The 281,216-nt window shown below is 45.9% G+C and overlaps 3 protein-coding genes across 9 annotated transcripts; 1 reads left to right on the top strand and 2 right to left on the bottom strand.

Annotated features, from left to right (window-relative positions):
* Nucleotides 1-109,874: 109,874 nt before the first annotated feature.
* Nucleotides 109,875-163,026, bottom strand: LOC144487067 (NACHT, LRR and PYD domains-containing protein 3-like). 6 transcript variants are annotated; one of them, XM_078205125.1, is made up of 9 exons: nt 161,099-163,026; nt 160,691-160,767; nt 153,649-153,759; nt 135,695-135,921; nt 126,691-126,786; nt 120,838-121,004; nt 114,171-114,342; nt 114,021-114,086; nt 109,875-111,267 (listed from the first exon to the last, which is right to left on the bottom strand). In XM_078205125.1, the coding sequence occupies exons 4-9, from the start codon at nt 135,753-135,755 to the stop codon at nt 109,883-109,885; spliced, it is 1,947 nt and encodes a 648-aa protein (XP_078061251.1). In that variant the 5' UTR covers nt 135,756-135,921; nt 153,649-153,759; nt 160,691-160,767; nt 161,099-163,026; the 3' UTR covers nt 109,875-109,882. The 6 variants fall into 6 exon arrangements, with proteins under 6 accessions (XP_078061251.1, XP_078061248.1, XP_078061246.1 ...); XM_078205122.1 differs by adding an exon at nt 158,364-158,449 and having other exon boundaries at nt 160,691-163,026; XM_078205120.1 differs by having other exon boundaries at nt 160,691-163,026.
* Nucleotides 163,027-163,402: 376 nt separating this feature from the next.
* Nucleotides 163,403-236,687, top strand: LOC144487066 (NACHT, LRR and PYD domains-containing protein 3-like). 2 transcript variants are annotated; one of them, XM_078205118.1, is made up of 12 exons: nt 163,403-163,503; nt 171,626-171,709; nt 186,748-186,914; nt 189,098-189,269; nt 189,373-189,438; nt 191,299-193,084; nt 197,703-197,789; nt 204,218-204,388; nt 213,955-214,125; nt 219,234-219,404; nt 224,658-224,825; nt 234,651-236,687. In XM_078205118.1, the coding sequence occupies exons 2-12, from the start codon at nt 171,658-171,660 to the stop codon at nt 234,736-234,738; spliced, it is 3,099 nt and encodes a 1,032-aa protein (XP_078061244.1). In that variant the 5' UTR covers nt 163,403-163,503; nt 171,626-171,657; the 3' UTR covers nt 234,739-236,687. The 2 variants fall into 2 exon arrangements, with proteins under 2 accessions (XP_078061244.1, XP_078061245.1); XM_078205119.1 differs by lacking the exon at nt 163,403-163,503 and adding an exon at nt 163,985-164,049.
* Nucleotides 236,688-252,318: 15,631 nt separating this feature from the next.
* Nucleotides 252,319-259,737, bottom strand: LOC144487068 (SWI/SNF-related matrix-associated actin-dependent regulator of chromatin subfamily A member 5-like; the record flags this gene model as incomplete). The annotated part of the gene is made up of 6 exons (XM_078205127.1): nt 252,319-252,467; nt 254,744-254,879; nt 255,970-256,114; nt 256,362-256,515; nt 258,255-258,481; nt 259,628-259,737. Coding segments are annotated over 6 exons (921 nt in total), but the record flags the coding sequence as incomplete, so codon positions are not given.
* Nucleotides 259,738-281,216: the final 21,479 nt, after the last annotated feature.

The raw sequence follows: 281,216 nt of genomic DNA on the forward strand, positions 1-281,216 counted from the left end.
AAATGCATACCACGCCCCTTATTGACTGCATTCCACTCCGCCCTTCTCACTAAATCCCACTCCCCTCAGTCATTGCATTTTCTCCATCACTTACTGCACTCCGATCCCTTCAGTCACAGCATGATGCTCCCCTCATAATCTTCATCACAATGACATCAGTCAATGCATCCCACTCCTCCCATTCACTGCACTCCTCTCTGCAGACTCACAAAACATTTCTCTCAATGACTGAATTGTGAATTTTATGTTCAGTGTGGCCCGAACAGGAATGATATACATGTGCAGCACTCTGATTACTATTGGTGATTCCGCACATTAATGATTCAGCCTAAGATGTCAGCTCATCCATCCATTGTACCTGTGCAATAAACAGTGTCACAATTGGGCGTGGGAGTCAGCTCATAAACGAAGTAACTGGAACAATTTTTGATCTTTATCTCCTGGTTCCATTGGCAGCGATTAGTATACGAGTTAAAACAGACTGTTCTCGTCACTTCGCCCTGGCCCACCGTTGGGTGAACACCTGAAATCAGATTCATGAAAAATGAAGTCTTAAACTGTTGTATTTCAGGATAAGGGGTGTCACAATATCAATATCAAGTTTCAACATTACCATCCAACCAGCCTGGGTAGTTTGCCGTGCAGTGATGATCTGGGACGACCGTCTCTGGAATTCTCGACCCCCCAGAACTGAAACAAGAATCATTAAATTATCGTCTGAATCCCTGGAATTTTACCAACTGATCGACATTCTGATAATTGCAGACGCTGGCACACTTCTGATTTTCTCGAATTATTAAGTATTATTCCTTATTGTGTTTTCACTCATATTACCTGTTAAATCTGTACCACCTCTTTTCGAGATGGTCGTCACATTTCCATTGGCCAGCGCATGTTGTCCAGTAACAATCAATGCTTCTCCAGGGCTGTTCCAGGACGGTGTGATTTGCACAAGGGTCAGTGAAGGCTGAGCCTGAGACGGAGGTGACAGAGAGAATTATTGCATGACCAGTTCATACCACACAGCGCCCAGAGAAATCCATGCAAGTTAAGTTTTAGTTTTTTTTAAGTTTATTTATTAGCATCCCAACTGGATTTAAATTAACACTGCAATGGAGTAACTGTGAAAATCCCCTATTTGCCATACTCCGGACCCTATTCGGGCATACTGAGGGAGAATTCATCATGGTCAATGCACCTAACCAGCATGTCTTTTGGACTGTGGGAGGGAACCAGAGCACCTGGAGGACCCCACGCAGACACGGAGAGTCTCCTCACAATGACCCAAGCTGGGATTTGAACGGGGATCTCTGGAGCTGCGAGGCAGCAGTGCTAACTGCTGTGCAACTTTCAAAATGTGTGACGATACTGAGCCTTCAACAAATATATTTTAACCGTGTTCCTTTGCAGGATGTTGTCGGCACAGTGTTGTCTGTAATGCGTGTCCCTCATTGCTGCTGAGGTAGTATGATTTATATCATGCTGATTTTAATCTGGACTAAAGTCATGTTCTGCGATTTACTGGAACTTCGGGGATTGCTGAGTGAAGCTTGATTTGCAGCTGATTGGTAGTTTATGTAATGTGGTTAGGGGCAACTATTGTTCAGAGAAAAAAACAGTTTTAGTTTCATTTCTCAGTTGCTGCTGGAAGCGAGTGGAAGAAGGCAATGCCTCGTTCTGTTCGTCTCTGTCTATCTCTCTCAAAAGGTTTGCTGATAGTTCTAGAACTGGGAAGCCTCAGCGATTTCGACCAACATTCAACGAACCAATTCACAACACATGTCAAAAGCTGAAAATCCAGCATCACGTGGGCCTACTTGTTTCTGTCCCAGTTCCAAAGATGGGTGTGTGTAAAGGATGGTGATTAATTTGGAACAACTGTTCCAGCTGTTCTCATTGTTAGGCATATACTGTGTTATTTTAAAATGTTGTAATTGGTAAAAGTCATGCTAATTTCTTTTTGTCGTATTTTAACTGTGTTATTAAATAAAATTTGTTGATATAAAGCATCTCATGGGTCATTTGAATCCTACCTGGACTGAAACACATTATGCTCACCTATGCCAAAATCAAATGTAAAACTTAGAGTTTCGGCTAACTGCGTGTAGTTTCTGGCCTGCGTCTTAACATTTCAGTAGCTGTACTTATTCTGAATGAGTTCCCCTCTTTCTCTTCGCTACTCTTCCCCACATCGTCCACCCACAAATTCCTCCCGCATCCTCATCATCAATCTTTTGCCAGCAGCAATCTTTTTCAGACCTTGCGCCCTGCTGAGCAAAGCAGAAATAGCATCATATAACTTTAAAGCAGGAAGAGGTTCAGGAGTAGGCCATATGTTTAGACTCATGTTCGGAAAAGAGGAAGATGCTTGTGGTTGTTGAAGTTTAAGCTATTGGCTTGACCAAGTAACAGCGAGGGAACTGCGATATTATTCGAATTCAGGACTGTCTGTGTCTTGAGCAACTTCTGATAGATTTTCTGGTCTTATGTCTCTTCTGCCCTTGTCCTTACAGGATGAATAAGTCGCGGGCCTTGAAGACATTATCGAAGGATATTTGGCCAGTGGCTGTAGAGAGTGCACTCTACTGCATCAGTGCATCCTTGGTACAAGGAGTGCACTGTGGTACCAATCAAATGCATTCTGCTTTGACTGGTAACATAATTTGTCCCTGCTATGTAGCTCAGATCAGCCGGCTTATAAAGTACCCTCAGCAGTGCTTTATCAACTTTCCTTTCTCCATTTCAACTTCTTGACCTGATGATTAGTTTTTCAGTGTGTCACATTGTAACAATGTTTGCGGTTTGGTGTTCAAACAGAACGAAAAAACTATGTTTCCACACGTAGATTTAAAATAACATGCAGCCGGTTTAATGAAGAGTTTTCTCTGTGCTGCAGAATGCAAAACTAAAGGGAATGCAGCCGATTCAGCACGCACGCGAATGACATAATGGCCCAATCATGTGATCAGATCTTAAAGAAGCCTGAATTGTGGCCAGATTGTTGAGAGTTTTCGGAGCGTCATTAATGAGAGAAGTGGAGAGGATTTCATCACTGTCCTAACTTGCGCTTGATAGATGCTGGCCAGGTCAATGGGGCAGGACATACCCAGGAATGGTACTGGTGGTTCCTGCGACATTGTTTGTGTGTCATGATGCTGATAGTGTGATTATGTCAGGCCGTTGCCTGTCAGGTCTGTGGGACAAATCTTACGCTTTGGGCACCATTCCCCAGATATTAGTAAGCAGGCCTTAAACTAAAGTTTGGTTTCAGATAAAGCTCGGCACAACATCGTGGGCCGAAGGGCCTGTTCTGTGCTGTACTGTTCTATGTTCTAAAGTACCTTGTGTCGATCTGGACTCACATGTAGGCAAGAGCAGGCAAGCATGGCGAATTCCAATCCTAAACGTCATGGGTGAGTCAGATCATTTCTTATTACTATTTCTGTGTCTGAATTTTAATTCCAGATTAATGAATGGAATCTAAATTCCACCAGCAGGTTACAGCATTTTTAGAAGATGGGTCAACTGATAGCGCCGAGAGAAGTAAAGGATCATGGTGTAATCATCATTGCAGAAAGATGTTTTCAAACTGTCAGTGACTGTGAAGGCCTCAACCGAAATCTTCTGACCAGATCCGATTAGCATCGTTTAATAAAGGCATCCATATATTGATTCAGAATGACTCAGTGGTCCAAGGATTTTTTTTTTAGCTAGCTGGAGAGTTTCAGAGGCTGGTTTAGAACATGGAAGTTGGAATTGCTTGTTAAATATGGTAATTTTGCCGAATTCATGAGAGGTTTAGACAGAGCCTTTGAAGGATAAATCGTTTCCACAGCAGAATTAAAGAATCACAAATATTGACAGTGCAGAATGTAGCTTTTTGGCCTATCGAGTCCTCGCTGTCTCTCTGTAAGGGCACTCTACGTGGTTCTGCAGAAATTAAGTTGTAATTCCAGCTAGGGTCAAATATTTACTTCACTTTAATGTACAAGAACAAGGATGCTCATTTCAAATAATGCAATATATATATAGTGAAAAGGTTATCAAAAGCAGTTAAAAAGCAGATGCTGGCATGGAAAATTTAAGTTACAAAAATTGTGGAAATTAAATCAATGCAAATAACTCTGTTAAGTAATGGAAAATGATTGTTAGCCAAAGAAGTCCTTCAGTAAGGCCTTCAGTAAGGCCAGGGCTGACGTCCTCAGGATAAGCGAATACATCTAAACCTTGTGTTGGTTCCATAAACACTGCATCTAGCCTTGCCCTCAGGATGGAAATAAGACCGTTTTCAATAACAAAATTCCAATATGGTGAACTATAACTGTTACATTTTCTGTATGAATCAACAGAACACCCTGCACTACTTTGCGCTGTATTGTGTTCTCATTTCGTCATAGAGTCATAGAGGTTTACAGCATGGAAACAGGCCTTTCGGCCCAACTTGTCCATGCCCCCTTTTTTAACCCCTCTAAGCTAATCCCAATTGCCTGCATTTGGCCCATATCCCTCGATACCCATCTTACCCATGTAACTATCTAAATGCTTTTTTAAAAGACAACACTGTACCCGCCTGTACCAGGCACTCACCACACTCTGTGCAAAAGAATTGTCCCTCTGGACACTTTTTTAACTCTCCCCTCTCACCTTAAATCTAAGCCCTCGAGATTTAGACACCCCTACTTTTGGGAAAAGATATTGACTATCTAGCTGAATGTGCCCCACATTATTTTATAAATCTCTATAAGATCAACCCTCGGCATTCTACCCTCCAGAGAAAAAAAGTCCCAGAATATCCAGCCTCTCCTTATAACTAAAAGCATCAAGTCCCGGTAGCATCCTAGTAAATCTTTTCTGCACTCTTTCTAGTTTAATAATATCCTTTCTATAATAGGGTGACCAGAACTGCGCACAGAATTCCAAGTGTGGCCTTACCAATGTCTTGTACAACTTCAACAAGACGTCCCAATTCCTGTATTCAATGTAAAACGAAGCAAGACGAATGCATTCTTCACCATTCTGTCCACCTGTGACTCCACTTTCAAGGAGCTATGAACATGTACCCCTCTATCTCTTTGTTCTGTAACTCGACCCAACGCCCGACCATTAACTGTGTAAGTCCTACCCTGGCTGAATCTACCTAAATGCATCACCTCGCATTTGTCTAAATTAAACTCCATCTGCCATTCGTCAGCCCACTGGCCCAATTGATCAAGATCCCGTTGCAATCGAAAATAACGTTTTTCACTGTCCACTGTGCCACCAATCTTGGTGTCATCTGCAAACTTATTTACCATGCCTCCTATATTTTCATCCAAATCATTAATATAAATGACAAATAACAATGGACCCAATTTGTCCCCAAATAATTAAAGCTTGGAAGTCAGAGTACTCTTAGTGCCTTGTCTTGTGTACCCAAGTCGACAATAGTGCCTCGTGTTGTTTGAACACAGGTATTTGACAGTTCCAGTCCACTTACTTCTCACGGTAATCTTGCACACTCTTTCTTTTCAGATTGTAACCCCTTCTGAGTACCCCGTTATAACCTATTTTCACCATTCATTCAGGAAGATTGTAATAGACACTCAGTTACCATATGGGTGAAAATAAACCCTTCAATTTCCTTCCATACAGCCAGTACTTTGACTCTGCAGTTTCCAGATCCGGATGTACTGTTTAGCAGAAACGGTTTCTCACTATTCACTCCGTCTATACCATTCAGAGTCCTGAATGTTGCTCTTCAGTCTCATCTCAGTGTACCCTTCTCCAAGGACAACAGACTCAACCTCTCAAATCTATCCTTGGAAATACGGCTGTTTATCCTGGGACTTGTCAAGCAGAGCAAACAGTGTTAAGATTAGGGGAAAACGGAACAGTATGTCCTGCATCATAAAGCGAATATCCAACGCAAAATTTGATAAATGCATGAAAATAAAAAGAGCATGATGTATTGGGAATAGTTATGTTGTCCGTAGACTTTTAATGATGGGCCGAATGGACTCCTGACTTATTGCAGGATTCCATGTTTCTGTGGCCTCAGTCCCAAATGAAAGCAGAAGAAGTCAGGGGAATGGGAAAACGAGCTAAAGTCCAGAAGCCAGTGTTGAGTGTAGGGAGGTACTAAGGAGTGTATCAAGGTCGCAGGAGTGTACTGGCAGACAGGAAGGTGGGTTGAAGTGTGTCTACTTCAATGCAAGGAACATCTGGAATAAGGTAGGTGAAATTGGAGCGTGGATTGGTATTTGGGACTACGATGTTTTTGCCATGTCGGCGACATGGTTAGAACAGGGACAGAAATGGTTCCTGGAAGTTCCGGGGTATAGATGTTTCAGTAAGAGTAGGGAAGGTGGTAAAAGAGGTGGAGGAGTCGCTTTGTTAATCAGGGATAGTTTAATGGCTGCAGAAAGGCAGTTCGAGGGGCATCTGCCTACTGAGGTAATATGGGCTGAAGCAAGAAATAGGAAAGGAGCGGTCACGTTGTTAGTTTTCTATAGGCCCCCAAATAGTAATAGAGATGTGGAGGAAGAATCTGCAAAGTAGATTATGGATAGGTGTGGAGGTTACAGGGTAGTTGTCATGGGTGACTTTAACTTTCCAAATATAGATTGGAATCTTTATAGGTCGAATAGTTCGGATGGGGTAGTTTTTGTACATTGTGTGCAGGAGGGTTTCCTGACCCAATATGTGGATAGGCCGACAAGAGGTGGGGCCACATTGGACTTGGTACTGGGTAATGAACCTGGCCAAGTGTTGGATATGTTCGTGGGAGAGCACTTTGGAGATACTAACCACAATTCGGTGTCTTTCGTTATTGCAATGGAGAGGGCTGGGGCCATACGGCAGGGAAAGGCTCATAATTGGGGGAGGGGTAATTATGATGCGATAAGGCAAGAATTAGGGAGCATAAGATGGGAACAGAAACTGTTAGGGAAAGGCGCAAATGAAAAGTGGAGCTTGTTCAAGGAAAAAATACTGCGTGTCCATGGTAGATATGTCCCTGTCACGCAGGGAGGAAATGGCCGAGTGAGGGAACCATGGTTCACAAAAGAGATTGAATGTCTTGTCAAGAGGAAAAAGGAAGCGTATGTAAGGATGAGAAAACACGGTTCAGTTGGGTCGCTTGAGGGTCACAAGGTAGCAAGGAATGAGCTAAAGAAAAGGGCTCAGGAGGGCTAGGAGGGGACATGAGAAGTCCTTGACGGGTCGGATCAAGGAAAACCCCAAGGCTTTTTACTCTTATGTGAGAATTAAAAGAATGACCAGGGTGAGGTTAGGGCCTCTCAAGGACAGTAGTGGGAACTTGTGCATGGAGTCAGAAGAGACAGGAGAGGCGATGAATGAATACATTTCTTCAGTGCTCACCAAGGAGAGCGGCCATGTTTTTGAGGATGAGAGTATGATACAGACTGAAAGGCTGGAGGAGGTAGATGTTCTGAGGGAAGATGTATTAGCAATTTTGAAAAGCCTGAGGGTCAATATGTCCCCTGGGCCAGATGGGATATATCCTAGGATTCTTTGGGAGGTAACGGATGAGACTGCGGAGCCTATGGCTTTGATCTTTGGGTCCTCACTGTCCACAGGGATAGTGCCAGAGGACTGGAGAGTGGCGAATGTTGTTTCTCTGTTCAAGAAAGGAAATAGGACTGACCCTGGTAATTATAGGCCAGTTAGTTTTACTTCGGTGGTCGGTAAGTTAATAGAAAAGGTCCTGCGGAATAGGATTAATGACCATTTGGAAAGATGCAGCTTAATTAAATAGAATTTTTTGAGGAGGTAACTAAGTGTGTTGATGAAGGTAGGGCAGTTGATGTCATATACATGGATTTTAGTAAGGCGTTTGATAAGGTCCCCCAGGGTCGGCTTATGATGAAAGTGAGGAGGTGTGGGATAGCGGGAAATTTGGCCGATTGAATAGGTAACTGGCTATCTGATCGAAGACAGATGGTGGTGGTGGATGGAAAATTTTCGGACTGGAGGCAGGTTGCTAGCAGAGTGCCACAGGGATCAGTGCTTCGTCCTCTGCTCTTTGTGATTTTTATTAATGACTTAGAGGAGGGGGCTGAAGGGTGGATCAGTAAATTTGCTGATGACACCAAGATTAGTGGAGTAGTGGATGAGGTGGAGGGCTGTTGTAGCCTGCAAAGAGACATAGATAGGATGCAAAACTGGGCTGAAAAATGGCAAATGGAGTTTAACACTGATAAATGTGAGGTGAATCATTTTGGTAGGACTAATTTAAACGTGGATTACAGGGTCAAAGGTAGGGTTCTGAAGACTGTCGAGGAACAGAGAGATCTTGGTGTCCATATTGTGAAAAACAGATAAGAATGTTGCTTCTGCAGGAGAATCACAAGACGACTGATAAGGTATGGACAGGGTTAAACTTGCTGAACCGAGTGCTACAGCTTGTCACTGCTGCAGCTTGTCACGTACACTGTGGGCGTTCACACAGAAAGTGGCGCGAAAATGGGAGATAAGGATGGGAAGGAACAGCCAAATAAGGGACAAAGTAAATATGAACGGGGACTGCAAGGCTGAGTAGCAAGGGCAATAAACAAAGGCGGAGTAAACCAAGGGCTTATGATCGGTGGTATCCGATAACAAAAACACCAATTGTGGGGATGGGGAGGGATTGAGAGACACAAAGAAATTGTATAAAATATATGAGATATACTCCAGGGTGTGCGTATTTGCTGGTCACCCGCTCTTGCAAGAACGTTCAAATAAAAGTGTTTGCTACTTCAGAATTTGACTTGGAGTAAATTATTTGCAAAGTGATCTTCGTTTCTCACAATTGGGAGCTCGTCCGGGATCGAGTCATCTCCGGCGGAGTGGTCACCGTCGACGACCGGGAAGACGCGTCCCGTTCCTTTAGAACGGTCTCGTGTTTCTCGTCGATGAACACCCTTCCTGGCTGACTGACAGAGATCTTAGGGAAGTCATTCTGAACGAGCAAGTGAAGGACAGTAGGCACAGCTACAGTCAGGTAACTCCGTGCACGGACCAAGGTAAGAAAATTAACTTTTAAGTAGTGCCTTGGTGACTGGGGTGGTTTACTTGTTGTAGGGATTGTGTAAACAAGACTAACCTAGTAGCCGCAATTATGGGGCGGGGGGGGGGGGGGGGGGCGGCGGCTAAGAGTCCCCCGGGAACAAGGAGAAGATGACTGGGGCCCCGGGAAACATCCCTCCAGAAAGTCCTTTGGGACGGATGTTGAGTGATTGGGAAAACAATGCAACTACTAAAAACAAAGATATTGTTGCTTTACGTAGACAAAGGAAACTATCCGTGCTCCGTACGTTTTCTGGCCAAAATACGGATCGGACGAGGGTTGGGTTTGTCAGATTTCAAATATTTATGTCAACCAAAAACAACCATATAACCAAGAAGAATCTGAATACGCCTCCTGTTGGAGACCCGATGGATACAGATTATACCCCATGAATACAGTGAGGGAAAAAGAGGGCGAGAAGCACTCCTCTGCCCCGCCACCCTCTTGGGATGTTATAATAACGACGGGAACGATTATGTGGAAAATTGGGCGGAGAGATGGCAGATGGAGTTTAATCCGGATAAATGCGAAGTGATGCATTTTGGAAGAAATAATGTAGGGAGGAGTTATACAATAAATGGCAGAGTCATCAGGAGTATTGAAACACAGAGGGACCAAGGTGTGCAAGTCCACAAATCCTTGAAGGTGGCAACACAGGTGGAGAAGGTGGTGAAGAAGGCATATGGTATGCTTGCCTTTATAGGACGGGGTATAGAGTATAAAAGCTGGAGTCTGATGATGCAGCTGTATAGAACGCTGGTTAGGCCACATTTGGAGTACTGCGTCCAGTTCTGGTCGCCGCACTACCAGAAGGACGTGGAGGCGTTAGAGAGAGTGCAGAGAAGGTTTACCAGGATGTTGCCTGGTATGGAGGGTCTTAGCTATGAGGAGAGATTGGGTAGACTGGGGTTTTTCTCCTTGGAAAGACGGAGAATGAGGGGAGATCTAATAGAGGTGTACAAGATTATGAAGGGTATAGATAGGGTGAACAGTGGGAAGCTTTTTCCCAGGTCGGAGGTGACGATCACGAGGGGTCACGGGCTCAAGCTGAGAGGGGCGAAGTATAACTCAGATATCAGAGGGACGTTTTTTACACAGAGGGTGGTGGGGGCCAGGAATGCGCTGCCAAGTAGGCACGCTGACATCGTTTAAGACTTACCTGGATAGTCACATGAGCAGCCTGGGAATGGAGGGATACAAACGATTGGTCTAGTTGGACCAAGGAGCGGCACAGGCTTGGAGGGCCGAAGGGACTGATTCCTGTGCTGTACTGTTCTTTGTTCTTTGTTCTTTGAAAGACTTCAGGGACCAGATAGTGAAGGGCATTAGGGAGGCGGTCCCCAAGTCACAGAATCTCGCGAAAGCTTTTGAAGTTCACCAGGAAAAATATGAGGCTCCCTCAGCCTTTTTACAAAAGTTACGGGACACCATGAGGAAATATTCAGGAATGAATCCTGACGACCCGGTAGCGCAGGGACTTCTAAAAGTACACTTTTTCACCAAAGCATGGCCGGATATTCAAAAGAAAATTCAGAGGATAGAGGGGTGGAGTGAGAAAGCGCTTGACGAGTTATGAAGAGAGGCACAGAAAGTGTTTGTAAGGCGAGAGGATGAAAAAGAGAAGCAGAAGGCAAAAATGATGGTGGCTACTGTAGAGGAAATAGTGAAGAAAAGGGTGGAACCGACCACCAAGGGCCAGAACAGAGACTGGCAGCATGTCAATAATAGGGGAAGAGGAAGGGGACGACCTCGAAAAGGGTTCTATAGACAGGGACAAGGACAGGAATGGGGACCCCAACAAGCGGGATGTTATCACCGTGGGAGAATGGGACATTTTAAGTGGGAGTGTCCCGACCTAAGGAGGGTAGAGCAGGCGGTGCCGCTCATGCGTTTTGAAGAAGACTAGGGGGGTCAGGGGTTCCTGCCCCCGGGAACCCACCGGGAACCCTTGATAAATTTAGAGGTGGGACCAGATATGGAAGATGCAGTTTTCTTAGTTGGCACGGGGGCATCTAGATTGTCTTTAAATTTTATACCCCGGGGAGTACGATTTACACAACGGAAATTAACAGTGTCTGGAGTAAAGGGAGAAGCGTTAGTAGTGCCTCTGTTTGAGATGATGACAATTAGATACGATGGAGGAGAAGTCAGGGGACAATTTTTGTACATTCCAGACATAGTGAGTAACCTACTGGAGAGAGACTTAATAATAATGTTGGGACTGGGAATTGGAGTACACGATCAAAAGGTAGGGATACAAGTGGCTGTGCTAACGGAAGAACAAGAGAAAGGAATAGATCCTATCCTGTGGAGGGCGGGGGGGGGGGGGGGGGCAAGGAAGACGACCGAAGGGCGATGGATGTTACCTGATGGCCGAGACATACTAAACAAAATGCTGATGAGGGAGATCTTTTATCAGGGGAGTCATTGGGGCGGACAAGCAATGTGTGACCTGGTTTTGAGAAAGTACGGATGCAAGGGCATATACACCGCAGCTAAACAAATCTGTGAGGGGTGTATAACATGCAGAAAAGTTCACAAAAAGGTGTTGAGGGGACAAGTGCCGGGAGGAAGGGAACCTGGTTTAAGACCATTCCAGAGTCTGCAGGTAGACTATACCGAATTGCCTCAGGTGGGAAGGTTGAAGTACCTGTTAGTTATAGGAGACCATTTAACTGTTTGGGTGGAGGCATTTCCTCCAGCTACAGCAACAGCAGGCGGGGTGTCCAAGATAGTGCTTGACCACATAATTCCCCGATATGGAATGGTAGAGTGCATAGATTCAGACCAAGGAAGCCATTTCACCTCTAAACTCTTACAAGGAATAATGAAAGGACTGGAAATCTCTTGGGAGTTTCACACCCCCTGGCACCCTTCCTCCTCTGGGAGGGTCGAACGAATGAATCAGACCCTAAAAAGGCAGCTGTCCAAATTAGTGGTGGAAACCAAATTGCCCTGGACTCGATGTCTACCATTAGCCCTGCTAAGAGTTCGGACGGCACCACGAAAGGATCTGGGACTGTCCCCTTATGAAATGTTGTTCGGACTGCCATATATGGGAACAAAGGGGGATTTACCTGTCCTCGAGGCTAATGATTCTGTTTTTAAAGAAGTATATACTGGGCCTGTCCTCCTCTTTGTCCTTCCTTAGGAGACAGGGACGATTGACACAGACCCCACCTCTCGAATTTGCTTTCCATCGAATCCAGCCAGGAGACTGGGTCCTGGTAAAATCGTGGAAGGAGACCAAACTACAACCGGATTGGGAGGGACCATACCAGACTCTCCTGACCACTGAGACGGCCATAAGAACGGTGGAAAGAGGTTGGACTCACTACACAAGAATCAAGGGACCCTTGAAACCCGCTGGTCGCAGCAGGAACTTGGACAGCCGAATCGACGGAGGAACCTTTGAAGCTGAAACTAAAAAGACTTTGAGTTACTGCTTATACGGTGGCGGCGCAAGCGCGGGAAAAATAGTCTGTAAAAGTTTGTATATTGGGTCTCTCTCTCTCTTTCTCTTTAACAAACTAGGACCAGGTTAGAATGAAGTGGGGGTTGTGGTATGCGATGTCGATTTCCTTGGTAATGGGGTGGGAATACACCCCTATTGATCAGGAATGGGAAGAATCTAAGACATTCACGGTAAAGATCCCTGAAAGCTCCAACCCGTAGGTGATAGAGACAGATGCTTGTAGCCTGGTAGACTGCGGAGATGTAGAAAGTCAGAGGGAATATAGTGCCTCAGAAAAGTACCTCACTAGGGAAGGAGGCACCTGGGTAAAAACTGAAGCTGGAGCCTGGGTGAGGAGTGACTCATCAGAAATGAAAAAAAATTACAATTCTCCGAAACCCCATTAGACCGGGTCCGTATTGTCCTGATAAGAGATGTAACCCGATATATCCAGCAATCAAATGTACAAAATGGCCAGAGGTGTTTGAAAAAAAAAGGAAAGTCTGGAAAACCAAAGAGGGGGTTAGAAAAATAACTGTTGGAGGGGTATACTAACGGCAATGAACAACAAGGTGCTTGGAATAGGGATAAAAACGGATGGGCAAGGTTTCCAAGCGTGTTGTTTCCGAATAAAGGTAGAAAGGGGCGGATCAGCCAATAAAACAGGCGGTAGCGCTACCCGAATGCCACTAATACGACCCTTCGTTCCTCCCAATGACCCTGAGGTAGTGAGGGTAATGGAGGTTAAAGACCTAGCACAAACCACCGAGATAGAAACCGGATCTGGGGATACAAACGCCTGGGTTGAATGGATAAAGTATACTGTAAAAAGCCTGAACAAAAGCAATTGCTATGCTTGCGCCTCCGGCAGGCCGGTAGCTCAAATAGTACCCTTTCCGCTTGGATGGGAACGTGACCGGAAGGGTATGGAGTGTATGATGGCGCTGTATCAGGACGAGACTGCCTGGGATAATAGCAGCTGCACGTCTTTGTCATTAATGTTCCCTCCCTTGAGAGAGAAAGATTTAAAGAATCCTCCTGTATTTTTTATTGCAGTAGGAAACCACACATCATGTGTGAGCCGGCAGGGTGCAAGTCTAATTCGAGACTTGGGGGAACTGAAATCCTGCACGAAAATCGAGAACGTGACTGGAACGGACAAGGGAGGGAACTATTCATCGTTGAACGTTCCTAGAGCAGACTTATGGTGGTACTGCGGAGGAAAGTTATTAAGACCTACCTTACCCCCAAAGTGGAGGGGAACGTGTGCCATTGTACAATTGGCCATCCCATTTACCCTGGCGTTTGAAAAAGGGAAGGTAATAGAAGGGAGGAATAAAAGGGAAATAATAGAGACCTCTTTTGATGATCGTATATATCTAGACTCTTTGGGTATACCAAGGGGAGTACCTGATGAATTTAAGGCTCGCAACCAGATTGCGGCGGGCTTCGACTCCTCTCTCTTTTGGTGGGTTACGATCAACAAAAATGTAGATTGGATAAACTATATTTACTATAACCAGCAGAGGTTTATTAATTATACTAGCAATGCAGTAAAAGGCATAGCCGAACAACTAGATGCCACCAGCAGGATGGCCTGGAAGAATAGAATGGCTTTAGATATGATATTGGCTAAGAAATGAGGTGTGTGTGTGATGCTGGGAGGAAATTGTTGCACTTTTATCCCGAACAACACGGCCCCTGATGGGACAATCACTCGGGCTTTGAGGGGATTAACTACCCTTGCGGAAGAAATGGCCGAAAATTCAGTAGTGGACACATCAATAACTGGGTGGTTGGACACGTGGTTCGAGAATTGGAAAAACATAGTGGCCTCAATTTTAACCTTCCTTATAGTGGTGGCTGGACTGCTGATAACGGTGGGATGCTGTATTATACCCTGGGTAAGACGGCTGATTCAGCGACTAATTGGGACAGCTCTGACAAAACAAATGTCCCTAAAGAATGATAAAGGGGAAGGTGTGTACTTGTTAGATGGCAGAGATGAAATTACAAAATTGAATGAGGCTGCCTGGATAATGCTTGAGAAGTTTGAGGCAGCCTGTGATATTTCCCCCTTGTATGCAGAAGGCAACAAGTGTTAACCAGAAAAGAAAAAGGGGGGACTGTGAAAAACAGATAAGAATGTTGCTTCTGCAGGAGAATCACAAGACGACTGATAAGGTATAGACAGGGTTAAACTTCCTGAACCGAGTGCTACAGCTTGTCACTGCTGCAGCTTGTCACGTACACTGTGGGCGTTCACACAGAAAGTGGCGCGAAAATGGGAGATAAGGATGGGAGGGAACAGCCAAATAAGGGACAAAGTAAATATGAACGGGAACTGCAAGGCTGAGTAGCAAGGGCAATAAACAAAGGCGGAGTAAAGCAAGGGTTTATGATCGGTGATATCCGATAACAAAACCACCAATTGTGGGGAAGGGCAGGGATTGAGAGACACAAAGAAATTGTATAAAGTATATGAGATTTACTCCAGGGTGTGCCTATTTGCTGGTCATCCGCTCTTGCAAGAACGTTTAAATAAAAGTGTTTGCGACTTCAGAATTTGACTTGGAGTAACTTATTTGCAAAGTGAGCTTCGTTTCTCACAATATCCACAGATCTCTGAAGGTTGCCACTCAAGTGGATAGAGCTGTGAAGAAGGCCTATAGTGTGTTAGCTTTTATTAACAGGGGGTTGGAGTTTAAGAGCCGTGGGGTAATGCTGCAACTGTACAGGACCTTGGTGAGACCACATTTGGAATATTGTGTGCAGTTCTAGTTACCTCACTATAAGAAGGATGTGGAAGCGCTGGAAAGAGTGCAGAGGAGATTTACCAGGATGCTGCCTGGTTTGGAGGGTAGGTCTTATGAGGAAAGGTTGAGGGAGCTAGGGCTTTTCTCTTTAGAGCGGATAGAGTGAACGTTCTCAGAATATTTACTCGGGTGGATGTAGCTGTTACTAGAGGGCATAACTATAAGATTCATGGTGGAAGATATAGGAGGGATGTCCGAGTTAGGTTCTTTACTCAGAGAGTTGTTGGGGTGTGGAATGGACTGCCCGCTGTGATAGTGGAGTCAGACAATTTAGGAACTGTCAAGCGATTATTGGATAGGCACATGGAGCACACCAGAATGATAGGGAGTGGGATAGCTTGATCTTGGTTTCGGACAAAGCTCGCCACAACATGGAGGGCCGAAGGGCCTGTTCTGTGCTGTACTGTTCTATGTTCTACGTTCTAAGTGGCATTGTGGCACAATGGTTAGCACTCTTGCCTCACTCCACCTCAAACCCAAGTTCAAATCAAGGTTGGGTCACTGGCTGTGTGGAGTTTGTGCATGCTCACTGTGTATGCTTGAGTTTCCTCCGGGTGCTTCGGTTTCCTCCCACAATCCAATGATGTGCCGTTTAGGTGCATTGGTCATGCCAAATTGTCCTAGGTTCGTAGATTGGCGGGGTAAATATTTGCGTTACGAGAATAGGGTCTCGGTCGGGTTGTTGTCGTTGCAAACTCGATGGCCTCTTTCTGCACTGTAGGGATTCTATGAATAAACAATTTATACTAATGGTAATTCATTGATAATATCGTTATGTTTGGAGTCACAGTGGCATAGCGACAATTTCTTTGGATTTTTAATATGGAAACTTAGGCTACTTCTCTGGAACATGAGTACAAGTCACACTCTGACAGTAACTGAGATGTCATTTCAACTAATGAACCAGGAATTAAAATCTACTTTAATCAGTGTGACCAAGAAGCTGTCGCTGTTTGTCTTCAAAATCAAACTTGTTGCCTGATTCCCCTCAGGGTCGGAAACTGCCATCTGTAACTATTCTAACATACATGTCAACCAAACTGCAAAACAATTAGCCTTTGCAATGCCTCAAGAAGCCACTCAATAAAGGACAACGAAGTGATGAAGAACTCATGCTGGGGTTGCGAGCCGCACCCATACCCAGTTAAGTAATAAATTAAGAAGTATGGAATATTTTTGACTGAGAATCCAAATATTCATAGAATCCTACAGTGCCCATTCGGCTCGTCGAGTCTGCATCGACCACCATCCCCACCCAGGCCCCATCCGCATAATCCCATGCATTTGCTCCAGTTAGTCCCCCTGACACTAAGGGACAATTTAGTATGTACAATCCAACTGACCCGCACATCTTTCAACTGTGGGGGGAAACCGGAGCACCCCAGAGGAAAGCCACGCAGACACGGGGAGAATGTGCAACCTCCACGCAAACAGTGACCCAAGCCGGAATCAGGCCCGTGCTACCCTATTAAATCATAATAAATATTAAGTCATCAATTAATTGAATTCAGCCATTCAATTAATTTATTTTAATGTAATTTAGGGAAGGAAATATGCCACCCTTTCCGGGCCTCACCTACGTAAAATTCCAGACCCACGGCAGTAGTGCTGACTCGCAACTACACTCTGAAATGGCCTCGCAAGCCACTCAGTTTATGGGCAATTAGGGCTGGAAAATACATGCTGGCCCAGCTAGCGACATCCATGCTCCACGAATGAATAATAATAATCATAATAGTAATGACAATAATAATAATAAATGCCTTCTGTAGCTAATATGATAGACACTAATACATTAAATATATATGGAATATAAATATCCGGGAGACAGACCATGTTAATTGGATCTTAATTATATCTTCATGCGAAACAAAAGCATATAAATAAATTAAAACGACATGCAAATACACACGTATAAAAAAAACAATACTAACCCAAAACAGCACATGTAACAGCAAGATATTGATGAGGAATGTATAATTGCAAATGGGCACTGACAGTAATATTATTGCACTTGTTCCAATAAAGAACATTGATTTCTCGGCCCCACTGTGATAGACCAATTCTCCAAATTTCTTGCTTTGAGAACAAAGTATAAGATGGAGGATATTGAATGTGATCACTCAATGATATGAGACACAAAAAACATTTACCTATCAAATGCATTTTAAGTCCTGTTGATTGGTGAGCTATAAACAGAAGTAATTGCAGCATTAAAGTATGGATTCCATTTTGAAACTTTCCAATCCCCTTTTCTCCGTTTGTTACAGACGATATAAATGCTGAACTATTGTTACCTTATATCCTGCATGTATGTTGTGAGATTCCGAATGAATCTTTTATAAAGGCTGGAGCCTTTGACAGGCTTCACTGCACGAGCCTAATCCAACACCTCTCCACTCTTGTCCAGTTTCCGTGGAGGACCCTTTTCTGTTCCCACTCAGGATATCCCCTGCAGAGACTTCTGTATCCACTGTCGCTCTGCTGACGCCGAAGATTGTGAAGGATTTATCTTAGATTCTTAATATTTCTCGCCAACATGTTGCCATGCGGAAACGAAGGTGATTCTCAGTATCCATATCCTCAGCATCATAAAGACGGTCTGATGCCACTTCTGTAATCCAGCTTTTCTCTCACTTTGTCCAACGCATCCTCTGTGTTACCTTACATCTACCACAGTTATCCAGATTAGCCTTTATATATTACACTCCTGAACCCTGAGTCACCAGCTTTATATTGACTGTATTTTTCCTTGTACCCAGTTGTCTCTGGGTATCACCACCCCGGTGAGTGAGGGATGTTGATTCACAATGGCTACACAGGCTTAATGTCCTATTATCATTATCGTGTATAAATTACTTCGACTCATTGCCACCTCCACAAGGGCATATCACGAGATGTCAGGAATGATGACATTGCGAGAATGATCAAATCCCAGGGGAGATTTTGTTTCAATCCTCACTTCTCCCATATGTGAGAAATCATTTTGCACATCCTTAACATTTGGCCTGTACTCCCTTTATCTCAGTATTAGCTGTAGTGCCTTTATTAACCAGGACTCCCTGAATCACTTCACATGTTTGTCCACAGATCTCTGAAGACGAAAGGACCTGTTGTAGGGTGGTGAAAATGGCATGTGGTACACTTGACTTTATCAATCGAGGCATTGGTTTCAAAGCTGGGAAGGCATAGAACATAGAACAGTACAGCATAGTACAGGCCCTTCGGTCCACGATGTTGTGCCGAACCTTTTCCGAAACCAAGTTCAAGCTATCCCACTCCCTATCATTCTAGTGGAGTTGTACTGGAATTTGAAGGGCCCACAGCTAGAGTACTGCGTGCAGTTCTGGTCGCCACACTGTAGGAAGGATGTGATTGCACTGGAGGGTGGCAGACGAGATTTGCCAGGCTGCTGCCTTGGATGGAACATTTAAGTAATGAAGAGAGTTGGATAGGCTTGGGTTATTCTTGTTGGGTCACAGAACACAGGGGGACGATGTGGTTGAGGTGCACAAGATCATGAGGGACATGGACGGAGTGGATAGGGAGAAGATGTTCCCCTTCGTTGAATGATCAGTAGGTGGGGACATAGTTTCAAGGTAAGTGGCAGCAAGTTTAAGCAGGATGTGAGGAAAAGATTTTTTACTCAGAGGGTAGTGATGGTCTGGATTGCGCTACCTGGGAGGATGGTAGATGCGGGTTGCCCCATATCCTTCAAGAAGTATCTGGATAAGTACTTGACACGTCATAATATTCAGGTCTGTGGGCCAAGTCCTGGCCAATGGGATTAAGTGGGAGTCGAGGTGTTTCTCGCGTACTGGTGCAGACTCGATGGACTGGATGGCTTCTTCTGCACTATATGATTCGAACATTCTATAATTCTGTGATATTTTAAAATTCTCCAACTAACGTCTGTTTGCTGCTCAAATCATCCCCTGTCGTTTCCTGTCAATACATTATTTTATTCTGAACAGATTTATGTATAAGTTCTTGTGAGGCATTCTCTTATCAAAACTAAAGATAGAACGTGCATTCTTAAAGTGGAAAAATGAACATTTTGCATCATTGACGTGACTCACTCAGGTGACTCAGAAGCAGCAGTAGAGTCCTCATCTCACTGGGGGATATTCTAAAAATGAGGAAGCAGTATTACTATTGGAGAGTGAAGGGGATGGGAGACCAATCAAATATATAAGAACGTGGAGAGGGACGCAACAAGTAAATGCATTTCCAACAAGTCAGCTTGACACCATTCCCTCACTGAAATACCTCAGGTAGATATTCTCTCGACCTCGAACCCTCGCAGCTGCCTCACGACGCAGTGAATCCACGATTTCACTGTGACAGCAAAAAACATTGCTCCCAGTATCTTCTTTCTGATTTACAAACAGAGATTTCTTGACCCCAATGCTTCCCTGTTTTTCGGTTCATTTCAAGCCCCTACTGGATAAGCAGTGGGTCTTACTGAGTTCGTCTCGCTGTACTCCATACCTCTCTCATTACTCCCTTCAGAGAAACCGTTCTCACGTTCCAACACATCTCCTTTACGAAACGCTACCGATACTTGACCAACAGTACACACACTTGAGAAAATACTGAGGACCAACAAACTGGTCAGCTTGTTATGAAGGTTCATTTTATACCCACTTGCTTACCCGGACCTCCTGAGGCTGTCTCGCTGTGTGAGGTACAGTGAGTTCAGTCCAAGTGCTTCCTCCACAATGACAGGTACAACATGCTATGAGGGTTGTCACTCCAACCGGAACGACGCCTCCACTACCTGTTAATCACGTGGGACTGGCAGCATTTGTCCTCTGGTACTGATGCAATCCAGGTCGAAATGCAACAAGATCTGGGCAATGTACCGGCTTAGTCTGACATGTTGCAAGTAACATTCGCACCACACAGGTGCCCACGCAATGACCATCTTCAACAAGAGATAGTCGAATCATCGCCCCATGACATTGAATTACATTACCATCTGTGAATCCCCGATCACCAGCACCCTGGAGGTTAGCTGTGACCAAACGTTAAACTGGATTGCCATATGGATAATATGGCTACCAGTGCAGGTCAGGTTCTATGCAGTCTGCGGCAAGAACCTCATCTCCTATCTCCCCAAAAGACTGTCAACCATCTAAATGACACAAGTTAGGAATGTGACGGAATACTCTCCACTTGCCTGGATGAGTGTGTCTCCAGAAACACTCAAGAAGCTCAACACCATTCAGGACAAAGCAATACCGGCTTGATTGCTACCCCTCCCACCAATATTCAGTCCATCCACCACCGACGAATAGTGGCAGGACTAAGTACCATCTACAAAATGCACAAAATAAATCAACAAGGTTCCTTATGCAGCACCTCCCAAACACATGACCACCATCATCTCGGAGGACAAAGGCAGCAGGCATATAGCAACATGTCCAACAAGGCTCCCCTCCAAGTCATTCACCATTTTAATTTGGAATAATATTGGCTGATCCCTCACCACCTCGGAGTCAAATCCTGGAACTGCCTCTCTCACAGCACTGTGGGTGTACCTACGCCACAAAGACACAGACGGCAGTGGGTTCAAGAAGGCAACTCGCCACCGCCACATTCTTGAGGGTAATGGGGAATGGGCAATAAATGCTGGAATAGACAGTGACTTTAAAAAGGGGACACATCCAATGAATAATATCAATATGCTGACGGAATGATATTGATGGAATAGAGAAATCGACAGGAGCAGAATAATCCAGCAAGGAAAATGATAGAACGCCCATTTCTGTTTGCTCAGCTCAAACACATGTGGTTAGATTTCCTCCTACAATAGAACATAGAACATTACGGCGCAGTACAGGCCCTTCGGCCCTCGATGTTGCACCGACCAGTGAAACCAATCTACAGCCCCTCTAATCTACACTATTCCAATATCATCCATATGTTTATCCAATAACCATTTAAATGCTCTCAATGTTGACGAGTCCACTACTGCTGCAGGCAGGGCATTCCACGCCCTTACTGCTCTCTGAGTAAAGAACCTACCTCAAACATCTGTCCCATATCTCTCACCCCTCAATTTAAAGCGATGTCCCCTCGTGTTAGCCATCACCATCAGAGGAAAAAGGCTCTGACTATCTACCCTATCCAATCCTCTGATCATCTTGTATGCCTCTATTAAGTCACCTCTTAAGCTTCTTCTCTCTAACGAAAATAACCTCAAGTCCCTCAGCCTTTCCTCATACGATTTTCCCACCATACCAGGCAACATCCTGGTAAATCTCCTCTGCACCCTTTCCAACACTTGCACATCTTTCCTATAATGTGGCGATCAGAACTGTACGCAATAATCCAAGTGCGGCCGCACCAGAGTTTTGTACAGTTGCAGCATGACTTCCTGGCTCCGAAACTCAATCCCTCTACCAATAAAAGCTAACACACCGTTCACCTTCTTAACAACCCTATCAACCTGGGTGCCAACTTTCAGGGATCTATGCACATGGAGACTCAGATACCTCTGTTCGTCCACACTCCCAAGTATCTGACCATTAGCCCAGTACTAAGTATTCCTGTTTCTCCTTCCAAAGTGAATCAGCTCACACCTTTCCGCATTAAACTCCATTTGCCACCTCTCAGCCCAGATCTGCAGCTTATCTGTGTCCCTCTGTAACCTACCACTTCCCTCCGCACTGTCTACAACTCCACCGAATTTAGTGTCATCCGTAAATTTACAAATCCATCATTCTACGCCCTCATCCAGGTCATTAATAAAAATGACAAACAGCAATGGCCCCAAAACAGATCCTTGCGGTACACCACTAGTAACTGAACTCCAGGATGAATATTTCCCATCAACCACCACCCTCTGTTTTTTTACAGCTAGCCAATTCCTGATCCAAACCACCAAATCACCCTCAATTCTATGTGTCCGTATTTTCTGCAAAAGCTAACGAAGCTTACCTTATCAAACGCTTTGCTGAAATCCATATACACCACATCAACCGCGTTACCCTCATCCACCTCTTTTGTCACCTTCTCAAAGAACTCAATGAGGTTTGTGAGGCACGACCTACCCTTCACAAAACCGTGCTGACTATCCCTAATCAAATTATTCCTTTCTAGGTGATTATAAATCCTATCTCTTTTAATCCTTTCCAAAACTTTGCCCACAACGGAAGTAAGGCTCACCGGTCTATAATTACCAGGGTTGTCCCGACTCCCCTTCTTGAACAAGGGGACAACATTTGCTATCCTCCAGTCTTCTGGCACTGTTCCTGGAGACAATGACGACACAAAGATCAAAGCCAAAGGCTCTGCAATCTTCTTTCTAGCCTCCCAGAGAATCCTAGGATAAATCCCATCCGGCCCAGGGGACTTATCTATTTTTACCCTTTCCAGAATAGCTAACACCTCCTCCTGATGAACCTCAATCCCGTCCAGGTCAACAGCCTGCATCTCAGTACTCCCCTCGACAACACTGACCCTCTCCTGTGTGAATACCGACGGAAAATATTCATTTAGTGCCTCTCCTATCTCCTCAGACTCGACGCACAACTTCCCACTACTGTCCTTAATCTTAGCCGAGTCATTCTTTTACTCCTGACATACCTATTGAAAGCTTTAGGGTTTTCCTTGGTCCTACCTGTCAAAGGCTTCTCATGCACCCTCCTGGCTCTTCTTAACTCTTTCTTTAGGTCCTTCCTGGCTAACGTGTAACTCTCAAGTGCCCTAACTGAGCCTTCACGTCTCAGCTTAACATAAGTCTCCTTCTTCCTCTTCACAAGAAATTCAACCTCCTTAGTAAACCACGGTTCCCTCACACGACTGATTCCTCCCTGCCTGACAGGTACATATTTATCAAGGACGCGTAGTAGCTTTTCCTTGAGCAAGTTCCACATTACAATTGTGCCCATCCCCTGCAGTTTCCTTCCCCAACCTATGCCACCTAAATCTCACCTAATCGCATCATAATTTCCTTTCCCCCAGCTATAACTCTTGCCCTTTGGTATATATCTATCCCTTCCCATTGCTAAGGTAAACGTAATCGAATTGTGGTCACTGTTACCAAAGTGCTCACCTACCTCCAAATCTAACACCTGGCCTGGTTCATTACCCAGTACCAAATCCAATGTGGCCTCGCCTCTTGCTGGTCTATCTACATACGGTGTCAGGAAGCCTTCCTGTACACATTGGACAAAAACTGACCCCTCGAAAGTACTCGAAATCTAGCTTTTCCACTCAATATTTGTAAAGTCAAAGTCCCCCAGAACAACTACCCTGTTACTTTCGCTCCTATCCAGAATCATCTTTGCAATCTTTTCCTCTATATCTCTGGAACTTTTCGGAGGTCTATAAAAAACTCCCAACAGGGTGACTTCTCTTTTCCTGTTTCTAACCTCAGCCCAAACTAGCTCAGTAGACGAGTCATAAGAACATAAGAACATAAGAAATAGGAGCAGGAGTAGGCCATCTAGCCCCTCGAGCCTGCCCCGCCATTCAATAAGATCATGGCTGATCTGACGTGGATCAGTACCACTTACCCGCCTGATCCCCATAACCCTTAATTCCCTTACCGATCAGGAATCCATCCATCCGCGCTTTAAACATATTCAGCGAGGTAGCCTCCACCACCTCAGTGGGCAGAGAATTCCAGAGATTCACCACCCTCTGGGAGAAGAAGTTCCTCCTCAACTCTGTCTTAAACCGACCCCCCTTTATTTTGAGGCTGTGTCCTCTAGTTTTAACTTCCTTACTAAGTGGAAAGAATCTCTCCGCCTCCACCCTATCCAGCCCCCGCATTATCTTATAAGTCTCCATAAGATCCCCCCTCATCCTTCTAAACTCCAACGAGTACAAACCCAATCTCCTCAGCCTCTCCTCATAATCCAAACCCCTCATCTCCGGTATCAACCTGGTGAACCTTCTCTGCACTCCCTCCAATGCCAATATATCCTTCCTCATATAAGGGGACCAATACTGCACACAGTATTCCAGCTGCGGCCTCACCAATGCCCTGTACAGGTGCATCAAGACATCCCTGCTTTTATATTCTATCCCCCTCGCAATATAGGCCAACATCCCATTTGCCTTCTTGATCACCTGTTGTACCTGCAGACTGGGCTTTTGCGTCTCATGCACAAGGACCCCCAGGTCCCTTTGCACGGTAGCATGTTTTAATTTGTTTCCATTGAGATAGTAATCCCATTTGAGTCCTCATCAAATGTCCTTTCTGCCACCGTAATACTGTCCTTGACTAACAATGCCACACCTCCACCTCTTTCACCACCTTCCCTGCGCTTACTGAAACATCTAAACCATGGAACCTGCAACAACCATTCCTGTTCCTGCTCTATCCATGTCTCCGAGATGGCCACAACTTCGAAATCCCAGGTACCAACCCACGCTGCAAGTTCACCCACCTTATTCCGGATGCTGCTGGCGTTGAGGTATACACACTTCAAACCACCTTACTGCCTGCCAGTACACTCCTGCGACCCTGAAACCTCATCCATGATCTCACTACTCTCAACCTCCTATACACCGGAGCTACAATTCAGGGACCCACCCCCCTGCTGAATTAGTTTAAACCCACCCAAAGAGCATTAGCAAATCCCCCCCCCCCCACAAGACATTGGTACCCCTCTGGTTCAGGTGCAGACCATCCTGTTTGTAGAGGTCCCACCTACCCCAGAAAGAGCCCCAACTGAAACCCTCCCTCCTGCAACATCCCTGTAACCACGTGTTCAACTGCTCCCTCTCCCTCTTCCTCTCCTCACTATCACGTGGCACGGGTTCAAACCAGAGATAACAACTTTGTTTGTTCCAGCCCGAAGCTTCCACCCTAACTCCCTGAATTTCTGCCTTACATCCCCATCCATTTTCCTACCTATCTCTTGAGTGCCTATGTGAACCACAACTTGGGGCTGGTCCCCCTCCCCCTTAAGGATTTCGAAAACATGATCCGGGACATCATGGACTCTGGCTTCTGGGAGGCAACACACCATCCGCGAGTCTCTCGCATACCCCCAGAATCTCCTATCCGACCCTTTAACTATGGAGTCCTCAATGACTAATCCTCTTCTCCTCTCCCCCCTTCCCTTCTGAGCCACAAGGAGAGACTTTGAACCAGTGACCTGTACACTATGGCTTACCCCTGCGACGTCGTCCTCCCCAACAGCATCCAGAAGTGTACTATCCCCAATTTCTGCTACATTTCTTGTTTCTCCCCCCACTTGAACGGCTCCCTGTGCCCTGGTGCTGTGGTCAGTTTGCTCATCCTCCCTTTCCCTACCGTTCTGAGCTGCCGGGCCGGACTCTGCGCCGGAGACACGGTCCCTGTTGCTTCCCCCAGGTAGGCTGCTCCCCCCAACAACACTCAAACAGGAGTACTTATTTTTAAGGGGCACAACCACTGGGGTACTCTCTAGTACCTGACCCTTCCCCTTCCCATTCCTAACCGTGACCCACTTGTCTGTCTCCCGTGGCCCCGGTGTGACCACCTGCCTGTAACTCCTATCTATCACCTCCTCATTCTCCCGATCCAGACGAAGTTTATCGAGCTGCAGTTCCAGTACCCTAACGTTGTCCCTTAGGAGCTGCAGCTCGACGCACCTGGCGCAGATATGGACGTCCGGGAGGCTAGCTGACTCCAGGACCTCCCACATCCGACAGTGAGAACAACCAGCTGGCCTCACACTCATAATTCCCCCTTTCTTCCAATCACACAGGAAAAACTATCTAAACCTACGCTGCCTGTGCCTGTTTCCGCCGAAGTCTGATGACCCAAAGCCCTTTAGCTCTCACTCTGCTCCCTGCTCACTCTGCTGCCCGCTGCAATGCTGCCCGCTGAATATTGCGGCCTCCCCCTTAAATCTCCCGCGCGCTAAAAGAAAATTCAAAAATCCTTCCCACAACACCCTGCGCGCGGCCTACTTCCAGTCTATACTTTAAAAGTTTAAAAATAAATAAATTCATAAACCAAGCCCGCGAAAAAGTGATTTAAATGTCGATCTCTTTCCCCAGCAGTCCTGTAGCAAATCGCTCCTCCTTGCCTCTCTTAGGATGAACAATGGTAGGGGGACTGAACATTTCAGCTGCTGGTGGTAACATAGCTGGAATCGATGCTTAATGTCAGACATATAGGCCAGCATTCCGAAATAGCGCACAAACATATTGAGAATCAGATGCAAACAACATGAAACTCTAACTGAGAGAACGTTTGAATCTACAGCACACAGGCCATTGTGAAGCTCCTGAACAGAAATTATTATCCCAGCATTGGCTATTACTCACCTGCTAATATTGGGGCAGGTGGTGACATCTTAAATCAGATTAATGTCAAGAAATGCCCAAGATAAGCTTGTAGGATAAAAAAACGTAGATTATCAGTGAGAGAGTGCAACTGGCAGACAGTTGGCCATTAGTGAACAATTGTGTACAGGTGGGCGGGGGGAGCAGGGCTATTTTCACCTCATGTGACGTTTCAATTGCGTTTGATTTATCAGCTGGTATAACGAGAAGAAAGAGAGAGAGAAATTACATTGGAAATGTTTAAAGATTTGAAAAGTTCGAATGAGCAATATGCTGGGCTTTATAAGTAGTCGAATAAAGTGCAAATAAACGGGAACTTCTACCAGATGTCTGTAAAATAATAGTTGGAGCCAATAACCCTGTTGGATTAAGGGACCCATTTATTGGCTCCACGCAAATGATTGTGGGGCTTTGGAAGCAATACAAATCTTGTTTACGTGCATGACTCCATGGTTTGATAAATAATTACTTCCCTGTGCGGAAATATTTGCATGTTGCTTCCTGTCTCTTGGTGAAGGAAATGTGAAATAGTAAACAAAATATGAGGGTGTTTTTGTTGACGAGAGAGTGATAATACTAGACCTTTCATATCAAAGCCATAGATACAATCATTACTTCACAAAATCATTTGAATAAGAGAAAGGCAAAGAGAAAGCGAGAGAATAAGGGCGAGAGAGAGAGAGAGAGAGTTGGGAGGAAGGAGCTGGGACTATATATATCTGCATAGAACATAGAACATAGAACATTACAGCGCAGTACAGGCCCTTCGGCACTCGATGTTGCGCCAACCAGTGAAACCAATCTAAAGCCCCTATAATCTACACTATTCCAATATTATCCATATGTTTATCCAATGACCAATTAAATGCCCTTAATGTTGGCGAGTCCACTACTGCTGCAGACAGGGTATTCCAGGCCCTTACTACTCTCTGAGTGAAGAACCTTCCTCTGACATCTGTCCTATATCTATCAGCCCTCAATTTAAAGTATGTCCCCTCGTGCTAGCTATCACCATGCGAGGACAAAGGCTCTCACTATCCACCCTGTCTAATCCTCTGATAATCTTGTATGCCTCTACTAAGTCACCTCTTAACCATCTTCTCTCTAACGAAAACAACCTCAAGTCCCTCAGCCTTTCCTCAGAAGACGTTCCCACCATACCAAGCAACATCCTGGTAAATCTCCTCTGCACCCTTTCCAATGCTTCCACATCCTTCGTATAATGCGGCGACCAGAACTGTACGCAATACTCCAAGTGCGGCCGCACCAGAGTTTTGTACAGCTGCAACATGACCTCCAGGCTCTGAAAGTCAATCCCTCTGCCAATAAAAGCTAACACTCTGTACGCCGTCTTAACAACCCTATCAACCTGGGTGCCAGCTTCACAGGGATCTCTGCACATGCACACCGAGATCCCTCTGTTCATCCACACTACCAAGTATCTTACCATTAGCCCAGTACTCTGTATTCCTGTTACTCCTTCCAATGTGAATCACCTCAGACTTTTCCGCACTGAACTCCATTTGCCACCTCCCAGTCTAGCTCTGCAGCTTTCCTATGTCCCTCTGTAACCTGCAGCAACCTTCAGCACTGTCGACAACTCCACCGAATTTAGTGTCATCTGCAAATTTACTAACCCATTCTTCTACGCTTTCATCCAAGTCATTTATAAAAATGACAAACAGTAGTGGCCCCAAAACAGATTCTTGCGCTACACCACGGGTAACTGAACTCCAGGATGAACATTTCCCATCAACCACCACCCTCTGTCTTCTTACAGCTAGCCAATTCCTGATCCAAACCGCTAAATTACCCTCAATCCCATGCATCCGTATCTTCTGCAATAGCTTACCGAGGGGAACCTATCAAACGCTTTACTGAAATCCATATACATCACATCAAATGTTTTACCATCATCCACCTCTTTGGTCGCCTTCTCAAAGAACTCAATGAGGTTTGTGAGGCACGACCTACCCTTCACAAAACCGTGTTCACTATCCCTAATCAAAATATTCCTTTCTAGATGATTGTAAATCCTATCTCTTATAATACTTTCTAAAATTTTGCCCAGAACAGAAGTACGGCTCACTGGTCTATAATTACCAGAATTGTCTCGACTCCCCTTCTTGAACAAGGGGACAAAATTTGCGATCCTCCAGTCTTCTGGCACTATTCAAGTCGACAATGACGACATAAAGGTCAGAGCCAAAGGCACTGCAATCTCCTCCCTCGCCTCCCAGAGAATCCTAGGATAAATCCCATCCGGCCCAGGGGGACCTATCTATTTTCACACTTTCCAGAATTGTTAACAGCTCCTTCTTATTAACCTCAATCCCGTCTCGTCCAATAGCCTGTATCGCAGTATTCTCCTGGACAACATTGTCTTTTTCCTGCGTGAATACTGACGAAAAATATTCATTTAGCGCCTCTCCTATCTCTTCAGGCTCCATGCACAACTTCCCACTACTGTCCTTGACTGGCCCTAATCTTACCCGAGTCATTCTTTTACTCCTGACATACTTATAGAAAGCTTTAGGGTTTTCCTTGATCCTACCTGCCAAATACTTCTCATGGCCCCTCCAGGTTCTTCTTCAATCTCTGTTTAGGCCCTTCCTGGCTAACTTGTAACTCTCAGGCGCCCGAACTGAGCCTTGATGTCTCATCTTTACATAAATCTCCTTCTTCCTCTTCACAAGAGATTCAACGTCTTTTGTAAATCACGGTTCCCTCGCTCGAACACTTCCTCCCTGCCTGATAGGTACATACTTATCAAGGACACGTAGCAGCTGTTCCTTGAACAAGCTCCACATTTCAATTGTGCCCATCCCCTGCAGTCTCCTTCCCCAACCTATGCATCCTAAATCTCGCCTAATCGCGTCATGATTTCCTTTCCCCCAGCTTTAACTCTTGCTCTTCGGTATATACCTATGCATTTCCATTGCTAAAGTAAACGTAACCGAATTGTCACTATCACCAAAGTGCTCACCTACCTCCAAATCTAACACGTGGTCTGGTTCATTACCCAGTACCATATCCAATGTGGCCTCGCCTCTTGTTGGCCTATCTACATACTGTGTTAGGAAACCCTCCTGCACACATTGGTCGAAAACTGACCCCTCTAAAGTACTCGAACTATATCTTTTCCAGTCAATTCAATATTGTGCATCCATTCAACTATCAGAAAATATGTTTTTTATGCAGTAGAGAAAGAAATAACTGGTTATCCTTAGTGTTAACCCGTACAAATTTTTGGTCAGGCTGTCCCTGAATTAACTTTATTCAGCGTGACACCTTAACTCGGAAAATTAAAGACAAAATATTGTCTTTGTGAGATCTCAGAATAGGACAATTGAAAACTTAAGCAGTTGTCGGCCATTCGGTCCTTCGAACCCACTCCACTATTCAATATGATCATGTTTGAGACTGTCTCTAAATGCCACGTTCCCACAGTTTTTCTGTACTCTTAGATATCTGTGGAATTAATGAATCCAATTCTTAAACATATTCGGTGACTTGGCCTCCACAACTTCCAAGAGCAGACAATTGCACAGGTTCACCACACTCTGAGAAAGTATTGTCTTGTCTCTGTCCTATCCAGCCGCCCCCGTATACTGAGACTGTAAACCTTTGTTCTAGACCCCCCGGCCACAGGAAACTGCATCCAGTCTGCCCAGCACTGTCACAATTTCACACGTTTCAATCATACCCACTGTCATTTTGAACATTCCAGTGAATACAGGGCTCAGTCGAACCAACCTCTCCTCAAACGACAACACTGTCATCCCAGGATTCTTTCAGATGATTTATCCTCACATTTTATTTCTTTCTCAAATGAACCTGTTCTTCTTCTGAATTATTTAATAATGCTTCAACCACATGCATCTTCACCTCTACGAGCTCACCGGTCAAAATGTGTTGCTATTCCATTTTAACTTTAACCGCCATTATTAAAATTGTGCTTGTTTTTACTTCATTTGAAATCATTGGTTTCAGACCCAGCTTCGTAACCCTCTCACTGAACGTGACATTCTGTAATTCTATGCTTTCTGTTATAGAGAGGATTCCACTGACCTTAATCTCCATCAATCCGAAATTCCCTTCATTGCAACATGCTGCCGCCAATATCCAGCACTGCACTCAGTTTAAATAACTCCATAACAGGCTGATTATATGAATATCAGCACACACTCCCTCAGCTAAATACAACAGTCAATACATCCCAATCGCCTCAGTCAAAACATCCCACCACCTTCAGCAATTACATCCCGCCCCACTCAGTCACTCCATCCCAATCCCATCAGTCACTGTATCGCACTCCCCTCAGTCACTGCATCCCACTCCCCTTAGTGACTGCATCCCACTCCACACAGTCACTACGTCCCACTCCCATCAGTCACCACACCGCACTCCCCTCAGCAAAAATATCACACTACCCTCTGTCACTACATCTCACGACCCTCAGTTATTACAGCCCACTGTCCTCAGTCATGACATCCCATTCACTTCAATAAAAACATCCCATTCCCCTCGGTCATTGCATCTCACAACCGTGAGTAACTGTATCCCACTCCCCTTAGTCACTGCATCCCACTCCCCTCACTCACTGTATCCCACTCCCCTCATTCACTGCATCCCACTCCCCTCAGTCACTCTATCCCACTCCCCTCTTTCACTGCATCCCACTCCCCTCATTCACTGTATCCCACTCCCCTCAGTCACTGTATCCCACTCCCCTTATTCACTGCATCCCACTCCCCTCATTCAATGCATCCCGCTCCCCTCATTCACTGCATCCCACTCCCCTCACTCACTGCATCCCACTCCCCTCAGTCACTGTATCCCACTCCCCTCATTCGCTGAATCCCACTCCCCTCATTCACTGCATCCCACTCCCCTCATTCACTGCATCCCACTCCCGTCACTCACTGCATCCCACTCCCCTCACTCACTGCATCCCACTCCCCTCAGTCACTGTATCCCACTCCCCTCATTCACTGCATCCCACTCCCCTCAGTCACTGTATCCCACTCCCCTCAGTCACTGTATCCCACTCCCCTCATTCACTGCATCCCACTCCCCTCATTCACTGTATCCCACTCCCCTCACTCACTGCATCCCACTCCCCTCATTCACTGTATCCCACTCCCCTCATTCACTGCATCCCACTCCCCTCATTCACTGAATCCCACTGCCCTCACTCACTACATCCCGCTCCCCTCATTCACTGTATCCCACTGCCCTCAGTCACTGCATCCCACCCCTGTCAGCCACTGCATCTCATCCCCCTCAGTCACGCATTTAGCTCCCCTTAGTGACAGCAATCCACTCACATCAGTTACTGCATCCCACTCCTCTCAGTCACTATTCCCCTCTCCCCTCAGTTACTACATATCACTCACGTCAGTCACAACATCTCATTGCCTCAGTCAATGCATCCTGCGTCCCTCAGTCACTGCATACCACTCCACTCAGTCACTACATCCCACTCCCCTCAGTTACTACATCCCTCTCCCATCAGTCACTTCATCCCATTCCCCTGAGTGACTACACCCCTCTCCCCTGAGTCACTACATCCCAACCTCCTCAGTTACCTGCCCCCTGATTCATTACATCCCACTCCCCTTAGTCACCACCTCCGGATCCCCACAGTCACTGTTCTTCTCCATGGTTTCAAACAGGTTCAACTCACTGCATGACCATCCCAGACACAACCTCCAGCTTCGGCCAATCACCATATCCAACTCTACTCAAGCACCAACGCCACCACGCTCAGGTACCCAAACCCAGTTTCTTCAACCATTCTGCTCAGAGGCTCGTTAATATTTGAATGCCAAGTCCTCCAGAACCAGTGGGGTCCAGAACCAATTATTTTTAGTCAACATTCTGTAACATAGAGTTTCCATCAACATCGGAGGAAGGGATATGGACGCGTTGGGGAGCAGACAAGGAGTAGATTTGAGGTCACCACTACATCCGCTTTGAACTTGTTGATTGACAGAACAGGCACATTGTGCCTCATGGCTTATACTTACTCCAACTCAACATGATCTCCTGTTCAATCATTCCGCTACTTCCTTTATATCTCCTTCTCTCTTAAATCTCCCTGTTCTGTTTCTCCTTCTTTGATCAAGGCCTTTCTCCCCTGCACCATCATTCCCCGCTCTCGGTCTCCCCCTCTCCTTCACCCGTGCCTCTCCTGGGACTTAAGTGAAACCCTCCAACAACCATTACTATTTTGCCTTGTGCAAAAGTACCATCATGCAGATAGAGGTCGAGTAGCTGTACTAAAATAAGATAAAAACAGAAATTGCTGGCAGTTTTCAGCAGGACAGCCAGTACTTGTTTCTGTCCTGACAGAAGCAAATATTCCATCTGATGAACGGTTAGGAGCTGAAACCTTAACTCCGTTTTTTTCTCTATACAGATGCTGGCTGACCTGCTGAGTTGTTTCAGCAATTTCTGCTTCACTTCAGATTTCTCGGAACAGAAATATTTGACATTTGTAACAGAAATGCATTTCTTTTTCAATTTAGGGGCCTGTGGGGGGGGGGGGGGGCGGGGGGGGGGAATGGATGGAGGATGGTGTGGCGTGAGGTGAAACGTGGAGGTGTGTGAGAGGACGGACCAACTTCTTTTTTTGTATGAAGAAGATTGTGCGTGAATGTTTACATTCAATTCTGGAATCTGCAACTCAGAATAGATGCATTAGCCTGTGGCAACATGCAAGATCAAGATAATTAGATTCATAGATTCATAGTCTTTGACAGCATAGAAGGAGATCATTCAGCCCATCGTGCCCGTGCCCTTCAACAAATATCTGAGGGCATTAATCCCATTTTCCAAGACTTCTTCCATAGCCCTGTGATTTATAGCAGAGAAGTCAATATCTAAATCCTTCTGAAATGAATCATTGAATCATAGAATCCCTAAAGTGTGGAAGTCTGCACCGACAACAGTCCCACCCAGGCCCTATCCCCGTCACCCCACATATTACCCCACCAATCCCTCTAAACTATGCATTCCGGGGCACTAAGGGGCAATTTAGAATGGCCAATTCACCTAACCCACACATCTTTGGACGGTGGGAGGAAACCGGAGCACCTGGAGGAAATCCATGCAAACACAGGGAGAATGTGCAAACTCCACACTGACAGTGACTCAAGCCAGAATCGAACCCAGGTCAGTAGAGGTGAGAGTGACAGCCCTTGACATCAAGGCCGCATTCCCCCGAGTGTGGCATCAACAAGCCAAAGCAAAACTGGAGTAAATGGCTATCAGGGGGCAAAACCTCCGCTCTTGGGAGTCATACCTGGTAGGTAGGAAGATGGTTGTGGGTGTGGAGGGTCAGTCATCTCAGCTCCAGGACATCTCTGCAGGAGTCCCTCAGGGGAGTGTCCTCGGCCCAACAATCTTCAGCTTCTTGATCACTGACCTTCCAACCCTCATAAGGTCAGAAGTGGGAATGTTCACCGATGATTGCACAATGTTCAGCATCATTTGAGACTCCTCAGTACTTAACAGTCCATGTTCAAATGCAACAATATCTGGACAATATCCAGGCTTGGGTTGACAAGTGGCAATTGACATTTTCGCCACGCAAATGCCAGGCAATGACCACTACCAGTCAAAGACACTCCAGACACCGCCTCTTGACATCTAAAGGTGTTACCATCACCGAATCCTCCACTGTCAACGTTCGTGGCGTTACCATGGACTAGAAACTCAACTGGACTCACGACATAAACACAGTGGCTCCAAGAGCAGGTCAGAGGAAAGGAATACTGCGGCAAGTAACTCACCTCCTGACTCCCCAAAGCCTAACCAGCATCTACAAGGCACAAGTCAGGAGTGTGATGGAATGCTCCTCACTTGCCTGGACGGGTGCAGCTCCAACAACACTCAAGAAGCTTGACACTATTCAGGACAAAGCAAACCCCGTGATTGGCACCACATCTACAAACATCCACTCCCTCCACCAGCGACGCTCAGTAGCATCAGTGTGTACCATCTATAAGATGCACTGCAGCAATTCCTTAGACACCATCTTCCAAACACACGATCACTTCGATCTGGAAGGACAAGGGCAGAAACTGCCTGTTCCCCTCCAAGACACTCACTGTCCTGAGTTAGAAATATGTCACCGCTCCTTCACAGTCATTGGGTCAAAATCCTGGAATTCCCTCCTTAAAGGCATTGGGGGCCAATCCACAGCACGTGGACTGCAGTGATTCAGGAAGGCCACCTTCTCAATGGCAACTAGGGATGGGCAATAAATGCTTGCCAGCCAGTGATGCCCATGGACACGAATGAATAAAAAACGCTTCCTGGCGCTGTGAGGCAGCAGTGCTAACCACGGTGCCAACGTGCCACCCTGTGTTTCTTCAATCGATGACTCTTTGAGGAACTAAATTTCAGACTCCCACCAACCGATGGGTGAAAGATTCTCTCCTCTGTTCCCTATTTATTCTTCAACTCTTAACTGTGCCCTATCATTCTTGACCCGTTTACTAATTACACTCGTGCATCACTCTCCTTCCTTTCCATGTCCCTCATAACTATCCTATCCAATATTTCTGCATAAATGAAACGCTTCAGCCCAGGTGAATGTGCTCCGTGTCCGCTGCAGCGTATCACCCCCTTCCTCTAATGTTGTGAACAGGGCTGCACACAGTACTGAAGTCGCGGGCTAACCAGCATTTTATTCCGTCCAAGTCTGACCTCCCTGCCCTTGTACCCTGTGTTTCTGCTCATGTCGGTAGACATCTCTAGTCCCTTTGTTAGACTAACACGTTGTATAACAAAGTTTCCTGTATTCCTCTGATTATGGAAGCGGGGGGAATGATCAAAACGAATTGGTTAAAACAATGGAAAGATTTGGCCCTGTGGGTAGATAGGGCGTTTCTCCTCTGATGGGACGAGTCCAAAATAAATGGGTGTAAACTGAAAAATAGAGCGAAGCCTTTTGATCGTGATGTCAGGAAACCTATCTTCACATAAAGGCGAAATCAGAAACTACCTCCCCAAAATGCCACTTTGCCTCAGATAGATTGGCAATAAAATATCTTCATTCTCTCGCTCAGATAGTGATGTTATGGCTTCAGTAAGCAATGTGTCTAAATGGAATGAAGATAGCAATGACTTTTGATCTTTTCAAACTCTGGTTCAGGCTTGGGGAAAAGATTGACCAAACCTTTATTTTTAAATTAAAACATTCTGATCACCCCAAACTGACATATTGATGATGAAAATATTGATGCGATTTTCTTTCAGAACTCGGGTTCCAACAATGCACACACTTGATTATCACACAGGAACATATTGTTCTGTGCGTTTGTGCATGTATTTTTATGCATGCGTGTGTGTGTGTATACCTGTATGTTTATGTGTGAGTGTGAATGCGTGTGCCTGAGTCTAATTTTATTTGTGCATATGTCTGTACGTGTGTGTGTGTTTGTGTTTATTCATTCGTGGGACATGGGCGTCGCTGCCTGGTCAGCATCAATTGCCCAATCCTATTTGCGCTTGAAACTGAATGGCTTGCGAGGTCATTTCGGAGGGCAGTTTAGAGTCCATCATAGTGCTGTGGCTCTTGAATCACATGCAGGACAGATTAGGCCAGGACAGCAGATTTCCTTCCCGAAAGGATATTAGTGAACCAGATGGGTATGCATGACGGTCGACAATGGTTTCATGGTCATCAGTACGTACTTAATCCCAGATAAATTTTTAATGAATTCGAATTCCATCCCCTGCCGTGGCGGGATTCGAACCGGGGTCCCCAGAGCAACAGCTGAGTTTCTGGATAAATCGTCCAGCGATAATACCACTAGGCCATGAAAATGTGTATGCTTGTGTCTATATGACTATATGTGTGCACTTATGTCTGTGTGTGTGTGTGTGTGTGTGTGGCGGGGGCGGTGGGGGGGGGTGTGGTTGTGTGGGTGAATGTGTGCGTGCGAGTATGTGAGTGTGTGTATGTATGTGTGTGTTTTCTGAACATGTGTATATGTTTGTCAGGGGTTAAGTAAATCGTGAGGAGAATGGGCTCTTCAACGCAGAGTGCATTGCTGTTGATCAAAAAAGGTTCATATTGAGCAACATACGCAAACAAATATGAGTAACGCAAAAGAGTTGGCAGGTGATTGACGTCTCCACAGCACGTAACATCGTGAGACCCCTGGCATGAAAATAAAGTCCCAGACTGGCTCCCAAAGATGTGCGGGTTAGGTTGATTGGCCAGGTTAAAAAAAAATTGTCCCTTAGAGTCCTGAGATGCGTAGGTTAGAGGGATTAGCGGGTAAATGTGTGGGGGGGTAGGGCCTGGGTGGGATTGTGGTCGGTGCAGACTCGATGGGCCGAATGGCCTCCTTCTGCACTGTAGGGTTTCTATGATTTCTATGATTTCTATGACTGGAGGGGGATGCTTCCTCATTATACTGACTCTGAAATTCCACATTGGGTACGCGAACATAATGGTCATTTTTCTGCACTGATCATGCATATTTACGTAATATGCAGAGAGAAAAAGATGGTTAGGATGATATTCATTGGAGTTTAGAAGTGCGGCAGGGGATCTCAGAGAAACTTACAGAATCTAACAGTGTTAGACAGGGTGGATTCAGAAAGAATGGTCCCAGTGGTGGGGAGTCAATAACTAGGGGGTCATAGTTTGAGGATAAGGTGCAGAACTTTTATGACTGAGGTGAAGAGAAATTTCTTCATCCAGAGACTCGGACATCTGTAAAGTTCACTGCAACAGAAAGTATTTGAGGCCAAAACGTTGTTTGATTTCAAGAAGAAATTAAAAATATGGCTGGTGGTATCAAGGGATATGGGGGAACGGGGAGAATCAGGATATTGAATTTGATGATCAGCCACGATCATAATAAATGAAGGAGTATGCTCGAAGGGAAGAATGGCCTCCTCCTGCTTCTCATTTCCATGTTTTTTATTTCAGGCAGAATGAAGTTCAGGACCTAGCACAGTGCGATTTGAATTCAAGTAATTAATTGCATACAGAACAGCACAATGGGGTGTGGGGATGGCCTTGGCGAGATGTTCGTCTTCATCAATGACATGTTAAAGGCTCCGGAGGAGATGCCGTAGCTTCTCCGTTCCGGGGACGTACTGGACGGCGAAGGGTACTCTGTCCACCAATACATTCTCCAAGGCGGCCTCCACGACACAGGATGGCGCAGAGTCGCTGAGCAGAAAAAAAATAGCCAAGTTCCGCATACATGAGGACGGCCTCAACCGGGATATTGGTTCATGTCACACAATCTGTAATCCTCACAGCTTGCCTGGACTTGCAGTATTTCGCTGGCTGTCCTGTCTGGAGACAATACACATCTCTTTGTCCTGTCTTCGTGCTCTTTCCACTCATATTGTTTGCACCTTTAAGACTTGATTAGCTGTAAGTATTCGCATTGCAACCATTATTCTGTAAATTGAGTTTGTGTCTTTATGTGCCCTGTTCCTGAACATAATTTCCGCTCACCTGACGAAGGAGCAGTGCTCCGAAAACGTGTGGCTTTTGCTACCAAATAAACCTGTTGGACTTTAACCTGGTGTTGGTAAACTTCTTATTGTGTTTACCCCAGTCGAATGCCGGCGTCTCCATATCATGACTACTGTGGGAGGTAACCAGAGCAAGCAGAGGAAACCCACGCAGACACAGGGAAAATTCGCAAACTCCACAGAGAGAGCAACCCGAGGCCAGGAATGAAATCCGGATTCCTGGCACTGTGAGGCAGCGGTGCTAACTAACCTCTGTGGCACCGTGCCGCCCATCCTTACGTTTTTTTTTAGTTCAGTATATCTGCATCATCAGTAAGTTGCTTTTCTACAGGCGTGGAGATATTTGCTCATAATTAGAGTGTGTTAATCTCCAATCGGAATTCTTCTGACAGTGAAGGAGTCTATAGCCACATGCAACAAGGTCAGGTCTGAGATCGGATATTGCGTGTGAGTAACTTGCCTCCCCATTGCACACTTAATTTTCACAATCTACAAGTCACAAGGAAAGAATAGGGTGGAATATGCTCCACTTGTCTGAATGAGTGCAGTGTTAACTTCACTTCCTCATTTAGCACTGACTTGGCGGCCCGACAAAACCGCCATTTCGATCATTAGATGGTGGCCTTGTCATTGAGGCCCAGGGCTTTAGAATTAATTGATGGAGAACAATTTTTTGCTGCATGAGGAGCCTGTGATGCAATGTGCAGCGTCCCCATCTTTAAGCCAGAATCTACAAGTACAAGTCCAAAGGTGTGCGGGTTAGATTGATTGGCCATAGTAAAATTGCCCTGAGTGTCCTGGGATGCGTAGGTTAGAGGGATGAGTGTGTAAATATGTAGGGATATGGGGGTAGGGCCTGGGTGGGATTGTGGTCGGTGCAGACTCGATGGGCCGAATGGCCTCTTTCTGTACTCTAGGGTTTCTAAGATTCTAAGATACAAGTCTCACTGCAGAACCTGATGGCCAAGAAATGTGCTTTCAGAGCGCGGACAAACTGACTGAGTAACAACTTATGAATCTTTCCAACATCCACCAGTGGTAGGAGGTAAGAGTTGGAATGTTTTGTGGTCAGTCACATGATCATAGAACCCCACAGTGCAGAAGGAGGCCAATCGGCCCATTGAGTCTGCATCGACCACAATCCAACCCAGGCCCTATACCCATAACACTATATATTTCCCCGAGCTACTCTACCAGAAAATAAGGGGCAATTTAGTATGGCCAATCCACCCAACCTGCACCTCTTTGGACTTTGGGTGGAAACCACAGCACCTGGAAGAAACCCACGCAAACACAGGGACAATGTGCAAACTCCACAGAGACACTGACCCGGAATTGAACCCGCGTACCTGGCGCTGTGAGGCAGCAGTGCTAACCACTGTCCATAGGTCCAGGCAACAACAAGCCTGTCGATGTCGATCATGCCGCAACAAGACCAGACTCCGTGTGCATCTGGTTTGCCAGTTGGTTGGATGGACCGTGTGGAAACCATTGCTGTCAACAGCACCGGGTCCAATCCCAGTTTGGCGTGGGGTGGATTGCGACCTGCGCCTGGTGATGTGGGTGAGACCTGCCTTCGAGAAGATCACGCGAGAAGAATGCTTGCTGCAGTATTACAATCCTTGTATTGCATTGAACGCACATCCACTGATACAATCAAGTGTCCATACAATGCCCAGCACCACCCTGCAACCACACACATACACACACGCTCACTCACAGAAACATGCAGAAACTCACTCATAGACACACACTGACTCACTCACTCATTCACACATTCACTCACACACAGACTGTCTCTCTGGCACAAACTTATAGAAACACATATCCTCACTTACACACACAGATTCAATCACACAGGCTCACACACACAGAAACAAGCACAAAAAAGACTCACTCACATACACACAGTCAAACACACATACACACACAGAGATACACATACACACACCCAAACACACGCACAAGCACACACACAGGCTCACACACACACACACACATTCACACACACACAGATGCACACGTACACACGCAAACACACACACAGTCACCAAAACACACACATTTTCATACACACAAAGAAACAGAGATACACGATACATACAGACACAAACACACACACAGCAAGAAACACATACACACAAACAGCACCCACTCGCCCCTCCGCACTGCAATGATGTTCTGAGAATATAATTTCGAATTGGCAAAGCACCATCTCAGTGACAAGTCCCAATTGTGTCAGTAATGTTTCCGCATTGAATATTTAAAAATCGGGAAGTCTGAGTATGACAGAGTATTAATAGATTATATCACGCGCATAACATTGCAGTGTCAGTATCAGGCAAGGCTATCCCCACCTGATGCTTATCAAAGTTCTGTTCACCAGTGATGCTTGACTTTAACAGTAAGCACAGAGAGTTCCGTAGTTGTTTTGCTATCTAAATCGGTGAACTGCAGTTAGTATTTAGGCCCTTGCCATCTCACAATGATCATAATTTTGAACAGGAAAGAAACAGTCCTATTCCTTACTCTTCCTCCTGCCTTGTTTGCATGTGTTAATGAATGTGTTTTTACTCTGCGTTTCTGATGTGATGTGAACAGCCCATTGTTCTCACTCAACGAACATCCTCTGACGAACACCAATTCCTCCTCATTTATTCAATTGTTAAAATAGCCTAAAAATCCCCTGATCTGTTGATCGAACAAACATGGATGTCCTTCCATTAGCTTATTTGATCATTCAGCTTTGCCCGTTTCCAAATGCCAACAATCTAAGTCTCTCCCCTCCCAACACTGCAACACCCCACCCCGCCCCCACACTCTCTCTCATCCCTTCAACAAGGGGAAGAGATTTTTTCCTGTCTACTCGATCTTTGCCCCTGAGAATTGTACACATCTCAATCATGTCTACCCTCAGTCTCCTCTGTTCCGAGGAAAGCAACCCCAGTCTATTCATTCTCTCTTCATAGCTAAAGCTCTGCAGCCCAGACAGCATCCTGTGCATGTCGCACCATTTCTCACGACCAGGGTCTACAAACATTCCACTCAAATTGAGAAACTGTTGGATACATTCAACCACCGTGTACATAGCTTTATTGAGCACCGATTTCAAACAAGATCTGTCAGCAACAGAATGCAATGGTTTAATTGCACAAAAATGCTGTTAGTCTTTGGCATCTCGTCACACATCAATAAATGTGATCCTTCTGTAAATTTCTTTGTCAAATAATGTCCCCATTCTGCAGAAACCTTCATTCAAGTGATGACATTTAAGGAAAAGTTATCCTACCACAAGGACTATCTGTTGTCCTTGTCCCTTTTCTGAGGGCTGACAACTCTCTGAATCACAAAGGCCTCCAGACAAGCGGAGATCTTACATCAGCTTCCCTCAGTAAGCAATAGATCACTGGAACTGGACAGAAATGTCGTGCCAGTTTGCTTTCAACTGACCAGAAAGCATTATTTAAAAATTGGATTTTAATTCCCTATTCAAACAGTTAAGAAACAAATATTTAAAGCTCCCGCTCCCTGCAGTAAAAATTGAATCAATATGGGTTTAAGGTTAACACGCTTATAATTGAAGGTGGACCCTCTGCTTGTATGAAACAAGCTGAAGTTCAGGTTGAATCATTGTGAAACGAGTCTTGAAATCCCACCGAGATCATCGGATGCGGGTCCTGACTCAGAAGGTGGATCTCCCTCAGGAATCAGGCACATCCAAATCCGAGAACTGAACATCCACTCGATTCCAATCGATCGGCTCCTTTGCACGTTGATCCTTGGACATCCGCTTCACATGGAAAGGAGAGAAAAGAAAGCATGAGTGTGAGAGCAGAGAAAGGAGGGAGAGAGAGAAAGAGTGAGAGAGAGGGAGAAAGAGGGAGAGCGAGGGAGAGAGAGAGAGAGAAATGGAGGCAGAGAGACAGCAAGGGAGAGATGGACAAAGACCGAAAGATGGACAGAGCGATAAAGAGTGAAGCGGAGAGGGAGAATGAGAGAGAGAGATAAAGATAGACATACCAAGGGAATAAGATTAATAGAGACACAGAGAGAGATATAGAGAGGGTGAGACAGACAGATAGAGAGAAGGGAGAGGGGGAATAGAGAGAGGGAGAAAGGGAGAGAGAAATTAGCAGAGAGGCAGACAAAGAGAGAGAGGGAGAGAGAGAGAGAAACGGAAACAGAAACAGAGAGAAATGGGAAGCGATATGGTGAAAGAGATAGACAGGAAATATACAGATCGAGAAACACACAGAGAGACAGAGAAGAAAGTAGAAAGACAGAGGGAGAGAGAATGACAGACAGCGCGAGAGAGACAGTTGGAGAGAGAGAGAGAGAGGGATCATTTCTGTCCAGTTCCAGCTCTGTCCGTCTTTCGGCAAAGCATTCAGCTCATCAGTAGGAGGCCATTCAGTCTGCCTTCAGCTTGTTAAGTGGCGCGAGTGGGAATGGAGAGAGGAGGACTACGGGAATGTTTAATAATTCTGAGATGCACATAGTGATCATGGAATGCAGACTGTCAGAGGAAGGATGTGATCTCTCTCGTGTTGGCCCTCATTGCATTGCAGTCTCACCTTGTACATAGTCACACTCTTCGCTATTTCTTCGTCGAGTTCTGTCATCGAAGTTACCTCCACATTTATCATCTGGTACTCAGTATTTAAACCCAACACAACCCAAATCAATAAGCTGTAAACATCAAGAGTTTAGTGTACGATGTAATATCTATCAAAAACTATTCCTCCCAGTCAATTCACGTTCTATTTTCTTCGTTTTTCATCTCCACTTTTCTCACACAGTTGCCGTATCGCCAATGTTAACACTTTAAATATCCGCCTCTTGTGACAATGTCAGACTCCAATCATGGCCATTCTTTACTCTGTGACTCAGGGCGGAGGAATAAAGCAACTGATGGCAGTAGGAAACCACAGCCTTTCGCCACCACATCCACTCAACCGAGTCTGGAATTGCAGCATTATATTTTGTGGAAATTGAACCGAGAAAAAAATAAACTAGCAGCAGATTGATACCTGCGGTTGGAGATTCTGTTGGGATTGGTGAACCTGGGTCAGTGGATTTTGGGACTGAGGCCTTATTGAGTCCCAGAGTTGTTGTTGTGCTGGGATCTGTGACAAGGGAGGAGAAATGGGAGATCACAAAGTTGAAACCATGCCAATCGCTAAGCTGTTGGTTAAATTAGTTCAATGCATCCCACTCTCCTTAGAAACGACATCCTACTCCCCTCAGAAGCTACATCCTACTCCCCTCAGTCACTACATCTCACTCCCCACATCCATTACATCGCACTCCCCTCAATCATCTCAACCTACTCTCCTCAGTCACTAAATCCCACACCCCTCAGTCACTACATCCCTCTCCCCTCAGTCACTGCATCCCACTCACCTCAGTAACTAAATCCCACTCCCCTCAGTAAATACATCCCACTCCCCTCAGTCAGTACATCCCACTCCCCTCAGTCAATACATCCCACTCCCCTCAGACACTGCACCCCACTCCCCTCAGTCACTGCAGACACAACCAAGGTGCAGGCAGATAGATGGATGACCGCTAGAAGGGTCAGGCAGTCAGTGCTGGGAACATCTTTGACTATCCCCCTCTCTATCAAGTATACCGTTTTTGGAAACTGTTGGGGGAGATGACCTATCAGGGGATAACAGCAGGAGCAGTGGCATCACGGCTGGCTCTGTTGTGATGAAGGGAGGGAAAAAGAGGACTTGAACAAAAGTAATAGGGGACTCAATAGTTAGGGGTGCAGATAGGCGCTTCTGTGAACGTGAAAGAGACGCCATGATGGTATGTTGCCTCCCTGGTGCCAGGGTCCAGGATGTCTCTGAACGGGCAGAAAACATTCTGAAGAGAGAGGGTGGACAATCAAAAGTCATGGTACATATTGGTAATAACGAAATAGGTAGGAAGAAAGATGAGGTCCTGCAGCAGCAGTTTAGGGAGTTAGGGAGAAAGTTAAAAAGCAGGACCTCTGGGGTTTTCATCTCAGGATTACTCCTTGTGCTACGTGCGAGTGAGGCTAGGAATAGGAAGATAGCGCAGCTCAACACGTGGCTAAACAGCTGGTGTAGGAGGGAGTGTTTCAGATATCTGGGCCATTGCGGTCTCTTCCAGGGCAGGTCCGACCTGCACAAGAAGGACAGGTTGCATCTAAACGGGAAGGGCATAACTATTCTGGCCGGGAGCTATGCGAGTGTCACACGGGAGGATTTAAACTAGTTTGGCAGGCGGTGGGAACCAAAGCAAAAGTGAATTAGCCGAAGAGGAACCAGAGAGTAGGGCCATTAAGACTCAGTTAAAGAGCAGGCAGGGTGTGGTTGATAATCAGAGAGGGTCTGGTGCACTGAAGTGCATTTGTTTCAAGGCGAGAAGTGTAACAGGTAAGGCAGATGAATTTAGAGCTTGGATTAGTATTAGGAACTATGCTGTTGTTGCCCTCACAGAGACTTGGTTAAGGGAAGGACAGGATTGGCAGCTTAACATTCTCGGATACAGATGTTTCAGGCAGGATAGAGGGGGATCAAAAAGGAGTGGGGAATTGCACTACTGGTTAAGTAGAATATCACAGCTGTACTGCAGGAGGACATCTCGGAGGGCTCATACAGTGGGGCAATATGGATAGAGTTCAGGAATAGGAAGCGTGTAGTCACAATGTTGGGGGTTTACTATAGACCCGCAGCTGCCAGCGGGAGATAGAGGAACGGACATGTAAGCAGATTTTGGCAAGGTGTAAAAGTAACAGCGTTGTTGTCGTGGGAAATTTTAACTTCCCCTATATTGACTGGGACTCACTTAGAGCTAGGGGCGTGAATGGGGAAGTGTTTGTAAGGAACATCCAGGAAGGTTTCTTGAAACAGTATGTAGATAGTCCAACTAGGGAAGGGGCCATACTGGACCTGGTATTGGGGATTGAGCCCGGCCAGGTGATCGATGTTTCAATCGGGGAGTAGTTTGGGAACAGTGACCACAATTCAGTAAGCTTTAAGGTACTGATGGACAAAGATAAGTGTACTCCTCAAGTTAAGGTGCTAAATTGTGGGAAGGCCAATTACAATAATATTAGGCAGGAATTGAAGAATGTAGATTGGAGGCAGATATTTGACGGCAAATCAACATCTGGCATGTGGGAGGCTTTCAAGTGGAAGTTGATAGGGATTCAGGACCGGCACATTCCTGTAAGGATGAAGGATAAGTATGGTAAATTTTGGGTACCTTGGATAACGAGAGATATTGTGAGCCTAGTCAAAGAGAAAAAGGAAGCATTTGTAAAAGCTAGGAGGCTGGGAACACACGAAGCAAGTGTGTAATACAAGGAAGTAGAAATAAACTTAAGCAAGGAGTAAGGAGGGCTAAAAGTGGTCACAAAAAAGCATTGGCCAGCAGGATTAAGGAAAATCCCAAGGTTTTTTATGCATATATAAAGAGCAAGAGGATAGCCAGGGAGAGAGTTGGCCCACTCAAGGACAAGGGAGGGAATCTATACGTGGAGCCAGAGGAAATGGGAGAGCTATTAAATTTGTACTTTGCGTCAATATTCATCAAAGAAGACTTGGTGGATGATGAGTCTGGGAAAAGGTGTGTAGATAGTTTTTCTCATGTTGAGATTAAAAAGGAGGAGATATTGGGGTTCTTGAGAAACATTAAGGTAGACAAGTCCCCAGGGCCTGATGGGATATACCCCAGAATACTGAGAGAGGCAAGGGAGGAAATTGCTGCGGCCTTGAGAGAAATCTTTGTATCCTCCCTGGCTACATTGGAAGTCATGATGTGGAGATGCCGGCGTTGGACTGGGGTGAACACAGTAAGAAGTTTAACAACACCAGGTTAAAGTCCAACAGGTTTATTTGGTAGCAAAAGCCACACAAGCTTTCGGAGCTCTAAGCCCCTTCTTCAGGTGAGTGGGAATTCTGTTCACAAACAGAGCTTATAAAGACACAGACTCAATTTACATGACTAATGGTTGGAATGCGAATACTTACAACTAATCAAGTCTTTAAGAAACCAAAACAATGTGAGTGGAGAGAGCATCAAGACAGGCTAAAAAGATGTGTATTGTCTCCAGACAAGACAGCCAGTGAAACTCTGCAGGTCCACGCAACTGTGGGAGTTACAAATAGTGTGACATGAACCCAATATCCCGGTTGAGACCGTCCTCGTGTGTGCGGAACTTGGCTATCAGTTTCTGCTCAGCGACTCTGCGCTGTCGTGTGTCGCGAAGGCCGCCTTGGAGAACGCTTACCCGAATATTAGAGGCCGAATACCCGTGACCGCTGAAGTGCTCCCCAACAGGAAGAGAACAGTCTTGCCTGGTGATTGTCGAGCGGTGTTCATTCATCCGTTGTCGCAGCGTCTGCATAGTTTCTATGTCTACCTGATACGCTGCAAGAAAGGATGTCCCGAGGCATGGTACATTGGGGAAACTAATTTGATATGGCAAGCATAATGACAGATCAGAGCGCAACATCAGCTCAAAACGAGATCAGTCAGTGTTCTGGTTTTGTATCCTTCGTTCATCAGGTAGATTGAGTCAACATGTTCATCAACAAATGTATATTCTGGAGCGCTGTTGTTTTTTTCCGCTCTGCTTTCATGGAGAAAAATATTCTTCATTTTTTACTTTTTTAAAGTCAACAATAAATGAATATTATTCATATTGTTCAGGCTCAACACCACACGGTCAATCTTCCCGGCATTTGAAAATGGTCAGTGTACCTGTGCAATCGACAAAGCAATTATATAATTTCTTCAACTCATAGACAAAGTAAGTGCTGCAGTTTCTGATCTTTATCTCATGGGCTCGGTGGCAATTCTCTATCCTCCAGTTGATGCAGGCTGTCCTCGTGACTTCTCCTTCTCCCACGGTGGGATGGGTACCTGAAATCAGATTGATAAGTCATAAAGAATGTTGTCGATGTGAACAGCCGCTGGACAGTGAATACAAAGCTGATCACATCAGCTCTGAGATTACCCTTTAACCAGGTTTGTCCGCCCGAAGAGCAGCGGCCCTCTGGAACTGCAGTTTCGGCAATCTTCCATCCACCAGAGCTGAAACAACAATCAGATATTTACTATAATTTTATAATAATTATTTTTTCATTTGGTTTATTAATCATTTTCACAAGTTGGCTTACATTAACGCCGCAATGAAGTCATTGTGATAATAATCTTATCGCCAAATTCTGATGTCTGTTCGTGTGCACTGAGGGAGAATTTATCATGGCCAATGCATCTAACCAACATGTCTTTCGGACTGTGGGCGAAAACCGGAGCACCCGGAGAAAACCAACACAGACACGGGGAGAACATGCAGTCTCCACCGTGCAGTCTCCGCACAGAGAGTGATCCAAGCCAAGAATCGAATCCGGGTCCCTGACGCTGTGAGGCGGCAGTACAAACTATTGTGCCACCGTGCTGTAGATCGGATAGTGCAGGTATTCAGACAACAACGGTGAGACCAGCGGAAGGTAAATAGTGGGGTGATTGTGGCATCCGCCATTTTACTGGACTGTCAATATCAGGATCCTGGTTAACACTCAGGCCACACTGCTTCCAATCCAGGACATCAGCTGGGGAAATCTAAATGCAACTAATTAATATGAGTGGAAATGGAATTTAGCCACATTCGCCATGCCAACTGGTTTAAAACACACATGGTTTGATGATGGAAGCATCAGGGAATCCCCACAGAGTGGAAGAGGCCATTCAGCCCATCGTGTCTGCACCGTGGCTGGCAGAGTATATTACCCAAACCCTTTCCTCTACCGTACCTGTAACTCAATACATTCACCATGGCTAATCCACCTAACCTGCCCATCTATGGGCACTAAGGTGCAGCATGGCATCACCAGTCTGCCTAACCTGCACATTTTGAACACTAATTTGCAATGGCCTATCTATCTAACCAATGCATCTTTGGTTCGTTAATGTATTTCAGGGAAGGAAGTCTACTGCCCTGACGAGGTTTGACCTACACGTGCCTCCAGACTCACAGCCAACTGGTGACCTCTTCCGTGTCCAATGAACTGAACTGGTGAGCCACACGGTAACAGACCACTTCAGAAAAACTGCATCGAAACAAGGGGGCAGCTCACGACGACATTCTCAGGGAAGTTTGTTTGAATTCAATGCTGTCTTTGCCTGAAAGGGCTGGAGCATAGGGATACAGATGTTATGCTGTAGTTGTACAATAACCTAGTTAGACCCACTTAGAGTACTGCAGCAGGTACGGCACTCCATTTTAGGCAGAATGTTTTGGTCCTGGAGCTAGTTCAATGCAGGTTTGCAAGAATGGTACCTGGACTTCAGGGGTTAAGGTACGAGGAGGAATTAGACAAATTAAGCCTTATTTTTCCCAAATTCAAAAGGTTGAGGGGTGAACTGAAATAAGTCTATTGAATATTTACATGGAAGTGCCGGGTGGTTGAGAATAAACTGTTTCCACGAGCTGAAGGATCAAGAAATAAGGGCCATAATATAAAAAAGAAGGCTCAAGCCTTTCAGGAGAGATGTTAGAAAGCATTTCTACAAGCAGAGAATGGTGGAGGTTTGGAATTCTTCAAACCCCAGTGGATGCTGGTTCAATTGTTCTGTTTAAGTCTGAGATTTTTCTTATAATGAGCAGGGATATCAAGGGCTATGTTCTGAGAGCAGGTAATGAAATGCACAGTGACACAATATTTCGTTCTACCGCCTCACAGCGCCAGGGATCCTGGTTCGATTCCCAGCTTGGGTCACTGTCCGTGTGCAGTTTGCACGTTCTCCCCGTGTCAGCGTGGTTATCGTCCAGTTGCTCCGGTTTCCTCGCACACTCAAATATATGCAGGTTACGTGGATTGGCCATGTCCCCTGGTGTCCAAAGATGTGTAGTATGAGTGATTAGTGAGGTATATACATAGGGTTACGGGGACAGGGTCTGGGAGGGATACACTTCCGCAGAGTCGCTGCAGACAAAATGGGCCGAATTGCCACCTTATGCACTGTATAGATTCTACATGGGGCTAGGCCACATCTCAGCCATAATCTGACTGAATGTCCGAGCAGGGTCGATGGGCTGAATGGCCGACTCCTGTTCCCATGTTCCTATATGAATTGATCATTTCAAGAGTAAGTAAACCCGTTTGGATTTCTACTTCATCGAGTTTAGGATGAAGGATGAGCTCATTTCAACTTGCAGAATGACGGAATGGCCTGGATCGAGTGGATGTAGGGAAGATATTTCCATTAATGGGTCTGACTAGGATCTGAGGGTACGGCCTCAGAATAAATGGAATCTTTAGAACCGAGATGAGCAGGAAATTCAATCAGAGGGTCGTGGATCTGTGAAATTCATTGCCACAGAAGGCTGTGGATGCCAGGTCATCGAGTGTATTTAAGACAGAGATCAATAGGTTCTGGATTGGTAAGGGGATCAAAAGTTATGGGGAAACGGCGGGAGAATGGAGTTGAGAAATACGTCAGCCATGATCGAATGGTGGAGCAGACTCGATGGGCCGAATGGCCAAATTCTGCTTTTATATTCTATGGTCTTATGATCCTCGTTTATTTAATGACGTTTCTGCAATTCTCCCTTTATATTTCCTTTTAAATCGGTACCATCCATGGTTAAGATTGGTGTCACACTTCTGGTCGGAGCACTCGGAGTCTTGACCTTATGTACCCCTCCAGGGTTCCGCCAGGACTGTGTGGTCCTCACATGGGTCAGTGATTGCCAACTCTGGAACTGAGTGAGAGATCGACAACATATTGACGAGGGTAGAGCTGAACTAAAAGTTAAAGTTTACTTATTAGTCTTACATTCTTGTAGGCTTACATTCACACTGTAATGAAGTGACTCTCAAAATCCCCTAGTTGCCACACTACGGCGCCTGTTCGAGTACACTAAGGGGTAATTTAGGATGGCAAATGCACTTGATCTGTTCATCTTTCGGTTGTGGGAGGAAACCAGAGCACCCAGAGGAAATCCACGCAGACACAGGGAAAACGTGCAAACGATGCACAGACAAGACCCAAGCTCGGAACCGAACCCACGTGTCTGGCACTGTGAGGCAGCAGTGCTAACGACTGTGCCACCGTTCTGCCCTGCGTCACACAGTGTCACGGAACCTTCAATTTCATTTTGCTCCAAGTCCATTTTCCGGTTTGCTGATGATACCAGTGTAGTGGGTCAGATCTCAAAAAAGGATGAGGCGGAGTACAGGAAAGATGTCGAGAATCTGGTTAACTTGTGTGACGACAATAATCTTTCGCTCCATATCAGTATAATGAAGGAGATAGTCATTGACTTCTGGAAGCGTAGTGGATGATATGCCCCTCTCTATATCAACGGGGATGAAATGGAAATGGTCGACAGCTTCACGTTCCTACGTGTCCAGATCAAAAACAACCTCTCCTCGTCACTCCACGCAGTTAAGAAAGCTGACCAACGCTTCTACTTTCTCAAGACATTGAGGAAATTCGGCACATCCGGCATGACTCTCAAGAACGTTTTACAGATTAACCAAAGAAAGCATCCTTTCCAGATATATCACAGTTTGGTATGGCTCCTGCTCTGACCAATATCGCAAGAAACAACAAAGGGATGTGAACGTAGCCCAGTCCATCACACAAGCCAGTCTCCCATCCATTAACTCCGTCAAAACTTGCTGATGCCTCGGGAAAAGCAGCCTGCATAACCAAGGACCCCACACATACCAGGCATACTACCTTCCAGCTTATAATGTCGGGAAAAAAATACAAAAGTCTGAGAACACGCCCCGAACAATTCAAGAGCAGCGTTTTTCCTCCTGCCATCAGACATTTGAATTGTCTATCTCTATTAAGCTAATCTTTCGCTGCACTCTAGCTATGAATGTAACACTGTATTCTACACGCTGTCATTTCCTTCTCCTCTATGGATTCTCTGAGCTGTTGGCATTGTCTGTGCAGTGCGCAAGAAACATTGCTTATCGCTCTACCCCAACACATGTGGCAGTAATCCATAGAGTGCCGACATTGCAGAAGGAGGCCATTCGGCCCATCCAATCTGCGGTGACCACAATCACCCCCAGGCTCACATGTTTATCCTGCTAATCCCCCTGACACTAGGGTCAATTTAGCATGGCCAATCAACCTAACTGACACATCTTTGGAGTGTGAGAGGAAATTGGAGCACCCGCAGGAAACCCACGCAGACACAGGAAGAATGTGCCAACTCGACACAGGAATTGAACCCGAGGTCCTGGCGCTGTGAGGCAGCAGTGTTAATCACTGTGCCACCGTGCATATTGAGTCTGCACCGGCTGCCCAAACGAGCCCAATCCCATGCCCTAACGCCACACGTTTCTCACGGCTCATTCAACTAACCTGCACACTTGGAGACAAAGGGACAATTTAGCATGGCTAATGCACCTAAACTGCACATATTTGGACACTAAGAGATAATTAAGCATGGCAATTCAACTACCATATAAACCTTTGGAGTGTGGGAGGAGACTACAGCACCCAGTGGAATCCTCGGCAGACACAGGGCGAACGTGGACACAGAAATGTACACAGTCACCCAAGGCCGGAATTGGGCCTGCGTCCCTGGCACTGTGAGTCAGGAGTGCTAATCACTCTGCCATCTCTGCCGCCCAAAATGGAAATGGGTTCAGTAAATGGTGGGGTGAGGAGTGGGGGAGAGATGTGATGGGTTCACAGAAGTAATGGAGAGCTATTCAAAGGCCCTCTTTACTTCTTGGAATGGGTTCGTAGGTATTTTGAGGGAACGCTCTAACTCCTGGTCGATCATAGCAGCAGTTCTTTTTAATGTAGTCAGCTTCACCAATACACTTTTCAATGACATTCCGTGCACCATAAAGTCAGGCGTGGGCATATGCACTCAAGATGGCTGGTAATGAGAGGGAGGGGAGACCGTCTTTGGATCCTTCCTCATCCTCTGAAGGACCAATGAGAGAGCTGTGGATGAAGAAAAGGTCATCAAAGAAGCGCGAACTCCAAGGAACGGCACAGAGTTAAAATCCTTCTGGAGCTAATTAGTTGTAACAGAAAATTTAGCTTCCATGCTGCCACGTTATATACTCGAATATGAAAAGGCATCAGATTTTCCTCGGGAGCGACGCAGAAAGAGAATATTTCTAAAGAAAACCGTCAGTTACTGTCACCAACTTAGTGGCCCGTTTTGACTCTGAAAAATACCTTATTTTAACTGATGATTCTTCGCGCAGTGCTATCACATTGCTGGCAAGACGGGGGAGAGAATACCGTCATGCACTCTTATTGTTTTACTCAAATCCATTGAAACCATCACAGTGCGGGACAGTTTTGAATAAGACATCCCACTGCATTTGCATTGCAGGCTCTGGAGTTTCAACTCTTCTATTTCGGAAAATTTCAGCCTCCCATTTCGACAAGTTGTCTATCTTTGAACAGTTCTGTGCGACAAAGCTGTCAATAACATTTGATCAAACCTTCAAAGAACGAAGAACAAAGAACAATGCAGCACAGTAAACGGGCCCTTCGGCCCTCCAAGCCTGCACCGATCATGTGTTCCTAACTCGACCATCCGTTTGTATCCCTCTATTCCCATTCTGTTCATGTGGCTATCTCGATAAGTCTTAAATGATCCTAGCGTGTCTGCCTCAACCACCTTGCTTGGTAGTGCATCCCAGGCCCCCACCACCCTCTGTGTAAAATACGTCCCCCGCATATCTGTATTGAATCTTGCCCTCCCCCCCCTCCCCCCAGTCCTTGAACTTGTGACCCCTTGTGTTTGTCATTTCTGACCTGGGAAGAAGCTTCCAACTGTTCACCCTATCTATGCCCTTCATAATTTTATAAACTTCGAATAGGTCGCCCCTTAACCTCCGTCTTTCCAGGGAGAACAACCCGAGTTTACTCAATCTCATCTCATAGCTAATACCTTCCAAACCAGGCAAGATCCTGGAAAATCTTTTCTTCGCTCTCTCCAAAGCCTCCACGTCCTTCTGGTAGTTTGGCGACCAAAACTGGACGCAGTATTCCAAATGTGGCCGAACCAACGTTCTATATAACTGCAACATCATACGCCAACTTTTATACTCTATGCCCCGTCCAATGAAGGCAAGCATGCCATATGCCTTCTTCACCACCTTTTCCTCCTGTGCTGCCACCGTTAAGGATCTGTGGACTTGCAGACCCAGATCCCTCTGTGTGTCTATACTCCTGATGGTTCTGCCATTTATTGTACAGCATCCCCCCTGCATTGAATCTACCAAAATGCATCACTTCGCATTTATCTGGATTAAATTCCATCTGCCATTTCTCTGCCCAATTTTCTGGCCTATCTATATCCTGCTGTTTTCTCTGACAATGTTCATCACTTTTGCAACTCCAGCAATCTTTGTGTCGTCCGCAAACTTACTAATCAGTCCAGCTACATCTACTTGCAAATCATTTATATATATCACCAATAGCAGAGATCCCGGTACAGAGCACTGCGGAACACCACTCGTCACAGGCCTCCAATCAGAACAAGACCCCTACACTGCTACCCTCTGTCTTCTCTGGCTAAGCCAGTTCTGTACCCATCTAGCAAGTTCACCTTTGATCCCGTGAGCTTTAACCTTTTGCACCAGCCTGCCATGACGGACCTTGTCAAATGCTTTACTAAAATCCATGTGGACGACATCCACGGCCCTTCCCTCGTCAATCATTTTTGTCACCTCCTCAAAAAACTCAACCAGATTTGTGAGGCATGACCTCCCTCGTACAAAACCATGTTGTCTATCGCTAATGAGATTATTCAGTTCTGAATGTGTATAGATCTTTTCTCTACAAATCTTCATCGCTCTACAGCGGTACACACATGGTAAGGGAGGTGGTGTGGCTCTGATATTTAAGGATGACATCAGGGCAGTAATGAGAGATGATATACAAAGAAAAAAGAACAAAACAGCACAGGAACAGGCCCTTCGGCCCTCCAAGCCCGCGCCGCTCCCTGGTCCAAACTTGACCATTCTTTTGTATCCCTCCATTCCCACTCCGTTCATGTGGCTATCTAGAAGAGTCTTAAACGTTCCCAGTGTTTCCGCCTCCACCACCTTGCCTGGCAGCGGATTCCAGGCCCCCACCACCCTCTGTGTAAAATACGTCCTTCTGATATCCGTGTTAAACGTCCCCCGCCCCCGCCCCCTCACCTTGAACCTATGACCCCTCGTGAACGTCACCACCGATCTGGGAAAAAGCTTCCCACCGTTCGCCCTATCTATGCTTTTCATAATTTTATGCACCTCTATTAGGTCACCCCCTCATCCTCCGTCTTTCCAGGGAGAACAACCCCAGTTTACCCAATCTCTCCTCATAACTAAGCCCCTCCAGACCAGGCAACATCCTGGTAAACCTCCTCTGCACTCTCTCTAAAGCCTCCACGTCCTTCTGGTAGTGTGGCGACCAGAACTGGACGCAGTATTCCAAATGCAGCCGAACCGACGTTCTATACAACTGCAACATCAGACCCCAACTTTTATACTCTATGCCCCGTCCTATAAAGGCCAGCATGCCATATGCCTTATTCACTACCTTCTCCACCTGTGACGTCACTTTCAAGGATCTGTGGACTTGCACACCCAGTTCCCTCTGCGTATCTACACCCTTTATGGTTCTGCCATTTATCGTATAGCTCCTCCCGACGTTAGTTCTATCAAAATGTATCACTTCACATTCATCTGGATTGAACTCCATCTGCCATTTCTTTGCCCAAATTTCCAGCCTATCTGTATCCTATATAGGTTCTATGGAAAAAGAAGTTGAATCCATTTGGGTGGAAATTAGAAATACTAAGGAGAAAAAGTCACTGATAGGCGTAGTCCATAGGCCACCAAATAATGATTTCTTGGTGGGGCGAGAAATTTAAAAAAACCTGATGAATGTAAAAATGGTACAGTAATTATCATGGGGAATTTTAATCTATACATCAATTAGTCAAACCAGGTCGGTCAAGGCAGCCTTGAGGAGGAGTTCATCGAGTGTATCCATGATAGCTTCCTTGAAAAGTATGTAATGGAACCGACAAGGGAGCAAGCTATCCTAGATCTGGTCTTGTGTAATGAGATGGGAATAATTAATGATCTTGCAGTTAGGGATCCTCTTGGAAGAAGCTATCACAGTATGGTTGAATTTAAAAAAGAGATGGAGCGTGATAAGTTGAAATACAGTACCAGTGTCTTGTGCTTACACAAAGGAGACTACAAAGGGATGAGGGAGGAATTGGCTAAAATAGACTGGGCGCAAAAACTTTATGGTGGGACAATTGAGGAAAGTGGATGACTTTCAAAGCGATCTTTCACAGTGCTCAGAAAAAGTATATACCAGTAATAATGAAGGACTATAGAAAAAGAGATAATCAGCCATGGATAGCTGAGGAAATAAAGAAGAGTATCAAATTGATAGAAAATGCATACAAAGTGGCAAAGATTAGTGGGAACCGATAGGATTGGGAAATATTTAAAGGTCACCAGAAAGCCACGAAAAAAGATATAAAGAAAAGTAAGATGGATTATGAGAATAAATTAGCTCAGAATATAAAAACAGACAGCAAAAGTTTCTACAAATGCATAAAACGAAAAAGAGTGGCTAAAGTAAACACTTGTCCTTTGGAGGATGAGAAGGGGGATGTAATAACTGGAAATGAGAAAATGGCTGAGGCATAGAACAGGTATTTTGCATCAGTCTTAACCGTGGAAGACACGAATAACATGCCAAAAATTAATGACAGGATGGCAATGGCAGGTGAGAACCTGGGAACTATCATTATCACGAAAGAGGCCATGTTGGGCAAGTTAATGGGGCTAAAGGTAGACAGGTGTCCTGGTCCTGATGGAATGCATCCCGGCGTACTAAAAGACATGTCGGGAGAAATAACAAATCCACTAGTGGTTATTTACCAAAATTCGCTGGTCTCTGGGGTGATTCCCGCAGATGGAAAAACAGCAAATGTGACGCCATTGTTTCAAAAAGGAGGCAGACAAAAGGCAGGTAACTTTCGACCGGTTAGTTTAACTTCTGTAGTAGGGAAAATGCTTGAATGTATTTTCATTTTGAATCATTTTCCTAGATCAATGGGAAGTTTTCAGGAGAGGATGGCACCTGTACAAGAAGGACGGGTCACAACTATGTTGGAAGGGCACGAATATCCTGGCTGGGAGTTTTGCTAGTGCAGTTCGGGGGGGGGGAGGTTTAAACTAGTATGGCAGGGGGGTGGGGATCAAAATATTAGGTCTACAAATGTAGAGGCTGGGGATGAGCTTGGGGCTGGGACAAGGCTGGCAAAGAAGAAGAGCACTCTGGGGGAGGATGGCCTCACTGGGCCTGGAGGTCTGGAGTGCTTATACTTCAATGCAAGGAGCGGAGCAGGTAAGACAGATGAACTTAGGGCCTAATGCTCACGAGGAATTTGGATGTGGTTGCGGTGACAGAGACTTGGTTGAAAGAGGGACAGGACTGGCAGCTGAATATTCCGGGGTACAAATGTTTTAGGCGAGGCAGAGGAGGGCCCAAAAGTGGTGGGGGAGCAGCAGTATTAGTTGGAGAGCATATTACAGCGGTGCAGAGGGAGGACAATTCAGAGGGGTCGTGTAACCAGTCACTCTGGGTGGAGCTTAGAAACAGGAAGGGCGCAGTCACTATGTTGGGGGTATACTACAGGCCCCCCAACAGCCCAAGGGAAGTGGAAGAAAAGACGTGTCAGGAGATACTGGATAGGTGCAGGGAAAATAGGGTTGTTGTAGTGGGAGACCTTAATTTCCCTGGTATAGACTGGAAATCGCTGAGAGCTGGGATTCTGAATGGCGAGGAATTTGTAAAATGACTAAAGGAGGGTTCTTTGGAACAATATGTCGATAGCCCGACTAGAGAGGGGGCTATACTGGACCTAATACTGGGGAATGAGCCCGGTCAGGTCTTCAAAGTTTCGGTAGGGGAACATGTGGCAAATCGTGACCACAATTCTGTTAGCTTTAGGATGGTGATGGAAAAGGATGAGTGGTGTCCCAAGGGTAAGGTGTTGGATTGGGGGAAGGCTACCTTTAGTGGGATTAGGCAGAAATTAGCAGCTGTTGATTGGGAGAAGCTTTTTGAGGGTAAATCCAGTTCTGGCATGTGGGAGTCTTTTAAGGAACAGTTGTTAGGGCTACAGGACAGGCATGTGCCTGTAAAAAAGAAGGATAGGAAGCGTAGGATTCGAGAACCGTGGATAACCAGGGAAATTGAGGGACTGGTCAAAAAGAAAAGAGAGGCGTATGTTAGGTCCAGGCAGCTAAAAACGGAGGGAGCTCTGGAGGAGTACAAAGAAAGTAGGAAAGAATTCAAACGGGGAATTAGAAGGGCAAAAAGGGGTCACGAAATGGCCTTGCAGACAGGATTAAGGATAATCCCAAGGCATTTTATTCATACGTTAGGAACAAAAGGGATGTCAGGGAAAAAATCGGACCTCTCAGGGACAAAAGTGGGGAATTATGCTTGGAGCCCAAAGAAGTAGTGGAGATCCTAAATGAATACTTTGCGTCGGTATTCACAAAGGAGAGGGATGTGTTGACTGGGAGTGTCTCGGAGGGGAGGGGAGTGTTGAACGTTGGCGAAAATCTCCATTACAAGGGAGGAAGTGTTAGGTTTGTTAGAGAATATAAAGACTGCCAAATCCCCAGGGCCTGATGGAATCTATCCAAGGCTGCTCAGGGAGATGAGATGAAATCGCTGGGCCTCTGACGCAAATCCTTGTCTCGTCACTAGACACAGGTGAGGTCCCAGAGGATTGGAGGATAGCTAATGTGGTCCCGTTATTTAAGAAGGGTAGGAAGGATAACCCGGGTAATTATAGGCCGGTGAGCTTGACGTCCGTGGTGGGGAAGTTGTTGGAGAAGATTCTTAGAGATAGGATGTATGCGCATTTAGAACGGAATAAACTCATTAACGATAGTCAGCATGGTTTTGTGAGAGGGAGGTCATCCCTCACTAATCTGGTGGAGTTTTTTGAAGAAGTGACTAGAATGGTTGACGAGGGAAGGGCCGTGGATGTCGTCTATATGGACTTTACGAAAGCGTTTGACAAAGTCCCCCATGGTAGGCTGGTGAAAAAGGTTGGATCTCATGGGATAAAGGGGGAGGTGGCTAGATGGGTGGAGAACTGGCTTGGTCACAGAAGACAGAGGGTAGTAGTGGACGGGTCTTTTTCCAGCTGGAGGCCTGTGACTAGTGGTGTTCCGCAGGGCTCTGTATTGGGACCTCTGCTGTTTGTGATTTATATAAACGATCCAGAAGAAGGTGTAACTGGGGTGATCAGTAAGTTTGCGGACGACACAAAATTGGCAGGACTTGCAGATAGTGAGGAGCATTGTCAGAGTCTACAGAAGGATACAGATAGGCTGGAAATTTGGGCAAATAAATGGCAGGTGGAGTTCATTCCAGATAAATGCGAAGTGATGCATTTTGGTAGAACTAACGTAGGGGGGAGCTATACGATAAATGGCAGAACCATAAAGGGTGCAGATACGCAGAGGGAACTGGGTGTGCAAGTCCACAGATCCTTGAAGGTGACGGCACAGGTTGAGAACGTGGTGAAGAAGGCATATGGCATGCCTGCCTTGATAGGATGGGGCAGAGAGTATAAAAGTTGGGGTCTGATGTTGTAGATGTATAGAACGTTGGTTCGGCCGCATTTGGAATACTGCGTCCAGTTCTGGTCGCCGCACAACCAGAAGGACGTGGAGGCTTTGGAGAGAGTACAGAGGAGGTTTACCAGGATGTTGCCTGGTATGGAGGGGCTTAGTTATGAGGAGAGATTGGGTAAACTGGGATTGTTCTCCCTGGAAAGACGGAGAATGAGGGGAGACTTAATAGAGGTGCATAAAATTATGAAAGGCATAGATTGGGTGAACGGTGGGAAGCTTTACCCCAGGTCGGTGGTGACGTTCACGAGGGGTCATAGGTTCAAGGTGAAGGGGGGGAGGTTTAACACAGATATCAGAAGGACATATTTTACACAGAGGGTGGTGGGGGCCTGGAATGCGCTACTAGGCAAGGTGGTGGAGGTGGACACACTGGGAACGTTTAACACTTATCTGGATAGCCACATGAACGGAGTGGGAATGGAGGGATACAAACGAATGGTCTCGTTTGGACCAGGGAGCGGCACGGGCTTGGAGGGCCGAAGGGCCTGTTCCTGTGCTGTATTGTTCTTTGTTCTTTGTTCTATCAGCAAGGAAGAAATAGCGAGTCATCTGGATATACATTTCCCCATTGGTCAGCCGCAGCAAGGGTTAATGAAGGGAAGGACATGTTTGGCTAATTTGGTGGATTCTTTGAGAACATTACATGTGCAGTGGACAATGGGGAACCTGTGAATGTGGTGTATCTGGATTTCCAGAATGCATGTGACAAGGTGCCGCACCAAAGGCTGCTACAGCAGATAAAAGTGCATGGTGTTACGGGTAATGTATTAGCATGGATAGAGGATTGATTCAATAACAGAAAGCAAAGAGTGAGGGTAAATTGATGCTTTTCTGGTTGGCGATCAGTGACTAGTTGTGTGCCTCAGGGATCAGTGTTGGGACCGCAATTGTTTATGACTTATATCGATGATTTGAAGTTGGGGACCAAGTGTAGTGTGTCAAAATTCACAGATGAGACTAAGATGGGTGGAAGAGCCAAGTGTGCACAGGACGCTGAAAGTCTGCAAAGGGATATAGGTAGTCTAAGTGGGTGGGCGAGGGTCTGGCAGATGGAGTACAATGTTGGTAAATGTGAGGTCATCCATTTTGGTAGGAATAACAGCAAAATGGACTATTATTTAAATGGTAAAAATGCAGCATGCTGCTGTGCAGAGGGACCTGGGTGGCGTTGTCAAGTATTCTCAAGGAGTTGGTTTGCAGCTGCAGCAGGTAATCAATAGGACAAATGGAATGTTGTCCTTTATTGCTCGGGGGATGGAGTTTAAAAACAGCGAGGTTATGTTGTCGCTGTATAAGGTTCTGGTGAGGCTACACCCGGGGTACTGCGTACAGTTTTGGTCTCCCTACTTGAGAAAATATATACTGGCACTGGGGGGGGGTGGGGGGGGGGGGTGCAGAGGAGATTCACTCGGTTAATTCCAGAGTTGAGAGGGTTGGCGTACGAGGAGAGACTGAGTAGACTGGGGATATGCTGATTGGTATTCAGGAGAATGAGGGGCGATCTTATAGAAACATATAAGATTATGAAGGGAATAGATAAGATCGAAGCGAGATGTTGTTTCCACTGGCGGGTGAAACTAGAACTAGGGGGCATAGCCTCAAAATAAGGAGGAGCAGATTTAGGACTGAGTTGAGGAGCAGCTTCTCCACACAAATGGTTGTGAATCTGTGGAATTTCCTGCCCAGTGAAGCAGTTGAGGCTACCTCGTTGAATGTTTTTAAGGCAAGGATAGATACATTTTTGAACAGTAAAGGAATTAAGGGTTATGATGACCGGGCGGGTAAGTGAAGCTGAGTCCACAAAAAGATCAGCCATGATCTTATTGAATGGCGGAGCAGGCTCGAGGGGCCAGATGGCCTACTCCTGCTCCTAGTTCTTATGTTCTTGTGTTCTTATACAGAGGAGCAGACACCTCGATTTCAGCTGTGCCCATTCCTCTCTTTCATCTGCTTTCAGTCCATCAACAGCTCTCTGCGCAAATTAATAACTGGCTTCGCAAACAATTGACGCAAATACTGCACTTTTCAGGAAAACAGCTATTCATCAAGAAAATTCCAGAGTGGCAGGTGGCTGCCGGCCAGAAGAAACATCGTAGCTGCTATAAATGTCATTTAACAATGTGGCAGGACGGTCTCTAATGTGTTGCTGATTACAGTGAAACACGTCTGGGAAGAAAAAGAAAACTCCGAAAGGACGGACTGTCCTTCATTGAGTAGCTACTGAGAGGATAACTATAATGGCCGTGACTGCAAAGGCAAGACTTTTTCCGACAACTTTTGCTCATTCCAAATCATTGGGAGAATGATGTCACAAAACCTGCTTACAGAGAGGAAACGCAAGGTAAATACAACTGAGTTCACCGAGGCCTGTGAAATGGGGCTCCTCTATGGCTGTTACAGAGGCAAATGCATCAATCACAAAGCGAGTTCGACTGTGATTTTTTTCTTTCGATAATTTATGACTTGCTCTCACCGGTTAAACAGATCTAGATTGACGGCCATTCAGGAATATATTTTAGTTCACTGAAGTTGCAACTGCCAGAAGCAGAGCCCCACATTTAAAATTCAACAGGCTCCGGGTAATTCCGCGCTGAAACACCGGCCATGAGTTTGGAATACTGAGCGCCTGGCCTGTAAATGGTGAAAATGTTCCTCAAACTTCAACACATTAAAGCTGGGAAGGAGTGACATTTTAAAATATTTTGACTGAAAGGTCTGAACAAATCTTGCTTTTTAAGCAGAAAAATACTTTCCAATGGAATTGGGGTGAATATATCATACAGGTGATGGAAATGTACCCAAACGACATGACAGTAAATGTTTTTACATGGGATTGCATCAGATTTCCGATCATGAGGAAATTTGCAGTTTGAGATTTGCTTTGTGCAGAATATATTCATCATTGCGACAAAGAAAAACGCAGCTGTTGCTGAGCAGGTTTATGAAGATGGAAACATTGAGAACGCTCTGGAGAAAAACAATCCTTACAGCATGCTGAAAAGCTGAAGCTTTGAATTTGCAAATCCAGGAGGTCTGAAATTACCAAAACTGTGCGATCCGTCAGCAATAAAGTAGAATTATCCACTTCGTGCTGCACTGAATATGAAAATCTGCTGCTCGTCTTAAGAACTGCAGTCGTCGGTGGCCAGTTACCTCAGGTGATTAGAGTGTGGTCATAATAAGAGTAGAGATCTCCCTGTGCACTGTCCCTACCAAACATCCCCAATACTGGTACAGCACGGGGTTAGATAGAGGGTAAAGCTCGCTCTGCAATGTCCCATTAATCACTCCCAGGACAGGTACAGAACGGCGGTGGATACGGAGTGAATCTCCATCGACACCGTCCTCATCAATCATTCCCAGGGCAGGTACAGCACGGGGTTATACAGAATAAAGCTCTGGATCTTAGATGTGTAAGTCCTTTCTGGATATGGGATAAGAGATGCTATGGTGAGAAAATCAGCCTACACAGCATTCCATATGAGTTACATTTGCTTATCAGACGCGGTTGGACTTTCATCTTCAGTGTACCTGAAGACACCTGGAAATAATCCACCAGAGATCACAGACCGAACCCTAAAAGTATAAATGATGAAATCATTATTGGCCTTGCTTCCAATCTAAATTTACTCATGGTGACACTAATCGATACTTACTACTTCAATCTAACCGGCAATTGTTCCATACAACATGACTGGTCATTTCTCCATGTTGACAATACAGGTGGTAAAGTGTTGCTACCTTCTTCCCAGGGAAATCACAACGGTAATGATCTCGATGATGCACATGCGTTTGGCCTCCTAGACTATGAACTCCCTGATTGAGGTAATATATTGAGGACTGTCACGGCTACTGAGATGCTGTGCAAATTTATACCAAACCAGCAATCTATCTGTCACCTGTTAAAAAGGAGTCCAGCTTGGGAAGGATCACCCCGCCAGGACCTGGCTTTTAAAAAAATAAAGCAACAGGTGTCATCGTCGAGTGTCATGCAACACTCCAATCCTAGAAAAGAGTTTGGGCTAACCTGTGAAGCATCCCTGTATGGCTTTGGGATGGTAATAGCACATAGATAGATCAGTGGAAAGGAACATCCAATTAAAAATGCCTCCAGGACCTTCGCCAGAGCAGAACGAACGCACGCCCATATTGATAAAGAAGGGTTGGTGTTAATATTTGGAGCAAAATAAAATCCATCAATACATCTTTTGGTGGACATTTGTGATTGTCACCGATCACGAGCCGATATTGCGACTATTCTGAGGACAAAGCGGTGCTACCGGTAGCATGAGCCCGTGTACAGCGAGGGATATATTGTTGTCCAACGACAACTATCCGTTGGAACACCGGCTGGGAGGCTACGTAGCAAACGCAGTGGTCATGTATCGCCTGCTTTAGCAGACACACCACTGATGGTGCCACAAATAGAAGATACAGGAATGACCATGAATTTTCTGGATATCCGTCCTGTGGCTGCACATGACATAGAACTTTGGATGCAAAAGCCTGGGTCCTCTCAAAAGTGAAACAGTTAGTGCTAATGGGAGAAATGGAAAGACCAGTGCAACGCCAATTCCACCCTGATCGGAGGAGAAGAGAGCAGCTCACTGTAGAAGATGGAATACTGCTCTGTGTGGCACAATTGGTTTCTCCGTGTCAGGACCGCTGTTCCATACTGGCTGAACTAAATCACAGGAGTGTTCAGAATGAAGATGCTGGCCAGGAGCTTTGCTGAGTGGTTGGGAGTGGACACGGACATTGTGGCGCTTGTATGTTGTTGCCAACAATGCCAGCTAGGGCAAGTGTTGCCACCAGCAGCTCGCCTACACCCGTGCAAATGATTTGGCCATGGACTCCGCTGTGCATGGATCATGCAGCCCATTCATCGGTTCAATGTCTCTAGTCATGTTGGCGACCGATCCCAAGTTCGTGGACATCCATAGGGTGCACCCGGCGACCACAACGGTAACTGGAGAGAAACTTCACACCTCCTTTTCCAAGCATAGGATCCCGGAGGTGCTGATCTCTGACAACGGGAAATCACTTTTCCAGCCAGGGCTTCACCAGGTTCATGAAGTTGAATGAGATTCAACATATCAGAATGGCACCACACCATCCATTGTCGAACAGCCGAGTGGAGAGAGCGGTCCAGACTTTAAAAGTTGCTGTAAAGAAAGCATCCCGCAGCCTTAATAGACAACAAGCTCTCCCAAATGTTACTTGATATCGGAGAAAACCCTCATACCATGATGGGAATAGTGCCTGTGGATTTGCTCATGGGCAGACGACTCCAACTTTGATCTTCCTGAAACTGGTGGTAGAAGAATGGAAACGCAGCAAGAAGCTCAAAGCGGAGGCCATGGCACCAGCAGCCATGGGAGACAATTGGAGGCAGGTGAAAAAGTACTGGCTGAAAAATTACGCCAAGGTTCCCGCAGGGTACAGTTGTGTCTAAGGGGGTCCGGCATCCAATAAAATATGCGTGGGTGAGGCCATCCAGTAAAAATCGTCTGGACCAGGTGTAGGCCTCCAAAGCCCAGTTCATGCCGAAGCCAGCTATGGCCAGCCGGCCACCATCCCGGACCGGGCTCTCCATCATTTGTATTTAGCATTTTGCAGCCGGAAATGAACAGGGCACATGAAGCCACGGATACTCCTTTGCCTCCTGAGGAATGGAGTGAACCAGCACTCTGGCACTCGCTTCATCAGAGAGGAGTGACTGTTCGATGTGCGCCACCCATGTCAGACACTGTCGGCGGAACCAGACCGGTGCCGAAACACGACAAGGGAGCCATGCGGGGCGTGAAGCACTGAGGATCTTTGGACTTAAGGTGGGAGGGGTGTACCGACCTCAACGAGGCACATGAGGTTTGTCTCTTGATGTCTCAGCTCCCTGATTGAGTTGATGATTGTCCGCTCAATCAGGGAACCTTGCCTGTATATATGTTGAGGAGTGTCAGGGCTACTGACCATCTGGATTCTGACTTTGTACCTGAAGCACTTTTAAGAGTGCAACTAAGATTGTAAATAAAGGGAATGTGGTGAAGGGACAGCGGCCTCTGAGTAATTATTTCAACAATCAGACCTGACCCGTGATCCTGAGCAATGTGAGGTTGCAATTTTGCAAAGTGATACTCGGTGATTCATATGCGCAGGTAAAACATAAATCTGTTCCAGCAGAGAATCCGCCGAGGGCCTATCCCCTTTAGACTCACGTATTTACCCCGATATCTCTGTAATACACACACCTTGGAACAGACACTAAGGGACAATATAGAATGGCCAATTCACCTAACCTGCTCATATTTGGACTCTGGGGGAAAGCTGCAGGAAACCCACACTTACAAATTCCCCACAGTCACCCAACCCCATATTCGAAACTGGGACCCTGATGCGGTAAGACCGACAATATTAGGGATGAGGTCTCACCAATCACTGTATAATTAAGGCATAACACCCTTATTCGATGTTAAGTTCCTCTGATAATTAAACATATCTCTCTATCAGCCTTTTTACCCACTTTCTGAGCCTGTGTGCTAAGGTCTTGCAACTTATGCACTGGAAGACCCAAATCCCTCTACAACTTGCGATTCAGCAGCTGTTCTTCCTCTAAGTAATATTCCCTTTTTGATTTTTCCTTCCAGAGAGAAGAACTTCACACTTTCCTCCCTCACTCTCCACCTCCAGATTGTGCACACACACAACTCTTCTAGATCTATATTCGATCTCCTCATGCCCCCCTCACGATATATTATCTTCCATACCTTTGTGTTAAGTGCGAATCTCGACCTCCTATCTTCACTGTCCTCAATTCAATCATCCATATAAGTTGGAAAAATGTAACGTGCCAGCACAGACCTCGGACAGAATGGTGGAATCAATCATGCGATTGAAAAACTGAATATTTCCATTATAATATAAGGACGAACAAGATACTTACGAAAAAAGGTAACAGAGGCAGCATCACTTTGTGATGCGGAAAATAGGATTAAGAAATGTCTTGATGCTCACAGAGGCTGTAAGAATCAACGTGGACTAAAGGAGAATCACTCAACTATTGTACATAGTTCATAAACCCATGCCAATAAAAAACATGCCAGCTGTTTGCTCACAAGACTGGTGGTAATACATTAGCAGCGAGAGAGGATCAAACATAAAAATCCGGATAACTGCTCTCCAATTAGGACGATAAAACTATTGTTTTGCCGCTGTGATCAAATAAAGTTTCCCTAAGTCTTCAGAAGTTCGATATATGACGTATGTTTTAGATGATGAGGCCGTGTGCATTGCACATAGTTGTGCTCACACTCACAAAGTGACTAAGGGAAATGTGAGGAGGGCAGATGGGATATTAAAAGTGTCAGGGAATGTGCAGGAAATGTCATATTGAGGACAAACTGGGACAATTGTAAGTCATACACTTTGTCAGAAGAACAGAAACACGGGCTGTTGTTTAAATGCAGAGGGACTACAGAAAATTGCAGTGGAGAAGAGCTTGTTTTTTTCATTCATGGATCAGGAAAAGTCATCTTACATATACAGCAAAAAATTGAATGCTGACCTTCACTCAAATAGGACTGCAGCTCACATCGAGGGAACTCCTGCAACAACAGGCCAGTGCATTGGTGAGGCCGCATCCAGAGTTGTTGCGGACAATTTATCATATTTATCTAGTAATAAACTTGCATTGCAGGCAGTTCATAGAATTTACTCGGCTGTTTCCAGGAATGACGGAGTTGTCGTCTGAGAATAAACTGAATAATTTGCGCCCATACCAATGGGAGTTGAGAGAAAAGAGAACGAATCTTACAGACACATGTCATATTTTGACCCTTTCAATGTAATCGGATATTGTCATTCATGGGACAACCAAGAATGACGGGAAACCGTTCCAAAATAACATGAGAAAACTTCAGATTCTGTGTGGATAAAAGTATAGAGTCTGAATGTCAATTTACCAATTATGACGAATAACAAATGTTAATCGAGGAAAGAACAGTAAGGGGGATAAACACACTCTGATGTGGTGCAGTCTGACCAGTGTGTGCTGAATTGGATACGGTGGCTGCGAGAATTCACCCCAAATAACGACAGATGTGCGTCATGTTGCTCATTGGAAAATGACCAACTTTGAGTGAATGCAGCTTCAAATTAGCACTCATGAGAAATGACGTGGGACTTTATTTCCAACTTAAAAACAGAGCAAAAATAGGACAGAACAACAGGGACTTAACACAGGTGGCGTCATCTGTTTGTTCAAAATTTCAAAAAAACACTGAATAATGATGTAATTTCTATACCCAGTGGACATTCCGCAGAGTATAAGTTAAAGGCTTCCTGAAAACAACTCAAAGTTTATCTGAGGCAGATTTCCACCAGTATACAGAGAGATAGACCTCGACACGGAATGCAATGCATCGTCCAATAGATTGGGTCAAGAAAATATTCTATACGGTCATTGCTGTCTTTGGTGTTCCTGGTAAATCACACATCCATTGAAATTGTGTGAATCTATGTGTGAGTCTGTGCCTGTTTTTAATCTGTTCAATGTGCCATATGCTGTTTAATGTGTTATACGCTGATCTGATGCTGACCATTGTGCAGATATCTGTGATATTTTCCCAATCGCTTGCATGATTTAATTCTGGTTCCTGCCCGGAAAATCAATCTGTGGCCACAATTCCGATGAATTATAAAGCGATTATTTCTTGAGTCCCACAGTGGGACTGTTGAACTCGATATCAGACCACGGAAAGTTTCTGAGGGAAAGTTATAATACAGGTATCTGTGATTGTGTGTTAGATTGGCACTAACTGGAGGGGACACTGACCATGCAAAATTTGGGCTCTGAGTCACCGGGAAATTGTGCTGATTGTGACTATCAGAGCATGTGAGAATGGAACAGGAGTATTGCATTCATACCTTCCCCACTATTCAATAAGATCACGAGTGACATGACTTTTTCTCAATTCGAATTTCCTCCCGTCTGGCACTAACACTTTAGTCGTTCATTTATCAAATAAATCTACTGAAATCAGCATTCAATATATTGAATGTCACAACAGCTACGGCTTTCTGAGGACAAGAGTTGACAGACAACTCACTTTCTGTGATTGATAGAAATAATCTCTAAACATCCCAAAACTAAGAGAGAACTCTTCTTTTGACTTGGGACCTCCATTTGTAGTCTCCATTACAAGAGGAGACTCCCACTTGGTATCCATCCTTTCAAGAGCCCTCAAGATCACAAAAACATTAAAGTAAAATACCGCTGATGCTGAAAAACGGGCATTGAAACAGCAAATGTGGAAACATCTCAACCAGTCTGGCAGCGATGGCACATTATCACATTGTTTGTGGGAGTGGAATGAGATGAGTTTGCTCAGCACAACAGGAGACCTACCGGGGAGAAGAGAAAAGCAGATTCAAGAATGTGGTTTTCCACGACTTGTGGAGAGTGAGGAATGGAAGCGGGAATAAGAGCCATGCGAGGATCTATCAGGGACAATATTGATCCAGACCCTGGTTCAGGGCCACTCGCTTACCTGGAAAGAGCAGGAAGAGGAATCCAGGGAAGTTTTGGGGAGTTTGAAATTGAAACAATTCCTGTCATCGCAGGAAAGTTCGAAGTTAAATGGTTGGTGATGGAGTTTACTTATAGATGGGGCCAGAACAGATGGCGAGACTTCCGTGTCATTTAAAGTTTTATTAATCCTACTGAAACTAATTACAATAGGTAAGTCAATTCTTCATCTTTCTAACATTATCAATGCAAGAAGTCAGGCTATTTATTTGGCAATATGTTTCAATGTTGATAAGGTTTATTAATATTTTCAGAGTGTATCAATATTTGTAAGAGTTGTGGTTTATTAATGATGGTATGGTTTGTTGAATCAGTTGCTTTTATTAAAGTAGAAAGGAATAATGGCATTGAAAATTGTATATTGCGCAATTATGTTTACTATCAGCAGTGTCCAAGTGATCAGCTGCAATGAACAGTGAACAGCAGAAGCAGCATCTCTGGAATGGGCCATCATCATCTCAGAGATAATTCGGCCACAGTCAATGTTTATTCCCAGCAAAGGGAGAGGCAGAGAGAACAATTACAGAGCTCACTGTATACTGAAAAAGACAGGGATTAAGTTCAGTAAGGAAACGTAAAAACAGATCGAGGATGTTAACATGACGAAGGACCAGATTAACTGTAGAAAGGGAAGAGAACTTACAAACAACTCAAATAAGAGAAGCAAAGAGAGAGCAGGATAAAATAATGGCTTCCTGCTGTAAGAGAATATCACAGTTTTAGTTTGAATAACAGATAGTAAGAGGACAATTGGGACGAATGGTGGGGGGGGGGGGGTTGGATGATTTATGATTGGCGATATACGTCATAGTTACCATCAAATGAAGAGTTAACATTCACTTTTAAGAGGGGAGACTGCAAGTCTCAAGTACCCAATACCAACCAAGCAATCCACCTATGGGACTCATGCATCCTCAGTTTGAATTCTTATCTGTAACTCTTCCCCTCCTCCATCACCCACCTCACTGTCAGTTCAAGAAGGCCGATCACCTTCTCAAAGACAACTGGGCTTTCACAAGAAGTGTTGGTCTGATCAGAGGCGGGCCTCCGCCATGAAATAATATGTTAATAAGAGTTGCTGTGTCATTTCCATGTTCTGTTCCCTTCTCTGTCTACAGTTAATTTAGTGGCGATTCTGGTCCTGCTCCGGGGGAATTGTGGCCTCTCCAGCTGCACCACTCGCTACCTGCTGGCCATGGCAGCCGGGGATCTGATGGTTATTATCATTGAGATCATACTGCGGCGGTTCCGTTTCTATTATTACCCACTGTGTTTCCTGGACTTGACCCCCGTGTGCAGCGTTGTCAGTGTCCTTCGCCGTGCAGCAATAGACTGTTCTGTCTGGTTCACCGTCATGTTCACCTTTGATCGATTTATCGCCATTGGTTCCCAGAAGCTGAAAGCTAAATATTGCACCGAAAAAACTGCGGCTGCGGTTCTTGCAACAACAACCATTCTACTCTGTCTAAAAAATGTGCCTCATTACTTAAGATTTGAACCCAGTAAAGTAATCAACAATGTATCGTGGTACTGTAAAAATAAGAGAATCTATTTCACTGATCCTAGGTGGCAGGGGTTCGCTAACTTTTCAACAGCATTAACTCCAATGATCCCATTCGCAGTAATTCTGATCCTTAACGCTCTGATTTTCCGACGCATTTTAATGGCCAGCCGAGCTCGCAAGTCACTGAAGGGTCAGAGCGCGGGAGACAAACACAGTGACCCAGAGATGGAGAGTAGAAAGAAGTCTATTATTTTACTCTTTGCCATATCCAGCAACTTCATAATTCTGTGGTTATTCTATGTTTTATATATGCTTGATGTGCCAGAACTCTTTTTAGATGGCAGTGGTTATGATATCTTTGAGGCAGTCGCCTATATGCTGCAGATTTTAAGCTGCTGCACAAACACCTTTATTTATGTGGCCGCTCAGCCCAAATTCAGAACAGAGTTAAAGAAAATGCTGAAATATCCGTTTGTATCGATTGCTCAGTACATTGATTGAAACAACAGTTTAAAAAAATCCATAGGGACAGGAACATGGTGGCCTGTGAGCAGAGATATGACAGATATCCAGCTCAAGAAGAGCAAGATGTGACATGGGGGGAGGAGGTGAAGGGAATTGTCTGCAGGAATGAACTGCATTGGAGGGATGTGCGCGGCGCAGGGAGAGAGAGAGAGCAGAAGAACCAGAGCTTGACTTCTACAAGGAGGTCAGACAGGGCGAGGGGAAGGCTGCGAAGGACAAGAGCTGAACTTGACCTAACCCAGCATAAAGATATCAGAAACAAAGTATCGCCTGAATGTATTGATTTAAACAGTTCCTAAACTTGAAAACAGCGGATAGGGAGGTTATTAATTTAACATTTCGGGGTATCTATTGGACCGAGGAGGGTTGTTTGCTGTCAGCATGTTGCCGTTTCTGGGATGTTGCTGTGTGAAGAGGACAAGTGTGTGGCTTTCTACATGACAGCAATATTGCAGAAACAGATGGAGGGAGAGCGGGAAAGACAGAGAAAAATAATCAGGGAGAGAGATAAAAGCGGCTGGATGTAGTGTGTTAGAGGCAGAGGGAGAGATACAAGCTGCTATTGAGGTGCGGGGGGCCTAAATGGGGGACAGGGTCTCCATTTAATTCTGAGGCTAACTGGATGTGGATTTCACTGCCCCAGCCTCACTCTGCCTCACTCTGTACCTCTGTATACAAATTCCCCACATTTCAAACGCACTCCACACTTTTGAGTGCATCTTGTGCGATCTTGCTCAGCAAGATCAGGGGCTTCCTTTTTTAAAAAAACATCATGCTTTTCATGAGGGACGCTTCCCCTTTCAGGGACAGAAGGGATATATTCACACTTCAGAAAATGCCCACTGACACAGGGGTGTGTGTGTGTGTGTGTGCGCGCGCGCATGTGTGTATGTTTGTGTGTGTATGTTTGTGTGTGCGTGTGTATGTTTATGCGTCTGTGTTTGTCTGGCCGCGTGTCTTGGTGTGTTTTTATGTATGTGTGTGTGTGTGTGAGAGTGTTTGTGTGCCTGTGTGTGTGCACATGTCGATGTTTGTGCGTGCTGCACGTTGCTGTGTGTTTGCCCCAGTGTCAGTGTATGCATCTGTGTGCGTTTGTGCTTGTGTGCGTGTGTGCCCGCCTGCGTGTATGTCCCAGTATCTGTGTGTGTTCCTCAGTGTTGTGTGTCCATGTGTGTTTGTGTGTGCCTCAGTGCGTGTGTCTGAGTGTTTGTGTTTGTCTGTGTGCGTGTGTCTGTATGTGTCTGTCTCTATGAGTGTATCTCTGTGCGTGTGCCTGGGTGTGTGTGTTTTTCTCGGTGTGTGTTTGTGTCTGTGTTTATGTGATTGTGTGTGTGCATGCGTGTGTGTCTCTGTCTCAGTTTGTGCTTGTGTGTGCAGCTCTGTGTGTCCCGTGTGTGTTTGTGTCTATGTGTCTTCTTGTGTGTGCCAATATATGTGTTTGTATGTGTGTGAGCGTGAGTGTATGTGTGTTTGTTTGTCTCAGTGCGTTTGTGTGTGCATGCATGTGTGCATGTGGGTGTGACGGGAGACGGAGTGAGGGAAGACTGTGAGGGGCGACTTTGACGCATCGCACAGTGCGGGAATAATGCGAAGGGAAAAAGAGTGAGCGGGGAGAGAGTGAGATGGAGAGAGCAAGGCGGAATAGCGCAAGAGGAGGATAGAGCGACAGATAAAGAGTGTAACGGGAAGAGAGTTGGGGAGAATGTGAGGGAACAGAAAGTGAGGGGGAGAGTGAGTGAGTGGGAGAAGGGTTTTAGGGTGCGAAGGAATAGTGTGATAGGACAGAGTAAGAGGGGGAAGAAATAAAGGAGTTGAGGGAGTGAGATACTGGGTAAGGGACGAGCAGATGGGGTGAGAGAGAGAGATTGATGAGGTGAGAGGGGAGCTAACAGAAAGCAGAATATACTGGCCAGTTTGAATTTAATCTCAATTCATGAATTCTAACTTTCTATCTGAAGGAATTCACATCTGAGGATTCCAGTTAAAAATCCCAGCGACTCTCCCACTGTGATGTTGCTGAAGATGCTGTATTTAGTAAGTGGAAATATTATATCTCACAATGAGAAAATAAAATTTAATGCAGATTTCTAGAGCAAGCAAATCCTAATTGAGTTAAGAAGAACAAAACTGTACACAATGCTCCCGGTCTGGTCTGGCCAAGGTTCTGTGCAATTGCAGCAAGACATCTTTACTGCTTTACACAAATCCCCTTGCGATGAAGGCCAACGGACCATTAACCTTGCTAAATGATTGCAGTCCCTGCATGCTCGCTTTTAGAGTGCCATGAACAAGGACACCCAGAACTTTCTGGACATCTTCTATTTCCAATTTTGCACCATTGCATAATTACCTTGTTTCTCTGTATTTTCTACCAAAATTGGAGAACTAGACACTTATTCCCGTTATATTCCATCTGCCCTGTCCTTGCCCATTTCCACAGCCTGTCCAAATCCCGCTGAAGAGCCATCACAAGTGTGTGTGCGCGTGGATGGGTGGGTGTGTGTTTGTGTGGCTTCAAGGTGACTTAAACAAGTTGATTAAGTGGGCAAATACATAGGGAATGCAATGAAACGTAGATAAAATAGTATAATGTAATTAAATGTGAATTTATCCATTTTGCACGGAGAAACGGAATGGTATAGTATTCTTTAAATGGTGACATAATAAATTTTAGAAAATTCAGAAATCAAATTCACAACAAAGTGTTGGATTGGACATGTTCAATTATAAACCCAGGATTAAAGTTCAAACATACAATATGTTCTCACTCCTCATTAGTGTCCTCACAGTTACTTCCCTGCCTTCCTTAATATCATTAGCAAATTTATAAATGATAGATTTCGTTCCTTCATCCAACTTACAGATATAGGAACAGCAGCACAGATCATCGGTACGTATACCGTTAAAAAGTGGACAGAGAAAATCACAAGGAGCACCAATCAGAGCGAGAACAGGATAATAAAAGTACTGAATAACATAAAGTGCGTATTCGATCCGTGTATTCATCCATCTGGCTGTAGTGGCAATGTGAAGCCACACTGATAAACCCCTTTCCAATGTTGTAACATTCGAATCTATTGTTCTGAGATCCTGATCCCTTGCTGTATCATCCCAAACTATTATTCTCAGATTCTCATCCATTGCTGAACCGTTCCTAATTATTGCTGTCAGAACTGGATCAATTGTTGTCATCTTTCAAACTACAGTTCCAATCCCTCCCATAACTCTCACTTGAGCCACCGTTTCCTGTTGCTGCTGTTACCAGTTCATAACTTACCGAGGTGACTCCCTTATTAATGAAACAATGACGCCCTCCCGTGAGGCATAATTGTCACGAATCCATGGAGAATGAAATTAATTTCTGTCACTAAACAAACAGGATACGTTAACCCGTTTTGATTTTTGGATTCTGGGGCTTCCAAAACAACAATGATCAGTTGACTGGCCCGTGACTAGTTTAACAATATTTAATATAGTTATTGATAACAAACAGTTTGGCTGCAGCAAATTATCTGCATTGCCGAGACAAATCGACAGTTGACAGCTGATCACTGATCCGAGAGCAGCACCGAGAGAGTGGCAAGGAATGCACACTTTTTTTCCTGCATTCTCCAGGCACATCATGTGTCACCATTTTGATATTTGACATCAAAACGGTATATTCCCTGAGACAGATTGGACAGGCAACCGCATTCGGGATCAGCATATTTGAATCATCGACTCCACCCACCATCAAGTGCCCCCCACCCCCCAACGTCCCCTCCCACTCCCCCCCCCCCCCTCCCCCCCCCCCCCCCCGCCACCCACCCCCCTCCCCCCCCCCCCCAAGAAAAATTACCATTCACTTTCCCCTTGCCCTATCGTATGTCGCCACTCAGGCTGAATCTCTAAGCCTGGTTTGTCGCAAACCTCAATCCAGACATCCATTCACCAAGGTCACCTAAAAATGGGGTGTGGGGTTTCTTTTGGAGGGGGGTCCGAGTGTTAGTGAGTTGAGAGAGTGGAAGTAAGATGACAGAGACTGAAAGTGCATGGGCATTAACACAAACTAGCGGAAATGTTCGACGTGGAGGAATATGAGAGGGGCGATTAATTCTGGGGCCGAATGGCAAAACGTTGGAGCGTCAATTTGAGGTGAATTGAGACCAATTGAGACCAGGATCCTGAAGCAAGATAACTGATGAGAGTTCAAATAATTAACAAAAAAACAGAGTCAATTGCTTCGAGATACATTGAAGTGAAATTCAATGATATTCAATCCCACCAAGGCCCTATCCCTGTAACCCCATATGTTTACCCTGCTAGTCCCTCTGATATTAAGTGGCAATTGAGCATGGCCAATCATCCTAACTCGCACATCTTTGGCATGTGGGAGGAAACCGGAGCACCCGGAGGTAACCCACGCAGACATGGGGAGAATGTACAGACTCCATACAGACAGTCACCCGAAGCCGATATTGAACACGGGTCCCTGGCGCTGTGAGGCCGCAGTGTTATCCACTGTGCCACCGTGCCGCCCCTGTGAGGCTGCAAATCCCAAACTTAACCGGGTGAATGGCTTCCCAAAAGGAAAACCAAATGTGAAACTTCGATTCTGCAAGGACAGAAATAATTTTTTGCAATGTATGATCTGGTACATGTAAGGAACTTAGGGGATCGTTCCGATGAGTCCATGGCATTGTTATGAAAGAAAAAAACATGACCAGATTCTTACAAGGTAAATTTCAGGCAAAAGCGCTAAACAGAGAAATATCGAAACCAAAAGGAGGAGTTCGCCATTCGGCCCCTTGAGCCTGCTCCGCCATTCATTTCGATCATGGCTGATCATCAAATTCAATATCATGATCCCCCCCTCCCCATCTCCCTCCTCCCTACTCCCCCCCTCCCTCCTCCCCCCCTCCCCACCTACCACCCCCCGCCCCATCAACATACCTTGTCCCCTTCAGCCGCAAGAGCTGCATCTCATTTCTTCTTGAAATCAGACAAAGTTTTGGTCTCAATTACAATCGGTTGTACTGAACTCCACATGCTCACCACCTTCTGGGTGAAGAAATGTCTCCTCACCTTAGCTCTGAAAGGTTTAACCCGTACCACAAACTATGACCCTAGTTCTGGACTCCCCCCGCCATTACAGAGATTCTTTCGGAATCAACCCTGTCTAACGCTATTTGAATTTTATAAATTTCTCTGAGATCCCCTCTCACTCTTTTAAATTCAAGGGAATCTAATCCTCACCGGCTTATTCTCTCGTCATATGGCACACCTGTCATAGAGCCATAGAGGTTTACAGAATCGAGACAGGCCCTTGGGCCCAAATTGTCCATGCCGCCATTTCTTAAACCCCGAAGCGAGTCCCAGTTGCCCACATTTGGCCCATATCCCTCTGTACCCATCTTAGCCATGTAACTTCCTAAACGCTTTTTAAAAGACAAAGTTGTACCTGCCTCTACTACTAACTCAGGCAGCTTATTCCAGACACTCACCACCCTCTGTGTCAAAAAAATGTCCATCCGGGCCCTTTTGCATCTCTCTCCTCTCACCTTAAACCAATGCCCTCTAGTTTTAGACTCCCCTACCTTTGGGGAAAGATATCGACTATCCAGCTGATCGATGCCCCTCATTATGTTATAGACTTCTATTAGATCTCCTCTCAGCCTCCTACGCTCCAGAGAGAGAAGTCCCAGTCTATCCAGCCTTTTCTTATAACTGGAAACATCAAGTCCCGTCGCATCCTAGTGAGGCTTTTCTGCACTCTTTCCAGTTTAATAATATACTTTCCAGATTTGGGTGACCAGACCTGTACACAGTGTTCCAAGTGTGGCCTCACCAATGTCTTGTCCAACTTCAACAATTAGCCCCAACTCCTGTATTCAGTGTTCTGACTAATGCATACTCTGTGACTCCGCTGCCACACACACACTCACTCCCTCATTCCCACACAATGTAACACTCACACACGCACTACAGTATAAACATACACTCTCCAACCGCCCGCCCCCACCAAATACAAACTTACCCGTTCACGCACTCTCTCCCTCACTCCCACACACAGCAACACTCACACCCTCACTACAGTATAAATTTACACTCTCCAACTCCCCCTCAAAATGCACACTCATCCGCTCACACATTCGCTCCCTCACTCCCACACACAGCAACACTCACACTCTCACTACAGTATAAATTTACACTCTCCAACTCCCCCATCAAATTCACACTCACCCGCTCACAAACCCAGTCGCTCTCTTACCCCACACGTAATCACTCACTGTCTGACTCAGACAGATGCACACGAACAATCTAGAGACTCACTCTCTCTTCCAGTTACAGTCACACTCAAGCTTTCTCTGCAACACACTCACTCCCTCAATGCAACACAACCACAAACCGAATCTCTCATTCCCACACACAAATATAGACTAACCACCTCACTCACTTACATAGATACACTCAAACAAGCACAGACAAAACACCAAGTCTATATCCCTCTCACACTCATGCATGCACTCCCAATTTCACATGCAAGCCAAGATTCACAAACACACACAAACACTCTCTTTGTCTTTTCCCACGCTCACAGACACACACACATTTCTCTCTTGCACACCTTTCTCTCACACGTACAATCACACTCATTTTCACATCCCCACAATCTCTCACCCACACTCGCACATGTCCTGTCTCTGGTCTTTCTGACACAACACATACACACACACGCACATGCACGCACACGGCAGAGTTTATTTTCTTTTGTTCAGGTGCAATATTCCCAGGCAACAGTGAATGGAGCAGTAACGCTGAACATTAAAATAACTTTTTAAATAAAGTGTTTACTTTGTTCTATGTCCATTGTCTATGTGACTGTGTATTTCACTTTCTTGCAACTAACCTATTTATTGGTTTGATACTAACACGTGGAACATGTGGTCTCTCCAAATGTGTCACCTGCTAGCTAGTGGCCATGGCAACAGCAGAACTATTTGTCATTATTTTTGACGTGAAAATGAAGCAGATTCCGCATGTTTACCTTTTACATTTTTTTATTATTTGCTGCACTCTCTCAAAGTGTGCAATATCCAATGTACAATTGTTCACACAGCCACGGACTGTTCTGTTTGGTTCACTGTGACTGTCACCTTTGATAGATTTGTGGCCAGATGTTGCGGAAAGCTGAGAAGTAAACACTGCACCGTGAAATCCGCAGCGGTGACTCTGGGAACAGTAACTGGGTTGGGCTGTTTAAAAAACATGTTCTGGTGTTTTACGTTCACAGGTTCATATGCATTTATAAAAAGACTATGGCTTTGTAGACTTACAGGCGGCTTGATAAGCTCCCCTATATGGGCATCAATCGAATTGCTGCAATATATTTTAACACCTTGTATTCCATTTATCCTGATTATAATGCTCAATACCTTCACCGTCAGAGACTCCGTGCTCAGAGCATTGAGAAGACTCACCTCGACCCAAAAATGGAGAATAGGAGGAAATCCATCATTTTACTGTTTGCTACATCAGCGAATTGTATTCTGTTATGGGCATTGTTGGTGTTTTCTTCGATGCAGACACGCATGACATTTCACCAGATTACGGATATTGCTGTGGGCTATTTTATCGTAAAATTGGGCACCATGCTTCAACTTCTTAGTTGCTGCACAAACACTTGCATCTATGCAATAACACAGACAAAGTTCAGGCAGCAGGTGAAAACTATGCTAATATATCCCTTCAGTAGAATTGTGAAATCTATCCAATGATTCAAATAGATGAATAATTGAAATTTCCCATGAAGTCAAGATCTGATTTTACTTGTAAATGGACCAATTCTTTTAAGTTATAGACAGCGTGTGGTTGGTTCATGTCACTGTCCATGTGCACCAACTGTCCCTGAACTAATAGAACATGTGGTGCATCTTAATCTATGATAGGAAAGGTTGGGGCGGGGGGGGGGGGGGAATGGTAGGGGAATTACAGAGTGGGGGGTGGGGGGGGATTGGGGTGCAGAGCCTGTCATTATGGTAACAGAACTGGCTGAAGAATATCTCTATTGCAATAGAGATGGAATGCAGGCAAAATGATGGTAGCAGAGCAGGGCGGAGGATTGCCGCTAATCAAACAAAGCATGGAAGGTGCCAGCACTGTGCTGGCAGAGCATGTGTCAGAGCGCTATGTGTTTTCAGAGAGTAGGGCTGGGACCTGTCACTATGGTAACATCTTGATGAGTATCTATATTGGGGCACGTTTGGACTGATGTTAATCTGGGGATATCTCTTTAGTTGCAGCGATGTGGTGTGGCAGTTTTCAGCTAGAATTGGAGGATCTGTTTATGTTAGGATGCGTTAACAATATTTCAGTGTCTATGTTAGATTTTGTGCCTATTAGATTCAGGGCCCCCATTAGTTTCAGGGTCTTTGTCAGTATAAAGGTATCTTTCAGTTGCAGCAACATTAATTGCAGTCTCACCGAAGCAACCCCATTCCAGACCCCTCCCCCTTCAATCACTGCAAATCACAAACACTTTTAGAACAGTACAATTGCATCTAATGGGAACTCTCTGTTTGGACATTGTCATGTGAGTGTACATTAAAGCAATGTAAATGCCATGCAGCTTACAGCTTGAGCGATGTCATTGGGGGGCTGCAGCTAAGCTGTGGCAGTCAGGTGATAGGGTTTGTTTCCTTTGGGCTTTCAGCTACGTTTTTTGGAAGCACTTTACCTGCAAGCTAAGAAGCAGACTGATTTTCTCGATGTTTTTTTTTTTCTCTTTGTTTGGTTCTGCCTTAAAGGATCTGTGTTTTGGGAAAATAGATCCGACTACAACCTCTTCTGAGTTTCTTCACAAGGAAAACGTGGCAAATAGGAACAGGAGGAGACCATTCAGCCCATCGAGCCTGCACCGACAACAGTCCCATCATATCCCGTAACACCTCACACTTACCCTGCTAATCCCCCCAAAATTAGGGTCAATTTGTCATGGCCAATTCACCTAACCCTCACATCTTTTGACTTTGGGAGGGAACCGGAGCACCCAGAGGAAAGCATGATCAGCCATGATCACAGTGGATGGCACAATGGATCACAATGGATCACAGGATTTGAAATGAGGCCGAGTCACATAGGCCTTCAATTGAGGTCTAGTAACACACAACTTGAATTGAAGCCGAGTCATACAGGCCTTAAACTGAGCCTTGTCTGCACGTTTTGTATTGAGGTCTAGTCACACAGAACTTGAATTGAGGCCGAGTCACACTGACCTTGAATTGAGGCCTCGTCACACAGAACTTGAATTGAAGGCTTGTCACACAGGCCTTGAATTGAGTTCTAGTCACAGAGGCCTTGAATTGAGGCCTAGTCTTACAGGCTTCGAATTGAGGCCTACCTCAGGTACAAAGAACAAGTCCCTCTCCCACCGCATCCCCTCCCCCACCCCTAGTGAAACTGAACAACCCTTTCCATCCACAAATCCCACCACCCTGTCTAAAAACACATGTAGGACTCTAGGATGGAGAACACGCCTTTCCCCAGGCTCAGGAATGTGAATTTCAGCTCCCTCTCCCTCCCGAGTGCTTCGCAGTGAGAGAGGGAGACTGAGAATGTTACAAACAGAAACTCAGTAAAAGTAGATTGAAGCGCTGCCCTGAGCTCTCACACAGCACCGTGACATTACTGAGAGTAAAACACAGGCACTGTCCAACTGGCCAATTAAACCAGGTCCCAATCGCAGCCTTTTTCATTCCAAGAACCTGTGAGAACTCGATCGAACATCCTCTCTGCAGCTCTGCCTTACCCTGTTCCTCTCGATATCACACCCTCCTTTCACTCAATCTTTTATATTTAAAATGTGGACACTGTTGGAGTGTGAGGAATATGGGGCAGGGAGGAGGCACAGAGCATGAGTGAACAGCAAGATCCCACACACACACAGAGTCTGAACATGGCCAGGTACAATGTGATATTTAAGGGAGATTGGGGTAAAGTGAGTGGGCAATGAGGGAACCACAGCTCTCCCTCTCTCCCCCTCCCCGCCTCTTCCTTCCACCCCTCCCCAGTTTAAAAAAAGGGACATCATTCCAGGTTTGGTGCTGTTTGTACATTTGATATGAACAGGGAACCTTCCACTTCCAGCACAGTCACTCCTCTCTGTTTCTCTCTCTCTAATTCCCCCTCTCTCTTACCCCCACCACTTCTGCCCCTATCCACCCCCCTCCACTCTCTCTCTACTGCACTTGATGATCTATCTCTGTTCTCTCTCTCTCTGCCGGTTTATCTCCCCCTATCTCTGTACGTACCCATCGCCCTCCTCTCTCTCTCTCGCCTGCTCTGGATAATCTCTCTCTCTCTGACGATGAATCTGGATTGAAATGCTCTCTGAAAGGTTTCTGTCTGACCATTTTAAATCATGTCACCCTGTGACCACTGTTTGTGTTGATCACTGATTCACATTGAGAAATGAGGCTGGGGGCAGTGGTGGGAGATGGAAGCAATCACAGTCAGTTGTCAGTACACTGAATTTGGGGAGCGGAACCACGGTCTCCCAGCAGGATAGGCTGCAGGGAAAATACACACAGCAAGATCCCACAAGCAAACTGCTCTGTTACCCTCCCGTTCCCCCCATCCCCCCACCCCCTCACTGTTACCCTCCAGTTCCCCCCTCCCTCACTGTTACCCTCCAGTTCCCCCCTCTCTCACTGTTACCCTCCATTTCCCATTTCTCTCACTGATAACTCACAAGCAAAGGAGAACGATGGGAGAGAGAGAGAGAGAGAGAGAGCAGGAACACCCACAATCACATCCTGAATTAAATGAATTATTTTGTTTTTAACCATCGAGTTCTCCCACTTCAGCACTGACACTGTTCGGGAATGAACCAAATACAAAAGGACATTCTGAGAGCCCTCTGAGATTAGGCCTTGAATTGAGGCCTAGTCACAGAGGCTGCATTAAACCTCGGGAAGAAGTCTCACAACACCAGGTTAAAGTCCAACAGGTTTATTTGGTAGCAAATACCATAAGCTTTCGGAGCGCTGCCCCTGAAGGGGCATCTCCACATCATAAACCTCGGGGACAGAGAACAGTCTTCTTCCCCCCTCCCCCAGTGAACCAGAACTCTCCAGCCCCACAACTGTCCCAGACACGACTGGAAGGAGTGAGGGGGTAAAGGGAGCCAGTGATCCCCAGACCCTGCCCCTTCCACCCTCCCCCCACCATCAAAACAACAAATCACATTGGGATTTTCTCTGACATTTATACAAGATGCAACATCGAAGCAAATGGAGCAGCGGGGAAGGACTGCAGGAAAGTGCGTGGAAAAGTGACCCACAGCTTTCCTTCCCCCTCACCCTCTCTTCATCGTGCTCACTCCCCTCCTCTCTTTCTCCCTCTCTCTCCCCCCTCCCTCCTCCTCCACCTCATTGTCTCCCCTTCACTCCCTCTCTCCCCTTCAATCTCTCTCCCTTATCCTCTGTCCCCTTACCCTCTTCCACGCACCCTCTCTCCCCTTCTCACCCCCTCCCACTTCACCCTTTCTCTCTTCTCCCCCTCACTCACTCTCCCCTCACTCACTCTCCCCTCACTCACTCTTCACTTACTTCCCCCTCACTCACTCTCCCCTCTCTCTCCCCGTCACTCTTTCCCTGACAATCTCTCCCCTCACTCCCCCTCACTCATCTTCACCGGCTCCCCCCTCACTCTCTCCCCCTTCACTCTCTCCCCCCTCACTCTCTCTCCCCTTCACTCTCTCCCACCTCATGCTCTCTCCCCCTCACTCACTCTCCTCTCTTCCTCTCACTCTCTCCCCCTTACTCGCTCTGCACCTATTCTCCCCCTCGTACTCTCTCACCCTTCACCCTCCCTAACCTCACTCTCTCCCCTCAGACTCACTCCCCCTCACACTATCTCTCCTTCACAATATCATCCGTTCAATCTCAACTCCTTATTCTATCTCCCCCATCACCTCACACTCTCCCCTTCACCATTCCACTCACTCTATCCCCCTCAATCACTTCCCCACTCTTCCCCTTTCACTCTCCCACTCACTCTCTCTCCCCTCAACCTCTCTCCCTCCCACTTACCCTCTCTCCTCCTCACTCCCTCCCCCTCACTTTCTTCCGCTTCATGCCCCCGCACACAGGCTCTCCCTCAGTCTCCTCCCCACTTAATTCCCCCTCACCCTCTCTCTAACCCTCACTCACTGCCCTTCATTCTCTCCCCCTCAATCCCTTCCCCTTCACTCTTCCCCCTCAGTCTCTGCACTCACACTCCCCCCTTTACTTTCCATCTTAGTCTCTCTCCCCTCACACTTTCCCCTTATTCTCTCCCCCTCACTGTCTTGCCACTCAGTCTTTCCCATCACACTATCCCGCCTCAGACACTCTCCTTTACTTTCCATCCCCTCAGCCTCTCCCACTCACTCCCCTCACTCTCTCGCCATCTCCCTCTCTCTTCTCTTCAATCTATCTCCCTGTCACTGTCTCCCCTCACCCTTTCCCCCTCACTCGCCCTCCGCTGTCCCCTCACTCACTCTGCCCATCTCTCTCCCCTCACTCCATCTCCCTTTGCTCACTACCCTCACTCACTCTCTCCCCTTCACTCGCTCTTCACTTAATCTCCGCCTCTCTCTAGCTCCTCTCACTCTCTCCCTGTCAGTCCCTCTCCCCTTACTCTCTCCCCGTCACTTTCACTCCTCTGACTCTCTCTCCCTCATTCACTCCTCACATTCTCTCCCTGTTAGTCCCTCTCCCCTTACTTCCCTCACTCGAACTCCCATCGTGGTCTCCCCTCACTCTCTCCCCTCCCTATCTCCCCCCTCACTCACTCTTCACCTACTTTCCCCCTCACGACCTCTACCCTCACTCTATCTACCCTCACTTTCTCCCCACTCACAATCACTCCCCCCTCACCCTCTCTACCGGTCAATCTCTTCCACCGCACTCTATTCCCCTAAATCTTTCCCCTCACTCTCTCACTGAACCTGCCTCACTCTGTTCAACCTCACTCTCTCTCCCCCACCCTCTCTCCCCCTCATTCTCTTCTCCCTCAGCCTCTCGTCTCCTCACTCCCTCCCCTTTCTCCCTCACTTTCCTCCCCCTCATTTTTTCCACACTCCCTCCTCCTCACTCTTTCCCCTATCTCCTCCTTACTTTCTTCCTCCTCACTCTCTCCCCTTCAATCTCCCCCTCATTCTCTCCCTTCAGCTTCTCTCCACATCACTTTCGTCCCCCTCATTCTCCCCCTTAATTTCTTGCCCCTCATTCTCTCAATCCCTTCTCCTTCACTCTCTCCCCCTCAGTCTCTGCCCTCAAACTCTTCCCATTACTGTTTCTCCCTTAGTCTCTCTCTCTCCCCCCATTATCTCCCCCTCACTTTCTCCCCGTCACTTTCTTCGCCTTCACTCACTCCCCCCGATTCTCTCCCCCTCACCGTCTTTCCCCTCAGTCTGCTATCACACTATCCCACCTCACTCTCTTTACTATCCCCTCAGCCTCTCTCCTGCTCACGCTGTCTCCCTTCACTGTTCCCCTCACTTACTCTCCTCACTCTCTCCCCCTTCCTCTCAATCTCACTCCCTCAATCTCTCTCGTCACTCTCTCGCTTCCCCTCACTCTCTCTCTGCCCGTCACTCTCTCTCCTCTTATTCTCCCCCCTCACTCTATCTCCTGTCACCCTCTCTCCGTCAGACTCTCTCCCCTTACACTCTCCCTGTCACTCTCCCTCCTCTGACGCTCTCTCCCTCATTCATTCCTCACCTTCTCCCCTCACTCCCCCTTCCCCCCTCTCTTCAATCTATCGATTTCCCATCGCGCTGTCCCCTCACTCACTCTTCACCTACTCTAGCTCACTCTATCTGCCCTCACTTTCTCCCCCTCACAATCACGCCTCCTTACCCTCTTTACCCCTCACAATATCTCCCGTTCAATCTCTGCATCTCACTCTATTCCCCAAAATCTCTTCCCTCTCACTGCCTCCCCCTCACTCTTTCTCCCTCACCCTCTCTCCCTCTCAGTCTACCTCTCATTCTCTTCTCCCTCAGCCTCTCATCCCCTCACTCCCTCCCCATCACTTTATTCCGAACTTTCTTCCCCCTCATTCTCTCTCCCCCTCACTCTCACTCCAGCTCACTCTCTCCCCGTCACGCTCTCCCCCTCACATCCTGTTCCCTTACTCTCTCTCCTCTCACTCTCCCCATCACTCTCTCTCCGTCTCTCTCCCTCACTCGGTCTTCACCTATTCCCCTCTCACTCCCTCTCCCGTCACGCTATCTGCCATCATGCTCTGCCCTCACACTCCCCCCCCCCCCCCCGCCCCACCACCCCCCCCCCCCTCACCCTCACTCTGGCCTCACTCGCTCTTCACCTACCCTCCCCTGCACTCTCTCCCCTGCACCCTCGCGCTGTCTCCCCCCCACTGACTTCACCCTCACCTTTTTCTCCCTCACCCTCTACCTCTCATTCTCTTCTCCCTCAGCCTCTCATCCCCTCACTCACTCCCCATCAGGTGCTCCATCACTTTCTTCCCACTCACTCTCCCCCTCAATTTCTTCCCCGTCACTCCCTCCTCCTCAATTTCCCCCTCACTCCCTACACCTCATTCTCTTCCCCCTCACTCTCACTCCAGGTCGCTCTCGCCCCGTCACACCCTCCCCTTACTTTCTGTCCTCTCACCCTCCACATCATTATCTCTCCTCTCACTATCTCTCTCCCTCACTCGCTCTTCACCTATTCTCCCCTCACACTATCTCCCATCGTGCTCCCCCATTACACACTCTTCCCCCTCTCTCCTCCCTCACTCGCTCTTCACCTACCCTCCCCCTCGCTCTCTCTCTCTCTCATTCAGTGCATTTAAGACAGAGGTAGTCACTTTCTTGATTGGTCAGGGGATCAAATGTTATGGGGGAAAGGCGGGAGAATGGGTTTGGAAACTTATCAGCTGTGATTAAATGGTGGAGTAGACTCGATGAGCAGAATAGCTGAATTCTGCTCCTGTATCTTATGGTCTTTTCAGTTTCACGCTCACTGTTAGCTACAATCTTTGCACTAGTCCCCCGCTCTTTATTAGCTTGTGTACGTATTAGTTTCAGCATTCCAATGATTCACAATTAGCATTTAACTAAATAACCAGTATGTATTTAATTGTAAATAACTACAGCTATACAGATGATAAAATTAGGAATATCCATTACAATTACAGAGCAGCAACATCTGTCATGGTAAAATAAACAGTTTGATAAATAATGGTAATATCTGACATCATGCATCTGTCCTGAGATCTTTGGGGTAATCCAAAATAAATCATACATTCAGAAATTAAATAAAGCTGAGGTGAGTGTGCGGGGACAGAGTGAAATTGTGAATTCTCGCTTTCGATGCTCTCGCTCTGCATCTGCTCAGTGAGATGGAAGGAACAAGGAAAGAGCAAACTGCATTTCCGAGGCTCCGATCCTGTGCAATGCTGCGCCAGTGTTCCTGTGTTGCTTTCATTCTAGGGATGTCGGTTTCAGAGGAAATGTTATCACTGTCGTCCAACTTCAATTTCATTTGGTGATGGGGTGCTGAGAATTCATTAACCGCTGTAATGCATGGGTTTGTGATGTGTTTCTGTGGGTGTATGGCTGCGTGTTGTGTGTATTTAACAGAGATTCTGTGTTTTTCTCTCTAAGTCTCTCTGCGTGTCAGTATGTGGATTTATATGTGAGTGTTCGAGAGGGTGTGTTTTTCTGTTCCTGTGAGCATATGTATAAGTTTGTCAGTGTGTGAATGAGTGCGTGGGTGTCAGTGTGTGCATCTGGAGGGATGTGTGTAGGATGTGCAGATGTGTGTATGTGTATGTCCGTGTGAGACAGTTTCCATGATTGTGTCTCTGTGCGAGTGTCTGTGTGAGATTATGCTTGTGATTGTGTGTTTTTACGTGGGGATGTCAGTGCCTCTGAGAGATTGAGATTATAAAACAGAAACGCATTCCATCTTTGGAACGGAATCACGTTAATCAACCTGTGCATTTGAGATGTGAACAGTTCCAGAAATAATTGAAGCAACATTTACCGTGTGAATGTGTTGTGGGTTAAGGAATGGTCACCCTGCTTCAACACTGAAACTGTCCCAGATAAATATGTGGGAACTTTTGTTGAGGTTGATAATTGGCAGGGTAAACGGGAGGGGGGCGAGAGTGGAATGAGAGCATTTGGATTCCAACTGAGCTGCTCTCTGTCTCACCGAAACCTGTGGAATTGGAAAGCAAGAGCTGCAAAAGGGGAATAGTTTGTTTGGAAATTATTTTCTTTTCGAACACGGACAAAATGTGATTAAAGGTTGTAATTGTGTCTCAAAATGTTTGTATTTCCAATTTTCAAAGAATCAGTCTGTGAGATTGAGAGAATTATCTTGGAAACATTAAAAAAAAACTGATCCACTGTGTAAGATTAAAACTGACAATGTCTGACAGAGGAGTTACAGAGTGCAGCAGAGTTTACCCACTCCCATTCTGAATGGGATTAGTGTCTGATAACTGCACCAAATGTACACATTACAGTCTGAGATCATCCCCAACTACAACCTCCAGACAATATCTCCCATAGGGAATGAGGGAACAGGGTTCATGTACAGTGTCTGGTGATAAAAGGGTTAATTCACCAGCCGGGGTTCCTGCTGCAAACTCCAATCCCTGTCAATATTGTTCAATATTCACGCTGCAGAAACCGGGTCCCAGATGCAGACATGGGACTGACTGAACTTGTCTGAGGCTCACGAAGAACAGCCCCTGCGGTAGCTGGGTGCCACCAGCAGATGGCGGCATTGTGTCACTTTAATCACCAGATAGTGAAAGAGATTTTGAGGAGAGGCTGGTGGAGTCTTTAATTCATTCACAGAGACAGAGAGGAAACTCTGACAAGATTGACCAATCTGCCCTCTGCTGGGTACTGTCAGAATCACACACACACTGTTCTCTCTCTGGAGAATGATCTCTGCTGCTCCATTTTGAAAGGAGGTTGAATACTCTGTTGCTGAGAACACTGACAACACATTGCTGCTTAAACAATGGTTTGCAGCAATCTTTCCTTCAATGTGGAGACTAAAACTACAACAGTTTTCCAGCTGGGAAACCAGGTAAGCAGGGAAATCACTGCCAGGCTGGAGGGGCTGATGGAATAGGGAGGGAGAGGGGCAGGAATGAAGGGTTTGGAAGGAGCTGTCGAAGATCTTCACAATTCAGGATTTCACTGTAACCGGTGGAGCAGCAATGTTTATAGATTGAAATGTCCACACTGTCACTCTCAGTCCCCGTCTGGATTCCCGCAGCGACTCCAGCTGTCTCTCTCCATTTGGACTGAACTGATTACCAAACAGCCTGAAACAGATTAAAGATGAAACAGGAAATAAACAGATTGAACAACAGAGTAAATAACAGGAGACTGGAGTTAATGGGACAAATCTTCTGGTCTCTGGATCGCCAGAGACCAGACACACATCCGAAGATGAGCATCGGGACCCTGTGGATGTCCTGACGCACTGATCTACCTGGGAATTGTCCCAGAGGTATTAACTACTACTGGGGAACTCCCCTGCTGCAGTTAGAGTCAGATACTTGGGACAGATCCACAAAGTTTACCTGGATAGTTACTCAGGTAATGTTAGATAGCTCACCACCTGGGCTAATACCTGAATAGCACGAGCGAGTCCCCCAATCACTTCCACTGATCCCCATACTCCACCTCCCACAATCTGACTAGACCCACTCATAGAGTCACAGAGGTTTACAGCATGGAAACAGGCCCAACTTGTCCATGCCACCCGTTTTTAAAAAAACCCTGAAACTATTCCCAATTACCCGCATTTGGCCCATATCCCTCTGGACCCATAGTGCCCATGTAACTGTCTAAATGCTTTTTGAAAGATAAAATTGTGCCCGCCTCTACTACTGCCTCTGGCAGCTTATTCCAGACACTCACCACCCTGTGTGTGAAAGAATTGTCCCTCTGGACACTTTTGTATCTCTCCCCTCTCAACTTAAACCTATGCCCTCTAGTTTTAGACTCCCCCACCTTTGGGAAAAGATATCAACCAACTAGCTGATCTAAGCCCCTCATTATTTTATAGACCTGAAAAGGTCACCCCTCAGCCTCCTACGCTCCAAGGAAAAAACTCCCAATCTATTAGCCTCTCCTTGTAACTCAACCCATCAAGTCCCAATAGCATCCTAGTAAATCTTTTCTGCACTCTTTCTAGTTTAATAATATCCTTTCTATAATAGGGTGACCAGAATTGCACACACAGTATTCCAAGTGCACCATTTTGTATCTCTCCCCTCTCATTTCATACATTAACAGTCACAGTCAGAGCATCTAATCAGTGTCCATGGACACATCAACTGCACTGCCCTCATCTACCTTCTTGGTTACCCCTTCAAAAAACTCAATCAGATTTGTGAACATGATTTTCCACTCACAAAGCCACGCTGACAGTCCCGAATCAGTTCTTGCATCTCTAAATGCCTGTAGATCCTGTCCCTCAAAATGCCTTCCAACAATTTACCCACCACAGATGTGAGGCTCACTGGCCTTTAGTTTCGAGGCTTTTCCCTGCAGCCCTTTTTAAACAAAGGCACAACATTTGCCACTCTCCAATCTTCAGGCAGTTCAACCGTGACTATCGATGATTTAAATATCTCGGCTAGGGGACCCGCAATTTCCTCCCTAGCCTCCCACAACGTCCTGGGATACACCTCATCAGGTCTCGGGGATTTACCGACTTTGATGCGCTTTGAAACTTCCAGCACCACCTCCTCTGTAATATGTACACTCCTCAAGACATCAATATTTATTTCCCTAAGTTTCCTAACATCCATGCTTTTCTCAACAGTAAATACTGATGAGAAATATTCATTTAGGATCTCACCCATCTCTTGTGGATCCACACATAGATTGCCTTGTTGATCCTAAAGAGCCCCTACTCTCTCCCTTGTTACTCTTTTGCCCTTTATGTATTTGTAGAAGCTGTTTGGATTCTCCTTTGCCTTATCTGCCAAAACAATCTTGTGTCCCCTTTTTGCCCTCCTGATTTCTCTCTGAACTCTACTCCTACACCCCCTATACTCTTCAAGAGATTCACTTGATCCCAGCTGCCTATGCACGTCATGTGCCTCTTTATTCCTCTTGAGCAGGGCCTCAATATCCCGAGTCATCCAGGGTTCCCGACTTCTGCCAGCCTTGCCCTTCACTCTAAGAGGAATGTGTTTACCCTGAACCCTGGTTAACACACTTTTGAAAGCGTGCCACTTACCAGACGTCCCTTTTCCTTCCCACAGACACCCCCAGTTAGCTTTTGAAAGTTCCTGCCTGATACCATCAAAATTGCCCTTGCCCCAATTTAGAATATTAACTTTTGGGACAGACCTATCATTCTCCATAGCTATCTTAAAACTAATAGAATTATGGTCACTGGTCCCAAAGTGATCCCTCACTCACACTTCTGTCACCTGCCCTTCCTTATTTCCCAAGAGGAGGTCAAGTTTTGCCCCCTCTCTAGTCGGGCCATCCACATATTGAATGAGAAATTCCTCCTGAAGACACTCAACTAATTTCTCTCCATCCAACCCTCTAATACTATGGCTGTCCCAGTCAATGTTGGGAAAATTAAAATCTCCGACTATTACAACCCTATTTTTCTTGGAGCTATCTGCAAACTCCTTACAAATTTGCTCCTCAATTTCCCGCTGACTATTTGGGGGCCTATAGTACAATCCTATCAAAGTGATTTCCCCCTTCTTATTTCTCAGTTCTACCCATATAGACTCAGTGGCCGAACCCTTGGATATTTCCCTTCTCAGTACGGCCGTGATGCTTTCCCTCATCAAAAGTGCAACTCTCTCTCCTCTGTTACCTCCTGTTCTATCTTTCCTATAGCATCTGTACCCTGGAACATTGAGCTGCCAGTCCTGTCCCTCCCTTAGCCATGTTTCAGTAATTGCTATAATATCCCAGTCCATCAATGCACTGAGTTCATCTGCCTTACCCATCAGGCCTCTTGCATTGAAATAAATGCAGTTTAATCTGGACTTCCCTTGCTGTCTGCTTTGCTTCTGTCTGATGTGTCTGGTACTAGGATTACTGACACTGCCTTTACTAATTTACGTGCTCTCTTTAACTTCCGTGCTGTCCTCAAACTTCTCTTCTGTCTCCCTCCTGCTTTGGATCCCACCCCTCTGCCAAACTAGTTTAAACGCTCCCGAGCTGCTCGAGCAAATCTCCTCGCCAGGATGTTAGTCCCCCTCCAGTTCAAATGTAACCCATCCCTCTTGAACAGATCAGCCCTTCCCCAGAAAAGATCCCAATGATCCAAAAATCTAAATCCCTGCCCCCTGCACCAGCTCTCAAGCCAGTCATTCATCTGTCTAATCCTCCTATTCCTACTCTCACTAGCACGTGGTACCAATAGTAGTCCTGAAATTACTACCTTCGAGGTCCTACACGTTAGCCTTCTGCCTAACTCTCTGTATTCACATTTCAGGATCTCATCCCTTTTCCTATTTATGTCGCTTGCTCTTTGCCCGACCCTGTCCCACAGCAGAACCAGCTGTGGTGTCACAGGCCTGGCTACTGCTGGTATCTCCCCCTGACAGGCTATCACTCCCGTAAATCATCTCTACCTCCGCTCCAGCACTTGAACAACTCTGACTAAACCTCCCAACTTGGCCTCATCCGTCCCACCCTCCCCTGACCTGACATAGAAACATGGAAGATAGGAGCAGGAGGAGGCCATTTGGCCCTTTAAGCCTACTTCACCATCCATCACAATCATGGCTGATCGTCCAACTCAAAAGCCTAATCCTGCTTTCTCCCCATAATCTCTGATCCTGTTCGCCCCAAGTGCTATATGCAGCCGCCTCTTGAATACATTCTTGACTATATCTCTGACTTAAACTGATTACTCAAGAAGCAACCCCAACCCACTACTCTCCAAAGCTATAAACCAATCCCAACCCCCGACCACGCAACCAAATCTAACTAGACACCCAACAACATTACCAACTCCCAGCCACCATCCAAACTGCTGATTAACCCTCCAATCCAACACAATACAACTCGACCACCCTCCCGACACCCAGAACTAATCCTTGAACCTCTCCTCAGCTCCCTGACGAACCATTCATCCAGCAACACACCAACGCATTCACTCCCCCATTCAACTAACACTTCTGGAGCTCCCCAGGGTCACTGTGCTGTAAATAGGGTGTGCTCGCTCTACCGTGACTCCACTCTGCTCTGATGGAGCTCCCCGGGGTCACTGTGCTGTAAATAAGGTGTGCTCGCTCTACCGTGAGTCCACTCTGCTCTGATGGAGATCGCCGGGGTCACTGTGCTGTAAATAGGGTTTGTGCTCTCTCTTCCCTGACTCTGCTCTGATGGAGCTCCCTGGGGTCGCAGTGCTGAAGATTCTGGGAGAAATATGCAGCAGTTTCAGGTTGGGAGGATTTTCACACATAGCGCCAATCTGCTTACCACTGCCGCTGCTTGGAAGATTCAGGCCCATTTATATTTTAAATCCATTTATATTTTAATTGTTACACTCAAAATGAACAAAAACACTCACGAGATCCACTCCAGACTCCCGCAGGTCAGTATGAGGCGGCGGAGAGCAGGGACAGATTGATCTGTGAAGGAGTTTGATTCCAGGTTCAGAATCCTCAGTGTCTGGTTTGTACTGAGAGCGGAGGCGAGATCCTCAGCACAAGAATCTGTGAGAGTGTTCTTATGTAGACTGGAGACCAGAGAGAGAAATAACAGGAATCAGGCTCAATCCCCAGTGTTTTAAATAATACTGTTAATAACAATAATAATGTATTGTATGAGACATTCCAAAAACACAACTTGCATTTCTGTAGAATGAGGAAATACTCAATGCTGAAAATGAAATATAAATAAACTGGAAATGCTCAGCAGGTTAGCTAAGTATTTGTGAAGAGAGAAACAGAGGTAAAGTTTGAGATTCCATTGGAACTGGGAACGGGCAGTGAATTGACAGGTTTGAAGTGACAGCGGTGGGTGGCTGGGGAAGAAACAAAGAAAGGACAAACTGGAATTACAGGAGTGATTAAATGATAAAAATGATGATGGGACAGGACCATAAATCACAGGATCCCCATGTCCTTACTCGGAGTGGCTCAGGAGGGACATGGGATGGTCAGTGGTTTGGGAATGCAGTTTGTGGTGAGGTTGAAGATAATGGCTGTGATTTTACCAGAAGCTCTGAAGTCCCAGCATGGGGATTGGAAATGGGTGGTGTGTCCGTGTGGGCAGGATAGGCAGAGTTATGAAGGTGATATTGTCAGAGGCGGACAATTAACGGCTGGCAGGCAGGGGGAGCTGCCCACTGAGGCAGCCTGGGCAGGGGGCAGTCCCGGTTCAGCCAATGCTGGCACCATCTCCAAAGGCAGCCAACAGGACGTTCAAACACTGCAGCTCTGGAGGGAGCAGCGAGGGAGCTCTGCTTATTGAATGAGGGGCTGAAATGTCAGAAAGCAGAACAAGGCTTGCCCCCCGACCCCTTCCCCTCCCTGGAGGGGCTCCACCCGGCTGCTCAGGCTCAGAGGGAGGTCCTGTTCCCTCAGGATGGGAGGAGATTATCCCATCGGTACAAGCCAGTCTGGATGGAGATTGCTGGGAGGTGAGCAGGTTTCAGACCCGTGGTTACAGAGTGGAAAAGGATCAATGTCCTGATGTGTTCTGTCACGGTGAGTGCAGCACAGCCTGATATGTGAATAAGGATGAGGGGGAAATTGTGGAAAGAACATCTCCACCCAGACACTGGCAATGCAAAGGACTTGCAGAATCTCACTGGCTGTCCTGTCTGGAGACAATACACATCTCTGTAACCTGTGCTTAATGCTGCCTTCTCTCACATTATCTGTCTCTTGAAGACCTGGTTGGCTGTAGGGATTCGCATTCTAATCAGTATTCTGTAACTTGATTTTGTGTCTCTGTGTCCTGTTTGAGAGCAGATTTCCACTCCATCTGACGAAGGAGCAGCGCTCCGAAAGCTAATGGTATTTGCTACCAAATAAACCTGTTGGACTTTAACCTGGTGTTAAAACTCTTACAATGCAAAGGCAGCAGCATTGACTGTCAGAGACATGTCCGTTAGGCTGGCACCAGCATAGGCTCGAGCAGGGCTGACCAACATATTCACTGGGCAAACACATGGCAATGTTTTTCTCACTCAAGGGGCCGGTGAGTAAATTTCAGAATGATACAGTTTGGCACAGCAGAAATTTCAATGAAAAACTGAACTGAGAAATGAAAAGAAAAACTTGCTGAGCACAATAATGAGTAATAATTAAAGATGATTATTAGTGTTTAATCCTCATCAATCACAAATTGTTTCTCTCCCACATTTGCTGCAGATTGGCTCAAAAACCTATCAGCAGCAAACATGGGAAAGAAACGGGATGTGATTGGAGGAGCAGCTCCATGCAGATTCTTCCATTCAAACTGAACTGTGTGACTGAGATTCTGGAAACTCGCTCCGGGGTCCGCATTGAGGGGCTTCGAGGGTCACATTCGCCCCTTGGTCCACACGTTGGACAACCCTGGGATACTGCATGTGTTTGATGAGTAACAATTTATGTGTTTGGAAAGAGAGCAAACATCATCAGGGAATGAGTGAAGAAGAGTGGAGACATCCAGGTTTTGCCATCCTTACGCCAATGGAAGATGAAGTGCTGGATCAGGAAGGCCTGGGGGCAGAGTGGGTAATTACTGCTGGTGAGATGGGTTGAGTGGGTGGCCTAATGAATGGGCACAGGAGAGCGTCTGGTGAGGACAAAGCATAGAGCTTGTTTATCCTTCACTGGTCACAGAGAGCAGTCTGAAGGACGTATTGGGATAAGAACAAAATACCTCGGAGCAGCAGAAGGTCATTCAGCCCCTCGAGCATACTCCATCACAGCTGATCTAATTATAGTCAACTCTTTTCCCCGTAACCCTTGATTCGCTTCTCAATCCAAAATCATTCTTAACTCAGCCTTGAATATATTCAATGACTCTGCCGCCACTGGTCTCCAGGGAAGAGAATTCCACTGACCAGCCACCATCTAAAAAAATAAATTTCTCCTCATCTCAGTCTTAAGGGACTGACAATTACATTTTAAAATCTGTCCCCTTGTTCTGGTCTCTCTTACAAGAAGAAACAGCAACCACCCTGTCTCATCCCCTCAATGCGATCACCTTTTAATCTTCTGAACTTTCATAGATATTGCTCCAATCTGCTCAAATTTCCCTCGTAAAATAAACCTCTCCATCCCAGGAATCAGCCGAGTGAACTTTCTCTGAACTGGTTCCAATACAATTCTATCCTTTTTTAAGTAAAGAGCTCAATACTGTACACATTACTCCAGTTGTGGAGCCTCCCTGAGCCTCTCCACATCCCCTTGAAACATCTTTGCATCCTCCTCACAATTCAGATTTTCACCTAGTTTTCCATTATTCGCAAATTTGGAAATATTACATTTGATCCCCACATCCATATCATTGATATATATTCTGAATAGCTGAAACCTAAACACTGATCCCTGCCGTACTCCACTAGTTAGAGGCTGTCAACCCAAAAATAACCCATTTATTCCAACTCCTTGTTTCTGTCCACTAACCCGTTCTCAATCCATGCTGGTATATTCCTCCCAATCTCATGTGCTCCAATTTTCTTTCATAACCTCTTGTTTGTGAATCATGCAACTATAGAATCCCTAGTGTAGGAATCGTCATTCGGCCCATCGAGACACTCTGACAGAGTAACTTACCAAGGTCCGCTCCCCATAACCTCACAAATTTACTCGGGCTAATCCACCTAAGCTACACATGTTGGGACACTAAGGGCCATTTTACCATGGCCACTCCATCTACCATGCATATCTTTGGGAGTGTGGGAGGAAACCGGAGCACCCAGAGGAAACACACGCAGACACGGGGAGAATGTAGAAACTCCACACAGTCACCCAAAGCTGGAATTGAACCCGGGCCCCTGGCTGGGATGCAACAATGTTAACCACTGTGTCACCGTGCCAGCCTTTCTTGAATCCATGTTAGCCCTGTCTAATCCTGCCATTAATTTCTAAGTGTTCTGTTATCTCTTCCTTCATTACAGATTACTATAGGATTTCCATACCATTAATGTCAGACTAATAGATCTGCAGTTGCCCGGTTTCCCGTAACCCACATATTTACGCCGCTAATCCACCTAAACTACACATCTTGGACACTAACGGGCAATTTAGCATGGCCAATCCACCTAACCTACACAGTTTTTTTGGACTATGGGAGGAAACAGGCGCAGCCGAAGGAAACCCACACAGACACTGGGAGAACGTGAAAACTCCACAGTCGCCCAAACCTGGAATGAATCCGGGAATCTGACGCTGTGAGGCAGCAGTGCCAACCCCGGTGCCACATCTTCGCTTAATCTAATACAGTCCTTGAATTAGCAACGGCTGGAACACTTCTGCTGCTCTTCTCCAAATAAAAGGAATCTATTTTTGTTGGAAACGCCACACATTTGCACATCACCATGTCTAAAACAGCTTGTTGTGTGATTGGCACTGGAACGTGCTTCTCCAAGAAATTGCTTGAATACATTCTGTGAACGAATCTTCTATTCAACTTTTGACAATCTGAGCGATTTATACAGTAAATGGAAGAAGCCACAGGAGCATTGACCTACAGAGGGATCTGTGTGTACAAGTCTACAGGTCCCTGAAAGTAGCAACACAGGTGGATGAGGTGGTCAAAAAGGCAGACAGCATGCTTGTCTTCATCGACCGGGGCATCGAGTATAAAAGTTGTCAAGTTATGTTACAGCTGTATGAAACTTCAGTTGGCCACATTTGAATATTGCTTGCAGTTCCGTTCGCGACACTCCCAGAATGATGTGGATGCTTTGGAGAGGGTGCAAGGAAGGTTTACCAGAATGTTGCCTGGTCAAGGACGTTAGGTTATGAGGAGATGTTGTATAAACACAGATTCTTTCACTACAAAAAGGGAGGCTGAGGGGTGACCGGATGGAGGTGTCCACAATTATGAGAAGCATCAATATGGTGGATAGTCAGAGACTTTTCTCCAGGGTGGAATGGTCAACTACAAGAGGGCACAGGTTGAAGGTGAGAGGAGCAAAGTTTCGAGGGTGGTGTGTGGGGTAAGTTTTCACCCAGAGGGTGGTGGGTGCCTGGAAGGCACTGCCAATGGAGGTGGCAGAAGCAGGCACGTTTCCAATGTCCAAGGTGCATCTTGGTAGACACATGAACAAGAGACAACCAGAGGAATAGAAACCGCAAATTGGCAGTAGGTTCTGGGTCTGAACAAGCGTTAGGAGGCGCCACAGGCTTGGTGAGCTGAAGGGCCTGTTACTGTGCTGTGCGGTTCTTTGTTCTTCTTTGTATATGTAGATTAAAGTCACCCGTGGTTATTGCAATATGTTTTTACAAGGCCCCATTATTTTTCCTGTGTATTGTGTTGGAGATTGTGACTGTTGTTCGGAGCCGATAAATGATTCCCAAACTTTGTTAAATCTTATCTCTGTCCAAACTGATTCTGCATCTTGAACTAAGTTCACTTCTCGCTGCTGTACTGACATCTGTTACTAACAGTGAGACTCCACCGCCATGTCTTGTCCTCCATTTACTGTCATCCACTCACTCTCCCCCTTTTCACACTTCAATGGATGCTGTGTCCCGGGAGAGCTGTGCACATCTGAGGAGGAGGAGAGAACCTCAGAGGGTGAAACATAACATTATTCCCCCATTCCCTCAACACAAGGGTTTGTGGGACTGACATCCCATTGCTCAGAGATGAGAGAGAGAAGCAACAGGAGTCAGAGGAAAAGCAGTTTTCCTTACTCATAACTGACGCCAATAGTAATGGGCAGTGTTTTTTATACAAATACCAGTGGTGAAATTATATTGTTGAATATTCAGTTATTATAAACACAATCTCACACAGTCTGCTACTTACCACAGTTCCTGTATTTTACATTCCGAATTCCTCAGAGCCACAGACAGCAGTTTCACTCCTGAATCTCCCAGTTTATTGAAACCCAGATTCAGATCTATCAGTGAGCGGTTTGTACTGAGAGCAGAGGCCAGGTCCTCGGCACAAGAATCTGAGAGATCATTATCATGGAGACTGGAGATCAGAGAGAAAAATAACATGAATCAGGGCAAAAATCCATAGTGTTTTTAAGAAAAAGATCATTAACAATAATAATGTACAGCGCGGGACATTCAAGAAACACAACTTCAGTTGATACAGAAGGCAAAATTATATTGATGCTGTAAATCTGAAATATGAATAAAATATGTGGAAAATCTCAGCAGGACAGGCAGCATCTGTGAAGAGAGAAACATATTTAGTTTCAGTTCAATTAGCTAAAATTAAAACTTATGAGTAGCAGTGAATTAAATTGTTTTCAGTGACAGCGAGCTGGGGATGGGCGAGTGACAAGGAAAGAACAAAATGGAAGTGCCGGAGTGATTAAATGAGAAAAAGGATGATGGTGAAAGGGAAGAGCACAGGATTCCCATGTCCTTACCCTGAGTCACAGGGAGGGACATGGGATGGTCAGTGGCTCAGGAATGGAGTGTGTGGTGGGGTTGAAGATGATGAGAGAGAAACCTTTCTCACGATGCCAGTGGTCCGGGTCTGGAATGTACAGTCTGGAAGTGTGGTGGGGGCAGGCTGATTCGAGGCATCACAGAGGGCAGTCGATGAACAATCGAATGAAACAATGTGCAAAGATACGAGGAGAAGGCAGTCGAATGATACAAATTCCTAATCCTAGTTTGGTGAGCCGGTGCAGACACATTTCGCCTCGTGGTGTTCCGCAATAATTCTGTGAAGATAATGGTTGGAAATGTATGGAGATTTTAACTGGCAGCTGGTGATGTTGCAGTGTCAACAGGGTTCGGTAATTTAGCCAGTGTCCACAAAGGGCCATTGGTATCTCTCTCAGGTAGAATCAGAGAATTGTTACAGAGCAGAAGGAGACCATTCGGTCCATGCTGTCCGCACTGAATCTCTGAATGAGCAATTTACTAAGTGTCATTCCCCCAAATATTCCCAGTAACTCTGCACATCCTTCCTTTTCAGATAATAATCCAATTCCCTTTGGAAATGTTCAACTGAACGTGTCTCCACCACACTCCCAGACAGTGAACTCCAGCCCTTAACCACTCGCTGCAGGGGAAGTCCCGGTTCAGGCAATGCTGGCACGGGCAGCACTTTGATAGGCAGCAGCTCTGGAGAGGCCAGTGAGGAAGACCTGGTTACTGAAAACAGGGCTGCAATGGGAGGAGAAAGGTTAAACTCAATTCAATGATGCACTTGGCAACACTTGGTACTCTTCCCCAAGGCTACCTGAGTTTGGAGCAAATTTCTGTTCTCTCAGGACTGGACAGTATCTGCCACATCAATCCAAGTATATCGGGATGGAGATTGCTGGAGACCTGAGCAGGCGTGGGTTATATGGTTGCAGTGAGGCAAAAGGATGAATAACTTCCCAAGTTCTGACAAGGTGGTGAAGCATTTGATCGCATATAACCTGAGGCATATGGGGTCGAATGAGAATGAAAGTGAAATGGTCGAAAGGTAATTCCCACACAGACACAGGCAATGCCCAGAGAGCAGCATCAACATGTCAGAGACATGTGAGCCTCTCTCTGCAGGGTTCTGGTTTTAACAACACCAGGCCAATGTCCAACACGTTTATTTGGTAGCAAATGCCATTAGCTTTCGGAGTGCTGCTCCTTTGTCAGATGGAGTGGATATCTGCTCCCAAACAGGTTCTGGTCAGTCAGATAATTCCAGCACTGTGAGAATGGGATGGTCACAGGCAAGAGGCTTTCCCTATGTAGACATGATGGTCAGTCAGGTTCTCACCAGCATAGGCTTGTGTCTTTGATGGGAGAGTAACAATGGAACTTTATGTGCCTGTAGAAGAGAGCACGAAACGTCAGGAAATGAACTAAAAATCGTGATAGCGTCCAGATTTTGTAATCCTCACACCTAGAATTAGCAGCTCTGCAGTTGGGAGAACAGCAGATAGTGTGGGAAATCGCTGATTGTAACATTGGTTGTGGAGCTGAGAGTGTGCGGTTGAATGGATGGACACAGGAGACTCTCTGGCAACACAGAGTTTGGTGCCCATCACCGGTCACATGGAACCGGCTGAAGGACGTGTTGGAATGTACATTTTGTTACAAACTATGCCTTGAAGAAATATACTGAACATTGAAGGATATTGAATTCGATGATCAGCCATGAACAAAATGAATGGTGGATCAGGCTCGAAGGGCCGAATGGCCAACTCCTGCTTCTAGTTTCTATTTTAATCATGTTTCTATGCAGGTTATGTTGTCGGCACTGTGCTATCTGTAGCCGGTTTCCTTTATTGTTACTGAAGCAGTATAATTGACATCATGTTGATTTTAATCTGAACTAATGCAGTGTTCTGTTGTTTCAGTGTTTCCCCTGGGATGGCAGAGTAGAGCTTGATTGCGGGTGATTGACAGGTTATGTCATGTGACTGAGGGACAGCTATTTTTCACAGAACATTCTAGTTTCAATTCTTCTTTCAGAAGCTGCTTGAACTTAAGACAAACAGCACTGCTGTTTCCCTCTCTGAAGTTGGAGTATTTGCTGTTTAAGTGTTGCTGTGATGAAAGCTGTCAGAGACTGGGGTTACCTCTCTGTGGTTGGGCTGTTCGGAGGCGACATCCTTCTCTGAAAACAATTGTTTGTTGGCTGCCCGGAAGTGTTAAAAAGCTGGAAATCGGCATCACGTGAGCATAATTGTTTTTGTGCTAACTAATGTTGGAGAAGGGTGTATGTCTGTGGGTATTGCTTTGTATTGGAACAACAGAGATAGCTAGCTGTTAAGAGTTATAGTGTGTCATGTCGAAGTCTTGCAATTGGTAAAGGTTATGCTAATTCTTGTTCTTGTATTCTAACTGCATTCTTAAATAAACTGTGTTTCATAAAAGCATCCTAGTGGGTCACTTGATTCATACCTGGAGTGAAACACCTCATGCTCATCAATGCCAAAATCAAATGTAAAACCAAGGGTCCAGGCTAACTTCACAAAACACCTTGGAGTTTCTGGTCTGCATCTTAACAATTGTATAGAACATAGAACAGTACAGCACCGAACAGGCCCTTCAGCCCACGATGTTGTGCCGAGCTTTATCTGAAACCAAGATCACGCTATCCCACTCCCTATCATCTTGGTGTACTCCATGTGCCTATCCAATAACCGCTTAAATGTTCCTAAAGTGTCTGACTCCACTATCACTGCAGGCAGTCCATTCCACACCCCAACCACTCTCTGCGTAAAGAACCTACCTCTGATATCCTTCCTGTATCTCCCACCATGAACCCTATAGTTATGCCCCCTTGTAATAGCTCCATCCACCCGAATGCATCCATTCACTCTTTCCTCTTCCTCACAAATCAAGGGCTGTGTGACTGGGTGACGTGTGTCCCCTGTAAGCATGTGAACGGGTCCTCAGAGTCACTGTCACATTATTCCCCTCCACCCAGGGCACAAAAATCAATGTGATTGACATTCCACTGCATTGGGATCAGAGAGAGAGAAATCACAGGAATCAGTGAAAATTCAGGTTCTGGTTCATAACTTCCAACCCCTGGGCCTTTATAGAGTTTTTCAGCACAGAAAGAGGCCCTTCGGCCCATCGTGTGTGTCAGCCATCAAGCAGCAATCTATTTAATCCATTTCCAGCACTTGCTCCATAGCCTTGTCTGCTGCGGCATTTCAAGTGCTTGTCTGAATGCTTCTTAAATGTTGCGAGTGTTCCTGACTCCACCACCCTTTCAGACAGTGAGATCCAGATTCCCACCACCCTCTGGGTGAAAAAGCGTTTCCATGGAATCCCTACCTGGACATTTACCATGGCAAATCCAACGACACTACACATCTTGGGACACTAAGTGACAATTTAGCATTATCGATCCACCTAACCTACACATTTTTGGGCTGTGGGAGGAAACCAGATTACCTGACAGAAACCCGCACACACGGGGGGAACATGCAAACTCCACAGGCAGTCACCCGAGGCTGGAATTGAACAAAGGTCCCGAACGTTGTGAGGCAGCAATGCTAACCACTGTGCCATCATCAATTCTCCTCTGAAACTCCTGCCTATCGCTTTAAATATGCCCCTGGCTATTGACCCCTAAAATGAAGGAGAAAGGTTCCTTTCTATGAACCGATGTATGTCCCTCTTAATTTGATACAACTCCACGAGGTTAGTGGTGAATGTCCAGACAGCAGCATCAATCTTCAGGAACATGTCAGTCTCTCTGTGAAGGGTTCCGGTCAGTCAGAGATGACTGCTGCACTGCCGACACTGAGTGGCCATCCTCGTGGTCATCCGGTATTATGATCCTGCATCAGTGATGGAAAAGCAATATATTCCAAGTCAGAATGGTGAGTGGTTTGGAAAGAAATCTGAAGCTGGTTGGTGTCCCATCCTTCTCATATCCTTGGCCATCTCGGTGATGGATAGTGCCTGTTTGGATGATGCTGGCTCAGGAACCTTGGTGAGCTGCTACATTCCACCTTGTATCTGGTAAAATACTGCCACCGTGCGTCAGTGGTAGAGACAGCCAATGTTTAGTTTGGTGAATGGCCAGCTGATCCAGTGGGCTCCTTTTCCATGGATGAGCTTCTTCAGTGTTTTTGAAGCTGCAGACAATCCAGCAAGATGAGCGGATTCCATCACACTGCTGACTTGTGCCTTGGAGATGGTGGGAAAAATTTGGGAGACAGGAGGCGAGTTCCTCATCTCCGAATTCCCAGACTGTTATCTACCCTTGGAGCCATAGTGTTTACAGTTCAGTGTCTGTTCAATGGTCCCAGTGCGCCCCCACCACTCAGGATGTTGATGGTCGAGGATTCAGCGATGGTGCTGCCATTCAATGTAAAGGGAATATGATTAGATTCCCGTCTGTTGGAGATGGTCCTTGCCTGGCATTTGTGCAGTGAAACATTACTTGCCATTTATCAGGTTAAGCCTGAACGTTCTTCAGACCTTCAGACGCTAGCTCTGTCGAAGAGTCATCCAGATTCGAAGGGTGAGCTGTTTCTCTCCACAGAAGCTGTCAGACATGCTGAGCCTTTCCACCATTTTCTGTTTTGTTCAGGTCTTGCTGTTTATGGGCATGGACTGCTTCAGTCTCTGAGGAATTGTGAACAGTACTGAGCATTGTGCAATCATTAGTGAACATCCTCATTTCTGACATTATAATGGAAGGCAGGACATTGATAAAGCAATTGAAGGTGGTTGGGCTTTGGACATCACCCTCAGGAACTCTTGCAGTGATGTTCATGAGGCACTGGAAGGATGACACTTTTCTGACCATCAAGAGCAGACTGATGGAGCAGCAATTCATCAGATTGGATTTGCCCTGTTTTATTCCACATTGTCCGGTAGATCCAGTGTTGTAGCTGTACTGGAACAGCTTGGCTTGGGGAATGGTTAGTTATGGAGCACAATTCTTCAGTACCATTGCTGGGGTACAGCCAGGCTGACAGAGTTTGCAGTACACAGTGCCTTCAGTCATTTCTTTACCTCACATGCAGTGAATCAAATGGTCATCTGTAATGTTGGGGACCTCAGGAGGAGGCCGAGATTAATCATTCTACTCAGCACTTCTGGCTGAAGATGGCACTGATGCTCTGGGTTCCCTCATCAGTAATGATGGAATTCTTGTGGCATGTTTATAGAATCATAGAATTCCCACAGTGTAGAAGGGAGGCCCTTTGGCCCATCGAGTCTTCACCAATTCTTTGAAAGAATATCATATCCAGGCCCTATCTCTGTAACTCCACATATATGGCCCACTAATCCCCGTAACCTACACACCCTGAGACACCTAGGGACAACTTCGCATAGCCAATCAACCGAACCTGCACATCTTTGGACTGTGGGAGAAAATTGGAGTACCCAGAGGAAACCCACACAGACACTGGGAGAATGTGCAAACTCTACACATAAAGTCACCCAAGGCCGGAATTGAACCCTGGTCCCTGGCGCTGTGAGGCAGCAGTGCTAACCACTGTGCCACCTTGTCGCCTAATGTAACCGGCATGTCCAACATTTTGTGGCATGTCTAACACTATTTATGACTGGATATGGCAAGACAGCAGATCTCTGATCTGATCCATTGGTTTTGGTGTGATTGAGCTCGGTCTATCATATGCTGCGTCCACTCTGTGGTCTGATGGTCGTGTGCTGGAGCTTCACATCTCATCTTTAGATAAACCCAAGTCTCATTTGGTCGTACATATAAAGAAAATTAGTCGTAGTAACACAGTACTGGCTGCTGGGGAAAGCCACTGTCAGCTTCCTATAAATGAAAAGGTACAGTTCACCTCTCCTGCCTGTTTCCTGTCACTCAGATAACTTCATATCCAGGCTGCCTTTGCCTCTTTTATTTCATGGTCTTCATCTTTGCTCCCAAGCTTATTTTGTGTCTACTAATAGCGGACAGTGTTTTTAATAACAAATACTGACAGCAATGGTATATTTAGTATCATTATTTGTGTTCTTAAAAACAATGTCCATTATTAATAGGGACATCATTCAGACTATTCTGCACTGTGATTATTGCCATTGCCTGCTGAGCTGTGCCTTGAACTGCTGGGCTGCGAGCTCTGGAATTCTCTTCATAACCCTCCCCACCTCCATCTCTGCATTCTCTTTTCAGATGCTCCTTAAGCTCCATTTAACATAAATTTGAGAGTGGATCCCTCGGGATAAAACTCATCAGAATCCAATGTAGTTTGTAATCTGCCTTACCAATATACAGCAGTTTTCTATGTTTAATCAAACTGAGAAGCCGACAGACATAAACATCTATAATCTGAATGACAAAATAAACTAAATTGAACATGTGACCAGCCATATCTGGGAATTCTATAAACATTTAATTGTTTTGTCCATCTTTTTTATTCTCATGAATGGATTTGAGAATAATCATAAATGATTAGTTAAATCTTTCACTCCTGAATCTCGCAGTTTATTGTAACTCAGGTTCAGACACATCACTGACTGGTTTGTACTGAGAGCAGAGGTGAGAATATCTGAGGCTGTTACTCTCCAAACTGGAGATCATAGAGAGAAAAATTTCAGGAATCAGAGCGAATCCGTGGTGTTTAACACGAAGACTGACAGGAATGATTATTAATGACACTATTACTGACACTGATAATAATTTACAGTGTCAGACATCCACTGATTATTAACACAATCTCACACAGTCTGATACTTACTCCAGTTTCTGTATTTTACATTCTGGATTCCTCAGAGCCGCAGACAATAGTTTCACTCCTGAATCTCCCACTTCATTGTCACCCAGACTAAATGGAGGAAGTGAGAAACACATTAAATTCAGATTAATGTTCAGCAGGAAAAATAGCTGGATCTGTTTTTGTGTCAGAAACTTAGCACCAGTGGTGAACTGATTCAAGTTACGATATTATATCTCATCCAAGTTGATCTTTCTCTACACCCTGTGACTGTAACACTGCATTCTGGACTCTTTCCTTTCCTTCCCTATGTACGGTATGCTTTGGCACTAATAAATGTGACAATATTAAATCAGATATCAAACCCTTTCTGTTGAATGGAAAAGGCAATCATCAGCATTGGAAAATGATGAACAATTCACTCTCACTGGTTTGCCTACTGGGGGAAATCACTTTTACACCTCTCAAAATGTATATTTTGTTTAATTGTTCTTGGGATATGGGTGTCGCTGGCTCGACCAGCATTTATTTCTCACTGCTAATGGTCCCTAGAGGAGGTGATGCCCACATCCTGTGAACAAGCAAGTAATTTTTAAACATGTCCCACATTCTGGTCTCATGTCCTGATCATCAGAATTACCCTCCTAAATCTCACTGACCCTGCTACGTTTCCGGAAATTCAAATCATTTCTGCTGTTACATAAATCCAGGATTTTATGAGAATTGTACATTTTACTGAGGGTTAAATGATAAAGCTGTGAGAGTGGATCCCTCGGAATTCCCTGTGCTTCTTAACTATTGACATTGTATCATCTGTATAGTATCTCAGGGCGAGTTAAAGTGTGAAACTGTGCTAACTGTTGCTTTAAGATCCATCCCCTAGATTTGACACAACCAGGAAAGATTATTCTCCCATTAGAAAGTTGAAATATTTCTGTTTGACTAGTTTATAGGGGAGGGGTGTCTCCCGCTACATTCCACAGTAAACAGGCTCTACATTTTCTGCAGGTATGGCTAGTGTTCTATCTCCGGGAATTGCCGGGAGTTCCCTCTTCCCGGTAGATCCTCACATAGGAAAAGGATTATCCAAAAACCCTGTTTCATATCACTGACGGTTTGACTGGAGATTTTCCAGCAGCAGGTTTCCTCATTCAGGAAATTCTGGTTTCCTCGGCTCAGATGTAAGTTCTGCAGTCCTGCCACATTTAGCTGTGAATGATAGTGGACGATGAAACAACAGAAGGAGGAGGCTCCACAAATATCCCATCCTCATGATGGAGGAGACTAGCACATCAGTGCAAAAGGTATGGCTCAAATATTAGTAACTAACTTCAGTGGCTGAACCATCCAGAGGGCCCCAACATCACAGATATCAGCTCATTCCATTCACTCCACATGATGTCAAGAAATAGTTAAAGATAATGGATACGGCAAAGACCACAGATCTTGACAATATTCCAGTAACTGTACTGAAGATTACTGCTCCAGAAGTTGCTCTGTTCCTCGCCAAGCTGTTCCAGTGAAGCGACAACACTGATGTTTACCCAAAATAGTGGGAAATTGTCCAGATATGACCGTAAACAAAAAGGAGAGAACAAATCCAATCTGTCCATTTCCCACCCCATCAGTCTACTCTCGATCATCAGCAGAGTAATGGAAGGCTAACGAGACTAACAAGTGACACTTAATTAGCAATGACCTGCTATCTGACTTGAAGCTTGTGTTTACTCAGGGACACTCAGCCCCCTACCTCATTACAGCCTTGATGCAAACACGGACAGCAGAGCTGAACTCAGGATGAGAGGGGAGAGTGTCTGCCCTTGACATCAAGGCAGCATATGGCTACATGTAGCAAAAAGGAGCCAGAGAAAAACTGAAGTCAATGGAAATGAGAAATGGGCAGCACGGTAGCACAGTGGTTAGCACCGCTGCTTAACAGCTCCAAGGACCTGGGTTCGATTCCCGGCTCGGGTCACTGTCTCTGTGTAATTTGCACATTCTCCTCGTGTCTGCGTGGGTTTCCTCCGGGTACTCCGGTTTCCTCCCACAGTCCAAAGATGTGCGGGTTCGTTTGATTGGCTATGCTAAAAAAATTGCCCCTTAGTGTCTCAAGATGCGTAGATTAGAGGGATTAGTGGGTAAAATATGTAGGGATATGGAGGTAGGGTCTGGGTGGGATTGTGGTCAGTGCAGACTCGATGGGCCGAGTGGCCTCTTTCTGCACTGTAGGGTTCCTATGATTTCTTTCCATGAAAACTATCTGCCGATTGGAGTAATACCAGCACAAACAAAGTTAGTTATGGTTGTTGGACCATCTACAAGATGCAGTGCAACAACTCACCATGGCTCGTTACACAGCACTGCCCAGTCTGTGATTTCTATCCCTGGAAGGACAAGGGCAGCAGATGAATGGAAACATCACCACCTGGAAGTTCCCTTCCAAGATACACACCATCCTGACTTGGAAATATATCATCGTTCCTTCACAGTGACTGGGTCAAAATCCTGGAACTCTCTTTCTCACAGCTCTGTGGGTGCACCTACACCACAGGAGTCCCGAAATGTAATGGTAGTGATATAATAGTGAGCATAGTTGCTTTCCAAGCAGTTGATACAGGTTTAATTCCCAGCTATCTCAGTTTGTTGGAGTGGATGAAGAGAGGGCCAGGAGGCAGTAACCACAACCGAAAAGAGTGGGTCAATCCAATTGAGTCAAGTCTGCGGCTCCAGCCTGGAGCAGTAGTGTTAAACTTAGCTGAGGGTTGGAGGGTCAGTTGATCATTCAGCTACTCTGAGCCGGCCCACGCTGAGTTCAAAAGGGAAATGGTGAATCTAATAGTGACACGGAGGAAACTAAATTCATTGGTTGGTAAAAAAATGCCATTTTCGACTGGCTTTATATTGCTGTGATTTGGAGGAAGCAACAGAAAGGGTCAGTGATGGTTCTGCTGTTGATGTGGTGTACATGGATATTCAAAAATCATCTGATGCAGTGACACAACAGACTTGTGGCATAAGCTCATAAAATAAATGGGAAAGTAGCAACGTGGATACAAAATTGGATGAACAAAGAGTAATGGATATTTTTAAGGCTGGAGGATGTCGGTAATGGAGAACCCTAGCAGTTGGTATTGGGATCCTTGCTTTTCCCTGATATATATGAATGATCTAGGTGTTTGGGCGGCACGGTAGCACAGTGGTTAGCACTGCTGCTTCACAGCTCCAGGGGCCTGGGTTCGACTCCCGGCTTGGGTCACTGTGTGGAGTTTGCACATTCTCCTCATGTCTGTGTGGGTTTCCTCCGGGTGCTCCGGTTTCCTCCCAGCCTAAAGATGTGTGGGTTAGGTTGATTGGCCATGCTAAAATTGCTCCTTAGTGTCTTGAGATGTGTAGGTTTGAGGGATTAGAGGGTAAAATATGTAGGGATATGGGGGTAGGGCCTGGGGTGAGGATTGTGGTCGGTGCAGACTCGATGGGCCGAATGGCCTCTTCCTGCACTGTAGGGTTTCTATGGTTTGCTGTCTCGAGGGAAATTTCAAAGTTTGAGGCATTGTAAACTGTGAGAAGAGCTTGGGACTGAAAAACAGACCATGGGGGAGTGTACAGACAGGTGACAGCTTAAGTTAAATGCAGAGGCGGGTGAGGTGATACTTTCAGGAAACATGCACATGAGGAAGCAATATAAAATAATCGGTCGAATTGTTAACGGATTGCAGGATCAGAGGGACTGAACACATATGTGCATCGATCATTGCTGTTAGCAGGACAAGTGTAGGTAGCAATTAATAAAGAAAACAGCATCTTGGGCTTCACTGTTATGTAATAACTTGTGTTTGTGGGCATTACACAGTAATTCATGAGTTTAAATTTAATTTGTGTTTCTGTGCTTGTGAGCTCAGAAAGGGCCAAAACTTTAATTTCACTTCATGTTAAACAAAGCTGCCTGCCTGCGGGTTTTTGGTTTCAATTTAAACTGTCCCTACATTTTAATTTAAGGTTTACGACGTTGTAAGAGTTATGAAGGTTTAAAGAAATTGTTGCTTCTACTCAGAGGCCCACAATGAATGATAGAAGCACCAAGTTTCAGTTACAACCAGTTAATCCAGGAAGCAAGACGGAGTTCACAGAGGCTGCCAGTAGAGGCAGCGCAATGCAGGGATTCAGAAAGGAACCCGAACTGATGATGTCACCAGTGATCACGTGACTTATAAAGGGACATTGTCCCAATATAACACACACCGACTGTAATACATAACACAGGTAGAGCGCAGTAAAATAATCCTGATCATAATTAAACACAAACTGTAAGCTGCACCGAACAAGACAAACTAATTTCTGTATAGCATCGTACAGAATCAGATGGTTTCTGTTGGGAGAGGGAATGATCCTTTTTCAGATTTTGGAGGGAGGCCTTTACAGCAATAATCATTTAAAATTCATCCCAATAATGTTTTTATTCATTCAAGGAACGTGGGCATCGCTGGTTATGCCAACATTTATTATCCACGCCTATTCCACGAGAATCTGCCTTCTTGAAATGATGTAGTTTTATCAGAGAATCTAGATTTATTACAGGTTCAGAAGGAGGCCAATCGGCCCATCATATCTGCATCTGCTCTCAAATGAGCATTATTACTTTGTGCCATTCTCCCACACTTTGTGACCATTGGACATTGTTTCTCTCTTGACGTCCTCGAATGAACATGCCTCTGTTTTATTAGAACAAAAGAAATGGCTTCTCAACAATGAAAATATCCACTATGAGACCAAACAGTTACCTCAACTCCAGACATTTGTGCAGAACGGGTCCCAGCCGCCGGAACCCTTCACACTGAATGTAGCATTCCTCTAGATCGAGGTGTTTTATTGTATCACAGAGTCCAATGACATGAGACAGGACCGCACAGTCAATCGGGGTCAGTCGCAGTTCACTAAATGAAAGTGTTTCCACAGATCCCACTGTGTTCCGAGCCAGTGTTTTATTCTGAGACTCAAACAGGTAGTGGAATGTGTTCAGGAGCTTCCTCTTCCCAGTTTCAGTCTCTGTGTCTCCAATCTGCCCTTCAACCTTCTCCTTCACCCAGTCAATCACTCGGCAGGTTGTTTGATGAAGAAACGAACCCAGAAACTTCACCAGGGCCAAGCTGACTGTGGGGAGGACAGACCAGCAACAAAACGGAGAAATATCTCAAATCGCCCATCTTTCTCGCTGTGGGTCTCACTGAGGAGTTTCCCGATCTTCCCGGGATCTGGAGTCAGGAATTGTGTGAGTGCAGCTACAAACTCTTGGATGGTGAGGTGTGGGAATGTGTAAACCACACTCTGGGCAGAATCATTTTTCTCCAAAAGTTCCATCAGGAACCCAGACAGGAACTGGGAAGGTTGTAGATTGTACTTGATCAAATCTTCATTTCTAAAGACAATCTTCTTCTCGAAGACTCCTGTGAAGGCCATCTCACCAAGCTTCAGTAACACATCACGGGGGTTTTCAATCTCTCGGCCATGGTTTTTCAGAATGTTGTAAATATAGTAGGAATATAGTTGGGTGATGGTCTTGGGAATTTGCTGCTGTTTCCTGTCTCTTTGTGTAAAGAAGGGACCCAGTGACAGACCGAGGATCCAGCAGTAGGAAGGGTTGTAACACATGGTGTACAGGATCTCGTTCTCCTCCACGTGTTTGAAAACAGCTGCTGCCACCGTCTGATCTTCAAAAAACTTGTTGAAATATTCCTTCCGTTCATCACCAACAAATCCCAGGATTTCAGCCCAGACACTGATCTCAGCCTTTTCCAATAAATGTAATGCAGTGGGGCGGCTGGTCACTAGCACTGAACATCCTGGGAGCAGCTTGTGCTGTATTAAACTGTACACAATGTCAGACACTTCACACCGGAATTCAGGATCTGTGCACATGGACTGAGGTTCTGTATTTCTCTGATTGTCGGCAAAATCAGTACTGTCCTTGAATTCATCCAAACCATCGAATATAAACAGCAATCCCTCTGGGTTCTTCCAGAGCTCTCCCAGAATATTCCCAAAGTAAGGATAGAAAAACAGTATCAAATTCCTCAGGTTTATTCTACAGTTAATAGTGTTCAAATCCCGGAACTTAAAACTGAAAACAAATTGAAAGTGTGGGTATATTTTCTCAGTGGCCCAGTCATAAACAATCTTTTGTACCATTGTTGTTTTTCCAATTCCCGGCACTCCGCTCACTGCTGCTGAATTCCCAGATTTGGATTTTCTCTGGGAAAAGCTGCTCTGGAACAATTGATCAGTTCGGATTTTTTCCAGTTCTTTCCGGAGATGTTTCTCTCTCCATTCTTCATGGTCTCGGCCTCTTGCCAGCAGTTCATGTTCGACAAGTGTCCGATCTCGAACAGTAGAAATAACCGTTAGCTCAGCGTATCGATCAACCAGCTGGAAAATCTTAACCTTCTCCTTTATGAGGATAGTGTTCACTCTCAGTGTTTCAGTTTGTACCCGGAGTGTCTCCTTGTGTTTCTGTTGAAGATCTTCAATGAGAACAGAGAGAAATGTTAGTTGCATGAAAACACCATCTTTGCTGAATTGTTAGACTTACTTTACAGTGTCCGTCCAGGTTTGTGCAGGAATTAAAATTAAGTTATTGGAAACTTCGTTTGACAATCAACAATTTCCATTTAAAGTCTCAGATCGTGACTTAACTTTAATATTTCCATAACTTGTTGATTTTATAAAGGTGATGTTTTCTCTCTGATGGTTAATGCTTTCCAACCTGCCCTTAATACAGACACCTCACTGGGAGTCTGCAAGGATCATGGTTACATGACAGGCGATTTTCGGGTCCATCAGTCTGTGAACTAGTCGGTGTTCCCAATCTGCTGCAGAAATGGTAAATGGGATATTGGATATGAATGGGAGATGGAGAGATTGTAATTGTTCAGGAGTCTCACTGTGACTGTATCCCACCTTCAACAGGTTCCCTTTCATACTGTGTGAGCATTGGAATACCAACAGTTTTGAACATGGAAAGTTCTCCTATTCTATCAGGCTGTTGCCTGGTCACCCATGTTACTGGGGAGCCGGTTGGCTCAGTTGGTCAGATTGTGGGCCATATTGTGTCAGCAGCATGGGGTCCGATCCCCGTTGTATCTGGGGCAAAATCGGAACCTCACTCCTTGCCTTACCCGTGCCGGAGATCATTCAGCCGTGGTTCAAACCTGCCTTCAGACAGAGAATTCAAAGAATACCCATCCCTTTGTTGTAGTGTATTTCAGTAATCAATAACTATGTTTCAGCAGTTGTACGTGTAGATTCATTAACTGTGTTTTGATAACAGTTCTGCCATGATGGCAACAGGAAACAGAACAAGAATCTACTTTGCTAAGTGTAATATGAAACCAGTAAACATTCACAGTTCATTTGAACTGTTTAACAATAATTATAATGCATGGTTAATTATGTTTGTTGTTTCCTATAACCTAGTTTTGGGAAATTGAAAATATATTTATCTTAGTTCTTACATTGGGTTAAAAGGACACCCCTGATTTAACGGATTATCCTTTCAGTGATAGGATATGAGATAGCAAATTTAAGACAGAGTTGAGGAGAAACTACTCCCAAAGGGTTGTGAATCTGTGGAATTTGCTGCCCCAAAGTGTGGTGGATGCTGGGACAGGAGTAAATTTGAGGAGTTAGATAGATTTTTAATTGTTCATGCGTTGAAGGGTTATGGGGGAAGGCAGGAAAATGGGGATGAGGAGCATATCAGCCATGACTGAATGGCGGAGCAGACTCAATGAGCCGAATGGCCGATCTCTGCTCCTATATCTTATGAACTTATGCAAAATGTTAACGGGGGTTGTAGATAGACCCACAAACTGTAGTGATGAGGCTGGGGATGGCATTAAACAGGAAATTAGTGACGCATGTGATGAAGGAACATCAGTAATTGTGGGAGATTTTAACCTGCATATAGACTGGCCAAGTGAAATCAGACACACTAACGTAGAGTAGAAATTCCTGGAGTGTATACGGAATAGTTTTCTGGAACATTCTATTGGTCGTGGGGAAAATGCTATAGTTCATTAACAGCAGAGCATTTGAAAACAGTGGCAGGATTGGACAGTCAGCATGGATATATGAAGCGGAATTCTTGCTTGACAAATCTACTTGAATTTTTTCCAGGAAGCAACTAGCAGAGGTGACGAAGGTGACAATGGTTGTGATTTATTTGGACTTTCAGAAGGCTTTTGACACGGTCCCAGGTAAGAGATGAGCATGTAAAATTCAATACATTGATTTGGGAGCAGTGTATTGAGATGGACAGGAAATAAGCTGGCAGGGAGGAAACAGAGTAGCAATAACTGGGTCTTTTTTCCAAATAGCAGACTGTGACTAGTGGGATACTGCACGGTGCTGGGAGACCACTGAAAGGGTTAATGTCACATAAGCTGCTATGAAAAAAAAGTTCTTATCGAAGTTTTCAAAGAGAAGCACTAAGACCAGTAGCTTAAGGTGACTGTGATTGGTTTTAATATCTGAATGATGCAAGTTTAATCAATAACTGAGTGGATTGAGGTAACTCCTAAAATGTGATTGGTATATGCTAATTACCTGTGACTGAATTTGAAACTATAATTGTTTATATATGTAGGAATTCTGTATTCTGATTCATTACAGACTGTGACCTGTGACTTTCCAGAGTCCTCACTATACAGATGATTAAAACAGCTGTTAAGAGAATTCCGTGACTTGGTCCAATTACTTGAAAGATAAAGTTGTGATCAATTAAAAGGCTGATATCAATTACCACAAGACCACTTATTCATGATATATATTAATGATTTAGACGGATGAATTAAATCTAATCTCTCCAAACGTGCAGACTACACAAAAGTAGGTGGGAGGGTGAGCTGTGTGGAGGAAGTGGGCAAATGGCCTACCCCTGCAACCATTTTCTCTGTTACTGTGTTTCTATAAGGTTCATGCTGAGATTTACAGGGTAGTGGGATTCTGCAAGGTGTACACAAGACTTCCAAAATAATAGCAATCAGCAATTTAATTAAGAGAAAAAAATGCAATGATTACAAGAGAAATCCTGTGTACTGGAATGAATCTCTGTATAGTTGAGGAACAGTGACAAACCCCAATCATGTTCAGCCCAGTTACCCCAGCCTTTAACTTTCCAATTCCCAGATTTTCACAACCTCTTAAACAAAGGTTGTAATCAATCATTCAGATTCTCAGAAGTTAAATAGTTTATAATCTCCATTTCATCTCTTACCTTTCAGGCGACTGGGCAATTCAGATAAACCTTGTGCAATGTTCATGTCATCGAATGCATCAGAACCTGTTTAAATAAATTCATGAAATCAAATCAGTGATATCGACAGTGTTTAAATGGGAAATTGAATTCACTGTGATTTTACCATACCACGCTCCTGTATTTCTTTCAGTATTTTATCCAGTTTTGGGACTCCGTGACGCATTTTCACAAAGGATTCCCACATCACCCTTCGAGCCCGAGATCCTTTTTCCATCACCAGATTGAGCAGAAGTTTGGAACTGTCTACCCGGTTTCCCTTATCCACGAGCTCAGTGACTTTCTATGAAGAATAGTAATGAAGAATAATGAGACGCAGAGTGAAAGATAAACACTGAGAATGGGATGGAAAGGACCTGCTCAGTGATGGGATTTCCCAGTTGCTTTCAGCTCAGAAATCAGTCACTGGGCCGGGTCCTGATCCATAATGAACACGGACTGAAAATTATCTTCACATCTCATTGCAGTCATTAACGATAAACAAATGTGAATCAACTGAACTAGAATCAAAAATATATTTGCAGAGAGTGAGGGATCACTGAGAATCTGCAGCATTTTAATGTAATTGTTTGCTTGTCTCTCAGTGTCTGCCATGATATCAGGTTCATGATGAATAATTTGACCCACTTTTCTCTGAAACCTCAATCCTGCTGCCTCACTGTGTGATTTACTCAGAAATCCGGAGGTGATGAGGAAAAGTCTATTTTCTCTGAGATGGTCAAGAGTCTTTGGAACCCTCTTCCTGAAAAAAATGGTGGAAGCAGAGTCTTTGAATGTTTCTAAGAGAGAGGTAGATGGACTTTTGATATCAAGGGGCTGATATGTTATAGGGAATAGGGGGGGAATGCAGATTTGAGGGTACTATTAAATAAGCCGCAATGTTATTTAACAGCGGGACAGTATCGAGGAACTAAATGGTCTATCCCTGTTCCCCATGTGTATGCAAATAAAACAGCGGCAAATCAGAACTCAGATGGCAGAAAAATGATTATTCTGATCATCAAGTTATTTAAGTAGCAGGAATTTTAAAATGAAATTTGACTGATAAAGTACCATTGAGTAATCCAAATACCGACTGATGCTTTATGTCAGGGAAATGAGCTAATAATAATGGCGAAAAATCTAATCACTTAATCATTTCTGCACAGTAATTCAAATGCCAGAGACAGAACTTTAAAAAAAAATACTAGTACGTATGAAAGCTCAGTAAGGACGATTGAGGAGTTAGATAATTTTTGACAGATAATATTTAGCTACTATTGCGGGGTGTGAAGGAGAGCCTGCCGCAGAATGTCAGAGTCAGAGCAATGGAGAATTTCAGACTGGAGTTTACAAGAAAGGAAAGGTTCAAATTCATTGACTCAGGTCAAATAGAAGAATGGACATTTTAAAGCAAAGGCATCTGAGGACTGGGGGCCATTACAGGTTTATGAGCACACAGTGTTATCTGGAGTCTAGTGGGAGCACAGTAAAGGCAGCAGAATCTGAGTAGCTGAAGATAAGACGCAATGTAGCAGAACATTGGAACAGCTGAATCTGGGGTGAACAAAGACATGGAACAGGATTCAGCAGGCGCTGTGCTGAGGTAGGGGTACAGACTTGCAGTGTTACGTGCAGACAATAAGGATATTTCTGCACTGGCAATTGTGCAGGAAATGGAGTTCTGCTTGATACTGAATGCTGAAATCACAGATAGTCTGGCTAGGTCTCAGTCAGAGGCTGGGAGAGGAATACAATCAAGTGGTTTGGAGATGGAGTCTGTGAGGGAAACAGACAATGATGTGGGCATCGCTGGCTAGACCAGCTTTTGTTACAGCAATACTGAACAGTTCACTCCTTTTCCGCTACATCCTGACTTTTTCCTCTGGTCTCTCCAGTCCCACTCAAACTCTTGCCTTTTTTCTGCCAGTCCACATGAGAGTTAAACCTGAACTGTTCCCCTGTTCTTTGTACAGATACCGACAGATCTATTGTCACCTTTCCATATTGTTTCAGATTCACAATATTCGCAGTGTTATCCACATTGTGTCCTTTTTTCCAGCTTCTATTCTATAAAATTCTGAAATTAAATGATTATTAATGCCATTCTCTGTGTTACTTTGGGAGTAAACTTAATGTTGCGATGTATTAAAAGGGTAACATTGAACCAAGAAACTGAGATACTCCTGTGCCTTCCTAAAAACATTGGTGTGATCACATTCAGAATATTACATTCAGTTGTGTTTCCCTCAGTACAACAAGCTTATTGTAGCTTCAGATGGGAACAACTCGAACCTGTGAGACAATGGTGGGGGTGAGTGGGAGCCAGTGTGTAAAGTGAACATGTCCTCACTGGAAAATAAAAGTTTGAGGGGTGATATGATTGCTGTTTTCCACTGAGTCCAATTTTTCCAAAACTCTTTGATGCTACACAATTTAAAACGCTGTCTTGATGTGAACGATCGGCACTATCACCTCTCCTCTGTAATGCTTTTAGCCATGTCTGAACCAAAGGAGCTCTGGAGCAGAGTGCAAACTCAGTATCTGCGAGCAGGTAATTGCTGAGCAAATACCACTTCAAAACACTGTCGATATACCTTACATTGTTTTGATAACTGTAAGTAGACGAATAAAATGGTAATAACTCGATTGCATTTGCTCTTTTTACCATGGACTTTCCTGGGATTTTTTTCCATATTGGTGGGTAAATGCCAATGCTTTAGCTGGGGTGAACAGCTTGGCTCACAGTGTGACTAGTCCTGGAGCACGAACCTACAGCATTACAGCCAGGATGCTGTCGGTGTCTCTGCACATCATGCCCTCAGTCATTCCTTTATATCATGTGGAGGGAATTCATTTGGCTGAAGACCAGTTTCTGTGATGATGGGGATCTCAGGAGGAGGCTGAGATGAATTATCAGTGAACACTTATGGCTGAGGGTGGTTGTGGATGCTTCAGTCTTGTCAGCCACGAGCTGGGATCTGCTGTTTCTGATGTTAATGTTTGTAGAATCCCCCCTACACATTTGTTGTCTAATTATCTAACATCATATGACTGACATGGCAGGACTGCAAAGCATTATGCTGTTAGTTGAGGCTCAAGTTGCTTCTCTCTCTATACCATTGTGGCTAGTTGTAGATTCACCAGGTTGCCACATCATTTTTATATATTCCTGATGCTGTTCCTGCAATGCTCTCCAACGCAACTCATTGAACCAGGACCGAGCCTCTGGTTTGATTGTAATGGTGGTGTGTGAGTGTGCCATGCTATTATCTAATAGATTGTGGGGAAATACAATACTGTGACTGATGGCCAACTGTCAGTTTAGAAACAGTCGATCTATTCAATATCTATTACATTTAGCACGGGGATAACATCGCAAACAACAGAACCACTTGTCAGTTTGAAGACAGTACTTCATCTCCACCAAGGACTGTGCGGTAAGTCTTACTGATACTGTCATGGATTGGTGCATTTGCGACTGTGAGATGGATGAGAACAAAACTAGGATTTTCCACGTTCACTTGCCAAGAGCCACAAGCTCATTCTGGCTGATCTGACTTTCAAAACTTGGGAAGTTCAGTCAGTAATCGTGCTACTGAGACAGGCTTGACTGGAGAAATTAAGCCCCCTCTCCACCGCCGTGCCCTGCCAGCCCCATGAGTAAATTTTGTGCCTGTTCTTTTTTTAATCACATTGACATGGAAAAGTCCATTTTCATCAACTGAAGGAAGGCAGTGATCAGGAGGAGGTTTTCTTGTCTATATTTGACCTCAGTACATAAGATTTTGTGGGGTCCAAAGATAATATTGAGGACTCTCCACGTTTATACAATACCACTGGGCTGTAATTTCTGGCAGATCCATCTGGTGGGAACATACAGATCCAGGAACAGTAGGGGAGGAGTCTGGGACCTTGTTTGATCATCATAGTTACAGGATCATATTGATGGCAGGTTATAGCTTCACATATCTGCGGAATGGGTTCTGCAAAATGTGCTGAAAGTCCATAAATGTTAGTGAGGACTTTGCAGGGTCGACTGGGCCATGTTAGCGAATCCAGTCCAGCGTGGTGCACCCAGTTTAGTTTATTATACCTGACTGTAGTTAGTTTGCCTTGTTTTCTAGACCTTTTCAGAGGTCAGTGAAGAGTCAACTGTGTTACTGTGTGTCTGGAGCCACATACAGGCCAGGCTGAGTAAGGGCAGCATGTCTCCTTCCCTTAGTGAAGCAGATTGGTTTTGTAGACAGTCTAATCTTATTTAATTAGCTTAGTTCATTCTGGAGTAAGGGGAAATATGAAGCCATCAGGCAGGAGATTAGAGGCGTAAATTGGAAGGAGGCATTCTCAAGGAAGTAAGGTGGCAGATTTTCAAGGAATGTTTGTCTGGAGTTCTGCATGACAACGTTCCGATGAGACAGGGAGGTGTTGGTAGGTTACGGGAACCGTGGTGCACAAAAGCTGCGCTGAACCCAGTGAGAAAGAAAAGGTAAGTATACAAAAGGATCAGAGAGCTAGGCGATGATGGGGATCTAGATGAGTAGACGGCTTGTAGGAAGGGACTTAAGAAAGAAATTAGGAGAGCCAGAAGGGGTCAGGAGAAGGATTGGCAGGTAAGATTAAGGAGAACCCTCAGGTGTTCTATAAATATGTGAAGAGTAAAAGGATGAGATGTGAAGGAATAGTACCTATAAAAGGTGAAGGTGAGAAAGTCTGTACAGAACCGGAAGAAATAGCAGAGGTGCTTAATGAATACTTTTCCTCAGCATTCACGGTGGAAAAAGACCTGGGTCGTTGTACCACAGGATTGAGGCAGACTGAAAAGATTGAGTATGTGGACATTAAGAAAGAGGATGTGTTGGAAATTTTGAATAGCATCAAGATAGATAAGTCGCCGGGACCGGATGGGATGTACCCCAGGTTACTGTGGGAGGCGCGGGAAGAGATTGTAGAGCCTCTGGTGATGATCTTTGTGTCGTCGATGGAGACGGGAGAGGTTCCGGAGGATTGGAGGATTGCGGATGTGGTTCCTATATTCAAGAAAGGGAATAGTGATAGCCCAGGAAATTACCGACCGGTGAGTCTAACCTCAGTGGTTGGTAAGTTGTTGGAGACGATCCTGAGGGACAGGATTTATGAACATTTAGAGAAGTTTAGTATGCTCAAAAGTAGCTTGCACGGCTTTGTCAAAGGCAAATCGTGCCTTACGAGCCTGGTGGAGTTCTTTGAAAATGTGACTAAACACTTTGACGAAGGAAAAGCGGTAGATGTGGTCTACATGAACTTCAGCAAGGCGTTCGATAAGGTCCCCCATGCAAGACTTCACGAGAAAGTGAGAGGGCATGGGATCCAAGAGGCTGTTGCCTTGTGGATTCACAACTGGCTTGCCTGCAGAAGGCAGAGAGTGGTTTTAGACGGGTCTTTTTCAGAATGGAGGTGGGTCACCACTAGAGTGCCCCAGGGATCTGTTCTGGGACCCTTGCTGTTTGTCATTTTCATAAATGACCTGGATGAGGAAATGGGGGGGTGGGTTGGTAAGTTTGCCGACGACACGAAGGTTGGTGGTGTTGTGGATAGGTTGGGGGGATGTCAGAAGCTGCAGCGTGACATAGATAGGATGCAAAACTGGGCGGAGAAGTGGCAGATGGAGTTCAACCTGGATAAATCTGTAGTGGTCAATTTTGGCAGGTCAAATGGGATGAAAGTGTATAATATCAAGGGTAAGACTCTTAGCAGTGTAGAGGATCAGAAGGACCTTGGGGTCCGGGTCCATAGGACTCTTAAATCGGCCTCGCAGGTAGAGGAGGTGGTTAAGAAGGCGTATGGTGTGCTGGCCTTCATCAATCGAGGATTTAGTTTCGGAGTCGGGAGATACTGATGCAGCTTTATAAGACGCTCGTCAGACCCCACTTGGAGTACTGTGCTCAGTTCTGGTCGCCTCATGACAGGAGGGATGTGGAAAAGATTGAAAGGGTGCAGAGAAGATTTACAAGGATGTTGCCTGGATTGGTTGGTATGCCTTATGAGGATAGGCTGAGGGAGCTCGGTCTTTTCTCCTTGGAGAGACGAAGGATGAGAGGTGACCTGACAGAGGTGTACAAGATGTTGAGAGGTATAGATCGGGTGGATTCTCGGAGGCTTTTTCCCAGGGCTGAAATGGCTGCTACGAGAGGACACAGATTTAAGGTGCTGGGGAGTAGGTACAGAGGAGATGTCAGGGGTAGGTTTTTCACTCAGAGGGTGGTGGGTGAGTGGAATCGGCTGCCGTCAGTGGTGGTGGAGGCAAACTCGATAGGGTATTTTAAGAGACTTCTGGATGAGTACATGGGACTTAATAGGATTGAGGGTCATAGGTAAGCCTATATATAAGCCTAGGTAGGTAGGGACATGACCGGCGCAACTTGTGGGCCGAAGGGCCTGTTTGTGCTGTATTATTTTTTCTACGTTCTATGTTCTAAATTCTCAAACAATGAGATTGAACTTTGCGTCTCTGGATTAGGAGTTAAGATCTCAGTTTGTTCATCCAGTAACATAGCCACTCTGCTGTTGGACCCGTGTGGGGTAAGTTGTGCATGCTGAGAAGAAACTGGTGGCTTTAGGTTCCCAAAGCTGTCCACCCTTGAGGCCATCCTCATCTCATGCCTGAGTCTGGTGCAGACTAATAACAGGATTTGTACTGGTCAATAACTTCATTATCAGTGCAGCATCTGATTCCTTGTCTGCTAGAAGATGATGTAGACAGAACCAGCTCTTTCGTCATCATTTGTTAATACATCCTGAACTCATCCCTCCCACTTACCCGATGTTCTTGTCCAGTGAAAATCCTCTCGTATGTTAACGATAAGCTGACCCCATCCACTCCTCCTTCAATCGCCTGCTCCAGCCTATCCTGGTAGAATTTTGTCAGCTGGAACAGTTGGTAATCATCACACTTTGTCAGGAACTGAGTGATTGCGGAGTTCGGATCTGTAAACACAAATGGAGAAAAATAAACACATTTCTGTCAATGAAACTTCCCTTGACAGGAAGCAACTGAAGGCTCGTGAGCCACAGTATCAAACACCTGTGGGAATACAGAAACATTCAGCAATAACATATTTGACCTGACTCCCAATAACCACCTTTGCCCCAGACCCATTAGTACCCATGGTTCACAAGAGACGACCAATTTCAAAAATAAATTCAATATTTTAAAAAATCAGTCACTGGATGTGAGGGTTCCTGGCAAGGGCAGTTTGTTGTGAATCCTTAATTGCCATTGGAAAGCTGGTGAGACACTTTCTTGAACCGCTGCAATGTTCCTGGTGTCTGTACACTCAGTGCTGCTCGAAAGGTATTGACAGGCTCTCTATCCAGTGACAGTGAAGGTCTTCTTCGAAGTGAGGGTGTTGTGTGGATTGGAGGGAGTCTGTAATTAGTGAGAGTGATCTTCCCATCTTTCTGCTGTCATTGTCTTTCTGGTTGGGCAGAAATCGCAGGATTGGAAATTGTTGTTAAAGGCGATTTGGTGAGTTGCTGCAGTCCATCCTGTAAATGATGCATATTGCTATCTTTGTGCATTGGTGGCAAAGGCACTTCTGTGGTGGATGGGCTGCTGATCAGGTGGGCTACATTCTCCTAAGTGGTGTAGAACTTCTTGTGTGCTTGTGAAGTCACAGTTATCAGGCAAGTTGCAAGTTTTCCATTACACCTTACTTGGGCAACACAGTGGAGAGCACTCCTGCATCACAGTGCCAGGGACCCAGGTTCGATTCCCAGCTTGGGTGATTGTGCGGAGTCTGCACGTTCGGAGTCTGCACGTTCTCCCCGTGTCTGTGTGCGTTTCTTCTGGGTGCTTCGATTTCCTCCCACAGTCTGAAAGACGTGCTGGTTAGGTGCATTGTCCATGCTACATTGTCCCTCAGTGTACCTGAACAGATGCCAGACTGTGGCGAGCAGGGAATTTTCACAGTAACTTCATTGCAGTGTTAATGTAAGCTGACTTATGACACAAAGAAAAACTTTTTAAAAACATTGTACTTTGTGGATTGTTGACTCGAAGGAGACAGAAGCTGACTAACTTTCCGCAGAATGCGCAGCCTCCAACCTGCTCTTGTTGCTACCGCATTTATATAGCTGATCAGTTTCTGGTCAAGGTGACCAACTATGAGGTAAGGAAATAGCTTTGGTATCAGAATGAGGGTGGAGGAGGTGGGGAGAGGGTGCTTCCAAATCTCTCGTGCTGGGGCAGGTGTAGGGGGATGGGGAGGTCACTCCCAGACGTGTCAGAGCTACCTGCCAGAAGGGCTGCACCTCGGCTAACACACACAATGCATGTGCTGAATTTGAAACACAAGTTACAGGACAACAAGCTTCCGAGCAAGAGACAGCCCAGAGACACAGGGTTCATACATAAGACGGTCCCAAAAATCTGGGATGGTTGGTCACCCTGGTGAAAAACAATCCCCAAAATATCAATAATGGCCAATGATGGTAATGCTGAATTGGCTGCCAAGTGGAGGTGGCATGTAACATTTGTGCCACACAAGTGCCAAGGAATTATGATGTCTAACAAGAGAGAATCGAAGCACATGCATTCCCTCCTCAACCAAAGCAACATGTGGCATCCACAAGATGTGTTGCAGCAACTCACCAATGATCCATCGAACCATAGAACCCCAACAGCACAGAAGGAGCTTATTCAACCCATTGAGTCTGCACTAACTCTTCACAAGAGCATACTCCCTTGGACGACTGCCCTGCCCTATCCCTGTCATCTCACACATCTAATCCATCTAACCTAAATATCTTTGGATACTGAGGTGCAATTTAACATGACAAATCTACCCAACCAGCACATCTTTGGAGTGTGGGATGAAACCAGAACATCCAGAGGAAACCCACACATACACGGGGACAACATGCAACCTCCGCACAGTCACCCAAGGCTGTAATCGAACTTGGGTCTGTGGCGCTGTGTTAGCAATGCTAATCACTGTTCCATATCTTTAGATAGCATTTTCCAAAACCACGACCTTGATCACCTGGTATGGCAGCGGAGGCCTGGGAACACACCACCTGAAGGTCCCCTCCAAGCTATATATCCTGACTTGGAATTATAGCCTGCCTCACTCCCTGTTACTTGGTCAAAATCCTGGAACTCCTGTGGCACAGTGGTACAGCGGCAAGCACTGCTGCCTCACAGCGCCAGGGTCCCGGGTTCAAATCCTGGCTTGGGTCACTGCCTGTGTGGAGTTTGCACATTCCCCCCCTGTCTGCGTGGGTTTTCTCCAGGTGCTCCGATTTCCTCCGACACTCCAGAAATGTGCGGATTCGGTGGATTGGCGATTCCTGACAAACATGTCTGCAGAAAGTGTAAGCAGCTGGAGGAAATCCGGATCAGGATTATTGATCTGGAAGCCGAACTGCAGGCAACGTGCACCATCAGGCAGAGAAATAAATAGCTGGACACTTTGTTCCAGGAGAATATAGCGAGGGGATTGACACATTGTTCCAGGAGATTATAGTGAGGGGGATTGACACTTTGTTCCAGGAGAATATATTCAGGGGGATTGACACTTTGTTCCAGGAGATTATAGTGAGGGGGATTGACACTTTGTTCCAGGAGAATATAGTGAGGGGGATTGACACTTTGTTCCAGGAGAATATAGTCAGGGGGATTGACACTTTGTTCCAGGAGATTATAGTGAGGGGGATTGACACTTTGTTCCAGGAGATTATAGTGAGGGGGATTGACACTTTGTTCCAGGAGAATATAGTCAGGGGGATTGACACTTTGTTCCAGGAGATTATAGTGAGGGGGATTGACACTTTGTTCCAGGAGATTATAGTGAGGGGGATTGACACATTGTTCCTGGAGATTATAGTGAGGGGGATTGACACTTTGTTCCAGGAGAATATAGTGAGGGGGATTGACACTTTGTTCCAGGAGATTATAGTGAGGGGGATTGACACATTGTTCCAGGAGAATATAGCGAGGGGGATTGACACTTTGTTCCTGGAGATTATAGTGAGGGCGATTGACACTTTGTTCCAGGAGAATATAGTGAGGGCGATTGACACTTTATTCCAGGAGAATATAGCGAGGGCGATTGACACTTTGTTCCAGGAGAATATAGTGAGGGCGATTGACACTTTGTTCCAGGAGAATATAGTGAGGGGGATTGACACTTTGTTCCAGGAGAATACCGTGAGGGGGATTGACACTTTGTTCCAGGAGAATACAGTGAGGGGGATTGACACTTTGTTCCAGGAGAATACCGTGAGGGGGATTGACACTTTGTTCCAGGAGAATATAGTGAGGGGGATTGACACTGTTCACTGATGCAAAGAGCAAGAGTGCAAAAGAACGTTTCCTGCCCAGTGCCAGTTTCAGGGAAAACAGTGGGTCTGAGACTTTTATTCTAAACTTAAACAGATAGCAGATTAAAGACAGTGAAAACAGTCAGCAAGAGTTTTTATAATTATTTAAGTAAGAAAAGAGCAGGTACTGTGGGTGCTGGTCCTGTGTAAAGTGAGAATTGGGAGATAATAGAAGATAATAATGAAATAGCAGATGAAGTGAACAAATATTTTGCTGTTTTCTTCACTCTGGAGGGTATGAAAACCATTCAGTAACAGCTTTAAATCAAGAGGTTGAACAGAGAGCGGAACTTGATGAAGTTACAGTCACTAGGAGGATTGGTACTGAGCAAACTGCAGGAACTATGGACTGACAACTTTCCAGGTCCTGATGGATTTCATCCCAGGATCTTAAAGAGGAGGCTAATGAGGTAGTAGATGTGCTGCTGTTAATTTCCTACAATTCCCTAGCTTCTGGAAAGTTTCCATCAGGGTGAAGGACCAGTAAATTTAACCTGTGTATTCAATAAAAGATGGAGGCAGAAAACAGGAAACGATAGGCCAGCTAGTTTGACGCCTGTTGTGGGTAAGGTGTACAAATGGATCATTAAGAAGATTGTAGCCGGGTACTTGAAAAATTCAAGGAAATTTTGTGGTTTTGTGCAAAGGAAGTTGTGTTGAGCTGATTCATTGGAATTCTATGAAGGAGTAATGTGCTCTTTAGATAAAGCAGAGCCTGCAGACACGCTGCACTTGGATTTCCAGAGGCCATTTGCGAAGGTGTCATGTCAATGCTTCGCAGAAAATAAAAGCTCACAGTTTAGGGGGTAACATATTAGTATTGACAGAAGATTGGCTGGCAGAAAACATAGAATATTTATGAATGGGTGTTTTTCTGATTGGCAGGATGAGACAAGTGGAGTCCCGCAGGGGTCTGTTCTGGGGCCTCAACTTGATACAATTCAGATCATGCAATAAATGAAGTGAAGGCATCACGGCTAAATTTACAGAAGAGACAAAGATTGGTGGGAAAGTATGTTGTGAAGGATTTTCCTGCCATGCTCGCCCCAATGCCGGAAAATCCCGCCTGAGTTCAATGGACCTTTGCATGATCCATGTCCTGCCTGCTCCGATTCCTGTGGCAGGCAGCACGGGAAAATTCCACCAAAGGAGGTTGCGTATAATTGAGTGAGTGGGGAACATCTGGCAGGTGGAGTATTATGTGGGAAAATGCGGAGTTGTTTGTTTTGGCAGGAAGAATAAGAAAGCAGAGTATTATTAAACAGGAGAACGGTTGCAAAATTCAGAGCTGCAGACATGAGTTACAAGAAGTTAATATGCACGTGCAGCAAATAATGAAGGCTAATGGAATGTTCTCCTTCATTACGAAGGGAATTTAACTCCAAAAGGATATTATGCCTTAGTCATACAGGGCATTGGTAAGACCACATCTCGAAAATTGCATGCGGTTTTTGGGCTCCTTATTTAAGGAAAGGATGTAAATGCATTCGAGGCGATTCAGAAGAGGTGATTCCCAGAATGAGCAGGTTGTGTTATGAAGAAACGTTGCATAAACTGGGATTGTTTCCACCAGAGTTCAGAAAAGTGAGCAGTGACTTAACTGAAGTATTTAAGATGCTGAACAATATTCACAACAAGGACATGAAAAGGATTTTGAATCTTGTGGGGAAGTCCAGAACTCGGGGGCACTGTTTTATCATTAGGATCTGCCTTTTTAGGTCAAAGATTAAGAGATTTTTTCACTCAGAGCTGATGTGGCCCTCTGGAACTCTCTGCCTCAGAAGAGGTTGGAGGTGGCGGGTAATTAAATACTTTAAATCGGAGGTGGATGAATTTTTGTGATGCAAGTGAGCCAAGTGTTATTGAGGATAGATGGGAATGTGGATTTCTAAACACGAATAGCTCAGTGAGTTTATCCACCCGGCCCCGCCGCGCCTGCCCAACACCAGCCTTCAGCACACTGTTCACTGCTCCACCAATCATAGATTGTTTCTCTCCTTCGTTAGCTGCTGATGCTCTCACTAGTCGGCCTATCAGCAGCAAATGGAGTAGAGAAACAAGCTCTGAATTTGAATTGGAACTCAGTTGTTTGACAATAATTTGAAAATGTTCTCTGGGACCATGTAGAGGAGCTTCACGGGTCACACCCAGCCCCCGGGCCAAACCTTGGTTAAACCTGCTCCAGATGGTCACTCACTCCAACTTTCTACTCAGTCCCTGTCCCGTTCCCTCTTCCGGTGTGAGCTGCAGGCAGGATAGGAATGATATTTGTATTTTTTTGTGATCCTACCTGTGTCCATGCCAATTCTTGTTGAAGACATTGGATATTCTCCCTTGTTTGAACCTTCAGCCATGATATTGACAGATGTTTCCGGATTCTGAGACTCTGTAATGAGGATAATATCAATGTCAGGGTCAGATGTTAATACAAAATCAGAAGCAGAGGGCTGAGATCTTTACTGGTGTGTAAGATATATTTCAGAATATTACAATCTCACATGTTACCGCAATATTAGTAGTAGTCTTAGCGGCGCAGTGGTTAGCACTGCTGCCTCACAGCACCAGGGACCCGGGTTCAATTCCTGGCTTGGGTCACTGCACCGTCTGCACTCCAAAGATGCGCAGGATAGATTTATTGAGAACCTGTAAATCGGTACAATTTACGGCTGCCTGGACGGCACGGTGGCACAGTGCTCACAGCGCCAGGGACCCGGGTTCAGTTCCAACCTCGGGTGACAGTGTGGAGTTTACACATTCTCCCCGTGTCTGTGTGGGTTTCCTCCGGGTGCTCCAGTTTCCTCACACAGTCCGAAAGATGTCCGGGTTAGGCAGATTGCCATGCTAAATTGCCCCATAGTGTCAGGAGGATTAGCAGGGGAAATATGTGAGGCTATGGGGATAGGGCCAGGGTGGGATTATTGTCGATGGGCCGAATGGCCTCCTTTCTACACTATTGGGATTCTATGTTCTCCCAGCATCTGCAAGGGTTTCCTCCAGATGCTCCGGTTTCCTTACACATTCAGAAAGATTTGTGCTGACTAGGGGACTTTCACAGTAACTTCATTACAATGTAACGTAAGCCTACTTGAGACAATAATAAATAAACTTTGAAAACTCTGAGATTTGACAGCAGTTTCACAAAATACCAGTCGTTCTCATCAGATTCCTTGAAAACTCCACCCTTCACCCTGACAAGCCACTGTCCCATCTCCAGTTTCCACTTCCCTCTTCAAACTCATTGAACATGTTGTTACCTCCCAAATCCATGGCCATTTTTGCAATAGCACCACGCAGTCATGTTTATACCCTGTCACAATGCCACCACTCCTCTTAAAATCACAAATACTATCCTATCCGACTCTGACAAAAGTCAATGAAGTATCTTCATTCACCCGTCTGCAGCCCTTAACATGCTTGGCCATGTCAACCTTCTCCAACTCCTGCCTCTTGTCGTCCAGCTGAGTAGAAATGCATCAAAGGCTCTTGGTTCAATTCTTACCTGTTACTTTCCATCCAGTGAATCAGTAACACTGGTCTCTCCCGCACCATTATCTTTATCATTGGCCCTCTTCTATTTCTCATCAACCTGGAAGCAGGTTCCACATGTAAGCTGCTGATATCGAGCTCTACAGTCTCACTGCTCTGAAACTCTGCTTCCTGAATCCTAACTCGCACTAAGTCTCATTCCCTTCACCTTTATACACCACTGACACCGATTGACAGCCTGACAACATTTCAATTTTAAATGCTCAAATCTCTCCATGGCCCATCCATTCCTATTCACGCCATATCAACAGAAAATGCTGGAAAATCTCAGCAGGTCTGACAGCATCTGTGGAGAGAGAATAGAGCCAACGTTTCGAGTTTGGGTAACACTTCAGAGCTTTATTCAGGAATAGTTAACACTATAGGGTGTAATGTTGCACTGCCCAGTTACCTATGCAAACGACAGACAGGATCATCCCAATGACGTCATGCAATCCCTCACTTAAAGTGCCCTTGTTCAGCTGCAAGGCTGCTGATAAGGAACAACTAAAATACTATCAATATACAACAGTAAGCTTCATCAGCCCTGCAAGCCAGCGACATCTCTGCCCTCCAACTTCCCCAATCTGACATGTTGAGGATAATTTGTCAACAACTGAGACCAAATCCTGAGCTCTGGAATTCACTCCCTAAAACTCTCGGCCGCTTTTCCTTTCCCTCCTCCTCCCAGGTTTGCCTTAAAAAGATGAACAAAATGACCAAAATTGGTCACCTGCCCAGCTGCTCCTTTAATTGTCCCGGGGCCGTTGCTTCCCATTGAATTTTCTCTTGGAAACTGACTTGGAACATTTTACTACTCTGATGTCTAAAGAGAGTGGGGATTGTGATCGGCAGAGTGGAGTTCACTCATTTCAACAACTCACACAGTTATCAACATCCAATAATAAATATGAACATTTATTGAAAGGAATTCAGATACTCAGCAAAACAGAAAAGAAAGGAAATAAACACCGAGCTCGTCTTTGACCCGAACTTTACCCACAATGGCCGGAGTTTTACTGCCTCGCCCACCCCGGAATCGGAATCTCGCCCGAGCCAGGTTGTAAAATACTGCGAAATATACCCTTATTTAAACTTGGACAGCTTATCAATTCCCAGGGAAAGACTCAACACCGTGTAAAAGATGGACAATCAGATTACCAGAGCGGATTCTCATGCAGATCAAAGTTTAACCCAAATGAGGGTTTTCACATAGTCCAAGGTCAACAACAAAACACATTCCGCTCACAGCAAATTCTTCACTCTCCCAGGCACCTTCCTCACATTCACTAAGTCTCCTGCCTCTTTAGCAAGATAGAAGTTTAACAACACCAGGTTAAAGTCCAACAGGTTTATTTGGGGAATATATAAGCTGGACTATAATAGCCTGGACTATATAAGCAGAGCACTGAGTCTTGCTAAAGACGTGGAGATGCCGGCGTTGGACTGGGGTAAACACAGTAAGAAGTTTAACAACACCAGGTTAAAGTCCAACAGGGGGAATTCAATTCTATGGGGTTTGTTGGAGCACCCAGGCTATTGAGTGGGTGGCAAGAGTGTCCATCTGGTGGAAGCGAAGGCCAGGTCGCGCCTGCTCCAACAAACCCCATAGAATTGAATTCCCCCTGTTGGACTTTAACCTGGTGTTGTTAAACTTCTTACTGTGTTTACCCCAGTCCAACGCCGGCATCTCCACATCTTTAGCAAGACTCAGTGCTCTGCTTATATAGTCCAGCAAGGCAACACAGCTAATCCTCATTGCACTGATTCCTGATAGGGATGCTCCTTCAGTCTGCCATGTGGTTTCCAGGTTGACTGCAGTGGGCATCTTGGCAGTGGACCCAGTCAATACACTGCAGAATATTATGGGAAAGTACTGCCCTTCTACACACAGCCACTGGTGACATAACATTTACGGTAAAGGTGCTATACAAATGCAAATTGTTGCATTTTCTCTATTTGTGTCACTGTCTAGCCCTATAGTTGTAACCCATTCAAACTCAGTCTCTGTCCTCTCCTTACACTGTTGTGGAAATGTAAAAGTGAGTCAGCTCATCGACCCGGCCCCACACACCAGCCCCGCCCTCCGCCGACCCGGCCTCACACCCTGACTCAGCCTCGCCCCCCGCCGACCTGGTCCCGCCCCCTGCCGACCCAGCCCTGCCCCCTGCCAAAGCGGCCCCGCCCCCTGCAGTCCCAGCCCGGCCCCCTGCAGTCCTAGCCCCGCCCTCTGCCAACCCAACCCCGCCCCCTGCCGCCCCCTGCTCACCCAGCCCCGCTCCCTGCTCACCCAGCCCCGCCCCCCGCTGACCCAGCCCCGCCCCCGCTGACCCAGCCCCGCCCCCCGCTGACCCAGCCCCGCCCCCCGCTGACCCAGCCCCGCCCCCTGCTGACCCTGCCCCGCCCCCTGCTGACCCTGCCCCCCGCTGACCCAGCCCCACCCCCTGCTGACCCAGCCCAGCCCCCTCTGCTGACCCAGGCCCGCCCCCTGCTGACCCAACCCCGCCCCCTGCTAACCCAGCCCCGCCCCCTCTGCTGACCCAGCCCCGCCCCCTGCTGACCCAGCCCCGCCCCCTGCTGACCCAGCCCCGCCCCCTGCTGACCCAGCCCCGCACCCTCTGCTGACCCAGCCCTCCCCCCTGCTGACCCAGCCCTCCCCCCCGCTGACCCAGCCCTCCCCCCCGCTGACCCAGCCCTCCCACCCGCTGACCCAGCCCCGCCCCCTGCTGACCCAGCCCCGCCCCCTGCTGACCCAGCCCCGCCCCCCCCACTGACCCAGCCCTCCCCCCCCGCTGACCCAGTCCCGCCCCCCCCGCTGACCCGGCCCTCCCCCCCCCCCCCGCTGACCCAGTCCCGCCCCCTGCTGACCCAGCCCCGCCCCCCCCCGCTGACCCAGCCCCACAATCTCAGGTGGCAGCGTACATGGACAACACAGGAACTTAGGGACATGAGCTCTTTGCGAACCTGGAAAAGATCCAAGGGCAAGTTTTGGAGCTTTTGGAATGCATGAAAAGGGACAAATGTGTCTTCCAAACAACCGTGCTGTCCCACCCAGGCTATTGAGTGGGTGGCAAGAGTGTCCATCTGGTGGAAGTGAAGGCCAGGTCGCGACTGCTCCAGCAAACCCCATAGAATTGAATTCCATCCTGGGGTTAGTAAATTATTACAGGAGGTTTATTCCTAATTGAACTTCCCTGTTGGGCCCTGAATGTCCGACCATATCAAAGGTGGTCTGGGGGCTGGGGTGGGGTAGGGTGGGGGTGGGGGGGTGGGGGGTTGCGGCGATGCAGCTGGAGGTTAAACAGTAACTTTTGTCCTCTAATTCATTTTGACTCCAAATAGGACCTTACTTTGACATGCGATGGTTTCCCTTAACCTCAATGCCTTTGCCGGGACCCAGGACTGGACACAAAAAGACCCAGTCCCCTGAGAATTCAAAGCATAATCCTCTGTGGGCGATTCAGTGGGCAGCCCTGAGACGATATGATACACTACTGGGAGAAGGAAAGACAAACTCAGTGTTGAGGATGGCATCATCCTGTGGGTTCCACATAGTTGTCCCTCACCCAGAATGATATCGGATCCTTATGGAATTACACCACAGCACGCCGAGATTTAGCAGCACGCCGAGATATCGCTGCACCCCACGATTTTGCAGGACCCTGAGATTTCGCAGCCCTCCGAGATATCAAAGATGGAAATGCTCGCCTGGAGCTACGTATGGTGGCCTGGGCTTGACACGGGTATTATTGACTTGGTTCAACACTGCGAGTTGGACCAGGAGAATCAAAAACTGCCCCTCAGCCTCCCTACATCCATGGGAGTGGTCTGTTAGGCCCTGGGTGCGGTCCAGTTAGACTTCGCTGGGCCTTTTTTGGGCTCTCTGTTTCTGATCCTGGTCGAAGCACATTCCAAATGGTTGGAAATACATCAGATGAACTCCACCACTTCCCAGGCTACCACTGGGAACCTACGACAAAGTTTCAGCACGCACAGGATACCTGAAATCCTGCTCTCTGACAATGGCAATTGCACTGCCTTCACAAGCATCGACTCTCACACCTTCATACTTTCCAATGGCATCAAACACATTAGGACAGCCCCCTATCACCCATTATCAAATGGTGCAGACTTTTAATCTGGGCATTAAGAAGCAACCTGCGGTGTCCATAGAGACCAAACTGGTGCGATTTCTATTCAACAACATGCCAACCTCTCATACAACAACTGGAATTGCCGCAGTGGAATTATTAATGGGACGGAGGCTTCAAACAAGACAAAGTTTACTTTTCCCAAACCTGGCAGGGAGGGTGGAGTCCCAACTGAAGACCCAGAAGAAGAACCAGGATCCTGTGCAAACAGAAAGAGCATTTAAGACCTGTGGCCCAGTCCATGTGAGGAACTTCAAGGACGACATCCATTGGGTCCTCAAGATTGTAATGGAAAAGACCGGGCCCATGTTGTACAAAGTCCAAGTGCAGGTCAAGATAATCAGGAAACAGATGAACCATCACCGGAATAGGGAACCTGTGTCAGTACAGGCGTCAGTACCAGTCACAGGCATGGCCACTGCCAGCGGCGAGCCACAGATGGAGATCAGCGGGCACGGTGGGGGTTTGAAAATCAGTTGGCTCCACTCAGGCCAGCAGTTGTAGACTCAGGGCCTATTTACACTCTACAGCAGTCGAATGGCACTCAACTGCCACTGTAAATAAATGGGTGCTTGGTGATGGAAAACCTGCCTTGGTAAGATTACTACACCTTGATATTATTTATTTTCATGGATATTACAATAGTTTTAAATTCAATTTTCGGATTGGAGGCAGGTTGCTAGTGGAGTGCCACAGGGATCAGTGCTTGGTCCTCTGCTCTTTGTGATTTTTATTAATGACTTCGAGGAAGGGGCTGAAGGGTGGATCAGTAAATTTGCTGATGACACCAAGATTAGTGGAGTAGTGGATGAGGTGGAGGGCTGTTGTAGGCTGCAAAGAGACATAGATAGGATGCAAAGCTGCGCTGAAAAATGGCAAATGGAGTTTAACCCTGATAAATGTGAGGTGATTCATTTTGGTAGGACTAATTTAAATGTGGATTACAGGGCCAAAGGTAGGGTTCTGAAGACTGTGGAGGAACAGAGAGATCTTGGGGTCCATATCCACAGATCTCTAAAGGTTGCCACTCAAGTGGATAGAGCTGTGAAGAAGGCCTATAGTGTGTTAGCTTTTATTAACAGGGGATTGGAGTTTAAGAGCCCTGGGGTTATGCTGCAACTGTACAGGACCTTGGTGAGACCACATTTGGAATATTGTGTGCAGTTCTGGTCACCTGACTATAAGAAGGATGTGGAAGCGCTGGAAAGAGTGCAGAGGAGATTTACCAGGATGCTGCATGGTTTGGAGGGTCGGTCTTATGAGGAAAGGTTGAGGAAGCTAGGGCTGTTCTCTCTGGAGCGGAGGAGGCTGCGGGGAGATTTAATAGAGGTTTATAAAATGATGAAGGGGATAGATAGAGTGAACGTTCAAAGACTATTTCCTCGGGTGGATGGAGCTATTACAAGGGGGCATAACTATAGGGTTCATGGTGGGAGATATAGGAAGGATATCAGAGGTAGGTTCTTTACGCAGAGAGTGGTTGGGGTGTGGAATGGACTGCCTGCAGTGATAGTGGAGTCAGACACTTTAGGAACATTTAAGCGGTTATTGGATAGGCACATGGAGCACACCAGGATGATAGGGAGTGGGATAGCTTGATCTTGGTTTCAGATAAAGCTCGGCACAACATAGTGGGCTGAAGGGCCTGTTCTGTGCTGTACTGTTCTATGTTCTATGTTAATGAGCAGGCTCCGATGTCTGCACTGGCTTTTTGTGAGAACAAGGTTAAAGTTTTCTTACTCTGCGTATTCTTCCTTCAATCATTTATCTAATTCCATTGAAGGATGTCGGGTTCTGTTCTGAACCGCTCCCCAAACCATCCCCTCCCAGTTTAACGCACTGTTTGATCTAACAATTCAATCCTGATGGTACCACAAGTAACCCGTTGTGTGTTACTGAATGGGTATTTGTTTCCTAACCACACAATCCTTCAGAACATGAACAGTGCTTTCTTTCCTTTAACAGGATTTATTATCATTTTAATGAATGGAATTGACAGGATCTTATAGAGAAGGAATTATCAGTTGAGGTAATTCAACAAATGGGGGCAGCATATTAAATTATACCCAATGCTGATTTAGTCTCAGAAATATAACCAGTTGAACTAGTCTATCAGTAGCTCAGTCCCTGTATCTCAGGTATTAACCAAACAATACAGCTCAGCTCCATCTGGAGCCATTGTGGCTGTAATTCAAAGCGGAACACACTGAGCTCCTACTAACCTCATTATAGCGACCTGTAAAAACTTATTCAAACTGAATCCAACATTTACTGATTTCTGTATCAAGAATCAGTCTCAGCATGACCATCTGTCATTAATGTCCGACTCGATTCAAATCTGTCGCTTTTAAATCCAAAGTGTATTATCTCACATTGTGCCCCAAGAAGGTCCTCCCACAATCTCGTCATTCTGTCTGTGGAGATCCTGTGCACCCTGTCCCTGGTTAATCGCATCACCTCTGATTCAAAATGAGAGGGATGGTGGGGAATAGAAAGAAGTTGAGCTGTGAGGGTCCCACTGTTGAATAAACTGTTTCTCAGTTACTGCCTGAGCTCACAGTGAGATAACAGCGACAGCCACAAAGGATGGATTCACTGCGGGAGCTCACAGTTAGATAATAGCTATAACTGGAAAGGATGGATTCACTGCAGGGAGCTCACAGTTAGATAATAGCTATTGCCACAAAGGATGGATTCACTGTGGGGAGCTGAGGAGCATAATCTCCCTGGGAGGAAACATATTTAAATGTGAGGAAGAAAGGGATACTTCACAATCAGTTCAGAAACTACATTGCCACTCTACCTCAATCACACCGGGTTTGCTGTCACTGTGCAGGTCCTGCCTTTGTCAGTTCACTGCAGCCAATTCCTGGTTATCTCAGTAGAAATGACACCGACCATCTGAGCTGAGCCTGTTTATAAAACGTGTGTCTCAGTTTCACCCTCTGGTAAAAGCTGTTATGAGATTATTTAGAGATTCCATTTATAGGAGAGAGAAACCAATTGAACCAGTTTGACAAGTCTGCACTCAATTCAGCTGGAAGCAATGTTTAAGGCTGGTTAGAAAGGTTATCATTTCCAATTCAGTCAGTGCAGTGAATTTCTATCTGTAACATTACAAAATGTCACAGTGTTCATCTGATATTTTGACTTTCAGCCAAACACTTGAGCGTGCTGTCATTACAAAAGTAATTGGTTGGAGCAGGGAGATGCAGACTGTGCAGCTAAACTCTGTATGTTGAGGGCACCAGAACTCCTAAAATTAATTACCTGTAAATTCAAAAATGAAACCTTCCCCAAAAGATACAGCAAATGTTATGGTAAAACCCATATCGAGGAAGGTCCAGGGCCCAGCCCGGTCTGAACTGGGATGTGGGAATGCTCTGATTCACCTCATTCCATCCCTCTTGAAAATGAAAAATAATGGTGTGGAATAGGAGTGATCTGATTCTGGGAGCCTCACTGTTAAACAGATCATCTTCATCACTGCTCCAGCTCAGTCACTGTACAAAACCACAAGGAAAGGGAATGGCTACAGCAGCCCGTGTGACATAGTCTGACTGAGAAAATGGTTTAAAATAAAGAAATACATAAAGTACAGGAGCAGACAAATCTTACCTTGACCTGCAGATTCTTTCCTTCCGTGTGGAGTCTGCGAGTTTTCTCTTTGTAAACTCATTGCTACCAAACGGGATGTTGTTCCTGGTTTTCTTTCAGCAAATCACAGTTCAGTAATTGGATCTGATGTCTGTAATTTGAGATTTGTATTACATCTCGATGGGTTAAATGGTTCCTGCTGTGCTGAAACGACTCTGACTCTGTCTCCTTCCTCCGACTGGAAGTTGCTGTTTAGAAAACACATCATTGAGCCAGTTTAAAAACTCTTTGAACTATGAACAAAATTAGTTACAAACAATTTGTAATGAATTGCTGTCACACAGTCAGTTCAATAGGAATCATGCCTCTGGAATGAATCACTGTGTGTCTCCCTGAAACTGTTTAAAAACTCCATCGATTTTCTCATGGTTGGACTTTGAAACTAAGAGCCGTTGTCAGATCATAGAATCATAGAAACCCTACAGTGCAGAAAGAGGCCATTTGGTCCATCGAGTCTGCATCGACCACAATCCCACCCCATATCCCAACATATTTACCCGCTAACCGACGGATCTCAGGATAATAAGGGGCAATTTTAGCATGGCCAATCAACCTAACCGGCACATATTTGGAGTGTGGGAGGAAACTGGAGCACCCGGAAAAAACCTACGCAGACACGAGAAGAATGTGCAAACTCCACACAGACAGTGACCCAATCCAGGAATCGAACCCAGGTCCCTGGAGCTGTGAAGTAGCAGTGCTAACCACTGTGCTATGGTGCCGCTCATAATGTTTCATTGCAGGATCTGATAACTGAAAAGGTGAACACATTAACTGTTTAACTGCTGAATGAAAGTGTGGTTGCACAGAGAGAAATTTATTTCCCCATGCTCACTCATATTATGAAACTGGATCTTATTCACTCCAGGCTGCCTGTCGACCCTGCCTCCTATGCTCACTGACCGACATTGGGATTCAGTCCAGAAATGCCTTGATTTTAAAGTTCTCTTTCCCATCTTCAATTTTCTGAATGATCTCACCCCTTCCGATATCTTTAACATTCCCCAACGCTGGAACCATCCAAAGTTTCAGCGTTCTTTCAATTCTGTGTCCCTCATTTCTTTCATCCCTCCATTGTCAGCCGTGCCTTCATCTGCCTGGGTCCAGAGCTCCAGAATGTACTCCCTTCTGTCCCTTAGAAATCTTTTACAAATCTGCCTCTTTTATCAAGCTTTTACTCTCCTGCCCAGTAAGGACAGTAAGACAATCAAATTGCCTGATTTTGCTCCAGTGAAGGACTTTGGAATATTTTATAGCATTAAAGGAGCTATAAGAATGCAAAGTGCTTTTGTTGAAATAAAAGCAAAATACTGTGGATGCTGGAATCTGAACCAAAGGGTGGGATGGGTGGCCCAGTGGTTAGCACTGGTGACTCTCAGTGCGAGAGACCCGGGTTCGATTTCCAGCTTGGATCACTGTGTGTGGACTTTGCACTTTCAACTCGTGTTTACCTGGGTTTCCTCCGTTGCTCCGGTTTCCTCCCACAGTCCGAAAGACGTGCTGCTTCGGTGCATTGGCCACGCTAAGTTCTCCCTCAGTGTAACCCGAACAGGCGCCGGAGTGCGTCGACTTGGGGATTTTCACAGTAACTTCATTGCAGTGTTAATGTAAGCCTACTTGTGACACTAATAAATAAACATAAACAGAAAATACTGGAAAATCTCAGCAGGTCTGACAGCATCTGTGGAGAGTGAATAGAGCCAAACGGCCCTCGGCAGAGCTGACCATGGTCCTTGCGAGCATTCCCCTCAGTGAAATGGAGCTCGTGGCGACAGGCTCTGAACTTTTGCACAAGACAAACACATCGCTGCTCTCTCCTTGATTTGGATATCGAGCCCTAACCACCAAAAATAACTTCTTTAATAACTCAGCTTTCCTATGGAAACTTGACTTACGATATTTTATGGTATGTCTGGCTGACTGTGAGAAATGGAATCTCAGTATGAGACCCCAAAATCATTGTTCGTGACCGATTATCCATTAATTCAGTAAATTTCCTTCCACATCGGTGTTGGCCTGATTCTGAAAATGATTCCTGGAGCTTCCTTTTGTTTGTGTGCAGAGTTCATTCCTGCTCTGTTCAAGGTCTTGGTGCAAAAGCTATCGGCTTCTCTTTCCCATCGGGCATTATGTGAGAAACTGCTGCCTCCATCCCATAAGATGATGCGTTACGTGCCATTGCAAAGATAAATTTGGATTAAAGTGTGTCAGGACTTCTGACTTTACTAGTACCTCTTTAGCTCGTACGAAGGCTTTCTCACACACATCCACCCATTTCCATTTCCGTTTCCTGTTATGACACAAAAAGTTGTGTAAATGTTTAAGAATAGTCGCTAGATTAGTGACAAACCTTTCATGAATAATACTTTAATGAGCCCAAAGGAGAACTAAGATGATTGATGTTGAGGTGCAGGTGCCTCAGAAATGGCTTTGACTTTTGAAGGCAATTTGTGCAGTCTCTTTGCATCTATAGAAGATTGGAAATCTTCCGTATTTATCTTTCCGTTCTCTTAATCCATGATCTTCTAGTCTCTGGAGTGTGACATCCAGGTTGTGGAGATGTTCTTCCTCATTCTGTCCAGTAACTTAGATATCACCTATGAAACACTGGACTCTTTCTAATCCGCTTAGAATTTGATCCATGGCACATTGGAACCACACAGGTGCAGACGTGATGCCAAATGGAAGTCGTGTATATCTGAATAGCCCTTGGTATGTCACAATAGTCAAATATTGTTGTGAATCTGGATCCACATTCATCTGGAGATAAGAACGATTAAGATCAATTTGACTGAAGTGTTGCCTTTAGCCGAACCAGTGAATAAATCCACCTCTCCATCATACAACATCTGTTAGCTCTGGGATCAGGCATTTCCCAAGAGTTATCATTAACTCTCCACAGCCGGTATGACACAGACAGCTGCCCAGTGAAATCCAGAGAGTCCCACTGGTCTCCACAACCTGGTTCCAGGTGGGATCCTGTTCACTGAGATTCCACACTGGGTAATCCCATTGGTTAAAGATTTACTCCCAGTGCAGGATGAAACCAGATTAATTGCCATGGCAGAGAATATTATCAAGGGAAATGTGGAGTTTGGTGATCAATGGTGAATTAAATAATCCTTCACTTGGTTTCTAACAGTCTGGCAGGGTTGTACTATGTTAAAATTTATGTTTGATGTGTTTGATTTGATGGAGTTTTGATATTAAGCTCTGGTAATGTATGAATTATATATCTCTGCACTTATACATTATAAGTGGATATGATTTCTCTGGACAGTGACACTCTCCATGAGATGAGTGCCTGGTTGAAGCTCTAATTTGAATATAGTTACCAAATTTCTCATTGTGTCAGCAGTTGACCAATGAACACTGTAGGAGGTGAAAGTAGTTACCACTCTTCTACTAATATTAACATCAATGTATAATATTTTCATTCGTAAAGGTATCATCAAATGAGGTCATATGGATTGAACTGAAGAACAAGAAAGGGACACTGACAGTTCTGGGAGTATAACATCGACCCCAGACAGTCAAAAGGAAGTCAAAGAGCAAATATGTAGTGAAATTGCTGGGAAGAATGTATTCAAGAGGCGGCTGGATATTGCATTTGGGGCAAATGGGATCAAAGGTTATGGGGAGAAAGCAGGATGAGGCGATTGAGTTGGACGATCAGCCATGATCGTAGTGAATGGCGGAGCAGCTCAAAGGGCTAAATGGCCTCCTCCTGCTCCTATCTTCTATGTTTCTATCCATAGAACACAGCACAGGAAACGGCCCTTCAGCCCACGATTTTGTGCTGAACATGACGCCAAATTAAACTAATCCCTTCTGCCTGCCCCTGGTCCGTATAACTCTCTTCTTTGCATATTCATGTGCTTCTCTAAAAGCCTATTAAATTCCCCTATCGTATTACCCCTGGCAACGCGTTACAGACACCAACCACCACCACTCCCGGCAACGTGATCCAGACACCTACCACCATCACCCCTGGCAACGTGATCCAGACACCTACCACCACCACCCCTGGCAACGTGACCCAGACACCTACCACCACCACCCCTGGCAACGTGACCCAGACACCTACCACCACCACCCCTGGCAACGTGACCCAGACACCTACCACCACCACCCCTGGCAACGTGACCCAGACACCTACCACCACCACCCCTGGCAATGCGTTCCAGACACCTACCACCACCACCCCTGGCAACGCATTCCAGACACCTACCACCGCCACTCCTGGCACCGCGGTCCAGACACCTACACTGACACCCCTGCCAACACGTTCCAGACACCTCCCACTCTGAGTAAAAAATATGCCTCTCACATCTCTGTTGAACATTCCCCCTCTCACGTTAAGTGCATGCCTCTTAGTAGTAACTCTCGGTAGAAAATCTTCTTGTAAAATTTTAGAGATTCCTTTCAGGTCTCCCCTCAGCCTCTGCTACTGCAGAGAAAAGAACCCCAGTTTGTCCATCCTCTCCTTATAGCTCATATCCCCGAATCTAGGCAGCATTCTGGTAAACCTCTTCTGCACCCTCCCCAAAGCCTCCACACCCCTCCTGCAACGTGGCAACCAGGATTGAATACAATACCCGAAGTGCAGCCGAACCAAAGTTTTATAAAGCTGCAACATGACATCCTAACTCTTAAACTCAATGCCCCGACCAATAAAGGCAAGCATGCCGTACACTTTCTTTCCCACCATATCTACTTGTGTAGCCACTTTCAGGGAGCTATGGACTTGAACCCCAAGATCCCTCTGTCCATCAATGCTATCCAGGGTCCTGCCATTGACTGTATACTTACCCTTAACATTTGACCTTCCAAAGTGCAACACTTCACACTTGCCCGGATTAAACTCCATCTGCTACCTCTCTGCAAATATCTGCAACTGATTTATATCCCGCTGTATCCTTTGACAACTTTCTATACTGTCCACAACTCCACATATCTAGAGTTGTCTGCAAATTTACTGACCCATCCATGTTATCATCCAAGTCATTTATATATATCCCAAAGCAATAGGTCCCAGTGCGGATCCCTGTGGAACATAACTAGTCACGGACCTCCAGCCTGAAAAACACCCTTCTACCACAACTCTCTGACTTCTTTGGGCAAGTCAATTCGGAATCCAAGTGGCCAAGTCACCGTGGATCCCATGCTTGTAAATCTTTTGGATGAGCCTAACATGAGGGGCCTTGTCGAAAGCCTTACTAAAGTCCATGTAGACTACATCCACTACTCTACCCTCATCGATCACCTTCATCACCCCTCAAAAAAAACAATCAAGTTAGTAAGACATAACCTGCCCCACACAGGCACATGCTGACTTTCCCGAATAGGCCTGGCCTTTCCAAGTGCAGAAACAAAATGGCAGCGATCAAAGTGGATTTCAACTGTCCCAAAATTAACTGACATGAATTGAGGTTAGGGGGCAAAGAACCATCAAAATGCATTTGTCCAACAATATACTCTACACGTGAAGGTTACAAAAGTATATTACAAGACTACTCAAAGCTGACAGCACACAAAGTGCAAAACAAATAAGTTTCTCCCAATTCTGTATGTTATTCACTCCATTCACAATCACAGTTAACATTTAGCGTGAACATATGTCAAACATGTAGCCTGAGGGTTTATTTTGAGTTTTCATTCTCTCGCTGAGGGGTCTCACTTTGTGGGAGCTGCCCCAGATTTTACTGTGGCCCCAGTACGTTATCCTGAACCTGGGAATGTGTCAGTCTGCAATTACAGAGCTGGAATTAAAAAGGAACTTGGAAACGCAAAGAGAGGGCAGGAAACAATAAGGGGGCAGTAAAAAAGGTAAGACAAAATATATTTTATAAAGACAAAAAATGCAAACAGATAATTCAGACAAGAATACCAAGGATTAAAAAACAAAATGGAAACTTGTGGATGGAGAGAGACAAAATGCACATGGTTCTTAATGATCTGTGTGTCTGTTTTCACAAAACAGGGGAGCGAAGCAGACCTCTCAGTTAAAGATGAGGGTTGTGAAATATTGAATGTGTTAAACTTAGTGAGGGATGAAGTGTTGAGATATTTACCATCTTTGAAAGACTTGGATGAAATGTATCCCAGGCTGCCAAGATGAGGAAGGGAATAAAAAGAAGCTTTAACCATCACTTTCCAGTGCTCTTTGGCTACAGCGTGATGTTGTCAGATTGGAGAACTGCTAATGTTGTACAGTTATTTAAAAAGCAGCAAGGGGTAATTACAGGTCAGTCAGTTTGATCTTGGTGGACAAATTATTCAAAGACCTTCCGACAGTTATTATAAATGATCCTTTGGAAAGGCATCAATTCGTAAAAGAAAGGTGAAGTCTGACTATCCTCACTGGATTTCTTTCAGATGAGAGAGACACTTGTTTGATGCAGTCTACGTGGGTTTTAGTGAGGTTTTTCTGACGACTGGTCAGAAAAGTAAAAGCCATTGGATCCAAGGGAAAGAAAGTGGTCATTTGGATCCAAAACTGGCTCAATGGCTAGAATCAAATTGTAATGGTGGATGGATATTTTTTGTAATTGAATGACAATCCAGTGAGGACTCCGTACTCGTCGCCTTGCTGTTTGTGGTAAATATCAATAATTCAGTCTTAAATATAGCAGTGATTGGCACAAGGAAGGTCCTCTGCTTATTTCTCCACTCTTCACAGTTCTGAACATTCCTCTGTAGTTCTTCGTCAGAGCCTCCCATTTCCAAATTCAACGAGCAATAATCCGAGCGAAAGGTGTGGAGAAGTTTCCTGACTTCCTGTAAACTAAACACAGGTCCTCTTCCTGAAGAGTGCTCCACCCATAAGCAGCCATTGTACCTCGGGGTTCCAGCCCTTCCAATATTGCGATCAAACATTTACTGGTTCCATCACCATTGGCCAGGCCTCATAAACCCCACATGGGAGACTTAATTGGGGCTGGAGTGAATTGCAGAAGAAAAACCTTCCTGAGGTTGCAAATGATCCTGCTACAGTGACTTAAATATAAGAGTCATGATTAAGAAGTTTGCAAGTTATATGAAAATTGGTTGAGTCGTTAACAGTGAGACAGAAAGCTTTAGAATGAAGGAAGATGTCTGTGGACTGAACAGCTGGGCAGAAAAGTGTCAAATAAAATTAATCCAGAGTAGTGTGAGGTAACGCATTTAGAAAAGGCGAATAAGCCGATGAAATACACAATAAATGGATGGATTCGGAAAAGAGAGACCAAAGAAACAGAGATATGTTGGAATCCAGGACAAGCTGCATGTACAGAATACTGGTCAAGGCATTAAATGTAAGAAGTTACATTAATCTTATCTTCTGTCTGCAAAAAATCCCTGTCTCTTCATTTCCGTGTAGTGTGTGTCAGTTCTATCCCTGATCCTCTGCATCAATGAGATAGAAATTTCTTGCAACTTGCTGAAATGAAACAAATTGGAAACGTGATTGTATCCCTTTTCAGTGAGGCTCACAGCTTTACCCTCTGTGTGAAAGCTGCTGCCCATCCTCAGCATGGAATTCAATTTAAACATTCCCCACTTACTGCAGAGAAGGGAGCGGCCCCATTCCAGGCATCAAATTCAACCAGTTTGACAACCTGCGGCTAATTCAACTGTCAACAAGTTTCATTTGAAATTTTACTTTGACTCTTCTTGTTCCAGAGATGTTCAGTAAATCAGTCAAATGATAAGAAACAAATTCCAACTGGGACTTCGGAATTTTGAGCAAACATTGATTTCCTGATATTTGTGGTTTCACCCCAGAACCCAGGAGCCAGTTCCTGGTCAATGAGCTGAGAGAAGGGCTGTTTCTCTACATGGAGATTAACCATTTAACTTCCAAACTGAATGATCTCTGAGCAACAATGGCTGCAGCTGCTGGGCAGTGAGCACTAACACTCCAGTTACATTTATTATTGTAAACCAGCAACTGAGACACCAAACACGGTGGATTCTGACCCAATGGAGTTATTCAAGAAGATGCTCAGAATTTCATTAACTCAGGATGACAAGTGAAGTGAATCAATGGCAGGTCATCGTCAACTGTCCTTATCGAGGATGACATCTACTCAGGGTAAATGGAGTTAAGATGCAGATTAGGCAACATTTAATTAAATAGAGGAATAGGCTCAAGGGGCAGAATAATTTCATCCTGTTACTGTATTTAAATGTTGGTTGAATAATGAAGTGTGAAACTTCTGGAGGATTTGCACCTCCCTTTTAATCAGTTGAACTCGGATTGTTTATTTCAGATGGTGCAACATTTTTATTCCGAGAATGATTGGATAATCAGTTTCAAAGGGCAACCTTTAGAAACCATAGTTTAGCAAAAACACTTTTTCAATGTTTGCTAAAAGAAGACATGAGGTTGCTTTGGCAGACAGAGTGAAGGAAAATCCAAAGAGCTTCTATAGGTATGTTAGGAGCAAAAGGATAGTGAGGGATAAAATTGGTCCTCTTGAAGACCAGAGTGGTGGACTGGAACCAAAAGAGATGGGGGAGATACTAAATGATTTTTTTGCATCCGTATTTACTGAGGAAACGGGCATGGAGTCTACGGAAATAGGGCAAACTGGTAGGGAGGCCATGGAACCTTTACAGATTAAAGGGGAGGAGGTGCTCGCTGTCTTGAGGCAAATCAGAGTGGATAAATCCCCAGGACCGGACAGGGTATTCCCACGGACCTTGAGGGAAGCTAGTGTTGAACTTGCAGGGGCCCTGGCAAACATATTTAAAATGGGGGAGCTGCCGGATGATTGGAGGGTGGCTCATGTTGTTCCGTTGTTTAAAAAAGGTTCCAAAAGAAATCCGGGAAATTATAGGCCAGTAAGTTTGACGTCGGTGGTGGGCAAGTTATTGGAAGGTGTGATAAGGGATAGGATCTACAAATATTTGGATAGACAGGGACCTATTAGGGAGAGTCAACATGGCTTTGTGCGTGGTAGGTCATGTTTGACCAATCTATTAGAGTTTTTCGAGGAGGTTACCAGGAAAGTGGATGAAGGGAGGGCAGTGGATGTTGTCTACCTGGATTTCAGCAAGGCCTTTGACAAGGTCCCTCATGGGAGGTTAGTTAGGAAGGTTCAGTCGCTAGGTATACATGGGGAGGTAGTAAATTGGATTAGACACTGGCTCAATGGAAGAACACAATCTCCACATCAATGGAAGAAGCCAGAGAGTGGTTGTGGAGGATTGCTTCTCTGAGTGGAGGCCTGTGACTAGTGGTGTGCCGCAGGGATCGGTGTTGGGTCCATTGTTGTTTGTCATCTATATCAATGATCTGGATGATAATGTGGTAAATTGGATCAGCAAGTTTGCTGATGATACAAAGATTGGAGGTGTAGTGGACAGTGAGGAAGGTTTTCAAAGCTTGCAGAGGGATTTGGACCAACTAGAAAAATAGGCTGAAAAATGGCAAATGCAATTTAACGCAGACAAGTGTGAGATCTTGCACTTTGGAAGGACAAACCAAAGAAGAACGTACAGGGTAAATGGTAGGGCTCTGAAGAGTGCAGTTGAACAGAGGGATCTGGGAATACAGGTACAGAATTCCCTAAAAGTGATGTCACAGGTGAATAGGGTCGTAAAGAGTGCCTTTGGTACATTGGCCGGAGTATCGAGTATAAAAGTTGGAGTGTTATGGTAAGGTTATATAAGGCATTGGTGAGGCCAAATTTGGAGTATTGTGTACAGTTTTGGTCACCTAGTTACAGGAAGGATGTAAATAAGATTGAAAGAGTGCAGAGAAGGTTCACAAGGATGTTGCCGGGACTTGAGAAGCTGAGTTACAGAGAGAGATTGAATAGGTTGGGACTTTATTCCCTGGAGCGTAGAAGATTGAGGGGAGATTTGATAGAGGTGTATAAGATTTTGATGAATATAGATAGAGTGAATGCAAGCAGGCTTTTTCGGCTGAGGCTAGGGGAGAAAAAAACCAGAGGGCATGGGTTAAGGGTGAAAGGAGAAAAGTTTAAAGGGAATATTAGGGGGGGCTTCTTCACGCAGAGTGGTGGGAGTGTGGAATGAGCTGCCGGATAAAGTGGTTAATGCGGGGTCATTTTTAATATTTAAGAAAAACTTGGACGGTTTCATGGATGAGAGAGGTGTGGAGGGATATGGTCCAAGTGCAGGTCAGTGGGACTAGGCATAAAATGGTTCGGCACAGACAAGAAGGGCCAAAAGGCTTGTTTCTGAGCTGTAATTTTCTATGGTTCTATGGTTCGATGTTCCATCCTGTGCCAGTTATAGAATCAGGCCCCTAAACTTACTGATAGTTTTATTCTGGGTTCAACCAAAATCGCTGAACAAAAGATTTGCTATCGAGTGATTTTAAATACACAGATTTGGAAATTACTGATTTATAACCTGATCCAATATGCTGAGGATTCTGGATCGGATCCACGAGGTTAAATATCAAATTTAATGTCAGATTGATAACAGTAAGACAGGTGAGAGCAGTGTGCACTCTAATATTGCTTCCAACTCTCCATCTCTGTTGGGCGAGTCCCACTGGTTCTCCTGCAGGACAAGACAACAACTCAGGTTGTTGTTTTACTGTGTGTAAATTACAGACAGTGTGGGCCTCCAAATGAAAAGAGAATCGAGCCAAAGTTTTGAGTCAGGATGACCCTTCATCTGAACTTGTATTTTAGCTCATACTTTAAGTTTCCTGACCTACTAGCTGTAATTGAATCAGAATTTGACCCTATTTAATTCCTAGAAATCAGGAACACAGAGACTCAGTGAGTTGGTAAAGCTACAACATTAAAAAAAACTGGAAATCTATGAATAAGCAGTGTGAGGCCATCCACTTCAGTTCTGAGTATTTTCTCTGTGGGAAGTTATGAGGGAAGTTGGATGAAAAAGTGATTACCATCTCCAGGTAAAAGAGATAAAAGCAAAGAGTTCAGGGAAGGAATTTCAGAGCTGCAGATCAAAGGGAGTGGAGATACACAGGAGGCCAAACGTGGAGGAATGCTGAGATCTCAGAGGGGAAAAACCATGGACCTATGTGAACAGGAGGTTGAAAATTCTAGGTCTGGAAGAAGACACAGAGCTAAAGAGAAATGAGGCCTCAAAGGGATATGAAATGCTGGATGAGATAGTTCTCCTGGATGACAAACCAAATAATTTTGGCTTATACTCTGAGTTGAGAGGAATAAGCGGTGATTGCACTGAAACATACAAGTATCTGAAAGGGCTGGGCAATGTAGACACTAAGTAATTATTTTCCACTCGTTCGGAAATCGGAAACAGCAGTGCAAAATCTCAGGATAAGCCGTGGATTGTTTAGAATTGGGGTGAGGAGAAATGTTTTCACTCAGAGGGTTGTGAATCTTTGGAATTCTCTGCCCCAGAGAAGGTGGATGATCCAGCACTGAAAATATTCAGGACTGAGATTTCTGATCTCTTATCGAGTGAAGGGACATGAGGAGCAGCTGGGAAAGTGGAGTTGGGGCAGAAGAGCAGCCACGATTATATTCAATGCAGAGCAGGGGCAAGGGGCCATGCAGTCTACAACTGACACTATTTCTGATGTGTTTAAATTAAAAGCCAGACATTTGCCAACTGGGGACCAAGGCAGTAATATACAAATTAACACTTTCAGTTCACTGCCTGGCAGACAGGAAAAGAAGATATTAATGTCCATGGAGAAGTAGTCAGGGTCAAAGCGGCAGTCAAGTTCACACATTTAGCCAATTAAGAATGGCTGGAACAGAAAAGAGAAAGATCTTACAATGGAGCGTGGACAGTCTTAACAACCATCACCTTGTCTGAATCCGCAATCACCAGCTTCCCCTTTCCCAAAATACAAATGAAGAATCTATCCACCCGCTGCTCTCCATTTTTTCAATTGCAGCTCCCAGCTTCACTTCCAACTGAAATCCTTCATGATAATTTGTGCTGCAATTTGAAAGGGAGCCCAAAAACAGAGACTTGGGAAAATGGGCAGAGATTTTAAAAGACAACACTGTTTAAAAAGCTGGGAAAAATTCCAAGTGCCGAATTCGCGTAAAAACTGGAGGAATTCCCGCTGGGGTTTATTTTGGTGGGATTTTCAAATCTCCCACACTCTGCGCACAATGCACTCGCGTGAATCTCCTTCAAAACCCAGGGCGGAGCCTATTCCAGCCGGAGAGGCCGGTGGCAGAGCACTGAGCGGGTCACTGTGCAGACGCTGCTTTGTCAGAGCAGAGACTGGGGCTGGCGCAGTAATCCACACTGCCAGCCTCCCGATTGCTGTCCAGCCCCGCGACCCCACACACATTACTGACCGTGCGACCCCCCACCCCTCCCCCACACGCCCTGATCACTGGTCTCGCAGACATGTCTGGGCCAGCCATGACCTCTCTACCCCCCACTGGCCTGGAGGGGGACTGGGGGGAGATGCTTCCGGCCCCAAAGACTTCAGTCCCAGGCCCGCTATGCAAATGGTCATCAGTATAATTTATACAGCTCCACACCGATTTCTGGCACAAAGCTGACTGCGCCAAAAATCTGGCCAGTGACACACGGAGGCCGTGGCACCCAGCGGGAAGCCCGCTACACGGTCTTCGCTTGCGTCTCTCAGCTCACTGCGCTGCTAGTGGACGGGGGGAATCACCCCCATAAACTACAAAAGGCGAGAGAAGGTTATGTTTATCATTCACCAGTTCAGCCTCAGCTACAGCACTGCGTCCAATTTGAGGTCTCTGGAAAGAATGTAAAGCAGCATTTCCGGCTCAGGTCCAAGAATCAGGATCTTTACCAAATGACTGCAAAGGTTCATGAAGGTGGCTCATCGCCACCTTCTTATCGACAATTAGGGATCAGCAACAAATGTCAGTGACGTCCTGATTCCATTGACAGAGAAGAAAAACTTCGGTTTTTTAGACCATGGAGAAACTGACACTATTCTCCGAGAGCAAAGAATAAAGAGCGTCTGAACAGGGGAGTTCAAAATGAGGAGGCTTTGATAATGAGAAGTGTTTCCACTGACAAAAGGGTCAGAAGCAGATAAGGACAAGTATTCCGCTTTGGATACGGTTGAGGGGGATGACATACCAGTGGTGAGCCGCAGTGAGAGGATCTCCAGCACTGTGTCCGTCTCTGTGGCTCGGGAGGGTAAGGGGCAGAGCGGGAGGGCAATAGTTATTGGGGACCCGTTAGTTAGAGGGATAGATAGGAGTTTCTGTGGCAGCAAAAGAGACTCACGGATGGTATGTTGCCTACCGGATGCCAAGGTCCGTGACGTCTCAGACCGTGTTTTCCGGATTCTGAAGGGGGAGGGGAAACAGTCACAAGTCGTGGTACACATTGGAACCAATGACATAGGTAAGAGAAGGGACGGGGATTTAAAGCAGGAATTTCTGGAGCTGGGCTGGAAGCTGAGAGCCAAGACAAAACATGTGGTCATCTCTGGTACGTTGCCGGTGCCACATGATAGCGAGTTGAGGAACAGGGAGAGAGTGCAGTTAAACATGTGGTTGCAGGGATGGTGTAGGAGGGAGGGTTTCAGATACGTGAATAATTGGAACACATTCTGGGGAAGGTGGGACCTGTACAAACAGGACGGGGTACACCTGAACCAGAGGGGCACCAATATCCTAGGAGGGAAATTTGTTACGGCTCTTCAGGGGGTTTAAACTAATTTGTCAGGGGAGTGGGAAAAGGAGTTGTAGTCCGGAAGTCAGTGCGGGTGGTGAGGTATTAGGGAAGGTATCAGGGTCAAGGGTGGGTACCGGTAGACAGGAAGGTGGGTTGAAGTGTGTCTTTTTCAATGCAAGGAGCATCTGGAACAAGGTAGATGAACTTGGGGCGTGGATTGGTACTTGGGACTACGATGTTGTGGCCATTTCGGAGACGTGGGTAGAACAAGGACAGGAATGGTTGTTGGACGTTCCGGGGTATAGATGTTTCACTAAGTGTAGGGAAGCTGGTAAAAGAGGTGGAGGAGTGGCATTGTTAATCAGGGATAGTTTAACGGCTGCGGAAAGGCACTTCGTGGGGGATCTGCACACTGAGGTAATATGGGCTGAAGTTAGAAATAGGAAAGGAGCGGTCACGTTGCTAGGAGTTTACTATAGGCCCCCAAATAGTAATAGAGATGTGGAGGAAGAAATTGCTAAGCAGATTATGGATATGTGTGGGGGTCACAGGGTAGTTGTCATGGGGGACTTTAACTTTCCAAATATTGATTGGAACCTTTGTAGGTCAAATAGTTTGGATGGGGCAGTTTTTGTGCAGTGTGTGCGGGAGGGCTTCCTGACACAATATGTGGATGGGCCGACTAGAGGTGAGGCCACATTGGATTTGGTACTGGGAAATGAACCGGGCCAAGTGTTAGATTTGGTTGTGGGAGAGCAATTTGGAGATAGTGACCACAATTCGGTGTCTTTTGTTATTGCAATGGAGAGGGATAGGGCCGTACGGCAGGGCAAGGTTTACAATTGGGGGAGGGGTAATTATGATGCGATTAGGCAAGAATTAGGGGGCATAAGTTGGGAACAGAAACTGTCAGAGAAAGGAACTAATGAAAAGTGGAACTTTTTCAAGGAACAAATACTGGATGTCCTTGATAAGTATGTTCCTGTCAGGCAGGGAGGAAATGGCCAAGTGAGGGAACCATGGTTCACAAAAGAGGTGGAATGTCTTGTGAAAAGGAAGAGGGAAGCTTATGTAGGGATGAGGAAACAAGGTTCAGATGGCTCGATTGAGGGTTACAAGTTAGCAAGGAATGAGCTGAAAAAGGGGCTTCGGAGAGCGAGGAGGGGACACGAGAAGTCCTTGGCGGGTCGGATCAAGGAAAACCCCAAGGCTTTTTACTCTTATGTGAGGAATAAAAGAATGACCAGGGTGAGGTTAGGGCCGGTCAAGGACAGTAGGGGGAACTTGTGTATGGAGTCAGTAGAGATAGGCGAGGTGATGAATGAATACTTTTCATCAGTGTTCACCAAGGAGAGGGGCCATGTTTTTGAGGAAGAGAAGGTGTTACAGGCTAATAGGCTGGAGGAAATAGATGTTCGGAGGGAGGATGTCCTGGCAGTTTTGAATAAACTGAAGGTCGGTAAGTCCCCTGGGCCTGATGAAATGTATCCTAGGATTCTTTGGGAGGCAAGGGATGAGATTGTAGAGCCTTTGGCTTTGATCTTTGGGTCCTTGCTGTCCACGGGGATGGTGCCAGAGGACTGGAGAATGGCGAATGTTGTTTCTCTGTTTAAGAAAGGGAATAGAAATGACCCTGGTAATTATAGACCGGTTAGTCTTACTTCGGTGGTTGGTAAATTGATGGAAAAGGTCCTTAGAGATGGAATTTACGACCATTTAGAAAGATGCGGATTAATCCGGGATAGTCAGCACGGATTCATGAAGGGCAAGTCGTGCCTCACAAATTTGATAGAATTTTTTGAGGAGGTAACTAAGTGTGTTGATGAAGGTAGGGCAGTTGATGTCATATACATGGATTTTAGTAAGGCGTTTGATAAGGTCCCCCATGGTCGGCTTATGATGAAAGTGAGGAGGTGTGGGATAGAGGGAAAGTTGGCCGATTGGATAGGTAACTGGCTGTCTGATCAAAGACAGAGGGTGGTGGTGGATGGAAAATTTTCGGATTGGAGGCAGGTTGCTAGCAGAGTGCCGCAGGGATCAGTGCTTGGTCCTCTGCTCTTTGTGATTTTTATTAATGACTTAGAGGAGGGGGCTGAAGGGTGGATCAGTAAATTTGCTGATGACACCAAGATTGGTGGAGTAGTGGATGAGGTGGAGGGCTGTTGTAGGCTGCAAAGAGACATAGATAGGTTGCAATGCTGGGCTGAAAAATGGCAAATGGAGTTTAACCCTGATAAATGTGAGGTGATTCATTTTGGTAGGACTAATTTTAATGTGGATTACAGGGTCAAAGGTAGGGTTCTGAAGACTGTGGAGGAACAGAGAGATCTTGGAGTTCATATCCACAGATCTCTAAAGGTTGCCACTCAAGTGGATAGAGCTGTGAAGAAGGCCTATAGTGTGTTAGCTTTTATTAACAGGGGGTTGGAGTTTAAGAACCGTGGGGTTATGCTGCAACTGTACAGGACCTTGGTGAGACCACATTTGGAATATTGTGTGCAGTTCTGGTTAGCTCACTATAAGAAGGATGTGGAAGCGCTGGAAAGAGTGCAGAGGAGATTTACCAGGATGCTGCCTGGTTTGGAGGGTAGGTCTTATGAGGAAAGGTTGAGGGAGCTAGGGCTGTTCTCTCTGAAGCGGAGGAGGCTGAGGGGAGACTTAATAGAAGTTTATAAAATGATGAAGGGGATAGATAGAGTGAATGTTCAAAGACTATTTCCTCGGGTGGATGGAGCTATTACAAGGGGCATAACTATAGGGTTCGTGGTCGGAGATACAGGAAGGATATCAGAGGTAGGTTCTTTACGCAGAGAGTGGTTGGGGTGTGGAATGGACTGCCTGCAGTGATAGTGGAGTCAGACACTTTAGGAACATTTAAGCGGTTATTGGATAGGCACATGGAGCACACCAGGATGATAGGGAGTGGGACAGCTTGATCTTGGTTTCAGATAAAGCTCGGCGCAACATCGTGGGCCGAAGGGCCTGTTCTGTGCTGTACTGTTCTATTTTCTATGTTCTAGGACAGATTTATGGTGTTCTGTAATTGGTAAAGGAGCCAGAAGGGAGATGAGTTATGTTTTAAACAGCAAGTTCTGATCTGGAAAGAACTATCTGAAAGAGTGAGGCCGTAAATAACCTCCCCCTCCTGTTTCCCCTCCAACGGTCTGCTCTGAGGATTTTAGGGTTTTGAATGGAATTATCAGTTGATAGAAATTTTGCTCACTGATGTGAGACCTCAGGACAAGGGGACAAATATCTTATGATCAGAGCCAGGATATTCAGGGGATAAATTTAGGAAACACTTGCTCACACAAAGGGTGGGGGAAGTGTGGAACTCTCTCCCACATATAGCTGCAGATATTAGCTGTTGAATATTTTCCCAGTGTCTGCGTGGGTTTCCTCCGGGTGCTCTGGTTTCCTTCAACAGTCCAAAGATGTGCGGGTTAGGTGGATTGGCCACGCTAACCTGACCCTAGAGTCAGGGGTTAGCAGGGTAAATATGTGGGTGTTATTGGGGTGGGGCCTGGGTGGGATTGTGGTCGGTGCAGACTTGCTGGGCTGAATGTGCTCCTTCTGCACTGTGGGGATTCTGTGAACAATTTTCACTCTGAGATGGGGATATTTCTGCTGCCAGAAGGTGTGGATCTGAAGCCCAGGCGGCTGGATGGAGTTTGTCTCCCTCATCAATGGGCAGCTCAGGCTGCAGGGACTGAATGTCTGGCTCCTCCTCTTGCTGCTGCCGGAGCTCAGAGCTTGTGCAGCTTCTGGAGCTGGGGGAGGCCATTCGGCCGCTTCAATATGGGACAGCCCACCTTTCAGACAGTTTATCCCTTGTCTGATGTCGGTGAGCTTTGTGTTATTTTTATTGAAGGGTCATTAACATTGTGCAGATTCACACAGACTCTCTCCATGTTACTGGGTCACCAATGTTGCTGATCTTTCCCCTGAGCGGGGACACTCACAATAAGGAAACAGCCTCCTCACCCAGGCCCGGCCCGTTGCTAAGGGAACCTGGCTCAGTCACTGCGCAGGCCCGGCCTGTTGCTAAGGGAACGCGGCTCAGTCACTGCGCAGGCCCGGCCCGTTGCTAAGGGAATGCGGCTCAATCACTGCGCAGGCCCGGCCCGTTGCTAAGGGAATGCGGTTCAATCACTGCGCAGGCGCAGCCTGTTGCTAAGGGAATGTGGCTCAGACACTGCGCAGGCTCGAGCCCGCTGAAGTCAGCTCAGCAGGTCACGTGACGAGCTGTCAATCAATTGCCTATTCAGCATCTTTGTTCAATCATTGACTGAATAAATTCTGTTAACCTGTTGCATCAAACTCACTGTCTGGTGTCTTTTCATCTTGTTCCAGGAACTTAGTTCATCTCAGTGAGTCTCACACAAGCAGCTGGAGGCACTTTGTGCTCTCATGGTTATCCTGTCCACCCAAATAGTCTGAAGATTTCAAAGGTTTGTGTGAGATTCTTGAATTTAACAATGTATGGGAATAACAATAAACATATGGAATTTTAACCATATCTCACCATTGACTTCAATCATGCACACGTACAAACGCATGTACGCACACACAGAGATGGCCCGGAACTTGCACATGTTCACGTGTGATTTCAAGAAGAAATTAGATATAACTTTTGGGGCTAAAGGGATCGCGGGATTAGGGAGGGGAAGGGGAGATCAGGATATTGAATTTGATGATTAGCCATGAGGAAGAGTTCATAGAGTGTATCTGCGATACCTTCCTTGAACAGTATGTAATGGAACCTACAAGGGAGCAAGCTATCCTAGATCTGGACCTGTGTAATGTGACGGGAATAATTAGTGATCTTACAGTTAGGGATCCTCTTGGAAGAAGCGATCACAGTATGGTTGAATTTAAAATACAGATGGAGCGTGAGAAGGTAAAATCCAATACCAATGTCTTCTGCTTAACCAAAGAGACTACAAAGGGATGAGGGAGGAGTTGGCTCAGGGAAACTGGGAGCAAAAACTTTATGGTGGAACAATTGAGGAAAGTGGAGGGCTTTCAAAGCGATCTTTCACAGTGCTCAGCAAAAGTATATACCAGTGATAAGGAAGGACTGTAGAAAAAGAGATAATCAGCCATGGATAGCTGAGGAAATAAAGGAGGGTATCAAATTGAAAGAAAATGCATACAAAGTGGCAAAGATTAGTGGGAACCTGGAGGATTGGGAAATCTTTAAAGGTCAGCAGAAAGCCACAAAAAAAGCTATAAAGGAAAATAAGATGGATTATGAGAGTAAACTCGCTCAGAATAAAAAAAACAGACAGCAAAAGTTTCTACAAATATATAAAATGAAAAAGAATGACTAAAGTAAACATTGGTCCTTTAGAGGATGAGAAGGGCGATGTAAGAACTGGATATGAGAAAATGGCTGAGGCATTGAACAGGTATTTTGCGTCAGTCTTCACAGTGGAAGACACAAATAACATGCCAAGAATTGATGAGTGGAAGGCTATGGCAGGTGAGGACCTCAAAACTATCATTATCATGAAAGAGGTAGTGTTGGGCAAGTTAATGAGGCTAAAGGTAGACAAGTCTCCTGGCCCTGATGAAATGCATCCCAGGGAACTAAAAGAGATGGTGGGGGAAATGCACTGGTGATAATTTACCAAAATTCGCTGGACTCTGGCATGGTTCTCGCAGATTGGAAAACAGCAAATGTGAAGCCACTGTTTAAAAAAGGAGGTAGACAAAAGGCAGGTAACTATAGGCCAGTTAGCTTAACTTCTGGAGTAGAGAAAATGCTTGAAGCTATCATCAAGGAAGAAATAGCGAGACATCTGGATATAAATTGTCCCATTGGTAAGATGCAGCATGGGTTCATGAAGGGAAGGTCATGTTTGACTAATTTGGTGGAATTCTTTGAGAACATTACTTGTGCAGTGGACAATGGGGAACCTGTGGATGTGGTGTATCTGGATTTCCAAAAACCATTTGGCAAGGTGCCGCACCAAAGACTGCTACATAAGATAAAGGTGCACGGTGTTATGTGTAATGTATTGCATGGATAGAGGATTGGTTAACTAACAGAAAGCAAAGAGTGGGGTAAATGGGTGTTTTTCTGGTTGCCGATCACTGACTAGTGGTATGCCTCAGAGATCAGTGTTGGGACTGCAATTGTTTACGATTCACATTGATGATTTGGAGCTGGGGACCAAGTGTAGTGTGCCAAAATTCGCAGATGATACTAAGATGGGTGGCAGAGCAAAGTGTGCAGAGGACGCTGAAAGTCTGCAAAGGGATATAGATAGTTTGTGAGTGGATGAGAGTCTGGCAGATGGAGTACAATGTTGGTAAATATGAGAGCATTCATTTTGGTTGGAATAACAGCAAAATGGACTATTATTTAAATAGTAAAAAATTGCAGCATGCTGCTGTGCAGAGGGACCTGGGTGTTTTTGTGCAGGAATCTCAAGGAGTTGGTTTGCAGGTGCAGCAGGTACTTAAGAAGGTAAATGGAATTTTGTCCTTCATTGCTAGAGGGATGGAGTTTAAAAACAGCGAGGCTATGTTGCAGTTGTATCAGGTGCTGGTGAGGCCACACCTGGAGTACTGTGCACAGTTTTGGTCTCCTTACTTGAGAAAGGATATACTGGCACTGGAGGGGGTGCAGAGGAGATTCAAAAGTTGTTTCCGGAGTTGAGAGGGTTGGCTTATGAGCAGAGACTGAGTAGACTGGGGCTATACTCATTGGAATTCAGAAGAATGAGGGGAGGTCTTATAGAAACATATAAGATTATGAAGGGAATAGATAAGATAGAAGCAGGGAAATTATTTCCACTGGCAGCAAAACTAAAACTAGGGGGCATAGCCTCAAAATAAGGGGGAGCAGATTTAGGACTGAGTTGAGGAGGAACTTCTTCACACAAAGGGTTGTGAATCTGTGGAATTCCCTGCCCAGTGAAGCAGTTGAGGCTACCTCGTTGAATGTTTTAAGGCAAGGATAGATACATTTTTGAACAGTAAAGGAATTAAGGGTTATGGTGAGCGGTCGGGTAAGTGGAGCTGAGTCCACGAAAAGATCAGCCTTGATCTTATTGAATGGCAGAGCAGGCTCAAGGGGCCAGATGGACTACTCCTGCTTCTAGTTCTTATGACCAAAATGAATGGTGGAGCAGGCTCGAAGGGCCGAATGGCCTCCTCCTGCTTCTCGTTTCTATGTTTCACACATAACCCCCATGCAGGCAAACACTTACACACTCACACACTCAATTTCTCTCACAAACACAGACACACACACTCGCACACAGGCACACACCCCTCCCATGCACATATACACACACGCACACATACATGCAGAATACACACACACGTATACACACAACCAAATACGCCTATGCAGACCACCTCACACCCTGATACACACACACACATACTGATACATACACCAATATACGCACGCAGACACACACACACACACAGACACGCACACAAACAAATACAATCTCCCATTTCATTGTTTCATCAAACAAGGACAGGACAGTTCAGAAAATGCAGTTAGATACAGATGAAAACTCCCTTCATATCAGCCTCTCTTTCCCACTCTCCATCCAGCTGGAGTGGGCAAGAGAGAAACAGGGATAGAGATAGAGAGAGAGTAACAGAGAGAGGGGAGAAAAGGAATGGAGTGAGAGTCACAGAGAGGGAGAGGAAGTGATTGAGATAGAGTGTGTTCGGCAGAGTTCCTGCAATGCTGAGTACAATGGCCTTTGAAGGTACCACGCAGAACACAACAAATAGGAGCAGAAGTGGGCCATTCTGCCCCTTGAGGCTGCTCCTCCCATTGATAAGATCATGGCTGATCTGACTGTGGCCTGAACTCTACTTTGCTGCCTGTCTCCCCATAATGCTCAACTCACTCTCTGGGGAAAGTGGTTAGCACTGCTGCTTCACAGCGCCAAGGACCTGGATTTGATTCCCAGCTTGGGTCACTGTCTGTGTGGAGTTTGCATGTTCTCCTCGTGTCTGCATGGGTTTCCTCCGGGTGCTCCGGTTTCCTCCCATATTCTGGTTCGGTGCATTGATCCGAACAGGCGCCAACTAGAGGAATTTCACAGTAACTTCATTGCAGTGTTAATGTAAGACTGACTTGTGACCAATAAATGAATTTTAACTTTGAATTCTAAATACTAACCACCCCCTGAGAGAACAAATTATTCCTCCTCATCTCCATCTTTAATGGGCGCTGTATGAATTTTAAACTGTGCCCTCCCTGATACTAGATTCCCCCATGTTGGCCCTGTTCTGTGATAATACAGATGTTTAAAGATTATTCAGTAGTTCTTTAAGGGTAGCAGACACAGGGAAAAAAGAAGTGACTCTGTACACAACAGATATATTTCAAGGGTATATATATGAGTGGGCAGTAATCTTCTCTCAGAATCAGACAGATTGTGGGTTCAGCTCAGAGCCTCAAATACTAGGCCCTTAGCATCGATCAGAGACTCCGAACACAGCATGATGGGAGAGGGGACAAAGGAAACTGGTGTTGAATTTGTGAGCCTTGCTTTGTGGGAAGCTTTAGTGCTTGGGGAGAATGTCAACTTTTGAATGGACCTACCATATATTAAGCTGATCTTTCACTACACACTATCAGTAACTGCAACACTATATTCTGCACCCTTTCCTCTCCTTCTCCCCTGTGTACTCTATGAACGGTATGTTTTGTCTGTATAGCGCACAAGAAACAATACTTTTCACTGCATCCCAATACAAATCAATCAAATCAAATCAAATTAACACGGTGAAGTTTGGGCCCTGTGGGGTGACAGTTGTCTGAATACAGATTCTATCTTATTGTAACATTCAGGTACCACGTGTACTGAGCTCACCAGCGTTCTGTCTGTATTGTGTGAATCCACTCTTGAAATATCCAGAGGGATAGAGAGAGAGAGGAAGAGATACAGAGTAACAGAGAGGTCGGGAGAATGAGAGAGAGCAATGCAGAGAGTAACAGTTGTCTGAATACAGATTCTATCTTATTGTAACATTAAGCTACCACATGTACTGAGCTCACCAGCATTTGCAGAAGCCATTATATAAATACTGTTCTGTCTGTATTGTGTGAATACAATCTTGAAATTTGCACTCATGTTGCTAATTCTGCCAAGACAGAAACAGAAAGAGTGTTTGAATTCTCCGTGATTAGACTCCTTAACGGTAAACAACATGGTGGATGAGAGGGATAGAGAGGGAGAGGAAGAGAGAGAGATGGAGCGATGCAGAGTAACAGAGAGATAGGGAGAGGGAGCAATGCAGAGAGTAACAGTTAGACAGTGAGGAATAGAGATTAATTCAGATGGATAGTGAGTGACAGGGGAGTCCGAGACGCTACATAAACAAGGTAAAGATTTGAAAATGGAGGAGTGTTTCTTACCCACTTTTAAAAGATAATCCACACTCACACCACTCACATTTCACACTCTCTGCTCAGTCCTGTGTTGGGGGGTGTTGAGTGTGGGATCAGTGTTTGCTTTTCTCAAACCGCACTGATATTCCCAACAAGGGCAAGAGGTTTCAGTGTTTAAAACTGTAAACATTTAAAAACAAAACTAGACTGGATTTGGTTAAATCTCATGGGATCCAGGATGAGGTGGCCAAATGGATACAAAATTGGTTGATGACAGAAGACAGAAGGTGGTTGTAGAGGGTTGTTCTATTTTCAAACTGGAGGCCTGTGACCAGCGGGGTGCCTCAGGGATCGGTGCTGGGTCCCCTGCTATTTGTAATTTATATTAATAATTTAGATGAGAATTTAGGAGGCATAGTTAGTAATTTTGCAGATGACACCAGGATTTGTGGCATAGTGGACAGTGAAGAAAGTTATCCAGGATTGCAACGGGATCTTGATCAATTGATCGAGTGGGCTGATGAATGGTGGATGGAGTTTAATTTAGATAAATGCAAGTCAATGCACTTTGGTAGATTGAACCAGCGCACTACTTAGTAAGTGGTAGGGCATTGGTGAGAGTTATAGAACAGAGATCTAGGGGTACAGATTCATAGCTCCTTGAAAGTGGAGTCACAGTGGATAGAGTGGTGAAGAAGGCATTCCACATGCTTGGTTTCATTGGTCAGAATACTGAATGGGATTTGGGACATCATGTTGAAGTTGTACAAGACATTGGTAAGGCCACACTTGGAATACTGTGTACTGTTCTGGTCACCCTATTATACCAAGGATATTATTAAACTAGGAAGTGTGCAGAAAAGAACAACTGGGATACTGCAGGGTCTTGATGGTTTGAGTTATAAGCAGAGGCTGCAAAGACTGGGACATTTTCTCCTGGAGCATAGGAGGCTTAGGGGTGATCGAACAGTGGCCTCGCTGGATTCACTCTGTCCTTTCAGATTCAGTCTCACAGGCCTGGCTGTGTTCACTGTGTCCTTTGAGATTCAGTGTCACAAGCCTGGCTGGGATCACTCTATCCTTAGAGATTCAGTGTCACAGGCATTGCTGGGTTCTGTCTGTCGCTTGAGATACAGTCCCACAGGGCTGGCTGGATTCACTCTGTCCTTTAGGATTCAGTGTCACAGGCCTGGCTGGGTTCAGTGCCAGGTTCACAGGAGTGTCCGTGTCAATTAGTAGTTCCCTCTAGCTTGATTTGAAGTCCCAACTATCTCAATTTGGAGTGCCCCCTATCTCGATTGCGAGTGACCCTCTAACGATTAGGAGTGTCCCATCTTGATTTGGAGTGTCCCTATCTGCAATAAGAGCCTTCTATCTCGATTAGGAATGCCCCCCTGTTTAGATTTGGACCAGTGACTATTTCAGTGAGGAGTGCCCCCCCGTCATTTCTGAGTGTCCCCGGTCAATTAGGAACGCTACCTACCTCGATTAGGTCTGTCCCTCCCTCGATTAGGAGTGTCCCATATCTCGAATAATGGAGCCTTCTATATCAGTTCGGGGTGCCCCCTATTTAGATTTGGAGCAGCGACTAATTCAATTAGCAGTGCCCCCCTCCATCGCCGTTAGCAGTGACCTCCCCCCCATCGCCGTTGGCAGTCATCCCCCCCCCACCACCCCCCCCCCCCCCCCCCCCCCCGCCACCGTCGCCGTTCGCAGTGCCCCCCTGTCTCGATTGGGAGCACGCCGTATCTCGAATAAGAGAGACTTCTATCCTGATTAGGTGTGCTCCCATTTAGATTTAGAGCAGTGACAGTTTCAATTCTGAGTGCCCGCATATCAGCTCGCAGTGCTCCTGTCAATGAGGAGTGCCCAGGTGAATTACAAGTGCCCCCAATTTCGGTTTGGAGTGCCCCCATCTTGATTACATGCGCCCTTATCTCGATTAGAGGGCCATGGACCAAATCCTGAGTGGAATGACAGGAGTCCAGACTTACCTGGATGATATCTTGCTCATGGATTCGACTATTTTCCCAGTACTTGGAGAATACCTTAGAGGTTGCAGGAGCACGGCCTGCAAATCAAGAGAGAAATATGAGTTCTTCAAGGACTCCATTGAATGCCTGGGTCATGAAATGGATTGCACAAAGCCTAAGATGGAGGTCATCATGAAGGCCCCAAGACCAGACAATGTGTCCCAATTCAGGTTGTTTTTGGGTCAAATCAATTACTATGACAACAAGCTCAATCCGGATCGGGCGGCAGCATTGAAACTGATGCTCCAGCTGCTGGTGAAAGGAGAGCCGTGGAAGTGAACAAAAGGAGGCCTCCCTGGCGGTAAAGCAGGCTTTGAAGAGATTGGAAATGCGAGTTCAATTTAACCCAAAGTTACCGCTGCAGCTTACATGCGAAGCCTCGCCCAATGGGATTGAGGTTGTCCTGTCTAACGTTATGTCAAACGGAGAGGAAGATCCATAGTATTCGCTTCTAGATCATTGACGAAAGCGGAGGAAAAGTTTGCTCGGGTGGAAAAAGAAGGCTTAGGCATCTTCTTTGCATCAAGAAACTAAAAGCTCTGCCATGATGATGTTGTGACTGAGCTCGAAGGGCTGAATTACTGACTCCCATTCATAATTCCGATATTTTATCTTCCATCCTTGGACCATTCACTGGGATACCGTCCATGGCAGCAGTTTGATTGCAGAGGTGGGTGTTGGTGCTGTCAGTGAGAAACACGGCAATGCGGATGCTCTGTCAAGGCTGCCTTTGCCTGGAGATAAAGATGTTCCCGCTGGAATGTGCAGATAATGCATTTCACACAAGAAGATAAAGTTCCGGAAACCGCTAACCAGTTACGGAAAGCCACCCGGAATGATCCGGTTATGAGGCAGGGAGTGGAACTTGTCCAGAGAGGGAGGACGAGTAGAAAGCACCTGGAGTTACGGCGGTAAGTGTGCGGAAGCTGGGAGTTGGCGGTGTTGCTGGATGTTTATTCTGGGCTATGAGAGCCTCATTCCCCCATCATTAAGAGGAAAGGTGCTGGAACGGGAGCACCAAGAGCACCCGGGGGTGCTGCCAATGGAAGAAACAACAAGGAGCTGTATGTGGTGCTGGGGATGAAAGTGGGATGTTGTGAATGCTGCGCTTGGGGACGGAAGGTGCCGCCCTTGCTGCCTCTTGCTGGCTGGGATTGTCCCCAATGGCAGCGAATCCACAGCGAGTCGCTGCTTCATCACAATCTGCCCGACTCCACCCACACTGGCTGTCAATCATTCTGCTGGAGCGGCTTCCTATTGGCTGTGTTCAGCTGATGGACAGCAGAATGCACCAATGGAGAATGAGGGTGCAGTGATGGATTGTGCAATGAATCAATGAGGCTTTTGACAAGGTACCACATGGCAGGTTGTTGCACAACCTACATCATGGGACCCAGGGTGAGGTAGTTAAATGGATACAAAATTGCCTTGATGACAGAAGCCAGTGGATGGTTGTCGAGGGTTGTTTTTCAAACTGGAGGCCTGTGACCAGCGGTGTCCTCTGGGATCAGTGCTGGGTCCACTGTTATTTGTCATTTATATTAATGATTTGGATGAGAATATAGGAGGCATGGTTGGTAAGTTTGCAGATGACACCAAGATTGGTCGCATAGTGGACAGTGAATAAGGATATCTCGGATTGCAATGGGATCTTGATCAATTGGGCCAGTGGGCTGACGAATGGCAGATGGAGTTTAATTTGGACAAATGCGAGGTGATGCATTTTGGTAGATTGGTCCAGGGCAGGACTTACTCAGTTAATGGTAGGGTGTTGGGGAGAGTTACAGAACAAAAAGATCTCGGGTACAGGTTCATGGCTCCTTGAAAGTGGAGTCACAGGTGGTCAGAGTGGTGAAGAAAGCATTCGGCATGCCTGGTTTCATTGGTCAGAACATTGAATACAGGAGTTGGGACGTCTTGTTGAAGTTATACAAGACATTGGTAAGACCACACTTGGGATACTGTGTACAGTTCTGGTCACCCTATTATAGAAAGGATATTATTAAACTAGAAAGGTGCAGAAAAGATTTACTTGGATGCTACCGGGACTTGATGGATTGAGTTATAAGGAGTTGGATAGACTGGGACATTTTTCTTTGGAGCGTAGGAGGCTGAGGGGTGATCTTATCGAGGTCTATAAAATAATGAGGGCACAGATCAGCTGGATAGTTCATGTATTTTCCCAAAGGTCGGGGAGTCTGAACCTTAGAGGGCAGAGGTTGAAGGTGAGAGGGGCAATTATTTCACACAGAGGGTGGTGAGTGTCTGGAACGAGCTGCCAGAGGGAGTAGTAGAGGTGGGGACAATTTTGTCTTTTAAAAAGCATTTAGTTAGATGGATATAGAGGGATATGGGCCAAATGTGGGCAATTGGGACGAGTTTCGGGGTTTAAAAACAGGGGCAGCCTGGACAAGTTGGGCTGAAGGGCCTGTTTCCATGCTGTATGTAAATCTGAATGATGACGCAATGAGGTGCCGCCCACTCAGTGACGTGGCTGGAAGCGGCCGTTAAACGGTTTCAGCGCGCGGCTGGAGGGGGCGTTCTGACGCCACTGCCGACGCACAGCACGTGATCTGGATCTGGCCAATAGGCGAGCGGACAAACAGCCGCCGCCGTCTCGAGTGCGGAGTTCAGGCGCCGCGCCGTTTCTCACTGCGTGTGCGGGGCTTTCCCAGCGGCGTTTCTCACTGCGTGTGCGGGGCTTTCCCAGCGGCGTTTCTCACTGCGTGTGCGGGGCTTTCCCAGCGGCGTTCACACCGAATTTTTGAATAACGGTAAGGAATTAAATAAGAGAAAAAGTCTCCACTTCAGCGGCGCCGACTCTCGCTGACTGGGATTGTCCCCAGTGGCAGCGAGTCGCTGCTTCATCACAAGCTGCCCGAGTGCGCCCGCACTGGCTGCCAATCATTCTGCTGGAGCGGGTTCCTATTGGCTGTGTTTATTTGACGGACAGCAGAATGCACCAATGGGGAATGAGGGTGCGGTGAGGTCCCGCCCACTCTGAGAGCGGCTCGCGGTCACGTGGCGCGGCCGTGAACGGTTTCTGCGCGAGGTTGGAGGGGGGCGGTCTGAAGTCACTGCCTGCTCACAGCACGTGACAGGAGCTGACCAATCCGCGAGCCGGAAACCAGCCGCCGCCGCCCCGAGTGCGCCTGCGCGAACTTCACTCCGGGCGGGTGCGGCCCGCTTCTTACTGCGCGCAGGCGCACTGCCGTTTGTTGCTGCGTATCCGGGTATTTCCGGGTTTGTGAATCACGGGGAGGAATTAACGGCCCAGAAAAAGCTTCAACTTCAACAACATTCAGCTTGAGGATTAAAATGTCGGTTTCCTGTGTAAATACAGCCTGTCTTTGTATCATATTAACAGAGCGGGGACGGTCAGTTACATTGTGGGCGGCGCGGTGGCTCAGTGGTTGGTGCTGCGGTCTCACAGCGCCAGGGAGCCGGCTTCAATTCCCGGCCTTGGCTCACTGTCTGTGTGGAGTCTGCACATTCTCCCCGTGTCTGCGGCCCTTTCCTCACACTCTTCGCCGGGTTAGGGATAGTGAGGAGGTCATTGACAGGAGCTATCGGCAGGTGGTCACACCGGGACCACGGGAGGAGGGTAACTGGGTAACAGTGAGGAAGGAGAAAACTCAGTTGATGGTGAGCACCCCGGTGGATGTGCCCCTTAATAATAAGTACTCCTGTCTGAGTACTACTGGGGTGGACAGCCCACCTGGGGGAAGCAGCGGTGGCAGTGTCTCTGGAGCTGAGCCTGGCCCAGTTGTGCAAAAGGGTAAGGAAAGGAGGGTAGTGCTAATTGGGGACTCTACGGTGAGGGGGTCAGATAGGCGTTTTTGCGGACAAAGACGGGACTCTCGGATGGTGGTTTGCCTCCCTGGTGCAGGGGTCCGGGATGTCTCTGGTCGAGTCCCAGAAATCCTGAAGGGGGAGGGAGAGGAGCCGAAGGTCGTGATGCATATAGGTACTGCTGACATAGGTAGGAAGAGGGAAGGGGTCATGAAAAGAGAATATAGGGAGTTAGGTAGACAGCTGAGAAAGAGGAATGCAAAGGTAGTAATCTCGGGATTGCTGCCTGTGCCGCGGGAGAGTGAGAACAGGAATTGGTGGAGAATGAATGCGTGGCTGAGGGACTGGAGCAAGGGACAAGGATTTGGGTACTTGGATCATTGGGACCTCTTTTGGGGCAGGTGTGACCTGTTTAAAAAAGACGGGTGGCACTTGAATCCCAGGGGGACCAATATCCTGGCGAGAAGGTTGGCTAAGGCTACTGGAGAGACTTTAAACTAGAAAGGTTGGGGGGAGGGAATCGAAATGAGGGGACTGAGAGCGAGGAGGTTAGCTCGCAAATAGATAAGGAATGTAAACAGGGTAAGAGGGAGGTTAGACGAGTGATGGAGAAGGGAAGTGCTCAGGCTGAAGGTCTGAGATGTGTCTATTTTAATGCCAGGAGTGTAGTGAATAAAGTGGATGAGCTTAGAGCGTGGATTGCTGCTTCGAATTGTGATGTGGTGGCCATTACGGAGACTTGGATGTCTCAGGGACAGGACTGGGTGCTTCAGGTGCCGGGTTTTAGATGTTTCAGGAAGGACAGGGAGGGAGGCAAGAGAGGGGGGGGAGTGGCACTGTTGATCAGGGATAGTGTCACGGCTGTAGAGAAGGTGGACGCCGTGGAGGGATTGACAACGGAGTCTCTGTGGGTGGAGGTTAGGAACAGGAAGGGGTCGGTAACGTTGCTGGGTGTTTTCTCTAGGCCGCCCAGTAGTAACAGAGATGTTGAGGAGCAGATGGGGAAACAGATCCTGGAGAGATGTAGGAATAACAGAGTTGTCGTGATGGGAGATTTTAATTTCCCAAACATAGTTTGGAATATCCCTAGGGCTAGGGGTTTGGATGGAGAGGAGTTTGTTAGGTGTGTCCAGGAGAGTTTCCTGACACAGTATGTGGATAAGCCTACTAGAGGAGAGGCTGTACTTGATCTGGTGCTGGCTAATGAACCTGGACAGGTGGAGGATCTCTCGAAGGGTGAGCATCTTGGGGATAGCGATCATAATTCTATCTCCTTCACGATAGCATTGGAAAGAGATAGGATCAGGCAGGCTAGGAAAGTGTTTCTCTGGAGTAAAGGGAAATACAGTGTCATCAGGGAGGAAATTAGACGGGTAAATTGGAAGGAGGCATTCTTGGGGAAAAGTACCGAAGGAAAGTGGAGGATTTTCAAGGAATGTTTGTCTGGAGCTCTGCATGACAACGTTCCGATGAGACAGGGGGGTGTTGGTAGGGTACGGGAACCGTGGTGCACGAAGGTTGTGATGAACCTGGTGAATAAGAAAAGAGAGGCGTACAGAAGGTTCAGAGAGCTAGGAGGTGTTAAGGATTTAGAGGAGTATACGGGATGTAGGAAGGAGCTTAAGAAGGAAATTAGGAGAGCGAGAAGGGGTCATGAGAAGGCCTTGGCGGGTAAGATTAAGGAGAACCCCAAGGCTTTCTACAAATATGTCAAGAGTAAAAGGATGAGATGTGAAGGCATAGGACCCTTAAAAGGTGAAGGGGGAAAAGTTTGTGCGGAACCGTTAGAAATGGCGGAGCTGCTTAATGAATACTTTACCTCGGTATTCACGGTGGAAAGGGATCTGGGTGGTTGTACTGCTGGTTTGCGGTGGACAGAAAGGATCGAGCATGTGGACATAAAGAAAGAGGATGTGTTGGAACTATTGAATGGCATCAAGGTTGGTAAGTCGCCGGGACCGGATGGGATGTACCCCAGGTTACTGTGGGAGGCGAGGGAGCAGATTGCGGAGCCTTTGGCGATGATCTTTGCATCGTCGATGGAGACGGGAGAGGTTCCGGAGGATTGGAGGATTGCAGATGTGGTCCCTATATTCAAGAAAGGGAACAGGGACAGCCCGGGAAATTACCGACCGGTGAGTCTAACCTCAGTGGTTGGTAAGTTGATGGAGAGGATCCTGAGAGACAGGATTTATGATCATCTAGAGAAGTTTAGTATGATCAAAAGTAGTCAGCACGGCTTTGTCAAGGGCAGGTCGTGCCTTACGAGCCTGGTTGAGTTCTTTGAAAATGTGACCAAACACATTGACGAAGGAAGAGCGGTGGATGTGGTCTATATGGACTTCAGCAAGGCGTTCGATAAGGTCCCCCATGCAAGACTTCTTGAGAAAGTGAGAGGGCATGGGATCCAAGGGGCTGTTGCCTTGTGGATCCAGAACTGGCTTGCCTGCAGAAGGCAGAGAGTGGCTGTGGAGGGGTCTTTCTCTGCATGGCGGTCAGTGACCAGTGGAGTGTCCCAGGGATCTGTTCTGGGACCCTTGCTGTTTGTCATTTTCATAAATGACCTGGATGAGGAAGTGGAGGGATGGGTTGGTAAGTTTGCTGACGACACCAAGGTAGGTGGTGTTGTGGATAGTTTGGAGGGATGTCAGAAGTTGCAGCGAGACATAGATAGAATGCAAGACTGGGCGGAGAAGTGGCAGATGGACTTCAACCCGGATAAGTGTGTGGTGATCCATTTTGGCAGATCCAATGGGATGAAGCAGCAATATAATATGAAGGGTACCATTCTTAGCAGTGTAGAGGATCAGAAGGACCTTGGGGTCCGGGTCCATAGGACTCTTAAATCGGCCTCGCAGGTGGAGGATGCGGTCAAGAAGGCGTACGGCGTACTGGCCTTCATTAATCGAGGGATTGAGTTTAGGAGTCGGGAGATAATGCTGCAGCTTTATAGGACCCTGGTTAGACCCCACTTGGAGTACTGCGCGCAGTTCTGGTCACCTCATTACAGGAAAGATGTTGAAGCCATTGAAAGGGTGCAGAGGAGATTTACAAGGATGTTGCCTGGATTGGGGGGCATGCCTTATGAGGATAGGTTGAGGGAGCTTGGTCTCTTCTCCCTGGAGAGACGAAGGATGAGAGGTGACCTGATAGAGGTTTACAAGATGTTGAGAGGTCTGGATAGGGTAGACTCTCAGAGGCTATTTCCAAGGGCTGAAATGGTTGCTACGAGAGGACACAGGTTTAAGGTGCTGGGGGGTAGGTACAGAGGAGATGTCAGGGGTAAGTTTTTCACTCAGAGGGTGGTGGGTGAGTGGAATCGGCTGACGTCGGTGGTGGTGGAGGCAAACTCGTTGGGGTCTTTTAAGAGACTTCTGGATGAGTACATGGGATTTAATGGGATTGAGGGCTATAGATAGGCCTAGAGGTGGGGATGTGATCGGCGCAACCTGTGGGCCGAAGAGCCTGTTTGTGCTGTGGCTTTCTATGTTCTATGTTCTATGTTCTCTCCAAACATCAGGGGCACTGGCCAGGCTGAGTTGCTGCTCAGTGTCAGGGGGATTAGCAGGGTAAACACGGGGATAGGGTCTGGGGGGGATTGTGGGCGGTACAGACTGGATGGACCAAATGGCCTCCTCCTGCACTGCAGCAATTGGATGATTCAATGTTTCACAGAAAGATCTGTTATTACAATCTAGGCCGTGTCTGTGTAAACACTGCTGCACCATCTAAATTACTGCAATCAAGCGCTTGTCTGAGTAAACACAGCAACGGATCTCTTATTTCAGTCTGGGCCCTGTATGAGCATTTGCAGCACATGAAACTAAATTGTTTTGTGCGGCTGTAAATCAACAAATGCAAGGAAACTGAGAGCTTGATTGAATACGAGGATATGTGCACATTCACAGTGCAACACGTGTATTGCCACAGCAGCCCCAAATCCCAAACTCTATAGAGAGAGAGAGAAGAACTGGAACCCACAATGTTTGTGTCTCATGGAAATCCCCTCCCCACCTCTTTGCCCTGTCTGGGCTTCTACTGCACAACTTTCACCTCGCTGACTTTGCCGGCCTTGGTTCACTGTCTGTGTGGAGTCTGCACATTCTCCCCGTGTCTGCGGGGATTTCCTCCGACTCTCCAGAGATGAGCAGGATAGGTGCATTGGCCATGCTAAGTTGCTCCTCGGTGTCAGGGGGATTAGCAGGGTAAACACGGGGATAGGGTCTGGGTGGGATTGTGGTCGGTGCAGACTGGATGGACCAAATGGCCTCCAAATTTATCTATCCTTGCCTTAAAAACATTCAATAAGGCAGCCTCAACTGCTTCACCGGGCAGGGAATTCCACAGATTCACAACGCTTTGTGTGAAGAAGTTCCTCCTCAACTCAGTCCTAAATCTGCACCCCTTATTTTCAGGCCATGCCACCCCGTTCTAGTTTCACCTACCGGTGGAACCAACTTCCCTGCTTCTATGTTATCTATTCCCATAGTCATAGAGGTTTACAGCGTGGAAACAGGCCCTTCGGCCCAACTTGTCCATGCCGCCCTTTTTGTTTTAAACTCCTAAGCTAATCCCAATTGCCCGCATTTGGCCCATATCCCTCTACACCCATTGTTCCCATGTAACTATCTAAATGCTTTTTAAAAGATAAAATTGTACCCGCTTCCACCACTACCTCTGGCAGCTTGTTCCAGACACTCTCCACCCTCTGAAAAAATTGCCCCTCTGGACACTTTTGTATCTCTCACCTTAAACTTATGCCCTCTAATTTTATACTCCCCTACCCTTGGGGAAAGATATTGACTATCTACCTTGTCTATTCCCCTCATTATTTTATAGACCTCTATAAGGTCACCCCTCAGCCTCCAGAGAAAAAAGTCCCAGTCTATTCAGCCTCTCCTTATAACTTTTATCTGATCTCACTGACTCCATCCTCCCTGGGTTACACACTGCCTGATCTCACTGACTCCATCCTCCCCGGGTTACACACTGCCTGATCTCACTGACTCCATCCTCCCCGGGTTACACACTGTCTGATCTCACTGACTCCATCCTCCCCGGGTTACACACTGCCTGATCTCACTGACTCCATCCTCCCCGGGTTACACATTGCCTGATCTCACTGACTCCATCCTCCCCGGGTTACACACTGTCTGATCTCACTGACTCCATCCTCCCCGGATTGCACACTGTCTGATCTCACTGACTCCATCCTCCCCGGGTGACACACTGCCTGACCTCACTGACTCCATCCTCCCCGGGTTACACACTGCCTGACCTCACTGACTCCATCCTCCCCGAGTTACACACTGCCTGACCTCACTGACTCCATCCTCCCCGGGTTACACACTGTCTGATCTCACTGACTCCATTCTCCCCGGATTACACACTGTCTGATCTCACTGACTCCATCCTCCCCGGGTTACACATTGCCTGATCTCACTGACTCCATCCTCCCCGGGTTACACACTGTCTGATCTCACTGACTCCATCCTCCCCGGATTGCACACTGTCTGATCTCACTGACTCCATCCTCCCCGGGTTACACACTGCCTGACCTCACTGACTCCATCCTCCCCGGGTTACACACTGCCTGACCTCACTGACTCCATCCTCCCCGGGTTACACACTGCCTGACCTCACTGACTCCATCCTCCCCGGGTTACACACTGCCTGACCTCACTGACTCCATCCTCCCCGGGTTACACACTGCCTGACCTCACTGACTCCATCCTCCCCGGGTTACACACTGCCTGACCTCACTGACTCCATCCTCCCCGGGTTACACACTGTCTGATCTCACTGACTCCATCCTCCCCGGGTTACACACTGTCTGATCTCACTGACTCCATCCTCCTGTAGCTTTATACCCTCAAACCCAAATTTTCCATTCACTTTCACCTTGAAGTAAATCACAGTCGGACTTTGCACAATCGTACCCATAGCAAAGCGGACACATTCTTTCAATGATCTTAATGATCCTTTGACAGGGTCCCTCATGGCAGACTGGTGCAGGTGTCAGATAGACACCGATCTTTGCACCTGGAAGCGTGCAGTGTCAGTTATAATCAATGAGCTCTTCTCCAGATGACACAATGGATAGATTTGATAGAGAGGGAATTGCACCCGCACTGTGAGTTTACCAAACAGAGGTCCTTTGGAAACTGAGACCGGTTATTAATTGCGCAACAGATACTTTGCTAATCTGATAATTAGAATCTATCCGACGCACAGAGGTCTTTGCACGTGCGAGTGTCTGAATGAAGCAAAAAGCTCTTCTCCAGATGACACAATGGATAGATTTGATAGGGAATTGAGCCTGGACTGTTAGTTTACCAGACAAAGAAGTCCTGAGGAAACTGAAACTACTTATTAATAATTGGAAGTAAAACTATGTTTGGTTCCAGGAGAGATGCTGCATTTTGTGAGGTAAATATTTCTAGTGGCTTGGTAGAAAGAGGGAAGTGAGTGACCATCTGGAGAGACATCAGCGTCACAGGTGAGGGAGTTCCTGAGTACTGGAATTGCCCTATAGATAGCTGGTATTGGGAACTGCCTATATTGAGCTCAAACAACTCAGCATCTTGTCTGGAACTGAGCATAATTTAAACTATAATTATTAATAACAGGTTATTGAGGACTGACAGGGAATGTCAGCGGTCTCTACCTGTGATGCTGCTGAAAGAAAGCCAAGCCCAAAGGAGAAAGAACATTTGCAGATTGCCTGGGCTTGCCTGGACGCGTTTCAAATCAGAATACACAGGTCGAGTAAAAATGAACTACTGGAGATCTGGAACAAAAACAGAAAATGCTGGAAAAACTCAGTCGCTGTGGCAGCATCGTGGAGAGAGAAACAGAGATAACATTGGGGTTCGAACCAAGAGCCATCGTGGACTCAACATGTTTACTCTGTTTTCTTTCATTCAGATGCTGCCAGACCTGCTGGGATTTTCCAGCACCTTCTCTTTATATTTCAAGAATTGAACAGAATTAGCAGTGACTCCACGTCACAAATAAATTTCCTGAAATATTACATGTAAAATGTATGGCTGTTATGAGGTGTTTCTCGGTGGAATTTTACATGGAAAATTGTATTTGTTGCAGGGTGTCAGAATACGGGATCGTCTAACACCACCATGGCTGAAGGATCAGATCCAACATCTTCAACAAGAGTGAAAATGGATGCGGGTAGGTTCAGAAAATAATTAAAATCGTAATTTCTTACAGGACAAAGTTCCAGATTTTGAGCAAGAATCAATGGTTCAAATACAAAGTTAAAAGAGAACAGGGTCTGAGCAGGAAGAGGAATTGAGTGACCATCTAGAGGTTCATCCCAGTCACAGATGTAGGGAGCTCATGAGCTCTGGTACTGTCCAATAGATAGCTGGGGGCTATAAGGTGAATCTAGACAGGGACGAAACCGGAAAATCCCACTCGAGATCAACGGACCTTTCCATGATCTGCCCCTCCCCCGCTCTGATTCTCCTGCCATGTGTGACGGTAAAATACACCCCAACAAACTGCAGCATGGTTTAAACAGTGAGTTAAGATTCCAGCTGATACCACTGGACAAGTCAAATCTCAGGATCGAACCTGGCTTAATTGATCCTAACTTTTATTATTTATGTAGTGTTTGGATGTTTACTTTGGATGGCAACTACTGAACTGAGCCACTGACTCCATCCTCCCCGGGTTACACACTGTCTGATCTCACTGACTCCATCCTCCCGGGTTACACACTGTCTGATCTCACTGATGAAGTTTCAACAAAATAATAAAATATTTATTAAACAAGGAAAGAGAAACTGTAATAAACTGCTTTCTAGGTATATAAAAATTTACAAGGTAACATGTTCTGAAATCTATTTAACGCTTTGATGTTCTCGATGAGTAAACAGTACATGTAAATCAGTAGGCAAACTGTGGGCAGATACACTACTCTCTGTGGCCATGTGACAGATGTCTCCCAAGCACCCTCTGTGAATTTTCTTTTATCAATCCTTCATTCTCAATGCTGATCTCACTGAGCCAACTTTTTTTTAATCATTCATGAGACTTGGGCGTTGCTGGCTGGCCAGCATTTATTGTTCATTCCTAGTTGCCCTTAGTGAGTTGCTAAGACATTTCAGAGGGCAATTGAGAGTCAACCACAGAGCTGTCGCTCTGGAGTCACATGTAGGCCAGACCATGTAAGGACAGCAGACTTCCTTCCCTAAAGGACATCAGCGAAGCATCAACAATGCTGACCATCAACACTGTTTCCATGGTCATCGGTAGATTCTTAATTCCAGATTTTTTTTAAAATTCAAATTTCGCAAGCTGCCATGGCGGGATTCGAACCCGGTCCCCGAAACATTAGCTGAGTTTCTGGATGAATAGTCTAGCAATAATAAAACTAGGCCATTGCTTCATTTGGACTCTGTTTTCCATATGAGTGATGCAATCTTTGCTGTTGAAGTGCACGCTTTGGAATCTTCTCCAATTGATGATTCTATTGAATGTCTTCATCAAGAATACACTGCCAGGATTTCAGCCTCTCTTTATTGCATCCATCTGCCCTGGATCACCACATAGATTCAAGCTTCACTTGCCACAAACTCGCTATGGCACGTAGCCATGTCAACAGAACACAATGTAATCAGAAGTTGGTGATAGCTTATTGAATCCTATCGGCCTCAATAAGTTGTCACCAACTTCTGATTATATCCGAGGTCTGGCTTCCTGTAAAATGAATTTAAAATCGGCTTCTTGCAGTTGTCTGTACCTCTTGGGACTTTCACTGCTCCTTTCTTTAACAACACTGAACATGACCTTGTTCAGATTCCCACTGTTCGGTGGCACAGTAGTTGGCACTGCTGCATCACAGTGTCAGGGACCCAGGAATCGATTCCAGCCTTGGGTGTCTGTGTGGAGTCTGCACAATCTCCCCAGTCTGCATGGGTTTCCTCCGGATACTCCGGTTCCTCTCTCACTCCAAAGATGTGCATGTTAGGTGCACTGGCCATGCTAAATTTTCCCCGAAGGATATGCAGGGGTGAATGACCTCCTACACTGTAGGAATTCTATGATTCTTTCTTTCTTTTGAGACTACAATCTTCCTGGAACTTTCCTTTGTTCTATTCCCTGGTTTCCAAAGAACATTTTTTCTTCTTCTTGGGACCAGCCACCCTGCAATCCCTATTCATGTTTCCCTGTCCTAGCAGTTTACTTGAAAGCTGCTGACCCGTGAAAAATAAATTTTATTGTCAAATCTATGCCCATGAGTAGGCAGCACAATCAAACTCAGACCTCTCTCTATCCCCAGCCACGTTTTGTTCAAAGAACAAACAAAGAACAATACAGCACAGGAACAGGCCCTTCGGCCCTCCAAGCCCGCGCCGCTCCCCGGTCCAGGATTGAATCCTGAATCCAGGATCCCCGCCCAATTTTCCAGCCTATCTACATACCAATATCCTATCCACCGAGCTGTCCCTCACAGCTACAATGCTTTGTTCATCACAACCTATTTACTCACCCCCACCCCCCCATTCCAGACCATGTGATCTCCAGGGAGAGGCGAAAACCCCAGGGCCAATATGGGAAAAAAAAAATTTGGGAAATTCCTCTCCGACCCCCTGAGGCGATCGAAACGAGTCCAGGAGATCACACTGGCCATGATCAGAAAATACTTCCCAACCCTATTCATTTCCACTTCTGCTTTACGAACACCATCTGAATTCCCTGCCCCCGAGACAGGTTCCCAACTATCCGCAGTCTCGCTCTGTACTGGCACCAGCAAGATGATCATAGAATGAAGCCTTGAAACGAGAAACAAAGAACAATTAGCCCGCGCCGCTCCCTGGTCCAAACTAGACCACTCTTTTGTATCCCTCCATTCCCACTCCGTTCATATAGCTGTCTGGATAAGTCTTAAACGTTCCCAGTGTGTCCGCCTCCACCACCTTGCCTGGCAACACATTCCAGGCCCCCACGACCCTCTGTGTAAAATATGTCCTTCTGATATCTGTGTTAAACCTCCCCCCCTTCACCTTGAACCTATGACCCCTCGTGAACGTCACCACCGACCCGGGGAAAAGCTTCCCACCGTTCACCCTATCTATGCCTTTCATAATTTTATACACCTCTATTAAGTCTCCCCTCATCCTCCGTCTTTCCAACGAGAACAACCCCAGTTTCCCCAATCTCTTCTCATAACCAAGCCCCTCCATACCAGGCAACATCCTGGTAAACCTCCTCTGTACTCTCTCCAAAGCCTCCACGTCCTTCTGGTAGTGTGGCGACCAGAACTGGACGCAGTATTCCAAATGCGGCCGAACCAACGTTCTATACATCTGCAACATCAGACCCCAACTTTTATACTCTATGCCCCGTCCTATAAAGGCAAGCATGCCATATGCCTTCTTCACCACCTTCTCCACCTGTGACGTCACCTTCAAAGATCTGTGGACTTGCACACCCAGGTCCCTATGCGTCTCTACACCCTTTATGGTTCTTCCATTTATCGTGTAGCTCCTCCCTACATTATTCCCACCAAAATGCATCGCTTCGCATTTATCAGGATTGAACTCCATCTGCCATTTCTTTGCCCAAATTTCCAGCCTATCTATATCCTTCTGTAGCCTGTGACAATGTTCCTCACTATCTGCAAGTCCTGCCAGTTTTGTGTCGTCCGCAAACTTACTGATCACCCCAGTTACTCCTTCCAGATCATTTATATAAATCACAAACAGCAGAGGTCCCAATACAGAGCCCTGCGGAACACCACTAGTCACAGGCCTCCAGCCGGAAAAAGACCCTTCCACTACCACCCTCTGTCTTCTATGACCAAGCCAGTTCTCCACCCATCTAGCCACCTCCCCCTTTATCCCATGAGATCCAACCTTTTTCACTAGCCTACCATGAGGGACTTTGTCAAACGCTTTACTAAAGTCCATATAGACAACATCCACGGCCCTTCCTTCGTCAACCATTCTGGTCACTTCTACAAAAAACACCACCAAGTTAGTGAGGCATGACCTCCCTCTCACAAAACCATGCTGACTATCGTTAATGAGTTTATTCCTTTCTAAATGCGCATACATCCTATCTCTAAGAATCTTCTCCAACAACTTCCCCACCACGGACGTCAAGCTCACCGGCCTATAATTACCCGGGTTATCCTTCCTACCCTTCTTAAATAACGGGACCACATTAGCTATCCTCCAATCCTCTGGCACCTCACCTGTGTCCAGTGACGAGACAAAGATTTGCGTCAGAGGCCCAACGATTTCACCTCTCGTCTCCCTGAGCAGCCTTGGATAGATTCCATCAGGCCCTGGGGATTTGTCAGTCTTTATATTCTCTAACAAACCTAACACTTCCTCCTTTTGTAATGGAGATTTTCTCCAACGGTTCAACACTCCCCTCCGAGACACTCCCAGTCAACACATCCCTCTCCTTTGTGAATACCGATGCAAAGTATTCATTTAGGATCTCCCCTACTTCTTTGGGCTCCAAGCATAAGTCCCCACTTTTGTCCCTGAGAGGACCGATTTTTTCCCTAACAACCCTTTTGTTCCTAACGTATGAATAAAATGCCTTGGGATTCTCCTTAATCCTGTCTGCCAAGAACATTTCGTGACCCCTTTTTGCTCTTCTAATTCCCCGTTTGAGTACTTTCCTACTTTCTTTGTACTCCTCCAGAGCTCCCTCCGTTTTTAGCTGCTTGGACCTCACATACGCCTCTCTTTTCTTTTTGACCAGTCCCTCAATTTCCCTGGTTATCCACGGTTCTCTAATCCTACCCTTCCTATCCTTCTTTTTTACAGGCACATGCTTGTCCTGTAGCCCTAACAACTGTTCCTTAAAAGACTGCCACATACATTACAGAAACGTGGCTGAAAGGTGACCAGGACTGGGAGATGAATATCCAGGGGTATCAGGCGTTTAGGAAGAATAGACAGGAAGGAAAAGGTGGTGGGGTCGCGCTATTAATAAGAGATAATATCAGGGTAGTACTGAGGGATGACAGGCTCTGAGGAACAAAACGTGGAATCATTATGGGTAGAGATGAGGAATAGTAGAGGGAGAAAGACACTAGTAGGTGTGGTATATAGGCCCCCAAATAATAATGTTGAGGTAGGGAGGCCTATAAACAAGCAGATAAGGGATGCGTGTAAAAACGGAACGGCAATTATCATGGGGGACTTCAACATGCACATTGACTGGCAGACTCAAGTCGGTAAGGGTGGAATGGAGGAAGAGTTCTTAGAATGCTGTCGGGATAGTTTCCTTGAACAGCATGTTACGGAACCGACGAGGGAACGAGCTATTTTGGATCTGGTATTGTGTAACGAGGTAGGTAGAATTAAGGATCTTATTGTGAAGGACCCTCTTGGGTCTAGTGACCACAATATGGTCGAATTTCTGATTCAGATGGAAGAGGAGAAAGTTTGGTCCCAAACCAGTGTCCTCTGTTTGAACAGAGGGAAATATGATAGGATGAGGGATGAATTGGCTCAGGTAGACTGGGAGAGCAGGCTGGCAGGTAGGATAGCTGAGGAACAGTGGAGGATTTTTAAGGAGATCCTTTTCAGTTCTCAGCAAAAATATATTCCAGCAAAAAACAAGGATTGTAAGAAAAGGGAGAACCAGCCGTGGATAACGAAGGAAATAAAGGAGAGTATTAAAATAAAAACAGCTGCGTCCAGAGTGGCCAAAAATAGTGGAGAAACAAGTGATTGGGAAAAATTTAAGAAACAACAAAGAGAGACTAAGAAAGCGATAAAGAAAGGAAGGATAGACTATGAAGCTAGGCTAGCAATTAATATAAAAAATGATAGTAAAAGTTTTTATAAATATATAAAAAGGAATAGAGTGGCTAGAGTGAATGTTGGACCCTTGGAGGACGAGAGGGGGGAGTTAATAGTGGGAAATGAGGATATGGCTGAGTCTTTAAATAAGTTTTTTGTGTCGGTCTTCACGGTGGAGGACACAAATAGTTTGCCAAATATTAACGATAGAGGGTTGGCAGCAGGAGAAATACTTAATACAATTAATGTTACCAGAGAGGCAGTGCTGGGTAGACTAATGAGACTGAAGGTGGACAAGTCCCCGGGTCCGGATGGAATGCATCCCAGGGTATTGAAAGAAATGTCAGAGGTAATAGTGGATGCGTTAGTGATTATTTATCAAAACTCGTTGCATTCTGGGGTAGTGCCGTTTGATTGGAAAACGGCTAATGTTACGCCGCTGTTTAAAAAAGGAAGGAGACAAAAGGCGGGTAACTATAGGCCGGTCAGCTTAACGTCTGTAGGAGGGAAAATGCTGGAATCCATTATTAAAGAAGAGATAGCAGGGCATCTGGATAGAAATGGTTCGATCAATCAGACGCAGCATGGATTCATGAGGGGAAAGTCGTGCTTGACGAACATGTTGGATTTTTATGAAGATGTGACTAGGGCGGTTGATGGAGGAGAACCGGTGGATGCGGTGTTTTTGGATTTCCAAAAGGCGTTTGATAAGGTGCCCCATAAAAGACTGCTGAAGAAGATGAGGGCACACGGAGTTGGGGGTAGTGTGTTAAAGTGGATTGGGGACTGGCTATCCGACAGGAAGCAAAGAGTCGGAATAAATGGGTGTTTTTCTGGTTGGAGGAAGGTAACTAGTGGCGTGCCGCAGGGATCGGTACTCGGGCCGCAACTGTTTACCATTTATATAGATGATCTGGAGGAGGGGATGGAGTGAAGGGTAACGAAGTTTGCAGACGACACAAAGATAAGTGGAAAAGTGAATCGTGTGGAGGACGGAGAAGATCTGCAGAGAGATTTGGACAGGCTGAGTGAGTGGGCGAGGATATGGCAAATGGAGTATAACGTTGATAAATGCGAGGTTATACACTTTGGAGGAAATAATAACAAATGGGATTACTATCTCAATGGAAACAAATTAAAACATGCTACCGTGCAAAGGGACCTGGGGGTCCTTGTGCATGAGACGCAAAAGCCCAGTCTGCAGGTACAACAGGTGATCAAGAAGGCAAATGGGATGTTGGCCTATATTGCGAAGGGCAGAGAATACAAAAGCAGGGATGTCTTGATGCACCTGTACAGGGCATTGGTGAGGCCGCAGCTGGAATACTGTGTGCAGTATTGGTCCCCTTATATGAGGAAGGATATATTGGCATTGGAGGGAGTGCAGAGAAGGTTCACCAGGTTGATACCGGAGATGAGGGGTTTGGATTATGAGGAGAGGCTGAGGAGATTGGGTTTGTACTCGTTGGAGTTTAGAAGGATGAGGGGGGATCTTATGGAGACTTATAAGATAATGCGGGGGCTGGATAGGGTGGAGGCGGAGAGATTCTTTCCACTTAGTAAGGAAGTTAAAACTAGAGGACACAGCCTCAAAATAAAGGGGGGTCGGTTTAAGACAGAGTTGAGGAGGAACTTCTTCTCCCAGAGGGTGGTGAATCTCTGGAATTCTCTGCCCACTGAGGTGGTGGAGGCTACCTCGCTGAATATGTTTAAAGCGCGGATGGATGGATTCCTGATCGGTAAGGGAATTAAGGGTTATGGGGATCAGGCGGGTAAGTGGTACTGATCCACGTCAGATCAGCCATGATCTTATTGAATGGCGGGGCAGGCTCGAGGGGCGAGATGGCCTACTCCTGCTCCTATTTCTTATGTTCTTATGTTCTTATACCAGATGTGGATTTACCCTCAAACAGCCTCTCCCAATCAAGAGCTGCCAATTTCTGCCTGATCCCACTAAAGTTAGCCTTCCCCCAATCCAACACCTTACCCTTGGGACACCACTCATCCTTTTCCATCACTATCCTAAAGCTAACAGAATTGTGGTCACTATTTGCCACATGTTCCCCTACCAAAACTTTGAAGACCTGACCGGGCTCATTCCCCAGTACCAGGTCCAGTATAGCCCCCTCTCTAGTCGGGCTGTCCACATATTGTTCCAACGAACCCTCCTGTACACATTTTACAAATTCCTCCCCATCCAGAGTCCCTGCCCTCAGCGATTTCCAGTCTATACCAGGGAAATTGAAGTCTCCCACTCCAACAAACCTATTTTTCCTGCACCTATCCAGTATCTCCTGACATATCCATTCTTCCACTTCCCTTGGGCTGTTGGGGGGCCTGTAGTACACCCCCAACATAGTGACTGCGCCTTTCCTGTTTCTAAGCTCCACCCAGAGTGACTCGTTACACGACCCCTCTGAATTGTCCTCCCTCTGCACCGCTGTAATATGCTCTCCAACTAATACCGCTACTTCCCCCACCTCTTTTGGCCCCTCCTCTGTCTCACCTAAAACACTTGTACCCTGGAATATTCAGCTGCCAGTCCTGTCCCTCTTTCAACCAAGTCTCTGTCACCGCAACCACATCCAAATTCCTCGTGCGCATTAAGGCCCCAAGTTCGTCTGTCTTACCTGCTACGCTCCTTGCATTGAAGTATAAGCACTCCAGACCTCCAGGCCCAGTGAGGTCGTCCTCCCCCAGAGTGCTCTTCTTCTTTGCCAGCCTTGTCCCAGCCCCAAGCTCGTCCCCAGCCTCCACACTTGTAGACCTAATATTTTGATCCCCACCCCCCTGCCATACTAGTTTAAACCCCCCCCCCGAACTGCACTAGCAAAGCTCCCAGCCAGGATATTTGTGCCCTTCCAACTTAGTTGTGACCCCTCCCTCTTGTACAGGTGCCATCCTCTCCTGAAAACTTCCCATTGATCTATGAAAATGAAGCCCTCCCTCCTGGACCAGTCCTTTAGCCAGGCATTCATTTGTACCAACTCCCTATTCTTAGCCTCACTGGCACGAGGCATTGGGAGCAGCCCAGAGATGGCCACCCTAGTGATCCTACTTTTTAACCTATTTCCCAACTCCCTGAATTGCTCTCTTAGGATCCCCCTACTCTTCCTATCTACGTCATTTCCACCAATGTGTATAATGACATCCGTTTCTTTATCTTCCCCTTTTAATATGCCTCCTATCCGCTCGGAGACATCCGTGACCCCAGCACCAGGTAGGCAGACTACCATCCTGGAGTCCCGTTCCCATCCACAGAATCGCCTGTCTGTGCCTCCAACTGATGCATCCCCCACCACTATCGCTCTCCTAACCCCTCTCTTCCCTTTCCGGGCCACAGAGCCTGACTGTGTGCCAGTGACCTGGTCACTGTGTCTTACCACTGGAGAGGCACACTCCTCCACACTATCCAAAACAATATACCTGTTTTGGAGTGGGACAACCACAGGTGACCCCTCTTCTAACTGTTCACTCCCCTCCCCTCTCACACCTGTCACCAAGCCCTTCCTATTTTGAGAGACCGCCACTGGAGTACTCTCTGGTACTTTACCCTTCTGCCCTTTACTCCTCCTAACTGTGACCCACGTGTCTTCCTCCCGATGCCCCGGTGTGGCTAGTTGCCTATAACTCCTGTTCATTTTATTTCAGCTCGAACAGTTCATCCCGCCTGAGACCCAGGTTATAGCCAAAACCTAAAGGCTGCCTGGCCAATCAGCTTGCCCAGTAAATGTAAAGGCAGATGAGCCATGGAAAACTGCATTTAATTGGCCCCTTAATGGGCTAAATTGACAGGTTGATTTGTGGCGAGAGTCAGAGGTGTGTCTGCCACTGGAATATTGCATGAGCAATCATGTTGAAACACGTGCCCAATGTCTTCTCCCATGATTTCACACACGTCTGAGTCAGGCACGTCCCCACCTGCTCAACGTAAAATTCTGGCCAATGTTCATGGGTTATTGAAGTGAGCACAGTGAGAAGTCTCACAACACCAGGTTAAAGTCCAACAGGTTTATTTGGTAGCAAAATCCACCAGCTTTCAGAGCGCTTGCTACTCCTTCGTCAGGTGAGTGGGAGTTCTGATCACAAACAGGGCACAAAGACACAAACTCAATTTACAAAATAATGGTTGGAATGTGAGTCTTTACAGGTAATCAAGTCTCAAACGTACAGACAGTGTGAGTGGAGAGAGCGTTAAGCACAGGTTAAAGAGATGTGTATTATCTCCAGACAGGACAGTTAGTGAGATTTTGCAAGCCCAGGCAAGTCGTGGGGGTTACAGGTAGTGTGACATGAACCCAAGATCCCGGTTGAGGCCGTCCTCGTGTGCGGAACTTGGCTATCAGTCTCTGCTCAGCGACTCTGCGTTGTCGTGAAGGCCGCCTTGGAGAGCGCTTACCCGAAGATCAGAGGCCGAATGCCCGTGACCACTGAAGTGCTCCCCAACAGGAAGAGAACACTCTTGCCTGGTGATTGTCGACCGGTGTTCATTTATCCGCTGTCGTAGCGTCTGCATGGTCTCCCCCATGTGCCATGCCTCGGGACATCCTTTCCTGCAGCACATCAGGTAGACAGCGTTGTCCGAGTTGCAAGAGTATGTACCATGTACCTGGTGGATGGTGTTCTCACGTAGGATGATGGCATCCGTGTCGATGATCCGGCACGTCTTGCAGAGGTTGCTGTGGCAGGGTTGTGTGGTGTTGTCACTGTTCTCCTGAAGGCTGGGTAGTTTGCTGCAGACAATGGTCTGTTTGAGTTTGTGCAGTTGTTTGAAGGCAAGAAGTGGGGGTGTGGGGATGGCCTTGGCGAGATGTTCGTCTTCATCAATGACATGTTGAAGGCTCCGGAGAAGATGTCGTAGCTTTTCCGCTCCAGGGAAGTACTGGACGACGAAGGGTACTCTGTCCACCGTGTCCCGTGTTTGACTTCTGAGGAGGTCGGTGCTGTGGCGCGTCGGAACTGTTGATCGATAAGTCGAGCGCCATATCCTGTTCTTATGAGGGCATATTTCAGCATCTGGAGGCGTCTGTTGCGATCCTCCTCCATCCGAGCAAATCCTGTGTATATGGAGGGCTTGTCCATAGGGGATGGATTCTTTAATGTGTTTACGGTGGAAGCTGGAGAAGTGGAGCATCGTGAGGTTATCCGTGCGCTTGCGGGTACAGTGAAGTGCTGAGGTGACCGTCCTTGATGGAGATGTGTGTGTCCAAGAATGCAACTGATTCCGGAGAGTAGTCCATGGTGAATCTGATGGTGGGATGGAACTTGTTGATGTCGTCATAGAGTTGTTTCAATGATTGTTCACCATGACTCCAAAGGAAGAAAATGTCATCGATATATCTAGTGTATACCATCGGTTGAAGGTCCTGTGTGGTGAAGAAGTCTTGTTCGAACCTGTGCATGAAGATGTTGGCATATTGAGGTGCGAATTTGGTCCCCATGGCTGTTCCGTGTGTCTGGATGAAGAACTGGTTGTTGAAGGTGAAGACATTGTGGTCCAGGAACAAAGAAAAGAAAAACACAGCACAGGAACAGGCCCTTCAGCCCTCCAAGCCCGTGCTGCTCCCTGGTCCAAACTAGACCATTCTTTTGTATCCCTCCATTCCCATTCCGTTCATGTGGCTATCTAGATAAGTCTTAAACGTTCCCAGTGTTTCCGCCTCCACCACCTTGCCCGGCAGCGCATTCCAGGCCCCCACCACCCTCTGTGTAAAATACGTCCTTCTGATATCCGTGTTAAACCTCCGCCGCGCGCCCCCCCCCCGTCCCTCACCTTGAACCTATGACTCCTCGTGAACGTCACCACCAACCTGGGGAAAAGCTTCCCACCGTTCACCCTATCTATGCCTTTCATAATTTTATACACCTCTATTAGGTCACCCCTCATCCTCCGTCTTTACAGTGAGAACAACCCCAGTTTACCCAATCTCTCCTCATATCTAAGCCCCTCCATACCAGGCAACATCCTGGTAAACCTCCTCTGTATTCTCTCCAAAGCCTCCACGTCCTTCTGGTAGTGTGGCGACCAGAACTGGGCGCAGTATTCCAAATGCGGCCGAACCAACGTTCTATACAACTGCAACATCAGACCCCAACTTTTATACTCTATGCCCCGTCCTATAAAGGCAAGCATGCCATATGCCTTATTCACTACTGTCTCCACCTGTGACGTCACTTTCAAGGATCTGTGGACTTGCACACCCAGGTCCCTCTGCGTATCTACACCCTTTCTGGTTCTGCCATTTATCGTTTCGCTCCCCCTTACATTAGTTCTGCCAAAATGCATCACTTCGCATTTATCTGGATTGAACTCCATCTGCCATTTCTTTGCCCAAATTTTCAGCCTATCTATATCCTTCTGTAGCCTCTGACAATGCTCCTCACTATCTGAAAGTCCAGCCATTTCCGTGTCGTCCGCAAACTTACTGATCATCCCAGTTACACCTTCTTCCATGACCATTTATATAAATCACAAACAGCAGAGGTCCCAATACAGAGCCCTGTGGAACACCACTAGTCACAGGCATCCAGCCGGAAAAAGACCCTTCCACTACCACCCTCTGTCTTCTGTGACCAAGCCAGTTCTCCACCCATCTAGCCACCTCCCCCTTTATCCCATGAGATCCAACCTTTTTCACCAGCCTACCATGAGGGACTTTGTCAAACGCTTTGCTAAAGTCCATATGGACGACATCCACGGCCCTTCCCTCGTCAACCATTCTCGTCACTTCTTCAAAAAACTCCACCAGGTTAGTGAGGCATGACCTCCCTCTCACAAAACCATGCTGACTATCGTTAATGAGTTTATTCCTTTCTAAATGCGCATACATCCTATCTCTAAGAATCCTCTCCAACAACTTCCCGACCACGGACGTCAAGCTCCCCGTCCTATAATTATCCGGGTTATCCTTCCTACCCTTCTTAAATAACGGGACCACATTAGCTATCCTCCAATCCTCTGGGACCTCACCTGTGTCCAGTGATGAGACAAAGATTTGCGTCAGAGGCCCAGCGATTTCATCTCTCGTCTCCCTGAGCAGCCTGGGATAGATTCCATCAAGCCCTGGGGATTTGTCAGTCTGTATATTCCCTAAAAAACCTAACACTTCCTCCCTTGTAATGGAGATTTTCTATAACGGGTCAACACTCCCCTCCGAGACACTCCCAGTCAACACATCCCTCTCCTTTGTGAATACCGACGCAAAGTATTCATTTAGGACCTCCCCTACTTATTTGGGCTCGAAGCATAATTCCCCACTGAATGAAGTGGATGAAGCGGATGAGTTGTAAAATCTGGAGACTGGCAGTTGTCAGCGTTGAGTACAGAGGCAGTTGCAGCAATGCCATCGTCGTGGGCGATGCTGGTGTCGAGTGCTGAGACATCCATTGTGATCAGGAGTGCTCCTGGTTCAACTGCTCCATGTGTGCTGAGTTTCTGTAGGAAGTCCGTCGTGTCGTGACAAAAGCTGGGGGTTCTTTGTACAATGGGTTTCAGGATGCCCTCGACATAGCCGGAGAGGTTCTCGCACAGGGTCCCATTGCCCGATACGATGGGACGGCCGGGTGTGGTTTCCTTTTGTATCTTCGTGAGGCCAAGTTCCGCACACATGAGGACGGCCTCAACCGGGATCTTGGGTTCATGTCACACTATCTGTAACCCCCATGACTTGCCTGGGCTTGCAAAATCTCACTAACTGTCCTGTCTGGAGACAATACACATCTCTTTAACCTGTGCTTAATGCTCTCTCTACTCACATTGTCTGTACCTTTAAGACTTGATTTCCTGTAAAGACTCGCATTCCAACCATTATTTTGTAAATTGAGTTTGTGGCTTTGTGCCCTGTTTGTGAACAGAACTCCCACTCACCTGACGAAGGGGCAGCGCTCTGAAAGTTAGTGGATTTTGCTACCAAATAAACCTGTTGGACTTTAACTTGGTGTTGTGAGACTTCTCACTGTGTTTACCCCAGTCCAATGCTGGCATCTCCACATTATTGAAGTGAGGTCGGGGGAAGGGAGGGGACGGCCACCATGGTCTGAATCTACCATCAACAACTCATTTACCGATAAGGTGGATAGAACAGTGTGAAGGGTATCAGCTGATGTGACTGGACAATGAGAAATATCCAGGTTTGAGACGATAAGCAGCATTAACCATCCAATTGGAATAGAAACTAATGAGTACTAATTTACCACATGACTGTGGCCCTGTAGCACAAAAGAAACGATGATATATATCACTATTTGGAAGCTCTGTCACTTAATTGGAGATGATAGTGTTCCCATATTTTTCCCACTTGTCCTGGATAGTTGGATCTGTTAACTCGGGGGCGGCTAGTTTTCAAATGGATTGGATTAAAAGAGCCCTCTTGACCTTTTCAGGAAAGCAAGAAATTTCAGGAACACTGAAATTAAACAACAATAGAAACCATTGAATCCCCAGAGTGCAGAAGGAGGCCATTCACCCCATCGAGTCTGCACCGACTCTCAAAGAGCATCTTTCCCAGGCCCACTCCACCACCCTGTGCTCATAACCTTGCACGTTTAACATGGCTAATCCACCTAACCTACACATATTTGGACACCATTGGGTAAATGATCATGTCCAATCCATCTAACCTGCAAATCTATCGGACTGTGGGAGGGAACCGGAGCACCCGGAGGAAACCCACACAGACACGGGGAGAACATGCAAACGCCACACAGACAGTTACTTGAGGCCCGAATTGAACCTGGGTCCCTGGCGCTGTGAGGCAGCAATGCTAAGACAAAAAATTCCCGTGTTACATCAAAATCGAAATCTATCTGAAGCCAATAAACTGAAGCTAGGTTGTGTGACAAATTGTACATTTTTAATGAATTGATTATACAGATTAATGGAAAGTAGCACATGTGTTGTATCTGCCTTTCCACACATTGTTTCTGGTTCTGCCATTCTCCTCTCTTCCCCTCTATGGAAGTGACCCAGCAGCGAGGACCTGCATGGAGAGTGGCAGAGAGATGTGAGGAAAAGTTTGAATGAAGTGGGGAAATGGTAAGGATGGTGGGGGAAGTGCAAAGGCGAGTGGGGGAAGCGGCTGTCAGGAAACCACTTGGAAATTCCAATGAAACTGTTAGTTTTTCATATGTTTACCAATTACCAGTTCTTAATGCAGCATTGAGCTGGGACCGTGTCTGCATTGGGATTCTCCAGATTAACTTGGAATTAAAGTGTTTGATACAGGATCTCCCAGGGATGTCACTCACTATGATGTCACAGGCTCTGATACCACATCTGAGCATGTGCAGGACGTGTTCCCCCAGGTGTTGTAGCAAAGCAAATAAACACAGCTTTAATAACCTGGTTCACAGGAGGATTCGGTTGTTCGGAATGAGAGGAATGTGACCGTCTGGGTAGAAAATTGATAATGTGTTGGTATTTCTTTGCTTTCACAGATCCAAACTCTACACTCACTGAGTTCTTCACAAATTGCGACGATTACCTGTTGCTTCAATTAACTAAATTTTACCGGGATAGACTGGAACAGGCGATTGAAGAAGGGGTGGAAGGTTTGGCTCTCATGTTAATTGGCGAGGACCATTTCAGTGGACAAGAATATCAGGTAAGATGTAGATTGAATTCCATCTCTTCACACATCACAGAACCTACAGAATAGAAACAAAGAAATAATGTGGAATAAATACCTCAGTCTGTCTACTACATCTTCCTACATGTTGTCGTTTGCATGATGCACTGAAAATTGAATTGTTGACTAATCATACCAATCAATAGGTCTACAGCAGTCCCATGTTTGGAATGAGACAAACCCCAGTGTTTTAGAACTTTTGGAGCCATAAAAAGGCCAGAATTATTTTGGAAGTGACATGATCACACTGACAGGAACCTTGCTTCAGCAGGTGGTGGGGATCCAGGAACCTGCTGTCCTTATTAAAGGTGGCAGCTTCTACACAAACCTGTCAGCCCAGTCAGACAGCCGGTACCTCAGCAGCAACGCCATAAGCTGCATCTGGAGGGTGAGTGCAGATCAATGGCCATGAGCCCTGAAATTCAGACAAGTTAGGTCTGGGGGCCAGAGAGAAACCAGACCCCAGAAAGATCGGGTTTCTTTGAGGGCAGGCAGCACCGATGCCTTGGCATATCTATTGCCCCAAAGGATAGGCCCATCTGTGCACCAAATAGTGTCCAATAAAGAGGCCTTCCCCGAGAATCGATTTTGAGGCCACCATCTGGAATGCCATCAAATGCCTTCCTCTGCCATTTTGCCACCATTCCAAGGTTGATCCTGGGTTTACTTTCTCCTCCAGCAATCACTTATTCTAACCTGAACCTGATACTTACTATCTGTTAGTTAATATCCCATCCAGTTGGACCAGTCCTGCTTCTTGCTCTCCTTTGCTATTAATTTATTATCCAATATATCAACAAAATAAAATTAACTTCTACATCACAACATATTTTAACCACTTTACACTAAAAAAATATCCAGTCTGACCCATAAGACTGTAAATGTGTGACCTCTGACTGAATGTTGGAAACAATCCGTGAACATGTACTTCAGCGTAAGGCCACAATTGATTTGCCCTTTAATCTTCACAACTCTCGTCTAATGAGTCCGAAATTCTCAAATCTCTGTTATAACATCAATCCATTCATCTTCAGTAACATCCAGATATATTCTCAGGACAGTTTTCTAATTGCTTTTATTTTCCTATAATGGAGGGTCCGAAATAATCCGTAACTGAGTGGAACTCTGACCCTGTGCTCTGGGTTTGGATGGCACTCCTCCCCAGGGAAACATCAGCATCTTGAGCACATCTACTCTGTAGTGTATCTTTAAACTGCTGAAGAACACCCTAAAGCCAGAGGACATTGTGTGATAAAGTTACTGGAATGTTATGAATCACATCTATAAGGACTGTTGTCACCAAAAGGGGATTTTGCTCTGAGTTCATTCAAGCAAAGATCTTCAGGGGATGTTTAACAGTTCTATTAAGTGTATTCTTTCCCTTATTTGAATCATTTGTTAACCTTAATGCAGCACCATCACAATTGGCCTGAGCTACTTTTTCAGAAAATCTTTGCAGAATAGAAAAATTTAAAAAAACATTTTGGCAGCTGTTTCAAGCTTCCCTTTGAGGTTCGTGCAGCCTTCTATGTGCACTACCTCATTCAGACCACCACTCACGGCTGAGACTGCAGATGTCTTACTGTCCCTTCTGCCTCTCGACTTTCCTCACCTCCTGAAGACATTTCTGTACACCCTGCTTTGTATTAGGTTCATGGTCCGATTTCTCCTCTTTTTGTGTGTTGTAAACTCTGAATGTAAACTGGTGATGAATGTTAAAACTTTGTGAACATGGTTAGTGACATTTCACACTAACTGTAAACATGCAAAATAATGGATTGAGATATTTCAGTTAATTATGTGAAAATGATTGAATTGTTATCGTTGGTTGATTTTGGTGATTGATAAATCAACAATGTTTTGATTCATCTGTGGTAATTCCTGAGACAGCTACAGCACGGGATTACTTGTGTGCCAAACTGAGAGCGGTATTCCAGCCATTAAATTTAGTTTATTCACATTCATTTGAAGGAATGATGGAATCGAGATGTGTGGAGAATACTCATCAATTTTCAGAATGACATTTCACCTCAAGAAGTCGCTGCTTCCTGTCCTCAAAACATCTGGGAAATCCCATCCCTGAGCAAGTCCTTTCCTTCCCTTTCCCAGTGTTTACCTTTCACACCTCTCATCAATATATTCATTATTATTCTTCACAGAAAGTCAGTGAGCTCGTGCAGAACGGAAACAGAGCGGGCAGTTCCAAACTTCTCCTCAATCTGGTTATGGAGAAAGGACCTCGGGCTCGAAGGATGATGTGGGAATCCTTTGTGAAAATGCACCACAGTTTACGGAAATTGGGCACAATACTGAGAGAAATACGGGAACTTGGTATGGTAAAATCACACTGAATTCAGTTTCAGACCCAAACACTGCAAACGTTACTACAATATTACACAGACCTGATTTCATGGAAGTTAATTCTTTTCAACAGGTTCTGATCCAATTAATTATATGAAAGTTGGAGAGGAATTATCAGAAATACCCAGCCACCTGAAAGGTAAGGGAGGGAATGGGGATTTCAGACAATTCATTTGACTTGTGAGAAGCTGGGTATTTGAAAATACATCTTTGCCTCGAGGTTATCAGAATTAGAGATACAGAAATTCATAGGGTCGAGAAGCAGGACTAAAACTTGTTTGGAAATCATCAATTCTTGTGAATTCAGCATCGATGTAAGATTCAATCCATGTGACTTCTGACATTTCTTGTAATTATAGGGATATTGCTTCACTTCCTTAAATTCACAAAACCGCATACATGCTTGGCAGGGCCCTGATACAGTTTTAAACACTGTACTCACCTGGCAGGATCCTGATTCACTGAGAAACCCTGTACTCACTTGGCAGGATCCTGATTCACTGAGAAACCCTGTACTCACCTGGAAGGATCCTGATTCACTGAGAAACTCTGTACACACCTGGAAGGATCCTGATTCACTGAGAAACTCTGTACACACCTGGAAGGATCCTGATTCACTGAGAAACTCTGTACACACCTGGGGCGGCACGGTAGCACAGTGGGGCGGCACGGTAGCACAGTGGTTAGCACTGCTGCTTCACAGCTCCAGGGTCCCGGGTTCGATTCCCGGCTCGGGTCACTGTCTGTGTGGAGTTTGCACATTCTCCTCGCGTCTGCGTGGGTTTCCTCCGGGTGCTCCGGTTTCCTCCCACAGTCCAAAGATGTGCGGGTTAGGTTGATTGGCCAGGTTAAAAATTGTCCCTTAGTGTCCTGAGATGTGTAGGTTAGAGGGATTAGTGGGTAAAATGTGTGGGGGTGGGGCCTGGGTGGGATTGTGGTCGGTGCAGACTCGATGGGCCGAATGGCCTCCTTCTGCACTGTAGGGTTTCTAGGATCCTGGTTCACTGAGAAATCCTGCACATACCTGGGCAGAGCCTGATACACTGAAATGCTGTAGACACCTGGCAGAATCCCGATACGTTGTAGACACTTGGCAGGATCTGCACACGCTGTGCCCACCTGGCTGTGTCCTGAGGCGCTGTGCCCACCTGGCTGTGTCCTGAGGCGCTGTGCCCACCTGGCTGTGTCCTGAGGCGCTGTGCCCACCTGGCTGTGTCCTGAGGCGCTGTGCCCACCTGGCTGTGTCCTGAGGCGCTGTGCCCACCTGGCTGTGTCCTGAGGCGCTGTGCCCACCTGGCTGTGTCCTGAGGCGCTGTGCCCACCTGGCTGTGTCCTGAGGCGCTGTGCCCACCTGGCTGTGTCCTGAGGCGCTGTGCCCACCTGGCTGTGTCCTGAGGCGCTGTGCCCACCTGGCTGTGTCCTGAGGCGCTGTGCCCACCTGGCTGTGTCCTGAGGCGCTGTGCCCACCTGGCTGTGTCCTGAGGCGCTGTGCCCACCTGGCTGTGTGCCGAGATGGAGATGCATTTCCATACGGTCGCATGTGGCATACAGTTTTCTCCCTCCGAGTGTGCACAGCACCACAGGTAAAAATAGTAAAAATCTGCTATGATCGCATTCAGCTGCTGAGCAATCTGTGCCCCAACTCCAGCAATATCCAGAACTCTGCTGCAGAAACATCACTGAAGGATTCAAACGTTGAACGACTCGAATCTCCATTGTTGTGCAATCAGGATTACGTGGGGGTTTGTACTGTCTACAATACACGGCAGTTTGGATAGTATTCACCATTAGAGAGAAAATATTACCTGCAAAGAAATCTGCATTCAGTAAATATAGAATCAAGTGAGGATATGAAAATTTTCTCGGCTTTTGTTCAATTTCAAATGAGATTTCCATTAACTTTTAATGAATTAAATCTATTTTCAGCAAAGTGGTCTTGAGAATTTACTTATTAACGCCAATAACAATAATAAACATTTTCTCTCTGTTCTGATTGAAGATGTTCAACAGAAACACAAGGAGTCACTCCGGGTACAAACTGAAACACTGAGAGTGAACACTATCCTCATAAAGGAGAAGGTTAAGATTTTCCAGCTGGTTGATCGATACGCTGAGCTAACGGTTATTTCTACTGTTCGAGATCGGACACTTGTCGAACATGAACTGCTGGCAAGGGGCCGAGACCATGAAGAATGGAGAGAGAAACATCTCCGGAAAGAACTGGAAAAAATCCGAACTGATCAATTGTTTCAGAGCAGCTTTTCCCAGACGGGCAGTTTGCTGCAGAAAATTAGGAGATTATTCCACCAATCCCATTCTGAATCCAAATCTGGGAATTCAGCAGCAGTGAGCGGAGTCCCGGGAATTGGAAAAACAACAATGGTACAAAAGATTGTTTATGACTGGGCCACTGGGAAAATATACCCACACTATCAATTTGTTTTCAGTTTTAAATTCCGGGATTTGAACACTATTAACTGTAGAATAAACCTGAAGAATCTGATATTGGATCAGTATCCTTACTTTGGAAATATTCTTGGAGAGCTCTGGAAGAACCCAGAGGGATTGCTGTTTATATTCGATGGTTTGGATGAATTCAAGGACAGTATTGATTTTGCCGACAATCGGAGAAATACAGAACCTCAGTACATGTGCACAGATCCTGAATGCTGGTGTGAAGTGTCTGACATTGTGTACAGTTTAATACAGCACAAGCTGCTCCCAGGATGTTCAGTGTTAGTGACCAGCCGCCCCACTGCATTACATTTATTGGAAAAGGCTGAGATCAGTGTCTGGGCTGAAATCCTGGGATTTGTTGGTGATGAACGGAAGGAATATTTCAACAAGTTTTTTGGAGATCAGGCGGTGGCAACAGCTGTTTTCAAACACGTGGAGGAGAACGAGATCCTGTACACCATGTGTTACAACCCTTCCTACTGCTGGATCCTCGCTCTGTCACTGGGTCCCTTCTTTATACAAAGAGACAGGAAACGGCAGCAAGTTCCCAAGACCATCACCCAACTATATTCCTACTATATTTACAACATTCTGAAAAACCATGGCCGAGAGATTGAAAACCGTCGTGATGTGTTACTGAAGCTTGGTGAGATGGCCTACACAGGAGTCTCCGAGAAGAAGATTGTGTTTAGAGATGCAGATTTGATTGAGTACAATCTACAACCTTCCCAGTTCCTGTCTGGGTTCCTGATGGAACTTTTGGAGAGAGATGATTCTGCCCAGAGTGTGGTTTATACATTCCCACACCTCACCATCCAGGAGTTTGTAGCTGCACTCACACAATTCCTGACTCCAGATCCCAGGGATATCGGGAAACTCCCCCGTAAAGCCCACAGCGAGAAAGATGGGCGATTTGAGATATTTCTCCGTTTTGTTGCTGGTCTCTCCTCCCCACAGTCAGCTCGACCCCTGGAGAAGTTTCTGGGTCCATTTCTTCATCAAACAACCTGCCGAGTGATTGACTGGGTGAAGGAGAAGGTTGAAGGGCAGATTGGAGACACACAGACTGAAACTGGGAAGAGGAAGCTCCTGAACACATTCCACTACCTGTTTGAGTCTCAGAATAAAGCACTGGCTCGGAACACAGTGGGATCGGTGGAAACACTTTCATTTAGCGGATTGCGACTGACCCCGATTGACTGTGCGGTCCTGTCTCATGTCATTGGACTCTGTGATACAATTAAACACCTCGATCTACGGCGATGCTACATTCAGTGTGAAGAGCTCCGGCGGCTGGGACCCGTTCTACACAAATGTCAGGAGTTGAGGTAACTGTTTGGTCTCAGAGCGGATATTTTCATTGTTGAGAAGCCATTTCCTTTGTTTCTCTCTTGACGTCCTTGAATGAACATGCCTCTGTTTTATGAGAACAATGTCCAATGGTCACAAAGTGTGGGACAATGGCGCAAAGTAATAATGCTCATTTGAGAGCAGATGCAGATATGATGGGCCGATTGGCCTCCTTCTGAACCTGTAATAAATCTAGATTCTCTGATAAAACTACATCATTACAAGAAGGCAGATTTTTGTGGGCAAATAGGCATTGGCAATAAATGTTGGCATAACCAGCGATGCCCACATTCCTTGAATGAATAAAAACATTGTTGGGATGAATTTTAAATGATTAGAGCTGCAAAAGCCTCCCTCCAAAATCTGAAAAAGGATCTTTCCCCCGCCCAACAGAAACCATCTGATTCTGTACGATGCTATTCAGAAATTAGTTTCTCTTGTTCGGTACAGCTTACAGTGTGTTAATTATTATCAGGATTATTTTACTGCGCTCTACCTCTGTTATGTATTACAGTAGGTGTGTGTTATATTGGGACAATGTCCCTTTATCAGTCACGTGATCACTGGTGACATCATCAGTTCGGGTTCCTTTCTGAATCCCTGCATTGCGCTGCCTCTACTGGCAGCCTCTGTGAACTCCGTCTTGCTTCCTGGATTAACTGGTTGTAACTGAAACTTGGTGCTTCTATCATTCATTGTGGGCCTCTAAATAGAAGCAACCATTTCTTTAACCTCTCACTCTTACAACATCGTAAACGTTAAATTAAAATGCAGGGACAGTTTAAAGTGAAACCAAAAACCTGCAGGCAGCTTTGTTTAACATGAAGTGAAATTAAAGTTTTGGCCCTTTCTGAGCTCACAAGCACAGAAACACAAATTAAACTTAAACTCATGAATTATTGTCTAATGCCCACAAGCATAAACTATGACATAACAGTAAAGCCCAAGATGCTGTACTCTTTATTAACTGCTACCTACACTTGCCCTGCTAACGGCAATGATCGATGTACATCTACATCCAGTCCCTCTGCTCCTGCAATCCGTTAACAATTCTACCGATTATTTTATATTGCTTGCTCATATGACTCAGATTGCATCAGATGACTCTGGAATATCCATGTCCACCACATCAACAGCAGAACCACCACTGACCCTTTCTGTTGCATCTTCCAATTCACCATAATATAAATCCAGTCGCAAACGGCAATTTTTTTTACCAACCAATGAATTTAGTTTTCCTCTGTGTCACTATTAGATTTACCATTTCCTTTTTGAACGAAACGTGGGCCGGCTCAGAGTAGCTGAATGATCAACTCCCCTCCGACCCTCGGCTAAGTTTAACACTACTGCTCCAGGCTGGAGCCACAGATTTGACGAAAATGAATTAACCCACTCTTTTAGGTTGTGGTTCCTATCTCCTGGCCTTCTCTTCATCCACTCCAACAAACTGAGATAGCTGGGAATTGAACCCGTATCAACTGCTTGGAAAGCAACTATGCTCACTATTATATCACCATCATTGAATTTAGGTACTCCTGTGCTGTAGGTGCACCCACCATGCTGTGAGAAAGAGAGTCCCAGGACTTTGACCCAGTCACTGTGAAGGAATGGCGAGATACTTCCAAGTCAGGATGGTGTGCATTTTTGAAGGAAACTTCCAGGTGGTGATGTTTCCATTCATCTGCTGTCCTTATCCTTCCAAAGATAGTAATCACAAGTTTGGACGGTGCTGTGTAATTAGCCATTGGGAGTTGTTGCATCTTGTAGATGGTACACACTGCTAGCACTGTACCTCTGGTGGATGGAATGAATGTTGAAGGTGATGGGTGGAGAACCAGTCAACAAGCAGAGTTATCATGGATGGTGGCGAGCTTTCTGAATCTTGAGCTGCACTCATGCAGACAAGTGGATGGTATTCAATCAAATTCCTGACGTGTCTTGTAGATGGTGGAAATGTATTTGGAAGTCAGGAGATGAGTTACTCTGTGCAGAGTTCCTGGCCTTTAATCGTCTCTAAAATCCAGAGTATTGATATGTCAAGTCTGTTCCTGGCCAATGGTAGCATCCAATGTGCTGATAGTCAGGATTCAGATGATGATAATCCCATTGAATGTGAAGGGAGATGATTGTATTCATTCTTGGTGGAGATGGTCATCGCCTGGCACTTGTCAGCCTTCCTTGAATATTGTTCAAGCCTGGCTAAATATGGACAGCTCCTGCATCACTGTCTTGCAGAGCCGAGAATGGTGCTGAACGTTGTGCAGACATCAGCAAACATCTCCACTTCTGACCTGATGATGGAGGAAATGTAATTGATGAAGCAGCTGAAGATGATTGGGCCGAGGACATTCCCCTGAGAAATTCCTGCTGTGATTTCCTGGAGATGAGATGACCCTCTCTTCACCCTCTCCAATAAACTGAGATAGCTGGGAATTAAACCCGTATCAACTGCTTGGAAAGCAACTATGCTCACTATTATATCTCTGGAATTGCATTTAGGGACTCATGTGGTGTAGGTGCACCCACAGTGCTGTGAGAAAGAGAGTCCCAGGATTTTGACCCAGTCACTGTGAAGGAACGGTGATATGTTTCCAAGTCAGGATGGTGTGTATCTTGGAAGGGAACTTCCGGGTGATGATGTTTCTATTCATCTGCTGCCCTTGTCCTTTCAGGGATAGAAATCACAAGACTGGACAGTGCTGAGCAACGAGCCATGGTGAGTTGTTGCACTGCATCTTGTAGATGGTCCAACAACCATAACTATCTTCCTTTGTGCTGGTATTGCTCCAAACAGCAGATAGTTTTTTTTTCTCTCATTTCCATTGACTTCAGTTTTTCTCTGGCTCCTTTTTGCTACATGTAGCCATATGCTGCCTTGATGTCAAGGGCAGACACTCTCCCCTCTCATCCTGAGTTCAGCTCTGTTGTCCGTGTTTGCATCAAGGCTGTAATGAGGTAGGGGGCTGAGTGACCCTGAGTAAGCACAAGCTTCAAGTCAGATAGCAGGTCATTGCTAATTAAGTGTCACTTGTTAGTCTCGTTAGCCTTCCATTACTGTGCTGATGATCGAGAGGAGACTGATGGGGTGGTAAATGGACAGATTGGATTTGTTCTTTCCTTTTTGTGTACGGTCAGATCTGGACAATTTCCCACTATTTTGGGTAAACATCAGTGTTGTAGCTTCACTGGAACAGCTTGGCGAGGAACAGAGCAACTTCTGGAGCAGTAATCTTCAGTACAGTTACTGGAATATTGTCAAGATCTGTGGTCTTTGCAGTATCCATTATCTTTAACTATTTCTTGACATCATGTGGAGTGAATGGAATGAGCTGATATCTGTGATGTTGTGGCCCTCTGGATGGTTCAGCCACTGAAGTTAGTTACTAATAATTGAGCCATATCTTTTGCACTGATGTGCTAGTCTCCTCCATCATGAGGATGGGATATTTGTGGAGCCGCCTCCTTCTGTTGTTTCATCGTCCACCATCATTCACAACTAAATGTGGCAGGACTGCAGAGCTTGCATCTGAGCCGAGGAAACCAGAATTTCCTGAATGAGGAAACCTGCTGCTGGAAAATCTCCAGTCAAACTGTCAGTGATATGAAACAGGATTTTCGGATAATCCTTTTCCTATGTGAGGATCTACTGGGAAGTAGGAACTCATGGTAATTCCCGGAGATAGAACACGAGCCAGACCTGCAGAAAATGTAGAGCCTGTTTACTGTGGAATGTAGTGGGAGACACCCCTCCCCTATAAACTAATCAAACAGAAATATTTCAACTTTCTAATGGGAGAATAATCTTTCCTTGTTGTATCAAATCTCGGGGATGGATCTTAAAGCAACAGTTAGCACAGTTTCACACTTTAACTCACCCTGAGATATTATACAGATGTTACAATGTCAGTAGTTAAGAAGCACAGGGAATCCCGAGCGATCCACTCTCACAGCTTTATCATTTAACCCTCAGTAAAATGTACAATTCTCATAAAATTCTGGATTTATGTAACAGCAGAAATGATTTGAATTTTTGGAAACTTAGCAGGGTCAGTGAGATTCAGGAGGGTAATTCTGATGATCAGGAAATGAGACCAGAATGTGGGACATGTTTAAAAATGACTTGCTTGTTCACAGGATGTGGGCATCACCTCCTCTAGGGGCCATTAGCAGTGGGAAATAAATGCTGGTCTAGCCAGCAACACCCATATCCCATGGACAATTAAACAAAATATACATTTTGAGAGGTGTAAAACTGGTTTCCCCCAGTAGGCAAACCAGTGAGAGTGAATTGTTGAATTGTTTCAATGCTGACTATTGCCTTTTCCATTCAACAGAAAGGGTTTGATGTTTGATTTAATATTGTCACATTTATTAGTGCCAAAGCATAACGTACATAGGGAAGGAAAAGAAAGAGTCCAGAATGCAGTGTTACAGTCACAGCTGGGGTGTAGAGAAAGATCAACTTGGATGAGATATAATATCATAACTTGAATCAGTTCACCACTCATGCTAAGTTTCTGACACAAAAATAGATCCAGCTATTTTTCTGCTGAACATTAATCTGAATTTAATGTGTTTTTCACTTCCTCTATTTAGTCTGGATGGCAATAAAGTGGGAGATTCAGGAGTTAAACTACTGTCTGCGCCTCTGAGGAATCCAGAATGTAAAATACAGAAACTGCAGTAAGTATCAGACTGTGTGAGATTGTGTTAATAATCAGTGGATGTCTGACACTGTAAATTATTATCGGTGTCAGTAATAGTGACATTAATAACCATTCCACGTCATTCCTGTCAGTATTCGTGTTAAACACCACAGATTTACTCTGATTCCTGTAATCTTTCTCTCTCTGATCTCCAGTTTGGAGAGTAACAGCCTCCGATATTCTCACCTCTGCTCTCAGTACAAACCAGTCAGTGATGTGTCTGAACCTGAGTTACAATAACCTGCGAGATTCAGGAGTGAAAGAATTAACTAATCATTTAGAATTATTTTCAAAACCATTCATGAGAATAAAAAAGATGGACAAATCAATTAAATGTTTATAGAATTATCAGATATGGCTGGTCATGTGTTCAGTTTAGTTTAATTTATCATTCAGATTATAGATGTTTATGTCTGTCGGCTTCTCAGTTTGATCAAACGTAGAAAACTGCTGTATATTGGTAAGGCAGATTACAAATTACATGGAATTCTGATGAGTTTTATCCCGAGGGATCCACTCTCAAATTTATGTTCAACGGCGCTTAAGGAGCATCTTAAAATAGAATGCATAGGACTGTACCTTTCATTTATAGGAAGCTGACAGTGGCTTTCCCCAGTAACCAGTACTGTGTTATAACGACTCATTTTCTTTGCATATACTACCAAATGAGACTTGGGTTTACCTAAAAATGAGATGTGAACCTGGTAAAGCTCCAGCACACGGCCACCAGACAACAGAGCGGACCATATGATAGACCGAGCTGAATCACACCAAAACCAATGGATCAATCCGAGATCTGCTCTCTTGCCATATACGGTCATAAAAAGTGCTGGACATGCCACAAATGTTGGACATGCCGGTTACATTAGGCGACACAGTGGCACAGTGGTCAGCACTGCTGCCTCACAGCGCCAGGGACCAGGGTTCAATTCCGGCCTTGGGTGACTTTATGTGTAGAGTTTGCACGTTCTCCCAGTGTCTGTGTGGGTTTCCTCTGGGTACTCCAATTTTCTCCCACAGTCCAAAGATGTGCAGGTTCGGTTGCTTGGCTATACTAAGTTGTCCCGAGGTGTCTCAGGGTGTGTAGGCTACGGGGATGAGTGGGCCATATATGTGGAGTTCCAGAGATAGGCCTGGATATGATATTCTTTCAAAGAATTGGTGAAGCCTCGATGGGCCAAAGGTACTCCTCCTACACTGTGGGAATTCTATGATTCAATAAACATGCCACAAGAATTCCATCATTACTGATGAGGGAGGCCAGAGCATCAGTGTCATCTTCAGCCAGAAGTGCTGAGTAGAATGATTAATCTCAGCCTCCTCCTGAGGTCCCCAACATTACAGATGACAATTTGATTCACTGCATGTGAGGTAAAGAAATGACTGAAGGCGCTGCATACTGCAAAATCTGTCAGCCTGGCTGTACCCCAGCAATGGTACTGAAGAATTGTGCTCCATAACTAGCCATTCCCCTGGCCAAGCTGTTCCAGTACAGCTACAACACTGGATCTACCGGACAATGTGGAAAAAAGCAGGGCAAATCCAATCTGATGAATTGTTGCTCCATCAGTCTGCTCTTGAACGTCAGAAAAGTGTCATCCTTCCAGTGCCTCATGAACATCACTGCAGGAGTTCCTGAGGGTGATGTCCAAAGCCCAACCACCTTCAATTGCTTTATCAATGTCCTGCCTTCCATTATAATGTCAGAAATGAGGATGCTCACTAATGATTGCACAGTGCTCAGTACTGTTCACAATTCCTCAGAGACTGAAGCAGTCCATGTCCATAAACAGCAAGAGCTGAACAAAACAGAAAATGCTGGAAAGGCTCAGCATGTCTGACCGCTTCTGTGGAGAGAGAACAGCTAAGCCTTCGAGTCTGGATGACTTTTCAACAGAGCTAGCGTCTTAAGGTCTGAAGAACGTTCAGGCTTAACCTGAAAAATGGCAAGTAATGTTTCACGACACAAATGCCAGGCAAGGATCATCTCCAACAGACGGGAATCTAACCATATTCCCTTTACATTGAATGGCAGCACCATCGCTGAATCCTCGACCATCAACATCCTGAGTGGTGGGGGCGCACTGGGACCATTGAACAGTCACTGAACTGTAAACACTACAGCTCCAAGGGTAGATCACAGCCTGGGAATTCGGAAATGAGAAACTCGCCCCCTGTCTCCCAGATTTTTGCCCACCATCTCCAAGGCACAAGTCAGCAGTGTGATGGAATCCGCTCATCTTGCTGGATTGACTGCAGCTTCAAAAACACTGAAGAAGCTCATCCATGGAAAAGGAGCCCACTGGATCAGCTGGCCATTCACCAAATTAAACATTGACTGTCTCTACCACTGACGCACAGTGGCAGTATTTTACCACATACAAGGTGGAATGTAGCAGCCCACCAAGGTTCCTGAGCCAGCATCATCCAAACAGGCACTATCCATCACCGAGATGGCCAAGGATATGAAAAGGATGGAACACCAACCAGCTTCAGATTTCTTTCCAAACCCCACACCATTCTGACTTGGAATATATTGCTTTTCCATCACTGATGCGGGATCATAATCCCGGATGTCTCTTCCTAGCGGTTTTGTACCAGATGCTCTGCAGAATTTAAGAAGATGGCTCACCACCTCCTTCTCAAAGGCAATTGGGGATGGGCTGCAAGTGTTGGCATTGCCAGTGATACCATCATCCCTTGAAAGAATTAATAAAAACAAGCGCTACCCACTGTAGGGATCGGTAATTGTGCCTGTGTGTAACCCAAACTCAGTCACAGAAGAGAGAATAGTGGGACCATTGCACAGGCCAGAGGAATTCTAAAGATAGATCTGGTGGAACTATTCAATATACTCAGCGAGGGTCTCAAATGTCCTGGTGTTGTGCTGTGTTCCATACAACCTGGATCTAGAGTGGAGAAGCTTTGAAGAAAGTGTGATGCAATACAATGTTGACCAGATGCTTCATGATGAGGAACCCCATGGACCACAGGCCAGGGACATGGGATATGTGTCAGGGAGGATGGAGATTCAGTAATGCAGACATGTTTTCCATGAACCTGAACTCACACAGCCATTCAGTGTAATAAATCTTCCACCATCTCCAGCGCTGTTGCTGTTTCTGTGAATGTTTTATAATTTCCCTGGAGCCGTCACTACATGAAACAAAGGCATTGGAATTGTATTGACCTCATTCAGTGCTGCATTTCCCATCTCACATTCCCAGTGAACTGTTAAAGACCCAGTAATATGGTGAGGGATTTTTTTAGTGGTGCTCCATCTCTGAATTTACTGAAAATACATACATAACAAAGTGACCAGTAATAACAAAGTATAACCCTGTGAAACCCAAGGAAGCAACCCCACCATGACAACCACCCCCATCCCTGCACTTTCCGCCGAGCTGCAGGCAGCATCTTCACCTCTCCTCTCAGAATTTCAATGACCGTGGCCTTTGTCCTCGGATTTCCTGAGTCCTAGAAGAATCCGGCCGACTGCGGGTCCTCTGCACAGATGCTGGAGTTGTCTCTGTCATCATAGCTTCGTAAGATGCTTGTGTCACAGTCGGAGCAGAAGAGGACCCACTGCCCACACCAGGGGCATCCTGAGAGGAGCTACCAAATGCTGCAGGCAGCCGCTCCTCTATCCATCCAGGGCAAACTGGACCCTCCCTGCTTAGCTGGGGAGGGCCTGACAGTTACTCCAGGCACATTTTCCCACCCCTCCCGCAGCCCGTGTTCCATAGTGCTCATGGAGGTGGTGAAAACATGCAGGTTCATGTGTATTTCCTGTGGGTGATCGGCTGGATGTGACTCTCCATGAAGGTCACCAATCTCTCTGTGGAGGATGCTATTTGTCCTCATACCTGAGACATGGTAACACTGCTGGCCTGGATTGACTCCTCCATCCTTTGTGTATGGATACACGCAGCCTTTGGAAACTCCACTGGATGTTAAAATACCTTACACTGCAGCTCCAGTATCTGCCACCTTGTTAAAGACTCCAGTCACATTTCATCTTCCTGAAGCTGACAATGACCTGTCCTCTCGAGAGTGAGAGCGAACTCAGCTATTCCTGCCTCCATCAGCTGCTCGGGTTTGTGTGTGCTGTCCTGTGCTGCCAGATTGTAACCCCTTTGCTAATTGTGTGAGACCGTATCTGCTCTGGTGGAGGTTATGGGGAATAATGTGACAGAGCACCCTCTGTGAACCCCTCCTCTTCTTCTGAGGTGGACGCTTGTCTCCCTCTCGCAGCAGCTGTGGATTTGTGTGAGAGTGAAGAATGTTAGAGGGTAATGCACATTCCAACATGTCCTGCAGACTGTCCCTAACCCAGAGCTCCATGTGATCAATGGAAGACACACAAGCACCAGGTTTTGGACTCAGCAGCAGAGCCTCTCCTGTGCCCATCCATTCACTCACTCAGTCTCTCTGGATCCACAACCCATCTCCCCATCAGCGATTGCCCACCCAGCCTCCAGGTCTCCCAGCTCCAGCACTGCATCTTCCATTGGCATAAGGATGACACAATCCAGACACTGTCACTCTTGGCTCCTTCTCTGACGCTGTGTGCCCTCTTCTACAAGCACATAAATTTCCATTGTTACTCACCCAACAAAGACACACACAAGCCTATGGTGCTGCCAGACTGCCCATCATGGGACCACCAGGATGGTCACTCGGTGTCGGCAGTGCAGCAGTCATCGCTGACTGACCGGACCCCTTCACAGAGAGGCTGACATGTTCCTGAAGACTGATGCTGCTGGTTGGACATTGCCAGTGTCTGGGTGGAGATGTTCTTTCCACAATTTCTCTTTCATCCTTATTCACATATCAGCCTGTAAGTTTAACACTCACCTTGTCAGAACATATCAGGTTATTGATCCTTTTGCCTCACTGCAGCCACGTGCTGCCTGCCCTGGCCCTCGGCAGTTTCTATCCAGCCTTGTTTCGGTTGATGTGACAGGTCTCGTCCTCCAGCCCTGAGGGAGCAAAACCTCCCTCCAAACAGATATATCCTTGAGATTTCCAGGGAAGTGTCAGCGAATTGAGTTTAATCTGCCTTCTGCCATTTCAGGCCTTTGTTCATTAACCAGGACTCCCTCACTGCTCCTTTCAGAGCCTTTAAAAGTGCTGCTGGCTGCCTTTAAATCTGGTGCCAGCATTGCCTGAATGGGGCCTTCCCCTGCAGTCAGTGGTTAAGCTCTGGAATGCACAGGGTTTTGGGGGGAAGGTGGGGGAATGACACTTCGTGCTTTTCTCAATCGGAGAGTCAGTGCAGACACTGTTGGCCGAATGGCCTCCTTCTGCTCTGTAACAATTCAGTGATTCTGCCTGTGCTGCCTGAGTGGACGGATTCCCCGAACCTGTCAGATATTTATGTGCCCGTTCTGGCAATAGTGTGGAGTTGGTTAGTTCAGTTGGTTCATGTCTCGAGTGTGATGTAGAATGACGCTAATGTTGAGTGTTTGGTCTTCGTACCGGCTGTGGGATTCATGGAGTCCCACCTCCTCCCATTGCCTTACGTTTACTAAGTTGTGTCCCTGAAGCTACATGTAACTAATTGTCTCTCTCTATTGGAGAGAAATATTAATATTTCAATTGAGAGCTATGGCGACTAACACTGTCCACACTGCAACATCACCAACTTCCAGCTGAGATATCCGTACATTTACAACCATTAACTCCACAGAATTCTTACGGTGCACAATGAGGCCATTTGGCCCATCGTGTCTGCACCAGCTCACCAAATTAGCATTCGGAATTTGTGTCATTCTCCAGCCTTTTCCTCGTATCCCAGCTCATTGTTTATATTCAAATAATCGTCTAATTCCTTTTTGACTGCTTCGATGCAGCCGACCTCCACTAGACTTCCCGGCTGTGAATTCCAGACCCGAACCACTGGCAGTGTGAAAAAGGGTTTCTCTCTCATCATCATCAACCCCACCACACACTCCATTCCTGAGCCACTGACCATCCCATGTCCCTCCCTGTGACTCAGGATAAGGACATGGGAATCCTGTGCTCTTCCCTTTCACCATCATCCTTTTTGTCATTTAATCACTCCGGCACTTCCATTTTGTTCTTTCCTTGTCACCCGCCCATCCCCAGCACCCTGTCACTTAAAATAATTTAATTCACTGCTACTTCCAATTTCTAAGTTTCGCGAATTGAACTGAAACTAAATCTGTTTCTATCTTCACAGATGCTGCTTGTTCTGTGAGATTTTCCACATTTTATTCATATTTCAGATTTAGAGCATCAATAGAATTTTGCCTTCTGTATCAACTGAATTTGTGTTTCTTGAATGTCCCGCGCTATACATTATTATTGTTAATGATCTTATTCTTACAAACACTGTGGATTTACCCTGATTCCTGTTATTTTTCTCTCTCTGATCTCCAGTCTCCATGAGAATGATCTCACAGATTCTTGTGCCAAGGACCTGGCCTCTGCTCTCAGTACAAACCGCTCACTGATAGATCTGAATCTGGGTTACAATAAACTGGGAGATTCTGGAGTGAAACTGCTGTCTGTGGCTCTGAGGAATCCGGACTGTAAAATACAGAAACTGCAGTAAGTAGCAGACTGTGTGTGAAATTGTGTTTATCATAATTGAATATTCAACAATATAATTTCACCACTGGTATTTGTATAAAAAACACTGCCCATTACTACTGGCGTCAGTTATGAATGAGGAAAACCGCTTTTCCTCTGACTCCTGTTGCTTCTCTCTCTGATCCCTGAGCAATGGGATGTCAGTCCCACAAATCCTTATGTCGAGGGAGTGGGGGAATAATGTTACGGTTCACCCTCTGAGGTTCTCTCCTCCTCCTCAGATGTGCACAGCTCTCCCCAGACACAGCATCCATTGATTTGTGAAAAGGGGGAGAGTGAATAGATGACAGTAAATGGAGGACAGAACATGGTGGTGGAGTCTCACTGTTCGTACCAGATGTCAGTACAGTAGCGAGAGGTGAACTTGATTCAAATGATCAAGAAGCAGAATCAGCTTGGGTAGAGATGAGAAGTAACAAAGTTAAAAGATCACTTGTGGGAATCATTTCTAGGCCCCTAACAATATTCAGAATCTTCGACACAGTACACAGGAATATTAATGGGGTCTTGTAAAAAACATTCTGCAATAATCACGGGTGATTTTAACATTCATGTACAAAGAAGAACAAAGAGCCATGCAGCACAGTAACAGGCCCTTCGGCCCACCAAGCCTGCGGCGACTCCTAATTCTTATTCAGACCCAGTACTTATTGCTCATACGCAGTTTCTATTCCTCTGTTCATCTCCAGTTCATGTTTCTATCAAGATAAACCTTGAACATTGGGCACGTGCCTGCTTCCGTCAACTTCACTGGCTGTGCATTCGAGGCACCCACCACTCTCTCTGTGAAAACTTTCCCCACACGTCTCCTCTAAACTTTCCCCCTCTTGCCTTCAAACTGTCCCGTCTTGTAGTTGATTTTTCCACCCTGGGGAAAAGACTCCAACTATCAACCATATATCTGCCTCTATCAGGTTGCCCCTCAGCCTCCGTCTTTCCAGTGAAAACAATCCGAGTTTATTCAACTTCTCTTCATACCTTAACCAGACCAGGCAACATCCTTGTAAACCTTCTTTACACCTTCTCCAAAGCAGCCACATGCTTCTGCTTGTCTGGCGATCAGCACTGCACGCAATATTCCATGTTGGGCCTACCTAAAGTTTAATACAGCTGTAACATAACTTGCCAACTTTTATACTTGATGCCCTGGCCAATGAAGCAAGCATGCTGCATGCCTTGTTGACCATGTTATCCACCTGTGTTACCACTTTCAGGGATCAGTGGACAAGTACGCACAGATCCATCTGTATGTCAATGCTCCTGTTATTTTTTTCAGATAGGGAAGGCTGGGGGACGACCATGTGGAGTTGTATCAAATTATAGAAATAAACCTTTCCCCTTTGTTTTAGGAGACAATAACCAGAGGCATAGATTTAAGACATTGGACAGGAGTTTCAGAGGAGAATTGAAGATGGCACAGTGGTTAGCATTGCTGCCTCACAACGTCAGGGACCTTTGTTTAATTCTTGACTCGGGTGACTGCCTGTGTGGAGCTTGCATGTTCCCCCCATGTGTGCGTGTTTCCGTCAGGTACTCTAGTTTCCTCCCACAGTCCAAAGATGTGTAGGTTAGGTGGATCGACCATGCGAAATTATCATTTCATGTCCAAAGATATGTAGTTTCAGTGGATTTGCCATGATAAATGTCCAGTGATGAGCAGTTGTGTGGGCCTGGCTTTTTCGGACAGTCAGTGCAGAGTCGATGGCGCGATTGGGCACCTTCTGCACAGTGGGGATTCTATGGTTCTGTGGAAAAGTTTTTTCACCCAGAGGGTGGTGGGAATCTGGATCTCACTGTCTGAAAGGGTGGTGGAGTCAGGAACACTCGCAACATTTAAGAAGCATTCAGACAAGCGCTTGAAATGCCGCAGCAGACAAGGCCATGGAGCAAGTGCTGGAAATGGATTAGAATAGATTGCTGCTTGATGGCTGACACAGACACGATGGGCCGAAGGGCCTCTTTCTGTGCTGAAAAACTCTGTAAAGGCCCAGGGGTTGGAAGTTATGAACCAGAACCTGAATTTTCACTGATTCCTGTGATTTCTCTCTCTGTGATCCCAATGCAATGGAATGTCGATCACGTTGATTTTTGTGCCCTGGGTGGAGGGGAATAATGTGACGGTGACTCTGAGGACCCGTTCACATGCTTACAGGGGGACACACGTCACCCAGTCACACAGCCCTTGATTTGTGAGGAAGAGTAAAGAGTGAATGGAGGCAATTGTTAAGATGCAGACCAGAAACTCCAAGGTGTTTTGTGAAGTTAGCCTGGACCCTTGATTTTACATTTGATTTTGGCATTGATGAGCATGAGGTGTTTCACTCCAGGTATGAATCAAGTGACGCACTTGGATGTTTTTATCAAACACAGTTTATTTAAGAATGCAGTTAGAATATAACAACAAGAATTAGCATAACCTTTACCAATTGCAAGACTTAGACATGACACAGTATAACTCTTAACAGCTAGCTATCTCTGTTGTTCCAATATAAAGCAATACCCACAGACATACACCCTTCTCCAACATTAGTTAGCACAAAAAACAAGTAAGCTCACGTGTTGCCGATTTCCATCTTTTTACCACTTCCGGAGAGCCAACAGACAATTGTTTTCAGAGAAGGATGTCGCCTCCGAACAGCCCAACCGCAGAGAGGTAACCCCAGTCTCTGACAGCTTCCAACACAGCAACACGTAAACAGCAAAAACTCCAACTTCAGAGAGGGAAACAGCACTGCTGTTTGTCTTAACTTCAAGCAGCTTCTGAAAGCAGAATTAAAACTAGAATGTTCTGTGAAAAATAGCTGTCCTTCAGTCACATGACATAACCTGTCAATCACTCGCAATCGAGCTCTCCTCTGCCATCCCAGGGAAAACACTGAAACAACAGAACACTGCATTAGTTCAGATTAAAATCAACATGATGTCAATTATACTGCTTCAGTAACAATAAAGGAAACTGGCTACAGACAGCACGGTGCCGACAGCATAACCTGCAGAGAAACATGATTAAAATAGAAACTAGAAGCAGGATTCGGCCCTTTGAGCCTGCTCCACCATTCATTTTGTTCATGGCTGATCATATTCAATATCCTTCAATATTCAGGATATTTCTTCAAGACACAGTTTGTAACAAAATGTACATTCCAACATGTTCTTCAGCCCGTTCCATGTGACCAGTGATGGGCACACAAGCTCTCTGTGTTGCATGTCCCAGAGGGTCTCCTGTGCTCATCCATTCAATCGCTCGCTCTCAGCTCCACAACCAGTATCACAATCAGCGATTTCCCACCCTGCCTGTTGATCTCCCAGCTCCAGTGCAGCTGCTTCTCAGTGTAAGGATGGCACCATTTGTAGTTCATTTCCTGATGTTTCGTGCTGTCTTCTACAGGCAGATAAAGTTCCATTGTTACTCTCCCATCAAAGACACAAGCCTATGCTGGTGAGGTGATAGAAAATAGGAAGACTTTTCTATCACCTCGATGGGCAAGAATATCAGAAGAATGGAACACCAACCACCTTCAGATTCCCTCCCAAGCCAGACACCAACCTGACTTGGAATATATTGCTTTTCCATCACTGATGTGGGATCATAATCCTGAATGTCCCTTCCTAGCGGCATTGTACCAGAGGGTGTTCAGAATTTAACAAGATAGTTCACCATCCCCTTCTCAAGGACAATTGTGGATGGGAACAAGTGTTGGCATTGCCTATGACACCATCATCCCATGAAAGATTTAAGAAAGACCAGTGCTACCCACTGAAGGGATGGGTAATTGTGCCCAAACATAGTTACAGATGAGAGACACACAGCTGCTGCAGGGCAACTTGAGTGACCATTGAGCAGGCCATAAGATTTCTAAAGATGGATCTGATGGAGCCCTTCAATGTACCCAGCAAGGGTCTCAAATGTCCAGGTGTTGTGCTGTGTTCCATACAACCTGGATCTAGAATCTAGTGTGGAGAAGCTTTGAAGAAAGTGTGATGCAATACAATGTTGACCAGATGCTTCATGATGAGGAACCCTATGGACCACACGCCAGGGACCATGGGATATGTGTCAGGGAGGATCGAGATTCAGTGATACAGACATGTTTTGCATGAGTCTCTCACACAGCCATTCAGTGTAATAAATCTTCCACCATCTCCAGCCCTGTTGCTGTTTCTGTGAATGTTTTATAATTTCCCTGGAGCCGTCACTACATGCAACAAAGGCATTGGAATTGTATTGACCCAGTAATATGGTGAAGGATTTTTCTGGTAGTGCTCCATCTCTGAATTTACTGAAAATACATACGTAACAAAGTGACCAGTAACAACAAAGTATAACCCTGTGAAGCCCAAGGAAGCAACCCCACCATGACAACCACCCCCATCCCGGCACTTTCCGCCGAGCTGCAGGCAGCATCTTCACCTCTCCTGTGAGAATTTCGATGACCGTGGCCTTTGTCCTCGGATTTCCTGGATCCTGGAAGGATCCGGCCAACTGCGGGTCCTCTGCACAGATGCTGGAGTTGTCTCTGTCATCATAGCTTTGTGAGGTGCTGGTGTCACAGTCAGAGCAGAAGAGGACCCACTGACCACACCAGGGGCATCCTGAGAGGAGCTCCCAAATGCTGCAGGCAGCCGCTCCTCTATCCATCCAGGGCAAACTGGACCCTCCCTGCTCAGCTGGGGAGGGCCTGACAGTGACTCCAGCCACATTTTCCCACCCCTCCCACAGCCCGTGTTCCACAGAGCTCATGGAGATGGTGAGAACATGCAGGTTCATGTGTATTTCCTGTGGGTGATAGGCTGGATGTGACTCTCCACGAAGGTCACCAATCTCTCTGTGGATGATGCTATTTGTGCTCATACCTGAGACATGGTAACACTGCTGGCCTGGATTGACTCCTCCATCCTTTGTGTATGGATACACACAGCCTTTGGAAACTCCACCGGATGTTAAAATACCTTAGGCTGCAGCTCCAGTATCTGCTGCATTGTTAAAGACTCCAGTCACATTTAATCTACCTGAAGCTGACAATGACCTGTCCCCTCGAGAGTGTGAGTGAACTCAGCTAGTCCTGCCTCCATCAGCTGCTCGGGTTTGTGTGTGCTCTCCTGTGCTGCCAGATTGTAACCCCTTTGCTAATCGCGTGAGACAGTATCTGCTCTGGTGGAGGTCATGGGGAATAATATGACAGTCCATCTTCTGAAGTACCTTCCTCATCCTCAGAGCTACACGCCCGTCTCCCGCTCACCGCAGCTGTTGTTTTGTGTGAGAGAGTGAAGAATGTTAGAGGGTAATGCACATTTCAGCATGTCCTGCAGACTGGTCCTAATGTGGAGATGCCGGCGTTGGACTGGGGTAAACACAGTAAGAGGTTTAACAGCACCAGGTTAAAGTCTGAGTTTAAAGTTTCCCCTTTGGTTTCACCAATGTCCCGAAGCATGGCACATTGGGGAAACTATGCAGACGCTGCGACAACGGATGAATGAACACCGCTCGACAATCACCAGGCAAGACTGTTCTCTTCCTGTTGGGGAGCACTTCAGCGGTCACGGGTATTCGGCCTCTGATATTCGCGTAAGTGTTCTCCAAGGCGGCCTTCACAAGACACAACAGCGCAGAGTCGTTGAGCAGAAACTGAGAGAACAGAACCTTGTGCATGAATCGCAAAAACTCAGTCTGCAGGTGCAGCAGGTGATCAAGAAGGCAAATGGAATGTTGGCCTTTATCGCGAAGGGATGGAGTATAAAAGCAGGGAGGTCTTGCTGCAACTGTACAAGGTACTGGTGAGGCCGCACCTAGAGTACTGTGTACAGTTTTGGTCCCCTTATTTGCGGAAGGATGTATTGGCCTTGGAGGGAGTACAGAGAAGGTTCACCAGGTTGATACTGGAGATGAGGGGGTTGGCTTATGAGGAGAATTGAGTAGATTGGGCCTGTACTCGTTGGAGTTTAGAAGGCTGAAGGGAGATCTTATAGAGACATATAAGATAATGAAGGGGCTGGACAGGGTAGGGGCAGAGAGATTCTTTCCACTTAGAAAGGAAACAAGAACTAGAGGACACAGCCTCAAAATAAGAGGGAGTCAGTTTAGGACATAGTTGAGGAGGAACCTCTTCTCTTGGAGCGTAATGAATCTCTGGAATTCTCTGCCCATTGAAGCAGTGGAGGCTACCTCGTTAAATATGTTTAAGTCACAGGGAGATAGATTTCTGATCAATAAGGAAATTAAGGGTTATGGAGAGCGGGCGGGTAAGTGGAACTAAACCACTATCAGATCAGCCATGATCTTATTGAATGGCGGGGCAGGCTCGAGGGGCAAGATGGCCAACTCCTGCTATTTCTTATGTTCTTATAGCCAAGTTCCGCACAGATGAGGACGGCCTCAACCGGGATCTTGGGTTCATGTCACACTATTTGTAACTCCCACAGCTTGTCTGGGCTTGCAGAATCTCACTGGCTGTCCTGTCTGGAGACGATACACATCTGTTTAACCTGTGCTTAATGCTTCCTCCATTCACACTGTTTGTACCTTTAAGACTTGATTATCTGTAAAGACTGCATTCCAATCATTTTTCTGTAAATTGAGTTTGTGTCTCTGTACGCCCTGTTTGTGAGCATTTCTACACTCCACCTGACGAAGGGGCAGCGCTCCGAAAGCTAGTGGCATTTGCTACCAAATAAATCTGTTGGACTTTAACCTGGTGCTGTTAAACTTCTGACTGTTCCTAACCCAGAGCTCCATGTGACCAATGATGAACACACAAGCTCCAAGTTATGGACTCAACAGCAGAGTCTCTCCTGTGCCCATCCATTCACTCACTCACTCTCTCTCTGAATCCACAACCCATCTCACCATCAGCGATTGCCCACCCAGCCTCCAGGTCTCCCAGCTCCAGCACTTCATCTTCCATTGGCATAAGGATGACACAATCCAGACACTGTCACTCTTGGCTCCTTCTCTGACGCTGAGTGCCCTCTTCCACAAGCACATAAATTTCCATTGTTACTCACCCATCAAAGACACACACATAGCCTATGGTGCTGTCAGACTGCCCATCATGGGACTACCAGGATGGTCACTCAGTGTCGGCAGTGTAGCAGTCATCTCTGACTGACCGGAACCCTTCACAGAGGCTGACATGTTCCTGAAGATTGATGCTGCTGTCTGGACATTGCCAGTGTCTGGGCGGAGATGTTCTTTCAACAATTTCTCCTTCATCCTTATTCACATATCAGCCTGTAAGTTTAACACTCTCCTTGTCAGAACATATCAGGTTATTGATCCTTTTGTCTCACTGCAGCCACGTGCTGCCTGCTCGGGCCCTTGGCAGTTTCTATCCAGCCTTGCTTGGGTTGATGTTACAGGACACCTCCACTCCTGAGGGAACAGAACCTCCCACCAAACCGAAATAGCCTTGAGAATTTCCAGGGTAGTGTCAGCGAATTGGGTTTAATCTGTCTTCTGCCATTTCAGCTCTTTGTTCATTCACCAGGGCTCCCTCACTGCTCCCTTCAGAGCCTTTAAAAGTGCTGCTGGCTGCCTTTTAATCTGGTGCCAGCCTTGCCTGAATGGGGCCTTCCCCTGCAGCCAGTGGTTAAGCTCTGGAATGCACAGGGTTTTGGGGGAAGGTGGGGGAATGACACTTAGTGAGTTGCTCATTCGGAGAGTCAGTGCAGACACAATGGGCCGAATGGCCTCCTTCTGCTCTGTAACAATTCAGTGATTCTGCCTGTGCTGCCTGAGTGGACGGATTCCCCGAACCTGTCAGATATTAATGTGCCTGTTTGGTTATACGTGGAGTTGGTTCGTTCATTTGGTTTGGTGTTTAGAGTGTGATGTAGAATGATGCTAAATTTGAGGGTTTGGTCCTCTTACCGGCTGTGGGGTTCATGGAATCCCATCTCCTCCCATTGCCGCACGTTTATTAAGTTGTATCCCTGAAGCTACATGTAACAAATTGTCTCTCTCTATTGGAGAGAAATACAAAGAACAAAGAAAATTACAGCACAGGAACAGGCTCTTCGGCCCTCCAAGACTGCACCGACCATGCTGCCCGACTTAACTAATACACCGTACCCTTCCGGGGACCATATCCCTCTATTCCCATCCTATTCATGTACTTGTCAAGACGCCCCTGAAACGTCACCACCATATCCGCTTCTACTACCTCCCCCGACAACGTGTTCCAGGCGCCCACTACTCTGTGTAAAAAAATCTGCCTTGCACATCTCCTTTAAACGTTGCCCCTCGCACCTTAAACCTGTGCCCCCCAGCAATTGACGCTTCCACCCTGTGAAAAAGCTTCTGACTATCCACTCTGTTCATGCCTCTCATAATCTTGTAGACCTATATCAGGTCTCCCCTTAACCTCCGTCGCTCCAGTGAGAACAAACCAAGTTTCTCCAACCTCGCCTCAGAGCTAATGCCCTCCATAACAGGGCAACATCCAGGTAAATCTTTTCTGTAAAAGGGGTAAACCCTCTCCAAAGCCTCCACATCTTTCTGGTAGAGTGGCGACCAGAATTGAACACTATATTCTAAGTGCGGCCGAACGAAGGTTCTATAAAGCTGCAACATGATTTGCCAATTTTTAAACTCAATACCCCGGCCGATGAAGGCAAGCATGCCGTATGCTTTCTTGACTACCTTCTCCACTTGCGTTGCCACTTTCAGTGATCTGTGGACCTGTACACCCAGATTCCTTTGCCTATCAGTATTAACATTTTATTGAGGACTATGGCTACTGACACTGTCCACACGGCAACATCACCAACTTCCAGTTGAAATATCGATACATTTCCAACTATTGTCTTCACAGAATTCTTACGGTGCACAATGAGGCCATTTGGCCCATCGTGTCTGCACCAGCTCACCAAATTAGCATTAGGAATTTGTGTCATTCTCCAGCGTTTTTCTCGTATCCTAGCTCATTCTTTATATTCAAATAATCATCTCATTCCTTTTTGACTGCTTCGATGCAGCCGGCCTCCACCACACTTCCCGGCTGTGAATTCCAGACCCGAACCACTGGCAGTGTGAAAAACGTTCTCTCTCATCATCTTCAACCCCACCACACACTCCATTCCTGAGCCACTGACCATCCCATGTCCCTCCCTGTGACTCAGGGTAAGGACATGGGAATCCTGTGCTCTTCCCTTTCACCATCATCCTTTTTGTCATTTAATCACTCCGGCACTTCCATTTTGTTCTTTCCTTGTCACCCGCCCATCCCCAGCTCCCGTCACTTAAAACAATTTAATTCGCCGCTATTTCCAATTTCTAAGTTTCGCGAATTGAACTGAAACTAAACCTGTTTCTATCTTCACAGATGCTGCCTGACCTGATGAGAGTCTGCAACATATTTTTTTCATATTTCAGATTTAGAGCATCAATAGAATTTTGCCTTCTGTATGAACTGAAGTTGTGTTTCTTGAGTGTCCCGCGCTGTACATTATTATTGTTAATGATCTTATTCTTAAAAACACTGTGGATTTACCCTGATTCCTGTTATTTTTCTCTCTCTGATCTCCAGTCTGAATGTTAATAGTCTCACAGATTCTTGTGCCGAGGACCTGGCCTCTGCTCTCAGTACAAACCGCTCACTGATAGATCTGAATCTAAGTTTGAATAAACTGGGAGATTCCGGAGTGAAACTGCTGTCTGTGGCTCTGAGGAATTCGGAATGTAAAATACAGAAACTGAAGTAAGTAGCAGACTGTGTGAGATTGTGTTTATAATAACTGAATATTCAACAATATAATTTCACCACTGGTATTTGTATAAAAAACACTGCCCATTACTATTGGCGTCAGTTATGAATAAGGAAAACTGCTTTTCCTCTGACTCCTGTTGCTTCTCTCTCTGATCTCTGAGCAATGGGATGTTAGTCCCACAAATCCTTATGTTGAGAGAGTGGGGGAATAATGTTATGGTTCACCCTCTGAGGTTGTCCTCCTCCTCAGATGTGCACAGCTCTCCCCGGACACAGCATCCATTGATTAGTGAAAGGGGGGAGAGTGAATAGATGACAGTAAATGGAGGACAGGACATGGTGGTGGAGTTTCGCTGTTAGTAACAGATGACAGTAAGTAGAGAGAGGTGAATTTAGTTGCAATGATCAAGATGCAGAATCCGCTTGGGTAGAGATAAGAATTAACAAAGTTCAAAGATCACTTGTGGGAATCATTTATAGGCTCCTAACAATATTCAGAATCTTCGACACAGTACACAGGAATATTAATGGGGTCTTGTAAAAACATACTGCAATAATCACGGGTGATTTTAACATTCATGTACAAAGAAGAACAAAGAGCCATGCAGCACAGTAACAGGCCCTTCGGCCCACCAAGCCTGCAGCGACTCCTCATTCTTATTCAGACCCCGTACTTATTGCTCATATGCAGTTTCTATTCCTCTGTTCATTTCCCGTTCATGTTTCTATCAAGATAAACCTTGAACATTGGGAACGTGCCTGCTTCCGTCAACTTCACTGGCTGTGCATTCGAGGCACCCACCACTCTCTCTGTGAAAATGTTCCCCGCACGTCTCCTCTAAACTTTCCCCCTCTTGTCTTCAAACTGTCCTGTCTTACACTTGATCTTTCCACCCTGGGGAAAAGACTCCCAACTATCAACCATATATCTGCCTCTATCAGGTCGCCCCTCAGCCTCCGTCTTTCCAGTGAAAACAATCTCCGAGTTTATTCAACTTCTCTTCATACCTTAACCAGACCAGGCAACATCCTTGTAAACCTTCTTTGCACCTTTTCCAAAGCAGCCACATCCTTCTGCTTGTCTGGCGATCAGCACTGCACGCAATATTCCATGTTGGGCCTAACTAAAGTTTAATACAGCTGTAACATAACTTGCCAACTTTTATACTTGATGCCCTGGCCAATGAAGCAAGCATGCTGCATGCCTTGTTGACCAAGTTATCCACCTGTGTTACCACTTTCAGGGATCAGTGGACAAGTACGCACAGATCCATCTGTATGTCAATGCTCCTGTTATTTTTTTCAGACAGGGAAGTCTGGGGGACGACCATGTGGCGTTCGATCAAATTATAGAAATAAACCTTTCCCCTTTGTTTTAGGAGACAATAACCAGGGGCATAGATTTAAGGCGTTGGGGAGGATTTTCAGAGGAGAATTGAAGATGACACAGTGGTTAGCATTGCTGCCTCACAACGTCAGGGACCTTGGTTTAATTCTGGCCTCGGGTGACTGCCTGTGTGGAGCTTGCATGTTCCCCCCGTGTGTGCGTGTTTCCGTCAGGTACTCTGGTTTCCTCCCACAGTCCAAAGATGTGTTGGTTAGGTGGATCGACCATGCTAAATTATCATTTTGTGTCCAAAGATATGTAGTTTCAGTGGATTTGCCCTGATAAATGTCCAGTGATAAGCAGTTGTGTGGGCCTGGCTTTTTCGGACAGTCAGTGTAGAGTCGATGGGCCGATTGTTCTGTGGAAAAGTTTTTTCACCCAGAGGGTGGTGGGAATCTGGATCTCACTGTCTGAAAGGGTGGTGGAGTCAGGAACACTCGCAACATTTAAGAAGCATTCAGACAAGCACTTGAAATGCCGCAGCAGACAAGGCTATGGAGCAAGTGCTGGAAATGGATTAGAATAGATTGCTGCTTGATGGCTGACACAGACACGATGGGCCGAAGGGCCTCTTTCTGTGCTGAAAAACTCTGTAAAGGCCCAGGGGTTGGAAGTTATGAACCAGAACCTGAATTTTCACTGATTCCTGTGATTTCTCTCTCTCTGATCCCAATGCAGTGGAATGTCAATCACATTGATTTCTGTGCCCTGGGTGGAGGGGAATAATGTGACGGTGACTCTGAGGACCCGTTCACATGCTTACAGGGGACACACGTCACCCAGTCACACAACCCTTGATTTGTGAGGAAGAGTAAAGAGTGAATGGAGGCAATTGTTAAGATGCAGACCAGAAACTCCAAGGTGTTTTGTGAAGTTAGCCTTGATCCTTGGTTTTACATTTGATTTTGGCATTGATGAGCATGAGGTGTTTCACTCCAGGTATGAATCAAGTGACCCACTAGGATGCTTTTATCAAACACAGTTTATTTAAGAATGCAGTTAGAATATAACAACAAGAATTAGCATAACCTTTACCAATTGCAAGACTTAAACATGACACAGTATAACTCTTAACAGCTAGCTATCTCTGTTGTTCCAATATAAAGCAATACCCACAGACATACACCCTTCTCCAACATTAGTTAGCACAAAAAACAAGTAAGCTCACGTGTTGCCGATTTCCAGCTTTTTAACCACTTCCGGAGAGCCAACAGACAATTGTTTTCAGAGAAGGATGTCGCTCCGAGCAGCCCAACCGCAGAGAGGTAACCCCAGTCTCTGACAGCTTCCAACACAGCAACACTTAAACAGCAAAAACTCCAACTTCAGAGAGGGAAACAGCACTGCCGTTTGTCTTAACTTCAAGCAGCTTCTGAAAGCAGAATTAAAGCTAGAATGTTCTGTGAAAAATAGCTGTCCCTCAGTCACATGACATAACCTGTCAATCACTCGCAATCGAGCTCTCCTCTGCCATCCCAGGGAAAACACTGAAACAACAGAACACTGCATTAGTTCAGATTAAAATCAACATGATGTCAATTATACTGCTTCAGTAACAATAAAGGAAACCGGCTACAGATAGCACGGTGCCGACAACATAACCTGCAGAGAGACATGATTAAAATAGAAACTAGAAGCAGGAGTTGGCCATTCGGCCCTTCGAGCCTGCTCCACCATTCATTTTGTTCATGGCTGATCATCGAATTCAATATCCTTCAATGTTCAGTATATTTCTTCAAGACATAGTTTGTAACAAAATGTACATTCCAACACGTCCTTCAGCCGGTTCCATGTGACCGGTGATGGGCACACAAGCTCTATGTGTTGCAGGCACCAGAGAGTCTCCTGTGTCCATCCATTCGACCGCACACTCTCAGCTCCACAACCAGTATCACAATCAGCGATTTCCCACACTATCTGCTGTTCTCCCAGCTCCAGCGCTGCTAATTCTACGTGTAAGGATTACAAGATCTGGACGCTGTCAGCATTTTTACTTCATTCCCTGACGTTTCGTGCTCTCTTCTACAGGCACATAAAGTTCCATTGTTACTCTCCCATCAAAAACACAGGCCTATGCTGGTGAGAACCCGACTCACCATCATGTCTACGCAAGGATAGCCTCTTGCCTGTGACCATCCCATTCTCTCAGTGCTAGAGTTATCTGATTAATTAGAACTCTGCAGAGAGAGGCTGACATGTCTCTGACAGTCGATGCTGCTTTCTGGGCATTGCCTGTGTCTGTGTGGGGATGGCCTTTCTACCATTTGACTTTCATTCTCATTTGACCCCATATGCCTCAGATTATATGCTATAAGATGCTTCACCACCTTGTCAGAACTTGGCAAGTTATTCATCCTTTTGCCTCATTGCAACCATATTACCCAAGCCTACTCAGGTCTCCAGTAATCTCCACCCCGATATACTTGGATTGATGTGGCAGATACTGTCCAGTCCTGAGAGAACAGAAATTTGCTCCAAACTCAGGTAGCCTTGGGGAAGAGTACCAAGTGTTGCCAAGTGCATCATTGAATTGAGTTTAACCTTTCTCCTCCCATTCCAGCCCTGTGTTCTTAACCAGGTCTTCCTCACTGGTCTCTCCAGAGCTGCTGCCTATCAAAGTGCTGCCCGTGCCAGCATTGCCTGAACCGGGACTTCCCCTGCAGCGAGTGGTTAAGGGCTGGAGTTCACTGTCTGGGAGTGTGGTGGAGACACGTTCAGTTGAAAATTTCCAAAGTGAATTGGATTATGATCTGAAAAGGAAGATTGTGCAGGGTTACGGGGAGAATTTGGGGGAATGACACTGAGTAAATTGCTCATTCAGAGAGTCAGTGCAGAGAGCATGGGCCAAAAGGTCTCCTTCTGCTCTGTAACAATTCTCTGATTCTATCTGAGAGAGATACCAATGGCCCTTTGTGGACACTGGCTAAATTACCTAACCCTGTTTACACTGCAACATCACCAGCTTCCAGTTAAAATCTTGATACATTTCCAACCATTATCTTCACAGAATTATTGCGGAGCACCACGAGGCAAAATGAGTCTGCACCGGCTCACCAAACTAGGATTAGGAATTGTCTCATTCGACTGCCTTCTCCTCGTATCTTTGCACATTGTTTCATTCGATTGTTCATCGACTGCCCTCTGTGATGCCTCGAATCAGCCTGTCTCCACCACACTTCCAGACTGTACATTCCAGACCCGTACCACTGGCATCGTGAAAAAGGTTTCTCTCTCTTCATCTTCAACCCCACCACACACTCCATTCCTGAGCCACTGACCATCCCGTGTCCCTCCCTGTGACTCAGGGGAAGGACATGGGAATCCTGTGTTCTTCCCTTTCACCATCATCCTTTTTGTCATTTAATCACTCCGGCCCTTCCATTTTGTTATTTCCTTGTCACCCGCCCATCCCCAGCTCCCTGTCACTTAAAACAGTTTAATTCACTGCTACTCCCAAGTTTTAATTTTAGCTCATTGAACTGAAACTAAATCTGTTTCTCTCTTCACAGATGCTGCCTGTCCTGCTGAGATTTTCCACATATTTTATTCATATTTCAGATTTACAGCATCAATATAATTTTGCTTTCTGTATCAACTGAAGTTGTGTTTCTTGAATGTCCCACGCTGTACATTATTATTGTTAATGATCTTATTCTTAAATACACTGTGGATTTACCCTGATTTCTGTTATTTTTCTTTCTCTGATCTCCAGTCTCTATGGTAACGATCTCTCAGATTCTTGTGCTGAGGACCTGGCCTCTGCTCTCAGTACAAACCGCTCACTGATAGATCTGAATCTGGGTGACAATAAACTGGGAGATTCAGGAGTGAAACTGCTGTCTGTGGCTCTGAGGAATCCGGACTGTAAAATACAGCAACTGCAGTAAGTAGCAGACTGTGTGAGATTGTGTTTATAATAACTGAATATTCAACAATATAATTTCACCACTGGTATTTGTACAAAAAACACTGCCCATTACTATTGGCGTCAGTTATGAAGAAGGAAAACTGCTTTTCCTCTGACTCCTGTTGCTTCTCTCTGATCCCTGAGCAATGGGATGTTAGTCCCACAGATCCTTATGTTGAGGGAGTGGGGGAATAATGTTATGGTTCACACTCTGAGGTCCTCTCCTCCTCCTCAGATGTGCACAGCTCTCCCCGGGCACAGCATCCATTGATCTGTGAAAAGGGGGAGAGTGAATAGATGACAGTAAATGGAGGACAGGACATGGTGGTGGAGTCTCGCTGTTAGTAACAGATGTCAGTACAGCAGCGAGAGCTGAACTTAGTTCAAGATGCAGAATCAGTTTGGATAGAGATAAGATTTAACAAAGTTAAAAGTTCACTTGTGGGAATCATTTATAGGCTCCTAACAACAGTCACAATCTCCGACACAATACACAGGAAAAATAACGGGGCCTTGTAAAAACATATTGCAATAACCACGGGTGACTTTAATCTACATATACAAAGAAGAACAAAGAACCGCACAGCACAGTAACAGGCCCTTCAGCCCACCAAGCCTGTGGCGCCTCCTAACGTTTATTCAGACCCAGAACTTACTGCCAATTTGCGTTTTCTATTCCTCTGTTTGTCTCTTGTTCATGTGTCTACCAAGATGCACCTTGGACATTGCAAACGTGCCTGCTTCTGCCACCTCCATTGGCAGTGCCTTCCAGGCACCCACCACCCTCTGGGTGAAAACCTAACCCACACACCTCCCTCCAAACTTTGCTCCTCTCACCTTCAACCTGTACCCTCTTGTAGTTGACCATTCCACCCTGGATAAAAGTCTCTGACTATCCACCATATTGGTGCTTCTCATAATTGTGGATACCTCCATCAGGTCACCCCTCAGCCTCCCTTTTTGTAGTGAAACAATCTGTGTTTATACATCGTCTCCTCATAACCTAACCGTCCTTGACCAGGCAACATTCTGGTAAACCTTCCTTGCACCCTCTCCAAAGCATCCACATCATTCTGGGAGTGTCGCGAACGGAACTGCAAGCAATATTCAAATGTGGCCAACTGAAGTTTCATACAGCTGTAACATAACTTGACAACTTTTATACTCGATGCCCCGGTCGATGAAGACAAGCATGCTGTCTGCATTCTTGACCACCTCATCCACCTGTGTTGCCACTTTCAGGGACCTGTAGACTTGTACAGACAGATCCCTCTGTAGGTCAATGCTCCTGTGGTTTCTTCCATTTACTGTATAAATCGCTCGGATTGTCAAAAGTTGAAAAGAAGATTCGTTCACAGAATGTATTCAAGCAATTTCTTGGAGAAGCACGTTCCAGTGCCAATCACACAACAAGCTGTTTTAGACATGATGTGCAAATGTGTGGCGTTTCCAACAATAATAGATTCCTTTCATTTGGAGAAGAGCAGCAGAAGTGTTCCAACCGTTGCTAATTCAAGGACTGTATTAGATTAAGTGAAGACATGGCACTGGGGTTGGCACTGCTGCCTCACAGCGTCAGGGACCCGGATTCATTCCAGCTTTGGACGACTGTCTGTGGAGTTTTCACGTTCTCCCCGTGTCTGTGTGGGTTTCCTTCGGCTGCGCCTGTTTCCTCCCATAGTCCAAACAAACTGTGTAGGTTAGGTGGATTGGCCATGCTAAATTGCCCATTAGTGTCCAAGATGTGTAGGTTAGATGGATTAGCGGCGTAAATATGGGGGGTTACGGGAAACCGGGCAACTGCAGATCTAGTCTGACATTGATGGTATGGAAATCCTATAGTAATCTATAATAAAGGAAGAGATAACAGAACACTTCGAAATTAATGGCAGGATTAGACAGGGCCAACATGGATTCATGAAAGGCTGGCACGGTGACACAGTGGTTAACATTGTTGCATCCCAGCCAGGGGCCCGGGTTCAATTCCAGCCTTGGGTGACTGTGTGGAGTTTCTACATTCTCCCCGTGTCTGTGTGTGTTTCCTCTGGGTGCTCCAGTTTCCTCCCACACTCCAAAGAGATGCATGGTAGATGGATTGGCCATGGTAAAATTGCCCTTCGTGTCCCAAGATATGTAGGTTAGGTAGATTAGCCCGAGTAAATGTGTGAGTTTATGGGGAGCGGACCTTGGTAAGTTACTCTGTCAGTGTGTCTCGATGGGCCGAATGACGATTCCTACACTAGGGATTCTATAGTTGCATGATTCACACACAAGAGGTTATTAAATAAAATAGGAGCACGTGGGATTGGGTGGAATATACCAGCATGGATTGAGAACTGATCAATGGACAGAAACAAGGAGTTGGAATAAATGGGTTACTTTTGGGTTCACAGCCTCTAACTAGTGGAGTACGGCAGGGATCAGCGTTTGGCTTTCAGCTATTGAGAATCTATATGAATGATATGGGTGTGGGGATCAAATATAATATTTCCAAATTTGTGAATAATGGAAAACGAGGTGAAAATCTGAATTGTGAGGAGGATGCAAAGATGTTTCAAGGGGATGTGGAGAGGCTCAGGGAGGCTCCACAACTGGAGTAATGTGTCCAGTGTTGAGCTCTTTACTTAAAAAAGGATAGAATTGTATTGGAACCAGTTCAGAGAAAGTTCACTTGGCTGATTCCTGGGATGGAGAGGTTTATTTTACGAGGGAAATTTGAGCAGATTGGAGCAATATCTATGAATGTTCAGAAGATTAAAAGGTGATCGCATTGAGGGGATGAGACAGGGTGGTTGCTGAGAGGCTGTTTCTTCTTGTCCGAGAGACCAGAACAAGGGGACAGATTTTAAAATGTAATTGTCAGTCCCTTAAGACTGAGATGAGGAGAAATTTATTTTTTTAGATGGTGGCTGGTCAGTGGAATTCTCTTCCCTGGAGACTAGTGGCGGCAGAATCATTGAATATATTCAAGGCTGAGTTAAGAATGATTTTGGATTGAGAAGCGAATCAAGGGTTACGGGGAAAAGAGTTGAGACTATAATTAGATCAGCCGTGATGGAGTATGCTTGAGGGGCTGAATGACCTTCTGCTGCTCCGAGGTATTTTGTTCTTATCCCAATACGTCCTTCAGACTGCTCTCTGTGACCAGTGAAGGATAAACGAGCTGTATGTTTTGTCCTCACCAGACGCTCTCCTGTGCCCATTCATTAGGCCACCCACTCAACCCATCTCACCAGCAGTAATTACCCACTCTGCCCCCAGGCCTTCCTGATCCAGCACTTCATCTTCCATTGGTGTAAGGATGGCAAGACCTGGATGTCTCCACTCTTCTTCACTCGTTCCCTGATGATGTTTGCTCTCTTTCCAAACACATAAATTATTACTCACTCATCAAACACACGCAGTAGCCCAGGGTTGTCCAACGTGTGGACCAAGGGGCGAATGTGACCCTCGAAGCCCCTCAATGCGGCCCCCGGAGCGAGTTTCCAGAATCTCAGTCACACAGTTCAGTTTGAATGGAAGAATCTGCATGGAGCTGCTCCTCCAATCACATCCCGTTTCTTTCCCATGTTTGCTGCTGATAGGATTTTGAGCCAATCTGCATCAAATGTGGGAGAGAAACAATTTGTGATTGATGAGGATTAAACTCTAATAATCATCTTTATTTATTACTCATTATTGTGCTCAGCAAGTTGTTTCTTTTCATATCTCAGTTTAGTTTTTAATTGAAATTTCTGCTGTGCCAAACTTTATCATTCTGAAATTTACTCATCAGCCCCTTGAGTGAGAAAATCATTGATGTGTGTTTGCCCAGTGAATATGTTGGTCAGCCCTGCTCGAGCCTATGCTGATGCCAGCCTAACGGACATGTCTCTGACAGTCAATGCTGCTGCCTTTGCATTGTAAGAGTTTTAACACCAGGTTAAAGTCCAACAGGTTTATTTGGTAGCCAATACCATTAGCTTTCCGAGCGCTGCTCCTTCGTCAGATGGAGTGGAAATCTGCTCTCAACCAGGACACAGAGACACAAAATCAAGTTACAGAATACTGATTAGAATGCGAATCCCTACAGCCAACCAGGTCTTCAAGAGACAGATAATGTGAGAGAAGGCAGCATTAAGCACAGGTTACAGAGATGTGTATTGTCTCCAGACAGGACAGCCAGTGAGATTCTGCAAGTCCTTTGCATTGCCAGTGTCTGGGTCGAGATGTTCTTTCTACAATTTCACTCTCATCCTTATTCACATATCAGGCTGTGCTGCACTCACCGTGGCAGAACACATCAGGACATTGATCCTTTTCCACTCTGTAACCACGTGTCTGAAACCTGCTCACCTCCCAGCAATCTCCATCCAGACTGGCTTGTACCGATGGGATAATCTCCCTCCATCCTGAGGGAACAGGACCTCCCTCTGAGCCTGAGCAGCCGGGAGGAGCCCCTCCAGGGAGGGGGGGGGCAAGCCTTGCTCTGCTTTCTGACATTTCAGTCCTTCATTCAATAAGCAGAGCTCCCTCGCTGCTCCCACCAGAGCTGCTGTTTGAAAGTCCTGCTGGCTGACTTTGGAGATGATGCCAGCATTGCCTGAACCGGGACTGCCCCCTGCCCAGGCTGCCTCAGTGGGCAGCTCCCCCTGCCTGCCAGCTCTTAATTGTCCACCTCTGACAATATCTCCTTCATAAGTCTGCCTATCCTGCCCACACGGACACACCACCCATTTCCAATCCCCATGTTGGGACTTCAGAGCTTCTGGTACAATCACAGCCATTATCTTCAACCTCACCACAAACTGCATTCCCAAACCACTGACCATCCCATGTCCCTCCTGAGCCACTCCGAGTAAGGACATGGGGATCCTGTGATTACGGTCCTGTCCCATCATCACTTTTATCATTTAATCACTCCTGTAATTCCAGTTTGTCCTTTCTTTGTTTCTTCCCCAGCCACCCACCGCTGTCACTTCAAACCTGTCAATTCACTGCCCGTTCCCAGTTCCAATGGAAGCTCAAACTTTACCTCTGTTTCTCTCTTCACATGTATTTAGCGAACCTGCTGAGCATTTCCAGTTGATTTATATTTCATTTTCAGCATTGAGTATTTCCTCATTCTACAGAAATGCAGGTTGTGTTTTTGGAATGTCTGATACAATACATTATTATTGTTATTAACAGTATTATTTAAAACACTGGGGATTGAGCCTGATTCCTGTTATTTCTCTCTCTGGTCTCCAGTCTCAGACATAACGCTCTCACAGATTCTTGTGCTGAGGATCTCGCCTCTGCTCTCTGTACAAAACAGTCACTGAGGATTCTGCACCTGGAATTAAACTCCTTCACAGATCAATCTGTCCCTGCTCTCCGCCGCCTCATACTGACCTGCAGGAGTCTGGAGGGGATCTGGTGAGTGTTTGTGTTAATTTTTAGTGTAACAATTAAAATATAAATGGATTTAAAATATAAATGGGCCTGAATCTTCCAAGCAGCAGCAATGGTAAGCAGATTGGCGCTATGTTTAAAAATTCTCCCAACCTGAAACTGCTGCATATTTCTCCCAGAATCTTCAGCACTGCGACCCTGGGAGCTCCATCAGAGCAGACGAGTCGGGGAAGAGAGAGCACACACCCTATTTACAGCACTGCGACCCTGGGAGCTCCATCAGAGCAGAGTAGAGTCGAGGAAGAGAGAGCGCACACCCTATTTACAGCACAGTGACCTCGGGGAGCTCCACCAGAGCAGAGTCAGGGAAGATAGAGCGCACACCCTATTTTCAGAACAATTACCCCAGGGAGCTCCATCAGAGCAGAGTAGAGTCAAGGAATAGAGAGCACACACCCTATTTACAGCACAGTGACCCCGGGGAGCTCCATCACAGCAGAGCAGAGTCGGGGAAGAGAGAGCACGCACCCTATTTACAGCACAGTGACCCCGGGGAGCTCCATCACAGCAGAGCAGAGTCGGGGAAGAGAGAGCACGCACCCTATTTACAGCACAGTGACCCCGGGGAGCTCCATCACAGCAGAGCAGAGTCGGGGAAGAGAGAGCACGCACCCTATTTACAGCAGTGACCCCGGCGATCTCCATCAGAGCAGAGTGGAGTCGCGGTAGAGCGAGCACACCTTATTTACAGCACAGTGACCCTGGGGAGCTCCATCAGAGCAGAGTGGAGTCGCGGTCGAGCGAGCACACCTTATTTACAGCACAGTGACCCTGGGGAGCTCCATAAGTGTTAGTTGATTGTGGGAGTGAATGGGTTGGTGTGTCGCTGGATGAATGGTTAGTCAGGGAGCTGAGGAGAGGTTCAAGGATTAGTTCTGGGTGTCGGGAGGGTGGTCGAGTTGTATTGTGTTGGGTTGAAGGGTTAATCAGCAGTTTGGATGGTGGCTGGGAGTTGGTCATGTTGTTGGGTGTCTAGTTAGATTTGGTTGCGTGGTCGGAGGTTGGGATTGGTTAATAGCTTTGGAGAGTAGTGGGTTGGGGTTGCTTCTTGAGTAATCAGTTTAAGTCAGAGATATAGTCAAGAATGTATTCAAGAGGCGGCTGCATATAGCACTTGGGGGCGAACAGGATCAAAGGTTATGGGGAGAAAGCAGGATTAGGCTTTTGAGTTGGACGATCAGCCATGATTGTGATGGATGGTGGAGCAGGTTCGAAGGGCCAAATGGCCTCCTCCTATCTTCCATGTTTCTATGTCAGGTCAGGAGAGGTTGGGACGGATGAGGCCAAGTTGGGAGGTTTAGTCAGATTTGTTCAAGGGCTAGTGGGAGGTAGTCGGGCAGGACGGGAGGGAGAGATGATTTACGGGAGTGATAGCCTGTCAGGGGGAGATACCAGCAGTAGCCAGGCCTGTGACACCACAGCTGGTTCTGCTGTGGGACAGGGTCGGGCAAAGAGCAAGCGAGCAGTAGTAATAGGGGACTCGCTAGTTAGAGGCACAGACAGGCGTTTCTGTGGCAGCAATCGAGACTCCAGGATGCTGTGTTGCCTCCCTGGTGCCAGGGCCAAGGATGTCTCTGAGCGATTGCAGGACATTCTTAAGGGGGAGGGTGAGCAGCCAGAGATTGTTGTACATATTGGTACCAACGACATAGGTAGGAAAAGGGATGAGGTCCTGAAATGTGAATACAGAGAGTTAGGCAGTAGGCTAACGTGTAGAACCTCGAAGGTAGTAATTTCATGACTACTCTCTGTACCAAGTGCTAGTGAGAGTAGGAATAGGATTATTAGGCAGATGAATGACTGGCTTGAGAGCTGGTGCAGGGGGGAGGGATTTAGATTTTTGGATCATTGGGATCTTTTCTGGGGAAGGGCTGATCTGTTCAAGAGGGATGGGTTACATTTGAACTGGAGGGGGACTAACATCCTGGCGGGGAGATTTGCTCGAGCAGCTCGGGAGTGTTTAAACTAGTTTGGCAGAGGGGTGGGATCCAAAGCAGGAGGGAGACAGAAGAGAAGTTTGAGGACAGCACGGAAGTTAAAGAGAGCACGTAAATTAGTAAAGGCAGTGTCAGTAATCCTAGTACCAGACACATCAGACAGAAGCAAAGCAGAACAAGGGAAGTCCAGATTAAACTGCATTTATTTCAATGCAAGAGGCCTGACGGGCAAGGCAGATGAACTCAGGGCATTGATGGGTACGTGGGACTGGGATATTATAGCAATTACTGAAACATGGCTAAGGGAGGGACAGGACTGGCAGGTTAATGTTCCAGGGTACAGATGCTCGAGGAAAGATAGAACAGGTGGTAAGAGGAGAGGGAGTTGCACTTTTGATTAGGGAAAGCATCACGGCCGTACTGAGAGGGGATATATCCGAGGGTTCGGCCACTGAGTCTATATAACAACAACAAAGAACAAAACAGCACAGGAACAGGCCCTTCGGCCCTCCAAGCCCGTGCCGCTCCCCGGTCCAGGATTGAATCCTGAATCCAGGATCCCTGCCCAATTTTCCAGCCTATCTACATCCTAATACCCTATCCACCGAGCTGTCCCTCACAGCTACAATGCTTTGTTCATCACAACCTATTTACTCACCCCCACCCCCCCATTCCAGACCATGTGATCTCCAGGGAGAGGTGAAAACCCCAGGGCCAATATGGGGAAAAAAAATCTGGGAAATTCCTCTCCGACCCCCTGAGGCGATCGAAACGAGTCCAGGAGATCACACTGGCCCTGATCAGAAAATGCTTCCCAACCCTATTCATTTCCACTTCTGCTTTTCGAACACCATCTGAATTCCCTGCCCCCGAGACAGGTTCCCAACTATCCGCAGTCTCGCTCTGTACTGGCACCAGCAAGATGATCATAGAATGAAGCCTTGAAACGAGAAACAAAGAACAATTAGCCCGCGCCGCTCCCCGGTCCAAACTAGACCACTCTTTTGTATCCCTCCATTCCCACTCCGTTCATATAGCTGTCTAGATAAGTCTTAAACGTTCCCAGTGTGTCCGCCTCCACCACCTTGCCCGGCAACACATTCCAGGCCCCCACGACCCTCTGTGTAAAATATGTCCTTCTGATATCTGTGTTAAACCTCCCCCCCTTCACCTTGAACCTATGACCCCTCGTGAACGTCACCACCGACCCGGGGAAAAGCTTCCCACCGTTCACCCTATCTATGCCTTTCATAATTTTATACACCTCTATTAAGTCTCCCCTCATCCTCCGTCTTTCCAAGGAGAACAACCCCAGTTTCCCCAATCTCTCCTCATAACCAAGCCCCTCCATACCAGGCAACATCCTGGTAAACCTCCTCTGTACTCTCTCCAAAGCCTCCACGTCCTTCTGGTAGTGTGGCGACCAGAACTGGACGCAGTATTCCAAATGCGGCCAAACCAACGTTCTATACATCTGCAACATCAGACCCCAACTTTTATACTCTATGCCCCGTCCTATAAAGGCGAGCATGCCATATGCCTTCTTCACCACCTTCTCCACCTGTGACGCCACCTTCAAAGATCTGTGGACTTGCACACCCAGGTCCCTCTGCGTCTCTACACCCTTTATGGTTCTTCCATTTATCGTGTAGCTCCTCCCTACATTATTCCCACCAAAATGCATCACTTCGCATTTATCAGGATTGAACTCCATCTGCCATTTCTTTGCCCAAATTTCCAGCCTATCTATATCCTTCTGTAGCCTGTGACAATGTTCCTCACTATCTGCAAGTCCTGCCAGTTTTGTGTCGTCCGCAAACTTACTGATCACCCCAGTTACTCCTTCTTCCAGATCATTTATATAAATCACAAACAGCAGAGGTCCCAATACAGAGCCCTGCGGAACACCACTAGTCACAGGCCTCCAGCCGGAAAAAGACCCTTCCACTACCACCCTCTGTCTTCTATGACCAAGCCAGTTCTCCACCCATCTAGCCACCTCCCCCTTTATCCCATGAGATCCAACCTTTTTCACTAGCCTACCATGAGGGACTTTGTCAAACGCTTTACTAAAGTCCATATAGACCACATCCACGGCCCTTCCTTCGTCAACCATTCTGGTCACTTCTTCAAAAAACACCACCAGGTTAGTGAGGCATGACCTCCCTCTCACAAAACCATGCTGACTATCGTTAATGAGTTTATTCCTTTCTAAATGCGCATACATCCTATCTCTAAGAATCTTCTCCAACAACTTCCCCACCACGGACGTCAAGCTCACCGGCCTATAATTACCCGGGTTATCCTTCCTACCCTTCTTAAATAACGGGACCACATTAGCTATCCTCCAATCCTCTGGCACCTCACCTGTGTCCAGTGACGAGACAAAGATTTGCGTCAGAGGCCCAACGATTTCACCTCTCGTCTCCCTGAGCAGCCTTGGATAGATTCCATCAGGCCCTGGGGATTTGTCAGTCTTTATATTCTCTAACAAACCTAACACTTCCTCCTTTGTAATGGAGATTTTCCCCAACGGTTCAACACTCCTCTCCGAGACACTCCCAGTCAACACATCCCTCTCCTTTGTGAATACCGACGCAAAGTATTCATTTAGGATCTCCCCTACTTCTTTGGGCTCCAAGCATAATTCCCCACTTTTGTCCCTGAGCGGTCCGATTTTTTCCCTAACAACCCTTTTGTTCCTAACGTATGAATAAAATGCCTTGGGATTCTCCTTAATCCTGTCTGCCAAGAACATTTCGTGACCCCTTTTTGCTCTTCTAATTCCCCGTTTGAGTACTTTCCTACTTTCTTTGTACTCCTCCAGAGCTCCCTCCGTTTTTAGCTGCTTGGACCTAACATACGCCTCTCTTTTCTTTTTGACCAGTCCCTCAATTTCCCTGGTTATCCACGGTTCTCTAATCCTACCCTTCCTATCCTTTTTTACAGGCACATGCTTGTCCTGTAGCCGCAACAAGTGTTCCTTAAAAGACTGCCACATACCAGATGTGGATTTACCCTCAAACAGCCTCTCCCAATCAAGAGCTGCCAATTTCTGCCTGATCCCACTAAAGTTAGCCTTCCCCCAATCCAACACCTTACCCTTGGGACACCACTCATCCTTTTCCATCACTATCCTAAAGCTAACAGAATTGTGGTCACTATTTGCCACATGTTCCCCTACCAAAACTTTGAAGACCTGACCGGGCTCATTCCCCAGTACCAGGTCCAGTATAGCCCCCTCTCTAGTCGGGCTGTCTACATATTGTTCCAACGAACCCTCTTGTACACATTTTACAAATTCCTCCCCATCCAGAGACCCTGCCCTCAGCGATTTCCAGTCTATACCAGGGAAATTAAAGTCTCTCACTACAACAACCCTATTTTTCCTGCACCTATCCAGTATCTCCTGACATATCCATTCTTCCACTTCCCTTGGGCTGTTGGGGGGCCTGTAGTACACCCCCAACATAGTGACTGCGCCTTTCCTGTTTCTAAGCTCCACCCAGAGTGACTCGTTACACGACCCCTCTGAATTGTCCTCCCTCTGCACCGCTGTAATATGCTCTCCAACCAATACCGCTACTCCCCCACCTCTTTTGGCCCCTCCTCTGTCTCACCTAAAACACTTGTACCCTGGAATATTCAGCTGCCAGTCCTGTCCCTCTTTCAACCAAGTCTCTGTCACCGCAACCACATCCAAATTCCTCGTGCGCATTAAGGCCCCAAGTTCGTCTGTCTTACCTGCTACGCTCCTTGCATTGAAGTATAAGCACTCCAGACCTCCAGGCCCAGTGAGGTCGTCCTCCCCCAGAGTGCTCTTCTTCTTTGCCAGCCTTGTCCCAGCCCCAAGCTCGTCCCCAGCCTCCACACTTGTAGACCTAATATTTTGATCCCCACCCCCCTGCCATACTAGTTTAAACCCCCCCCCCCCCCCAAACTGCACTAGCAAAGCTCCCAGCCAGGATATTTGTGCCCTTCCAACTTAGTTGTGACCCCTCCCTCTTGTACAGGTGCCATCCTCTCCTGAAAACTTCCCATTGATCTATGAAAATGAAGCCCTCCCTCCTGGACCAGTCCTTTAGCCAGGCATTCATTTGTACCAACTCCCTATTCTTAGCCTCACTGGCACAAGGCATTGGGAGCAGCCCAGAGATGGCCACCCTAGTGACCCTACTTTTTAACCTATTTCCCAACTCCCTGAATTGCTCTCTTAGGATCCCCCTACTCTTCCTATCTACGTCATTTCCATCAATGTGTATAATGACATCCGTTTCTTTATCTTCCCCTTTTAATATGCCTCCTATCCGCTCAGAGACATCCGTGACCCCAGCTCCAGGTAGGCAGACTACCATCCTGGAGTCCCGTTCGCACCCACAGAATCGCCTGTCTGTGCCTCTAACTGATGCATCCCCCACCACTATCGCTCTCCTAACCCCTCTCTTCCCTTTCCGGGCCACAGAGCCTGACTGTGTGCCAGTGACCTGGTCACTGTGTCTTACCCCTGGAGAGGCACACTCCTCCACACTATCCAAAACAATATACCTGTTTTGGAGTGGGACAACCACAGGTGACCCCTCTTCTAACTGTTCACTCCCCTCCCCTCTCACACCTGTCACCAAGCCCTTCCTATTTTGAGAGACCGCCACTGGAGTACTCCCTGGTACTTTACCCTTCTGCCCTTTACTCCTCCTAACTGTGACCCACGTGTCTTCCTCCCGATGCCCCGGTGTAACTAGTTGCCTATAACTCCTGTCAATTTTTCTCCCATTTTCCCTGACTAGACTAAGGTCAGCGATCTGCAGCTCCAGTTCCATGACACAGTCCCTCAAGAGCTGCAGTTCCACGCACCTGGCACATATGTGAACCTCTGGGAAGCTAGGTGTTTGCAGGAACTCCCACATCCCACATCGGAAGCACTGAACTGGCCGATCACTCATACCTGCCCTTTTCTTTATAGGGTTGGATAAAAAATAACTAGCCTTGCCTCGCCCTTTCTGCCTAAGCCCTGTGAGCCAAAGCCCTTATAGTTCACACTCTGCTTCCCACTCAAGCCCTGTGAGCCAAAGCCCTTATAGTTCACACTCTGCTTCCCACTCACTCAAGCCCTGTGAGCCAAAGCCCTTATAGTTCACACTCTGCTTCCCACTCACTCAAGCCCTGTGAGCCAAAGCCCTTATAGTTCACACTCTGCTTCCCACTCACTCAAGCCCTGTGAGCCAAAGCCCTTATAGTGCACACTCTGCTTCCCACTCACTCCACTGCCCGCTCCCGACGCTGCCCGCTGTATAGTGCAGCCGGCTTTTTATGCTCCCGGCGAACGCCCCAGGTAACTGCCTTTTATACTAAGACTCAACCTCCCAGAATCCCCTTCAGCTGACCTCACTTCCTCAATTCAAAACCCTGAAAAAAGCCCGCGAAATATACCCATAAATGAATAATTAAATCACTTCTTTGCTTACTCTCAGCACTCCTGCTAAGACTCTCTCCCCTAGTCTCACTCCAGTCAAACAAACTATGGGTAGAACTGAGAAATAAGAAGGGGGAAATCACTTTGATAGGGTTGTACTATAGGCCCCCAAATAGTCAGCGGGAAATTGAGGAACAAATATGTAAGGAGATGACTGATAGCTCCAAGAAAAATAGGGCGGTAATAGTCGGAAATTTTAATTTTCCCAACATTGACTGGGACAGCCATAGTATTAGAGGGTTGGATGGAGAAAAATTTGTTGAGTGTATTCAGGAGGAATTTCTCATTCAGTATGTGGATGGCCCGACTAGAGAGGGGGCAAAACTTGACCTCCTCTTGGGAAATAAGCAAGGGCAGGTGACAGAAGTGTGAGTGAGGGATCACTTTGGGACCAGTGACCATAATTCTATTAGTTTTAAGATAGCTATGGAGAATGATAGGTCTGTCCCAAAAGTTAATATTCTAAATTGGGGCAAGGCCAATTTTGATGGTATCAGGCAGGAACTTTCAAAAGTTAATTGGGGGAGTCTGTGGGAAGGAAGAGGGACGTCTGGTAAGTGGCATGCTTTCAAAAGTGTGTTAACCAGGGTTCAGGGTAAACACATTCCTCTTCGAGTGAAGGGCAAGGCTGGCAGAAGTCAGGAACCCTGGATGACTCGGGATATTGAGGCCCTGGTCAAGAAGAAGAAAGAGGCACATGACATGCATAGGCAGCTGGGATCAAGTGAATCTCTTGGAGAGTATGGGGGGTGTAGGAGTAGAGTTCAGAGAAATCAGGAGGACAAAAAGGGGACATGAGATTGTTTTGGCAGATAAGGCAAAGGAGAATCCAAAGAGCTTCTACAAATACATAAAGGGCAAAAGAGTAACAAGGGGAGAGTAGGGGCTCTGAAAGATCAACAAGGTCATCTATGTGCAGATCCACAAGAGATGGGTGAGATCCTAAATGAATATTTCACATCAGTATTTACTGTTGAGAAAAGCATGAATGTTAGGGAACTTGGGGAAATAAATATTGATGTCTTGAGGAGTGTACATATTACAGAGAAGGAGGTGCTGGAAGTCTTAAAGTGCATCAAGGTAGATAAATCTGTGGAACCTGATGAGGTATATCCCAGGACGTTGTGGGAGGCGAGGGAGTAAATTTGAATCATCTATAGTCACGGCCTGAAGATTGAAGCGTGGCAAATGTTGTGCCTTTGTTTAAAAAGGGCTGCAGGGAAAAGCCTGGGAACCACAGGCCAGTGAGCCTCACATCTGTGGTGGGTAAGTTGTTGGAAGGTATTTTGAGGGACAGGATCTACAGGCATTTAGAGATGCAAGGACTGATTAGGGACTGTCAGCATGGCTTTGTGAGTGAAAAATCATGTCTCTCAAATTTCATTGAGGGCAGTGCAGTTGATGTTGTCTACATGGACTTTAGCAAGGCCTTTGACAAGGTACCGCATGGTAGGTTGTTGCATAAAGTTAAATCTCACGGGATCCAGGGTGAGGTATCTACATGGATACAAAATTGGCTACTTGGCAGAAGCCAGAGGGTGGTTGTAGAGAGTTGTTTTTCAAACTGGAGGCCTGTGACCAGCGTTGTGCCTCAGGGATCAGTGCTGGGTACACTGTTATTTGTCATTTATATGAATGATTAGGATCAGAATATAGGGGGCATGGTTGGTAAGTTTGCAGATGACATCAAGATTGGTGACATCGTGACAGTGAGGAAGGTTATCTCCAATTGCAGCGGGATCTTGATCAATTGGGCCAATGGGCTGACGAATGGCAGATGGAGTTTAATTTGGACAAATGCGAGGTGATGCATTTTGGTAGATTGAACCAGGGCAGGACTTACTCAGTTAATGGTAGGGCGTCGGGGAGAGTTACAGAATAAAAAGATCTCGGGGTACATGTTCATAGCTCCTCGAAAGTGGAGTCACACGTGGACAGAGTGGTGAAGAAGGCATTCAGCATGCTTGGTTTCATCGGTCAGAACATTGAATACAGGAGTTGGGACGTCTTGTTAAAGTTGTACAAGACATTGGCAAGGCCACACTTGGAATACTGTGTATTGTTCTGATCACCCTATTAGCCCAGGTGTTGAGCTGTCTAACATTACCTGAGTAACTATCCAGGTAAACTTTGTGGATCTGTCCCAAGTATCTGACTCTAACTGCAGCAGGGGAGTTCCCCAATAGTAGTTAATACCTCTGGGACAATTCCCAGGTAGATCAGTGCATCAGGACATCCACAGGTTCCCGATGCTCATCTTCGGATGTGTGTCTGGCCTCTGGCGATCCAGAGACCAGAAGATTTGTCCCATTAACTCCAGTCTCCTGTTATTTACTCTGTTGTTCAATCTGTTTATTTCCTGTTTCATCTTTACTGTTTCAGGCTGTCCAATAATCAGTTCAGTCCAAATGGAAATACACAGCTGGAGTCGCTGCAGGGATCCAGATCGAGACTGACAGTGACATTGTGAACATTTCAATCTATAAACATTGCTGCTCCACCGGTTACAGTGAAATCCTGAATTGTGAAAATCTTCGACAGCTCCTTCCAAACCCTTCATTCCTGCCCCTCTCCCTCCCTATTCCATCAGCCCCTCCAGCCTGGCAGTGATTTCCCTGCTTACCTGGTTTCCCAGCTGGAAAACTGTTGTAGTTTTAGTCTCCACATTGAAGGAAAGATTGCTGCAAACCATTGTTTAAGCAGCAATGTGTTGTCAGTGTTCTCAGCAACAGAGTCTTCAACCTCCTTTCAAAATGGAGCAGCAGAGATCATTCTCCAGAGAGAGAACAGTGTGTGTGTGATTCTGACAGTACCCAGCAGAGGGCAGATTGGTCAATCTTGTCAGAGTTTCCTCTCTGTCTCTGTGAATGAATTAAAGGCTCCACCAGCCTCTCCTCAGAACCCCTTTCACTATCTGGTGATTAAAGTGACACAATGCCACCATCTGCTGGTGGCACCCAGCTACTGCAGGCGCTGCTCTCTGAGCCTCAGACAAGTTCAGTAAGTCCCATGTCTGCATCTGGGAACCGGTTACTGCAGCGTGAATATTGAACAATATTGACAGGGATTGGAGTTTGCAGCAGGAACCCCGGCTGGTGAATTAACCCTTTTATCACCAGTCACTGTACATGAACTCTGTTCCCTCATTCCCTATGGGAGATATTGTCTGGAGATTGTAGTTGGGGATGATCTCAGACTGTAATATGTACATTTGGTGCAGTTATCAGACACTAATCCCATTCAGAATGGGAGTGGGTAAACTCTGCTGCACTCTGTAATTCCTGTTTCCAAGATAATACATCTGCATCTATTTCCAGACACACAGGCCCAAACTGACACCCACACACTCACAAACACAGACAATTGTACACTCTTATCCACGTACTGACACAGAGAGAAACACAGAATCTCTCTTAAATACTCTCAACACGCAGCCATAAACCCACAGAAACGCACATCACAAACCACTATCAAGCAACAAACCCATGCATTGCAGCGGTTAATGAAATTGCAGCGCCCTGTAACCAAATAACATTTAAGTTGGGCAACAAGTGATAACATTTCCTCTGAAACAGACATCCCTAGAACGAAAGCAGCAAAGGAACACTGGCGCAGCATTGCACAGGATCGGAGCCTCGGAAATGCGATTCCCTCTTTCCTTGTTCCTTATATCTCACTGAGCAGATGCAGAGCGAGAGCATAGAAAGCTAGAATTCACAATTTCACTCTGTTCCTGCACACTCACCTCAGCTTTATTTAATTTCTGAATGTATGATTTATTTTGGATTATCCCAACGATCTCAGGACAGATGTATGATGTCAGATATTAACATTATTTATCAAACTGTTTATTTTACCATGACAGATATTACCTGGTGTTTGTCAGATGGTTGCTTTTCATCCATCTACAGTTGCAGATGCCGGCGCTGAAAAGTGGGTAGATATTCTATACCATTAAAAGCTTCACATTGAACCGGGGAAATTCTTCAAAGACTATGAATTAATCACTTTCAAATTAGTATCATTTCTTCAGAACAAACTATTCATATCATCTATTATTTCAATTTAAACTAACTTTATTGTGTTGTCTGGTCTGTGCTAGTTTTAACTGAATACTGCTCAGTATGTGACATGATCTATGTCATTCAGTCTTGGAAGAGAAAGGGTTAATGCTGCTGCTCTGTAATTGTAATGGATATTCCTAATTTTATCATCTGTATAACTAGTTATTTACAATTAAATGCTGATTGGTTCATTAGTTAAATGCTAATTGTGAATCATTGGAATGCTGAAACTAATACGTACACAAGCTAATAAAGAGCGGGGGACGAGTGTAAATACTGTAGCTAACAGTGAGCGTGAAACTGAAAAGACCATAAGATACAGGAGCAGAATTCAGCTATTCTGATCATCGAGTCTCCTCCACCATTTAATCACGGCTGATAAGTTTCCAAACCCATTCTCCCACCGTTCCCCCATAACATTTGATCTCCTGACCAATCAGGAACATATCTATCTCTGTCTTAAATACAATCAATGAGAGAATGAGTGAGCAGAAAGAGTGAGGGGGAGAGTAGGTGAAGGGGGAGTGAGGTTGAGGGCAGATGGTGTGAGGGGAGAGCGCAATGGGAGATAGAATGAGGGAGAGAATAGGTGAAAAGTGAGGGGGAGAGTGAGGGGGAGGGAGATTGTGAGGAGGGGAGGGAGAGTGACGGGAAGATAGCGCATGAGGGATAAGAGAATGAGAGGGGAGTGCAGGGGACGCAGGGGGAGGGGAAGGGTGAAGCGGAGAGATAGAGGGGAGGGAATGAGGGGGAGAGAGTGGGGGATGAAAGTGAGGAGGAGAGAGAGAGAAGAGAATGAGAGGTAGAGTGAAGGGGAGAAAGTGAGCGGAGATGGAGTGAGGGGGAGAAAGGTGAAGAATGAGGGAGAGAGTCAGAGGAGGGAGAGAACGGGGAGGGAACTGATGGGGAGAGAGTCAGAGGAGAGAGTGAGGGGGAGAGTAAGTGAAGAGCAACTGAGGGGAGAGGCTGATGGGACGGATAGTGAAGGGGAGTGTCTGAGGCGGGATAGTGTGACGGAAAAGACATAGGGGAAGAGAGTGGAAGGTCTGAGGTGGAATAGTGTGATGGAAAAAACTGAGGGGGAAGGGAGAGAGTGAGGAGGAGAGAGAGGGGAGGGCGAGTGGGGAAGTGTGAAGGGAGAGAGACTAAGGGATGGAAAGTAAAGGGCGGAGACTGAGGGGGAAGAGAGTGAAAGGGAAGGAATTGAGGGAGGGAGTGGGGGAAGACTGAGGGGGAGGGAGTGAGGAGAAGAGGGTGAGGGGAAGAGAATCAGTGGGAGAGGGGGTGGAAAAGGGGAAAGTGTGAGGGAGGCAGATTGTGCAAGGGGGAGAGATCAAAGGTTCTAAAATGTGGGGAGCGAGAGAGGGCAAGAGTAGGAGGAGAGAATGAGGTGGAGGAGGAGGGAGGGGGAGAGAGGGCGAGGGCGTTTTTTCACTCACACTTTCCTGCAATCCTTCCCCGTTGCTCCACCTATTTGCTTCTGTGTTGCACCTTGTAATAAAGTCGAGGAAAATCCCAACGTGATTTGTTGTTTTAATGGGGGGGTGGGGTGGAAGGGGCAGGGTCTGGAGATCACTGGCTCCACCCTCATCCCCACTCTCCCTTTTCCCTCTCACTCCTTCCAGTCGTGTCTGCAGCAGTTTCGGGGCTGGAGAGGATTGTCCTTATTCACTGGGGGAGGGGGGAGAAAACTGTTCTCTGTCCCCGAGGTTTAATGCAGCCTCTGTGACTAGGCCTCAATTCAAGGCCTAATCTCAGAGGGCCCTCAGAATGTCCTTTTGTATTTGCTTCATTCCCGAACAGTGTCAGTGCTGAAGTGGGAGAACTCGATGGTTAAAAACAAAATAATTCATTTAATTCAGGATGTGATTGTGGGTTTTCCTGTTCTCGCTCTCTCTGTCTCCCATCGTTCTCCTTTGATTGTGAGTTATCAGGGAGAGAAATGGGAAATGGAGGGTAACGGTGAGGGGCGGGGGGATGGGACGGTAACAGAGCAGTTTGCTTGTGGGATCTTGCTGTGTGTATTTTGCCTGCAGCCTATCCTGCTGGGAGACCGTGGTTCCGCTCCCCAAATTCAGTGTACTGACAACTGACTGTGATTGCTTCCATCTCCCACCACTGCCCCCAGCCTAATTTCTCAATGTGAATCAGTGATCAACACAAACAGTGGTCACAGGGTGACATGATTTAAAATGGTCAGACAGAAACCTTTCAGAGAGCATTTCAATCCAGATTCATCATCAGAGAGACAGGGAGATTATCCAGAGCAGGCGAGAGAGCGAGGAGGGCGATGGGTACGTACAGAGATAGGGGGAGGTAAACAGGCAGAGAGAGAGAGAACAGAGATAGATCATCAAGTGCAGGAGAGAGAAGAGGGGGGTGGATAGGGGCAGAGATGGTGGAGGTAAAAGAGAGAGGGAATCAGAGAGAGAAACAGAGAGGAGTGACTGTGCTAGAAGTGGAAGGTTCCCTGTTCATATCAAATGTACAAACAGCACCAAACCTGGAGTGATGTCCCCTTATTTTAACTGGGGAGGGGTGGAAGGAAGAGGGGCGGAGAGAGGGAGAGGTGTGGTCCCTCATTCCCACTGACTTCACCTCAATCCTCACTTAAATATCACATTGTATCTGGCCATGTTCAGACTGTTTGTGTGTGTGTGTGGGATCTTGCTGTGCACTCATGCTCTGTGCCTCCTCCCTGCCCCATACTCCTAACACTGTATCAGTGTCCACATTTTAAACATAAAAGATTGAGGGAAAGGAGGGTGGGATATAGAGAGGAACAGGGTAAGGCAGAGCTGCAGAGAGGATGTTTGATCGAGTTCTCACAGGGGCTTGGAATGAAAAAGGCTGCGATTGGGACCCGGTTTAATTGGCCAATTGGACAGTGCCTGTGTTTTACTCTCAGTAATGTCACGGTGCTGTGTGAGAGCCCAGGGCAGCGCTTCAATCTACTTTTACTGAGTTTCTCTTTGTAACATTCTCAGTCTGCCTCTCTCACTGTGAAGCATTTGGGAGGGAGAGGGAGCTGAAATTCACATTCCTGAGCCTGATGAAAGGCTTGTTCTCCATCCCAGAGTCCTACTTGCGTTGCTAGACAGGGCACTGGGATTTGTGGATGGAAAGGATTGTTCTGTTTCACTGAGCCTCAATTAAGGTCTGTGTGACTAGTCCTGAATTCAAGGCCTGTGTGACTAGGCACCAATTCAAGGCCTGTGTGACTAGGCACCAATTCAAGGCCTGTGTGACTAGGCCTCAATTCAAGGCCTGTGTGACTAGGCCTCAATTCGAGGCCTGTGTGACAAGACCTCAATTCATGGCCGGTGTGCCCTGGCCTCAATTCAAGGCCTGTGTGACCTGGCCTCAATTCAAGGCCTGTGTGACTAGGCCTCAATTCGAGGCCTGTGTGACAAGGCCTCAATTCATGGCCGGTGTGACCTGGCCTCAATTCAAGGCCTGTGTGACTAGGCCTGAATTCGAGGCCTGTGTGACTAGGCCTGAATTCGAGGCCTGTGTGACTAGGCCTGAATTCGAGGCCTGTGTGACTAGGCCTGAATTCGAGGCCTGTGTGACTAGGCCTGAATTCGAGGCCTGTGTGACTAGGCCTGAATTCGAGGCCTGTGTGACTAGGCCTGAATTCGAGGCCTGTGTGGGGGGGTGGGGGTGGGGGGCGGTTGGGGTGGGGGGGGTGGTGATAGCATGCATCTGTGTCAATATATTAAAATCTCAAATATGTGTAGTTGTCGGCCATTCAACCCATCGAGCCTGCTCCACCACTCATGCAGACACACACACCCACAGAGACATAAACACACACAGACAGACACTCACATACACTGAGACACTCAGACACACACTCAGACACACATTCACAGACAGACACACTCTCAGAGACGCAAACGCACGTAGACACACACACAACAGAGACACACACACAGTCACAGACACACACTCAGAGACGCAAACACATGTAGACACACACACAACAGAGACACAGACACACATTCACAGATAGACACACTCTCAGAGACGCAAACACATGTAGACACACACACACAACAGAGAGACACACACAGTCAGACACATTCACAGACACACATTCACAGACACACGCACACATTCACAGGCACACATTCATAGACACACATTCACAGATGCACACTCACGGACACACAGACACTCATTCACAGAGACACCCAAATTCATAAACACACACACACACACTCACAGTCACATACATTCACTCACCCACAGACACTCATTCACAGAGACACCCAAATTCATAAACACACACACACACACACTCACAGTCACATACATTCACTCACCCACAGACACACATTCACACACACGTGCACACAGAAAGTCACACACAAATACAGACACACAGAAACACGTTGAAATACACACACACACACACACAAACACATGCACACACTTGGAAACTCTCTCACACAGACACACAGAAATACAGAAACATAAGCGCACCGACGCTCACACACACTCATTCCTTTTTTTTACTCCTCACTGCTCCAACTAAAAAGTACTGGGATCTGAACTCGAGATGGGGGTGGCACGTTCGCACAGTGGTTATCACTGCTGCCTCACAGCACCAGGAAGACGGGTTCGATTCCAGGCTTGGGTCACTGTCTGTGTGAAATCTGCACGTTCTCCCCGTGTCTGCGTGGGTTTCCTCCGGGTGCTCCGCTTTCTGCTCACACTCCAAAGATCAGCAGGTTAGGTGGATTGGCCATAGTAAACTGCCCATCAGTGTCCCCGAACAGGCGGCGGGTGACTCGGAGATTTTCACAGTAACTTCACTGCAGTGTGAATGTCAGCCTACTTGTGACTAATAAATAAACTTTACTTGAAATGCTGTGACTGAAAATGGAGGAATGAGTGGGGCCCAATAGACACTGAGAAGTTAACTTGTGTGTGAATCATAGAATGGGGACAGCACAGGAGGCCACTCAGCCCATCAAGCCAGATGGACACGCTGCAAGAGCAGTTTCACTATTCCTATTCCTCCACTCTCTCCCCGTAACCCTGTCAATATTTTCCCTTTGGCTTCCCATTCAATTTCCTCTTGATGGAATCTTCTTCCACCTCTGGCTCAGGCAGAACATTCCGGATACCAGCAGTCACTACATTAAAATCATTTCTTCATCACAAAATCACAGATTCATTCAGTGCAGAAGAGACACTTCAACCCATCGAGTCTGAACCGATATATGAGAAAAACTTAACATACCTACCTCACCTCGTTTAGCAGCACTTGGCCCATAGCCCTGAATGTGATGATGTGCCAAGTGCTTATCCAGCTACTTTTTAAAGGATGTGGGACAACCCGTCTCTCCCACCGTCCCAGGCAGCGCATTCCAGACCGTCACCACTCTCTGAGTAAAATGTTCATCCTCACATTCCCCCCCTAAACCTCCTGCCCCTCACCTTGAACCCATGTCCCTTTGTGATGCTCTTCAGCTCAGGGCAGCAGCAGCTCCTTATCCACTCTGTCCATCAATCTCATCACCTTGTCCACCTCCATCAGGTCGCCCCTCAGTCTTCTCTGCTCCAACAAAAACAACCCAAGCCTAACCAGCCTCTGGTTTTGAAGTTTTATTTATTGGTAAGCTTGCATTAACACTGCAATGAAGTTAATGCGAAAATCCCCGAGTCGCCATACTCTGGCACCTGTTTTGATTTGATTTGATTTATTATTGTCACATGTATTAGCATACAGTGAAAAGTATTGTTTCTTGCATCGTATACAGGCAAAGCATACCGTTCATAGAGAAAGAAAGGAGAGAGTGCAGAATATAATGGTATAGTCATAGCTGGGGTGTTGAGAAAGATCAACTTAGTGCGAGATCGGTCCATTCAAAAGTCTGACAGCAGCAGGGAAGATGTTCTTGAGTAGGTTGGCATGTGAACTCAGACTTTTGTATTTATTTCCCGGTGGAAGAAGGTGGAAGAGAGAATGTCCAGGGTTCATGGGATCCTTGATTATGCTGGCTGCTTGTCTGAGGCAGCGGAAAGCGTAGACAGAGTCAATGGACAGGAGGCTGGTTTCCGTGATGGACTGGGCTACATTCATGACCTTTAAATTTCTTGCAGTCTTGGGCAGAGCAGGAGCCACAGCAAGCTGTGATAAAAACAGAAAGAATGCTTCCTATGGTTCATCTGTAAAAATCGGGTAGGGAGGGTGAATTTAGCATGGTCAATGCACCTAACCAGCACGTCTTTCAGACTGTGAGAGGAAACCGGAGCACCCGGAGGAAACCCACGCAGACACGGGGAGAACAGGGAGACTCCACACAGACAGTGACCCAAGCCGGGAATCGAACCTGGGTCCCTGGTGCTGTGAGGCAGCTGTGCCAACCACTGTGCCACCGTGCTGTCGATAGTTCTCTTCATAGCTGTAACACTCACGCTCAGACCTATCCTGGTGAATGTTCTCTGCACCCCCTCCAGTGCAATCACACCCTTCCTATACTGTGGCGATCCAAACTACACATAGTTCTCTAGCTGTGGCCTAACACAAGTTCTATACTACTCCAACATGGCTTCCCTGCTTTTGAAATCTATTGCACCATTGATCAAGGGAAGTGTTCCACACGTCTTTTTCACCTCTCCACTGACATGCAAATGAGCCAATGAGAAATGCTTTGGATGGATGGATCCTTGGCAGCATGGATTAGAAGTTGGCTAAGTGACAGGACCATGCAGACGCTACGACAACAGATGAATGAACACCGCTCGACAATCACCAGGCAAGACTGTTCTCTTCCTGTTGGGGAGCACTTCAGCGGTCACGGGCATTCAGCCTCTGATCTTCAGGTAAGCATTCTCAAAGGCGGCCTTCACAACACACGACAGCGCAGAGTCGCTGAGCAGAGACTGATAACCAGGATCTGCACACATGAGGACGGCATCAACCGGGATCTTGGGTTCATGTCACACTATCTGTAACTTCCACAACTTGCCTGGACTTGCAAAGTCTCACTGGCTGTCCTGTCTGGAGACAATACACATCTCTTTAACCTGTGCTAATGCTCTCTCCACTCACATTGTCTGTACTTTTAAGACTTAATTAGCTATAAAGACTCGCATTCCAATCATTATTCATTATTCTGTCAATTGAGTTTGTGTCTTTATATGCCCGGTTTGCTGTTTATGAGCAGATCTCCCACTCACATGACGAAGGAGCAGCGCTCCGAAAGCTCGTGGCGTTTGCGACCAAATAAACCTGTTGGACTTTAACCTGGTGTTGTTAGACTCCTTACCAAGAAATAGGAAACAGAGTGTGTGTAGAGATCGGCACTTCTCAGACTGGAGACGAGTTGAAAGTGGTGTTCCCCAGGGATCAGCGTTGGGTCCCTTGCTTTTTCTGACTTATATAAACAACTGAGAGCTGGGTGTTGAGGGCCCAATCTCTAAATTTGCAGATGATGCTAAGGTAGAGAGAAGAGTGAATTGTGAGGAAGATGCTGAGCGGTGTATCCAACCTACTGAGACACCAGTGAGTTCACAATAGAGAGATTCATTAAGCTGCGGTGTGTGTGGGGGAATGGATTCACTTGTTCATCCAACTGCTGCCACACCAAGACAGTTACACTGATTCGATGCTCTGACTGTGACTGTTAATGTATGAACTGAGAATGGAGAGAGACAAAATGGTCCACGGGTGCATTTTGTTCACACAGAGGGTGGTGAGAGTCTGGAACGAGCTGCCAGAGGCAGATACAATTTTGCCTTTTAAAAAGCGTTTCGACAGTTCCATGGATAAGATGGGTGTGGAGGGAAATGGGACAAATGCGGGCAATTGGGATGACTTTAGTGGTTAAAAACTGGACGACATGGAGAAGTTGGGCCGAAGGGCCTGTTTCCATGCTGTAAACCTCTATGACTCTTTGACTTCAGAGGGACATGGACCAGTTGACCAAATGGGCAGACACCTGGAAGGTGAATTTCAATGCCGTGAAATGTGAGGGAATGGATTTTGGTGGAAGAAACATGGGGAGACAAACCAACCACAATGGTACAACTTTGAGGGGCTCAAGTGCTTCATTCTCTGAAGGTAGCCAGGCAAGATGAAACAGTTGTTAAGAAGGCTGATAGGATCCTGGGGTTTATGAATAGAGGCAGAGAATATAAAAGCAAGGAAGTGACACCACACCTGTGCAATTCATTCGTCAGACCACATGGGGAATATTGTGGTCAGTTCTGGGCACCTCATTTAAGGGAGGATGTTAAAGCCCGAGACAGAGAGAGAGAGTGCAAAGTAGATTCACTAGAATGACACAAGAATGAGGAATTTTAGATACAAGGAAAGATTGGAGAAATTGGGCTTCTTCTCCTTGGAGAAGAGAAGGTTAAGAGGTGACCGTATTGAGGTGTTCAGAATGATGAACAATGTTGACAGGGTGAAGAAGGATATTGTGTTCCCATTCTGTGATTTGTCAGTGACGAGGGGGGTCACAATTTCAAGATGGTCAGCAAGAGAGCTGGGAGTGAGATGAGGAGAAACCTCTTTACTCGGAGAGTTGCTGGGATTTGCAATGGGCTGCCTGGGAATTGGGTGGAGACGAATTCCACAGGTGGTTTCAAAAGAGAGCTGGATACATGTTTGAAAGTGATGGATTGAGAGGGTTACAGAGATAGGGCTGGGGAATGGGACTAGCTGGGTAGCTCTTTCCAGACCTGGTGCAGACACTATTGGGCAAATGGCCTCCTTCTGAGATGTACAATTCTATGATTCTATCTGTCCTCCCATCTTCAGAGATCTATGTGAGATATGAAAGAGTTAATCTCCACTGTAGAGTCTCAGATGAACTATTGGGTTTGCAAGAATAACGGAAATACAGCTCATGAGAGCAAAATGACAAACGAAATAACCACAGGCTCCAACTTCCAGATCCCAGCCGGGGTGCGTTTAAAAAAAAAGATGTTCTTTCTCATGCAGCTACACTTGTTTTTGCTGAAGACAGCTCGGGTGCTGTTTTTCCCGAGCCACAGAGACGGACACAGTGCTGGAGATCCTCTCACTGCGGCTCACCACTGGTATGTCATCCCCCTCAACCGTATCCAAAGCGGAATACTTGTTGCTAAGGGGAACGACCACCGGGGATCCCTGCACGGACTGCTTCCTCCCAGCCCCTCTCACCGTCACCCATCTGTTTTCATTCCTCGGAGTAACTGTATTCCTAAAGCTTCTGTCTATGGCCATCTCTGCGTCCCTAATGATCCTAAATTCATCCAACTCCAGCTCCAGTTCCCTAACACGGTTTTGGAGGAGCTGCAGATGGGTGCTCCCTCACACTGTAACTCAGTAACCCCTCTCCCCCAGCACCCTGTGTTACTGACTGTGTCTGTACTGATGTTAATCCAGCTCCCTCACACTGTCACTCAGTAACCCCTCTCCCCCCAGCACCCTGTGTTACTGACTGTGTCTGTACTGATGTTAATCCAGCTCCCTCACACTGTAATTCAGTAACCCCTCTCCCCCAGCACCCTGTGTTACTGACTGTGTCTGTACTGATGTTAATCCAGCTCCCTCACACTGTCACTCAGTAACCCCTCTCCCCCAGCACCCTGTGTTACTGACTGTATCTGTACTGATGTTAATCGAGCACCTTCACACTGTCACTCAGTAACCCCTCTCTCCCCCTGCACCCTGTGTTACTGACTGTATCTGTACTGATGTTAATCCAGCTCCCTCACACTGTCACTCAGTAACCCCTCTCCCCCAGCACCCTGTGTTACTGACTGTATCTGTACTGATGTTAATCCAGCTCCCTCACACTGTAACTCAGTAACCCCTCTCCCCCAGCACCCTGTGTTACTGACTGTATCTGTACTGATGTTAATCCAGCACCCTCACACTGTCACTCAGTAACCCCTCTCCCCCAGCACCCTGTGATACTTACTGTATCTGTACTGATGTTAATCGAGCACCTTCACACTGTCACTCAGTAACCCCTCTCTCCCCCTGCACCCTGTGTTACTGACTGTATCTGTACTGATGTTAATCCAGCTCCCTCACACTGTCACTCAGTAACCCCTCTCCCCCAGCACCCTGTGTTACTGACTGTATCTGTACTGATGTTAATCCAGCACCCTCACACTGTCACTCAGTAACCCCTCTCCCCCAGCACCCTGTGTTACTGACTGTATCTGTACTGATGTTAATCCAGCTCCCTCACACTGTCACTCAGTAACCCCTCTCCCCCAGCACCCTGTGTTACTGACTGTATCTGTACTGATGTTAATCCAGCTCCCTCACACTGTCACTCAGTAACCCCTCTCCCCCAGCACCCTGTGTTACTGACTGTATCTGTACTGATGTTAATCCAGCACCCTCACACTGTCACTCAGTAACCCCTATCTCCCCCAGCACCCTGTGTTACTGACTGCATATGTACTGATGTTAATCCAGCTCCCTGAGACTGTCACTCAGTAACCCTCCTCTCCCCAGCACCCTGTTGGGAACAGAAACTGTCAGAGAAAGGAACTAATTAAAAGTGGAACTTTTTCAAGGAACAAATACTGGGTTTCCTTGATAGGTATGTCCCTGTCAGGCAGGGAGGAAATGGCCGAGTGAGGGAACCATGGTTCACGAAAGAGCTGTAATGTCTTGTGAAAAGGAAGAGGGAAGCTTATGGAGGGATGAGGAAACAAGGTTCAGATGGCTGGATTAAGGGTTACAAGTTAGCAAGGAATGAGCTGAAAAAGGGGCTTAGGAGAGCTAGGAGGGGACACGAGAAGTCCTTGGCGGGTCGGATCAAGGAAAACCCCAAGGCTTTTTACTCTTATGTGAGGAATAAAAGAATGACCAGGGTGAGGTTAGGGCCTGTCAAGAACAGTAGTGGGAACTTGTGTATGGAGTCAGTAGAGATAGGCGAGGTGATGAATGAATACTTTTCTTCAGTGTTCACCAAGGAGAGGGGCCATGTTTTTCAGGAAGAGAAGGTGTTACAGGCTAATAGGCTGGAGGAAATAGATGTTCGGAGGGAGGATGTCCTGGCAGTTTTGAATAAACTGAAGGTCGATAAGTCCCCTGGGCCTGATGAAATGTATCCGAGGATTCTTTGGGAGGCAAGGGATGAGATTGCAGAGCCTTTGGCTTTGATCTTTGGGTCCTCGCTGTCCACGGGGATGGTGCCAGAGGACTGGAGAATGGCGAATGTTGTTCCTCTGTTTAAGAAAGGGAATAGAAATGACCCTGGTAATTATAGACCGGTTAGTCTTACTTCGGTGGTTGGTAAATTCATGGAAAAGGTCCTTAGAGATGGGATTTACGACCATTTAGAAAGATGCGGATTAATCCGGGATAGTCAGCACGGATTCATGAAGGGAAAGTCGTGCCTCACAAATTTGATCGAATTTTTTGAGGAGGTAACTAAGTGTGTTGATGAAGGTAGGGCAGTTGATGTCATATACATGGATTTTAGTAAGGCGTTTGATAAGGTCCCCCATGGTCGGCCTATGATGAAAGTGAGGAGGTGTGGGATAGAGGGAAAGTTGGCCGATTGGATAGGTAACTGGCTGTCTGATCGAAGACAGAGGGTGATGGTCGATGGAAAATTTTCGGATTGGAGGCAGGTTGCTAGCGGAGTGCCGCAGGGATCAGTGCTTGGTCCTCTGCTCTTTGTGATTTTTATTAATGACTTAGAGGAGGGGGCTGAAGGGTGGATCAGTAAATTTGCTGATGACACCAAGATTGGTGGAGTAGTGGATGAGGTGGAGGGCTGTTGTAGGCTGCAAAGAGACATAGATAGGATGCAAAGCTGGGCTGAAAAATGGCAAATGGAGTTTAACCCTGATAAATGTGAGGTGATTCCTTTTGGTAGGACTAATTTAAATGTGGATTACAGGGTCAAAGGTAGGGTTCTGAAGACTGTGGAGGAACAGAGAGATCTTGGGGTTCATATCCACAGATCTCTAAAGGTTGCCACTCAAGTGGATAGAGCTGTGAAGAAGGCCTATAGTGTGTTAGCTTTTATTAACAGGGGGTTGGAGTTTAAGAGCCGTGGGGTTATGATGCAACTGTACAGGACCTTGGTGAGACCACATTTGGAATATTGTGTGCAGTTCTGGTCACCTCACTATAAGAAGGATGTAGAAGCGCTGGAAAGAGTGCAGAGGAGATTTACCAGGATGCTGCTTGGTTTGCAGGGTAGGTCTTATGAGGAAAGGTTGAGGGAGCTAGGGCTCTTCTCTCCGGAGCGGAGTAGGCTGAGGGGAGACTTAATAGAGGTTTATAAAATGATGAAGGGGATAGATAGAGTGAACGTTCAAAGACTATTTCCTGGGGTGGATGGAGCTATTACAAAGGGGCATAACTATAGGGTTCATGGTGGGAGATACAGGAAGGATATCAGAGGTAGGTTCTTTACGCAGAGAGTGGTTGGGGTGTGGAATGGACTGCCTGCAGTGATAGTGGAGTCAGACACTTGAGGAACATTTAAGCAGTTATTGGATAGGCACATGGAGCACACCAGGATGATAGGGAGTGGGATAGCTTGATCTTGGTTTCAGATAAAGCTCGGCACAACATCGTGGGCCGAAGGGCCTGTTCTGTGCTGTACTGTTCTATGTTCTATGTTCTAGAACCGTTCAGGTAGAGATCGCTGCATTCTTTGAAGGAAAATGAGATAAATATTTGAAGCAGAGGAAGGTGCAGGCTTAATGGAGAATGCAGGGGAAGTGGAATTAGATTTAGCAAAGAGCTAGCATGGCTACAATTGGACGAATGGCCTCTCCCTGCGCTGTGAGTTATGGTCCTGGAATAGAATTTGTTATCGGAGAGCCTCGAACCCATATTCATGGTCCTGAACTTCTACCTTCAATTTTTCATCATCTAGAAGTAAGTTGTTGAAAATGCTCTTTGATATTTCAGCTCAAGGTTTCATTATCTGATCAGATACTGCTCTGGTTTGGGAATGGATGAAGTTAGAGAGGAAAGGAGATTGTGCGGTCCCATTTGTTAATACATTGACCTTTAATTTCTGAAGCCCAGATTATGGGATGAAAATCTATCACCGTTGATGGGCGTTGAGAATCCTAAATTAACTGATTGAGTTTCCAATCAACTTTCAATGGGCATGACACCAAGAATACTGTCTCTAAATGCATTCATCAAATTGTAATCTTATTTGGGAAGTCCACAATAATAGATGTTTTGAAAGTGGAAACTAATCACGCCACTGAACATGGGATGAGAATGGAAGGATGATATTAATTTAAGGCAGATTGGAGAGAGCTTTGCTGTACATATGCCTTATTATAATGTTGAAAAGGAAGTTCTGGGCACAGCAACAACTGCCCAGCTTATTTCCCAAGTACTAACATCCCTCCTCTTGTACAAATAAGTTTAAAAGAAAAGAAAACTTGCTTATATATTATCCTTTTGTATGACTTTGGAATTGAATCAATAGGAGCAGCACGGTGGCACAGTGGTTAGCACTGCTGCCTCACAGCTCCAGTGATCCGGGTTTGATTCCCGGTTTGGGTGGCCGTCTGTGTGGAGTCTGCGCGTTCTCCCTGTGTCTGCATGGGTTTCCTCCGGGTGCTCCGGTTTCCTCCCACACTCCAAAGATGTGGGGGTCAGGTTGATGGGCTATGCTAAATTGCCCAAAGTGTCCAGGGATGTGTAGGTTAGAGGGATTAGCGGGGTAAATGTGTGGGGTTGTGGGGATAGGGCCTGGGGTGGGATTGCTGTCAGTGCAGACTCGATGGGCTGAATGGCCTCCTTCTGCACTGTCGAGTTTCTATGATAATCATCGAACCTCGAGCCAAGAATGTTGCAGCTGACTGGAAGAAAATGCATTACTCAGAGTTGGCCATGATCTCCCATTCGAAAGAAATAAAATTAATCAGCAGTTTTAAAAAATAGTTAATCAGAGTTTGAGTAAAACGTTAGCGTTCACTTTTTGTCAAGTTTTAAAGTTTATTTATTAGTATCATCAGTAGGCTCACATTAACACTGCAATGAAGTTACTGTGAAAATCCCCTCGTCGCCACACTCCGGCACCTGTTCGGGTTACACTGAGGGAGAATTTAGCATGGCCAATGCACCCTAACCAGCACATCTTTCAGACTGTAGGAGGAAACCAGAGCACCTGGAGGAAACTCACACAGACACAGGGAGACTCCGTACAGACAGTAACCCAAGCCGGGAATCGAACCTGGGTCCCTGGCGCTGTGAGGCAGCAGTGCTAACCACTGTGCCACCGTGCGGTGGCAGGTTATATTTTAGAACTGAACTTTCTGGGGCCACACACCTTGTTCCACTTTGGCAACTTCAAAATTCAACTAAAACGGCAACTGATTTCTTTAAGAGATGACACTATACTATCCAGTAAGAAGTCTCACAGCACCAGGTTAAAGTCCAACAGGTTTATTTGGAATCATGAGCTTTCGGAGCACTGCTCCTTCATCACCTGATTAATATTAACCTGGCGTTGTGAGACTTCTTACCATTCCCGCCCCGGTCCAACGCCGGCATCTCCACATCATGGCTATCATGCTCCTTAATCAGGTGACTCACCTGAGGAAGGAGCAGCGCTCCGAAAGCTCGTGATACCAAATAAACCTGTTGGACTTTAACCTGGTGTTGTGGGACTTCTCACTGAGATCAAAGCTTAGTGCAGTGGGTAAAATGGACTGACGTATGAGGAGAGATTGACCAGGTTAGGATTGTTTTCACTGGAGGTCAGATGAATGAGGGGGGGATCTCATAGAGACTTATAAAATTCGAACAGGACTAGACAGGGCGGATGCAGGGAGGATGTTCCTGATGGTGGGAGTGTCCAGAACTAGGGGTCACAGTCTGAGGATTTGGGGTAGACCATTTAGGACGAAACCAGGAGACATTTCTTCAGCCAAAGCATGGTGAGCCCTGTGGAATTCATTACCGCGGGAAGGTGTTGATGCCAAAACATTGAATGCATTCAAGAGGTGACTCGATCTAGCACTTGGGACGAATGGGATAAAAAGGTTATGGGGAGAAAGCAGGATTAAGGCTATGGAGTTGGACAATCAGCCATAATCACAATGAATGGCGGAGCAGGCTCGAAGGGCCAAATGGACTCCTCCTGTCTTACCTTCCATGCTTCTATGACAAAGTTTTGTCTCGACTTGTGTTCCGCACAAATACTAGACAGTTCCATGGGTACGATGGGTTTAGAGGGATATGGGCCAAATGCGGGCAATTGGGATTAGCTTAGGGGTTTTAAAAAAGAAAGGGCAGCATGGACAAGTTGGGCCGAAGGGCCTGTTGCCATGCTGTAAACATCTATGACTCCAAGTAATTGTTCATATTCCACAGGCCTTCAGAAGTTGCAATAGCATCGTATTTAAAACCAAGGAGATTTCAAATAATGGGACTTTAGTTTAGCTTTTAGATAGTGTAATTCCTATTGCATCGAAAACTAGTTCCAGTGATGCAATGTATTTAAACACCAACATTATTTGTTTAGCACCAAAGATATTGATGTGTGAAGCCGATGACAACCATTTCAGAATATACATTTGTACTTGGGTATTAGCTGCCAGCTAAACACTTTACATGAGCATAGCAAGATTGAGTCAATGGCGCTAACTTCACCAAGACAGATGAACGCATTTCAATCGTTTTGTCAAAACCCACAATAAAGGCTTTAAACAAAAACATTTTGCTGGAAACACAAACAATTCCAAAGCTGAAATTAAGGGTTGAATCCAATTGTTTAATCATCTCCTCTTGGCACAATGACAATGGTATGAAGTAAAAGAGACTGAACAAAACCATGACAGTACAATGCATTTAATGCAATTATCTTTTGATACTCAGTTTGCAGAACTTTCTGAGATGCAGATTAAGTGAGGCTTATTGTGCCGATGAAAATATTGCAGCAGCATTGTAAGAAGAGTATTGAACAGGGGAGCCATGAAGTTGCAGGATTGGAATCGCAGAGCAAGGGGCACTCCCGTTCCTGATGTTAGTTTTACCTTTTTTCACCCCTCTCTAATATAGCATCAATATCTTCGTCTGTAATGTCACTCTCTTTAGAAGCAAAGACGTGGGAAGCACCGTGACGAATCATCTGCAGCATTTCATCTTTCCCCAGCTCATTGAGATTCTGATCGACTGAACCTTCCTGAAAGAATTCAGTCTCGATGTTAAGAAATTGTAAAGAACAAAGAAAATTACAGCACAGGAACAGGCCCTTCGGCCCCTCCAAGCCTGCACTGACCATGCTGCCCCGACTGAACTAAAACCCCCTACCCTTCCGGGGATCATATCCCTCTATTCCCATCCTATTCATGGATTTGTCTAGATGCCCCTTAAAACTCACGACCATATCTGCTTCCACTACCTTCCCTGGCAGCGAGTTCCAGGCACCCACCACCCTCTGTGTAAAAAACTTGCCTCATACATCTCCTTTAAACCTTGTCCCTCACACCTTAAACCTATGCCCCCTAATAATTGATTCTTCCACCCTGGGAAAAAGCTTCTGACTATCCCTTCTGTCCATGCCCCTCATAATATTGTAGACTTCTATCAGGTCGCTCTCAACCTCCGTCGTTCCAGTGAGAACAAACCAAGTTTCTCTAACCTTTCCTCATAGCTAATGCCCTCCATACCAGGCAAAATCCTGGTATGGAGGGCATTAAACTTGTAGTAATGCAAGAGACGGGTTCACATGTTAATAAATAGACACACAAGGGCGATAGTGGAAACTATTGAGCCCACTTTGTTGCACAGCGTACTTTAACTGGCTGTTCACACTCTGTGGAAGATTGCAGAGGGTTTAATGTTCATTTTTTAGGAACATTTCATCAAAAGTCAGGAATACATATGCCAGATTGCATAGTTCCAGGTGGTAGGTCCTAATGTATTGTAATGATAATTCATTTTAAAATCATTGACGATTAGAGAAGTTACCTGTGAAAATATTGAAGTTTCATTTTAAAATGTTCTGCGGTATTTGAAAAAGAACAGGTTACTGAGGGAGTATCCAATGCATTCACAATCCCCAACACAAAGTTTTAACATCCGTGCCATAACTCAGTCGGAGAAAAGAATGCAAGATAAAATTCTCGAGTGAAGGCTGGGAATGATTGACACTGCTCATGGTACCCAAAGTTTCACCGATGCCATTTAAAGTTGATACCTCAAAGCACCGAAATATACTGAGGAAATATACTGGGAAAACTTTAAGAAACAACAAAGAACGACTAAGAAAGCGATAAAGAAAGGAAAGATAGGTTATGAAGCGAGGCTAGCTCTAAATATAAAAAATGATAGTAAAAGTTTTTACAAATATATAAAAAGGAATAGAGTGGCTAGAATGAATGTTGGACCCTTGGAGGACGAGAGGGGGGATTTAATAGTGGGAAATGAGGAAATAGCTGAAACTTTAAATAAGTTTTTTGTGTCGGTCTTCACAGTGGAAGACACAAATAGTTTACCGAATATGAACGATAGAGGGTTGGTAGGAGGAGAGTTACTCAACACAATTAATGTTACCAGGGAGGCAGTGCTTGGTAGACTAACGGGACTGAAGGTGGACAAATGCAAGGTTATTCACTTTGGATGAAATAATAGCAAATTGGATTATTATCCAGATGGAAAAAAATTACAACATGCTACTGTGCAAAGGGACCTCGGGGTCCTTGTGCATGAGACGCAAAAACCCAGTCTGCAGGTGCAACAGGTGATCAAGAAGGCAACTGGGATGGTGGCCTATATCGCAAGGGGGATAGAATATAAAAGCAGAGATGTCTTGCTGCAGCTGTATAGGGCATTGGTGAGGCCGGAGCTAGAATACTGTGTGCAGTATTGGTCCCCTTATTTGCAGAAGGATATATTGGCCTTGGAGGGAGTGCAGAGAAGGTTCACCAGGTTGATACCAGAGATGGGGGGTGTTGATTATGAGGAGAGACTGAGCAGTTTGGGTTTGTATTCGTTGCAATTTAGAAGGCTGTGGGGGGGATCTTATAGAGACCTATAAGATAATGAAGGGGCTGGATAGGGTAGAGGTGGAGAGATTCTTTCCACTTAGAAAGGAAGCTAAACTAGAGAGCACAGCCTCAAAATAAAGGGTGGTCAGTTTAGGACAGAGTTGAGGAGGAACCTCTTCTCTCAGAGGGTGGTGAATCTTTGGAATTCTCTGCCCACTGAAGTGGTGGAGGCTACGTCGTTGGATATGTTTAAATCACGGATGGATGGATTCCTGATCGGTAGGGGAATTAGGGGTTATAGGGATCAGGCGGGTAAGTGGAACTGATCCACTTCAGATCAGCCATGATCTTATTGAATGACAGGGCACACTCGAGGGGCTTGACGGCCTACTCCTGCTCCTATTTCTTATGTTCTTATGTTCTCCCCATGCAGTTCCCACCCAAAAAACAACCAACTTCAACAGCCACCTTGCTGAATTACAATAGAGTCCAGTCTAAGTTTCATTTCAGCATGTTCCACTATCCTTTCCTCCACAGCGTTGTCAGTTATAAATCGGAATACTCTGACTACTTTTGTTTGACCAATTCTGTGGGCGCGATCCTAAAAAAAGAACACAATTAAAGTTACATGGCACATCCACACAATCATGTAACAATTTCAATTAACATTCCTCTACATTCAGCTGTAAAAACACCACATTCATATATTTTCCAGCAAACATTGTTTCTATAATCAGAAATGCAAGAATTTCAAACAAAAACTCTGATGATCAAAACCTTAACATGGGGATCGGGAATAAATAAACTTCCGAGAAATCTCCAAGCTGATCATAAGCTCGCAAAGATATGATGTCAGGATGGCTATCTCCTGCATGTTTTAACCCTCTCTAATTACTCAGTCAACATCAACAATTGTTGCAGCAGGGGAAAACCAAGGAAGCACCTGGACCTATTTAATTATATCTCAGATGCATTGATTGCAATCCAGTAACTGGCTGGTGGATCAATGAAGCAATTGAGAAACTTACCACTTCACACTGGAGGGGAATTAGAATCTCCACTGTGTTTGTGGATTGGAGTCAAGTACTGACAGATGCTCTTCCCTGAAGCATATTAGTGAACCAGCTGAACAATTGGGGAGCCCTGCTCCCTTTTGCTGCTCACTATAAACTTTAATTCAAACTTCACAAATGAGTGAGATTTGAAGTCATAAGCCCTTGACACACGAGGCAATCACGAAGCACTTATTAAAATCCGTGCATCAGTTGTTTTGTGTAAAACTGAATCACGGAAGGCAGATCCTTATAGTGACACCTCAGCATTACTGAAACTTGAAATGGATTTCATTTCCAAACTCTCAATTGGATTTGGAAGTTAATTGGTGAGGAGAAACAAGATGCCCAGTCAGCTGAAATCATACCACGCCAATTCTGAAAACAACCGCACGCTCCATTCACATAAAGAGAAGCAAACTGAAGGCCTCTGCTGAAATATTTCCACCAGTTCATTCGAGCGGAGTTTTAAAGAAACCATGGGAGCAACACACGGAAGATTTGAGGGGTTATCAGTGGCAGTAAAATACCAAATGTCGCTTGATCAGTGCACTTGGATGTTAAAACCAGCAACAATAGTTATATATTCAACAGTACGTGGCTTTCAGAACACAAATAACTAATCGCTCAGTAACTTACCACAGCTTGGAGGTCTACCTGAGGGTTCCAGTCTGAGTCGTATAGGATTACTACATCTTCTGTGGTTAGATTTATACCAAGACCACCAGCGCATGTGCTTAACATGAAAATAAACGTTGAGCTCCCAGGACTATTGAAAGCAGAACTAGAATCGTGGAGGGATGAGAGAGAAAAGTTATGCCAGAATTGAACAAGCGATTGGGACCAATCTTTTTAATAATTGTTGGAAAGTTTCATTTTTAAAAATACAAATAGATGCTAGATTCAAATTGAATGTTCATATTTCTTGTTTGAAAACCTTGAGTCAGTTTTGTAACCTTAAGTCTAGAATTCTTACTTAGATAATAGAGCCTCAGATCAATTTAAGAGGTTGGAACTTTCCTCAAACAAACTCAGTTTTGAAAGCACAGGGCAAGAAACATACTTGTCTCTCCTCATGCGGTGTCTGTCCATCCAGTCTACAATCCTCGTAGTTTCTCCACATACAATAATCTTCCAAGATATCCAGCACCCTGGTCATTTGGCTGAAGATCAACACCGGAGAACCTGTGGAAAAGAAGATCATTCATCAGGGTGATCGGTTGATCGGTAGCCAAGAACACAGCGCAGATACGCAAATGCTTCAAAAACCTACATCTACTGATGTGGATAATGGAAACCAAATTCCAGTGGTAACATGCAGGATGCAGAGTAATCTCGTAAACTAGTTATAGTACAGGAGGCATAAATGAACACACATAACCAACTCCAATTTTATAATTCATACAATGTGAACTGTCCATGTGACCCAGCTGCCTTGATTGATGGGAATGATTTCAAAGGTTTTATATTCCAGGTGGATTCGAGACGGTGCTGCAGATTGGGCAGCAAAAATTAAACCCTAATCAAAAAATAGCTGCAATCCCAAACCATGTAATTATTCCATTCACCTTCTGCTAAAACACGTTAGCCCGTAATTTCAAAATATTTGGCTCCTGTAACTATTCCTTCGGAAGGAGGATGGGGCGCATCAAGCATTACAGAGGCCTGTGATCCAACTCTCTTCATGAAGAATATTTGATGGTAAATCGGCCAGTTTTTGGGAGCCCCCAGCCCCAGTGGATGGCGTGTGGCAGGCCAGAATGACTAAAACAGGATGCGATTTCAGATCAAGACACACTATTGTTTTAAACAGTCACTAAAACTTGTGAAATAAAAGCTAAATAGATGGAAGCAAAGTTCTGGAAATACTCAGCAGGTCAGGCAGCATCTGTGGAGAGGGGAGTTCTGAAGAGTCAGAGTTGACCCTTCGCTGATGCTACCAGATTAGTTGCGTATTTTCAGCAGTTTTTAACTCATTAAAACCTGTGCTGATTTGTAACCCATAACATCACAGCATGCAATCTGCTGTACCTTGCTGCACAGGTCAAATGCTGCCATGGTGTCATCAGTGATCATTTTCAAATTCTTTTGCAGACATTGTCGTGGAAATCCTTGCATGCTTACGAAGGCTAAACATCACAAACCCCTTTCATTTACTAAAAATCCTGTTCTATTTTTGATCAGTCTACAGCACAGGTACAGGAGTGCTCCAGAGCATGACAAAGTCTGACATCGCACTCGGAAATGCACAAATAACCATGCAGGCGGTTGTTTACAGCCAATCTATATACCAGGATGTTTGATTTTCCACTCCACCCGATTTCCTTCTATATGGATTGGACTACACAGTAGTTTTTGTTCAATTCCTCCTGGTCTCCAGAGTCTCAACTAATTTGGTCATGGATTCGAGTTCGAGTGACTGGCATGCTCTTTGAATTTCCAATCGAATCTGAATCCAAACCTACATCCTCCCAAAGTAGGAACATTAACATTAAGCTAATTCTTAATCCATTGAGACAATGTCATCTATTTCACAAAGCGTGAACTTTATTACTATATTTACTCTCTAATCACAGATTTGTTGAACATATTCTAAAACCTAATTTGCATTGTGTTTTAGTTTGGTTATCTCCTCAAGGAGATCTCAGTAAGCTTCTTTGCCTGTCCTACTATAACTAAAACCATTGCTGATTCCAGAGTTTATTACATATTAATTTATAACACATTTTGGAATATTTTCAATTAATTTCCCTTTACGGTCTGACAATCGTTAATTTGGGCCTTATGCCTTATGTTGGCCACCCCCACCCCGTCCGAGCTACTCAAGTATCCACGAAACTATCAAATCACTCCATGTCTCCTTCCTATAGAAAGGTTGAAAGACAGAAAGGGAAACAAAAGCCTTGACCAGGCCTGCGGCTGACCTTGCTCCTTCACTTTCGGCAGCAGTTTGTCCAGTACCACCATTTTGCCACTGTTAACTACCAGGTGAGTGTCAGTGGTGTAAGGTGGGCCAGGTTCAGCTCCGTCAAACAGATAGGGGTGGTTGCAGCACTTGCGCAGTTGCATCAGTCTATTCAATAGACGCATTTTGTCCATTTTCCCTGAGGAGTTCAGGATGTCAATATCCTTCATTAATATCCTGGTGTACCTGTCAGCAAGGCCAGAATTAAAACTCATCACACCAACTTGGAGATAAATTCATTTTTTTAATGGAGCTCAACAGAAAGCAATTACAACCTAAAATGAATGCTTTGTTCTATAGGTGCCTCGGACAAAGTCTAGGATCCACATTCCAACCCCTCTCACCTACCAGGGAACAGGGTGCTCCATCTAAGCCTCACAGATATAGAAACCCATATCTTACGACTAATACACACTCGACATTTTGTTCATTGATATAAAGTACAATTCATTCCAGGTGGCCAGGGTTTGAAGGGATGGGAATATTCCTTTTCATCTAACTTGGATGCGAGCAATATGAAGTACTCTGGGATTAAGTATTTGTAACGCAGAAACAGGCCACTTCGATCAACAATTCCAGATCAGTGTTCATGATAAGAGTCTCCTCACACCTTCGATTTCTTTTTCCATTCTATGTTTAACAAACTTCCCTAAAATGCATCAATGTCATGCCTCTCCATGTGGTAGTGAGTTCCACACTAACCACTCTGCCACTTTCTTTTTTGAATCTTCTCCTAAATTCCTGTTTGATTAGTGACTGTTTTATATTTGTGGCAGCGATCCTGGCATCATCGTGAGGCAATGACATTGTGTTACATCGGGTGCAGTCTTATTTTGAAGGGCTTTGCAGCGTTCTCCTTGACCAACCATGATAGACATGGTTAATAAGTTTGGAGGGGACACCTCACTAGTACCTGATCAGGTGGGTATCAATAATGGGCTGCATTGGGGTTTGAAAGAAGAAAGCCCAAAGCTGAGAGCAAAGTAGTTTGAAAGCACTGTAATAATCACACTTGAATGGCAATCGTCCAATCTGAATTCAATGATGATCTTCTGTTTCGGGAAAAAATAATGGAAATGATTGAGGGAAGTTAGAATTCCAAACACAAAAATCTTACAGATCAGACGGAAGCAAGATGGTCAATAGTAGGGAGTCAGCCTATTATTGATGCATTGGGTAAAATCACACTCGCTTACACTGGTGAATCTATTCCCTTCGTTCTACAAATGCTCTAATTGTTGATTGAAGTGCAGGACAATTTCAATGAGTTCTTGCAAGATGATGCCGTACTTCACAATGCAACACATTAAGATTCACAAGTTGTGCACTCACCATTCCCGTTGCATTTTGCTCAGGCCGACATACATTTTGACTTCCTTTTTTGGCGGCAGGCTCTTTTCTACCTCAGCTTTAATATGTGGGAGGAGGAAGGGTCTCAATACCTAATTCAGGTGAGAATACATGCTTTTTACACACTGATGATGCCCAAGAAGGTCAAGCAAAATAATGCAATGTTACAAAAGCTGCCCTGAACAGTTCTGTGGACTGAAGCACAGGTTCAACAAAAACAGCTGAACAAGCCATGGGTTGAAGCACATCTACAGGTGTGGGCTGAATGTTCACTTGATGAAAACACCTGCAACTTCAGATTAGATTGTCAACAGCTTTATTCTGCAACAGAACAGATCAGACCTTGGAATCCAACCCTTCATGAGAAAATACAGTAACCATAGAACCATAGAAAATTACAGCTCAGAAACAGGCCTTTTGGCCCTTCTTGTCTGTGCCGAACCATTTTTTGCCTAGTCCCACTGACCTGCACTTGGACCATATCCCTCCACACCCCTCTCATCCATCAGCCCGTCCAAGTTTTTCTTAAATGGTAAATGTTTCCCACTTCATCCGGCTGCTCATTCCACACTCCCACCACTCTCTGCGTGAAGAAGCCCCCCCTAATATTCCCTTTAATCTTTTCTCCTTTCACCCTTAACCCATGCCCTCTGGTTTTTTTCTCCCCGAGCCTCAGTGGAAAAAGCCTGCTTGCATTCACTCTATCTATACCCATCAAAATCTTATACACCTCTCTCAAATCTCCCCTCAATCTTCTACGCTCCAGGGAATAAAGTCCCAACCTATTCAATCTCGCTCTGTAACTCAGGTTCTCAAGTCCCGGTAACATCCTTGTGAACCTTCTCTGCACTCTTTGAACCTTATTTAAATCCTTCCTGTAACTTGGTGATCTTCTTTTGTATATACTTGTAAAAGCTCTTATAGTTTACCCTCATATTCCATTTTTAATCAATCTTCTGTGGCATTTTACTGGTTTCAAAAACACTCCCAATGCTCAAGCTTGTTACTATTCCTTGTCATATGATAAGCCTCTTCTCTTAATCTAACACAATCGTTAATGCTCTCAATAAGCCACAGATGGATGTTTCTTGCAGAGCGTTTATTTCCCAATTTCATTGATGAACATTTAAAGAAAGAAATCAAAATTTTCAATGTTCACGATCAACCTCAGCAGGCTCTCCTCTCAAACCTAAAACCAATTAGATAGGGACAAGATTCTTGTTGATGATTGTGGAAATATGTCACTTGCAGACCATCATATGGAATTCAATTGTGATATGAATATTTGCCTGTGGATCTTTTACTATGAGATTACCAATTAACCCTACCTCATTGCACAATACTAGATCAGGGCGGTATGGTGGCTGTGGTTAGCACTACTGCTTCACAGACCAGGGACCCGGCTTCAATTCTGGCCTTGGGTGACTGTTTTTGGGGAGTTTACATGTTCTCTCCGTGTCTGCGTGGGTTTCCTTTGGGTGCTCCAGTTTACCCTCTCAGTCTGATGTGCAGGTTAGGTGGATTGGCCATGCTACATTTCCCCTTAAGTGTCCCAAGATGTGTAGGTTGGTGGGGTAACTAAGTGGGATTAAGCGGATAGTAACCTTAAATTCACTTTCCTCATTCCTCAACAATGTACATTTCTACAACGCCTTTAACATAGGTGGCATGGTGGCACAGTGTTTGGCACTCCTGTCTCACAGCGCCAGGGACCCAGGTTCGATTCTGGCCTCGGGTCACTCTCTGTGTGGAGTTTGCGCATTCTCCCCGTGTCTGCTCCGGTTTCCTCCCACATTCCAAAGATGTGCGGGTTCGGTTGATTGGCTAGGCTAAATAAACCGTTGGTGTCAGTGCGATTGGCGGGGTAAATATGTGGGGTTGGTGCAAACTTGATGGGCCAAATGGCCTCCTTCTGCACTGTCGGGATTCTATGATAATAAGATGTCTACAGGATCATCACAGGGGCAATTATCACACAAATTTGACACCGAGCTACCAAAAAACCCATTGAGAGGTGACCAAGGAGTTTTTAAAGCAGTGTCTTAAATAAGGATGAGCTGGAGAGGCAGAGAGATTTAGGGAAATAATTCCAGTGCTTTGGGCTAAACAGCTGAAGGTTGACCATCAGCGATGCACAAATGGAGCAGTGGACAGAACTTGGTTCATGTCAGCAGCAGTTCTGATGAATTGAATCTTCCACGTGGTGCAAGGTGGGAGGCTGTTTAGGAAAACCTCGTGCTAATTAAGGGTTTGAACAAGGGCGGGCGATATTATGGTGGTGGTATTGGTAATATTAAGAATATGGGGTTGGAAATGTAGTTCAGGCTCAATTAGGATATCACAATTGCAAATAGTTTAGTTCAGCCTCAGACAGACAGGAACCAGACAGAGGTTTGGAGTGAATGGTTAGGAAATGGAGCTTGTAGTGTGAACAGAAGAGGAGATAAATCAGAGTAATTGTAACCTACCATTCCTCCTCTCCCCCAACCCGTTTCAGCTTCTCAAATAGTGGATAGACATTTCAGCAAATAAAAATTATTCTATTTCCCTTACCCTGCACCTCCCAAAATGTGATAAAAACACTTTAATTGAGCAAGTCTTCCTGATCAGGAAGCAGTTCTACTAGAGATCCAGCATCAATTGAAATGTTCTTATCAAGGTCGGGATCAGCAATTGGAACAGCCCGTGGGGATGCTGAATGGGCCTTGTTACCAAGGTCAACTGAGGAGTTCAATATATGGCCACAGAATAAATAATTGAGAGTAAATGAAGCGGAAGAAATCTCTCCCCCTTCACCATATTATGTAATATCTGAAGTGATTCAAATTATTCAGATCTGGGTAAAATGTCCACCCTAATTAAAAACACCTGTGGTAGTTGCCTACATCGAGTGAAAGGCAATAATTATCTATTCGTCTCATCAATTTCTAAGTTGCCTATTCCAGCACCTTAAATGCCATGTTTACTTCAGGCACTATTTACTGAATGCAAGAACACCTGGTAAATGTTCATTTAGCTTTGTGCCCTTTAACATTTCTAATCCATTCTAAGTGGGATGCAGCTGGACTGGGCAGAAACCATTCTCGTTACACGAATAGAGCCACCACTTAATTCCAGTGGATCGCAGGTAAGTCATGTCTGCAAGAAGTGGTGGAACTAGAAAATGCTGGAATCCATCATTAAAGAAGAAATAGCAGGCCATCTGGGTAAGAATGGTTCGATTCAGCACACGCAGCATGGATTCATGAGGGGAAAGTCGTGCTTGACGAACTTGTTGGATTTTTATGAAGATGTGACTGGTGCGGTTGATGGAGGGGAACCGGTGGATGCGGTGTTTTTGGATTTCCAAAAGGCGTTTGATAAGGTGCCTCACAAAAGGTTGCTGAAGAAGATTGGGTCACACGGAGTTGTGGGTAGGGTGTTCACGTGGATTGGGGATTGGATATCCGACAGGAAGCAGAGCGTCAGAATAAATGGGTACTTTTCTGGTTGGCGGATGGTAACTAGTGGCGTGCCGCAGGGATCGGTACTGGGGCCTCAACTATTTACCATTTATATAGACGATCTGGAGGAGGGGACTGAGTGTAGGGTAACAAAGTTTGCTGACGACACAAAGATAAATGCAAAAGCGTATCGTGTGGAGGGCATGGAAGGTCTGCAGAGAGATTTGGACAGGCTGAGTTAGTGGGCGAGGATCTGGCAGATGGAGTATAACGTTGACAAATGCGAGGTTATTCACTTTGGAGGAAATAATAGCAAATTGGATTATTATCTAAATGGAAAAAAATTACAACTTGCTACTGTGCAAAGGGACCTGGGGGTCCTTGTGCATGAGACGCAAAAACCCAGTCTGCAGGTGCAACAGGTGATCAAGAAGGCAATTGGGATGTTGGCCTATACCGCAGGGGGATAGAATATAAACGCAGAGATCTCTTGCTGCATCTGTACAGGGCATTGGTGAGGCCGCAGCTGGAATACTGTGTGCAGTATTGGTCCCCTTATTTGCGGAAGGATATATTGGCCTTGGAGGGAGTGCAGAGAAGGTTCAGCAGGTTGATACCAAAGATGAGGGGTGTTGATTATGAGGTGAGACTGAGCAGATTGGGTTTGTACTCGTTGGAATTTAGAAGGCTGAGGGGGGATGTTACAGAGACCTATAAGATAATGAAGGGGCTGGATAGGGTAGAGGTGGAGAGATTCTTTCCACTTCGAAAGGAAACTCGAACGAGAGGGCACAGCCTCAAAATAAAGGGGGGTCAGTTTAGGACAGAGTTGGGGAGGAACTTCTTCTCTCAGAGGGTGGTGAATCTCTGGAATTCTCTGCCCACTGAAGTGGTGGAGGCTACCTCGTTGAATATGTTTAAATCACGGATAGATGGATTCCTGATCGGTAAGGGAATTAGGGGTTATGGGGATCAGGTGGGTAAGTGGAACTGATCCACTTCAGATCAGCCATGATCTTATTGAATGGTGGGGCAGGCTCGAGGGGCTCGATGGCCTACTCCTGCTCCTATTTCTTATGTTCTTAATCACTTCATAAAAGTCAAATTAATTTGTAATTCACACGCAGTAACTCAAAATTTAACACTGCGCGGGATAAACAGTTAGTAGAATATAGACCCTCAGTTTTTGCCATCACATTTTTAATCAATGAATTAACAGTTCTAAATCTACCAGGGCAAGTCAAAGGCCAGGAATCCTGCGGTGAGTAACTCGCCTCCTTACTCCCCGAAGCTTCTCCACCAGATACAAAGCATAAGTCAGGGGTGTGATGGATACTCTCCATTTGCCTGGATGAGTGCAGCTCCAACAACAGTCATGAAGTTCAACACCATCCAGGACAAAGCAGCCCACTTGATTGCTGCCCCTTCCACAAACTCCCTCCACCACCGATGAACAGTGACAGCCGTGTGTACCATCTACAAGATGCACTGCAGGAATTCACCAGGGTTCCTTCGGCTGCACCTTCCAAACTCTCAGCCACTGTCAGCTAGAAGGACAAGAGCAGCAGGTACCTGGGGACACCACCACCTGGACGTTTCCCTCCAAGTCACTCCTCATCCTGACTTTGGAAACATATCGCTGCTTGTTCACCGTCATTGGATCCAAAAACCTGGAACTCCTTCCCTAACAGCACTGTGGATGTACCTGGAACTTCAGGGACTGCAGTGGTTCAAGAAGGCAGCTCACCAGCACCTTCTGTAGGGCAACTTGGGATGGCCAATAAATGCTGGTCTAGTCAACGACATCCACACCCAGTAAATGAAGAAAAGAAACCTTGCTGTTTCTTCAAATTAGCCCCAAACACTCTCAAGGCACATCACTTCATCACACAAATATACAACTTTGTGAATAATATTTCTGAAGGCGATGGGCCCGAAATAACTTTGCATTTTAATGACATCCCGGTTTCAGAATACAGATAAGATAAGAAGCTTCCCATGTACAATCGCTCAACCAGCTTCTGGTCCCCGAAGCAGTTTTTTGTGTCAAACCAAGAATCAAAGTCCTGCAAAGAACAACAAGTGGCTCTAGTCATGCCAACCCCAAACGTTTTAGCATATTGTGTTACTTCCATCAACGCCTCATCCAATGGTTTCAATGATTACATTGTTTATCACGAGAAGAACAAGAATGGCAATTTAAAAAGGTAGCATCCAAATTAGATCGCTCACAAATGATTTCATAAAACAGATGCACAGCTGCTCATAACAATTGCAAATCAGTTTCAGCTGGTCGGCAGGTGAGCAATTCAACATGGAAAAAAATCATTTTTTTCCTTGGACCACCTACTCCCATCTCTGTAACAAGCTACAGGACACCCACACAGGAAGAATGGGCAGTTAGGCATTCAGTTAGAAACATAGCTTTTCTTACTTTAACAAAAATAAATAAATACTAAAATACTTCTGACAGCTAATTTGTGGATTGAGATAGATCTGGATAAAGTAAGCTCTCACCCCAGCATGCTTTTAATGTAAGTTTAGAATTGTGACACAAGGTGACAGTTTTGCTGAAGGAAACATCAAGCATGTTAAATCCGCTTCGCAGTGTAAGGCAGATGTGACACTGAGCATCAGGAATGGTCAATAGCAGTTTGAAGGGTTCGAGGAGCAGACATCACCAATTGGACACTGCATCGGCACACATATGGTGAATATAGTGCTCAGAAAATGTGGGCAGGTGGACAAATTAATACACAGACTGCGGCCATTTAGCTCCCTGGCTGCTCCCAATGCAAGGAACAATGGTGTCACACAACACCCTCCAGCAAGTTGGACAGCTTCCCCTGACACTCGCTTCAAAAATGAAAAAGACACAACTTTGCAGCATTCTCTCATGCCTTCCAAAAAGAAATAGGTTGAAACACTGTAATTGAACCTTAGACAAACGGTACAGTCACTGTCAAGCTGTTTTTCTCATTACTTACTGCAGACGAATTGAAGACATCCAGGAGGAGGAAGTTGAGCAGAGCCCAGAGTTCGTGCAGGTTGTTCTGAAGTGGTGAACCCGTGAGCAATAATCCATTTGTTGTTTTAAATTCTCTCACTATTTCAGAGAGCTGTAAATTTAGCAGATTTAAAAACATGACTGTACAAACTGGGTACAACTTCGAATCATACGACTGGCACAACTGTAGATTCAGACTGCATTTAAAAGTTCGCTGATCTTTTAGGTGTTTATTCGTGTCTGTCATTTCTCCAATGGAGACAGTGAGTATTCAAACTGAGTGCAGTCAGACAGAGACACCAGGAGATGGAGACAGTGAGGGGGGTAACTGAGTGCAGTTAGACAGGGACACCAGGAGATGGAGACAGTGAGGGGGTAGCTGAGTGCAGTTAGACAGAGACACCAGGAGATGGAGACAGTGAGGGGGTAACTGGGTGCAGTTAGACAGGGACACCAGGAGATGGAGACAGTGAGGGGGTAACTGGGTGCAGTTAGACAGAGACACCAGGAGATGGAGACAGTGAGGGGGGTAACTGAGTGCAGTTAGACAGAGACACCAGGAGATGGAGACAGTGAGGGGGGTAACTGAGTGCAGTTAGACAGAGACACCAGGAGATGGAGACAGTGAGTATTCTAACTGAGTGCAGTCAGACAGGGCCACCAGGAGATGGAGACAGTGAGGGGGTAACTGAGTGCAGTTAGACAGAGACACCAGGAGATGGAGACAGTGAGTATTCTAACTGAGTGCAGTCAGACAGGGACACCAGGGGATGGAGACAGTGAGGGGGTAACTGAGTGCAGTTAGACAGAGACACCAGGAGATGGAGACAGTGAGTATTCTAACTGAGTGCAGTTAGACAGAGACACCAGGAGATGGAGACAGTGAGTATTCTAACTGAGTGCAGTTAGACAGAGACACCAGGAGATGGAGACAGTGAGTATTCTAACTGAGTGCAGTTAGACAGAGACACCAGGAGATGGAGACAGTGAGTATTCTAACTGAGTGCAGTTAGACAGAGACACCAGGAGATGGAGACAGTGAGGGGGGTAACTGAGTGCAGTTAGACAGAGACACCAGGAGATGGAGACAGTGAGGGGAGTAACTGGGTGCAGTTAGACAGGGACACCAGGAGATGGAGACAGTGAGGGGGTAACTGGGTGCAGTTAGACAGGGACACCAGGAGATGGAGACAGTGAGTATTCTAACTGAGTGCAGTTTGACAGAGACACCAGGAGATGGAGACAGTGAGGGGGTAACTGGGTGCAGTTAGACAGGGACACCAGGAGATGGAGACAGTGAGGGGGTAACTGGGTGCAGTTAGACAGGGACACCAGGAGATGGAGAACGTGAGGGGAGTAACTGGGTGCAGTTAGACAGAGACACCAGGAGATGGAGACAGTGAGGGGGGTAACTGGGTGCAGTTAGACAGAGACACCAGGAGATGGAGACAGTGAGTATTCTAACTGAGTGCAGTCAGACACGGACACCAGGAGATGGAGACAGTGAGGGGGTAACTGAGTGCAGTTAGACAGAGACACCAGGAGATGGAGACAGTGAGTATTCTAACTGAGTGCAGTCAGACAGGGACACCAGGAGATGGAGACAGTGAGGGGGTAACTGAGTGCAGTTAGACAGAGACACCAGGAGATGGAGACAGTGAGTATTCTAACTGAGTGCAGTTAGACAGAGACACCAGGAGATGGAGACAGTGAGTATTCTAACTGAGTGCAGTTAGACAGAGACACCAGGAGATGGAGACAGTGAGGGGGGTAACTGAGTGCAGTTAGACAGAGACACCAGGAGATGGAGACAGTGAGGGGAGTAACTGGGTGCAGTTAGACAGGGACACCAGGAGATGGAGACAGTGAGGGGGTAACTGGGTGCAGTTAGACAGGGACACCAGGAGATGGAGACAGTGAGTATTCTAACTGAGTGCAGTTTGACAGAGACACCAGGAGATGGAGACAGTGAGGGGGTAACTGGGTGCAGTTAGACAGGGACACCAGGAGATGGAGACAGTGAGGGGGTAACTGGGTGCAGTTAGACAGGGACACCAGGAGATGGAGAAAGTGAGGGGAGTAACTGGGTGCAGTTAGACAGAGACACCAGGAGATGGAGACAGTGAGGGGGTAACTGGGTGCAGTTAGACAGAGACACCAGGAGATGGAGAGAGTGAGGGGGGTAACTGAGAGGACATGGACAGATTGTTGTAATGAGATGAACAATAAGGATGTGGAGGATCACAGGCTGGGAGTTGAAACTTGGTAAACAGTGAGGATAGCAGCAGGATGTGAGAGGAGACAGAAATCCAGGGGAACAGGATTAATTGTTAGATTACACAGTGATATGTTACAGAGCAGGAATCCAGGGGAACTGGATTAGTTGTTAGATTACACAGTGATATGTTACAGAGCAGGAATCCAGGGGAACTGGATTAATTGTTGGATTACACAGTGATATGTTACAGAGCAGTAATCCAGGGGAACTGGATTAATTGTTAGATTACACAGTGACATGTTACAGAGCAGGAATCCAGGGGAACTGGATTAATTGTTGGATTACACAGTGATATGTTACAGAGCAGGAATCCAGGGGAACTGGATTAATTGTTAGATTACACAGTGATATGTTACAGAGCAGTAATCCAGGGGAACTGGATTAATTGTTGGATTACACAGTGATATGTTACAGAGCAGGAATCCAGGGGAACTGGATTAATTGTTAGATTACACAGTGATATGTTACAGAGCAGTAATCCAGGGGAACTGGATTAATTGTCGGATTACACAGTGATATGTTACAGAGCAGTAATCCAGGGGAACTGGATTAATTGTTAGATTACACAGTGAAATGTGACAGAGCAGGAATCCAGGGGAACTGGATTAATTGTTAGATTACACAGTGATATGTTATAGAGCAGTAATCCAGTGGAACTGGATTAATTGTCGGAGTACGAAGTGACATGTTACAGAGCAGTAATCCAGGGGAACTGGATTAATTGTTAGATTACACAAACTTTATTGAGTTCTTTGAGAAGGTGACCAAAGAGGTGGATGAGGGTAAAGCAGTTGATGTGATGATAATGGATTTCAGTAAAGCGTTTGATAAGGTTCCCCACGGTAAGCCATTGCAGAAGATACGGAGGCATGGGATTGAGGGCGATTTACCGGTTTGGATCAGGAATTGGCTAGCTGTCAGAAGACAGAGGGTGGTGATTGATGGGAAATATTCATCCTGGAGTTCAGTTACTAGTGGTGTACCGCAAGGATCTGTTTTGGGGCCACTGCTGTTTGTCATTTTTATAAATGACTTGGATGAGGGCGTAGAAGGATGGGTTAGTAAATTTGCGGATGACACTAAAGTCGGTGGAGTTGTAGACAGTGCGGAGGGAAGTGGCAGGTTACAGAGGGACATAGATAAGCTGCAGAGCTGGGCTGAGAGGTGGCAAATGGAGTTTAATGCGGAAAAGTGTGAGGTGATTCACTTTGCAAGGAGTAACAGGATTACAGAGTACTGGGCTAATGGGAAGATACTTGGTAGTGTGGATGAACAGAGGGATCTCGGTGTCCATGTGCATAGATCCCTGAAAGTTGGCACCCAGGTTGATAGGGTTGTTAAGACGGCGTACGGAGTGTGAGCTTTTATTGGTGGAGGGATTGAGTTTCTGAGCCAGGAGATCATGATGCAGCTGTACAAATCTCTGGTGAGGCCGCATTTGGAGTATTGCGTACAGTTCTGGTCACCGCATTATAGGAAGGATTTGGAAGCATTGGAAAAAGTGCAGAGAAGATTTACTAGGATGTTGCCTGGTATGGTGGGATGGTCTTATGAGGAAAGGCTGAGGGACTTGAGGTTGTTTTCGTTAGAGAGAAGAAGGTTAAGAGGTGACTTAATAGAGGCATACAAGATGATCAGAGGATTAGATAGTGTGGATAGTGAGAGCCTTTTTCCTCGGATGGTGATGGCTAACACGAGGGGACATAGCTTTAAATTGAGGGATGATAGATATAGGACAGATGTTAGAGGTAGGTTCTTCACTCAGAGAGTAGTAAGGGCGTGGAATGCCCTGCCTGCAGCAGTAGTGGACTCGTCAACATTAAGGGCATTTAAATGGTCATTGGATAAACATATGGGTGATCATGGAACAGTGCAATTTAGATGGGCTTTAGATTTGTTTCACTGGTCGGCGCAACATCGAGGGCCGAAGGGCCTGTACTGCGCTGTAATGTTCCATGTTCTAGGTGGAGAATGAAAGGATGAGGGAGAGAGGGACCGGGTGAGGGACGAGAGACAGGATGTGGGAGGGAATGACAGGGCGAAGGAGGGAAAGATGGGGTGAGGGAGGGAGAGATAGTGAGATGTCGGGTGAAGGATAGAGGGACGGGGTGAGGGAGGGACAGACGGGGTGAGAGAGGGAGAGATAGTGGGATGTGGAGTGAAGGATGGGGAGACGGGGTGAGGGAGGGAGATACGGGGTGAGGGAGGGAGAGATAGTGAGATGTGGAGTGAAGGATGGAGGGACGGGGTGAAGGAGGAACAGACGGGGTGAGGGAGGGAGAGATAGTGAGATGTGGAGTGAAGGATGGAGGGACGGGGTGAGGGAGGGACAGACGGAGTGAGGGAGGGAGAGATAGTGAGATGTGGAGTGAAGGATGGAGGGACGGGGTGAAGGAGGGACAGACGGGGTAAGGGAGGGAGAGATAGTGAGATGTGGAGTGAAGGATGGAGGGACGGGGTGAAGGAGGGACAGACGGGGTGAGGGAGGGAGAGATAGTGAGATGTGGGGTGAAGGATGGTGGGACGGGGTGAGGGAGGGACAGACGGGGTGAGGGAGGGAGAGATAGTGAGATGTGGAGTGAAGGATGGAGGGACGGGGTGAGGGAGGGAGAGATAGTGAGATGTGCAATGAAGGATGGGGAGACGGGGTGAGGGAGGGACAGACGGGGTGAGAGAGGGAGTGATAGTGAGGTGTGGAGTGAAGGATGGGGAGACGGGGTGAAGGAGGAAGTTTGGTGATGACTGAGTATGAAGAGTTGTGAGGAATGGAGAAACTCAGCGACGGAGTGAGAATTGGGGCGAGGGATTGACAGATGCGCCGAGTTTATTGAACGCGGGGGAGGTCGCGGGGAGGTTAACAGAATGGAACCGGGGAGAATATGCTGGTCAGTTTTAATTGAATTGAAAGTAATTAAGTGTTAAGATACTTGAGGATAGTTTGGAAGTCAGACAGAATCAATATGCAATCCCCATTTAAATCAGGAACACATCCCCATTCTCTCTCTACTCCCTGTGTTGTGGGGACTTGCTGCCAGTATTTTCGGGGTTTATGTGGTGCTCAGGTTTTATTGAAATGTTTTTCTGTTGAAAAATGAGCAACAGGGGAAAGAAGAGTGTGTGAGGGAGAGATTTTGAGAGAGTGAGTGAGAGATTGAGAGAGTGGGTGAGAGATTGAGAGAATGGTTGAGAGATTGAGAGAGTGGGTGAGAGATTGAGAGAGTGAGTGTGAGATTGAGAGGGTGGGTGAGATTGTTGCTCCATTTCACCAGACTGACTCTATCCTCCTGACAGCGGCTAATCTCTTCATTTTCTCCCATCCATGCGGCCGTCATCAGGAAACACTCAGTTAGTTTGGATCATTTATGTTGCAGTGTTTATAATAGTTAATCAGAAACTGTCATCAAACAGGCACAATGTTGTTTCTGGGTCTGACAGTGTGGAGTGTACAGAGAATGGGGATTTGAACATGTCCGTGTGTTAGCTCCTAAAATTAGGAATTGACAGTTGGTCTGTTGTTGTCGGGGGATTGTCCCCAAAATAAGGGGGAGCAAATTTAGGACTGAGCTGAGGGGGAACTTCTTCACACAAAGGGTTGTGAATCTGTGGAATTCCCTGCCCAGTTGAGGCTCCCTCATTGAATGTTTTTAAGGCAAGGATAGATAGATTTTTGAACAGTAAAGGAATTAAGGGATATGGTGAGCGGGCGGGTAAGTGGAGCTGAGTCCACAAAAAGATCAGCCATGATCTTATTGAATGGTGGAGCAGGCTCGAGGGGCCAGATGGCCGACTCCTGCTCCCAGTTCTTATGTTCTTATGTTTTTATGTTTACTTCGGGCATCAATTTTATTCATAACACTGGGCATCTTATTACAGAGACCGGCTGTTCACTGAGGTCATCCTCGTGTTTTAAATTAGGGAGGACGTAAATAATCATGGGAGAGCGAAGCGTGTGTGTGTATGAGTGTGTGTGTGTGTGTGTGTGTGTATGTGTGAGTGTGTGCGTGTGTGTGCGTGCGTGTGAGTGTGTGTGTGTGAGTGTGTGTATGTGTGAGTGTGAGTGTGTGTGCGTGTGTGTGTGTGAGTATGTGTGTATGTGTGTATGTGTGTGTGTTTTTGTCTGTGTGTGTGTGTGCGTGTGAGTGTGTGTGCGTGTGCGTGTGTGTGTGTGTGTGCGTCTGAGTGTGTGTGTGTGCATGCGCGCATGCAAAATGTTCTGTGTGTCTGTTAGTGTGTGCATGTGTGTTCATGGTTTTCTGTTTTTCTGTCAGCATATGTGTGAAAGATCATGTGTGTGCGTTTCCTGTGTGTGTGTGTGTGTGTGTCAGTGACTATATGAGAATGTGTATTCGTGTGAGAATGTACACACGCACACAGATCTGTTTACATGTGATGAAGATTGTCAGAAAATACAACAAGATATTGATAGGCTGGATAATTGCGCGGGGAAATGGCAGATGGAATTTAATCCAGATAACTGCGAGGTGATGCATTTTGGTCGATCTAATTCAGGTGGGAGCTGTAAAATAAATGGCAGAACCGTCAGGAGCACAGACACAGAGAGAGATCTGGGAGCACAGGTCAACAGATTTATAAAAGTGGCAGCACAGGTGGAGAAGGTTGTGAATAAAGCGTGTGGAATGCTTGTCTTCATCAGGCAGGGCAACGAGTATAACATTTGGCAAATTATGTTCCAGTTGTATAAAACATTGGTTTGGCCACATTTGGAATAGTGTGTCCAATTCTGGTCACCGCACTACCAGAAGGACATGGAGGCTTTGGAGAGGGCACAGAACAGGTTTACCAGGATGTTGCCTGATATTAGCTATGAGGGGAGATTGAATGAAATGGGATTGTTCTCCCTGGAAAGGCGGAGGCTGAGGGGCCACCGGATAGAAGTTTATAAAATGATGAGAGGTGTAGAAAAGGTAAAGAGTTGGAAGCTTTTTCCCAGGGGGGAAATGACAATTACAAGGGGCACAAGTTCAAGATAAGGGGGGAAAGGTTCAGTTAGGATCTGCAGGGGAAGCTTTTTACACAGAGGGTGGTGGGGGCCTTGAACGCACTGCCAAGTGAGGCAGTTACTTCAGACACATGAAAGACTTATCTTGAGAGGCATATGAACAAGCGGGGAATAGAGGGATATAATCGGTTGGTTTGGATCGGTAAACATGATCAGCGCAGGCTTGGAGGACCGGCCTGTTCCTGTGCTGCACTGTTCTTTGTTCTTTGTTGTATGTTCTTTGATTGTGTGTATGTTTGCGTGTTCTCTTGTGTGTGTGTGTGTGTGTGTGAGAGAGAGAGAGAGAGAGAGAGAGAGAGATTCTCAGTGAGATTGCGTGTGTGAGTGAGTCTATGCATGAGGGTATGTGTCGGAGAGTTGGTGGTCGTGAATTCCACACATTTATCACCCTCTGGGTGAAGAAATTTCTCCTCACCTCAGTTCTGAAAGGATTACCCCTTATCCTCAAACTCTGAACCCTCGTTCTGGAAGCCCCCACCATCGGGAACATTCTTTCGGAATCAACCCTGTCTAATCCTGTTAGAACTTTATCATTGATATAAGATCCACTCTCACCCTTTTAAACTCCAATTGAGTGTGCGATGTGTGAGTGTGTGTCAGAGTTTGTTACTGTGAGACTGCATGCATGTGTGTATGAATGTGTATCTGTCTGTGAGTGTGAGAGCTTAAGATTTACGGACTCAGTGTGTGATTGTGTGAGACAGTGTGAGAAAATGTGTTTGTGAGAGGGTGTGTGTATCAGAGAGATTTTAGTCTGTGTGTGAGAGAGCGGGAGCTCTGCATGTGAGAGAGTGGCAATGTGGGAGAGACAGAGACGGACAAATTGACCAAGTGTCTAATGGAGACAGACACACAGAGAGACGCAGGGAAAGATTCACCAATTTTAAAATGATTGTGGATTTACAATGGGCCGCAGGAAGTTTGAGAATTCATGGCCAATTACATCATGGAGTGACATTCTGGAAAATTGGCACTGCGAACTCAGAAGCTCACACACACAGAAACCTGGACAGATAGACAGACACAGACACACAGACACACACACAGAGAGACACACACGCACACAGACACACACACAGACACACACACACAGACACACACACACAGACACACACACACATATAGAAAACACACACACACAGACAAACACACAGGCACACACAGACACACACACAGACACACACACACACAGACATATACACACACACACGCATATAGAAAATACACACACATATAGAAAATGCACACACACACATATATAGAAAACACACACACACACACACAGAGACACAGACACACACAGAGACACACGCACACACAGACACACACACACACACACACATATAGAAAACACACACACACACACACACCTAAACATGGACAGACAGACACACACACACACACAGAGACACACACATATAGAAAACACACACACACACACACGTTGGCAGAGAAACAGACAGTGACTGATTAACACTTAGATTTCTAACAATAAACGCGCTGTTTAAACTGTCACTGAAGAGTGGGGTTAACTCGGCAAACCCACACAGCTGGGTCAGGATCAGAACTCACCTTCTGCACTCACTGAAACGCTCCTGTATCACCTGCCTTATTGCAATGGGATGCCGCGTTTGGGAGCAGGACAGAGACATGGGGTGTGGAGAACTGCACATGTGGAGGATAAGGACGAGGAATCTATCAGAGAATCCACACAAGCGAGGGAGAAACAAACAAGGAAACACATGCTGAAACTGAGAGATTGCTTTGTGGAAAGATTTAGAAACAGTTGAGAATTTTGACCCAGTGAAATGTTGTCAAGGTGATAAGAATAGATATTGCAACATCTTTTTGCAGCATTAAGGGTTCCTCTGGGCGCTGCGGCTTCATCCCACAGTCCAAAGATGTGCAGGTTAGGTTGATTGGCCGTGCGAAGTTGACCCTAGTGTCAGGGGGATTAGCAGGGGAAATGTGTGGGTATTTGGGAATAGGGTCTGGGTGGGATTGTAGTCGGTGCGGACTGTGTGGGCTGAATGGCCTCCTTCTGCACTGTTGGGATTCTATGAAGGCACGGAGTGCGCTGAGTGAAACAATATTGTAACATTCCAAATAGACTATATTTTGGTGTTTGTCCTGTCTCAATACAACTGTTAATGGTCTGTGATTTTGATATGTTCTCACTGAACAAGATGTGAATACAGTGTTGTCTCTCTGTGATTTCCCAGATTTAAAAACTGAAGCTTTTTATTGGAGACACCCTTTGGATGTGAAGGAGATTACAGGGCAGGAGCAGGTCAGGAAGGGAAGGTTCTGTTTGATTCTGTGATCTCCCACGCGCAAACACAAAGAACAAAGAAAGAACAATGAACAGTACAGCACAGGAACAGACCCTTCAGCCCACCAAGCAGCGCCGATCATGATGCCTGTCTAAACTAAAGCCGTATGGAATTACAGAGCCCGTATCCTTCCATTCCCATCCTATTCATCTATTCATCTAGATGCCCCTAAAATGCCACTATCGTACCTGCTCCCATCACCTGCCCGGGCAGTGCGTTCCACACATTCACCACCCTCTGTGTAAAAAACTTGTCTTGCACACCTCCTCTAAACTTTTCCCCAGGCACCTTAAACCTCTGTCCTCTCGTACTTGCCTTCTCTACCCTCAGAAAGGGCATCTGACTCTCCACTCTATCCATGCCACTCATAATCTTGTAAACCTCTATCAGGTCGCCCCTCAACCTCCGTTGTTCCAGTGAAAACAAACCGAGTTCATCCAATCTCTCCTCATAGCTAATACCATCCAGAGCAGCCAACATTCAGGTAAACCTCTTCTGCACCCTCTCCACAGCATCCACATCCTTCTGTGGTGTGGCAACCAGAATTCTACATCAATATTTTAAATAAGTCCGAACTAAGTTTCTGTGCAGCTGCAGCATGACCTGCCAATTTGTAAACTCAATGCCCCGACCGATGAAGGCGAGCTTGCCGTCTGCCTTCTTGACTACCTTATCCACCTGTGTTACCACTTTCATTGATCGGGGGATATATACGCCCAGGTCTCTCTGCTGTCAATACTCCTAAATGGTTATTTCGTTAACTGTATAATTCCTACATGTATTATACCTTCCAAATTGCATCACCTCACATTTATGTGGATTAAACTCCATCTGCCATTTTTCCGCCAAAGTTTCCAACCAGTCAATATCCTGCTGTATCCTCTGACAATCCTCTTCACTCCTGCAACTCCACCAATTTCTGCGTCATCTGCGAACTTACTAATCAGACCAGCTGCATTTTCCTCCAAATCATTTGCAATAAACAACGAAGAACAAAGGTCCCAGAACTGTGTAACACCGCTAGTCACAGCCTTCCAATCAGAAAAGCCGCCACCTACTCTTACACCCTGCCTTCTAAGGCCAAGACAATTCGGTATCCATCTTGCCAGCTCTCCTCCGATTCCGTGTGACTTCACCATTTTTTTGCCATTCCAGCATGAGGTATCTTGTCAAAGCCTTGACTGAAGTCCATGTCCACAACATCCACTGCCTTTGCCTTATCTATCATCTTCGTCACTTGCTCGAAAAACTACATCAAGATCTTGTGGCTCGACCTTTCCTTCAGAAAACAATCTTGCCCGTCGCTAATACGTCCACTTATTTCCAATTGGCAGTAAAACTGTCTCGAAGAATCCTCTCCAATAATTTCCCTACCACTGACATAAGGGTTGCCTGTAATTACCTGGATTATCCTTGCTACCCTTCTTAAACAGAGGAACAACATTGGCTATTCTCCAAGTTTCTGGGACTTCCCCTGCAGCCAGTGAGGAAAGAAAGATTTCTCTCAAGGCCCCAGCCTCCTCCCTTGCCTCTCTCAGTATTCTGGGGTAGATCCTATCAGGCCCTGGGGACTTGTCTACCTTAATGTTTTCCAGTCCTGCAATATTTCCTCCTTTTTGATCTCAACATGACTCCAACGACCTACACACCCTTTCCCAGACTCATCATCCACCAAGCCCTTTTCTTTGGTGGATACTGACGCAAAGTACTCATTTAACACCTCACCCATTTCTTCCGGCTCCACGTATGGATTTATATATATATATATATATATATATATATTATATAAACCTTGGGTTTTTCCTGAATCCTGCAGGCCAATGATTTTTCATGATCCGTTTAAACCCTCCTGACTTCTTGCTTCAGTTTCTTTCTGCTTTCCTTGTATTCCACACTTGCTTCATGTTTTTCCAGCCTCCTGACCTTGACAAATGCTTCCTTTTCCCCTTTGACGAGGCTCAAAATGTCTCCCATTACGCAAAGTTCCCGAAAAATGCATATTTATCCTTCATCCTTACAGGAATGTGCCGTTCCTCAATTCCTATCAACTTACACTTCAATGCCTCCCACATGCCAGACGTTGATTTGCCCTCAAACATCTGCCCCCAATCTACATCCTTCAGTTCCTGCCAAACAGTGTTGTAATTAGACTTCTTCCAAGTTAGCATCTTCACTTGAGGACGACACTTATCTCTATCCATCAGTACCTTGAAGCTTACTGTTGTGGTCACTGTTCCTGATCTGCTCCCCTGCTGAAACCTCGACCACCTGGCTGGACTCATTCCCCAATAGCAGGTCTAGTATGGCCCCTTCTCCAGTTGGACTATCTACATCCTGTTTGATGAAGCCCTCCTAGATGGTCCTTACAAACTCTGCCGCATTACCCCAGGACGAAGTGAGTTCCAGGTAATATAGGTGAAGTTAAAATCACCCCTCACAACAACCCTGTTACTTTTACACCTTGCCGAAATCTGCCTCCATATCTGTTCCTCTATCTCCCGCAGGCCTTGGGAGGCGTGTAGGAAACTCCCAACATTGTAACTACACCCTTCCTATTCCTGAGCTCTTCCCACATTGTTTCCCTGTCTGAGCACTCCGAGTTGTCCTCCTGCACTACAGCTGCGATATTCATCTGTCTTACCTGCAAAACTTTTCGCATTGAAGCAAATGCACTTCAAACCACCAGGCCCTCTTTGATCAGCAACCATTCCCTGAAAGGTACAGCATGGGGATAGGTATAGAGCAAAGCTCCCTCTACATTGTCCCCCTTCAAACACTCCCAGGACAGCTACAGCATTGGGTTAAATACAGAGTAATTATTCCTCTACACTGTCCCCCATCAAGTACTCCCAGGACAGGTGCAGCACGGGGTGAGATACAGAGTAAAGCTCCCTCTACACTGTCCCCATCAAACACACCCTGGACAGGTACAGCAAAGGGTTAGATACAGAGTAAAGTTCCCTCCACATTGTCCCCAGCAAAAGCTTTTGGCAATTTCCCTTCATATTCCGTTGCCTGCAGCACAGTCTAAGTGTGAGTCTGTGGCTGTGAGTGTGATTGTGTGCCTATCTTGTGCTGTGTGGGAGATTTCAGAATCTAACAGAAGCTTCCCTTCCTTGCCTTCTCCTGTCCTATATTCTCATTGACATCCAAAGCGCACCTCATGTTGAAAGCTCGAATCATTGAAACAGACTGTATTCATGTTTTTGTCAGTGAGGAAATTGCAGAACCACAGACTAATAGCAGGTGCATTCAGACAGTACAAAGCCCAATGTAGTTTATTTTGGAATGCTACAATATTGTTCCACTCAGTACACTGCGTGCCTTAATGCTGCAGAAAGATTTTACCATATCTATTCTGATCACATTGGCAACATTTCACTGGGTCAATGTTCCCAACAATTTCTAAATCTTTCCACACAGCAATCTCTCAGTTTCAGCATGTGTTTCCTTGTTTGTTTCTCCCTGGTTTGTGTGGATTCTCTGATAGATGCCTCGTCCTTATCCTCCACATGTGCAGTTGTCCACACCCCATGTCCCTGTCCTGCTCCCAAACGCGGCATCCCATTGCAATAAGGCAGGTGATACAGGAGTGTTTCAGTGAGTGCAGAAGGTGAGTTCTGATCCTGACCCAGCTGTGTGGGTTTGCTGGGTTAACCCCACCATCCAGTGACAGTTTAATCAGGGCATTTATTGTTAGAAATCTAAGTGTTAATCAGTCACACTTTGTGTCTCTGCCTACATGTTTGCATGCCTGTGTCTGTGTGTGCGTCTCTGTGTCTGTGTTTTCTTTGTGTTCAAGTTTTAATAAGTGCCAATTTGCCGTAATGTTCCAGCTTAATATACTTATTTATGAATCTCAAACAGCCTGCGGTCCATTGCAAATCCACAATCATGTTTAAATTGGTGAATATCTCCCCGTCTCTCTGTGACTCTCTCTGTTACACACTTGCTCAATTTGTCCATCTCCGTCCCAGCGAGAAGCATGAAATACTGCAGAACTCTCACCCACTCTCTGAGTCTCTCTCAATCTCTCCCTCTCTCTTTCTCTCTCTCTCTAAATCTCTCAATCTCTCTCTGTCACACACACTGTTGGTTGTGTTCCTCGATTTCTGAAATTCTGAAAGCCATGCATACCAGTAAAATACTTGCAGCGAGTCCCCACAACATGAGGGAGTGGAGAGAGAAAAGGGATGTGTTACCAATCTCACTGTGGACTGTATATCGATTGTGACTGTCTTCAAAACTGCCCATAATCTGTTAACACTTCATTGATTCAGATTAAATTAAAACTGACCTGTATTCTCCCCAGTTGCATTCTGTTAACTCCCGTGGATTCCACAAACACCTGTCTCCACAACTGTCAATCCCTCTCCCCAACTCTCCCTCTCTCCCTCCCTCACCCCCTGGGAAATAAGGAAAAGCAGGTGACAGAAGTGTTAGTGAGGGATCACTTTGGGACCAGTGACCATAATTCCATTAGTTTTAAGATAGCTATGGGGAATGATAGATCTGGCCCAAAGTTTAAAATTCTAAATTGGGGCAAGGCCAATTTTGAAGATATCAGGCAGGAACTTTCAAAAGTGAATTGGGGGAGTCTGTGGGAAGGCAAAGGGATGTCTGATAAGTGGCAGGCTTTCAAAAGTGTGTTAACCAGGGTTCAGGGTAAGCACATTCCTCTTAGAGTGAAGGGCAAGGCTGGTAGAAGTAGGGAACCCTGGATGACTGGGGTTCTTGAGGTCCTGGTCAATAAGAGGAAGGAGACCATGACATGCATAGGCAGCTTGATCGAGCGAATCCCTTGAAGAGTATAGGGGGTTTAGGAGTAGAGTTGAGAGAAATCAGGGGAGCAAAAAGGGTACACCAGATTGTTTTGGCAGATAAGTCAAAGGAGAATCCAAAGAGCTTCTACAAATACATAAAGACCAAAAGAGTAACTAGGAAGAGAGTTGTGTCTCACTAAGATCAACAGGGTCATCTATGTGCGGATCCACAAGAGTTGGGGAGATCCTAAATGAATATTCCTCATCATTATTCACTGTTGAGAAAAACATGGATGTGAGGGAACTTGGGGAAATAAATAGTGATGTCTTGAGGAGTGTACCTATAACGGAGAAGGAGGTGCTGGAAGTCTTAAAGCACATCAAGGTAGATAAATTCCCTGATGAGGTATATCCCAGGACGCTGTGGGAGGCTAGGGAGGAAATTGCGGTTCCCCGAGCAAAGATAGTTGAATCAATGATAATCACATGTGAGATGCCTGAAGATTGGAGGGTGGCAAATGTTGTGCCTTTGTTTAAAAAGGGCTGCAGGGAAAAGCCTGGGTGCTACAGGCCGGTGAGCCTCACATCTGTGGTGGGTCAGTTTTTGGAAGGTATTTTGAGAGACAGGATCTATAGGCATTTAGAGACGCAAGGACTCGCATGGCTTTGCGAGTGGAAAATCATGTCTCACAAATTTGATTGAGTTTTTTGAAAGGGTAACCAAGGA

The sequence above is a fragment of the Mustelus asterias genome, unplaced genomic scaffold (assembly GCF_964213995.1).
Source record: "Mustelus asterias unplaced genomic scaffold, sMusAst1.hap1.1 HAP1_SCAFFOLD_570, whole genome shotgun sequence".
Classification (NCBI taxonomy): domain Eukaryota; kingdom Metazoa; phylum Chordata; class Chondrichthyes; order Carcharhiniformes; family Triakidae; genus Mustelus; species Mustelus asterias.

Bases quoted from the DNA above. Each gene is read 5' to 3' on its own strand.
- LOC144487067 (XM_078205125.1), bottom strand. From the start codon at position 135,755: ATGAGTTTACAAAGAGAAAACTCGCAGACTCCACACGGAAGGAAAGAA. The intron at 126,787-135,694 runs GTAAGATTTGTC...TCCTCATTACAG, and splicing joins GAAAGAATCTGCAGGTCAAG to AGTCTCAGAATCCGGAAACA. The intron at 121,005-126,690 runs GTAGGATCACAA...TTGTGTTTACAG, and splicing joins AAGAATTGGCATGGACACAG to ATCCGAACTCCGCAATCACT.
- LOC144487066 (XM_078205118.1), top strand. From the start codon at position 171,658: ATGGCTGAAGGATCAGATCCAACATCTTCAACAAGAGTGAAAATGGAT. The intron at 171,710-186,747 runs GTAGGTTCAGAA...TTGCTTTCACAG, and splicing joins AAGAGTGAAAATGGATGCGG to ATCCAAACTCTACACTCACT. The intron at 204,389-213,954 runs GTAAGTAGCAGA...TCTGATCTCCAG, and splicing joins TGTAAAATACAGAAACTGCA to TCTGAATGTTAATAGTCTCA.